The sequence below is a fragment of the Plectropomus leopardus genome, chromosome 6, assembly GCF_026936395.1.
Source record: "Plectropomus leopardus strain MGB_pleo_1.0 chromosome 6, ASM2693639v1, whole genome shotgun sequence".
NCBI lineage: Eukaryota > Metazoa > Chordata > Actinopteri > Perciformes > Serranidae > Plectropomus > Plectropomus leopardus.
In genome coordinates, this window is record NC_142181.1 from 15,512,219 (window position 1) to 15,782,690 (window position 270,472).

Below are 270,472 nucleotides of genomic sequence, written 5' to 3' on the forward strand. Positions count from 1 at the left end.
ACATACCTTTAGTATTTATTTAAGGCCTAGTGCAGGTTTGAAACATACTGAGATCCAAAACAAAGAAGTGCGGAGCTTTTTCTTCTTAAAGGAGGCAAAATGCATAATTTTAATCAGAATCTGATATGTAGGAAAGCAAACAAGAAGTTAAACTGTTGCATTGTAAAAAAGTGAACTGTTAACTGTCGGACAATAAGCTGTTATGTGAAATTTTACTATAGTCTGAGACTGAGTCTTCCTTTGTTATATAAAATAGTAACTACAGAGGAGATTTGCTGCAGATCTGAGATCCAGATCTTATAAATCTTGTTGGAACAAGTAATAAAAACTCCCATTTCTAAAGTACAGTAAAAGCATGTCGAAGCTTTATCACTGCCTTCTTCTGATCTTTCCTGCTTTTTTCAGTGAGAGAACAGAGACTTTTTTATCCCACTGGTATTTTGAACCTTGACCAAAATAGAGTTAGAGCAGCTGTCATCTCCTAACAGTATCAACTTTTATTTTGTAACAAGCCGTTTCTTTGTCATCACTCGCTGCTTTTCTTGCCTGTCTGTCCGCTCTGTCTCACGGTACGGCTGCAGCACAGCTGTCACTCTGACAAGCAGTTTCTGTGATATCATTCACACGTATGTACACACATGCGACTGCAAGAGACCCGGCAACTGCTTTCTGTCAGGTTGCAATCCATCAGTCAAACATGTTCATACTGACTTATAAAAGTGTGTTTAGACTCTGTGCTCAGTGCATGCACGGGAGGCTTGGTTCATAAAATGATTCATCATAATAAGTTAAATGCAGTTACAAAAAATTCATCTGAACTTGAGAAAGTTTCAGAGGTATGTGATGGGGTAGGTGTGAAGGTGTAGACAGTCAGCCTTGAAGCCATGACCTTCCCCTCTGTGTTATTCTTTCGTTATTAACGCACACACAGGAGTGAAAGGTTAGACAGGCCTCAGGGGCAGTCGTCCAGGTTAGAACCTAATACAGTGGTATTTTTATGTTTCCCTGCCAAAAGCAACCCTGCAGCTGTGTGCTTGCCTGTGTGTGTGAGTGTGTGTGTAATCAAGGGTACTGTAGCACCGTGACTTTAGCCTCAGGGCCAAGTCAAAAGTAAGCATAGCGCACCTGCAGGAAGTTAGATAGGCAAGAAGCTCAGGGAGTCTGAAGACTTGAGCTTCAGTGTAGGAAGAGACACACTGCAGAAATGATAGAAGTCCCAGTATTGGCTGGTTATTGGCACACAGTTGTCTGACCCATGCATGCTCCTAATTCAAAGTCTGAAAATGTGGAGCAGCATCCAACAGACTTTGCTTTTCTGCTTCTTTTGAACCCATTTTACAATACATCATTTAACCATCTTTCACCAGTATGTCCACCCTGCCACCTCACTTAACAGTGTGTCAACAGGTAATTTGCGGCTGTAAGTCAACTGCCACACTTACAAACAATTGATGTCTATTTTAAGTAACACTTTAGGCCACCACAGGACAAGCAGTTGAGAGAAAACTATTTCTTATTTGTCATTTAAATGTCTTAATCATTGATCCTTACAAATCAGCATTACAGCTGAGGGAAAAAAAGCATGAAGGATTAAAAAAAAAAAAAAGATCAAATTATGCATCTATGAAAAACAGCCAGCGGCTTCTATAAACTTTGTAAAAGTTTGGTCTACAGTTTCAAGAAGTCAAGTTACACACATAAGATACAATAAAAACACTAATTAAAACTGATAGAAACAAAGAAATATTTAAAAATAATTCTAACTATATAGACCTCACTACAAGACTGCTAATAATAATAATAATAATAATAATAATACTGCTACTAGTGTTACTACTAAAACTTTATTATTATTACTTTATTTAAATTGTACATTATATGCAAATAAAAAGCCCAACTGAGACAGTTTTTTTTAAAGGCAAAATAGCAATAATAGCTATAGAAATTACACTAATACGTGTTGCAGGGACACAGTAAAGAAACACTAAACACAAAGGCAAAAAGTGATATAATACAGACTCACCATCTCTCCTCATGTTGCCCCTCATCACTTTGGCGGTTGAGACCTGAGCCCTCGCGACCCCGGTTATAATCCCCAACAATAAAACCGTCCACATCTGGAAAAAAGTCGGTCCACTCATGGTAATAACAAACTTGTTACACGCTTTAAAAACTTGTCCTCCGCACCTTCCAGCGGCTCAAACAAAATACGACTCACTTAAAAGTGCCTAACGAGACGAAGAAAGTCAAAACTAACTTTCCACGCTTTCATAATCTCTCCCCTCTCTTCCCGCAACTGAAAGCCACTTGTTGACTCCTGTGCCTGACGCCTCGCGCACACGATGTCCCGTCTCGTGCCAGAGTGCCCAAAAATCCAAGCGTTTGTCCTGTCCCGGGAGTTAACGCGCTCACAGACACCGAGAGCAAAACTCCGAAAGAGTTAAGTGCAGGTGGAGGGTGATATAGCTGCGTTCACGGTCAGACAGGAGCTCACAGGCGCCGAACTTCTTATCGAATAAATTCTGTTCAGTCACTGAGAAATATCCCGCATAGTTTACTAGTTTCTATCAGACGCGTCTGTGCTATGGAAGCCGGCACGTCAAACTTTGCCAGCTGAGTGGTGCGCGCTCAAGATAGGGTCTGTGTGCATGTGTGTGTTTGTGTGTGCGTGCGCGCGCGTGTGCGTGTGCGTGTAATGTAGGGGCGCGAGGGTCAGAGAGGGAGTAACAGAATGCGCCTTAAAATGTACTGTAGTGGAGGAAAAAAAAAAATAATATCATGACATCCGTCTATCTTATGTCATTAATAGCCTACTTTATGTTAGTGATGGCATACTTTCTTCTTCAAAGTGGACTGAGGAAATGCGCCAGAGAGGGAACATTTTGGAAGGAAACCTCGAGAGGGGAGCACAGGGAGGGTCACCACGGCTAAACTCAAAAGAGGGGAGGTCTCTGGATTTGGCTTTTCCTTGGTAGGCATTAAACAGAGAGCTAAGGAAACAGCTGATGTGACCTAAGTAAGATTTTGATGACAGAAAGGAGGCCGTCACACACCTTTCATTAGTCCTTTAGGCGTCGGCTGTGTGTAATTGTGAAAAAAGTACATAAGCACATTTCATAATAAGTAAATATAGGCTTTATAATTTTCTTTTCATAGAATAAAATGCTTTGATAAGTAAGGGAGTAGTGCATAGGATTTAGTAGCATCCAACGCTGAGGACTGCAGGTTGCTACCAGCTGAAATTTCACCCATGTGTCCAGTGTGACCTTCTGAATAGGATTCCTTCAGTATCCTATTTGTTTTTCGGGAGGTTTTTAGCTGGAGCTGAATTATCTGCAGAAGTCTCTTCCTCTTTAAAACAAATATACCAGGTGGTTAAAGCTAGTAAAAACACTTAATAAACCAGTTTCCTGTTACAAATCAGTGTTTCTCTGACACTTATCATCTCGTTGTGGATGGGCAACTAGCCCAGCATTCACTTACGTGTGCTCACCTTAATCTCTGATAACGTAAGGTGTTTCAGAGGTTTTTACCAGGAGTCAAACTACCTGCCAAGGTCTTTTTTATTCTCCCAAACAAACACACCCAGAGATTTAGACCAATAAAAACACTACATAAAGCCGTTTCACATTCAAAATCAGTGTTTTTTCCCCACACCATTCGGCTTGTTGTGGATAAGCTGCTTATTATAATGGCCAATGTGAAAAAGCGGAAATGGCCCTAACTTCAGCCAGTGTTTGGTTTGTCCATTCTGGGCTACTGTAATAACATGGCAGTGCAACATGGCGAACTCCGCAGACAAGGACCTGCTCCCTATGTAGATATAAACGGCTCATTTTAAGGTAATAGAAACATGACAATACTTATTTTTAAATGATTATACACAAAAGAAAATAAACTTTATTTTATCCCATTTCAGCCAATAGATCCCCCAAGATTTTACACACTTGACCTTTAACAACATATTATCAGGGAATTAATGTAAATGACACCGCCCCTCTGTCTGTTCTTTCACTCTGTGGTATTACTTCCACTCACTGTTTAAATAAGCTTCCACAACTTATCTAACACAACACAGATGACATGATTGCACTTGTTGAGGATTCTGAGACGTAAATCCTGGAAATGGATTGCCAGGAATTATCAATAGACAGCTTTGTGTAAGCCAAAGGCAGACCGTTCCAGACAGGCATCACATTAGAGGTAATTTTACCAAGTACATTTCAGAGTCTTTTATCCACCTCTGTAAAATGTCCAGGTGTTAGGACTACACGCCATATTTGCAGCAAAACAAAGCAGTGCATTTAACAGTTCCTCTGAGTTTCTAAATTTGTTTCTGACCAGACTGATTCCCAAAAGTCACACTCGCACACTAGGTTAGGCTTATTCATCACTGCTTACACTTTATATTTCAGTCACCTTCTCACTCTTACTGTTAGCATCTCCCCTTCACTCTCATTTTCTGTCACCCGTGTCCATGGGTACCGTCACGTCTCATTTTAAGAGTTATTTAGACTTTATGGGATGAGCTTGCCAACTTGAGGTTTCCGCTGACTCAGCACAAAGCCTTCCCATTACCCAGCAATTGGCTAATGAGTAATGCAGCACCTTTAAAACTTAGAACCACTTAGGGAATGATATAGGTTATTAATAGAGAGGGGAAATTAATTAAAATTAAAAGCTATTAGACCACCCTGCTGAGCTTCAAAGGCATAATGCACCCGGGGAGTGAATTTGTAAGTACGCATAAAGACCGCTGGCAGGCACAGATGTATCGTACGCCATGCATGCTCATGATTCACACGCGTACACACTGACATCCACATGCACGCTCACATGCACTTGCACACACATATACACACACACACACACACACACACACACACACACACACACACACACACACAAACGGACACACACACAGATACATTTGAATCTTCTTCCCCTTGAAACCTCCCAGGGCTCTAATAATACAGACACATAGCAATATCTGGACATCAACAGCACACACAAACAAACAAATAATCAAAACAGACACAAAGCAGAGACGATCCATGACAAAATACTGTAAATACGACTTTTAACAGTTAGATGTTTGATTCTTGAATGTAGAGTTAGAGCATTATTATTTTATTTAAAGTGAAGTGTCAGTAGCAGTTATACTCTCTTATTGTGTTTTCTGCTGTATTGTGTGTGTGTGTGTGTGTGTGTGTGTGTGTGTGTGTGTGTGTGTGTGTGAGTGAGTGAGTGTGTGTGTCTGCAGCATGTGTCTACTTGAATGATCTGGCAATAGTTTTGTCTTCCCTGAGGAGACTTTTCAATGAAAAAACATACTGTAGAGTCACCTTAGAGGCAAACTTCACCCCTAAAATGATCATTTGTATATTGTTTGCACACCCTGTGTTATGTTGAATTTGTAAAGAAAACTTTGTCTTGCATGCCTCCTGGGTGAGCGAATAATACAAAAAGCAAAAGTCTTGGCAACAGTGTTTAACAACAGCAAAATTAGATAGAAGCATCAGTTAACAAACTCTCACACAATTTGTGCAGCATAATCCAAGTGTCATTTATCTAGTCATATGCTCAGTGCTTTCCAAAAACATGAATTTTCATTAAAACCCTAGCTGCAACCTTCAAGGCTAAAAAAAAAAAAAAGCCAATAGAGAAGTGCAAAAAACTGTAGTTCATTGAATGGCATTTGAGGCTGGCTCCAAAAACCGAGTGAATCCTAAATGCCCAACTTTACAGCAATAAACGTGTTTACAGCGTGCCACAAGAAATATTTTTGGTCTCTATTGCTAATTTAACATTCATGACTGGGGGTAAATTTTAATGTAATTTGTGCGTTTACAATATGTTTGGGCCCAACATTATGCATATTTAAGAGAGGGGCTGCTTGAATGCCAGGCTGTCTGCAGATTATGTCCTCGGCTGTCAGTCAGATCCACCCCTCTCTCCTCCACAGCTCCAGTCTCTCCCTGAAATATGGTCACTTCTGGCTCCAAAAAGCCAACACTGCCCCAATGCAAAACTCAACGCTTCAAAACAGTCTACAAATCAGTGTGTATGTGTACCATTCCTGGGTTTGAACTCTGTTTAATGGAATGCACAGTTTATGACCAGTAGAGGTAACACATTTCTTGTCTTTATTATTTTCTTAAATAGTCCCTTTAATGTATTGTTCTTGCATTAAAGAAATGCATGAAAAAAAAGTGCTTGCATATTTCGATAACCCACAAAGTCATCCAAACTCATATCTTACTTATTGTAAATTGTTACCATAAGCTTAAGACAAACAAGGCTAATTTTAATAAGAGATAAAGGTGCTATCAGCTTATCCCTCACATGCTGTTATAAGAGAGTTTCTGGTTTTGGTCCAAACAGGCTGGCTTCTCAGAATTGTTGTGGTCTTGATAATATATCTACGTGTGTGTGTGTGTGTGTGTGTCTTACAAAAGCCATATTTATTATATGAATAACAGACCTGTCATGGACTTGTCAGGTAGTGTTTTTTGAGGCCATCTTCTGTCTTTATATCATCAATAATACGAAGATTTGGGGAAAAAGAAATTTAGGTCTTGATGTAGAGAGACAGATGATCAGTCAGTCATCATTTGATACTTTTTACGCTACACATGTAATAATTTCTAATTTCTCTGTCTCAGAATCTGTCACTTTAATACCATTTAAAAGACAGTAACATAACACAAAAGAAAACGTATGTGTGTGTTCACTTAGTATGTGTGTACTGGTCCCCATTGATCATCCTTAGTCACTTGTGCCCATGTATGCCTGTGTGGGCTTACTTGTGCAAGTGAGTTTGCACAAATTCTTCAGCCTTGGTTTTGTTTTGGTGAGGAATGACTCACACATGCAGCGTAGGTGTATAAAATTGCTTTTATATGTGACTGAAAACTGGTAATTTAAAATGTTTTTTATGAAATGCAACTCTGCGGGTAAAAGTTCAAATGAAAAATCACGTCTCGCTTTGAAATTGTAGCAACATCTTGACTCAAAATGCCAGCTTCTCCGCAGGCACTTGACATCAGATGTGCTCCACCACTAATAGCGCAGACATCACAAGTCAAAGGTGAATAGGGCAAAGAGCAGTGTTCTCTTTTTTTTTTCTGCCTCCTCTTTTGTCCTCCCTGTCTCATCTCCCGCTTACCTCTTCATCCTTCCATCCTTTGGCTTAACGTCAGATGAAGGGGGATTAGCTCTGGAAGAGGGAGACGTGACCAGTGTTTTACTGTGGGTGTGTGTGTTTGTGTCTGTGTTCGTTGGCATATTTGAGCCTAGTAGAACTATTTCACTGTTTTAACAAGAACACGTCTGGCTCTAACAAAAGCAGTGCATGCATGTATCCCTACAGGTGTACAGAAGAAACAGATTATGTTGCGCAAGTGTTTTGAGATGTCTCTATGGTTGTTTCAATACTTATTTTTGCAGTGAGGACTGACTATTGCAGAGCTTTGGAAGTGACACAAATTCATGCTGACCACAGCAGCTATTCTCTTTGAAGGGAGAAACTTACCAACTTCTAACAGCTACTTTAAAGTCTACAGGAGGTTCCTCTTTGATACTAAAATCATACTTTTTTGGGCACCGCCAAAAACTCCCAAAATGCCTGCTCCCACAGCAGATAAAAGTAAATCATGAAAGTAGTTTTTTTTATTTTTTTTATTTTGTGTGTGTGTTTATATTTTATTTGGCCTACTTTGGCCTATGTAGAAGCCCAGTAATATAATAGATAAGAATTGTCTACTCATCTATTCTAAATAGATTCACGTTGTCAAAATAAAGCAACATATTACCTTCGTCAATTGTTTAATTTCCAGCACGTCTTCAATGTGTCTGTTCAGGTCAGAGTGGCAGATTCCTCCAGCTTCCCACAGTAGTCTGCCTTTCTTGGCTACCCTCTGGGAATCTCTTAATGAGCTCAACATCTGTGTATGTGTATGAACATGCAAGTGTGTGCCCACTCATGTATGTGTGTCACAATATGAACAATGAGGCATGCACTTCTTGCAAGGCTGGTTTCATGTGCTGTGCTTGCATTGTGTAGGAGGGGAGAGAGGTGAGTGCACATCTGTGGAGCATGTGGGTGTGTATCCTTAGTTAAGTGTGTATGTGTGATTGTGCATGAATGTGCATGTGTGTTCTGACTTGCTCCGTTCAGCCTTGTTCCACTCCCAGTCTTCAGTAATTAGAGATTCTGTAACTCCGGGCTGAGTTATGGCATCCTGTAGTCAAGAGGGATGTGACCCTTTGAGCATCTGTGTGTGACGGATATTATCCGTGAACATACACAACAGTCACAGAGTACATTCACGTACAAATCAGCGTTCATTTTGGCAGCACAAAGTATGATGCAGTATTGATTGATGACCTTGAGGCTGTAAACACGTTTATTTCTGCTGTAAAGTTGAGCATTTTCTGTTAAGAAACTACAGCTTTTGACACAACTGCATTGGCTTCATTATTCAGCATCAGAGGATGCTGGAATTTGTTTGTTTGAGACCTTCCTTCCACTCAGATACAATACAATTAGCATTAACATTGTTTGTATTTTCAGGATTTTGAGGGTGAGGTGCAGCAGGGTATTCAGTACCTATCATTTAAAAAAGATGAAAGAATTTGTGTGTGAAGGTCACCTATTACAACAATCCCTAAACAACAATTATTTGCTTATTTATATGCCATTTTTATCTGGATTTTTGTCCGCTGTTACCATTAATTAGAACAGCTAAATTATATTACTGTATAATGCAAAAATTAACTTACAATGAATGGTACCAGTCTGGTGTAATTGAATGTTTTCTTGTTGGATTTTCTGACAGCAGTCAGTTATATATATATATATATATATATGTGTGTGTGTGTGTGTGTGTGCCCACACGCACGTGCGTGTGTTTGTGCATATGTTTGTTTTGTGTATGCTTGTCTGTTGTCTGATGTGTTTGTGGCAGATTATCACTATGTAGGTGTATTAAGCTGGCTTGATACACAAGGCGAAGGGAGGATTATTATGACAAGCTTATCTGTCCTCTGATTCTCTATGCTCCACTGACACAGTTCTCTTGTCTGCAGTTTACTAACACAAACATGCATGTGCTGTAGCTAGGCATTAAAAGCAGATACACACACACATGCATACATAAATGTAAGCACATGCGTACAGACACAGTAGTTATTTCTGAAACAAACAACTGCACTCACTGGACAAAACAGGCTCTATTAGCAATAGACAACATCATGCATTCATGTAAGCACATAGTAAGCCCTGTAGATGGTATAATGAGCATAAGTGCTAAAAATAACTCGATGCATGAGGACTCAGACATCATAAACATACAAGCACTTAGTCGAACACACACAGATGTCATACATGCATCAGATAGAGGCAGATTCAACCTGCAACACAACAGAGCGTGCACATGTGCTTATAGACTACAGACACCACACACACACACACACACACACACACACATACACACAAAGAAATGTACAAACATGGTTTAACACACCACTTTCATGAACAAACAATATACTAAGCACACACAATGCTCCCCGACAGAGCTGATAAGACTTAATTGCCTCAGCTCCTTATTATCAAGCACACAGCAGAGTCATAAAATTTGAAATTAAGCCCTTTACGGTCATTACAAGAAAATAAAGCACTTTATTTAGTGCCTAACTATTGAGCACCACAATAAAACACAGACAGTTTGCCCACCAGGATAACTGGAAGCATGAGCACTCGCACATAATAAACATACCAGGAGTATAATTTATGTTGCACTAAAATTCAATATTTCAAATGCTTGTCTTAAACACAAATGTTTAAGAAAATACTGTGTCTGACACACCCGATGAAGACTGGTCAGACCAATTGTTATAGGCCAACTGGCCGGCTATTTCAATCAGCAATCTCCTCCCCTTCTGCTATCTGCATGCACTATCGCTGCAACCTGGGTCAAGCACCTCCCAAGACGATTGTGATTGGTAAAGAGAAATACAAACAAACAAAAGCATTTCCCCCTATATCAGAGTGAAAATGGGTGCTACCAGACCTTTCTCTGCTGCTGACACAGCGCTGTGAAGATATGTTTGGCTACACAAGACTGATTATATTGTGAAAGGGGAATTTGGTTGCACAAATACTTAGTGTCCCAAACCTGAGACTAAAAAAAGAAAAGGAAGGCAAAGACATTAAATAAACTGAAAATCCATTTTGATCTTGACTGCCTTATTGTAATTGTATTTTGTCAGCTTTTGTGGATTCACTTTCAACACTTTGGCGAGCTTGTCGCACTACAGGAGAAAATAAAAATAAAATAGACTGATCCTAGCCCAATAACATTATATTCATATTTACATCTACATTCAAAGGCTGAGCCATGATACCAAAAAATCAATGAATGTCAAGCAAAACAAACCGTATGCAAACTTACTGCCATAAAAAACATTGCTGTTGAACAGCAGAATCACATCACCACAACATAACAACACGTCAACCACCAAATCACAGCACAACCTGCAGCAGACTTTTTGAACTCAGTATTGTTCAGTAGAAATTAAGAAACATATGATTAAAAGTTGATAAATGTGTGGTGTAGACTTCATCTGGGCACGTGGCCAGTTTCTTGAGATCGACCACCAAAATTATTCAGCAACATACTCCTACAGCATAGTCATCAAAATCTGTGGGGATCAGGTTGTGGTGGTGGTGGTGGAGAATGTGGGGGTTAGACGTTGGCATTAGCAGTACTCACGGGTGAAGGTAATTGGTGATTAATTAAAGGCATGCTGATTAATGAATGGTTTCATTGTGGGTGTGAGATGGGACTGCTAATTTTAGGCTTGAACCTAAAACTAGCAGTCCGATTATAACCTACCAATGATTTAATTCTGACAAGAGAAAGGCAGATATTTATATGTAAAATGATGATTATCTTTGTACATTGTTATAAGGAATCAATAAGGTGAATTAAAAAGTGAATAACAGTTTATTCATCTAAGCGGTGACCTCTGAGGCTTTGTTTCTTTGTTGACCGTAATCTGGATGTTGGTGTTTGGGCAGTAGCTACGATGAAAAAAGATACAAACATAATAATACAATATCTGAGATCATTACAGTAGAGACTGTGGAAAACACAGATTTTTGCAGTGTGTTGAGTTATTTGGTAAAAGAAAATGCCAGCATGTTTTGAAATGTGGAAATATACACTTTTCTTTCCGTACTGAGTTTTTATTGCATAGTTCGCCATTATGGAGTTCTATATTGCCATTTGCACCGTTTCAAGAGGCACCAGAGGCTATGGCACTGAAAATGTTCTTTAGCACACTGAAAATGAAGGTTATTGCCAAAAATGTTTAATATGCAGTGCAACCTTTTCTACAAAAAAAAAAAAAAAAGAAGTGCCTCCACTCCAAACTGCCTCAGCCACATAGGGACACATTATTATTTAAATTACATGTATTTTGTGTTTAAAGGAGCTCCAGGTTGAATTCGAGTTTTAATAGAGTGATGGCAGAGATGAATGGCCATCCATTTCACACACCAGGCAGAAGTAAGATGGAAGAGGTATATGTGTGTGTGTGACCCTGTAAGTTTTGTTCCATTACAAGTTTAACTTGTCTGATTTAACTCAGCCAGTGTATCATCGTGATTTATACAGTGCACACACTGCATATCATTTAGCTGACTACAAAAAGTTTCTAACTGATATTGACATTATTATTATTAATAGTCTAGCCTGCTCCTACAGTATATTAATAGATGGGATTGTAGACGTGTGTGTGTGTGTCTCTAATAAACTGTTCAGATAAGTGGCAAGTGGCAGTTTCAATAGTTGGTTGACAGTTAAAGAAGCTGTGTGTAGCATTTTGTGGCATCTGGTGGGGAGGATTGTAGATTACAACCATCTGAAACTTCTCCTGTTTGCTGAGTGTGATCTCCCGGTTATGATTCCTTCAGTGCTTATTATTCAGGAGGTTTTAACCAAGAGCCGAATTATCCACAAAGGTCTCTTCCTCCCCTTGACAAACAGACATGGTAATTCAAACAGGTAAAAACACAGCATAAGGCAGTTCCATGTTGAAAATCTGTTGTTTTGGCCTGTCACAGAGGGTCTGATGACTTGCAGTCTACCAAGATGAGAAAAATGGCTTCTTTTTAGCTGAAGGCTGGTGTGCGAGGTAGTGCTGTAGTGCCCTAAAGCTATATGCACTCATGGGAGAACTGAGGCCCGCTGGCCAAGTTACATAGTGCTGAAAGTAGACAACCGGGGTGCTCTGTGGGAATGGGATAGATTCTCCCAGCTGAAAGTTGATGTACCACTAGATCGACTTCGAAACCGCTATTTTAAGGTGGAAAAGCTACACAATGTTGGTTCAAATCCATCATCAAGCCATGTCTTTATGCACATCTGCGTTTTTGTATAATTTGTGTGTTTGTGTGTGCTTGTGTGCTTGTACACGTGTATTAAGTTTGTAGGATCCAGGATTATGCTTCACATTCCCTGCAAAAGAAGAAATAGGTATGGGAAATGTCAAGTAGCCTCCGATGGCCCATTAATCCCTGTGCTTCACTGGTGGTCTGCAGAGATATTTAGCATGTTACGTGACAACATAACACACACACACACACACGCAGAGAGGCAGTTCAGACAAGGACTCATGCTCAGACAAGGACTTAGTCTCTCGTTCTCTCTCTTTTATCCAGCTCTCTCATTCTCTATAAAGCTGTAAAGCTGGGTACAGTTCTGTTTACTGTATAAGCATTTGAGGAGTCAGGATTATATAGAGTATGGTGCTCTCTGATGTATAAATTTTGTAAATCCAGCCACGCCTGAAGGGCATCCATTCAATTCAATGCAACCATGCAGCTTGTGATGGAAATCTGCACTGACTTTATTTCATTCTCAAACTATTTTAAGACATTCTCAATGAATGGAAAATTCTGCACTGTCATCATCTGCTTTAAGATGCAACTGTCATCTCTGTTATCTTAACAAAATCAAATTTTAAAAAATATGTTGCAATGAGAAATACATTGACCTACATTTTCTTTACAAAGAGGGAAATCACATTTATGACAAAGCGAGTGTGTATAAGGTGTTAATCACCTTCCACAGACAGCAGTGTTATATTATTTTAAATTAGCCTTGATAGGGATGTCAACTGCAATATTTCAATATTTCTGCACCATCAGTGCAGTGGGAGCAGCTAAAATGTTTATGTAGCCACAAACTCTTAATCTCCCGCAATGTCATACAGACTTTTGTGGGACTGATTGACTAATATAATATATAATTAAAAGCAAACAATAATCTCATGTGGTTGATATGCTAAGCCAAAAGACAAAATATACAAAGCAACTACACTGCACCATCCCTTCGTGCTGTCTCATTATTCTGAAAAATCATTTCTAACCTGTAGTCCTCTTTTGGGGCTCAGTGGAAACAGGTCAGTGACCTTATTTTGCATTTAGTTTAACAGTTCTTTAAACTTTATTTATCCAGGGAAAGTCTTCTCCAGCAGTGCCCTACTTTACATTCATGAACGTACTTTTTGCATATTTACAACAGGGAGCTACTATTGACCACTGAGCTGCTCCATTGAAGCAGTTGGGGGTTTAAATGCTTGGTTTTTTCTGTTCTAAGTTTTTGCCAATTGAAGGGATCAAACCAATGATCTTCCTCTCAAAGGCCTTCTTTACACACATTTAGGTCACCAGTACCCAAATTGTTTGGAAATCATGACTGAAATTTCACAAAACAGTGTTTCAGATTCTCCAATATCAAAACTAAAACCCAGCGCAGTTGCCGAAAGAAAATGGATCCATTGTACATTTTTGCAAACCACAGATTCATTACATTCATGCATTGCATACGTTTAACATCAAAGTTCAAAGTCATCAAACGCCTGACTTCCATATGCCTTGAATGTTTTAAACTGTATCAGGCCCTTATTACAACAATATTGCACACAGTGCACAAACAGAGCACCAAAATTTTCGGTCAAAATACATTAAGTGATGATTTTCTCATCTGCTAAGAACAGAAAGACTGTAAAAGGCAGCCAGATAACCTGGACAAATGAGTCCATCACAATGATTACATGACGTATCAAACTCATGCTATATCAGTGCACTATTGAACTTAACAGTATAAGAAAACAGGAGGGCCTTGAGAGGGAGAAAATGTCGTCCCTGATATTTTTTCTCTCGTTTATTGTGGAGAAAAGTGCAAAAATAAGACCAACATACTGTCATATTTTAAGCACATAAGCTACTGCTTTGGGCAAGTTTATTCAGTTTTATAACATTGTTAATTTTACTGTGCTTTTATGTCAAAATGATTTACGAATTCTCTTTAATTTTCTCTTAGAGGTATTTATTCTTCAACATGCAACATATATGCCTGTAAATTTAGGAAACAAAACGGATGGGTATACTGTACGAAGAATAAATTTATTAGTATTCTTTTACTAAACATTTAGAGAAATATGAATGAGTTTTTCTCCATTGGCCCAAGCCCAAACTGTTGCTGCATAATAGGAAAGATTGATATTATTTTGGTGTGTCCCACCCCCCGAGACAAACAAACTGGGCAACAACTGCTCGTGTTCGTATTCCAATCATTTATCAGCTAATTATTCATTCCCCTCTGGCTTGTAGAGCACATGATTGGCACAAAATAAATACATACTGTAAATATAGATGGTAAAATCCTTCTTGCAAGCAGTCACTCTTTGCTAAAAGAGATGTATTGCTTGCCAGTCCAAGCGCTGGTGTCAGGCTGTTCCTGCCGTTTCACTCACTGCACCTTCAGGCACTCTGAATGAAAGCACCCACTTACATTCACTTAGTGTGTATTACATTTTACAGTGTATTTTCTTATTCTCACAGTCAGGGCCTTGGGGTAAATTATTTTTTGGCAAATTTTCCCACTGAGGAGAATAAGTAATCATATCTGGGTGGTTTCCTTTGTGTGGAGGCAAAAGGCAGAAGATGGGCATGTGTTAGTGCCGGAGAGAGAGAAAGACACTGTCGGGCATATAGATGCAGAACGAGGAGTGGAAAAAGACAAGCTATGTCTAAGTGAGAGAGAGAAGAAGGGAGCATTGCATATAAATGAATTGCAAGCTCAAGAGTATGAGCATTGAGTATATCCACATTCAGCCAGTGCACACTGCTGATTCAGCTGGGATGATCAAACAGTCTTGTCTTGTCTTGCGTACACAGATTCTTCGTCTTTATCTCTTCTGCTTTTTCATGCCGTGCTCCCTCCAATCACCTCTTTCTCTTTCTTTCCCTCTTCTCCTTTCTTATTTCCATCTATCCCTGTTTTTATGGATGCAAAGCTTACTTAGACAGCTTCCTTCCAAATTCAGATTCATGTGCTGCAGGGCGAAAGTTCCCTGCAGCAACTCAAGAGGCCTTATGCACATAGTCTGTGTCTTTGATCCAACCAGAATCCAAGTACTTCTATCATGTACTGTAGTAATATTGCTGTTTTGGGCTTGGAGATATATTAAAATTTGGGTCGTCAAGCAATTAATTTTTTTAAAATTGCGATTAATTGCAGAATTTCAGCAGTTGATCGTGATTAATGGCATTTTTTAATCACATTTTCAATTCTATTATTTTGTATGTCAAAACAGTTTTAAAGTCCACATTGACAAAGTAAAGCAATTCTTACCAGATTGTCTGCATGGGACTAGCATAAAGTGTGGATGTCTGTGAAGGGGAGACTCATTAAAGACAACGTTAAAAAGAACGAAGCGTTAGACCTTAATTGCATCACGATTAATGCGTTAACGCTGACAGCCCTAATTAAAATTTAAGATAGACTTCATTCAGCGATATATAACTTTTCCCACTGTCTTTTCTTTTCCTAAAACAAATCTTTTGTGTATTTCTATATGTTGTATCATTCATTTGTGTTCCTGCATCTTATATCTCTTTAGCCAAACAAGATGGCAAGGTCAGTTTGCCCACCACATTGGTCAAGACTGAAGTGTCTCAACAATTGTTGGATAGATTTCCAAAAATGTGGTATGGACATTCATGGTCTCAGGAGGATAAACTCAAATGTCTTGCACATACATTCTGCGTGCTGCATCAAAATCAGTGTTGTTGCTTATCATTGACAGGTCCTTCACTGTGTAAAAATAAATCTAAAAAGTTCACTTAGCATTTAATGTTATATTTTTTTAATGATGCCACTGTTTTTAAAAAATAACAGTGGCATAATGTAAACAAACTAGCATTAAAAGGATTCAAATTCTGAAAATAAAATGAATATATATTGGGTAGTTATGATCAGGACTGAAGATTGTGAAAACTTTTAACTCAGAGAAAGTGTAAATTAATATTAATACATAATGTATTTATGGCAGCTTTAGGACGTTGACATTTTTGTCATCTAATGACAACAGAGGAACGTTTTCAAAGTGAAGCACAAGGTTTGATAAGCTTTTAATGTAAAATTAACAAACTGTGAATCACAGCTGAGCTGATAGCTGAACTCTCAGTCACCAGTGAGGGGAGCTCCACAGCTCCCAGCTACTGAATTGGTGATAATCATCAGTGATAATCATGATTCAGCAAAGTTAGTTCACTTTGAAGATTCTTTTTTGCATTCTCATCGTCCTAAGCTGAACTTTGACTTTAATGCTGATTAGCAAATTTTCAGCTAACACACTGAATGCACTTATATTAAGTCACTATGAATGCAATATTGTGGTAAATATTACATGCTGATATTGTTATAGATTACAGCATCCCACAGCTGCCTGCATAGCGTTAGATTCTAGGTCTTCTGTCTCATGATATACGTCTCTTTCTAACCAGCTCTTGCCTCACATGTTTTTTATTAATTCTTCACCTATCCCCACAACTCTTCCAACAGTCTCTCTTCATCTCTACCCCATCCCTCCTCTATCCCTCTCTGCTTCCTCCACTTTACCTTTTGTCCCCTCATGCCTCCTCATATCTGCCTCCTCTCTCTCTCTCAATCCTCTACCTCCTTCTCCCTCCCCTCCCATTGTTATGCACCATCCTCAATGCCTTTCATCCTCCATCCCTCCATCCCTCTGTGCTCTGCCACCTCCCTCTTCCCTCTGTCCTCTAATCATCTCTCCTTTTTTAATTTCCCCGGCAGACAGCTCCAGTGTTGGTCCATTTAGTCACAGGCTTTTAATTAGGAGAAAGCAGATTAGGAAGGCCACTCTCTACCCTGCTAATGGTGAATACACACACAAGAACCCCCCCCCCAAAGACACACACGTAAGGGCAATGTTATTTATTTTGAAATGCCATTGCATGGTTTGATTTGTCTTATTTATTGTGAACACGCTTATGAACATATGCTGGCACCTAGCAGACCTAAGTCAGCGCAGTTGAAATGTGGTTGTATTGTTTTGAAATATTAATACGCCTCATACTCACACTTTATCAAACAGTAGCCGAAGGCAACACAATGTGACTATTCTTGTCGAAAACATTGCTGGCTGGAGTTATGTCAAGTAATTAACATTTGGTGTTATAGTAGGTGTTGGATTTTTAATACATCTGTTTGTCTCATACATATGATGTGAGTTGAATTATTTATAAAACTGGCTTTTGATTCACTGTTATTTCTATAATGGTTGGTCGGACACATTGGAGCTCCCCTCTGATTCAGCTGTTGAATTATTTTAGGGGCTTTAAAGATTTTTTTTAAAAGTCTAAATAATCTAGTTTTAGCAGTGTGATGACTTATTTAGCAGCAATATGGCAGATTGACAAGAGGAATAACAAAAACAGTTATTCCCATTACAACACCATATTAAAGTGATGGCTTAAAGTAATCCTACTTGATCATGTAGAAAGACGGGTGAAAGTAAGGAATTATGACTCATGGAAAGTGCTCTGTAATTGGTGTGTTGGAGGATTGAGACCAATTACTGCTGTGAAAACCTCTGCATTTCAATAAAACGGATATCTAATGCACGTATGTGTGAGCAGATGTGTCATGTTCTATAAATGTGTAGCTCGTGACGCACGATTCAAGTTAAAAAGGAGATAAGAAATCTTTCTTCACACCTACAGATGTTCAGAGTGCCACACAGCATCAAAAAACACAAAGTTTTAGTCAGTCCACACTCCCATTGTGCAGTTCACAAAACTCAAAATACATTTAATCCAACTTGTACCAAAGAAGATTATCATATCTGACAAGAAAGTTCACTCTCTATCCAATCTAATTCTGCATTCCAGCTGCAGCTCCTGCAGATTAGTGATAAAACCTTATTTAGATTAGATGAAATGTGTGCTGCTTCTTCCCAGCACCTGACAGAGTATAAACATAATTCTCAAGGGAGAGAAAATGTTTGTGTATGACCGTGTGTGTATGTCTGTGAGCGAGCCTTTTAACATCCCGAGGTGGTCATCAAACTCATGTTATCTTCCAGTTTTCCAGCTGAGCGCATGTGTCTTTGTGTTTGCATGGGCCAAATTAGAACGCCTTAAGCATACTAAGTGTTTTCTGTGTATAAACGTAGTCAGGGAACACATACGTGCATTAAATTAACGCATGTTATGTGTGTGTGTTATTCTTCCTAATGGTGGTGTGAATAAACATGAATTTGTCCTTTTCTGCCCAGCAGGCAGCTACTGTGGTACGCAACATCAACAGCTGTTCTCTCTGCTATAGGACAACAAAGCCAGACTTGATCGTGCCATGCGCTTTTAGGGGATGTTTTAGTTTCTGTTCCAATATAATCATGTCATGACTTTCTAGTATGTGAAACAACTGCAAACTTATTTTTGACAGTAGAAATTGTTATGCAAGGCTGGGCAGGGCAGTGTGCCAATAGAATGTGTGAATGCCCTCAGTTTGAGTCGATCATACTTTAACCTCCCTGCCTCATTTTGACTAAGCAGTTGTTCATTACGCTTACTTTTGCTCAAGTTTACCGGAGTTGCACTTTTCTCATTTCAGTCAGTTTCTTGTCTACTAACCTTTCTTTCTGATCCCTGAGAACACCCACACACACCTCCAAATGCTAAAACAATGCTTCTGTTTATCATTCCAGTTTATGATTCATGCTGAGTGAGCTGCTGGCATTTTAACAACACAGAAGAAACATCAGTTTTCTGTTTTGCTCATTAAAAGATGACCTAGTGATGCCAATATTGCCACACAACGTGTATCATCCTGTAGCACTATAAACTGGCCACATGGGTGGATGATGAGATAATGGGCCCTCAGGCAAAAACATGCAGAAAGCCCCACCACCTCTCCTACATAGGAGGGTCATTTTGGTTGCTATTTTGTGTCTCTTTGTAATCATGCTGTGTCTTTTTCTTGGTAGTTTTCTATCCTTCTTTGGTTGTTTTTTCCTTCTTGGTAGTCATCTTTGTCTTTGTGTCTTTGTCATCTTTAATTGATCTTTGATTTGTGTGTCTTGAAGGGTATTTTGTGTCACTTTGTGGTCGTTTGTTTTACTTTGTGGCTATTTTGTGTCTTCTTTGGTTGCTTCGTGTCTGTTTTGTGTCTTTGTGGATATATTTTGTAGTTGTTATGTCTCTTGAGATCATTCTGTTTTTGTGCTTGGTATGTCTTTTTGGTTGATTTGCATCTCTTTGTGGTTGATTTGTCTTCCTTTGTTGTCATTTTGTCTCTATGAGGGCATTCTGTGTCTCATTGTGGTCATTTTTATCATTAGATGAGTGTTTATGTTATTCAGTAGGGTTTGGCGATTAATCAGATTTTTATATTTGATTACGATTTTGGTTTCCCTTGATTTTCAAAACAGGATCACATGATTTTGTGAAGCATGATGTGTCTAACAATGTTGCCCCCGTTTTGTCTTTTATTTCGTAATTTTTGTCTGTTTGTGGCCCTTCTGTATCTCTTCACAGTTAATTTGCATCACTTTCTGGTCTCTTTGGGTCTCCTTTTAGCAATTTTCCTGGTCCGTATGAGCTAATTCAGGTGAATTAGCTCTTACGGACTCTTGATTGTTGACTGTGCATAATATCCATTGTCGTCAGCAGTGACATATTTAATTCACCTTTTAATTCATCTTCTCCTTTTTCTTCTTTTCTCTCTCTCAGGTCATTGTCAGCTCATTAAGTTGTGCAAAAGAGTACGTTAGTGATGCATGAATTTGAGTCGGAGAAAAAGGGTCTGTGTGGCATCTTGCTTGTGGGTGTTAACTCTCTCTAAGAGCGTAATGCATGTATTTGTATGAATGTGTATGTTAGCACATCTGTATTCACCTGTGTGGTGTATGAATGCTGTCTCTGTGTATTTGCACACCTGAATCAAGCCAATAAAAAAACAGTATTATGAAAGCAGGGGTAGAACAACCCTGTTTTCACACACAGACACACACACACAGACACACACACACACACACACACACACACACACACACACACACACACACACACAGAACCAGATATTAATTCCAGCTGCACTGCCTCTGTTCAAACTAAAGTGATTCTCTTCGGGGCTCTTCTTCTCTTGCATCCTTCTTATAGCCTTGAAGCCAAGCACAGCGTATCATTGAGGAGCAGACTACCCTCTGAGTGTGTCTGTGTGTGCGTGTGCATGCGCTTTTGTACATATTCAAATTCAGTGTTCCTTTGATGAGCTGTGTTAGGTAGCGTAATTATATAATTCTGCTGTCATAATCAACTGCTTGTGACTTAGTGAAGTATCATTGAGCTAAAAATTCTAAGAATTTTGAGAAAATGTCAATGGAATGAATCCGAAATTACCTCCAAATTACTGGTCCTGCTTCTATAATATGTGGTCCAATTTGAAGGGGGAAAAAAAACGTAATGTCAAATGTACAGAAAAATTAACTTTGAATGCAACAAAGCAATCCTCATAAACTCAAATATTCTCTCATGCTAAGAGGTCATAGCCTCACAAAGCCAAAGTACAGTAACTAAGTTAAGTTTATTAGATTTAAATGGGTAGTCCAGTTTATGCTCCCACCTAAAAACAATAGAGGAGAACTATTTTTTAGAGTGGGTCATCCACTAATTGGAAGATCAGCGGTCCAATCCCCCGCTCCTCCAGTCTGCATGTCGAAGTATCCTTGGGCAAAACTTTAACTTTAACTAATAAACACCTTGTATGGTAGCCTCGGCCACCATCGTGTGAATGTGACATGTAGTTGGTCCTACATTTGTATCGTGCCTCTCAAGTCTTCCATTTACCGTCTTATTGTCTGTCAAAATTATATCATTGTCTATTTATTTTATGCATTATTCCACTGAAGTCATATCCATGCTAACAGGGACACTGGTTTTGTGGTTTCAAGTTCAAGAATCATAAACAGAGACCAGTGACATCCCAGTAAGTGGTGCATTCATCCAGTCAAATGTATTAAAGGTTTCAGTTTAAACTTGTAAGCATTTATTGTATGGACTTAAATGGCATCTGTCTAAAATTCATCCATGACCCTGCCAGACCACATCTGGCTTTATCAGATTAGACAGTCAGACAGACAGACACGCACACGCACACGCATACACAGTTCTGCACCATCTCCTCTGCACCATTCATTGCCTTATTTGTGTGTTGTCTATACAATACACATCTTATGTATGTATGAGTGTTCTATATAAAAAGAACGCTTATATAATAATTAATAAACTGTGAGTTAATGTGTCTAAAAAGACCCAGCAATTCCTTCTTAATGGATTCACTTAAATATTGTTATTTTTTTAACAGAAACTTTTGCCTGTAACTTGTCAGTCTGTCAATTTGTTTCCAATTTTACATACTGTATGTTCAGTGGTGGTGTGTGTATATGTAAGTATGTGAGGTTAGTCGAAGAAGCTCATTAGGCTAAAGTTCACTCCAAAGATGAGACACCCCCTTTCTCTTCATCTCTATCTTCGCTGTCGCTACGATACTGTCTTTATCAACCACAGCCTCAGTCAGTGTGTCTGTCACTACACACACACACACACACACACACACACACACACACACACACACACACACACACACACTTTAAACCTTGAAATCTGCCGTGCAAAGTTTTTAAAGATGCTCACAAGAGTTCATTGCTATTCAGATACAAATGTCGCTAATGATACCAAAAATATGCACATATATGCCATCTCGTTTCTTCAAGTGTCTTCTTATTAGGGAGCATAAGAATGTGAAGTTTCTAAAGTGCCATGCTGTCTGTGAATGTTCATCCTCACGCCTTTAGCTCCTCAGGAAGGTCAGTGTTACCTTTGGAATGAGAAAACTGAAGAATTTCTCTTCAGCTTTATCAGACTGAGACATTAGTTATCGCACACATTCTTATGCAGTTACACAAAATATGGAGGGAATTCATAGCTATGGACTGAGCTTGTGGACCAAATCTCCCTTTGTTTGTGAATATCTTTGTGTCAGGTTGTGTGTGTCTTTGTGAAAGACAGGGAATGTTGTGGTGTTGTATGTCTGCAGGCTCTGCTTTTGGCTGGTCTCTACAGACCTCGGTCTTGCTCTTATGTGATCATCTACTGTATACTGCATTATGAGACACTACGGTGGATCAATACTGTACCTGTCATTCAATCCCTCACCCTACACACACAAAAAAAGATATTCGCAGGTGTGGTTTTACTCTGCTGTGTTGAATTGCTAGTGGAAGAGCTCTATGCTGCTGATATTGCTAATGACAATTAAGCTGCTGCATTTGAAATAACACAGTCCGCACTGATAGGCCTGCCATTCGTTATTTAAGCCCCGTAGGCCAAATTAAACTGTAGTGAACTTGACTGCTTACAAAGCCTCCCCTATACGAAGAGACTGAGTCATGCGCATTAATGCTGTTTACATTGTTATGTACATGTGTTTTTTAGATATATACTATAAATCTAAGTATAGAGCATGTGTGTGTAGTTCTAACAATATAATAATTTGGGAAAATGTAATTTCAAATCTTACCTACTTTAATCGTGACTCTTTATTTTTAAATGTTACAGGGACATTTTAAAGGGGACTACGTGTAAAGGGACAGTGTCATGTATTATTAAAATATGGTATTGAAATACATTAATAATTTTATGAGAATTCCAGCACAATGTATAAATGTCAACACTAGACAACCAATACATTTATCTATTATATTCCCTTATTTTAGTTTCATTTGTTGAAAACAGTAATAGTGCACTTACTCGCTATTTATGTTTTTTATGAATATACTGTATACAGAGAGTACATTTTTTGACTGAACAAAACAATATCTGGTGTATGCCTCTGCGCCAGTAGCATTATGTTTTCTGGTAGTCCGTCCATTTGTACAGCTCATTCTCATGTATGTGATATCTCAAAAACACATTGAGGGAATGTTTTTAAATCTGGAATAAGGGTCCACTTGGACTCGATGATAACCTGATTAGATTTTGGTAGTCAAAGATCAAGCTCACTGTACCCTTGTCTCATTCTCATTAAAGCAATATTTTCAGGAGACCTTGAGGGAATTTCTTCAATTTGGCACAAACATCCATTTGGACTCAACAATTGACTAGATCTTCTGTGCTGCTGGGGGAAGATGTGCGTGAAACATCCACATTTTAGAATTTGGCAATCTTTGCATCCACATATTAAGAATAGACAGCTGTTTTGGCTACATATTACTCTGGACAGACATGAGTGTGAACTGGAACTGAAACTTGACCGGTTCATGGAGGCATACAACCATCAGGCGGTAAATATAGTTATTAATGAGTACAGGTGCATGCTGATTTGATAACAGCACACTTGGAGTGTGTACAGTAAAATAGAAGCAGATTACCCTCTCTCATGTGTATCTGTATGTGTGTGTCTATGTGTTAATTAGTGTTTATAGTATTGCTTCCCAGCCAGTAAAACTAGAACAGCAGTAAAATAACCTAATTGCCTTTACAGACCCGTGAGATAGAGAGGGACAGAAGGTAACAGGGGATGGAGTGAGAGAGAGAGGGATGGAGAAAAGAATAGATAAAACTAGGGCAATTAGGTAAATGAGAGATGCCTGCTTTTAGAGTGAGTGGAGCCATTCTGAGTTTCATTTAAACACAAAATATTCATTAAAAGCAATTAAAAGAAAGGAAGATGGGATGGAATAAGGCAATGTTTTTCTCAAGTTTTACAACACTTCTTTTTTTTAATTTATGCCTACATCAAACTTACATATTTCACTGTAATTTTACTGCACACCCTCACAGGTGTTTTCAGTTAATTTGAGTAATTAGACTGATTAAATTAGGTTTATGTTTGGTGGAAATATTCAGGGAATTGACAAGGTCACCAAACTCCATGTGCCAAAAAGACTCCATGTGCTGCACTGTATATCTCCCCTAACAGGTGTGGTGGTAAAGTGGAAGATATCAATCACGGCTTACACACAGTTCTGATTTTAGATGTTATATCTGTAATAACTGAAAACACCTGTGTGGGTGGGCCATTTGATAAACAATTGGTAAACACAATTTTCTTGTTTTGCAAACTAATACACAGATGATAGATTGATAAAGAGGCAAGTAATATGAGTATGTGGAGCAGACCTCCATGACCGTAGAGGCTCCAGCTTAGCGTACATTTGTAAAGCAAATGTCTATGAACATTGCATGTGACTCTGTTAACTCACATTTAGCATTTAGTACTTTGATTTGGCCTTCTTTCTCTTCTTTAATAATCACTTTTAAACCAAACAACTTCCACTTTAATCATTGCACATTTCTCAAGGAGATTGCTTTTTAAATGCTCAGATCTCCACAGTGTCATCTTTTTGTGTGGCTGCAGTATTACTCAAAATGCCACTTTTGCCTTTTTATACGTCACTGAATGGCATAATTAATAGTCTGTGCACAGACAGTTTAACTCACTTCATCTGGCTCTGTAAGACAGAAGCTGCAGCCCTCACAGCTAAAACATTGAGACACGTGAGAGGAAAAAGCATCTATACGAGTGTGTGTTTGTATGGTGATATGCAGACACACTCTAGTGCATAGCCAAAAGAGAATGATGCACATGTGCATGCATACATCATGGTACAAATAATCTCTCATCTCATCTGTGTGTGCATGTGTGTGTGCCAGTGTATGTACCCAGGCCTCGGAGGTTCCCCTTGTCATGCATTCTGAAATTTGCCCTGCGGCTGTTCCACCGAGCAGCTGCTCTCTCCTCAAAGGCTCTCTCTCGTCTTCTGCTCCCATTCCTCTCAAGACCGATCTCTCTGTTTCTGTCTGTTTCTCTTTTCTCTCTTCATATCTCATTTGGTGTCATTCATTAGTTCATGCTCATGCACTTACATCTATTTGGTGAAATAATATACATGGACTTGCATCCAGGCTATACCTCTCAGATCTCATTACACCATATGAACCTTTGCGCACACTATGCCCGCTAGTTCCTAGTATTTATCGATTCCCGCAGAGAAATCAGCTAGTAAGGGAATTTTCCTCTTTGTCACCCATTTCCACCTAATGTATATTATAGAGCAACTTATTCTTTGGAAATCTTCAGGTCTCATCTCTACATCAGAAGAGAGACGCTCTGCTTAGAAGAGCAGAGTGCTGTTTTGATTAACTCTCACTAACACAGTTCTCTTCCCCAAGTTTAACTGATGCCAACTGCACATTGACTTGACATGATGAAGATGCAACATCATATCTGATCTGATCTATCAAGTCTGCGCATTTTAAACTTCTTTTCTCCCATATATTTTTGACAGCTACCATATCATATAGTGTTCAAAATATAAAACATATGTTCACATAGCCCATTATTTCCCCCTGTTATGGTAAAATAGCCAACTGTGCACAGCCTGTGTTGTTGTGTCCCGTGGTAATAAGAGGTGCTACAGTACCTACCTACAGTAGTACCTACAGTAGCCTACCACCTTCCCAAGACCACTTGAGTACAAATGTCAGGCTAATCCTGAGACTTAACGAACCTATTTCATAAATGTACAGAAACAAGAGAAACAGCAGAAAGACCCGGGAGAAATGTTATATATAGGTGTAATTTCTGGTGAGTTCTGAGATCAATCAGAGACTGAGAGCCACCACACACACACACACACACACACACACACACACACACGCACACACACACACACACACACACACACACACACACACACCCACACACACACACACACACACACACACACACACACACACACACACAGGCATGCCTATGCATCCGTTGCTTTTTAACCAGCAGTGGACATCTATATACACAGTTTGATGGTCAAATGTGCACAAGGCAAGAGCTTGCTTTGCGTAGTTTGTGAGAGATCATGTTTCATTTTTATCTTCCCTTTTTGCTTACCTTTTACCTTGTTTAAAGATAACATGTGAGAAGATATTTGAGATTTATCTATGAATGTGTAGTTGTAAAATGATCAACCATTTGATCAAATCTCCCTTTAGTTCTGTATCTATCCGTCGCTCTCTGTTTCACCCTGACATTTTTACCCCCACCCCTCTGCTCCTCCACCTCACTTTTCAATTAGAGCGGGAATGGAAGTGAAACATGACAATGAGGCATTTTTCTATTTCTGCTGGCCGAATAGGAGCTGGCTATTGAATACTGGATGAGAGCAGAGAATTAAGAGGAGAAGCAGGCGAGCTGGGAGCTGCTATGTGATGAAAATGACACGCTTTTCTCTCCTGTGTGGTATAAAACAGTATCACCCTATTGCTCATTCTCTGCGCGTCGCTCCATTTTTCATGATATCTAACACTACTTTTGTCTCTCACCACCATACCCCCTCTTAAATCTCTTTTACCTGTCCATCTCTCCCTCTTATCTTACTCTTTCTGTGTTTCTGACAAACTCTTTTCCCATCTACACCCCGGCCCCTCCCCCTCAATGGGCTCTTTAGATTTTTAATGAGCCTATATTTAGCCTTGCTGGATAAGAGGAATGTTTCTCAAGCATTTTACCCTGAACAGCATTTCTCCTGTCACCTTGGACTTATTCCCCCTCCTGCCACATTTAGTTTCCTCTTAAGTGTCTCATCCTTACCTCGTACCACCCACTCTATCCATCTATCTTTCTTTTCAAGAGATTCATAATGACATATTAGATGCATTAGTCGAGGAATGGAGGCCAAAAATACTTGTATCTAAATAACAACCTGTTTTTTCCATTAGGAACCTCTCTTCCTACTCTCATATTCTCTGTGTGTGTGTGTGTGTGTGTGTGGTGTGTGTGTTTGCATAAAGTGCCAACACCCATATGTTAAATGTCCAGCAGAGATTTCTCCATCCCTAAAAAGAAAGGCAGGAGACCGTATGCTGAGTAGAGATACTCTTCTGTCTAAAAGGCATCTTCCCAGCTGAAGCATCCTCAAGCAACACTCTTAGGTAGTGGTCCAACCCCTGAAATAATTTTTCAGCAATCCTCTGCAGGGATTTATACCACAAATTTTAAAATTCCTAGGACCATGGTGAAATTTTTCAGTCCTTGTGAGTTTTCCTAGAAGAAATCTTACCATATATTACATAAACACACTTGTCTGATATTTAAGAGTGTCTTCTGTAATGAAGTTCTCTGTGCCACTAACCTACATCAAATACAGACCCACATTAAACCACAAATAAACCTTTGGCACAGTAATATGACATAAATATGTCATATGAGTGGCACCAGTGCAGAAAAACAAAAATTTGGTTCCATTACAATGATGTTGACTTTTGTCATTTCACAGGACACAAACTGTGGTCCCCCTCCATGAAGGCCCGGCTTTGTTTGACCCACCCGCCTCCCCTCTGTCTCATCATACGCAGACTTTCTTGCTCTTCATTAGGTCTGTACCTGACTCAGGATTATGCCAGACGAATCAGATTTGGATGTTCATTATTAATATTTGACGAATAGTTTTGTTTTCCATACAAAGCTTTAAAGTCCAGGGATGTTCAGTGTGGCAGCAGCATTCATGTCAGATAGCAAAGGGGCTAACAGTACTAACAATGGGTCATAAATGTACACTAGATACCAAACAAAAGCCACAGACTGTATCATATTAAGTGGCATATAAAGTGGCATCGAGCTGCAAATTCACCACTCCTAAACAGAACATCTGTCCTCTCTCTAGTGCAGCAGTCTGTCAGATTTAAATCGAGCGTACAACACAATTGGAAACTTGAGTTGAACAAGCAGTTGAACCTTTTTACTTTTACTTTCTTAAGATACATTTTGTATTACATGATCAGCTTAATTTAGGCATGAAGAAAAGTTGGAGTGCTGCCATATGCTAGATGATGCTACATTCAAGGTGCCATAGAGCCCCACAAAGTAAAAGTAAAAGTAAAAGTAAAGTCGCTGTGGTTAGGTTCAGGATGTAGCTTGAAATAGCTCAAAGTTTACTCAGAGCTCACACAGTTCCAAACACCTCGGTGTTACAGCACGTTTTCCTGCCTTTCTCATGTCACCAGCCAGAGCAGAGATGAAGTTAAAACAAATGAACTAATTCTTGCAGCAGAAATAGGCTAACAACTGCCTTTGTAACTTTAACTTAACAACAGATGTGTGTAAGACTCAATATAAGTGTGTTCACATTAAATGTGGTAAAAAAAAAAAAAACAGTTTACTGACCTTGCTGCATGCTTCCAATTCTAAGTATCCCCCCTTGCCGAAGGCCTCAGTTCCTTTTAATAGGGGTTCAGTATCCTGGGGGCATCTATTGAATAGCCTGGTTAGCAGGGGGCAAAAATGCATGAATTAAACTACATAAAACTGCTAATTGGCTCTAACACTCGGGGAAAGTATTGTTTTTTGTGACCCATCCACCAATCCAACCTTCCTCCTAACTGGACGAAAATTTGCAAATCCTAGAATATCGTAGGAATGACTCACACTACTCTCCTTATGAGTGGCTAGAAATCATTGCTTTTGTTGGTGGGATTGGTTAGGTTTAGGCAAGAGGAGTGGGATTGGTTAGGGTTAAGGTAAGAATGCCAAGGTAAGCCAATCAGAGACACAAAAAGCAGAGCAAGGTGGGTCATTCCTTCACTATCCTAGGATGGCAAATTTGCTAGCTGGACAGTTTTGAACCGCTTCCTTTTCAGGGGCGTGTTTAGGGAGTGACCTTAGGTGGCATCTGCCCAGTCAGTTTGAACTGTTTGATGAATAGACTGAATCGTCTTTTATAGGTGCAATTCAGTCTTATACCTGAGGGGCAATAATGTAGACTGCCAAAAAGCAACAGAAGAAGAAGAAGAAGATCTGCATTGATTTAAAATTTTATTTTTACATTTGTGTGGTGTCACTCCGTTGTGATGTGAAAAGTAGGTCTATTTATCCTTTAAACTAAACTATAAACAGGAATGTAAGACACTGCTATGCTAGTTTCAAAAGTAGGTTTGGGAAGTGGAGACAAATAATGATAGATTAAAGCTATGTGTCTGTCCGCAGCAACACTTGTACTTCATGTACTTGTACTTGCCACCCCTACATAAGTCAGTGCCAACTTGGGCCACCCCAGTAAAAAAAAAGTCTGGACACGCCATTGTTCCTTTAATACTCCCGTTAGCTTATTGGCCACATGAATTCAGCCTTTCAAAATACATATGTTATGCACAAATAACTGGCCATATTCCACATATGGAATATGTGCGAATGTGGTGCATAACTTTTTGTTACAGTGCATGAAAACACTTAGCCTTGCACCTTGTGCATTTTCAGTACTAAAATGCAGAAATCAAAGGACAATGTGCTCTAAAAACAACCCCCCCTGGACATTTATACCACAGCCTGTTCTGACCCGTGACAAAAAGTTATGACCCCACCATGTTGGCACTTAAGGTAGGCCGGTTCCTTTGCTGCACACACCGACAAATTAGTACTGGGTGGAAACTGAAGTAAAATACAATAGCAGGAAACACACTCAAACACACACACACACACAAACAAAATAAACTGTGGAAACAGTGTGGTAGATGCATAAACGTTTAAGAGAGAACTAACATGCTGAGGTAGGAAAAGGCACAAACAACACAGACACACACAAACACACACACACACTTTTCTCAGCTGTTTAAACTGTTATTCAGTGTTGGTTGGTAGGGGATCAGTGTTGTGCCATTAAACTTTAAAGAGAGCTTGCTTCTTCTCTTATCACCTTGCTGTCAGGAAACAGTTCACCTTTGGATACTACATGAACACATCTCCTTCACGTCTACCCATCTTCTCTTTCCTCTGCAGCTCCTCCTCTGCACCCTTCACTCCTTTCAGCTCCTTTTCTTCCCCTCTCACCTGAAGTCCAACTCCTCCTTCTTGACCTCCTTTAGACAGGAAAGCTGACCTGTAAGATGTGTTTCATTAATCATTCATTGTCTTGTCTTCAAACGTGTTTGTTTCTTTTTATCTGCAGCTACCACTAACCTCTAAATAAAGGAATGAGTGCTAAGAAAAAGAATAACAGACATAAATGGGGATGTGCCATATTTGAAAGCTGGAATAAAGACCAGAATCAAACATAAGAGATCATTATGTAGGCAGGCTTACACATTTGAATTGGAAACTAATACATTTACATTTGTATTAGGTCTGGACCTGAATATTCAGCTATTTAAATGTTCATTAATTGGGTGGATCTTTGATTTTCAATTTAGGGATTTGGATATTTGTGTTTTTTGTTTTTGTTGTTTGCAGAATGAATGAAGAATGTAATATTGATATTTGTGAGAAACAAAAAACATCTTCAATCTTAGATTTGTTAGAGATAGTATACTCTTTCACCGGGCTTTGTCAGGTTATTATGAGTAGTTTGTAGCACTATAACTATTTGTACATTATAATATACATTGACACAAGCTGTGTAATGTCACAAAAAGTTCATAGAAAGGGCATAGAACCCAGTGCCTCAGATGTTTGGAATGCCTTTAATCAGTTCTTGCGGGATTTTGTGAGGTTGCGATCGTAGCAAATCGCAGAATTGCGCATCCCTGTGAATTCTGTACAACCTAACAAATCACCGCAACTTCAACTTTGACTCATTTTATTGTTCACATGCTGACTGAAGCTCTGATTATTCTTTGTTCTGGAGCCCAGAATAAAGTTTTCGGGACAACCCTTTTTATTTTTATTCATTTTTTCCTTTTTTTTTTTTTTTTATTAAATGTGAGGGAAAAATCTTGCTAGTCTACTGACTTATAACGATTTGGCCACCATCCCGTTCACTGTGGTGATCTGCATCTAATCTCCCAGAAAATTGAATTACATTCAATAGAATTTGTTATATTGCAGTGTAGGCCTACTTTTCTTTTCTCTTTCTTTTCTCTGTGTACTCACTTTTTTTGCTGTTGAGTCTCTTTTTTCCTCACTTGGTTGCGAGGTTGGTCAGGAGTCACAGAGGACAGTCTCTGACTTCCTCAGCGTGAACAAGCACCTTCACACACACACACACACACACACACACATATGCACAGACACGATTCATCAGGAAAGGGATGGGTTCCTTTTATGATAGATCATCATGCTGCATGACTTTGTGTGTGTGTGTGTGTCTGTGTGTGTATGATGTGGGCCTCACCCTCGGTATGCATGTGCCTCTGTATTCCTGTGTGTAAGCATGTGATGGAGGACAATAACAGGTGATCAGGAAACAGGGAACTCCAGGAAATTCCTCGGGGCATGGGAGAGAGCAGCCGCAGGAATGTGCTAAACACAACAAATACATTCGGATGAATGAATGCACGCACACATGCACATTCAAATCCAAATTGAGGTACTTCACAGATTCACAGCTGGTTGGTTTTCAGCAGGATCTCTTCACCATTTTGCCATTTTGTACGCTGCAGTGCAACATTTCCTTTTCCTCAGAAAGTTTCAAACCCTAATGCAAAGTTAATCATGACAGCAAGAAAAACAAAAATTGTAACTTTTAAAAGAAATGCAAGATATCTTTGTCAGTCTTAGACTTCAAGATTTTTTTTCATTTATTTAGAACCCATTATCATTTTTTTATATGAAATCCAGTGTGACAGAATACAGTAACAACTGGGTTTTTTAGGTTTGACATATAATCTTTTAAATAAAAAGTAAAAATCTTTTACTGACACTAACCAAAAGTAATGTATAAAAAAATGGTAGTTAGATTATTCCAATGAATGTGAACTATTCCCTTGCAATATTGTGATCTCTATAATTAACACAAAGTCAACAAATCTGCACGAATACTGCATGACCTCGAAATTTTGTCTGAAAACCGCAGCTTTACCACAAATTTGACAAATTGCAGTGGGGAAAATCTAGAAATCTCATGTCATTGTCGAGCTGCAGGCAACATAATGATTTGATTTGATTTTAAGTATTTGGGGGATTTCCACTTGCCCCTTGCCAAAAACAAAGGCTCTAAACATTTTAACTTGCAGAACAGTTTTTAATGAAACGACTGTAAAATCAGGAATTTCAGGCCTCGACAAGCCCCAAAACAGTTGAAAAAATCCTGGTGGGACTGAAATAAATAAAGATGAATGAAGATTAACATTCTTAATTTTTGGTGCAAGCTACATTCAGAGGCAGAAGCAGATTCAGTTCTGGCAACAGGAATGAAATCAGATTAAAAAAATGTCTTCATGTAAAAACTTAGAGAAGAATTGCAAGCAAGAAAGAAGCTTTTCTGGTTTAGTTTTGAAATCAGTATGTCTGAGCACAATGCTGCCGCTAGTTTTCACAGCAGTTGGGGAGCTTCTCTGTTAGCTGGTTGTGGCCAAACACGAGCAGCACTCAACACACTAAAAATTCAATTTAGTTTCTATCTAAATTAAGCTGGCTTGTTATCTTGGTGAAAAAGTAAACATGGTTACTCTGACTTTTAGAAAAAGCTATGCCAAGGCTCCCTCTGCGCTGCCAACAGAGCCAAACAGGGTTGTGTTGATACTGCAATCATCATCTAGAAACAAAGTAATAGCCCCTCGTCACAATTAATACTGTCATTTTTGTATCACAAAATATTGTGCTGCTGTCATTACACCCCTACATATGACAGCAATTTCAAGACTAAGAGAAGGAAATGGATCCCTCACTGGGTTCCCATCTGCAAATAGTTTCGTTTAACCAAGCCGGAGACGATGCTGCTTAAAACTCAGGTCTTTGCAGCAGTGCAGGGCGAGTGTATTTCTCCCCTTTCCTTAAGCCATTTCATCCGTTTATAGAACATTATTCAGACTCAGGCTGTGCTTAGTTGCTCCTGAACTCAGCTGATTTATTGTCTCATAAGAGTTCTGTATCTAGCGGACAGCCGAAGTACCGCACATATCAACGCACCGACTAATCTGCCATTCCACAACCTTAATTTGAATGATAATGCCTCCATGTTCGGTGGTCAAATGCTTTCTGGCAGTGCTTTGATCATAGAGATCAAATGACCACACTGACAGGTGTAACAGGAACCATGTTGCATTAACGAACAGGAGGTAGAATGATGTGTCGGGAGAGTGAAGTATGAAGGTGGGCTGGGGGTGCTGAACTTACCTGCTGTCTGCAAGAGAGGGAGAATACTAATGAGACTGAAACAGACAAATGGTGTGTGAGGAGAGGGAAGGAGAGAGAAGAGGAGAGAGACGGGTAGCCAAGAGTGGATGACAGAAAGCAGGGGGAGGTAATGGGGGTGGTGAAAGAGAGATAAATGGTATGAGAAAGTTAATAACAAGTATTGTGGTTCCTCAGCTTTGAGTAGAAGGGAATAGTAGGAGAGAGGAGAAATGAGAAGAGAGAGTGGAGAAAAATAGCTGAAATGTGAATTCCCTCTGAGGTCCTCCTCTGTGATAGGGGAAGAAGAATGAGACAGACAGAGAATGAGAACAAATAAGATGAGAGACAAAGATACCTCACCTTCTTTGATATGAAATAATAAAAAGCAAGCACAAAGGCCAAAATAATAACATCCATGAATGCTGTAATCACACCCCAAAGATCACAGTGGAAGGAAACTTATACAACCGGGAATACAGAGCAGAGCAGAGATGACAAGCCAAACCCACAACTGTCAGGCATCACAAACTAATGTATACGCACTTTGTCTTACTGACACTGGTGGAAAGTAACTAAGAGTATTCCTTTAAGTACTGTACTTAGGTACAATTTTGAGGTATTAGTACTTCACTTCAGTATTTCCATTTCTTGGCACTTTGTACTTTTACTCCACTCCATGTTGGAGGTAAATATTGTACTGTGCTACTCTCAATGTATTAGTGATGCACAGGTCAGGGTTTTTAAAAATCTGACCCAACCCGGCCCACTATGAGAACCAACCCGTCCTGACCGACCCCTAAATATACCTGTTAATCAATGACCCAAACCAGAACTGCAAACTCACAAACCGAAGCTGAAAGTTTCTATTAATGACCTACTTGCTGTTGGCTATATTGTGTGTCATTTCCAGTGAATTCCACAGCATAAAACGTGTGCTGTCGGTTTTAAAAAGTACAAAGGATCGAAAGATGGCGAGGACTTATCCATTTTTTATGTGGTTACGTCTAAAGCCTATGATCTCCAGCACACAACTCATGGGGTTTGTTAACATGAGCGCACAGCTGGTTGGTACCGTGGTTTGTTGACATGACATTACAGAAGTGCATATTTAACAGATTCACTGTGGACAGAGAGACTCTTACTTGCTGTAATGACACAGTGTAAGGCCTACACATCTGCAGGGGAAATATTTTAACAGTACATTGTGACTGGAGAGATTTAAATACGTCTGGACCTTAACAGATTTTCCTGGTCAAAAGCCAAATCAGAGAGCCTGATGAGACAGCTGCTTGTTGTGTGACAGAGAGAGATGGAGAAGTGGGGAGAGAAGGTGTAAATTGGATTACTGCACAATGTTTCTGTAAATTATAAAAACTTACTCAGAACACTGCTTTGTCACTTTATGACCCGAACTGCATGAAACCTGCAATATTTTCTAACAAACTAGCCTGAGCTGTCTGACCCGCATGTTGGCTGTGGGTCGACCTGCACATCACTAACGTGTGTTCATAGCTTTAGTAAGTGGACAACAGCTAGTTAGTTGATAACCTTTAGTTACTTAACAGTTTCTGTTTATTTATAGAAAATATAATCAACTTATAAATGATGGTGTGTTAAAAGAAATCAAGCTACCCAGAAAATGAGCTCCACCTTTACCAGTTGCAGTTGCATTGTATTATTGCTATTTTTACTTAAGTAAAACATTTCAGTGCTTCTTCCTCCACTGGTTAGGGCTTGTTTATACTCCCTTTATGTATGACAATAAATACATCCACCCAATATCTTATTTGTAGATACCTCCAAAAATATCCATGTACCTTTAAATGAAATTTCCCCTTATTCTGCCATAAGAAAGAAAATTACCATCCTTGAATAGGTCACTAAGAATTCTAACACCTTGTCTTAGCCGTGTAGCCCAATAAATTGTTTGTTTACCTATTTTTATTTTCGGGTTGTACCGTAAGGATGCATAATTTTGATTATTGTGAGAGATTTTACATGTTTTATGAACTTCTTGCCACACCATCTTTGAATAGGCTAGGATGGGATTTATCCTTTCCTCAACGTTTGTGATAGTGTGATAGCACAGTATGGACAAAGGGCTCCTACCCTCTCCTCTCTCTTTTGTGACATTTTCATTAAAAAAATAGAAAAACAATAAGAAAAGCAGTAGTTGGGTTAATTGGGTATTAAATGTAAGTTTTAGTTTTGAGTTTCATAATTGTTGTTGCTGAGTTTTTAGGCCTTTTTAAATTTGCATTCTGTATTTGTGTTATGAGTCACAGCCTGGGTAGTTTTCTAAAGGCTTTCACATACCAAGTTCGTATCATAATGTTTTTTTTTAATAAAAATTGTTTCACACAGAGACCTTGCACACACAGTATGATGCATTTTATTGTTCTATTCTAAATTTGCAGTACAAGAAACAATGTCTCTGTAGCATTTTTAACATAAGATTTGGTAGCTTTTGTGAAATAAATGTAGATATCAGGATCAAAATCTGATAGTTATTCCAGCCAAATGAGTTTGTCCGAGGGTGAAGTTAATACTGTATCGGAGTTCAGCAAGTTCAAACTCCAGAGGATGTGAGTTCAAAGACAAAGACAACAAAGACGTTACCACAAGAGCGAGGAGTGTGTGAGAAAATGAGCAGATCGGCACACATCAGCATGAGATGCAGGCAAATAAAAACACAGAATATGACACAAACAACATGTGATGGCACACATATGTTATCTCTCTGTCAACCCCCTCTGAGTGAGAGCGAGAAGAGAAAGGTGGGTTAGTGGTGAGGGAGAGGCTGACGCAGAGGGAGGCAATTAGTGTGAGAGAGAAAAGAAGTATGAGAGAGTGAAAAATCGAAAGTGACACTGGGGAAGACGAGGCAGACTGTAAATGAGGGGGGAAGATTTTGGAGTGAAAGAAGTAGGTAGGTCATGGAACAAACAGGAAGGAAGTAAAAAAAAAAAAGGTAAAATGCACATTTAATCAAAGGGAAATGTTAAAAGGATTAGAAAATGAAATCCAGTTCAATAGCAACACTTACCACAGGCTTCAAAATTTATGTTTCTTACTATGCTCCAACAAACACTGTCAAGTCCTCCAAATTATACAAAAAAATTACACTGTCCCAGCCCTCTAGAATGACACATAGATAGCTTTTCAGTTCAGATGCCCCTGTATGGCTGGACAATATCATTTGTGCATTACTTCTAAAACCTTTTCACGAATAACTATTGAAAAATAACTTTATGATGTGACAACATTATAGTTTTGGTTAGATGAGTGCACAAAAATTATGAGCTAAGGTTGAGGGAAACATTGTGCTTTTGACAGGCAGCAATTTCTTGGACCAAAAAATGAAGCCAATGCCGAAATGCCAAAAACAGTTCATCAAATGGCCACTTGAGGTTGGCTCCACAACAGAGTCAATCCCCATAGACCCCCATGTTAAAATGCTCAATTTTACAGCAGAAATAAATATGTTTACAGCCTGGTACAAAAAAACCCCAACAGATTTGGTTTCAATAGCTAATTTCCCCATTCATGATAGCTCTACAATGGTTTTTCTTTTATAACTCACCTGTTTTCAGGGTGGGGCAACTTGAGTGACAGGCTGTCTCGTTGCATTGCTACAGTCTGTGTGAGTCAGATCCACCCCTCGCTCCTCCACAGCTCCAACCTCTTGTCCACTGCATTGTCAGGATGGAGCTATTTATCTCACTCTGTGCCGACAGGTTTGAAAGGAAGGCCAAGAGACTGTAATAACTCACTTGAACTTTTAAATTTTTTTTCAGGGTGTAATTTTGGTGCCCCCCTCTTGATGACAGCCTAGGTGGCCTCCTAAATCATCTAAGGCCGCCATTTCAGTAGATTTAACTATAGGTGTATCAAACAAGAGAAAAATTAACCTAATGGTCTGTCTCTAGAGTCGGGGTACCTCCTCAGGTCCTGGCAACGTAGTTCACTTTACTGCAGTCATCAGTGGGAGATCAGTACAGTTAGAACATGCTAGAACATTGATTTGTATGGCGGAGTGGAGAGTATTTGGAGAACATTAGCATTACCAGAGTCGAAATGAAAAGGCAAAACCCATGTGGCGCAGTAGAAGACAGAATTCTGAAAATTTGCACATAGCCTATTCTTTGGTTTGTTCTTTATGTCTTTTGTCTTTTAGCTAAGATGTTTATTTGTGGCATTATCTTAGTTGTTTTGGGTGCCAGGGGAAGCTTGCCTCGGGTGCTGAATGTGCTAGTTCCAGCACTGAGTGTCCCTCATAAACTAAGTACGTGTATCAGTGTATGCTCTTGTAAATGCTGCAGCTCGGTGAAGGTTTGTGCATTACAGTTGCTTCTATTGCACCACATATGTCTATTTCATTTATTCTAAAGCCACTATTCTCATGTGTGCGTAAGTGTGTTTCCGTGTGTATGTGTTCCATATTTCAAGACAACCTATTTATTCCACTTTCATGTTTGTGTCCTTGTGGTATTTTGCATGAGTCTGGAGAAATGAATGTGCATACATGCATGCATGTGTTTATGAAAGTGTGCATACTGAATATATATATTAGGCACTGCTTTATGGCCGTCATGTTGCAATCCTTGAGCCCCTCAGGGTTACCATTGTAGAGAGAGAGAGGGAGGGAGAGAATGATAGAGTGGCATGAAAGAAGATTTTAAAAGGCAATGCTGCAATAGAAAGAGCTAAAGAAGGGACAGGACAGATATTTTAAAGATGAGAGCGTGAATGGCATTTGAGGAGGAGGAAAGAGAGAGACACCTAAACACACAGAAATACAGAAACATTGAAGCATTAACGCATTGCTCTGAATGTTTGCTTTTCCTTTTTTTAACACAAAATTAATTAAAGCCAGTCATCAGTAATGTAAAAGCCAGATAGCAAAGACATGCCCGGTCATAACAGAAAGAGGGCAGGTTTTTTTCAATTTTGGTAAATGTTATTATTTGCACATACAAAGACATTAGCAAAATGAATAAAAGTAACAAACAGTGAGTGGGATAGATATACTATGGAGTGGGATAGATATACTATGGAGACAACAAGGCCAGTGGGCAAAATAGGGAAAAACTGAAAATTTCATTTTCAGTGAGGAGAGGGAGTGAGACAGAGAAAATGAGGACAGAGAAAAAGAGTGTATGAGACAACTGTTGAATTTGAAGCAAGCAAGAGCAAAGCACAGAGAGGAAAGAATGACAGACAAAGAGTCACTTACTGGTCATGCTTGCTAATGATGGTGCCAACACACAGCATCGACTTAGTCAGACGTGTATGAAAAAGTGTTTAAATGGCTGACAGTTACGCAGAACTGGTTGTGCTTTGGGATTCAAATGAATTTGTACTAAAAGCTTCATTATTGTAACAGCAGGTGAAGTCAAAGGATTAATTAATCTTGTGCTCTAAGTTTTATTCATTATTTCATTATCATTAATACATACTTCAGGGACAAGAATGTTTGGAGCATATCGTTTGTGCTCTTTGGTCTCATTGTTGACTGCTCTAATGAATGAATCTGTTACACTTACGTAGGCAGCAGTGTGTATTTAATATGAAAGAAACAATGGCACAATCACGAGGATCAAAGCTAAGTGATGACTGTTTGACACAGAGGTTCAACAGAGGATCAGCTTACAAAGAGCAGGTTTATAGAGCTGAAGACATGATGAGATGAAAAGAAATTCAATCTATCTTGCAAATAAAGTCACTGATGCTTGTATGGTAATTTCCATTTCCACCATCAGTTTAATTAAAGCCTGTGCTTACAAGGAAGACAGGATCGCCCCAAAACAGCCACAGCAGGAGCTGTGACAAGTGATAACACCTGACAATCCACGCACAATCACAAGCCAAAGATAAGACTAAAAAGTTAATGAAGATGTGCTTTTGTGACGAAAAAGAAGAGGAAATAACACTCCAACATCAAGGCCAAAGTTACCAACTAGTGGGAGGTGTGGAAGAAGTAATGCAGAGCTGAAGAAAAGGCAGCGATGAATGAAAGATGAGCTGTGGAACGTGGGGAGGAGGTTAATAGAGAATGCTGAAGTTCAAGGTGGTTGGAGAATAAAGTAAAAGGTATTGCACAGGAGAGAAATGTGGTACAAATCTAATCTTTTGAAAAGTTAAATCTTTAACGCCTTCAAAAAAAAAAGTACATTCGCAAAGATTCATAGTTAGGTAAAAAATATTTTACAAATAGAAAAATAGATAAAGCTAGTGACAGAAAGTACAGATTATTCTCTCACTTTAAGCAGATGACTCACCATAATAGATGAATTACTGAACGAGCCAACCAGGCAAACCCTTGGGGACTAAAGTGTCAGAGGGCCCTGTTGTCTTCACGTCACCCAAATTTACACATACTGACAGGGCTGCTGCTGGCTTTTTCAGTGCCTTAAGCTTAATTGCTGTATGGTCATCAGTGTTGCCATTATTGTTCAAATAATCTTAATAAATGATAAGAACAGCAGGGCTGTCCCATTGCTCACACATAACAAAAGAAAAGTCCCAAAACTTTACAAACTCTGCATATATGTTCCCGTGTGCCTCTTTCCCCCAATTCTAACCATAAGTGCCAGCGTGTGCATTTGTTGACATCCCAGAGTGAGTTTCTATGCGCTGCTGTTGCCTAAACGCAACCAGTGCAGCATCATCCAACTATGTGCATTTGTTTACAACATGGTAGTGGCATCCTGGAATGTAAAGAGCAGATGCAAAAGGATACCTCAAACATAATATTTAGATGTGGAAATCTGCTGATAAACATGTGATGACATGAGATGTGAAGGTGTTGATCATGACTATAAATAGACAACATGAAGAGGGATAAAGTCTGTGTGTCTTGCTCCTTTGTAGCAGAGGTGGTGGGGCCTTTTGCATATCTGTACCCAGGGGCCCACTGTCTCATTATCATGCCGACCACATGTAATGAATGTATTTACTGCTGTAGCCATTGTTCAAAATAAGTTTATTGGCAGAAGTGGTGAATAAAAAAAATGAAGAGACTTTGATGTAATCTACATTCTACAGTTGTGGCATATTAAAATGTCCATGGGGTGTGCACCTTTAGGCTGACAACACATTTGACTGCAGCAGTTGTGGAGAAATCTGTAGTGTTGCATAGTAAACTACCTAATTCTTGTCCACAAAGACAAGGCAGGCTGAAGCCGCTGGGTATAACATCAGCGAGGTATTTTTCTGCCAGTTGCCACGAGACAGTGAAAATACAATTTCAATTTCATTTCATGCCTGCAGTGTGACGGGCGTGATTAATCTGGGCCTAACAGACCCATTTTACTAAAAAAAAGCCCAAACACTCGATGAAAAGTCAGAGTCAGTAATGAGGATGTCGATCTTCTACACGTGGGTCCCCCGGAGTCTGTGCAAACATCTGCTGTATTAATGCATTTATTCATTTGTTCTTTTAATTTAGTTAAACATCTGTGTGGGGAAAGATGTCCACTTGATTGGCCCAATCAGATAACCGCTCAGTTTCTCACACTCTAATATCTGAGCTACATTTCTCTAATCATCCACTTTACATGAACTCACAAAAATCAGATAATCCTTCATTACTCCGCTGCGCCTTGCCAATCTGCAGCTACAGAGTGACAGTGTGGTGGCCAACATGTAGAGTAATAAAGTCCTAAAAAGGTCAGAATGAAAGTAAATGATTCTGCATTGAAGTGTTGCTTTAACATTTACATTACAGTTTCAGTAGTCAGAGATAATCAGTTACAGTCTGGGTAAGAGTTTGCCACACCATAGAGAATGTGTCATTAAGACCCCAGCCAAATTTGAATGATTACACAAAGTGGCCAAGCATATAAAATTAAGTTTGAGGTTGGGGCTGTGTCAGCTTAATGTGCTGAAGCCGTGCCCTCTCGGCAGAAAGCTGCAGCCTCTTTCAGTTGTAGCGTTTCAATGGATGCTCCATCTAGCAGCATATTGGATTTGTGCAGCCATACATGTTTGAGCCACCAGAGCCAGAATTAAATTTGGAGTTAGAGGACACCGACCTGCCCGATAATCGACTGTGTTCTTCTCAGTCTGCAACAGAATAGTCATTTTTATTTTTTATTTTGGCTTTAGTTCTTATATAGAACTAGCACCTCCCAGATGATGTTAGATATGCCCAGACAATAACCAATGTTAAGTCAAAGCTAAAAATGTTCCTTTTTACACTGCATACTCCACCTTATAATGACTTATTTTAAACTTGACTTTAAATTATTTTTAACAAAATATTTTTATGTTTGCACCCCTTGTCTGCACTTTTTAATAATGATTTTTTTAAATTGTATATCATTTAGTAATTAATTTGACCTGTTATATTTTTTCTCTTTACTCTTTTATTTTAAATCTGCCTCTTTTATTACGTTTATATCTGATTGCATTGTAAAGCACTTTGTATTGCCCTGTTGTAAGAAATGTTCTATACAAATCAAGCTGCCTTGCCTTGCCTAGTGTAGAGGGCAGGGCTCATGAAAGGGATTGCTCCCTTGGATCATCAAGCAGGGGTTTAGTTCCACCCAAAAAATCCAAACACATATTCTGAAAAATAGTTGAATGCTCTTACTCCACATTTAGTGCTGTATACTGTAGTTACCAGTTACTCCAACTTTAAAAAAGAAGTCCACACCGAATACTGTAACCACCTGTGAGAACTACAGCATCAGTGTGTCTGTGAAAGACAGTGTGTGTGTGTGTGTGCGTGCGTGCGTGCGTGCGTGCGTGCGTGCGTGCGTCTGTTCTGTTCAGTGAAGAGCTCTAAAAGCTCAATGACATTTCTGCCATGTTAACTGCTAACCACTATATAGATACAGAGCTTGGGGTGGCCAGTAGTATCTGACACTCGCAGACTACACCACACACCGGTGGATAGTACTGTTGCTGCACAATACCAAATTGTTTTCAGTAGTTGGGGAACATAATACTCCTAACAAAGTGTTGGAAATGTTAGTGTACAGTGTAGCTGTTTGAAGTTAAACCCAGCCTTACCTCCATGTGCACAGACAACACGCCCTCATCCCAAGACGTCAAATATCACCGCTTTGTCAGTAGACTCACATCGACAGGGCATCTTCCTGCATCTGTTGTGGATGTTGTGGGATACCGCAACAAATACCGCGATATCATCAAAAAGCACATGGTTAGGATTATGTATCTTTCACACAATGAGCATCACAGCAACAGACTACAAGATATTTTCAATGGACACTTGTCACTGCTGACAGGTGTGACGCACTGCAGATAAAAGATGAGCTGGCTTTAACTTTTCTCAGCGCTCCAATGAGTGTCAACCAATCATATGGTTTGTTTTTGGCCTGGATGCTGTCTTATTTAGCTTAGTTAGTTGACATTATGCGAGCTGTCTATGCTTCTCAGCGCACACAGGATGATATGGGCACTTATTTTCAGGTAATTTTCTTATACATTTTTTTTTCTAACATTTTGCTAATTTTTTAGCCATGATTAAATTGCTCATTGCCTCCCATGTTTTTGAAAGAAATCAAACCAATTTGCTCAGGGGTCAAAGGGATGACAGCATAACAAACATTTGTACGTAGCAGAATTTCAATGGATGCAAAATACACAAAACAGTCCTGCTATGTTAGTCTCCATTTAGTCGATATCTACGGTATTTTACCTCTCCTCTTGGATTGACAAAAACTCTACGCTAACCTTACTTAAGATGCATGATCAAATTTGCTCTTTTGTCTCTTCTTTACTCTCTCAGCATTCCTCTGCATGTGCTTCCCTTGCAGTATGACCGTCCTTTCTCTCTTCCTTTCTTTACACATTTGCCTCAGCTTTACCTCTGGACTCCCACTTCCCTGACCCCCCAACCCCCTGCATTGTCTCTTCACCTTTCTCCTCCTCCTTCTCTTCTCATTTCACTCTTTTCTCCTACCTCGCTGTCCTCCACCGACTCCTCTTTGTTCCTCTCTTCCTCTCACTCCCCCTCCCATGCCTCTTCTCCTCTGTCTCTCCCTCAGCGCCCGGAGGTGAAAATTGAATGAGAGTGAATGAGCCCAGTGGAAATCCCATCTGAGATTCAAAGGTCTTCACAGTTATTAATTACCTGAGATATTTATATCTGCATAAGCTGCGGAGAGGGAAAACATGAACAATCCTGCATGTAGATAGAAATGTATACACAAATATTTGCACACAATAAGCACTGGGGAGAAGGAGGAAACAATCTTATCTTGTACAATACAATATTCAACACCTACAGAAGCAGAGAAAATTAAGGCAGGACAGGGAAGTGGGAAGAATGGGGTGCATATGTGGCTTCGGTTTAACATGTTGTCTTATAAAGGAATATCCTACTTAACACCTCACACTATTTTAGTTTGTATTGTGCAATGTGCACCTATTGTTTATACAGTGTAAGAAATCCACACTGGTAACTAAACTGATCAATTTTTAACCCTAGTTATCATGCATTTCTGACTGCGTTTATTATTTGGCAATTTGTAGTTACTTTTTATAGTGCAAGATTTCTGATTCGTGCACTTTAATTGTGGTTTTCATGTGCTACATGCATTGCGCAGTGTGTGGTTACTTTGTATACCATGTTGTGTTTTGTGCTGTCGGATGTGTGCCTACTGTCTTTTGTTGTGAGGGGCGACGGCTTCGTGTGTTCTATATTGTAACTCATCATACTGCGTCTGTCTGTTACTTGTAGGACTGCATATGGAAATTAGCATCTTGCTAAATCTGGCTCTGGTCTTCATTTAAATGATGAGTGTCATTGCACACTGTCCTTTTAAAAAATTAAATAAACTTACGGTTAAATAAACCTTCACCACTCACCAGTAACAGTCAACACCTGTGCACTTGAGAGATGGCTTTGAAAAGTTTGTAGTTGCGGTGAATCCCTGTGGTGACTTCGAGTCTTGACAAAAAAAAAAAAATGAAACATCCATTGAAATTTCTCAAACAACTCCTGCTGCATCATCCACTAGAAGACTGAAAAGTAGCAAAAGATGATTTAGTTTGCATGTTATGTAAGGGCCTCAATTGCAGCTGGCTTTACAACCACAACATTTAGGAACTAATTGAGAATTAGAAGTTACTGTGAATAAATGAGCCTAATCTGTGATCATAAAAACAAGTGACTGGACCCTCAGAACAGCTGGGCAGATCTAATAAGTTGTACTGCAGGCGGTATTTACTAGGTGTATATTTACCAACCGTCTTCTTTTACAGGGTTGTAAAGAAGATCATTTGCCTGAAGCGCGTAGGTGAACATATTTAGCTCTGATCATAGAGCAATAAAATATTTAACGTAAGAGATTTTGATGGAGTCAAACACAGGATCAAAGCTTCTAACTGGAGTGAGAAGCAGCAGTGAACAGAGAATTTGTTGGGCAAAAAAAAAAACATTTCAAATTGGAACGGAGGAGAAACTGATTTATGGCAGGGAACTGAGGTCCAGAGCAGAGCCTGTGGTACACAAAGTGCAGAGAGCCGGGGAACTTTGGCTAAATCTTTCTGGCTTAAGTGGTGTACTTGATCTTTGGCCAGATGATAGATAGATATAGGCAACATATGCGGAAGATAAGTGGGGTATTAAGCACTCAAGACAAAATGGGCAGGGATGGTCAACTCACTGTGCACCCAATTACAGGAGTATGAAATATTGAGGACTAAGGCCAATTCATAGTTTCATCTGAGAGGATGCACTTTGTTATGTGCCACATATATGTTTTGATCCACTCATGTCTGTGAGGATCCACATGGACCCCTATGCTGATTTCCACAGATTTTACACATAGAAAGCTTGCTTTACTGTGCATGCTCCAATCTCTTGTTCCAAACTCCAGTCCATCCCAAAACACTTCAGTCAAGCCAGTTGCAACTGTCTCAACACAGTTAAGTTTATTTTAAGGTTAATATTTAATTTGATTTTGCTTCATTGTCAGAAAAAAAATCTGAAATTTGTCTTGCATCTCGGGACTTCAACTGTCTCACATAAAACCACATGAATATAAAACAACATTTAACCAAACAACAAAACCATACTACAAACACAAATCACATCAGACATTACGAAAAATAGATGCAATGCAACAAATTAGTATAGAAAATCTACAGTTCCTCTGTAGTGGAACATATATGCAGAGTTTGTAAAGTTTTATGAATTTTCTCCTGTTATGTGTGAGCATCACAACAAAGCAATTATGCTTAGAGCACCCAAACAACCAGCAGAGGATCAGCTGCCCTGTCATTAGAAACAGGCATTGCTTTACATGCTTGAGAGAAAACGACTCAAAACGTCTCTGAAAACACATTTCCTCGATTCCTCTCTCTTCCTGTTGTTTCCTTGCATCTCTCCATCCATCCCTGGTGGGCGATACTAAGATGCAAGGAAAAGACACAAATGAGAGAATCATGGATGCAGTTTAAGGGACCTTAAATGCACCTAAAAGCTTTTTTAAGGGTCTTTAAGGGTGCAGTGTTTCTTCCTCCTATAAAATATACAGATGGAATAAGCTAGAGTTTGAAATTTACCCACTTAAGCCCTTTCTTGTCTTTTCACTCGGTGTGACTTTCACTCATCTCTGCACTGCTCACCTCTCTCTGTTTGACTTCTGTACATCTGCTCTCTCATTTGTACAGTGCATTGCTTGGCCTCCTTTTTAACTCACGTCTGTCTGCCACCTTGCTGCAGACGGTCTTCCGATGCTTTCTTTTCAGCTAAATCTCTTAAATGCTATGGTATGTGTATACGCTATATGAAGGTAGGGGGTAGGTGTGCGGTGCTACTTACTTTCAGCTTTTCAGACTAATAAATTGACGATAGAAACCCACAAATGTTAAGAAAAGTGATATTCAAACACTGTTTTCCCCTTAGTAAATAGAGACACACAACTGTACACCTTTTAAATTCAACTTTCTCTCTGTCACAGAAGACTGACAAGGCTTAAATGCCTTGTTAATTCATCATAAAACACACTTCATTCAAACTAGACAGTCACAAAATAAAACTGACCCAGACTGTCTTGGTTACTCTTGTTAATTATTTAGCTACTAAGTCTAGTGTTCCAACAATCATTAGCTCTGGTTTGGTCGAAATAAATCCTTAATTCACCAAGTTAGATTATAAAAACATGCTGTCTTTCCCCACGGTCCCTCTCTGCAGTTGTTGGCTGCCAGCTGTTTACAGTTCTGTAACTTTTCCATCCACCACTAGTTTTAGCAGTGTGTTGCAGCTCACTGCCTGTTCCACCAGTAAAGATTAGAGACTAAGCTCTGGGGGTGTGTGCTGTGCACTACATACAATAAGTTTAATAGAAAGAGGAGTGGCTTGAATTAAGATGATATTGAAAAGCATACCTGCAGGATTTCTAAATACCCTGGTATAACATAACACTGTAATACCGCCCACATCTATTACACAGACGATTAATCTAAGACATTTTATTTTTGTTTGTTAAAAGTTTTATTCAGTGACTCAACGGTCGCTTGCAGTTTGACACCTATACAAGTGTCAGTACTGTATCAAGTCTGTCCCAACATATATGGAAGCAAAAAAACACAAATAGATAAACATACAGTCCACATTTCTCTGAGTCGCCATTTCAGTCTTAAAAGAAGAATGTGCAGGTTGTGAGGTGTTGCAAAACACAATATGTACCCACATGCTTTTACTGTCCACTACACACCCACACACATATCATGCTGGTTCGATTTGCGTTGTGGATGAATAGTTATTGGTGTGAAGCAGCTGTATCGACTGGCAGAACAGCCTTTATTGATAAGGCCGTAAAAGACGAGGCATCTTAGTATTAATAACTCACTACAAAGCTCTCCTCTGTATATAACAAAGATATCATTAACTGTGGCACTGCTGTCACACTGGTAATGGCTATAATCAAGCTCCCCGCAGCAGTGAAAACTTGTGTGTGTGTGTGTGTGTGTGTGTGTGTGTGTGTGTGTGTGTGTGTGTACGCAGTCTAATGAAGGAGTATGGAGCAATCCTGTAAGCCTGGTTTTGACAGTGAATGGATAAAGCTGGGCTGCATGCGTGAAAGGAAAGGCTAAATTGGGCTGATATGGCAGTGACTGACTTTAGTATGATTCTACATTATTGCTTGTAAAGTCTCATTACATTATTTTCAACCACAGAGCCAAACAGAGTTATTTATGGTTGTCTGTATATGGAACAGACGACCACAAATGCGTACCTACAGTACACATTTGTGTGAATATATACATAGTTTTTTTATTATTTTGAAAATACTACTTATTCAAGTTATGCCATATACGATACAGAATATTATTTTAAATTGAATAAAATTATTTATGAAATAAAATAAATGATTGATTAAAAGGTTTTTCAGTATTTAAAAAAAGTCGTCAGAACTGATTTTTTCTTAGCTCCCTCCTGTGGTACCCCTCCTTGCGGCTCCTATTACTAACCAATAAAGAAGACTCTATGTACTGGATTCATCCATAGCTTATTATTTTATTTATTTATTATTTATTTACCAAGTTCAGTCTTGTAGATCCAAGAAGAGTATTTTCTCTCTGACTGCCAAATTGGATCAAAACCTGTCATTCTGTGCTGTGTCCTGTGTTTAAATGTAAATTAAAAAAAATAAATAAATAAAATCCTGAAACTCTCCATCACCTGCACTATTCAATTAAATTTTATTTATTTTTTATTTATAAAGCCCGTTATCACAAATCACAGTTTACCTCAGAGGAATTTACAGCAGACGACATCCCTCTGTCCTTAGACCCTCACATCGACAAAGGAAAAACCCCCAAAAAACCTGTAACGGGGGAAAAAAGTGGTAGAAACACAGGTCCATATTAGTTACACTGAGGGTGTCAAGAAAAGCAAAATTTATTCTACAGCTTCCAACAACCCACCATTATTCCCGCTTAGAGAATGGTTGAAATCGAAGCAAGGCAGTTAGGCTGGGGCACCAGGCCCCCAAATCACTAAATCCGCCCCTGATAAGAAACGGAAGCAACGGAGAGCAGCTGGATGAGAGACGGAGCGATGCAACGTCATATTTATGAAGTCTAAATTCCATCTAAAGTCTGACTGAAACTGAGACTAAAACAAAGTGTTCTGTAGAAATCTGAAGAAGTGACCTCCTCCTCCTTAACATTTTACTGTTCAGACGCTGTTGCTCTGAAAGGAAAAAACGCTGTTTGCTTGTGTCACTGTGGTGCCAGTCTGCTGCGATCTATCAATCAGCTGTGTGATCAGAAAAATGTGTTATTTGTTTTCATTAGACCTAGTCGTTTCTGTCAGTTGTTGAAAATAGTTAAATTAATCTCTTCAGGCATGCAAAGCTTGATTTAGTGGGATACCTAACATGTTATAGGCTGACGTGGACGGTCACTGCCCAACCGTCACCACGTGACGACTTTGGAGTGACACTGGGTTGGACAAATCCACCAGCCCTTCTTTCCTTCCTCCTGCCCTATGCGGACTCTCTCACAGCTTATACTATGCCGCTGCCACAGATGGGTTTACATTGGAATTAGTTAAAAGTCTGTTGTGCCTCATTAAGATGCTAAATGGTTGCCTAGTGTGTTGGTGTTACACATTGAGGACAACTGACCAAGCTGTCGTATTGAATGCCCTTGAAATGAAAATGGGTTGATAATGTTATTGTAATGGGTAAAATGAGCTTTATGTGTAAAAATGGAGAAGCACCCCTTTAAAATTAGCTTTGCAGTTAACAACAAGTACCCAAGGGTTTTCAACTAAAAATATACACGCGTGACTTTGTTGGCACTCTGCTGACTTGCTCAGAAGAACCAGTGATTGTTTTATTTTCCATTAGTGTAGTGTTACAACAATGCCAAACAATAAATTATTTAAAAGAATGTAAGAAATTGCATAACTGTTAGATTATCACCCTCTATTTCCACCCCATCAGTGAGCTATTTCAAACACACACATTTGCTCATTCTTTAACACTAGCACACACTTATTCTCTAACATACATATGCGCTCAGAAGTTCCCTACTGAAAATGGATTTTCAGTGGAAATTGACTGCTACTTCAGGATTAAATATGCAGGAATTACCTTCAAATACAAAGAACATGGTTTATACATTAGTGTGAGCGTGTAAGGTTTAGCAGTACAGGAAGGGGCCATATTTTTCAGAGAGCTTTACAGGACAGATTCACTGTATTTCTGAATCCACATAGGACATCCAGGCGGTAATAGCACTTTCAGTGGGGTTTGCAGTCTGTTTTTATCCAAAGTTCAATGAATTTATTATAGTTTTTGGTCTTTTGAATGATAATGCAAACCTGTATGTAATAGGTAAAGTGGAAATTAAGTGATAACAAAGATTCTCAGATCATAAAATAGCTAGTTAGGAGAAGAGGGAGAAGGCTGCGAAGTAGAGTTGGCAGTTTTATGGTGATTTGATTGCTTTTAATTACCAAGGCTGTGCAAGTTACACAAGTAGGATGTTGAAAATCATCTATTTGCTTAAACAGAGCTTAGCAAAAGTTAAATCAAGAGGATTGTGTTCACAAAAATAAGAAACTATCGTACAATGTAATATCAAATATATCCAACAGAACAGCTCTGCAATAAACACAGCATTTGTGAAGGGAAGAATCAATTGTTCCCATGACTGAAAGAAAATTGGACTCATTGGTTCTGGTTAGTGGGTGGTGATATGATATGATTTCCGGGTAGGATTATAACAAAATGTTTCACTAAGACTTTTCCAACAGACATTTATTATACACTTATTGCAGTCATGCCATTACTGCATGTGGAAAATGAGCCAAATATACCATGAGTCCATACATAAGAAACCTGACACATTGTATATTTTGTCCACCCCATTTGTATCAGTTACAGTAAATATTAAAAGCACTTCTCAGTGTAACGCAATATAACTCAACAGCACCATAAACTACAGCGTCCACAATGACCACAACGTAAATCAACACCTCTTCATGATAGTTTCAACAAGAGCTTGACTTTATAACCTTTATAATAACAGGGATGTGCTGCTGAGTATGACAGCTGTGGTTGGAGGCGTCATGTTTCTGGGTTGTCCGTCCCATTCTTGTGAATGCAATACCTCAAGATTGCCTGAAGGAAATTTCTTCAAATTCGGCATAAACGTCCACTTGGACTCAACAATGAACTGATTAGATTTTTGTGGTCAAAGGTTAGCTTGGCAGGACCATCCTGATCACGTGAGCGCAAAATTCTCTTTCACTCTCTGAATCAGTCTGGACTTTGTGCCATCCCAAACAATGCTAACTCTGACATAAGTAGAGTAAAGCCTTAAGCGAAGTTAAATGAATAATAGACTTGAAAACAACAATTAAATGACAAAAAGAGAATGCTTTTGTTTCTCAGAGGAAAATACTTTTTTTTGATGTTTTTCTGACTGGATTTGGCAAAAGCTTGATTTATCAGCTGTCTCTGTTGATAATGAAGAAAATGTAGCACAAATCCAATGTTTATAGTTGTTTTGCCACTGATTTTCGTTGCGAAGGATCACGTCAAATACAAATGGTAAATATAACTAAATTATGTTTTTTAGCAATTTTTTACCATTATTGTCTAACTGAAAACGTCTTTATGTAGCAGAAGAACGGATGTTACTGCTAACGTCAGGATTGGCTGAGGATGTTTGTCTGTCAAAGTGATAACTCCCACCCGCTGAAAGTGTCTGGGGTTGCAGTGAGTCCACAAAAGAACACAAAAGACAAGACATAAATGCGTGATTTTTAAGCATATTTTAGATATAGCTGTACAACATGTTGCAACATGCATAAACAGTAAGAAAGTCATCCTTTAAGGCGCTTTGTCCTCTGAATGCTCTTTTAAGTCCAGTTCAGCTGTTGTGCTAAAACAAAAACACGATTCCACACAACAAACCCTTCTCATCATGAATAATTAATAAGCCCACCCCTTACAGCTGTAAACACAATGTGCTGCACTTAAAACTGTCATGTAGGTTTGGCACATGCATAAGTGTGTGTATGTTGATGCCAGCTAACGTGTGCTTGTGTGTGTGGGTGTGTGTGTGTGTGTGTGTGCTGTGACATCTTACACTCACTGCTGTTTTGTTTTCCAAAGAGAAAAATAGGGTGAGGAAAATAAATGTTTTAACACAATAATCTACATACCCGATGCACACACATACAGTACAAGCAGCACACACACACAAACAACAACAACAACAAAAGAACATGTTTATCTACATGTGAGACATGTAGATTCATGTAAATCTGCCTCAACAAAACAAACAATTAGTATATTGCTTTATCCTTTTATATTAAATGCATGATTTGCAGTAAGAATCAAACACTCATTCAACCACCCTGTCTCCTACAAGTTATGATTTACATAATGCAAAATGTGCAAATACACAGACCGGCACATGATTGCCTGAATCCAGAATCAATGTCTTACATTATTGGTTAAGAAGGGGAAGACTGGTTTTGGTTAAATAATAACCAAAACCACACCTGTCTCTTTCTTTAAACCAACATAAAATTATCTGTATTCCACTAATAGCTGTGTCTAACCCTAACCTTGCAAGTGCTTTGAGTTACATACATAACCATCAGAACATCAATCATGCTTTTGTCGCTACCAGATAATATTTTAGGGAAAACATCTAAAATACAGTCAGTAAAGGTTCTGCAACCTTCTAATAGGGGCTTCAAATTAGAAAAAAAAATCCTGTCAAACCTAATTTTGTTATTTAGGCATGAGAACTTTTTGCCATTACTTTATGGCCTGCCATAAAAAAACCTTTGTCATAACAAATAATATTACATTATTTCATATTAAGAAATTGATCATTTGGATCTTTTTTTGTTTTTGTTACTGTTCCAGTTATCACTTGTTTTAAATTAATGACTTCATTAATAAATCCATAAAAATCAGATGCAGGAGCTGTTAGAGAAGCAGTCTCTAAAATGCTTCCAGTGACAGACTTTAGAGGCATCTTTATTATCCATTGCACTAATGAAATGTAGATTTGTGGAAGAGGGTGGAAATAGAACATTAGTTTAGTCTGAAATAACAATATATACACCAGCTAATCAGTTTATTCTTTGCACACACTTTAGGCTCTGGTGTTTGCTGTTTGGTCTACTTTTGCTGTTTCTTATCTAATGAATAGACAAAAATACACAGGGAGCAGAGAAATAAATTTGGCGTATTTTCCTCATCTTTAATTCTGATTCCAGTGTTCTGCTGCTTTGACTATTTTTCAAATCCCATCAATAGCTAATGGAGAGAAGGAGGTTGGGTTCGTGTAGACAAACAAAACATATTCATTAAAAAGTATGTTTGATTAATCAATGGCTTATGCATGATGCCCATCTGTGATGAGCATAAGAGATTCTTAGTGTCTTCCTTTTTTTGTCAGTCTCTCAAGTCAGTTTCATACAAAGACAGATAAAGCTATAGTTTAGACTTCTTTGGGGTGTCACACTGATGATAATAGTAAAAGGTGCTTGATGAATTCTTCTTGTGTGTGGATTTTACTGTAAGGGCATATGGAAACGGTAACACCATTACAGAACCTCTCAGACCTGCTAAATGTTAGTCCCTGTTGAGCAATGCCACTTGAATGTCAATTGATCCTGACCAGCAGCACAATTGATGTACGTGGCTTATATGGTCTGTGCGAATGACAGTTTAGATATAAATAGTGTGGCAGTCACGCAGGTTGAGGGGGAAGTAAACCTGCCATAATCTATTATGAATGACATTACCGGACCACCTATGGCGACGGAAGCCAGCACCACATCAGGGAGAGAGGACAATGTATAACAAGACAGGTAAGCCCAGACAGAAAGATAGAGGCTTGCTATGAAAAAGGAGGACAGACAAAATAAAGAAAACCTGTAAAGGATTTGTTTGCTTAGAAGCTGTATGTGATTATTGGTTTTGTAAATTATAAGCAAAGCTCCCCAATCTGCAATCAGATTGTAAAGAACAGTTTTGGGGGGTTTTTTGCTGATGGAAGAATTACACGGAACAGCAGAAGTTTGTTTTTGTCGCATGAGATGTCAGGACACACAGTTATGTAATATCGTTATTGTAGAAAACAAATAAATGAATTTTTCATCTTAGAGGGACTTCCTGTGGAACCAACAGTTTTTTGACAGCCAAAACTAACTGGCATACACAAGCTGTTTGGTTTGTTTTCAAGTCCGGGGCCTGTAAACAATCACTCTTTACTGCGCGCCTTGGCTACTGTGAAAGCTACACACTGCTGAATACAAAACAAAGCAAAGACAATGAGGACTCAGTGCAGCAATCAGATTGAGGCTTGAGGCACAAGTTTGGAAGGATGGGAAGTTACCATGTACAATTACTCAAATACTTATGAGGTTCACTTTATTTTACCATATTCCCTATTTTATATGTCTACTCCATTACAATTAATTTATTATTCGTGGGGTGTGACAAGCTACCCTACACCCACCTACCCAAAGTATAAAATAATATAATATAAGTATAAACCTTTACCACCTTTACCAATTTCAACATTAAAGTGATGCATAAATGAATACATTAAATTAATTCAAGTTATAATCCAAAAACATACATTACACTAAATAGGCCATTTTGCATAATGACTAGTTTTACCTTTGGTGCTTTAAGTATTTTAATGCACTATGTTTGTCTTTTTACTTGAGTAAAAATTTGAATGCTTGACTTTTGATTGTAACAGCTTATTTCTATACTTTGATATTGCTACTAATATTTAAGTACAATATCTACTCCCACCACAACTGCAAGTGTAATTGCATCGGTCCCTTGATTCTTTATGAAACCAAGTGAACCATATAAAACTGTGGAAGTGTTAACACCCACCATAATTAATGATGTACAGTAAGAGTTGCTGCAGATCCTTAAAAATCTAAGGCATTGAATGTATTAATCTAGAAATAAAGCCTTCATTTATATTTAAATGTCTTAAATAACTCTTTTAAAAGTCTTAAAATGCTAAGACAAGGGTAGTAGAATATATTACATTGTATTGTACAATCTCAAAATAATTGGCAACATCTATTTGTTACAATAATGTACCAAATACAGTATCTCTCACTTTAATGGCACATAGATCAGGATAATGGAACCAACAACCCTCATATTTTGTTAACGGCCAGGATACTCAGAGCAAAGGATCCGCTGTCTGCTCACTGTCACTCCATCTGGGTGACACAGTACTGTGGTGTCCAAGAGAAGTGCATATTCAACAGAAATTGGCTATTTAACCAGAATGTCAGGGCATGGCTGATACCAGTACAAGGCTGCATACCAGACACAGTGTATTTTGTGTAAAAGATGTTCAAATTAGAATCATAAAGTTACTGTAAAATCTTATCAACAAATGCCATTTTTGTGAGTTATATTCTACCCTCATCTCTGCAATATGACAAAAAAGTCTTTTTATGCTGGAGTAAACATTTGGGCAAAATTTAAATAACCCTACATTGTAAAACCGTCTTTAAAAAGTCTTAAATCTAACTTGCCTTAAGCTGAAGGAGCCCTAATAATGCTCTGAATATTGTCAGTAATCAATGATACCATATGTATTCCTGTAGATAGAGATAGAGATTAGAAACCTAGAGGTATCCTTTCTGTAGGGACTCCAGCTATTAGATAACACTAAAGTCATGTATCAAGGTTTGAGTTTGATAACGTGATTCATGTGATTGCAAAATAATTGAAGGCCTTTTTCAGAAGGTGGTTTGTACCAACTAAAAGTGTGTGTGTGTGTGTGTGTGTGTGTGAGAGAGTGCTCTCATATAATTTAGTTTGTTTACACATCATAACATGACAACCCTAATTGGATATGTGGATAACAAGCTGATTATAGGTGTTTGATGCTGTAGATATGTTAAGCTTTCTGACTTGGACCATTATCTACCCACGCCCTGTCACGCTGCTATGTTACCATGACATACTGATGAATATGTCAGCATATGTGCATAATGTACCCACCAGATTGCAATGCACTGTGGGAGAGCCATATTTGGGTTTGCGTGCAGATGTACAGATGTTTTAACACCGGTACAAGCACATGTATGTGCAGCCCACATACTTGCTCACACTGTGTGTTATGTCCTCGAGGTCACACTCACCATTCCTAATGAAGAACGCAAACATATTCACAAGGATTATTTCTATCTCCAGTATCTTGTTTTCCAATAGACAGCAGGGGTACCACCCACTGTGGGATGATAATTTATTTATAGTAAAGGGGGGTCTCAAATTATTACACTTAAATGAATACACAATGCTATACAATTTGTGCTATTTTTCATATTGATTGAACAAAAGAAGCTTTTTAAAATGACACTAGAGCCATTTCAGAAACTGCGCAGGAGGATCAATGTCATGAAACTATTAGAAGCATATTCCATAATTATTGTCTTATTCCAGTATTCTCAAGTGGCTGGATTGATTGTCATTTGCAATGATTTGCCTTGCCAGTAATTGAAAGTTGATTTTTTTCAAGAAGCATCAATATGTCAAGAAACATCCAGATTAATTTTGAATTCCATTTTATATTTCAGACTAAGCTCTGTGGCAACAACTTTTCCAAAAATTGAATTCCTCCCACAGATTTAGATATATAAATGATAAATAAGTGAAATTTCTATTTGACTCTCACTGAATTCAACAAAAACAAAGTAAAATAAAATTTTCCAGGACCTCCATCACACTGGAGTAAGCCTTAAAATCTCTCAAAGCAGTGTTATCAGCCGAAATATCTACTAAAGGCAAAGGTGTGTTTTCTTTTGCTCTGATTTTATACACTCCTTTAAAGTATCACACACCAACATTAGCTGGCTCAGTGCTGTGACTGTGCCATTGTAACTAAAAGTTTTTTTACTGCTAGCATGTACTGTATAATAAAATAACATGGTCACATTTGATATAGAACTCTTGTGTTTTTAGTTCTGAATTGCAGCAAACATTACACAGTTCGAAGCATCAAGTCATCAGTCAACAGACTTAGAAATTAGTCTGGTGCCAGACTGTTTTTGAATGAGCTGCGTTTCCATATCTGAAGGCCTCACTGTTAATTACAGTTTAAGATGACTGTGATTAGAGTTTGCTGCGTGTAACCCCATGGGTTGTTTTTATTATTAGCCTTTCCCGAGGGTATTTAATTCATGTTTAAAGTCATTTAAGATGAAATGCAGCGTTAAAGGGCTGCGACTGTTTACAATAATACTGTCATTCAGTACAAGTTTGAATGCAGCTTAATTAGTTTGTATGAAAGGTAGAGGTTTATTGCAGTAATTAGTTATAAAAACAAAAATCAAATTTTTTGTTGTATTCATGTGCTCCTTGAAGGTTCCTATTTTCTGAGCTGGGAAGTTGGTCTTCTAAACATGACCTTAAGTTGTAATGTGGAAACAATACTGATGCTACAAAGTAGATTTGTTAGGTTGTTGTGTTTTTTTTTTTTTTAGCTAGGAGCATTTAAACAACAGTTTGAAACTTTATACTACAAAATGATTTTGTCCTACACTTGCGACTGTACCAGTACACCCCCTAAAACAATTAAAACATCGCTTACCTAACTAAGGCTAATAATGCTAACCAGTAACTTTTCTAACAAACTGTTTCAACCTAATGGCATTTAACAAATTACATGTGAACTGAAATGCAATATGTGCAATAATAAAAAGTTTATCATCATCAAACAAACATTTACTTTTGTCTGCCATGTTACTTCATATAAGACATTTTCCCAGTAGAATACAATTTTTTTTCCTATTATTCGGACATCAAATGAATGCTGGGTCAGTCTAGCATCTTTTAATGCTGTTATGTTTCCATTCTACTTTTAATTAGTCACTCAAGTAGCACCTCAAGTTCTAGGTTTTTGATCAGTAGGGAGCAGGAGAACAGCAAAGCAGAGATACCTGGGTATGTGACAGTTGTTAGCTCGCCCACCATCCCTTGGTACGAGGGTGTAAAAAAGAATATTGAATATTCGGAATACTTGAGCATATTTATGGTTTTACAGTAAAGTTAGTTACCTGTTAAAAGCTGCCACCCACTTCTCAGTGTTTGGGTACCAAGATTCTGATGTTTCTGTAAGGAGTATTGGGTTTACCAAACCCAAAAAGAAGGAAGGGGATACTTTTATAAATTTTAGTTTTGGCCTAAAATTTTGTTAAATATAAACATATTTATTTGTGGCTTAGCATTTTGTTTTAAGTGGTTAATTTGTATTTAGGTAAGTGAGGTGCAACAAAAGTGAAGCCAAATTCAATCTTCAATTCAGTCTCAAACTATTTATTTTTCCTGTAAGTAGGCAGTCACCAATTCAGTAGTACAACACGAGTACACAGGATTAAATACAATACTAATGAGTTGATAGTAAACTAACACTGGGTGCTGTTTATAAAGACTGGTGGAGCAGTGCTACACGTCTGTGACATGAATTCCAGACAATCCTTGCAAATGTTAAAAATAAATGTTGAAATTTGACATCCTTGACATTATGAATCAGCACTGTTAACTGTTTCTCACTTCAGGTATCAAATCCAGTTAACAGCTATCAGTGCCAGTATAAACAAAATAATTTATTTGCTGTAATTGTACTGCTGCTTGTTCAGGCAGTTATCAAGGTGATTGCCTGAGAGGGATAAAGGAGCTACAAACAAAATAAAACCGCCGTTTTCTTTGATGGATTAAAACTTCAAATAGTGAAGGTACTCTGAGAGTGGAATGAAATATTTGATGGAATTTCAGTTTAAAAATGTTTTAAACGCAGACATTAAATAGCTGCAAAATACATATCATAACCCACAATGAGCATAGAGTGTGTGCATTTCATATGAAATCATAGAAGTGATAACATGTTTTGCCCTGGGACAGTGGTGTATAAAAAATGTCTCCGTTTCCTCCAGCAAGGGTTGTAGTTTTTGTTTTTGTTTGTTTTCTAGGGAGTTTAGAAGGTTTTGGGGACCTGAAAGAAACCAAAATGATATTAATAGTGATATTGACAATGTGAATCTGTTGTAAAAGAAGCAGGAGTAAATTAATATTCTTTGAGAATTTCATCTATGACACCATTTACCCCTCCCCCCAACACACACACACACACACACACACACACACACACACACACACACATACACATGCAGGGAAAAAGAGACAACCATCTCAGTCTTAATTGAAAGATGTAATCTTGCAAATGGAAGCCATGAAACATTCAGAGAGAGAGAGAGGGAGAGAGTATGTGTGTGTTTATGAGTATATACTTGTACAGTATGTGAGGTAGCCTCAAGAGACTCACTCAGAGACACTGTCTGTGCACCCTGACAAAAAGAAAAAACTCGTGACCTCCCCTCATCTCCCTTTTTATGCTCACTTTCTCCATTCTGCATTATTTTTCCCTTCTTGCTCTCTCCTTCTCAGCATGCTCTTCTTCCATCCATCTACCCTTATCATTCCCAAAATCTGAATCCTGATTTCTCACCACACCTCTCCCCCCAACCTCTTCCTATCCCATCACACCTTTTCCCTTTCTCTTCATATCTCCCTCTCCCCAATATCTCTTACCATGTCTCACTTCCATTGCGCTGCTGTCATCCCACACACTTGTCCACTCAATCACTGTAATTTCTGCTCCTCCCATTCACACTTGCTCCTGATAGGTACCACGTCTCTCAGGCCCTGCTCATGTTTTTTTATGCTTCTTCATATCTGCTGTTTTTATGCCCATGTGCCCCCATAACATTTGTCACTCCAAACAGTATTTTGCACGACAGTCATATCTCACTGTGTGTCTGTGTGTTGTTGTTGGAAGGCCACAGGCTATAAGTGGAAAAATCCTTTTCTACCCCCATCATCACCTGTATCACCCCTCAAAACAACTCATAGTATGGTGTAGGCTTTTTCTATTTTTGCAGATAAATGAAACACAGTTTCATTTTGGGACTATCTAGACCTGGTATTAACATGCTGTTTGGGTGATCTGATCACAAGTGGACAGCACTAAGTACGTTTAAGCGAACAACAAAACACATAGTGATCTGATCACTCAACTTGCCGAGGTGTCTGGGATGCATTTAACCACATCTTCTTTGCATTATGAATGGCAACACCATCCCAATGTGTCTCTGACAAGGACTACGTCATCAGTGCAGGACGTGGTGATTGTTTTGATGACAGTGCGCTCTATAATTTACCCAGTTTTGTTGAGTTGGATGATGTGATGTGTGACTATCCAATATTTTGCCCTATGTGTTTAATTCTGCTGACAGCAATATTTGAAGCCAACACACTGACGTATCGAGATGGTAAGCAAACACTGGGCTCCTGGGTGAAAGTCTAGGGTGAGTTGGACCCATCCACCACAATACAGGGACCTTGCACCTCCTTATATTACAGCCTTACTGGCAGCATTACAAACTGAAATCAAACCAAATAAGGAACCAAGGGGTTAGCTGGAGACGCATGATAGGCACAGGTTTGAACAGTGAGGTGTCTTGGTTGTCACTTGTGTTGGGATCACTGAAGCATTATGTATATGCCAGGTCGTAACTGGCTCTTTGTGCTGGTAGAATCCATTTTAGTCCACACTAAATACTGAAAGCAACTATGATTTGAAATATAGCCACCACCACAGAGTTGAGAGGGTGAGACAGGAAGCATATTTTTAATTATTCCCATGTGGCTTCAGATATTCTGACTCTTAAATATAAACATTTTTGTAAACATTGATTTTTCATCTTATTTTTGGTTATTTCTTGATGTGTGTCCATGCACTAAAACCTAGCTCATGTATTTCTAGTTCAGTTTCTCACATTTCCTTTAGTCTACTTGTTTATTCTGCTTCTTGTTATTTTCTATTTTTTATTTTATAAATAAATTTAAAACTTAATTATAACATTTATGAATACAGTTTTCTGGAATTTTATTGTCCCTTTAAAAAAAATCAGGTCTGTTTCTTGTCACATGTACTAATGTCTTGCAGTGTATGGGAAATTTCTTGTCAAGTTGCTTATTGCCTTTACATTATGTTTATAAAATAAATCAAATCCATTTCCTCAGGTTCAAAGGGTTATGCAGCTTGTAAAAGGCATCTGAATGAAGTACAAGAAAACTGATGCCGATTGAGGTTTCAAAGGGTAAACAGCAAACTGTCAAACTACAATTTCTGATAACAATATCCTTGACTGTTTCTTCTGTACATTTTTTTGAGCGCTCAAAGTTCGGCAGCCATTACTCTCTTTGCTTGTAGGTGGTGCAGGTTGGCATGTGTAAAATAGATCTGACAATGAATGAACAGCTTCTGCTTGTGGAGAATCTGTCTGCCTTTAGTTCGTTTGAGAGTATATGAATGTGTTAGCAAATCCCTTGAGGTATTTCACATCCAAAAAAATTCTGAATGTGTGAGACATACTGTCTAAAAGGGGCATGAGAGATAGTTTGAGAAGACATTTCTAGCATGTGTATTCAAGGTGGTGTACACATTCTTCACTTTTCTTCATTCATTCTTGATTCATTCTTCACTCATAGCTCACTTTTTCATAGAATCTGTGCGTAGCACTGGCACATAAACAAAGTCATAATCCGAGCTGTATGGTGTGTGAGTTCAGAAAAGGAAGAGTTTGCCTTTAATGGCCAAAGGTTGAAACGTCCCGGAAACAGCAAATTAAGAAAATACAAGCAGAGGGCAGAGTCTCTGCAGATAAAGACACCGCCACACACTTTTAGTGGGTCATAATTGATGATTGAAGTAGGTTATATCTGTACGAGTTTAATGTTGTTTCGGAACTGCAGTCTGCTCTTGAGGAAGATGTTGTATAAGGTTTAGTTGGTGATGGTGTTTTTGACTGAGAGTATTTGTGGATGTGGTTGTTTGAAAGAGGCTAGTTGTGTCTAACATATATCATAACATATATTAGTAAGCCATACCCGATAAGACAGAGACTACTGATGCTTATTCTATTTATTGATAAAGTGCCCCAAGGATTGCCGTTTTTTGTAGGTCAATGCAGATGTTAGCTTCACCTTGGTGCCCTCGTCAAAAAGCCTATAGGATTTTTCCATTGGATTTTGGATTACATTTGAAAATAGTGTCTGTGGCAAACAAACGTTTATGATACTTAGACATTTTGTCAGCAAGATAATACTCAGAAATGAACACTACTTTTTGGATTTTTGAAGCCTGAATTCAATCACCAGAAGTAAAAAGCTAACATTAAGCTACAAATGAACCACACCATGGTTGTATGATTTAACGTCACCACTATAACAAGGCAGTCAAGCTATGTTTAATGGGGATGTAATGATTCACTCAACTCACGATTCGATATGATTCACGATACTGGGTTCATGACATGATTTCTTTTTTTAGTACAAAATTAGATTGATGGCTGAAAAATATTCTCTATTAATTTATTATTTCAAACAAAAAAATATTCAAAATACTGCATTTTCTCTTCTTTTCTATATCAAAATAAAAAATCCCTTTTTATTTCTGAGGTAGCGTGTAAATGCATAACACAGACTATGCAATGTATGCCTTTCTGGACATTCACAATTTCCCCTGCTGTTAAAAAAACCCCCCAAAACTTTCACATGAGGCATGGGTGGCAGGTGTGGAAAGGTATACTTTTGCTAGAAAGAAAGCAGAAAGAGTTAGTTTGAAGAACTAAGTTGGCCATTTCTCACTCGTGTGTGATAAGATGGGCTCTCTCTTTGGTTCTTGTACTTGTTTGGGTGAGCTGGGTTGCAGCTTGCCGGTGTGGTTTGGCCGTGTAGTTGTCGTTAAGGAGTAACCTGCGTAGGCGGGGCTAACTGGAGCTCCTCACTATGATGCCGGATTTCATGCTGCATCATGTTAGTTGTACTATTTGTGTCGATAAACACCCTCTTGCAATATGTGCAGACTGTTTTTGTCTTTTATCTTCTCGCCTTTATTTCTTTCTGACTTGAGGCTCAAATGTCGCCACACTCCCGATTTGAAACTGGAGGGTGCATCTTCTCTTTCAATATCTCCTGTCGCAGAGCCTTTTCTTCGTCTTATTTACGTTGGCGAGTTTAGTCTAGTCTGGGACATGATGTAGGACATTGAACACGTAGTGACATGGCACGTCAAGTTGTCTGCTGTTAAAAAAATACCGATTTGAATCTCACATACAGTATATTGTATTGATTTTTAATTTTCTTGCGATGCATTGTTACATCCCTAGCGTTTAATAATAATAACAATAATAATAATGATACTTCCAGTGCTTTTCACAATACTTAAATACGTTTAACAGAAACGAAACCAAAGTCAATTAAAGTCAGTAAAATATACAGAATAAATAAAAACAAAGTCAGTAAAAGCAAGACAGACAAGCCTGATATGTGCATAAATCAAATATTTAAAGCGGATTTAAAAAGGTGGGTCTTGATTTGAATATGTTGAGGTCAGTGCAGTCACGAGGGGTTTGGGGAGTGAGTTGCGAGTGGAGCATTTACTGTTAGATTTTTGTTGTAAAACAAATTGGGAAAGTCTCTTAAGCTTGTGTTAACCACAGACCTTATTTAAAGCATCTAACCAAAAACACATTCAATAAAATCCGTTGACTTTGAGACAAGGGAAACAGAGGCGCTGAAATGCCAACTTTTTTCTGGGTTTTAGGACTAATTAATGAGGTATCCTTTTGATCTTTTGATTTTTTTTTGTCAAGTAATTGTACATTATGTAGTGTGTAGAAAGTCACAAATAACGCAGATATCCACCACAAGCTCCCACAAGCAAAAGGGATATCTTAAAGCCCCTGAACATTAAAGTCTGTGACTAAGCAACAATAAACATTAAAATTCAGAAATAAAAACATCATTATCATCAATCCTCTGATTTAAATATTGCTAATCTCTAATTGGACCATGGATAATACACAACCACTTCAAACCAGTGAGAAAAGCAAGGACATAAACAAATAGGGGTTCTTCTGGGGAGTGTTTCTCTATCCTTTGTGAGAGTCCAAGGACAGAGGGATGCTGTATGCTGTAAAGCCCTCTAAGGCAAATGTGATTTGTGTTAATGGGCTTGTTAAATAAAATGGACTTGATTTTGAAAATCTCTTGTGAAATAATCAAAGGTTACTATCATTATTAGAGATGGATCACTCATCACCATCATACATTTTCAGGGTCTTTTAAACTGGTTATTTAGTATTAACAAAACTCAAATATTCCCAAGCTGACAAATACGGAAAAAAAACACACACACACACACACACACAAAAAAAACACAGCAAATCTGAACCCTTCAAAAGATTTCAAGGAACTGCCACTGTGTCTGTCTTCTTCATTTTCCATTTGACTGCTGGAGGAGAAAATTCGCTGTCAAACTGATAACTCTGTAGTTGGCCACTTTTCCCGCTGAAACAACAATCAGCAAAGAGAGATGTCCAACCAGCTTCAGCTACAGTCGCTGCTGCCGACATCAAAGCCAATCACTGAAAGTCACTTTTATACACTTGTGGAGAGGACGACTGCTCCCTACTGTCTGTTCTACATCACATGAGGTGATGGATGACTCAGATAAGCTACAGCACACTCGTTAACTAACCAGAGGGAAAGTAATGGAGAATCAATGGGTCTGAGAGCTTAAACACGGATACAGTAACAGACTAATTTGCTGTGTAAAAGTAAGCAAAGAGGAAATGCAAGTACACTAACTTGTTATTTGTAAGACATTAAGCTGTTCAAATAAAACCTTGGAACTCACACGTCTACCTCCTTCAAACAGACATCGAAATTTTGCTAATGGAGAGTGACCACACAATGACCACAAATACACTGCATGATCACACCCTGAGAACGAGAGAAAAGTGCTGCACCTGCCTCTGCAGGGTGCACCTTTATTCAGACTCGGCCCTGCTTTTGCAACAGAGGGAGCTTTTTCCTTTTTTTATATTTTTTATATGTTGCAGCATTAAGCAAGTGGTTGTAAAATTGAAGTAAGAGCAGTTAGTCATAAGTGCCAATGTTGCCAATGTCAAGCTGGGCCATGACAGCTGGGCCTTTTGACAGACAGAGGGCGGACCTCAGAGTAAAGTAACGCTCTACATTCACTGTGGATGTTGGGGGCAAACTTAGTGGAACTGACAGTCCTGAAAATTGTCTAGATTTCCTGTTATGATGAGCAAGATGAAGCATGTCAGATTTGACTTCAGTGCAGGTATTGGCAATGTCTAGTTCAAGGGGTTATTTCTGAGGAATTCAGCCCCCCCGCACAGTTTTCATGAATATTTACATTAGGTAGAGACCAAAACTATTTTTTCGTACCAGGCTGTAAACATGTTTATTTCTGTTGTAAAGTTGGTCATTTTAACATGGGGGTCTTTGGGTATTGGGCATTTTTCAGCCCTAGAGGTTGCCATGTGGTTGCTACCACAATGGTGTCTCAAGTTCTGAGTCATCCACCCCTTGATCCTCCAAAGCTCCACTGTCTGTCTAAATGTGGTCACTTCTGGCTCCAAATAACCAAGATGGAGTCAAAGTGTTGAACCCACAATCACTTCTTTTAAACAGACTATGGTCCAGTTAGAGTCACCAGAATACTTTTTTTTTAATTGTGATAGCTATTCAGGGCCTTTTAGGTGTAATGTGAAGATGAGGTCATCTTGAACTATTTCTTTTGGAAGGATGTAGACATCAAGCAGGGTGAACACAGCCATATAATACATGGATTATATTTTACTGATTATGAAAGATGAAGCCTGTTAATTTAAATCCAGTTGTCTATATTGCCTCTGGTTTCTGTCAAAGAAAAGGTTGCATGAAGGAGAACAGGATCGTTTAAATCATTCAAAAAATATTAAATCAGATTAATTCCCCATATGGTAATTCAGTAATGTGAAGCTTAATATGTAGACACTGAAGGTAAAGGCCATAAGATGGAGATGTATGGAAAGCTGGGGGAAGTGATGACAGGCACAAGACGAGATGGGAGGGATGAGGGGACAAGATGACAAAGACAAAGTGATGAAAAGGGAAATAAGAGGTATGGAAAGATAAGAAAAGAGAGTGTTTAAGGGCAAAAAGAAAAAAGGACAAGACATATAGAGGACAGGGGGGAGGAGGGCAGAGAGGGAGGGATGATAGCCGATGGGGGAGAGATTTAAGAGATAAAGGAGTTGAAGGAAGGCAAGCAGGTAAAATGTCGCTTGGAAAATGTAATGATGGTCCACAGCAGAGGGACGGGGGATTTTACAGGGAGGATTCCTTGGAGGGACAGACAAAAGAAAAAAGGAATCAAAGTATTGCATCTGATTGAGGGAGGAGGGGGGATTTAATGTTCAAACAGGGAAGAGGCAAATGAAAATGAGCAGAACAAGGGCTATTAAGTAATGGCCAGATAGTGAGGTACGGTGAGTTCAGTCACAAAGAGAAATTGGGGCGGGAGACAGTTGTGAAGACGGTCAAGACGGGTGGGCAATCAGAGCGTGATCCAGAGAGTGATGGGGAAGGGGGTGGGGGTGCAGGGACAAGCTCAGAAAGGGGGCTCGTCTTCCGCTCAGCTGTGTGTCTTGGCCGGCTGTGAAAAGCCGCTCTCTTCCTGTCAGCACAGGAAGCCCACAGGGCGCCATTGTACCAGACTCAGAGGGAGAGACGGGGACAGAGAGAGTGGCGGACAGAGGTTTGAATAATTTAGTGGAATTATTGAAGAATTGAAGTTTCAGAAGGTTAAGTGTTGGTTAATATTCAAGTCACACTGGTTTGACTACCTCACACTTGATTTGACTGTTGTGTGTCTGTATGGAAAAAACCAGGCGAGTCTCATCAGACCAAGAAGTGACTGAATTGTGTTTGTTGGGTTGATTCACAGTCCAAAGCACCACAAAGACAGAATGAGGCTGCTTTCAAGCATGAGAAACCCAATGTCGATCTAAGGCCTAAAACCTACAGTTCCCCTCCTTTCCCATGTGCCTCTGTTTACCAATAAATTAAATTTTGGTAATATTTCACTCCAGGTCTTTGTTTCACAGACAGTCTATTGTCCTCTTTTTGGTCACAATTGGCCCTAATGCCAGTCACAGATTAGTTGCCAAGAGTCTGCAGCAGTGATTGGTTCTCCTCCAGGGAGATGACTCTGTCAAGCTCTTTCAGTGAAATGAGAAAATCTTTCAATTCACTTGTTTTTGTAAGTAATTGAGCAAGTCGCATACTCAGAAGAACTGGCTCAAATAGCAGCGCACAGCTGTGTGTGCTCTGGTACAAAAATGTGAATCATATCTCCTGATTCATTTAAACACTTGCATTAATTGCACATCACAAGACTGCAGTACATGATAGACCATCCTCTGCCTTTTTATTTTCTTTCTTTCTTTCTTTTGCTTATTTTCTGGTAATTTTCTTGTGAATCTTTAAAATATTTTCTTGCATTTTTTTGGGTCATGTCATGTCTTTCTTTCTTTCTTTGATTCTGTCTGTCTTTCTTTCTTTCTATCTGTGTTTCTTTCTATGTCTCGGCGCCGGCAATAGCTGAGGCCGGAGGCATTATTTTTTCAGGTTGTCTGTCAGTCTGTCCATCCATGAGTGAATTTCTTTAAATTTTGCACAAACATTCACTTAATGAGTCAATGATACGCTAGTTCAATTTTGGGGGTCATAAGTCACTGTGACAGCATTAATCTCATTTCTGTGAATGTAATATCTCAAGAACACCTTTGGAGGATTTCTTCAAATTTAGCAGACATTTGAGTAGACTCAAGGATGAGCTAATTAGATTTTGGTGGTCAAAGGTCACAGTGAACCGGCATTCATCTCATTTTTGTGAACGCAATATTTCCAGAACACCTTGAGGTGGGGATGTAACAATTCACTCAACTCATGATTCGATACGATTCACGATACTTGGTTCACGTTACGATTTTCTTACAATTTTCTAATAATAAAAATGAGATTAAAGACAAAATTATGACTGATATTAATATGATATTCTATTAATTATTTCAAACAAAAAATGTTCAAAATACTGCATTTTGTCATTCTTTCTATATCAAATTAAAGAAACAGTTTTTGAAGAGGAATCAGTTTTTATGATGTTTATCGTTTTGTAGTATAGTTAATGTTTTAAATTGTGTCAAATCATGTTTGTACAGTGTTTCATGTAGTTGCTAAACCATGTAATTATTTTTAAAGGCCCATCTAGTGATGGACATTGCAAGTTAGCTTAGGCTATAAATGCTGAAGTGTAGCATCAGTTTTATGCTATATACTTGTCCCCAAACAAATAAACATGAAATAAATAAATCCCTTTTAATTCTGAGGTAGGGTGTAAATGCAAAACACAAACTATGCAATTAATAAACATTTCTGGACATTCACAATGTCCCTTGCTGTAACAAAAAGCAGAGAGGGCGAGTTTGAAGAACTAAGTTGGCCATTTCACACTCGTGAGTGATAAGATGGGTGCTGTCTTTGGCTCTTGTACTTGTTTGGGCGAGCTGGGTTGCAAATGCGCTTGTCAGTGTGGAGCCCCTCACTTGATGCTGGCTCACGTGCTGCATCATGTTACGAAGTTGTACTATTTGTGTAGTTCAACACCCTCTTGCAATATTTACAGACTGCTTTTGTCTTTTATCTTCTCGCATTTATTATTTTCGATCTTCAGGAAGTTCAAATGTCGCTGCACTTCTGAATCGAAACTGGAGGACGCATCTTCTTTTTAAATAAGGCATGTTGCAGAGCCTTTGGTTTGTCATACTTACGTTGGCGAGCTGTTTCTAGTCTTGGATATGATGTAGGACGTTGAACAGCAGTAACATGGCACATCGAGCATGTGAAGTCAAAAGTAGATTCCTCCTTCTGCTGTTCAAAAAGAGTATTGCAGGTCATTTTTCATTTCACCAATTTGAATCTCACACATTTTTAATTAATTTTTAACTGTCTCTTGATGCATCATTACATCCCTACCTTGGGGAAATTACTTCAAATTTGGCACAAACATTCAAGTAGACTCAACAATGAACTGATTATATCTTGGTAGTCAGAGATCAAGGTCACAGTGACCTTTCATCCATCTTATTTTCATGAATACAATATCTGAAGATGGCCTTGAGGGAGTTTCCTCAAATTTGGCACAAATGTCCACTTGGACTCAAGAATGAACTGATTAGAATCTGGTGGTTGAAAGTCAAAGGTCAAGGTCACGGTGACCTCATACAATATGTCTTTGGCCATAACTCAAAAAAACCTCAAGACCCACCTTGAAAATGTGCTGATTGTATAGATCCTCTGTGTGTGAAGCATCTATGTTGTCACAGACATGGATGTAAACTGTACATGCAACTTGACTCGTGCATGGAGGCATAGAACTGTGTGGGGTTATATCTACTTTTATTATACAATTAAGTCCCTAACCAGTATCAGAAATATCTGTGGGTATTGTGACTGTGATTATTTATTTATTTAGTTATTTATTTACATTTTTGCCTCTGTTTTTAGGATTACACATTCTTTTTTTCCCCCAGAGCTGTTATAGGGTTGAAGAGAAGCTGCTATATATTGCTTTTAAGATCAGTTTCACATAGTCTGAAATCTCCAGTAGATGATTTTCTCCATGAAGTACAACCCTGTAGTGCCCCATTCGACTAACTGTCACTGCACTCTGTCTGTTATAGCGTTGTTATCACACATGAATAGGTTTTGTTTGTGTGGGAGGGAATAAGAGACAAATAGAGGTAGAGAGAGAGAAAGACCTGTGACCCCATAGCAGCAGAAAAAAAGAGCTCTCCATCTGTATGTTTGTTTACATGTTTTTGCATATTCTTTGCGGTGTGTTTACATGATTGCATGTTTACATGATTGCACTCAGTAGCCTATTCCACGGTGCAATAGCACATCTATCCTGCTCCATTTACTGTTTGTGTGTCTTGTCTTCCATATGCGGTGTAGTTTGATGTATGTTACAGCAGAGACATGACTCCAGAAATTAGAGTAATTGGAATCCATGTCTGGGAGGGTGAAAGGGTGAGGAAAAAAAGCAGAGCAAGGAGTGCAACAAAAAGAGGAGAAAATGCTGAGATAAGAGATTAATGCTACTAAAAAAAAAACAAAAAAATGCAAGAGAAACAAGCAACAGTGCCTGAACTTGGGAGCAACCCTGAAAAGAAAGGGAGATGATATGCAAGAAGAGAGAGGAAGTGAAGCAGCGAATGAATAAAATATGTTTTCACACTCATCAGAAGGAAGCGCAGAGAAACAGGGATATTATCCCTTTGTCATTATTGGCCTCTCTTGCTCTGGCACAATAATTTCTCTTTTTCCATGCCACTGTGTCCGTTCCTTTACATGTCCTTACAGTTTGTAAGCATTGTTATCAAGTGATTGGGTTGCCTTTGTTCATCTTACTTCTATTGCTTTTCTCCCACTCCACTCTTCTTTCATCTTCCCATTCCTGTCCTCGTTCCTCTCAACTACCATCTCTACTTTCCAAAGCCCTGGTCTACTTCCCTCTCCATTATCCTTTCTCCTTCTTCTACCCTGTTTTGTCCTCCTTATTCTGTCCCTTTGTCTCCTTTTCTCATCAACTCTCTTGTTCCCCCTTTTAAGCTGACTTTTCCTTTCATCTTATCTGTCCTTATTCCCACTTTCTCCTCCTACTTTCTCCTCTCATCTGCTTCCTCCTTTTCCACTCATTTCCCTCCCCATTCTTGACTCCTTCTTTCATCCTCTCTCCCCTCCTCCCCTGTCACGAACCACTGCTACAAGTACTCCACCCCCAACACATGTCAGCATGGATCAGTTGTAGAGTAGTCATACTCTGCCCATTCACCTCAATGCCTTTTTACTACAGTGATGCTAAGCCATATTAACCACGACTGTGTCTATTTTACACACGGATGCTAATGTTAGAACAAAACACCTCGGGCAAACTTCTTAAACACTAATTCCAACTAGCTGTTAAGGCACAAGCCCCGCTGTGTATTAAAATGTGGCACCATAACAGTATCAGCGAGGGGTTTCTTCTGCTCGTGTTTTTCTTTCACTTGATGTAACGGCTCCCATCTGCAGCCATTTTCTGGTGTTCAGATGTATTCTCAGCAGGCGATTACCAAACTGACCCACACAAAGCATGATGGGGTTGACATCACAGTGATGACTCAACCTGTTATGCAAATATGTAGATACAAGGTGCCCTTTTGTAAAGTTCAACTTTTGGTACTGTTATGAACTATGATGTAATTTATAGGTGTCACCATCAGCGGAGTTTTGTTTGAATTCTTCAAAGCCGTCATTTCTAGACTCGCAGTACAAATCGTCCTCTCTTTAATATAAAAATGTCATTAAAGGACTCATAATATTCCCTCCCGGTTCCCGCCATCTTGTCTGTTCTTGTAAAGTTTTCTCAAAAGTACTGTATGAAAGATAATTATTTCATTCAGGACCACTTAGTCAAGAAAAACACTTCTTAGAAGCTTTTAGATTTAGCTTATTGCAGTTATTAGTATTTGGCAGTATGGCTCTGTTCTGGGGATGCCCTGCCCTTCCACGTGCTTGCATCGAAAGCGTTAAACAGGGACAGTACACGTTCCTGAGGCAGGGAGAACAGCAGCACCAAAAAGAAAAGAACAAATACCCCCAAAGAGCAGGCACCAATGACACAACGTCATAGATCAAGTCAGAACGGCACAAAGGAGGAGGTGGGGAGGAGGAGGGCGCAAAAGCGTCATGCAGAGGGAAGAGGGAAGAGCAGGTGGGCTAGAGCAGCTAAAATAAGGCGGCCCGAGTGAGTTAAGTGAATCAGATGCTTAGAGGCGAATCAGCTGGCCATCAGCTGATGATGCTTGCATGATATCAGCTGATATCGACAGTAGCAGCGCTTGACACCGTAGCCTGCCTGAACTAACGCTATGTTCAATTTGTTGAGTTTCACTCCAAAGTCGTCAAAAACTGATACTTTGGGCCGGTTGTCAGATCGAACCACTAACCCGAGATGTCGGTATTTGATCTGCTGGAAATGAGACCTAACCATCAGCCATTTTACCACTGAGTTACATACAGCAGTTTTAAAAAAGATACGGTATATTTATGTGTTGGAGCAAAGAATTATTAATTTATTAATTTATTAATTTATTTATCAGGGACAGTATTAACCAGTATTAACCCAAATTGGTTTGATTTCTTAAAAAATAAGGCAATGAGCAACTTGCCAGGGAATGTCCCACAAATTTAAGGAGACAAATAAATACCAAAAATTAGCAAGCAAAAAATGGGTGGACAGGGACACAAAAAGAAAGAAAATCTGTATTCATAAATACTATCATTTATTATTTAAAAATTGTGTTATTGCAAAAATTTACATTTAAAATTTTCAGCATCTTTTTGGATCATTTCTTTTCTTTCTTTCTTTCTTTTGCTTATTTTCTGGTAATTTTCTTGTCAATTTTAAAAATATTTTCTTGCTTATTTTTGGGTCATGTGAAGAAACAGGCTTAAGAACAATAATCATGATAAAAAGCATATCAATTACACTCACAACAAAGACAGATAGAAGATACTCACAGACATTGGCAGCAATAAAAGCAGAATAAATTACACTTTGGCAAGCATAAACAAACAGTACAAAGCATTTTATTTCAGCTCTGCAGAAACACACATAAGCAAAGGCAGACATGAGTAACAAGACAAACATGGCACCAAGGTTAGTCAAGTAACAACGTAATTTAGCAGCATACAGTTAACACTAAAAAAGTGGTTATTATTGTAACTATGATAACAGAGGTCCCCAGGCATTAACCCTCTGAACACTGAGCTGTTTTTTCCCAGTTTTGGTTCGCCTGGGCATGTATAACCTCAGCCCATCAATGCATAATCAAGCTATTTCCATCCTTTTTTTATTTTCAGGACAACCTGGGCTATCAGAATATTTAGGCTGCTGTGATGTCACTTGAATGTGCAAATAGTTATGAGACCATAAGACAAAAGAAAAAAAACAAAACGGAAATAGAGTTTTACAGATCTTTAGTGATAAATCATACAAAAATATTACATCCAGGGTTTTTTGTTGTATAAATCCTTTCTACCGAGTACTGAGTATCAGAAAGTGAAAAAAATAAACATTGTCGCTATTATAGTTTAAAAAATGGACACAATTTTCGTTTTTTCGTTTTTTTGCATTTGTTTGTGTATCCCATTATCTGTACATTTTGCAAAGCAGCTCCTATCTGTGATGCTGCAGAGGGCCACATCACACTCCTGACTCTTCACGAGAGGGGCCTGATTCTCTGCCTGCTCTGCCTGCAGTGAACACAGAGTTTACATTCATATGAGGCCCTGCTGCTTTTTACACCATCTCCTGATTTATCCTTGTCTCATTATTATTATTATTATTATTATTATTATTATAAGGGCTACCAGAGTTTATTCTAATGCAGTATGTGCTACCAATAACACAGAGCGATAGATACAGTAAGATTAGGCCAATCACAGTGCAGTTTGCTCCAGATGACGTGTGGCGTATGTAAGCATTGACCTAAACTAACCTCTGATTGGTCGAAATGCTTCCAAAGGAACTATGGGAAACCAATATGGCGCTGGATACTGAGGCTTCTAAAAGGGCTACGATGCATCGGAGAGATTCCCCGTTACGGCAAAAAACGGCATCTTTCACCGACGAAAAAAATAAGGCGATCCGACAAATGTTCTCAAAGTTATTAAAACTTTTCTGATAATACCAATTTTAGTCGCCGGCGACTACGCCGGCCTCAGAGGGTATAACTTGCAGGATTGTTGATTACTGCGTATGAACTGTTTAAATGCATTTGTTATTAATCTTTCCCTAAATCTAAACAAGCTGATTTTGTGCCTACGCTTAACTAACTTTAACCGTAGTTTTGTCACATCATAAAACAAATTTAGTAACAGTTTTGGAAGGCGTAGAAAAATGCTGATAGGCACATCAGATCAGAAAATGGTTCTATGTGATGGTTTTGAGGGCAAGGGAAAAAAAAGTGACATTTCATTTGAGAGAGAATTTCTTGAGTTAATCAGGGCTGTGAACTAAGGCATTTTTCTATGTGCTAACAGTTGGGTGTTTCTAAATGTTAAATGGTAATGATAGACATTCGAAAAATGTAAGGCTTTTCTTGAACCCTCAGTGAACTTCAACTAAAGCCAGGCAGCCTCGAGGGAATCATATAAACACAGTCTGCAGGCTGTGTTTTATGATGGAATAGAAATCAAAAATATCCAAATTAATTTTTAATTAAGCCAATTCAGGAGTATAACTATTGTTTTCCATACAGTAACATCCCACTCAGTATGCTTTATCTTTCTTCTGTTGAATGTTTCTGCAAAATACTGCTTTGGTATATTTGCAGGGTGGCACCAAGCAGTGCCTGCAAACAAAAGGAGAAAAAAAAGTAGTTGATCCCATAAAAATGATTAGCTGTAGCTTTGCTCATTATGGTAAAGTTCATCCTCTGCTCCTCTATGTTAGCACAATTAATCCACTATGGCACATTCTGTGTTAGTATAGCAAAGCTGCTGTACAGTATGCATTAGAGTGGTGTTGACAGCCACACATGCATGTCCACCCACATGCCATGCTTACACACACACACACACACGCCACTCCCTGTCACCCCCCATTATCATCATGATCATTTATTAAACGTGGCTTCCGCCAGAACGAGTGAGGCTAAGAGCGAGGGAGCTCAGGGGAAGGAGGGATTGCTTTCTTAATTAAACGAGAGGAAAAAAGAGAAGGAGTACGGCGCCACAGGCTGGGCTCCTTTGAATAAAAAACATTTATCTCATTCACTGCATTCCCCTGCTCCTCGTTTCTCCCTCTGAGTTGGCTTAGTTACTCTGTGGCAGAGAACAACCCAGACAAACACACACACACACACACACACACACACACACACACACACACACACACACACTGCAGTGTGCTGCGGTTCATTTTCTTTATAAAGGTGTAACAGGAGCATTGTTTATTTTGAGGTCACAAGAAACCATACTAAATTATATAACATTAAATAATTTTTGTGCACCTGCCAATATGGCTACATGCGTTGTTGGTCTTGCTTTCTCTCTCTCTCTCTCTCTCTCTCTCTCTCTCTCCCTCACATACATAAACACACACACCTTACTGATTTTATCTTTGAAGGCCAGCCCTCTCTGAACTGAGCACATGCTATTACATATTTTTTTTCCAACTTCACTTTTATGTCATATTCAGCATTTATCATCTAAATGCATGCATGCATATAATCAAATACAACCTTTGGATACACATACAGTATTGATGCTGTGTAAGCGTCACCTCAGTTCACCTTACCTCTGCACTTTCCCTCCATCCCTTGTTGAAACATCAAAATGCTACATAACAGCTTTAAAGGGGGTAATGCCTGCACATACATATGGATATACTGTATGATAATTAATGTTGTGGTCATGAACTGTAACTCTAGAACTGTGAGCACAGCAAGAGCCCTCTACTAGCTCCGCAAGTTTGATTAATTTCCTTTGCAGTGCATCACTCTGTACAAAATGTACCGCAGCAGACAAAAAGTTCTCAAAGAGGCTGCATCTTTTGTGTTGTCTGCAAAAATAAGATGGAATTCCTCTGTTCTCTTTCTAGTGTGAGGTGGAGAGAGAAAAGCCACGATGCTGGACTGGCACGAAGGACAGATTAGGGTGAAGAACCAACAGCTGTACTGGTGTGAGGAGACTTCCTATTCATTTTCTAGAAGATGATGGGGTAAGTTTCATCTCCAGACATTGATTTTCCCAAAAAGAGAGGTTTTGAAAGCTTTAATAAGATATTTAACCTTATGTAATTTCACTTGGTGGAAATGTAGTTATTCACCAAAAAGCTATCAAAGAAACTGTGATGCAGTAATCAGTTGAAAAGACCTGTCTTTACTGACTGTGGAAAAAGGTTTGTGGAGGAGATCTCTCTGTGGAGTTGTTGTGATTTCTCTTCTGCACAACCCTTCTTCTCTTTACTGCTAGTGACAAAGTCACATCAGTTGGATGCTTATTTATGTAATGCTTGCAAAAAAGCATGCTTCATGAGATGCTATCCTTGCAAGAATGGACACACTGTCACTGATATTGGACTGGTATAAAAATTACTCACCCTTTTTTGCTGAAGTCAAAGCCAGTGGAGCAGCTGTCTTGACAGAAAGGACCTTAAATGAAATCTACTGAATTTGCTCAAAGAGGACTCTGGAGAGCTTTGAGCTCCCCCGGAAGCTCCCACTGTGGGGATTTAAACACACGACGTGTCCTTCCCCACACTCCCTGCAGGAAGCATATTAAGATAAAGTGACTGAACACAGCCCTCTTGCCAAACCTGAATTGACAAGAGGAAATAGGTGACACGTACACCTGATCGTAGCTTCTGACAAGACTCTGTCTAGTATAGATTAGTGAAAAACAATGTAGAACTAATTGAACAAGACTGGGGGAAATTCTCCTTTCACCGCAACGCTTTTGATAGTTATTACATTTAGATTTTTAATGGCGGAGACTACATCATCCAACAGGGAAACAACCCAAAATTCAGCAGCCTCAAATTGTTATTTGGCTCATTGCTCCCTTCTAGGCATGCACTAAATGTGAAATTCTGGGCAAATACAGATACAGATGTTTAAAGCAACAATTTGGCCAATAACCTAACCCTAAACAAAATGATATGAAGACTTATATGGACACAGAAACCCATATATATATATACACGTTTGTGATCTCTATTCCAAATACGTTTTCTGTTTTCCCCAAGGTGATGGAACACGGTTAGGCCCGTGCCCTGCTTTTTAACCCGTGCAAAATTGATGTGACTTGACAAAAAACATTGGTCACTCCCATCTCTGAATGTCCTGTTATATTCCAAGAGATTGATGGCAGGCAACAAAGTGAATATTGGCCGATGCAGATTTTAGGTAGATAAATCAGTACATTCCTACTCATTTCATCTGAGAGAGCGCTCCCCTGAATTAGGGGACCAGCCAAGGTGACGACATCATTAGCTGAGTCACCCCTGTCATGCGCTTGGTTATGTGCCTTCTCCTCACCAGCTGCTTCTGCCTGATCCTCAACAACAGGGGAAATATCAGATGTGGCAGGTGTGACGCATCAAAAAGCTTCCTGCAAACAGCCATCCACAAGAATGGATTTTTGTGTTGATTCAAGGAACACCACAGGAGACAATGAATCTTTGGCCATGATGCACAAAGGGACAATTCCAGGCCCTAAGTCTCATGATGTGAGATGGCCCATATCTAGGTCTGACATCAGCACTGAGGGTTTGAATGCCTGGGCAATGGAGGGCTGTCAAGAAGCAACTATTCTCTATGGACCATTTCTTTACCAACACATCGTTTAGGCAAAAGAATGGCCTAAAGAGATCACAGAGCATCTCATCCATTATATCCATCTGTAGTAGACAGATGTGGATAGTCCAGGTCACACACCACCAACTGAATTTTGCCATGTTGGTCCCCTTTCCATCCCCTCATGGATGTAAACACTGACACATAGATGGACACTATTTTAAGATTATTTTTTTTTTGCTGCAAAAAGTGATATCCTTTTGCCTGATATCAGATAGAATTGACAACTTGTGTCTGTGGGGCAGATGGATTTGATTTTCCCAAACGACTCACTAAAGACCAGCATATCCACTTGAATCTATTGTCATTTAAGTCCACACTGATGCATAGCCATGCCAACGTATGTGTTTGCTGGGGTTTTAGGAGTGGAGCGGAGCAGAATACAACAAACCATGGTGTTGGGTGTTATTGAGAAGACATGTTGATTTAGAGCAGCCTCATTATCAGCATCTGTCTTGTCTGTAGTGATTGCCATTGTTGTTTTTATGTTTGATAACGGCTCTACAATGGTGCGAGTGCCTCTTCTGACACTGATTGGTTGATCAAGTCCCATCATGATGCTTTCGCTGTCCTTTTTTTTTTATCGTAACTACAAAGCTGTTTTATGTCACAGTGCCATATGAGTCACACACAAGCAACCAACTTTCAAGCAGGAGTCTGGAGTTTGCATCCTCTGTGCATGTGTGTGTGCATTTGTGTCCAGAATTCATGGCCTGTGTGTGTGTGTGTGTGTGTGTGTGTGTGTGTTTGTGTGTTATTTCTTCACCATGCCATGTGCCGTTTTTTGCCTAAACTTAACAATTCGTGACTATGGTGCCCAATCCCAACAGTCATGGCAGTCAGCGCTGTTGTGTGAGCATAGGGACCCTGCCGCTTCATTCCATCACTCGTGCATTTATTGGTAACAGACTGCGTCATCCCACCAGCTTGACGTGGGAAGGATACCTAAAACGTCACAGGTTGACATGGAAGATCACTCACCAAACTTCACCATGTGATGAGTTCGGAGTTAGAATACGTTGCCAGAACAGCTTCAGTGCCTCTTTGCATACATTCTCTGAACTCTGATGAACAGAAAATATTCCCTTATTTGCTGTTTTGATGATAGTGTTGGAGAGCATGATCTATCTTTTAAACCCAAAATCTTCCATGTGTGTTTTACCACCTGAGATCCGGTGACAGTTAGGGACAATGCATGTGATTAACATCATTTTCATCAAACTATTCACTGACCCTCTGTTATGGAAACTTGCATTTGTTATGCTTCTACATGCATTTATTCTGATTTCTCATTTCAGTGCTAAATAACACATGAAAAATGGATGCAGTTTGTGACCACTTACAGTACATATAATCTTACACTGGTGAATTATTATCTGAATTGTAGCAGAGAGTGGTTGGTAAAGCCAGGGGTCTCTTTTAAAGGGCTAAGTCTGCATGGAATAAAAACCCTCATTCATGAAAATAACTATCAATCAAGTTATGCACTTACCATATTTAGTCTATTTCTCTTCTCTTCTTCTTCTTATGACAAACTCAGTTAATGCTTGGACTTTGCATTTGTGCTGGTCATTTAATAGGGTTTAAAATGAGATGACCTACTTCCTCTTCATACATAATAATTGTTGTTGTTTTTTTTATCAGGGTAAATACCTGCACAGGGAGAGAGGAAGCTCATTGCACTGCAGATAAAGGTCATGAAAGGTTAGCGACTTCTCCCACTGCTCACAGTTAGTGCTCAGTCAGACAGAGCGAGAGAGAAAAGAAGTGAGGGAGGAAGATGGAGAGATAGAGAGAAAGAGGGGAGTGATGTAGGTGGAGTTACTGTAACATAAATAACAGGGATGGAGGGGGTAGGAGAGAAGAGAAGGGGAATGATGTGACCATGAGGATGGATTGGAGAAAAAGGGGAAAGGCAGAACAGAGAGAATAAATGAAGACCAAGAGATGAAACGCAAAAGAGACTGAAAATGAGAAGAGAGTAGAGATGGGAGGAGGTTAAGTGAGAGGGAGAGACTGGATTTCACACAGAAGACCACTGATGGATGGTTGGCATTTAGCTCCCCACTACCTCCGGAAATAACTAATTAAGCATGGTCTGGTGTGTGTGTGTGTGTGTGTGTGTGTGTGATGTGTTTATGCATGAGGACAGAGCTGGGAACTGTGACAAGAGAATAAGGGATTTCATTTGAATCCAAAATGTGTTTGTAATTCTATTAAAACACATTTCATTAACACCCTGTTGAGCTATTGTCAGTGAATAATGCTCTCAGTTCAACATTTTACATCCTACTGTCTAAACTGACAACACACGAGTTCACCAATTGATGTCGTAAAGAGCACAAGATGTCAAAAATGGCACAGATAACAGCAAGCAGTTTAAAGAGCCACCACTCCATTAGTACCCATCTGAAGCCTTGAATTATTTTTATAGGCACAGGAGAGGGTTTAGGGCTTTTGATAACGCTGCCAGGTCCTGACACATAAGCTTTTGTTTTGAATACCTTTTCTGTCCTGTACAACCTTTCATATTGTCAGACCGCCCCCCCTTGGAATAAATTTCCATTTTTTTTTTTTTTTTTAGCTTCTTTGCATGCACCCCACTTAGTTTCTCTAATGCCTCTGAGTCTGAGAGCTGTGGGATTGCTTTCGTGGAAGTATTCCAGCACAGTTACAGTGAGCCAGGGGAATATGACCTGCTGGCAAGTCACAAGATGATTTTGGAAGGATATTTTCATATTTTCACCCCTTCCCCTCTAACATCCAGGCCAGAGTTCTACATTGCTGCTTATCTGACATTCAAGGATCAAGGTCTATTGATGAAATACTGTAAGTGTAAAGATGCAACATACACGTCATCTCCTTATCAGTCCTGTACATTGCAATTTAAGTCCACAACTTAATTACCATAGCTGCCCCTTGAAAGTTGGAGATTCAAATCATCAGTCTGAAACCCAGAATCAACTGAGATTGCTTTCAGTCGAGCGATCTTTTTTTTTTTTCTTTTTTCCTCTGTGCAGTGTTATAGAGACATTTTGGTCCCCCCACTTTGCTGCAGACTCAGTGCTCATGACTTTCACTCTACTCTTTGATACACATAGCTGCAGGCATGCAGGCAGAGCCACAGAGGAGGAAGAGAGGAGAGACCTTCCGCTTAGAAGTGGTGTATTAAATCTTTTTATTTAATTTACAGCTCGCAGTAACTTATTATGATACAGTCTCTGGCTTTTGTTTCATATCTAGTGTTGGAAACAAATGTTGCACATTTACGACACATCATTAATGTAGTTGTCTTGTTTACTATATTATGTGTATGCCACTGTTACACTAAACTTCCTGCAGAGCCTGTTCGAACTTTGTATGGAAAACAAAAGGAATGGTTGAATATTTATATTGAACATATTTATATTATAACAGCCAAATCTGATTTGACTGACATTATTTTGAGATGCGTACAGCCCTATTTTTAACTTTAAATTTTATCATTATGTGTTAAAAAGTTCATTCCATAATATCCTTTGTAGAGAAACATGAAACACAGAGTAGCCGAAACTATCCAGTTTTTAAACATGGCTGCTCAACTGCACTCTATTCTTTATACAAACAACTTGCTGGACAAACATATGTAAGCCTAAAAAAAGTACATACTGGTAAAGATCAGACCACCCTCCTCCAAAAGACGGTTATCTGTGCAAGCTGCTAAGTACAACTCATATTTACGTTTATTGTTAGATGGTGGCCTCTGATGGCTGTAGTAATAATGATGGGAGCAAAGAAGAGGTCAAGTGACACAGTAGAAAAAAAAAAAGCCATGTTGGGAGGAACCCAGGGTGGATGGATGGGTCAAACAAACACAAGACTTTCACCAAAGAAACTGCTGTTTCTGTCCTGTTTGAAAGCAAGAGTCAGCTTTGACTTTTTTTAAAGTTATATATGCACACTAAATTACGTAACATACTTCACTGCTGTCATTTACGTAATGTACTTTATTTGCGTAACTTAAAATTTTGTAACATAGTCCTTTCTTTAGCCCTAACCATGATCTTTTTTTCAGACCTAACCAGATAGTTTTGGTTCCTAACTGTGACCATTTCACAACATAAACAGTTTTAGAACTGCGACCATTAGTTTGTGCACCTGTCTCAGGTCATATATGTTGTTTTTGGGGTAATTGGCAAATAACTTATTCTGTCATTAGAAGACATGCTTGCTTTGCAAATTAGTAAGATCCCTCATTCTACTGACTGTATAACAGCACTGTTTGGGAGTTTTAGCTACTGTACGTCATTCTCCAACTTTTTGTTGCTAGTCAAGGCACCATATGATGAATCCACAGCCTGTAGATAACCTGTATACATCCTCCTTCCTTTTCTTGTTTTGTTTTACTTACATATTTTAGACATTAGATACAAGTAAAATGACAATTGAACACAGCAGATTGCATATTAAGAAAGACCCACTGTTTGCTATGCAAATATAGCATATTGCAATGCAAATGGAGCTTTTATGTGACTCTCTTACAGAAAGAATTAAGTGCTATTTCAAATAGAGGAACAGCCCATTGGCTAGATTATACAGAACAGCTTATTGTTGTAAATGTTTATGTTGTATATTATGTTTGTCAAGTTGCTAGAGTTTAACCACAGGCTTTCTCCAAAGATATTTTTTCTCTCATCCATCTGGTATCTTTCTCTGTGGCTTGTTTATGCTGTTGATTATATGGAGGATTGCCAGTGAACCAACAAAGAGTTGTCCTCAAACAGATTGGGTTTTAATAATCAGAGGAAGTTCTGCAGCAGAGATTTGGTTTATTAAACTCAGATTGTGTAGAATAGCTATAAGTTTTGTTTTCATACTGTCACATTTACAAATACACTAAAATAATGAAAGGGAATTGTATACCAGATGGACACAATTAGATAAACACTATTTCAAAATATAGTACCACACAGTCAGCAACTGCTTTGCATCCAATACTTACATTGAAATATTACTGTATTATTATTCAAATACAATATCACAACAAGACAACAAGATAACAGTGACCCAAGGTATAAGAGACTCTGCTAAATGGCCTTATACTATCTGCATACTTCCACATTGGCTGGTTTTCATGTATAAGAGTGTGCTTAGGCTGGTACCTTTCTGTGTATTAACCTGTGTAAAAGCCAAAACCAAAGTGGCCGGGCTCTCACAATAGTTTCTTGATTGATTCTTTCTTGATTCTTGATTCTTGAAAATTGCTACCCCTTTTTCTTGGAATAACTTATAAAAGGACCTGAAATTGAGTTGATTACTTTTGGGTAATTTAAGTCATTTTTAAGAGATTGTAAAAATGGCACCCTTGGTCAGTGTAATTGCAAACAAATTTCTGAAATCGTTTTAGAAAATTGTACTTGTGTATGTTTTTGATTTTTTGTGTGTGTTGCATTTTGACTGGAGGTTGTGCTTGCTTTGTGCGGTGTGTGACAGTTATACTTGTCGACTTGTTTATTGTTGTAACAATGTTTTTTATGCTGCCCTCTTGCCAGGTCTCTCTTGAAAACGACGCTTAAAATCTCACTGTGACTTTACCTGGTTAAATAAAGTATTTATAGTTAATGGAAATTATGTAGTTGGCAGACAGCGTTACAACTGATGCATATTTTACAATTGATCAACAGTGTGAGATAATTACTGTGTAGCTTTGCCCATATATTGCAAGTTAGTGTGTACAGAGATGTGTAGCAGAGAAGCCAACTTTATAGCTCCACCTGTGTACTATTGTTAACTTGAATTTACTACTGCAGAGGCTCTGCAGGTATAACGTTGCACAAGCAGTTTAGCATTACAACTGTGTAGTGCCCAACTTGAGCCCTTTAAATATTTCTGTAAGGATAAGCATTATTGATCACTACGTTGTTGTAGTGGATAAGAATATCAAAGTATTTGGCTATTTTAAGGAACTGTAAAGGCCATTACCAGCACATAATGGGTCCTTCTTGAGTATAGTGTTCAAAAGATAGGCAGAGTCAGAGAGAGGAGAGCAAGAGAGACACCCAAACAACTGACAGAAATGAAGAGATGAAAAGACGCGCACCAACAGAAAGCTTTTATACCAAAGGTAAAGTGACAATGTGCTCTTGAGACAGAGGAAAGAAGTCAAACACGGAGATGAAAAGAGACAGCTACAGCTTTCGTACTAAACCCCACCCAAAAAGACAAAGTGCTCCTCAGTATTAAAAGCAACTGACAAACACTTGTCACACTCACACAGACATTCACCCACCATTGTGTGTTAGGGGATCCCAGCATATAAACTGCACGCACCTGAACTGCATGAACACACATATATTTACACACATTGACTTTCTAGTAGGGGATCAATTGACACACACAACCTGATGAGCTACTTTTTCGCAGAGACCGTTATTTATTTATCTATTTAAATAGCTTTGCGTTGATGTATCACAAATTGTTGTGTGATGTTTATTTTTCTAATATTTTTACATTTATACTCTAATTTACACGCCTGCACGTAGACATAAAATAACAGAAAAAATTAAAGAATAAATCCTAATTTTATTTGCTTTAATGACTGTCTTGCATAAAAGTATTGCCGTGCAAGACTTCGCATAGACCCTCAAGTCCATTCTCCTTATGCCTTGCACATACACACATACAGCACATGTCGAGGCATGTGTGTACCACAGACATGATTGTCTGCAGTTTGCAGTGAAAATAAATAAGTGCTCCATTATTCATGTTGACTAAGGAAACAGCTTTGTTTCCGTGTTGCACTAACAAGCTGAACAAGAGGATAGGAAGTGAGGAAAATGGAAATCGCCTTCATTCCCGTTATTACATTTACACTCACAAACACACATATTGTAGTGTGCAAAACACATTTACTCACTCACACAAACACACACACACACACACACACACACACACACACACACACACACACACACACACACACACACACACAGCTGCATTCAGCTAACAGCTTTCCATCCACAAATGACAGAACGTTCAGGCTCTGCTTTGTTATTTAGTTTTTTTCCAAGATACTGACTCACCAAGGTTGGATCTTGTGATACAAGACAGGAGATAAACACTTACTCCGTATATACACGATACAAGTGTTTGTATTTTTCATATCTATAAATCATTTAGATCACTTTGTAGCGATTTGCATTCTCTCTGACATTAAAGTAGCCTGGGAAGACCATTATGTGTCCGCACCATAGTTGACAGTATATGCAGCCAATCAAAAACTGCGTTGATGATGTTAGTGAATGATGTAAAATGCAGGCCACTGCTCGCAAAACAGTAATGACGACTCCCAAAGCAGCTTGCGCTGACTCTAACGTTAGTAGAGTAAAAACAGCAATAGTTATTGTTATTGTGGAAAAAGAGTCAGTGACAACAATTATGTTTCTTAGAGAGAAAAAAAAAAGTTTTCTGAATTCTTTTGACTGGATTTGACAAAAACTTGATTAACCAACATCAGCTCAGCTGCCTGTTCCACCAGTAGAGACTTGAGACTGAGATCTGATGGTGTGTGCTGTGCACTACATACACTAATTTAATAGAAAGAGGAGTGTCTGTATTTATGACAGTATTGAAAGTCATACCTTCGGGATTTTTTAAATACCCTGGTATACCGGAACACTGTGATACCACCCAAGCCTACATTGGACATCCAACAAAGATGCTGTCAGCTGGTAATTGCCCGTCCAGAGGCATGGTTGCTGTATGAGAAATGACCAAATATGCTGGCAAAGTTAGTGTATTGCAAAAACCTCACAGGGATTGTTGTTGATAAGATACACATCACATACTAATAGTAAATTTAAACAAATTGTACTTTTTTTTAGATCTGCTGTTACAGTCTAAGGCAATTACATATTTGTGTAGTAGAGGCTAGTACTAAATTTAGGAAAGGCAATAGCCGCATGCTGATTGGCATTGGCTTCATTAGTGTCAAAAAGGCTTGTTAAATCCAATTTGATTTGCTGATGCAAAACAAGAAGACATGAAAACCTCAAAGATCATTTTTATAGGCTCTCTAGTTATTTATCAGCAAATGAGTATACATGCACATCCATATTCAAAACTGTAAATTGTGCACTGTATATGCAAGAGGACAGAGGGAAGCTAAAATTTGTATTTTGAAGGAGACCTTGTTGCCTGAAAAAATCACAGTATGTGGATAAAATCAAGTGGGCATAAAGCACAACAGGCTGTCATTAAATATCATGGGAATTCATATTTGGCTATCACAACACAATTAATGCTGTTTCTTGGAGGCATTACAGAGAAAAATAACCTTGAGATACGTGTATGACTGCAATGTTGCTGGCACAAAGAAAACTCTAACAATTTCCTGCATTCTTGTCGAAAGTTTCCTGTTAAATTGCATTTGCCATGGCGAACTTAAACCTGCATACTGATGAGAGACGTTAGCAGAGAAGGGGGTATTTTGGTTCTGAACTGCTGTTAGAATTCTTCAGATTTTCACAACCCTATATGTACCCTAAATACCTCCACCCACTCACCAACACACATGCATGCACACAAGTAATGTTTCTTAGGTTGAAAAGCAGACCACTTCCCTTCTGTTGAATATTCATGAGCACCTGCTTTCTACCAAGCACTCATGAGATCACCAACACAACATTACCACAGGCATGTATATGTGCTTCTGTAAGGCTTTGCCGAGTGTGTGTGCACTGTTTTTGTTGAAGTACAGAAAACCATTTGAACCTAAGAAGATGGACCACCTGCCCCAAGATAAAATGTTTTGAATGCGGAGAGCGTTTTGCATATTTAGCCAGTTGTATACATACTTTTTATGCCTACACGCCAATAATAGCCAAGGCTGGAGGTATTATGTTTTCAGGCTGTCTGTCTGTTCCCTCCGTCCATATTTGTCCATCCATTCCATTCTTTTGAATGCAATATCTCAATAACAACTGTGGGGAATTATTTCATTTTTTGCCCAAAACATCCACTTGGATGAAATAGTTATATTTTTGTGATCAAAGGTCAAGGTTGCATTCTAGTTCAAGGTAGCTGTGACCTTGGGTCCAGCCTATTATGGTGAATGCGTTATCTCAAGAACAGTACACATTTTTATTCAAACCAATTGATGGTAACAATATATGATAACCTACAAAAGTTATGCAAGTGGAAAGAAGAAATGGCTGCTCTTGTGCATTATGTGTAATTGGATGTAGGGTAATGTACTGCTGTATAATCTATAACAAAAGCCAAGATAATTTAGTAAAATATGGAGCAGCTTTATTAGTTTCTGGGAAATTGCTAAATCTACTTAATGCCAGGAGCCAGAATTGTCAAATACCTAAATTGCTATGCTAATGGAGTATTGCCCTTTTGCTGCTATTACCTCCTTGTGTATTTTCCTTGATTCGTATTATTTTACATTGTGTTGTTGTAAAATAATGTGCTTTTTTTGGTTATGTGCATGGGAATGAAGACATGTTTATTCAGGCAATACATGCTGTAAAGGTTAGATTAGTGTAGGAGGGTGTGTGAAGTCAAACTGTGGACTTCTTTTTTTTTAAATACTAAATGATGTCTAACACCCACTTCTATCGTCCTTTGTTATACACATGGAACATAAAAAAATAATGATTTTGCAACCAGCTATATTCAAATTTGCCATCAGTACTATATATGACTAATATTTAAACAACATAACATACTCAGACGTGAATAGGCATCCACTAATGCTGTTTTTTTAGGTGACATTATCACTTCAAAGGGTTAAACTCCTGGTCATGTTCAAGTTGTGGATATTTTGCCCGAGCAGTCATAAACAGTCTCCAGATGTGTTTTATCTGTGTGAAGCAGTATTAGTAGGGGGAACTGCCTGTGTCAGTTATCAGGATCCAGCTGCCATTTGGCCCCTTTAAAGCAACCGTTTGCTTACAAGGCACGTTTTTTTAGAAATCCCAAATTATTGGCAATATCGCTTGAGGGGGCCATTACACATCTTCATTTGTGCAATGAATTAACTCTCAGAGGACTTTACCTATCAGCATTCTGATGAAATATTAGACCAGACTCCATGAGCTCCGTATGAGTGTTTCTGATGACATAATGATTATCAATAAAGCTGTCCTCTTAGCAATGTTTTTAATCATCTAGAGAGGGCTGCGTGTTGACCTTTGGGAAAAATGAAGATTGACTGTACTGATGAACAGATCCAAGAGATGAAATTAAACACAGTGGTGCCATCTACATGATATGCAGGTGCATCCTGCGCACTCATGTATGCGCAAGGACTTTCTTATACCCACTTAAAATTCTACGGACACGTAACAACAAAGTTTTGTGTCACAACTTTCACTTCAGCTAAGTGTTTTTGGAAATACTTGGTTCAGAGACGTGGCAGTACATTGAACAAAAGCTGCAGAAAATGCAGAGTTTCCCATCTTTTCTGGCTCCCACCCTGCTGAGCTCAGTCTGTGTGTGGACGAGCGAGTGACGGAAAATGTGCTGAGAGCAGACAGCAAGTGTGTGAAGTAGTAGTAGATGTACAGTTTAGATTTAGATTTAACCATGAATAATCATTGCAGCTCCTCAAGAGCCAAGTGAAGTCTCTGTGTCTTGAGTCTTAACTGCTGAGTGAAGTAAAGCTGGTTAACATCAACCTCAGAACTGGAAGCAAAACAAGCAGTGGCGCACCCAGAAATGTTTCATAGGTGCAGCAAATGGTTAATGACATAATTTAAAATGATGTCTAAGTGGGTTTTTCCATATAAAATTTTAAATTTGAACAAGCTCCAAGGGACATTCAGTGTGACAGCGGCATTCATGTGGTATAGTAAACAAGAAAGCGGCGCTAATGACTGACAGCAATACACAACAACATTTTTGCCAACACTAGATATCAACAGAAGCCAGAGACTGTGTCCTATAAACTTGCTTTGAGCTGTAAATTCACTTCCTCACCTTATGTGCTGTCCCTCTTTTACTGTTGCCGCTTGTATGTAGCAGCTTCAAACAGTAGCATGAAAGTAAAGAGCACTCACTGAAAGCAAAATCTGGGGACCAAAAGATACCCAAAAGTAAAATGCACAGAAAAAAACTTTGGTGGTGTAACTTTGTAATGCCAAACCGCAGAAGAACACCAAGTGCATGCGTTAAGTGTGGCCGCAACATCCCTGTTCTCACAGGATCCCTGCATTGTCAGTTTACACAGCAACAGAAGGGTTTGTATTTTCAAAAGATTACACTCTAGAACCTGGTTTCAAAAGTTTGCATATTCAGGTCCCCAAAACGCTGTTGTCATGTGAATGAAAGGCCAAACCACAACAAAAGTTTAACATTTCAGGCAAGAACTGTTGCTGTGTAAAATGTTTTTTTTTTTGTTTTTTTTTGCATGGATAAACATGCAGATTTGTACAGTTTATGTTGATAGCTCGCTATTTCTTATAATGCTCCTCACAGCCAACAATGTGGTGATGACATACCACAAGTCATATTCAGCTGGTATAAAAGCTTTGATGTAGCCCCCCTCTACCTACCTCTTCCAATCCAATGATTTCTCTGAGGCCAGTTCTCTGCAGGCACATTCACATCACAGACATCTTTCCTCTTTCACTCACGCACATACACACACACAACCCCACACACACACACACACACACACACACACACACACACACACACACACATGCACAAACACACGTGCACAGCTGTATACCATGATTGGGGTTAAACCTCAGGTTATTATTGAGGGTGGTGGGGGGGATGGAACATGGAGATGCTCAGATATATTGTTTGTGTGTGTGTGTGTGAGAAAGAGAGGAGAGGGAGATTTTGATTTAAAATCTGCTGTTTGAATAATAATAATAAAAACAAAAGAAAAAATCAGCATGAAGATCCATTTAAATTGCTGCAAGGTCAGATCTAAGATCTCTGACAACATCAATTAAGGACTAAGGAAGAAAAAAAACTAAAATAAAAAAAAAGCCCACAACTGTTATGCCTTGAATGCATGCAATTTTGTTATGGTCAAAATGATCTTTTATTAAGCCATTATGCCTCTATCGGTTCACAAAGAGTCAGCATAGACTTAAATTTGAAAATGTATTTTCTGCTGATAATTATGCTGATAAGATATATTTCAAATTAATATCCTGATAGAGGAAATAATTTTAAATTTGTAAGTATATTTTTGAGTCGTAACTTATACATTATGTTATACTCTTTAATGACATGTTGGTTAAAGACAACCAATGTCACACTGATTTTTCATCTTTGACTGTCATGGACATACTGTCTAAACTTTGGGCTTGTTGCTTGGAGATTTGACACCAACAGCTCGATAATTTTTATTTTTATATTAGAGATATTAGTTGATTAAACTTCTTCCAAGTTTTTGAAGAATGCATCTTTTATCCAGGTCACTATAGACAACCAGTGGTGGATGAAGTACCTGAAAACAGTACTTGAGTGAAAGTACAGATATCTTACCAGATAATGAATTTCTTAAAGTATCTGAAAGTCTTAAAATATCTGATATTTACTGTAATCAAGTTTAAAAGTAATTTTATGATATTAAATTTACACAGTATTGAAAGTAAATGTACAAGTAAATGCTGTTAATAAAAGTTTTTCTTTTTTAATGGAGCCTTCGTTACACTTGAAGAAAAGTCCTTCAGTCCTTTAATCATTAATGATCCTCTCTGCTGTTGGACGCCATTTTCTACGTCCATCATGAAGTCGGTCCCATCATCAAGTAGAATGTATTTGCTAGCATGTAGCATCTAATCTCACATACCAGCATGTTCTCATTACAAAGTCATGAAATACCACCACTTTGTCAGTGATTTTAGTGTAAGATACCAATGCCAAAAGCCACCTTTATGATAAGCTTCCTGGCGGCATCAGTTTGTAACGTAGCTGGACGGAAACTTTCAGGGTGTTTTGATATGCCGCTGATCAGGCTGACAGCACTTGGTTTGGCAGTATGATACTCAGACAGGCCTGTGACTACTTGGGATGAAAACTCATTGGACATACAGCCTGGGTTTGACTGGAAGTTGAAACTTGAAGTGCTGCTTTTAGAGCACTTGTTTGCACTTGCCCATATACGATATACCTATAATCTAACTTGCAATCCAGGACCACTGATTCATTGTAGTAATTGTAATTTTGTAGTAACGTAAATGCTTAGGACATAGAAATACATAGATACTGGAGTGTACAAAGGAATGCTGTGAAGTTAAAGTATAGGCCCACATTTTATTTTGGAAATGTAGTGGTATTAAAGTCCACAGAAATGTAAAAATAAGTAAATTACATATAATTACCAAAATACTTCAGTGTTGAAACAAAGTATAATTACTTAGGTACACGACAGTAATGTAGAACAAACAGGGCATTGTTTTTTTTCTTCTCCTGAACTTTAGTTGTTAGCTTTTCAGGTTCATTTCTAACAGCCAGAACATATTGATATAGGCAATATGTTATGATGTGATGTGTGATGATGTGATGTGATGATATATTGCAGTCTGATAAATGTGTCTTTATACTGTTTGATAGAATAAGCTGAAGAGATGTAGCTTCCCATAAGAACTACAGTTTGTACTCTGTTTGAGATGAGAGGTTAATTGTTGCTATAAAGGTGAAACACATCCTGTAGCAAATTAGCCACGCAGGCACTAATTACTATAGAGTGAGAGCTACAAAACGCTGAAACCTGTAGTGTTCCACACACTGTCGGTGCCAGCAAGAGGTAATTGAAGTGATGTTCAAACTACAATAAAAAGGCAGAGAATCCATGGTGACTGTCGCCCATCTCATTGTTGTGTGTACACAGTTAAATGTAAATACCCTCGACCAAACCAGGTTTCATTCATGTGTGTGCTCTATAACTGCTGAAGTGATTTATACACAGTAAAGGTTGGACTGAATGGCATGCATCCAGGGAAGCAAGTTCACAGTAATTTATAGTTATGTTGGATTGTTTGGCATTGTGAGCCAGCAACTCACTACTCATAACTATACTGAATCAGCACATAGCAAGTTTCACAAAAAATGTGCCACTTTTAACTTAACTTTTAAGGGCACTGAGTTATGCAGATGATGTGAAATTATATTTTAGTTGAAGTTTTTTTCAGTTTTTAGATGAAACAAATAAGTAAAAGGAAAGGATGAAAGCCAGATAAAGACACAGGGAAAAGCAAAATCATAAAACGAGTGGGGAGGAAGAGAGATAGAGAGATGGAGGCAGAGGTTTGTGACCGCTACATTAGCCTCTGTGCTTGTCTCCCTCCAGCACCATTAGCATATCATTAGAAAACATCTGAACTCACAGATGTTGGACTCTTAGCCTGGCAGGCTTGCTGAGAAGCGAACACACAGTAGCGAATGCACAAACAGACTCACTGCAAATCTAGTGCACACTCAGTTTGAACACACACACAGTGTGAACTCCCAGATGTTTTACGTTGGCCCATGGCAGGAACAGAGAAGAGGAGAGAGGAGCTGGCACAGATCTGACTAAGAGATCTGACTGAGAGATTCGGAGAGATGTTTTGTATGCATCCATTCAGTAAAGCATAATAAAAAAACAGAATTATGAAAGATGAGCTTACAGACTTAACAACACAAGTCTGTCAATTTTTACTTATTTTTTTTAATGGGCACACAAATGCATGTGTTTATATCTGTATTTGAATATATAGGTAAGCATTTATCTGCATCAGCGCACATTTGTGTGTGAGTGTGTGTATGTGTGTTCATATGCCCATATTATCAAGGCTGTTTATAGCCATCTGCCAGCCTGTGGGGACAGTGCTGTCTATGATCTGTCAAACAGTCTGCATTTAGTCTGCCTTGCCAAAACCCGGGCCGAGCATTTAGACAAGGTGTGTGAAGATCCAGGATCATTGCACAAGAGGGTAATCATTATCTGACAGGAACCCAGGGATGGCGTTTAATGGTTTGGCAACTAGCCCAGCTAAGTCACTGCCTGCCGGCTCCATACCATCTCTACAAAGACTCATCAAAAAAGGGTGATGAGGACAACCTGAGGCCTGTGAGGACTCAAGTTAGGCAAGTCCACATTCTGTACAATCCCACAGTGCATGATGTGATTTTAGAAACCAAGTGAAACAGTTTCTAAACTTAAATAAGAATTGTTTGTACTGATAGCAAAAAAAAAAATCCCTGCAGGTTTTATGTTCAGAGGATTCTGGGAGTAGTTGCAAAAGTGACTTACAATGACTTTGTAATAACAAAGAAGGGAAGAAGCTGAACTGGCTATTTAAATTGTTTACTTTTCACAAAGCATGACAGAGCAATTCAAAAGACTGCACAGTTACAACGTAATGGTCTTAAAAATGTTAAATGCAGTTTTTATGTACACTAACCGAAAGAGCCATTATTTAGGTAGACTGGACAGTGCTGATACATAGATACAAATTCTCAGCATTATACAGTAGGTACACAAAGATGGACAGTTTATTCAATTGTCAGGAGTTTGGCAGCATGCAACTTGCTGAGTCTTTTCTGTGAGCTCCTGTACATTAATATTTATGATTTCAAGGGACATAGCTCTCTTGTACTATTAGAGATGCTAAGGATAAAAAAATCTATACTTTCAGCAATTCATTGTGAAAGATCAGAGATAAACAAAATCCCTTACTGGTGAAGGACATTTGGAGTATTCAGTGTTTCAGTGTGACTGTGTGTTTTCATAGTTTTTTTAAATTTATATGATTGACTGATATGATTATTTCTATTTTATTTCATTTTTTAACTTAAATGTAAGGAAAGGGTGGAGCTTGCATGTTCTCCCCATGTTAGCGTGGGGTTTCTCTGGGTTCTCTGGCTTCCATCACATCCTAGAGACATACAGGTCATGTTAATACTTAACTCTAAATTGCCTGTAGGTGTGAATGTGAGCATCAATGGATTTATGTTTCTATATCCATATTTCCACCAAATACTTTTAATATAGTACCCTTAGAAACATACATAACCCACACGGTTATGTGCCTAAATCACAAATCTGTTCTGCATTTCCACTGCAGACAGGACTTTTCATGTAGGCGGGATTGTTACCAAATGGTAAAAGCCATGCCAACTGCTGCATTTAGCATTACCAACAATGTCTGTATCATGCTGACCATCCACATAACAAATGGAATGGTCAGGTTTATCATACTGACATGAAAGGTGTATTTACCAATTCACAATATCAACTCATGCATTAAGTAACATGCAAGAAAACATTCCACCTTAAAAGATGTTGTTAGCGGGGAGCAGCCTTTCAGCAGCAGGGTAAATTGAATTATTTTCTCAGTTTATATCTAGCTAGCTCTTCACTAATAAAGGTAAAAAGCCAGCAAAACATCCTTTCAGTTAATTCTTACAGTTGACTAATGTATGTAAACTTGCTACTGAAGGAACAGTGGTTACAGCCCACTGTAGTTGAGCAATAGTGTCGATTTCCTGTTGAGCTGCAGTGTTAATAGCTTCAACTTTTATATCAAATCAGTGTGCTTGGTACGTCACAAGAGGGTTGACCGAGAAATGGGACAGAATGAGGGGTTTGACTGGAACTAGCCACAACTATTGACAGTGGAAACTCTTCTGTGTCAGGCCTATGATGTCTGGCAGCCTGCAGGGTGTCCTGCATCTCTCACCCATTGTTAGCTGGGATTGGCTCCAGCTTCCCTGAGACCCTGAATAGGATAAGTGGTTATATATAATGGATGGATAGAGCATGTGTATTGTTATATCGTACATATAATTTAAAACATACGATCATTTTGTTTAAGAATATTTTTTGTTCTGTTTTGTAGATAGTACAATCCTACACACAGAAAAGAACACCACAAATGTTCATGTGTTTATGTGTGCACAAGAGTAGGCTTAGAAAACATAATTGTTTGGAAAAAATTGTGGCAACAAAGCCACTATATATAATAATCTTCCACTAATACAGTGTTGTACAGTGATGTTGATAAAAGTTACAACAAAAACAATCCATCAGGAGAATCCACTCTACATGAGTGAGCACATGTCCATGTGTAATGTCTATTCACAAATTTTCTATGTGCACGTGTTAATTACAGTATACATTCTTCACACATTAGACAATGTCAGACTATAAAAACAACAATTCATTGTGTCTTGTTGAGAGAACGATGAGCACAACTGTGCTGGCTTAATCGCTGAATTACTAGCTACCTCGCAGTTCCAGCTGCCTGTAATTTAGCCTGACGTTAATTCTTGCCGGTAGTCATATTGATGCGGCACGCTGCCACTCTGTCACTGAATCAAACCATAAAACCATTTATTTACAAGTCACGGTTTATCGGCACAGAGGGCTCTAATTTGACAGGTCCAGGAGAGACTGAGTGGAGTCTGTGAACCGTAATGAGCATGCTAGTTCAGTCAGTCATCAGTGTGTTTTGCACAGATCTTCAAAGCTCTTCAAATGTTTCAGAAACTACAGGATGCGTGGGCTTTTGCCTCAGCTTTGCACCGCTAAAGAACAAGCTGCAGTGATCTGTTATGACACTTTGTTGCCCTTTTATTTGTGCTGCAAATTTTAATGGACTTTCAAAAACATAAGGGCCATCAACACCCACTTTTAATACAGATGTTAGGTTCCTGAAAACAAAGTTTTTTACCCAATACCAGGAGAGTTGTGGATAAAAATGGGTTCTGGATGAGAAGAAGCATGAATTGCCATAACTGAGAAATACAACACCCATGACAACCGTGCATGCCCACTGCCTTCTGTTCACTACTGACGAAATGCTCCCTCATTCCTTTCAATGAAGAAATTAGCCTCAAGTCAAAGGGGCTGAACAATTGCTGCTGTATGTTATAAATGCACTGTTCATCTGCCGCCATTGACTTGCATTGATCCTCACCTTACTTAGAGTAATGCAGCGAGTCCCCAGCTGCAACCTCACAATGTAACACCATCAATTGATTTGTATCCTCTGATGTTCCTTTTTTCTGTTTCCAATAAGATACAAGATAGCTGCTGGGGAGGGGAGGGAGAAATGGAGAGAAAGAAAGAAATGACTGAGAAATAGTAGGGCAAAAAGAGATGTTCTTCAGCAGAAATAAGGAAAAAAAGAAGCTATTTGGCACAGTGGGTTGAGTTTGAGGAAAGAAATACTTGAGGGTAAAAAGGAGATGAAAGATAGAGGTTAAGGAAGGATACGGAGAGGGCTGGTGGATACAGATATTACTCTAATGATGCTCTAAAGGAAATGCAGGAGGACTATAGGAGGGATGGAAAGTTGGAGGAATACAGTTAAAGGGGTGAGTCATAGGGCACATGGCTGGCTAAGGTGGAGTATAAGGCAGAAGAGCTGTAGGAGGAGGAGTATGAGGAGGGTGGGGGGCATTTAAATTGATGAGTCATCACTCGCAGAGGATGGAGAAAGAGAAGTAGAAGGATGGAAAGATGAATAACCGGAGATGAAAGTGGAGGGGAGGAGGGTTATTCCTGTAACCTTTCAAGCAGGAGTGGTGACAAGTTGGTTGAATGACTGCTGGCTCGACACAACATAACACCTGTGACACATCTGTAATGATGTTTTAGATGGATGGATGGTTGGATGGATGGATAGTAGGGTTGGGCCAATGTGATAATTTTCAAACTGTCTTGATTTTAAGCCAAACATCAAATCAATTTTTTTTACCAGGTGTTCCACTGTCCATTAAATCAGCAGTTTTGCCACTTCATGTAAACAAACCACATAGCTATCAGCTGTGCAGTCAAGATCCGACTGGAGACATAGCCATTTTAAAAATGGTTGAATAACCTATCCGCTGTCTTCCTACATTTGTAACATTACTTTATTAATTAAAAAATACATGTTTTATATAGTGATATTAATTGAATATTACATCAAAGACAGAGAACAGCAAGTAACGCTAACCTAGCTAGTTTTTTCATGATGGTCATTCACCTTTGCAGAAAGTTTCAGCTTCCCGGAGATCTCCCACAAGCCAGCTGACATTTAGGTTTTTGTGGTTAAATATGGAGATTTCATATAAATAATTCCTAATTTCAACTTCATGAATCAACTGGTCTTTTTCCACTGCGGTGCTTTCAAAGCGAGCGTCAGGAAAAAATAGTAACACAGCGTCCAATGAAAGTTTAGCACAGTTTTAATCTTTTCAAGAGAATAACTTTGCTATGTCTTCTCTCATCACCCCAAAAAGTTAACAAGCATGGTGTGTGCCACTCTCCCCCCCTGAATACGATCTATCTCATTTTGGCCACCTTGGCTTGGCAGTAAATTACACCAAACCACTTGGACACTTTTGGCTCTGTTAGTCTGTTTATATATTTAATATTATAATAATAACACTATCATGTTGTTCATTACTAAACCAGTTTGAGTTGGATTTAGTGCTGTGGTAGCCTACTTTTAGGATTGCCAGAATGTGTCATAGTCATAGTTAATGACAAAAGCTGGTTCAGCTGGTTTGCATAAAGTCAAACAGGTTTACACTTGTACACCAGAGCTAGATAGATAGATAGATAGATAGATAGATAGATAGATAGATAGATAGATAGATAGATACAGACATTGGCACCATATGTCACTTTGTCAGGAGAATGATTATAAAAGGTGGCTACTAGCACGGTGTCCATTAGTGTGTAAAGTACAATCTGTGGGAGGTCTATCCATAATGACCGCTCGCTCTGCATGAGGACAGCAGAAATAGATGGAGTTAGGTCAAGGGAAAATGGGGGAGGAGGTATACTATAAACACACAGTGACACACACATTTTAAACATCCACACACACAGTGAGTCTTCATCTTGACACCAAGGTCTCAGGCTATAGATGTCACGAGCTCAAATGCAAGGCTCAGATGGCGATGAAAAAAACAGATTTGCATTGATGTATACAGTGTGTAAGTGAGAATGAAAGTGGTAGGTGTCCATGTTGTTTGCCATAGCAGAATGGCATAATCAGCATTTAGAAAGCCTCAGGTTGAAGAACGGGAGCACAGACTATGTGATATGCAGTTCTTGAAAATCCCCATGTTTCTTTTTTCTTGGAATCACTAAATAAGAAAAAAAAATCTGTTCAAATACTTACCAAGCTCACCTTTGGGCCAATGGTGTTTTGAATAGTGTCTCATGAAAAGTTAGAGAAATATAAAAAACAAACACACAAAACGAAAAAAGGGAATGGGTGAAAAAAATCATTTCACTTGTATGGAATTAACTTCTACGACCACACAGCTAGGTTAGTTGAGTTTGATTCTGGTACATTTAGTAATAGCAGAGTTCCAACAATATCATTGCAGAAACAAGACACATGGCCACAATCACATCAAATATAACAATATACACAGCACAACAGTTAAACATAGATTGACGAGGGGGCACTTGATGGTTAAAGATAGGGTTGCATGGTGTCCAGCATACTGGCATGTAATGATGAGGATTGCACTGTTGTTTTAGGTGTGTGGGGCCTTTTAAATCAATAATAAATAAATGTTGGCATCAGTAGTTGATGACTGACTGTCATTGGCGATGGATGATCACATCGGCCATTAGCCCAACCCAAGTTAAAGAGATACTTCACTGATTTTCAGCCAAGCCTGTGTCACTGTGGAAAGTGTGCGTGCAAATGAAAAGTGTTCGGGAACTCCATGACTGTAACGTGATGCAAAATGTATCTGATCCGTGATTCCAACACCAGTGTTGTCACTGATGACGTGTTTTGGCTGGTGGATGGGTAGAGAGCTCTAGGAGTCATTGGCCCAGTGGGCATCTTAACAATGTATATCTGTACATGCTCAGCACACAGTGGGGACACAGGCTTGGTTGAAAATCGGGAGAGTATCCCTTTAACTCATTGAGTGCCAGCCCTATTATATAGTGGAAAGTGGCTTGTGCCAGCTTTTCTGGCCATTTTGAGTCATCTTTCAAGACCCACAGAATATTTTGTACAAAGACTCTGAAAACACAGAAGAGCTCAAATGAAAGAAGAAACTCTGTTTTTCATCATGGAAAAGCCATTCGTTTGCACCTTGTTCCATTCTTGATTTATCTGAAGTTGAACAGAGGCTAGTTTCATCAAAAAGACCACTTTTTTTCTAGAAAGCTGAGAAAAATGCATTTTTGTGAAAGGGAGTCTGACAGGCAAAACAGTGATTTAAATGTTATAATTTTGCCTTCAGTGAAAAGACATCTGAAAATTGTATTACGAATGTTATTATTGTAAAATAAATATGCAAAGTGACCGAAAGAACAAGATTGCGGGTACAAGCGGCCGAAACGAGCTTCCTCCGTAGGGTGGCTGGGCTCTCTCTTAGAGATAGGGTGAGCAGCTCGGTCATCCAGGAGGAGCTCGGAGTAGAGCTGCTGCTCCTTGACAAGAGCCAGATCAGTGAAGAGCATGCGGCCTCCATACAGATCACTCTGCTCTCTGATCCTGGCGACTACACTTCATGCTCTGATCTACCATCTTTTGTACTACAACTATGAATCCCAGCAGTCCCAAAATTACACACAGGGAGTGTGAGAGTGCCCCCTTGTGCCAGCCACCCAAAACACTCTTTGACGTATATATATACGTCAATGGCACTCAAGCGTTGGCTTTTGAATGACGTATATATACGTCAATGGCACTCAATGAGTTAAGGAGCAAAGGAATTAGAGGCTCAAATTGCAGTGGGGAAAATGGCTGGCTGAGCAGGAATCAGCTAGATTCCTCAACATATAGACTGACAGTCGATAGCCAAGCTAGCGAATGTTGTTGCTTTGAGCAACATACAAATGTGAGCATTCTTACATGCTCCCAATAACAATGATGACATTGTATCTTAATTTAGCATGTTAGCATGCTAACTGTCAATTAATATGGGCAGCTTTGACCCAGCAGGGAGAGCATGTCATCTACTAACTAAGGGGTTGGCAATATTCATATCCTTGAGAGTGAGACTGAAGCCCAATTTGCTCCCAATGATGACTCCTGATGGTTAGGACAGCACCATGCACCGGCACCAACATTATTGCCATCTGTGTGTTAGTGAGTGAGCAACTCACCCTTCCACATGGCTAAGATGCTGGCATTGGGCCAGGTAGGCCACATTATGTTTGATCTCTGGCTAGCAGTGACTTGGTATATATATATATATATATATATATATATATATATATATATATATATATATATATATATATATATATATATTTTTTTTTTTGTTTGTTTGTTTTTTTTGTTTTGTTTTGTTTTGTTTTGTTTGTTTTTTTTTCTTCAAACATTTAATACCGTACCACCATATTGACTATAATCTTAATCTGATTGAACACATTTTGCACCAGGAAATTGGCAAAAGAGTGTATAAAGTTAGATTTCTAATCTGGCTTGTCAAGAAATATCCGAATGAAATGTAAAGATTTTCACTCAAATGGTTTGATTGAGAGAGTCAATTACCTGATGCCCATAGGACTCTCAGTTAATTGGTCTTTATCACTGAGGTGGTATATTGACTGCGAACTAAGTACTTAACTTTGTTCAATTTAGCAAAGAGAGAGAGAGAGTATGTCTGGGAGGCAATGGATATATGGATAAATTGATTTGGATATATTGAGTACCCATATATAGGTTAGAGGCACTATGAGAAATATGAGAATGAGCAATGTCTCTTTTTTTTTACCTTGACATCATCCATATGGGCTTGCTATGAGCAGAGCAGAGAGGTGTTCAACACTTTGTGTGTGCAGTAATCTCTTATTCCATGTGTTCAGTTTAACTGTGTGAATAGATGATGTTCTGAAGGTCATGCATTAGCGGTAGCAGTATTTGTTTTTGGCAGCACTGCAGAGTGCAATGAGTTTATGCCCTCTCTGAATCCTACAAAAGGTGTGTTTCTACCAAAACACCCGTCAGGTTGAATTAAGCTAGTTTATTCTTAACATTTTATAGTACAGTGCAATAATAATGTTTCCCAGGGTCTTGAATCATTGTCTTCATTTTTGGAAAATATCATCTGCACTATTATACTAGAGATACAGGGTTTCAACAGGAGGCAGATAAAATGCAACCTGTTTTTCCCCAAGTGCAACAGCATTGCTGGCAGAGGTAGTGTGTTTGTTGGCATATAAAACAAGGATTTCTGATTGAATCTTTATTTAATTCTTGACAAGCCAAGTCTTTCAAAAAATCCCTCTCAGGACTAATAAGGATTCAGTACTTTTTTATTTTATTTAATTTTTTTTACTTTATCTTTGATACGCTGCATCTGTTGGTCAGCTGTACATCTTAAACCAATGATCTAGTAATACAACTGATTTTTTCATCAATTTACCAGTTTATGGCTCAGCCTACACTCAAACATATGAGCCACTTTAACTCTTCCTTTCATCTTACATACATAATCATGACCTTCTTCCTTCAATTTATACTGAGTAATGAACTCATTTTCTACATTTTCTCCTTGAAACACATAGTAATGAAGCTACTATCTCCTTATTTTTCGATGAATGTATAAACTCATCACAGTTTACTTGGTATTTTGAATGTTTACCCACTAGACTTTGATCAAGGCAGGCAAATATATATATAATTTGGGTAGCATCGTTAATATTTGGAGTGTATTATGAGACTTTTAAGAGTCATGCAACACTTAAAGCAACCCAATGTGTCCTGCTTGCTTTTGGGTGCCTTGTTGTATATAAAAAGCATCTCATTCAAGAGATCCTTTTTAGTGATAACTGATATGGATTAAGGATAAACGGAAAACTCGTATTTTCCAAGAGCTACAGATGTCAGAGGTTAACCATTTATGGTGTCATGTAGAGTTCAGTGAGACATGTTCATTTAAAGATGCCTTTACACATCCAACAAGTCTCCCTACAGTAAAAAGAAAAAATATTCCCAAGGGGAGACCTCGTAGAGGAGCTTTTTAAAAGTGTCTGCATGTGTTTGTAGGAGTACCATCATGCAAACAAAACTGGAAGCTATACTTATATTATATTGTAGTCCCCATGCTTGTTTAGTAGAAAAAAAATGAATATTTGCCGCACCCTTTTACAGTACATATACTGTAAAGGCCACTCACAGTAAATCCTTAGGTCCCCAGTTGTGCTGTACAAGCATGAAAACATACCATTAAGAGACATAAGTATAAGTCATTGTCACATTCAGTGAGCATTCATAAATAAGTAATAGAACTGAGTCAAGGAACTCCCTTTATGAAACTGTTCAGAATTGTACATCTGCAGCAATTGCGATCTAAAAATAAACAGTAGTAAATCACCACCACCATCAAACAATCAAACAAATTGTTGTACAGCTGGCTTCACTCTAGTCTTCCAAGACTGCACTGCATCCTGCACACTGTGGTCAGCTGGCTGCTGTATAAAGCCAACACAAAGTGCAGTGGATCTAATACTGCAGCAGACTCCCTTATATTACGGCATTGCCAGTGTTTCATAATAAGTTGCAACCAAGTGAAACTGTACCTACAGTACATGTTCAGAACTATGATGCATTGATCATTTCAAGAGGTTTGTTACAAGACTTGAGAATTTTGTGTCAGTGTTGAGGTGTTATTTTTATTTTCAGCACGATTAGAGACAGAACCATAGAGTAGAATTTTTAAGACACATTAAACAGCAAGTGCTGGCTCTTCCTAGGTTTAATTGCTGCATAATGTACTGTACAGGCTGTGATTCTTGTGATTCTGAGGTAATCGAAAGGTTTCTCACTTTCCATCACAGACAACAGTTGTTAAAGTTGGCTCTAACTGTCTGCATTTATGGTTCAGAGTCCCTAAAGAATTATCAGTTCACAAAATTCTTTGAATCAGAATCTGGTTTACTGCCAAGACGGTTTTCACTATAGAAATACAATGAGACAGACATCAAAGTGTTTGCAGTAGTTATTTGACGAGTACAAAAAAATCGCGATTGCTTTAGTTTTTATGGTGACAACAAAGTTTTCTCAGCCCTCTTTTCATTACTCAACAGAAAAATACAACTGCACGCCAATCCAAGTTTCTTTCTTTCACTGAACTAAAAATCACTTCTTAAGTGATTGTAAAACACACTTCAGTCAAACTCGGCAGAAACTAAATAAAACTAATCAAAAGAATCTTAGTCTTGTTAGTCATCAAGTTAATAAGCCCACTCTGGTCTGGTAAAAATAAACCGTTAGAGTCAGATGTAAGCAATATGGTGATCTACAGTTTATCCCCGCAGTCTCCACTGAACAGCAGCTCTCACTCGTTCTTCTGAGGCAGCTACAGCACATCATATTTCAACAAACATGAAATGAATGGCAGCGAAAGAAACAAGGAAATAACAGTTACGGTAATATTTTAAAAAGTAAAAAATTACTTCTTTAAAAAGTACTACTCCACTTCTTGTTAGCTCATTACTGCAAAACCTCACCTCAGAGTTAGTGACTTCGAACAACTCTGTTTGTTTATACCAAAGTTTATACAGAAGTTAACCCGCTACAGGTGTTACAGTCACTCAATCTCAAGAATAATATGAGGAGGACATACGGTACCTGAAAACGGCTCAACGTTCACTGGTTTCTAAACACGTCTCCAGGGCAAAGTCCCGGAGAAAGTCCAGATTTTTGTTACCCAACCAACAAAAACCCAACCTCTGAAGTTCTAATAGTACCTAACGGCATACATTATCTGCTAGGCAGCAAAGGACGCAAATAAGCATAAAGTTGATAGTAAGGACCGCTGCTTTCAGGAGCAGTGCAAAGTTGAATGTTTTTTTTAAACTAAAACAAGAAAACAAAAAAAAAACAAAACAGTTATGCATGTCTCCGTTTTTGGTAACTCGTGATGTGAGAAGCTGCTGGCCTCTAGGTATTTTTACATGACCTTCTCTGGCCCCCATTCAAAAAAGTTTGGACACCCTGGGCTGGATTAATATCATTATCATGAGCTAAAGAAGTTGTTTAGTTAGCTAAATTTGAGTTTCAAGAATGAGATGACAGAATTTACAACACATAATTTTCCATGCGCCTTGGAGGCCAGGTAAAAGACTCGCAGTCTGCAGCGCGGGGTGATATTGCCAATTAGCACACCTTCACCCAGAGAGAAGCAACGAATCAGTGTCAGCTCCTGGTGTGGTGTTTGTTTTTCAGCATTACCCGCAGACTCTGTGCTCTCAGTGGCACATGGTGTGAGAGAGATGAAGAGCCAGTTCTCCCCTTCATCCTGCTGCCTGCATGTAGCGCATTTCAGCACCATGGACAGAGACCGTCCGTCTGACGGGCGGAACTGGACTCCAGCAGCACGAGGAGGGGAACGGCTGGGTGCTTGATCCTGATGTACATTACAGCAGTGATCAACCGCACCCATCCACACAGACCTTTAACACATTTTCAACACTGGCAGAGTCACACAAGTTTTATGAGCATAGAGGCACTTTAGTTGGCCGCATTGCCTTTAGTTTAGTTTTATAGAATCAACTTTAAATTAAAGTTGGGGGCCATCCCCGCGTGCTATCTGGAGCTGGCAGGGTCCAACTCTCATTTCAAGTGAATTAGCATCCTGTCTGTGTACTGTAAAATGTAAGAGCTTGCGTTTTTCCAGGCTATTTGATTTACTCGTAGGCTCAGCAGCCGACCGGGAAAACCCCTCGGAGATGGACAGACCGCATCTTTCACTGGGACAAGCCGTGAAGCATCCCTTTCGTTTTACCATCTGGAAAAATGAAACTGTGCTCTCCACCGTGTAACTACGCGATCCCAGACCGTCTGTCAGTTTTACCGACCTGCTACCGGCAGGGTAGATAAAACGACTGTGCGAGTGGGATACGGTTATAACATAATGCACTCTAACAGAATCTACTCCAGGCTATGATTATTTTCCAACGTTTTATTTTCTTATGTTAGGTTACACAAAATACCTCATTATTTCTGGCTTTTATCAGACTGTGTCGCTGAATGATCGCGCTGTCTTTCTTCTGGGGTTTTTCTCCCCTTTCCGCGTGTCCAGATGTTTGTGCTCACGAGGTCGTGACGTTAAAAAAATCACAGTAATTTCAGCGGGTCCCCGGGGGGCCATCAGCGTCCCGTGGCTGAGCCCCCCCCCCCCGGCTGGCCTTGGTGGGACGCACCGAGTCTGGTTTGCCCGCGTGTGGACCAATGCGTCAGGATGGATTGGGTTTGTAATGCAATTAGTTAGGCGCAGGCAGAGCCCCCCTGTCGCTTTCTCACTCTCACTCACTCTCACTAGTCTGCCGCACCAATCGAAATAGTAAAAGCACAACAAATCAGCAATCTTTACTTGCCATTTTCACTTGAAACACTTTCTTTTCTATATTTCTTGCGCAGCATTCATTTTAAATATGAGCTCTGTTTGGCTACATGCTGTCAAGCGTACACAGAGGAGGGGGCACGACCACGAAGTAGTTCGCGCAAAACGCACGCACGCACACACGTACGCAATTTTTTTTTTTTTTTTTTTGGTGTGTGAGTGCTTTTCCTTAGATGAACCCAGAGCAAGCCTTATCAATAGGCTACAGCAATAAGATTCAGTGCTATAGCAAATTAAAAACGGCAGACAGGGGAGGGAAAAGTGGGAGATGGAGAGGAGGAGGAGGAAGACAAACCATCTCAGTGAGTGAGTGAGAGAGAGAGAGAGGAGAGAGAGAGAGAGAGACGCGCATGTCCAGTCCCTCCATGCAGACTGTTCTCCCAGCTCGCCAATCATTCGAGTTTCCCCACTCTTTCTCTCTCTCTCCCCGTCTGTACATGTGCACCGGACGCACAGCTCTCTCCTGAGCGGACACTGCAGGAAACCAGCGAGCCCATCATGGAATAGGAATACTGCTGGACAAGACGGGGGACAAACCTCTCTCTCTTTCTCTCTCTTTCACCTTTCTTCTTCCCCCCCTTTTTCTGGCGCTTTTCTCCTTTCTTGCATCTTTCCCCCCTCTCTCTCTTTCTCGATGTCTCTCAACAGTTTCTGAAGGGATTGAAGGAAAGAAAAATGAGGATTATTATTTTGTCTTGGCACTTTCTCGGGGTGTATTCCGCCCTTTTGGGGCTGGCGACGGGGGCTTTCCCCAGCTCGGTGCAGATAGGTGAGTTGGAATATTGCTGAATTTACGCACGGGCACTCAGAGCTGGCATACTAAGTATTAGTGGATTTTAGCGGACGACAGTCAACGAGGAAAGGAGGGGGGGGGGGGCACCCTCCAAAACACAATTTCAACGTAAAACTCAAGCGGTTTACGCAGAAATGATGGAAGAAGAGAATATACAAGTAGAGAAATACATTTCCTTCTGGTGCATCTTTTTCTTCTTGTGTTTTGGGGGTTAAGGGGGGACTGTGTTTCTCTGCTGTGACTGCAGGTTTATAAATGCACACTTCACTCTATCTATCTGTTTACTGTATTTGGGTATATTTTAAAGCCCGTTCTGGGCTCATGAATGTTTCAGCAAGCTTTGTTCCCTTCTAGTCTTCTCCACTGTTTAGACACTGCAGCATTCTCTCTCTTTCTCCCCCCCCCTCTCTCTCTCTCTATCGCTCTCTCTCTCTCTCTCTCTATCGCTCTCTCTCTCGCGCGCTCTCTCTGCCCTTTTCCAGTTACCCTCATGTCAGTGCGCAGGCAGCCTGTCTTTCAACCCGCCCTACAGATCCGAAAGTTTACTTAATCTGGATCATGATTGGTTTGCTCAGTGCAAACGGACCACACATGCATCCCCTCTTCTCTCTCCCTCTCTCTTACACACACTCTCTCTCTCTCTCTCTCTCTCACACACACACACACACACACACACACACACACATCCATCCATACAGGCATGTGTGTGATAATGAATGCACTGCATCACTCCTTGTGGGGGGCAGCTGGGAGGTCCTATAATGAGATTCAGCTCCTTGACTCTGTCTGCCTACAGCTGCCAATAAACCTAATATGCTAAATATTTTCTGCTTGATACGCACACACACACACACACACACATATGCACAGGTTTTCAAGTGTGCCCATGTACAGTGCCCACATGTATTCAAAAAATGCACACTTGCTGTTTGCTGTGCACAGCTGAATTAATACAGCATGCGATGCATACTTCTGACAGGAAAGCATACATGTGCACACACAGTCAACATGCATGCATGAACACATACTGTTTAAAGCCTGTGTGATAGTACAGACACACAACACATGCACTCCTTCTTTCTCTCCCACTGATCGTTCTTCTCAAACACTCAAATGTACATTCATGATCATTCACCCAGCTCTCCAGCACTTCACTTGCGGAGTCATTTGCATATCTCTGCATTGCACACAAGTGTAATGTCAGTGGAAGCACTGACAGTTTATTTTTGTGTGTAGGGGAGACAGAGACTGATCAAGATGTGAATATTTGTGAAATTTCCTTGAGAGACTGGTGCAATAGCGTGTCATTTTGGGACACATCTATACTCCATGTAGCTGAAGTGCATGTGTATTAATGTGTGTGTGCTCTAAGGTGGATTTCTGCCCCAAAACACGGGGCTTTGTTTTGTTTGTTTTGCCTTCGACAATTCACACCAGATGTGTTATCAGTAACAGGGGAGTTTCATATAGATTAAATCCAATGAATTATACTGTCAGTGCTAAGATGTCTTGTCTCTGTGTGTGCGTGTTTGTGTTTAGTGTCTTGCTTACTGATCTACTAAGGAGCATAATAAGAAACAGACAACAAAAAGGGGAGACAGTATAAACGTTTAGCATGAATGAGACACAGACACACACAAGTAATATATGAAGTGACGATTGCTTCCTTTAGTATGCTCTCCCTCCTGACTCCTCCCTTGTCATCTTTCCTCCCTCCCTTCCTCTCTCTCTCTCTCCCTCTCTCTCTCTCTCTCAATGCGATGTCAAGGCTACACAGTCTACCAGTGTAATCCAGTTCAGCTGATTCTGATTCAGTTAAACTTAAGTCACATCAGTTTATTTCAATTCAGTTTGGCTACCATGTGAAGCAATGTAGAACTAATGTATAGGATGAGCATCTCAGAGACATGTATAACAGTGATAGCTACACACATACAACAAAACAGCAAGCTCTATTCAGGCGATGAAACTATTGGATACAAAAGACGACCCTTGTTCACAGAAACAATAATATAACAGTTTATCACTCTTTCCCCAAGTTTAAATTAGTTATGCAACTTCAATGTCATCTTTAAATTTTCCCAAAACAGCACCTCAGGCTTTTTGCTTTTTCTGTGACTGTTTTGTCAATATATTGATTATGGCTCTGTTATGGTCATTCTATCTTCTCTTACTGGCCTTATGGACCTATAGCACTTTTAATAGATGTGGATTTAGTTACATTTTGACTTTGCAGGTTTTTTCTTTTTTAATTTTTCCCTCTGTTTTTCCAATGGCAAGTATATGTAGCTAGATTAGGTTTGATACATTTTTAGTTAATTTCAACAGTTATTGGTTTTATTTCACAGTATCAGTCCCCAGTCTCAAATGATGGAAAAGGTTTGAGTTGTTTATATGACTCCTAAATTAGTAGAGGTTTTTTAGATTTGTTCTGATACTCATAATGGAAATGCCTCAGATACTGCCTAAAATTCTGGATTGGTATCGGTGAGTATGCAAAAGTCTATCCATCGATCTGACACCACATAATTTATTATAAACTTTTAAGCAGTTTCACAACAGTTTCCTGGGAAACTCTTCAGCTCTTCTTTGCCACTCTAAAACATTCGCCTACACATCAAGTTGCCCAGGGCAGCCACTGGCAACTACTGCTTTAAAACGACAAATAAGAATTGATTTCTTTGTTGATTTTACATAACAAACTTCCAACAGTTAAAAGACAGCATGAACATTATGCAATGCTATAGTTTTGAGGGGTGGCACAAGTGTTGCTGATTTCAACACCAGCAAATTTATAAAGCATTGAACTGGCGAAGGAGCGTGGCAAGTTCATTAAAGGAAAGGAGAATAAACAGTGGACACTGCAGCAGTTTGAAATATTTGAAACTGCATTACAACAAGGCGAAAGATTCTACAAAGAGAGCCCTAAAGGGACAAAGACAACCAACAAAATCGTCACATTATTTGTTCTGGATGACCGGACTGTTTAAAAGTTGGGATTTTGCTGCTTAAAGGATTGCATCAGTACTTGGTATTTGTCGATAGACTGGTTCAGGCATCAGAATCGGTATAGAAAACGGGAAAAAATATCTATCGCAACATCTCTACGTTCAAACAGAGGAGGGGATCTGCCTATCTTTACCATGTGTACTACAGCTCTCTTTCCTGCATACTGTATTTCCACTGTTCTTCCCCCTCTTAACTCTGGCTCTATTTTTTTCTTTACAACATACTGTCAGCTTCATTTAGCATCTCTTCTCTCCCCTCTAATTCTCATTTTGTCAGAAGGGCCATATTGAGGGATGCTCTCACATTTAAAGGCCAACTGACGCTTAGCACTCATCTCCTGCTCCCTTTCTTTTTGCACGGCCCGTGCTCCTCCTTTATTTAGCTGACACTGTCTGATCTGGCCTTCCTCCTCTAGTTTTCCTTTATGCCCTCTCCAACTCATTATCTCTTTGACTGCCTTCCTGTCGACTTCGCCGTCTCTCTTTTCTTCTTCTTTCCTCCCTCCCTCTCTGTCTTTCTCTGATTCCATCAATGAAATACGCAGTGTGGGTTTCCCTAAGTGTGTTTGTATTCATGTTTATGTACTTGTGTGAGAGTGAGGATGTGTCGAAAGACAAATTACCTTTTGTAACAAAGCTAATGAAGATCTTGGCTTTCTCCTCTCTGTCCCCTCCTCTGTTTTCCCCATCCTCCCTCCTTATCTATCTTTCTTTCTCCACATAACTCTCCTTCCTCCCGTCTCTCCCTTTCTCACAATCCGACCCCTCTCCGCCCTACAATGAATCACTTCCTTTCTACTCCATACTCCTCCTCTTTGCCCCCTCTCTTTGTCTCTCTCTAGGTGGGTTGTTCATTAGGAATACTGATCAGGAGTATACAGCTTTTCGACTAGCTATCTTCCTTCACAACACCAGCCCTAATGCTACAGAAGCTCCCTTTAACCTGGTCCCACACGTCGACAATATAGAGACTGCCAACAGCTTCGCCGTCACCAATGCATGTAAGTGTTTAAAAGTGAATGTGTGATTGAAAATGAGGCTGAAAGAAAACCTTTTTCTCTATTTCTCTTTGAATTCCTTTATTTCTTACTGGGTTTTTAGTTCAGTTTCACTGTACTGTTTGATAGATACTGGTTCAATTAAGAAATTGAGTTGTTCAAAGGATCCGACCACAACTTCATTGTCTTTCTCATGCACTCAATTGAGTGGTCTTTGGTAGATGTGGTTTGAAACGTGGCTTTACTGCAACAGTAGCTGAACAAATTGCCATTTTGAAATGTTGATTTTAGACACCATGAAGCACATTTGAATGGTTCTTAATACAAACGTTTTTTCTGCAAGTAATTTTGAGGCAATGTCAGTGGTCAATGTAGCCAGCAACTATGGCCAATACCATTCTTGTAATCATACTTTTGCTTTTCTATATGTCGTTCACATCTATTCTCACTTAGCACTCTCCATCCCATGTGCAAAAAGGTAATATTGCCCATCATAATTACATCTTATTACAACTGTATAGTTAGTCTGGGAACAGTTGCAGACAAGGGTGAAAATGGGTCCTCTGCGTTCAGAACAGAGGGGAACAGTTGGTACCCGTGTCTTCTATGATCTTTTGAGGGGTGACAGCTAATCTTTCACCATCCCTTTCTGTGCTCTGAGAGTCGAGATCTAATCCCTCACACTTCGCCTCGACCTGGAAGTTTGCGATGTTTGTCAGTGTTAGACTTAACAGGCCTATGAAGTCAGCCAGCAGTTGCCAACAGTTCGGAACTGCTCCAATGCTACAAATTCTCATGTGTGCGTCTTGAATATTAAAAATGTTATCATAATGAAATATCTATAAAGATTCAATTTCTGTTAAATACCTTTTTTTTATTTAAAACAAACAGATTCATATGTCAACCCATAAAAACCCATATAAATTGATCACAGTGTTCATGTTCAAAGGCACATGAGAAGGATTCTCTGGTTCTGGCCCTTTAAAGGAGCAGAATGTAAGATTTAGTGGCATCTGTCAGAGTGGCCAGCTGAAACTTCACCCATGTGCCAAGAATGAACTCCTGGTCAGGATTCCTTCAGTGTTCATCATTCAGGACGTTTTTACTGAGAACCAAATTATCCACAAACAAACCAGCTGATAAAAAAACCCAAAAACACTAAATAAAGTAGTTTTACTTTACATATCAGTGTTTCTCCAGCACTGTTTGGCTCATTGCAGACGGGCTGCTAGTGTAGCACCTGTTAATGTCTGCTCACATCTTTTACCATGATAACTTAAGATCCAGCTGTTCAGGAGGTTTCTGCAAGAAGCCAAAAAAAGCACAGAGGATCAGGTGATTTAACCAGGAAAAACACTGAATAAAGTTGTTTTACATTACAAATCAGCGTTGCTCTGACGTGGACAGTGTTTTGTTTGGCCATTCTGGGCTACTGTAGAAACAAGGCGGTGCAACTTGGTGGACTCTATGGACATGGACCTGCTTCCTTTGTAGATATAAAAGGCTTATTCTGAGGTTACGAAAACACAATAATTCTCATTTCCATGTGAATATACATTAAACAAGGAAACAAACAAATAAACATACTTATTATACTTACATACATATTATATAATATCCCATACCCCCCTAAATCCTGTACACTAGAACTTTCATGTGATGACCATAAAGCCAGTGTTGCCATTAAACACCTTTGTTTGACCATGTTTTTGGTGTTTTATACAAAGTTCAGATGTCTGTTTTTGGTCAGAACCAAGTTAAAGAATAAGATTAACCAAAGATGACATGCTGGAACATTTTTTGTAAAAACACTTTTTAGTTGAAATTGCTTATTGGATGCTCACCAGTTTGGCTTTTATCCCATGCTTTTGCCTTCTCAGTTTCCCTGCTCTTCTCTCCATAGAGTGTATTTATGCACAATGATTGTGATTGTTTCTTCCCCATACAAACACATAGTTTGCTGGTAGAAGACGTTTAACCCAATCCCTTCAGTTTAACTGGCCCCTTGGAGTACTACTTGCTCAAGCATTGCAATTTACTGAAGATGATCTGATAATATTTTGTCATCACAAAGAAGAAGGCTATTGACATAATCACTGTTATTGTTTGCCAGGACTGTGAGATGTCTTTACTTGGTGGAATTGCTTGCTTCTTCTTCCTGACAGCGATAGAGCTTTGCTGTGGCTCGCTGCATGCATTTGCATGACTGAATAAGTCTGCTTGTTTGTTTTCTGACATCTGCGGAGTGACACTGGTTTGTGCCACACTGATCTAAATGCCTTTAATGTTGTTAGGTGTGTCTCTGTCTGTGGTTGTGAGTATTTGCCCTTTTGAGATGAGAACAAATCTCTAAAGGATCCCTTTTGTGTACTTCTCTTGCTCATCTGCCTCCTGGTAAGATGTTTTCATGTCAATGCATGAGAATTGACAAAGCTTCTGTTGTTACTTTGAACATATTCATATATTTAGTGAAGTCATTTTCTCTTTGACACAACACAAAAGTGTGCAGTGCCGATGTTGATTAAAGAGAAAAGCATAATATGAAAGTCTGTTTCCATTGCTATTAAATGTGAAGGTGTTCAGAGCACAGTGTTTTGCACTGTCCTCGCAAGCTGAATTCCCCTCAAGGGTATCATATCATACCCCCTCATTTACACAGTCGCATCCATCTTATTTTAGGGAAATTTTCAAGTGATTGTGCTGTAATGTTTCACCTCCTTATCTCATTAAACTTTAACAAATCCGCCACTGGGGCTGTTAACTAGGCAGGGCGAACAAATTCAATACAGTATAATACAACAATGCAGCACTTCTCCTTGTGATGTTATATCGTTGTGTTTAACAAGATTCTTGAAATATCTCCAGGTTGTAAATGAAAGCTGACACAAGCGGCTCTATTGTCACACCGTGCTCCTGAAAATGGCAAATAAATGCTTCTCAAAGGACTGCTTCAAAGTCTGAAAAATCTTAAATATCATCTTGCAATTGATCCGTGTTGCATTACGCATGAGTGAAATACATTTTGACATTTTATATCCCTGGAAGGTATTATTGTAGGATTTAACTGCAGCCAAATGCAAGTCACATATCATAAATCAAAACGCAATTTCCAACTTTGTTTGTTTGTCTCCTGCCCCCCGTAGCCCCACATGAATGAACAGACCTGTTTATGCAACCTACAACGATTGGAAAATTAATAGTCCATCTACTACCTCCCACCCTCAATATCATCACATGCTGCATCTATTTCTGTTCACCTTTTAGAGGGAGTGGGAAGGCACACGTTGAATACTCATCAGGTGGCTTTAGTATAATCTAAAGAGAGGGGTATGAATTTCATTAGTGATGAGTAAAGGGGTGTGCTGAAGGGAGAGTATTGGCTCTGAACATGCAAAACAACCCAGCAGGTGTTTTATATATGCATGTAAGCGCTGAAACCCAACTGACTGAGATATGTCACTGTGGCCACCAGAAACCTTGCTCTTTCTTTTCACAAAATCTACTATTTCTACTTAAATCCCAATGACCCACCAGTGGTTCAGTTCAAATACAGTTCATGCTTTGTTGCCAAACATAAACCCAAAGAACGTTATTGTAAATCCTAGTAGATATCCTGGAATTTCCACAGATAGCAAAATGGGTCTGGCTAAATTCTGGGCAAATGTATGTTAAATGATGCGCAAGACATCAGGATTATTAATATATTATTAATATCCAAATGATGGTGAATGGTGCGGCTACTGTCAAATCATGTGGAAATATGATTTTTTTCAGTCTGGCTAAATAAAAAGTTGGTATCTTCTATAAAAAATAACTTTTGAAACTATCATTACATCCACAAGACAACGTCTCTGAAAACAAATCACTTATATATTGCTTACACATCGCCAAAATAAATGAATCCTTAGGGATTACATGAATGTCTATATAAAATGTGCCACTCCATCCAATAATTAAAGGAACATTTCACTTTCAACCAAAAGTGTAAACCTATTAGTGGGTCCAGAGGAAAAGTCACCAAAGCCAGTGGGAATCATTCTCTGGACACTGTTGATATCTGTACTTAATTTTATTGAAATTCGTTCATAAACACATCAACAAGTCATGCTTTTAAACTGGCTGATGTCCCTTTACTGCCATGGACATAGCAATTTTAGTTAATTTTTAGTCAGTCCCACATATACCGTCCTGGAGCTGTGAATAGTTGCTGTACTCACTGATACACTAAATGTGTATTCATCCATGGCTGAAAATAGTCCCCAACAAATTCATAATTTATTCCTGTTTGAGTAAAGTTTGCTAAAAGCTACAGTGCCCAGCTGTTGAGGGAAATTTAGTAGCCTATTTGAAAATGAAACTATATATTTATATCCCAGTTTCAAAGATTTATGTCTTCAGTTAAAACAAATGGGCTCAGGGCTCAGAGCTTTGAACAGGAGAGTCAGACAGTTTTGTTTTCATGGGACTTGGTGAGATTAAGAAAAGTATACAGTAGAAGAACATGAGCTTGATCCTTTCAATATATATTTTTCTCTCCTCCGTGTTTAACTTTAAAATCCCCTTTATTATATATTTCTGCTCAGCTACCAACTCTTTTGCTGTTCTCTCTTACTTGTTTCTTCCCAATTCCCATCCTAGAGCTTGTCTCCATCTACCTATAATATACCTTTATATTTCATTGGTGTACGGACACACAGAGAATAGAGTTTGAATTTGAAATGTTTGAAAAAAGTCCGGGCAACTGGGCATGAATATGTTTTTTTAATATGGGTCCTTGAAAAGTCACAAAAAAGTTCTGAAATTTTATCTATGAAAATGTGTGGGAACCCTGGTGGAAACATAATATTCAGCTGCTGAAACATAGCAATTTGTGTCAAAATTTTAATTCCGTCAAGTAATTGTGCAATACAATTATTTTCTGTTTCAATACACACACACACACACACGCACACACACACACACACACACACACACACGCGCACACACACAAGTACTCATGCAGGCGTTGGGCCATAAGAGGAGGAGTGTTTGAAAAATGAAGCTCTTATATGTGAACCGTCTGCTCTCACTCTGCAGGCTACACATAACAAGCATGACCTCTCTCTTTCTCTCTGTCCTTCCTTCTGTCTCCCTTTCTGGCCCGCTCTTCTTCTCACTTATTCCTTCTCTCTCATTCACCTCTCTGCTACTCTCCCCGTTGTCTCCTCATCTCCTCAGATTCTTGCTCTTTTCCTCCGCGTCTCTATTCTTCGTCATGTTTTGCCGTCTCTCCACAGGCGTGGTGAATGGATCTCTAAATTAATCCCTGACTCTTGCTCCGGGTGGTGAGCAACGCTCCGAATTAGAATGGGGAATTCTGCCTCTGACCTTGGCTAGTTCCTCCCTATTCTAGTATTCAGGAAGCGTGAACGGATCATAAAAATCCCCGGTCCCCGTCGTTTTCCATATTCACCGAGGAATACAACCCATTTTCTTGTCCCAGGGTCACACACTCATATATCCTCCTCTGCTGTCAATCTTTCTTTGTCATTTCCTGTGTGCACATGCATACCCATGTGTCAGTCTCTTTATAGTATATAGATGCTTACATCTGTGTAGTTGTGTGTTTATGTCTGACTTTTTCCTTGCTGTGTTTACATCTGTGTCTCACACTATTCCACTTGGTTTACCAATGCGTCTCTATTCACCGGCTTATAGAAAATAATGCACATGGATTAGCATGACCAGAGGCTGGTGTGTGTGTGTGTGTGTGTGTGTGTGTGTGTGTGTGTGTGTGTGTGTGTGTGTGAGTGAGAGAGAAAGAGAGAGAGAGTGAGAGTGTGTGCGTGACATTTCTGTCCATATTGAAGCCATGTATGCAAACCTGTGTGCCACTGAACTGCATAGGCACATGTGAATGTGACTGTGTGTGTGTGTGTGTGTGTGTGTGTGTGTGTGTGTGTGTGCCGTGAAAAAAGCTGCTGAGACAGACTGATGAAGATAGACAGAAAGTGATAAGGTGAATTAGGGACAGAGGGGAAAGAAATGGAGAGGAAAGGATTTGTAACAAAGAGGTGGTTATGCCTGGTTTGTGGTGCCAGAGCAGAGATGCACAATGATGTGCTGCCACGGCTGTAAATGTGTTTCTATTTTAATCAGTTTTATGTCGAAAAACTCCGAAAAATGGTATTCTATTCTATTCTATTCTGTTCTGTCTCTACTGTACGGTTTCGGTGGTTAGTTATTGTGGTGATGCATAACTGCATTTGTCATTTAGAATGAATATAGATTGTGCTTTTAGTGAATCGTTTACAAATCAATACTGTTTATGTATTATTGACTGCCACAAATTGCATTTACATGCAGGCTGCACCTGATTATCTTTGCAGCCTAACTCATTCAACCTGTTGGAGTCAAAATCTCCTTGAGGTGCCATTCTTGTTTTGTCCCTCTGTTGTTAGGAGTTTTGGACAAAGTTAATTAATTTAAAGATCGACAGATGATAAGGCTTCTGAATTAGCAGCTCAGTCGCTCAATGAAAATGTCGGTGTTGTACGTTTCTGCAAACACAAATGTTTTATATTTTTATGCTTTGTAAGCATCATATTGTTTTAAAGTGATATAATGATACATGAGCTCACTTTGCCATCAGGAGGTGGAGGGCATGGAGGATGGTGTCAACCGGGCAAGACGCCTGCTAAGCTGGTCACTGCATACCACTGTTTGAGACCAACAAACAAAACTTGTTATTCAACAAGTCCTCGCTGTTTTTCCTGTGGCTTTTTTGGGGCATTAAAAGTTTGGGTTTTTTTTTTAATTATTATTATTGAGATATTGCTGTTTTTCCTGCTTGGATAGTGGCCTGAACATTGGTTGTTTTTTAACCAAGTCATGGCTTCTCTTCTAGTCAAACTTGTGCCCTCCAAACAGTGTAATTTATACAAAAATGTGATCTCCTCCTTCACAATAACCAAGTGGTCAACACTGCAGAGGAGATCGGATATGGTGTTTGTTAACTGTATTTTAAGATACTGGTTTTTATTCCAATGTTGTTTAGGTTTCGTTGGCACCAGTAATATCTGCAAACAGGATTAAAACAGGTAAAGCTGGATCTATGGTTATGCATGAAGGGCTGTAGCCATGGACACATTGATAGCTGCATAAACTACATAAACACCTGATAATAGCTTTTAGGGCTATGGCGGCTACCAAGAGATACCACATGGGGACTGCAGCGTTTGTATTTGATCAGGTTTGATGTCATTGTTTTCAAAAGCTTTTAGTGCCATTACTTTTTTTTTTTACTAGGGCTGTCAAACAAGTCAAGATTTTAGTTAATTGTGATGAATCACATTTTTAATCACATGCTTTCAACGCCATTATTTTGCATTACGACATAGTTGTAAAGTCCATGTTGACAAGGTAAGGCAATTTTTACCAGATTGTCTTGATTAGGAATCAAATGACAGCAAAAACTACATGGGACTAGCATGAAGTTGGTATGTCTATAAAGAGGAGACTCATTGGTACCCATAGAACCCATTTTCATTCAGATATCTTAAGGTCAAAGGTCAAAGGACCCCTGTAAAATGGCTATCCTATTTTTTCATTGCCAAACTTTAACCTAACTATGGAGCATTATTTAAAGCTTTTCCTAAAAAAAAAAAAAAAAAAAAGAGAAAAAAAGACGTTATGTACAGACCTAAAGCGCATCAGAGTTAACAGGATAACACTGACCATCCTATTTTTTCATTTTTCAAGGCCTTGTTTCCAGCATTTCCTAGCACCTTCTTGGTCATGAAAGATAATAATCATAATAATAATAGCTAGGACTTATATAGTGCTTTTCTAGGTACTCAAAGACGCTTTACATGAAATGAAAAAAGAAAAACAAATACAGAATGAAAAATAGAGAATATAAAATACATGTGCAGAACAAATACATATACAAGAACAGGATACAAAAGCAAAATTGGGATGATATCAAAGTTCATATTTGGGGAGGCAGTGGGAGACAGCTGTTGTAGCGTGGGTGGGTTTAAATTTTTCAATGAGGGGACTGAGTCTAAGTTGCGGATGTTTGGAGGGATGGAGTTCCAGAGGGTTGGGGCAGCAACGGCAAAAACTCTGTTCTCTGGAGCGGGAGTGTGTTAGCAACCGGGCACCTGAGTTCTGAATATAGTATATGGTCACATTGCCAAAAGATGCCAAGTGAAAACACCCTTCAGCCTGTATTTCTGTGTTTACAAGAAAATGACTGCATGTGGTTGTTAATTGAAAGGGTGTTAATCCACTGATGACCACAAAGATGCACACACACTTTTCAAGTGTTTCACATTCACTCTTGATGTTCGGGCTTGGTGCTTTGAATAAGTAGATTCCTGGAACAGACTGCTACGACTCAGCACCACCCACACATGCAAACACAAACACAATTTTGTACACTCTCTCTCTCTGTCTCTTTCTTTCTGACACAGTACACATTGATTTGGCAACATGCCCATATATTTCCAACTTCCTCACATACGGCATTCCTCCGTGCTTTTTCCCTTGCTCACTTCTTTCATTAAATGGCTCAGTCGGCTTGTAGATGATTTGAGACGCTCAATAATAGCACCGTACCATCATCTTTATTGGTGACGTTTTGCATGGTTATATGTCTCCTTAATGGCCACGCTGGGGGAAATAGAGTGAAATGATATCTGAAACCCTGGCAGGGCAAGGAGATTTATTTTGCTGCAAGCTTTCGTTTATTCATGTTACTGGAATACTGAAAGCGCCCGATGACTCTGACGGCCCCAAATGCTTTTCCTGGCATCAAGACACATTATCTGGTTCAGTGCTAATAGTGTGGCAATAATGGATTTCATTTAAACTTCTCCCATTTACAGGTACCTTTAGTGGAGCATTATTGTGTTAGTCACCAGTTAGTAATACCTCTGTAATTTAAATGCTTTATATGTGTTTATTTCATTTGGAGTTGAAGTCAGTTTTTGTAACTGGAACAGTGATAATAAAACAGTTTTAAAGAGCAACAATACATTCAGAGATGCATTGCAATTCAGTGGTTTTTTTCTGTGCATAGTGTACCTTTCATAACAGCGTCAGTCACGAGCCTCCAAGCTTTACAGATGGCAGGTTTACAGATCAAGAGGTCCAAAGCTGTGAATTAGATGGCACTTATTTTATCCAGTCAAGTAACTTTTACAGGCAGTATCACATACATTATAGGTGTACAATATGAGCATACATTTGGATTAGCAAACTAACTGCTTGAAAGCCACTAGTTTTATAGAGGGATTCATCTAAATTGCGTTCTTAGTTTTTAGTTTAGTAAGAGTTGCTAAGACAGGAAAAGTAAAAATGAGAGAAACTTCTGGAATTCCTGATAATTTTCTGACATATGTCTCATGCACCCTCAAAAAGATGACATGTAGACATGTAGGATATGTAGGCTACAGATGAGCGTACTATATATGTATCATATTAGCAAACCCCACAAATAATCAAAAACTACCATAAAGTGTGTGAGCTCCTATTCAGGAGAGGTGATAGGGCCTTTACATATCTATGCCAAGGGGCCCATTGTTTCATAATCTGCATGTGTGTGTGCAAACATGCATGGTGGAGTGCTGTAAGTGCTCCCTGAAGAATGGCTCTGTTGAATCTTTTTATTCTAGCGTCAGCAGTAATGACCAAACAGCAAGCAATATTACTAGACCATGCAGCATGTCGCATTGAATGTGCACATTTGCTCCAGGTAATCCTCTGATTTCATTTAGTAGCACAATAAAACAGACTGTTTCTCAGTGTGCCTCACTTCTTTCATTAAGAAGTAAACTGCCAAAGAGTAAAAACTGATTTCACCACACTGGCATGAGTGAAGAGGGTTTTATAAGGCACGAAAAATATCTGCTAAAATGCTAAAAATTGTCAACTTTTTTTGCCTTCAACCTTTCAATAAATGATCGCTGTCAGCACTGACAGCAGTAACAATTACGTATCCTGTGACTATTTAACAATAATTAACACCACCTGCATAATTCTTTACATTTAAAGTGGCAGCAGTGGGATGCAGTAACTCAGTGAGGATGTTATGAATAAGATAAAATTATAGTGTATCATGTTGTCTTTGTGAATTCCTTGTGTAAGTAAAAGCAAGAATGGTGGACTCCACCAATTACTATAAAAACTACTATATAGAGTAGAGAAATAAATACTGAATGTAGCGATGTCAGTCCTGGTTTAGTTTCCTCTCAATAGGTCAACTTTCATTAATTGAAATTAACTGATTAATTTTTAAGAAACAGGAAAAAAAAAGATTTGAAATACAAAATAGCTTTGATTTCCTTGATTCACATTACCTCAGTAGGATTACAGCATTACATTTCAAAGCACTATCTATGTAGACATGGAGAAATTGTAATGTTTTGTGTTCTGAATGTGTTAGCTTTTATTTTATTTTCTGTTGGCTTTGCTGACAGACAGCTGTGTTAACGTGTGGAAACATGCCTACTGCCTTCAGTCTGGTTCCTCGGCCACTCTGCAGAATGCTTCACCCAGGTCATGAATTTGTGAATCCTAGGATGGTGAAGGAATGGCCTGTCTTACTCTGCCTTACTCTGCCTCTGACTGCCTAACCCTAACCACTCGTCTTGCCTAAACCTAACCAATCCAACCAGTGAAGGCAATGAGCAGTAGCCAGTCATAGGGAGAGTTAGGTGGGTCATTCCTTCACCATCCTAAGATTGACAAATTTGCACCCAGGTCAGGCGCGAGCTAAAGTTAGCTAGCTGTAGTGCAAGGGTCATGCAGCAATCAGCTAATAACGCCATCCTACATAATGAGCAATCTGCTTCATTTTGATCACAACTAGAATGTTAATATTGTGAGTTTTTAAAGACCAATAACTTCAGATATACTTTACGACTAAATATGTAAGTTGGCAATATTTTGCACTGATATTCATAAAGTGTAGATCTGACACTTGGCGCACAAAAGGTTTTAGTTATGAAAAAAAGGCAATAAAACAGCATTTAGGGACTCATACTGATACTAAAGCTGCACTGATATTAATGAAATTCTTTTTTTGTGGGTCTGCAGTTCCTTGAGGCGTGATGAGACAGAGTTAGACAGTTTTGTTGCAGGTTTTACAAGCTACTGAGCCTGAAGCTGGATGAGTAAAATCCTCCCACAACATGCTGCAGTGTTTTGCCTGGTTTAGCCAAGTGATGTTAAAGTAACACTCAGAAAAACAATTTAATTAATTTGCTGTGGTCAGATGAGGAATGTCAGTCAGAGGATGGAGGGTTTTTTTCCCCCATGTGGATATGAATTTCATCATCATATTCCCTCGCTTGTTTGTTTAAGCCTCAGTAGTAATGAACATACGATATTGTCAGACGTATGTCAATGAATCGCCAGGGTCCCTCCAGGTAATCTGACTTCAGTGGGCTAAGAGGTACGCTCTGTGTCTTTAACCCACACACTGACCTACACCCACACAATTCACACACACACACACACACACACACACACACATATCTGTAAGAGCCTCGGCTGCATCTGTCTGTCATTAAGATCTCTATTTTCCCACTGGGCATGATAGCTGATACAGAAAAAAATATCTATTTCCTCTGTTTGTTTTTCACGCTCTGGCGTTTGGAAGATGAAAAGCATGAGAAGAGATGACAGTGGATTTTAAGTGTTACCCATCGCCTTAGAAAAACACAGGGGTGTTTGTACTGAACGGAGCCATGTTCACAGTAATTGTCTGTGACGTCTTTTTGTTGTTCTTCACTCTCTCGGCTTAGCTGCTGTTGTTTTCATGTTCTGATCAAAGGATTTCCATCCGCAGTCTTTCTTCTCTTTCACTCCATTCACTTTGCTTTTTTACGCTTCTAAGCACAAACATGCACTTGTGCATAATCACAAACACGGAGCTTTGCTGTTGTCTCATGTTTCTGCTTCTCCTCTTTCATTTCTCACCTTCAATTTCCTTGACTCATCCTGCTGACCATTTATCTTTTGTTTTCACCTCTCTTCCAGTATTTCCTTCCTCCTTCTCACTCTCTGGATCTCTCTTGCACACCCACCTCTGTCTGTCATCCCTCAGTCTCATTACTTATTACCTGTTAAGTGGCTTTTGGTGTGGGACAAAAGCTGTTATGTGTTCGTCGTGGATGTATTTAGACTCAAACTGGCACATCAGCTGTTGAAGCATACACTACCTGCACCTACATCATCACATCTGTCACCTACAGTAAATATCTATCCATATGTTTGTTTTGATTTCCCTCACTGCCCTTGCCAAAAATTGGAGCTATGATTCTCAGTAAATATTCAGTAGGTTGTATATTGTAAACATCACACGTGCGCACACACACATACATACAAATATACACAACACCATGAACCAGTATTCCACACTTGTGTGTGTTTGGTGTTTGTTTCCATGGATTTATGATGTGGATGAAAGGAAGGGCATTAGTTAATATTGATGAGTGCTGCCACTTGGCCCTTCTCACTGAGGCTCACTTAGAGATGAGAGGCATGACCTTTGCACACACACAGACACACAGTCGTAGACACACACACACACACACACACACACCAAAGGCTCAGTTTGTTTATGGTTATATTAAAAATACTGCCACTCAGTTTCTTTAATTGGAGAAACCTTGCATCTGTGTGTGTGTGTGTGTGTGTATGTGTGTGTGAGTGTGTGTGTGTTTGGCATGTGTTCCTGCATGCATATATGGGCATGTTGGTCTGCATTGCTTGAAACCTGTGTTTGATCATGTAGAACACTGAGATTTTCTCAAACCTCAAAGCCAGTTTCAGCCTTGAACCAATTCATCCCTAATGGCCCATTGGTATGCAGCAAGGGTAATAGATTCCTAGGTAACCAGCAGGTAATTCATCACACTTACAAATAGGAAGAGACAGAGACGGAAGCAAAAAAGCTATTAAACCGATCAGAGCAGCAGAGAGAAGAGAGAAAGGCTCTCATGGAAATAGAGGAAAATAATTAATTATGCACTCTGTGGCGATTATCATGGGGGAAGATACACATAAAGAGGCAGGCACATATGAACACATGAGCATAGATACACACGAGCACACAAGCACACACACACACACCCAGAATTGCATTTGAAGCAAGTCATCTAACCTTTATGCTAGACAGAGAGATGGCTGCTGTGTGTGTTTGGACATGTTCCTGTTTGTGTGTTTACTGGCCTTAGAGGTCAATTTCTTTCTGACAGCATTGGTATTTATCTCCTTAAGCTCACAGGTTTACCTGTGTGTGTGTGTGTCTGTCTACTTTTCAAAAGTCACATCACGGTTTGCTCACTCACATTCTGGCTCTTCTTGCTGAGGTAGTGGAGTGCATCAAATACACACACACACACACACGCACACACACACACACACACACACACACACACACACACACACACACACACACACACACACACACACACACACAATCGATCTGGCCCTTCAGACAGTCACAGTGATGGATGGACCCTCCCTTGCTTCTATTTTTACCCCTGAGCACTCTGTGTGTGTCTGCCTTCTTATCTTCACAAGTATAGAAACATGAAGAAAATCCCTGTATCATCATTATAAAAACTAGTCTGTAAGTGGAGGGTGTGAGGGGCTGTCTGAATTTCCATGGCTTCTGTGTTTTTTTCACCCTGGTAGCAGCCCAGCTGACTGAGCCACATCCTTGTCATTTATCCTCCTGACTCTCCTGCAGCAGAGAGGCAGAGCTCTGCATGGAGCCACTTGCCGTCTCAAAAGGAGGTACCTGAGGAGTTTTCCATCTCTAATCATACAGAAGCATGTCAAAGCATAACACAGTAAACAGTGATAGAAGGCTGGGCATAAGCTTAGAGGCAAATTGCAGACTCCTGTGATGCTTATATATTCAGTCCTAAATGCTCCAGGATGTGCCTCTTTGGACTTGCTTAAAGCTTGTGAGCACATTTGGTATGCTATGTGTGCAAACATCTTCTTCGACATATTGATCAGCTGATGATTTCACACAAATCCACCTGATCACAGATAAGTACCTTACACCCAGACACATCAATACCTAAACAAATAATCAGCACCAGAGCATCAACATGTGATGCTCTTTACTGAAACCACTTAGTCATCACCATAGATTTTGGGGGTGATGCAGGAGACATGTCCCCCTCATTATATAATTTGCCCCTGCCAATAAAAACATGAAAGTAGCAGAGGAATTTTATTTCATGTTGACATGCTGTTAGAACCCCACTCATAGACGAAACAGTGCCTCTGATAAAGTGGTAAAGGTGGTGGCAGCATGAAACTTCAAAAGCAATGGTATCATAGACCAGAAAACAAAAAGAAGATGAAACAACTATGATTTTAACAGAAATATGTGCTTTTTGTTGCTTTCCACTATAAATGGATGCAGAAAAGACATTAACTGCCGCATAACAATTCACCAGAATGCTGGAAGTTTTTGAGGGAGGACAGACCCCCTGCTTAATATTTGCTCCCCTCCAAGAAAACAATGCTGAAACAAAACACTACACCCTTGTACTTAGTGGTGTAAAAAGTATAAGACATAGGACTGGACACAAATTGTGGCCACACTTGAAACTCTCAGCCACCTAGTTCAGTACTCTATTTGTCCTCACTGAATGGCTTTACTATTTTCTTTTCATAAATGTACATTTACTCAAGTGCTGTATGTATGTACAATTTTGAGTTTCCCTTTATACATTTTAGTACTACCATTCACTACCTTTACTATGATAGCTGTCATTACTTACTTTGCTGATTAAGGACTCTGCACACCCACACAGGTGTTTTCAATCACTCCAGCTAATTAGACCAGAAAATACTAATAAGGTAGTTTGTCCTGCGCCAACATGTACAACAAAACCAACAGGGTGAAAGAGATGTCAATCAAGCTCAGTTTGTATATGCCCACGCAGTTGTGATAAGAGACCTAATTAGGTACCGCAAGTGAAAACACCTGTATTTAATGGGCCATGGGTGTTATTATTGACTAAACTACCAAACGGTTTAATATGTAGTTAGAATTTGCTCCATTTCAACCAGCCACAACATTAAATGCTTCCTATACTTCTATACTACTCAGAAGGATGCAGTATTTTTCCAATGGAAATGTGAATTCTAAATCAATTCAGAGTTATTTATCAAAAATGAATACTTAACGGTTACAACTATGTGGGGCCAAAAAGGGAGTACATGTACGCCACTCATTAAAAAACACTTATTTTTTTCCAATAAATGATAATAATAATTATAAATAATATTGTTCATTAAGTTTATTGTCTTCCACATGCTTATGGTGCTTTTCCACTACATGGTACCAGCTTTACTCTACTCTACTTTTTGGGTTTTCCATTCGGAAAAAGTTCCTGGTACCACCTTTTTAGTACCTGCTCTCCTGGGGTTCCAAAACAGCTGACCCGGTACTAAGATGTACCAAAAGGTGACGTCGACACACTGCAGACCATTGATTGGTCAGAGAGAAACATCACTGCGTCATCAATGCGCGGCACGCATGGAATACCCTGAACAATACCAAAGGCAAGTAGAGTAGAGTAGAGTAGAGCAGAGTATAGCAGAGTAGAGCCGGTACCATGTAGTGGAAAAGCGCCATTACGTCCCTCTGGTTCTCACCTCATAGCTACATGATTTGTGTTCTCACAGTTATCTGTGGGGGCACAAGCTCCCTGTGACTGTGAGCAATTCTTTTAACTGCGTTGTAATCCTAACATCTATCATAAAGTGGGCACAGTGAACTACAGCCCTTTTTCCCTGCTGATCTATCTATATGAAAGCTTTGAGAAGATGAATCGAGGCAAGAGGACAATCTGTACTTAATGATCACCATATTTCCTCCTTTGACCCTCACTAAAATCATGTCCAATATTATTAGAAATATTTCTTCACAGGCTGTGACATTGGCAGAGTTAGCACTCAAGGACACTACAGCTCTTCATTATTTTACTGACAATCCACTATGTTCCCTCTCATTGTAAAGCTAATCCAAGCAGCATCCAGACAATAAAACTCAAATGGAGACTAATTCAGATAATGTTAGTGTAGTATGCTACCACTTAATTATGAATGACCCCTATATATGAAAAACATACATGTTCAGTCTGTGTGATAATCACAGTGACACATTTTCAACTATTACTTCCATGATGACTTCATTTATAGAGGCACTGAGTTGGGGAATATAAACTAGCTGAGCATCAACATTACCTCTTGGCAGTGTGAGAAAAAGTTCAAAACAAGGTCAAAGCCTTCCCATCTGGGGCCCTTTTAGTTGGAGGAGTCACCAGAGGGTGCTCGCTAAATGGGATCACCAACTGCCTGGAGGACCCCACTGCTGTTGTTTTGTTTTGTTTTTCATCTAATTTTCTCAAAGTAGAGGGCACTGCTCACTGTCCGTTCCAGAGTTATCTGTCTAGACTGTCTCTGTAAGTGCCTACATTATCCTGAAAAGATACATATATTTTTAGAGTTTCAGCTTTTTTAATAGCCTTTTATGTGTCCTTCCATCCATCTGTCTGTATTTTGATTCAAGTAGCTAAAGAGTGTCCTTTAGCAGCTATTATTGTCTGTCTACTGAGCAGCTAGATGGATATACTCCACTCTAAAACCCTTGATTGCAATAGTTGTCAAGGCACTGTTAGTAATTAAACAAATACAGTAGAACTCCCATAGGTAAATGTCAAACTGTGTGTGGGAGTGTGTTTTATGCACTAAGATAGAGCCCATTACTTTTCCCTGTTAAATTAAACTCTGCAATCTTTCTTTCTTTTCTTTCTTTCTTTGCTTGCCATATTCACAAATACTTTGTTCACAGACATTATTCTTGTGACTTAAGTGCCCCTCCTCCCATACTTGTCTTTTAGCACCAGCTAAGACAAGTTTGTAAGAAATTTCTTGACAACTCTAAGATTGGCTGTAATAAAATTTGGTACAGATATTCATGTCCTGTCAAGGCTAAATTGATCTGGTGTTCACTTAAATTTTAATCCAGAACAAGTCAGATCAAGTCAAAATGATTATTCGCTTAAGACTTTTGTTTACATTAGTGCAAAACTGTGCAGCTGTTTTTTTGTGTTTAGTGCTAATTAGCAAATATTAGCATGCCAGCACAAAGGTCAATGAGCTAATAGCCTATATTTAACATTATGTTGACAAGCATTGTTATTGCAAGCATGTTAGCATGCAAGCATGTTAGCATGCAAACATGTCCAGTGTCCACACGTTCATTGTTTCCATGCGTATTGTCACGACTTTCCTCTCCCACTCAGTTTACATCCGTGCAAAATTGTTCACTCTTAGCTGTTCTATGTGTTAACTGTTAATTAGCAAATATTAGCATGCTAACAGTACATCAAAAAAAGCTAATATAGTTAACAGTGCACTGGCTAGCATCATTATTGTGAGCATATTAGCACACATTAGCATTTAGCTCAAAGCACCACTGTGCCAACTCTGTTATTCTGTCTTTCTTTCTGTCTTTCTCTGTCTCATTTTCTTCACTTGTGGTAAAACATACTGACAGACAGAGGGAAGAGGAATATTAGCTCAGACAGGTTGTGGTGTTTGTAAGGCAGTAGGTGAGACTAGAAAGGAAAGATTTAGGTCAGGAATCTGTTTCATGTTTTCTGTGGGATAGGCTAAAATGGGAGGAGGGAGAAGAATTGAAGAAAGAGGAAACTCTTCAGCTCACCAAGAGACACACTTTAGAAATGTGCATATACAGCTCTCTATCAGTGTATTTGTTTACATTTTTATCGAATCACATCTGACTCCATGTTGAAAAGCAAGGAGATCATGCTCTACCTGCCGTGTGATATAAGGCACATTGCTGTCAGCTTGATGTTCTAGAAAATAATATTCTGTTTGTCTGTAGTGTATGCGTGAACAATGATAATTGTGTTTGTGGAGACAGTGACAGAGTCATTAAAACACCCCCACCGACAAAAGGCATCAACTATGACAATCAGCTCTAGGTGGGGATTATTACACTGTGTCTTATCATGGCAGTGTTATACAGACTGTGAAGTATTGGGACCAATGCACATGCACGTTAACTCTCCATCGCACTCATTCACACGACTATAGACATGCACACACACACACACACACACACACACACACACACACACACACACACACACACACGTCCTTCATCTCTCTTCACTCATTCTCCCACAGGCTCGCTCTCTCTCTCTCCCTCTCTCTCTCTCTCTCTCTCTCTCTCTCTCATACACACACACACACACACACACACGGCCACAAATGGCCACACGCTCGAGGGGATGGATGATAGTACAGATGGCATACTAGAGTAATATTCTCCATATGGGAAGGTAATATCGTCAGAGCAGTTGTCTAGGGAGAGGGAGATTAGATCTGCACAGAAAGAGAGACACCACAGGATTGTTCACGACTGCCTTAAGTGGAATAATTGCTGTTAATGTTACTGTGAGTAAGTAGATAGTAGTAAATGTGGTCATGAAAGGAAAGCTCTAGGTGCCTGTTGAACTATTTTTTTGTTTAAATTTGAATCTGTATCAGATAATTTTTTATGTCCTTTTTGTGACATAGCACGTAGCTGTTCAGATTTTTATATTAAGAAATAATCAATCAGTTTTTGCTGTCTTTCTTGCTGTTGGTTGTGAGTACATCGGAGGGACGCTGTAGCTAAAGATGAGGACCCAGTGTAGAGACACAGAAACTCAGATTCAATGATACCATCTCTCTGGTAGTTTTATGCTAACAGGTGAATAGGATAAGGCAGATAGCTTTAGATCAGCAATTTCAAACATGTGGACCACCGGCCAGAACTGGCCCATCAAAGGGTCCAATTCGGCCTACTGGATGACTTGCACACCTAAAATTGATGCACTTATGAAGGCTAAAAAGTGTCAGGTGTCAAGGGTGCTGCTGTTGCTTTTCCATCCTGACCACAATGCAGAAATATTTATTGTGGGCAAGATATTCATCATTTTGTAAAATATTGTTGATCAGGAGCCTCAGTACAAGAAAATCTGTGTTGGACTGCTACCTTAAAGCAACACTGGTTGAACCCTATTGCTAAGGCAAACTTAAGATTTGTAAAAGGTTTGCAAGGCAGGTGGTAACTTAACCTGCTTCCTCAATAGCTTTAACTTTAGTTGTGTGTGGTGCTGCAAGCATTACTACACAGGAGTTGAGATTTATGGTAAAATGCACAGTAATGACAGTGAGTGGCAGACTGACTGAATGTGGAAAAATTAAACATTAAAACATATTGTTGACATTGCACTTATTTATTTTTCTAAGTACATCTTATTCATTCATCATCTGCTTTGTAAATGGATGCACATTTTCAGAATGTGCTTCTTTACACTCAAAGAAGGAGAACATTTGGAGTAGTTATTCGAGGGTAAATACGCAGTGGTTTTACTGGTACGGCCCATGTGAAATCACATTTGGCTGTATGTGGCCCATGACCTAAAATGAGTTTGACACCCAAGCTTTAATTGTGTGGTGAATGGTTGTGGAGATACTTAGTTACTCATTGGCAGGAATATCAGTGAGAACACTGGTGCATTCCTCCACAGGATCAGCACCATGGACAGCACTAACGACACACAGCTTCTCTACTGGGCCATAAGCGCTCAAGCTTACCTACGTTTCTAAACCTTAAAAAAAAATCTTCACAAAAACTGAGTTGTGTTAGTCATGTAGATAGACTTACTATAATTTAACATATTTGAATGATTTGACATTTTCACACAGTTTTATTTCATAACTGCATTTTCCTCCTTTTTGAAAAGCCAAGAGAAACCTAAATCAAAGTGAAATTGCAGCAAAGAATAGCTGCATTTATTTATTTTATTTTATATTTTTAACATATATCTTCGGTAGCCCCCCATATAAATCCCAACGCAGACAAACAACAGAACAAAGAGGAAGAGCTACATCCAACTGCATGTTGCTCCATTGCTAATCATTTTAATTATGCCTTCATGTCAAGTGAAATCACTTATGCTAATGTACTGAAAATACTAATAGGTGTATTTAATGACCTCATAGTGTGGTGTGATATATTGTAGTTATTATGATGGCACATGGCCCTCTAATCCAGACATAATACTATTTATTTTTTACTAATTACTGTAATTTAGAGATTAACGCCCATACACTGAATCAAAATAAGGTTACCTTTGAAACCATGCCAGAGACAATGGAATGACGTTAAAAAAATTCACAGATACATGACCTGCCCTTTTCCCATGACTTTCTGTAAAAAAGGGTAATCAACAATGTAATTTACCTTTCCTAAGAGATACTGAATGCCATATTTCTCCAGATCACTTCCAATGTTGTAGAAACAACTCTAAAAGACTGGAGGGTATGGATTGTAGCTTCTTTTTATAGATCAAATCTATTTTTCATGAGAGGATTTTGCGTTTGAGCTCCCTGGACTTTCTGAGTGTTTGCCTGCTGTTGGTGCTATATACAATGCTGTTAACTGAGAGAAAATTAGAGATGGTAGGGAGAGATATATAAATAGGCACATATGACACTAACTGCACATTAAGCTTGGGAAACATGTCTTTCATTACTAATTGCTACAAGAAGGGTTATTTTCCCTCGGGCAGATTATAGGTGGCAAACTAAAGCATTCACTGACTCTGCGTATGTGTGCTCCCGCATTTGTGTTCATCCAACCATCCGTCTAAGCAGTTGTTCATATCCTGCACGTCTTTGCACATTCTTCTCCATATTTCATTTTGTGTGTGCAATTATCTGCCCTGTTTGTTTGCTGTTATCTGCATGCGAACAGCTTAGCCTCAAGATCGAGAGAGAATGAGTCATTATCAAGCTGAACCCCTGAAAGCTTGATGTTCAGATAAGGCTCTGAATGTTTATCTGCATGTGTGATGATATGTGTATAGTGTATAAGCCCAGTGGTGTATGTAAATAGCATGGATGCTGATAACAAAGATATGTGTGTGGCTGACCTAAACCACTCCGTAAATAATTATGGCAGAACATAGAAACACAATTTTTCTGGTAATAATGAATTATTGATCATAGCCATGCAATTAAGATTTAAAAAGAAATGACAACTGTAAACAAAAATGCAAAAAAATGTAATAGAGTTGTTTTGAGTATGATTTGTAAAAGTTAGATTACAAGTATTAATGTCTTAACTTGGATTTTTATTTGTTTGTTTCACATGCATGTGTTCAATTTGGCTTTACTTGCCAGCTAAAACTGCTGCAGTGTCAAAACTGGAAAAAAAGAAGAAGAAAAAACCTCCTGAACTTTCTTTTCATAAAATGTCCTTTCAAGAAGAAATCTGTTTCAGATAGCTTTCAAAGAAGGATATTCTGGTACACGGGACATTCCATTATCTGCAATCAGTTATCCTATTCAGGGTCGCGGTGGGGGGTTGGAGCCGATCCCAACTGACAGCTGACATTGACAGGCAGGGTACACCCTGGACAGATCGGCAGACTATCACAGGGCTGACACAACCGCATGCAGGAAGCCTGTCATGCTCACAATCACACCTATAGGCAATTAGGAGTCAACAATTAACCTAACATGAATTTAAAAAACACACACTGAAAAAAGGAAAACATGCACACTTCACACAGAAGCCAACCAGCTGGTTTTAACCCTCTTGCTGTGAGGTGACAGAGTTACCACTGTAGGTGCTGTGTTTGTTATATAAACCTTTTTCTCTGTATTCAGTGGAAAAATCTTCAGCATTAGATTCCAAGCCCCACCCACAGGGACAAAAAAAAACCAACAAAACTTAATAATGCAGCAAGAAGAGAAATTCAAAAGAGAAAACAAAACCTGCACAATAGCCCAATTATGTAGCCCTCGTGTGTACATGTGCATTGTAGTTGACATGACTTAGTTAAGAATCTTCAGCTATCTTCTGCTTCAGCCTATGGTTTATCATGGCAAAACTCGAGAAGTGCCACCCTTTAGGGTCCATTGTGTAGGATTTAGGGGCATCTATTAGCAGAAATAGTATTCATAACTATGTTTTCATTAGTTTATTATCACCAGAAAATAAGAATCATGTTTTTTTGCTACCTTAGAATGAGTTATAATCATACAAAGCTGGTCCTTTTCCACTGATTCTGCCATGTTCTGCCATAGGGTCATTCATGTTTTCCCATTTTCGTTTTTTCGCAGTGGTCACCGTAGTCCTTCTACATGCTTTGCACATGGGCGAAGTTTAAGTTCTGCAACTATACTGCTATGCTACTAAACCTCACAAATTAATTCGTTAAAAAGATTTTTTTTTACACTCTCACCTTACTTTAAGGTTAATGACCACTGCTTCTAAAGCCTGCACTACATTTATCACTGCTGTTCAGTGTTACTTTCTCACTGTTTCATCATCTGTCTTTGTTCATATCCACTTTGTCAACAACTCATAGTATTTTCTTTTGCTATAGCTGAAAGCTTCCTGAAAGCATGTTGAATGCTACTCTCTTACACTGGCTGTCAGTTTTTCAGATCCTTGAATAAGTACAGATTTACTCTTTCTTTTTTGTCCTTTGGTGTCCCCACTTATTCATTCAGCAGAACCTTCTTTGCACAACCTTCTCTGTCCTTTTTCACTGGTCTCATAACAGCTTTCACTGGAGTAATAAATGTCCAAGTGCCTTGTTCAAGGACACCTCAACAGTGGTTGCTGAGAGAAGTTAGTTATAGCATTACTCTTTGCTTCCTCGCACTTGAACCAGCCATCCTCTGGTCACAGTCCTCTCTAGTCCCCCGGCTGGGTTTACTTTGACATTTAAACTTATTTTGCATGGTTAATTCACAAGAGTAACCCCAGTATTTTGACAAAAAAATCTGTAATAATAACTGTAGGTTTCTGGTCTGTTGTTTCTGAAGTGTTTTACCATTATATTGAAATGCTACATGCCCACTCATTGTAATTCTCCGAATGAGAGCCCCAGCAAAAGGCCAAAATGTAAATCTGGAGATTTTGTAAAGGAATGGGGGTTGAAGAGCATGCAGCAACCTTTAGGAATGTAGGACTTTTGGAGCCGATTCATTATCCCTTCACAGCGAGAGGGCAACATAAAACTGTACTCGTAAACCAAGGACAACGTGCAAGATAGATTCTTCTCAGTTGTGTTTTAGAGGTCAGTTTAAATGATTACACGGGCAGCCAAAGAATTTCAATGACAAAAATGTTCAAAGGTACCTGCAGAATAGTGAAAAGCTTTGTTTGTCCTTTGTGTATGCTTTGGTCTGGTGAGGATTAACTCTTGTGTGCTCTCCTTCAACCGACAACATGTGTGGTCAAGTCTCAAGACAATTTTGGTGCGTGTTTGCACAATATACATCATCGATGCTGTGAGGCGTTAGTAAGTTCATCTAAGGTCATAAAGGAGTGTCTCAAGGGAAATTTATGAGCATACAGCGACGGCAAATAAAAGTGTGTGTGTGCATGTGTGTGTCTGTTTAGCTTTCATCAGCAGAGGTTGACTTTTTGCCTGAGGACAAGTACTGTTCACTGTGCTGCTACCCTGCAGTGTGTCTGTGTGTAGAGACTCCCAGGAGGGACTGAAAGTGTAGTTACATTTAGGGCAGAACTGTGGACACTCACGGGAACAAGGAGACGGAAAGGTCTTGTTCTCTTGCACACTCTGTCATTTAAATATTTGTAATTCAGGTGCACTTTGAGCCTTGTGAGACAAATTGTATCAGAGATTCCAGGAGATAAATGCAGTCACAGACGCATCTGGCAGCTTTGGATCGGGGATATTGCTGATTACATCACGCTGGCGATTAATTACACAGTGTGTTATGTGTAGGTGTGTACCGCTTGAAAATCAAGGCAATCACAATTTTAGGTAAACAGACAAGAGTGAGATAAAATGTCAAAATCTAAACAAAATTACCACCAACAATCTTCTATTTTCCTCTTAAATTAAATTGAAGCGTCTTATTCTGAGATGTCAAATATAATATTGCAGCAGTAATCACACCTCTATATTTCTAACATATTGCAGATATCTATGAGGAGCAAATATGCCTTGTTCAGCATTTATATGACACACCATCAGCACTGACAGGCTAATCTAGGCAAACACCATTCAGGGAAATGCCACCAATCATACACACAACATCACTTACAATTTATTCACATTCACATGGAATTGTGGAGCATTGTGTAGCAAACAGTAAAACCAATGAAAATGTAGGAACACAGATAAAATGATACTTGTGCTCGTAAATCCATTGCCAGGGTACATGTAGGTCTCCTACTGTATGTAAAAGTTTTCATTATAAGTAATAAAACTAGTATATTATTATTTTCAATTTTTAACTCATCTTTGTGTTGTTTACATTGTTGAAGTTACAAGAGAACAGTGGTAATTTAGGAAGTTTAGAAGAGCAATCCCCAAACTAAATGGCTGATGTCTTCCGTACTTCCCTACAGTACTTCCCACTTAAATCCCCTCTGCTTCCTGCAGTGATGTGTCTGACAAAAAGACAATAAAAACACCACATTAATATTTAAGTCAGTACTTTGCACTGGCAAAGCTGACTGCATTCTCACCTGTTGAAACACATGGTTTGAACATAAGATCTGAACCAAACACATCATATGTTTTGTAAGATGTTATTTTAGGTAACTGTCATGCTTTTATTGATAGCGGCAGACACTCAAATAGCTGAGAGAGGGGAGGACATGCAGCAAAGGGCACTGGGCTAGACTTCGAACCCAGGCCACTGCAGCCAGGGTTCATCAGCCTTAGTGGTATGTACTCTACCTGGCAACCTATTTGGGCGCCCCAACAATGAACATCTTAACAGTGTTTTGCACTCTGTGATTCCAAAAATGTTGGCGACTATTTCATAATCAAACCGTTTGTTGTGGCTGAAGCACTACCTACTTATTTTGTCAAAAATAATCCTATTTCTTTCTAAAAATAAATATCATGAGCATGTCGTCATTGTTGGGCCCAAACCTCAAATCTCCATGTTTAACTATTTTTTTTTATTGTTTACAAATTAATTCTATTGGTCCCCCTCTATATCTATCAGTGGGTTTTGCCATTTGTCAACCAATGAAATTAATTTTAAAAAGCATGTGACTAAACCTCCTAACTCCATTAAAAAAAAAAAACAGCATTTTTTTCTAATTCCTGAAAAATATAGATTTTGGTGGAAGGAATTTTGCGCCTGACAGCAGCGATATGTTCTATAATTTTGTGGGACAAAGAGTTTCTGGTCTCTACAGATTAGATTTTCACTTGTCTGGTGCATTCCTCTCACCTGAATAACTATTAGAATCCACCTAAAATCCAATTACAGCCAGGCTATTTACTATACATCAACTAGCCATTATGCAAGATTATTCAGTGTTCACTCACTAATTAGCCTCTATCTCAAGCAAATTAATGTTTTCTTAAACCAGCAACTTGCCCGAATGACTCCCCCATGTCTGGGGATCATTTTAGTCCTTGACAACTACATAAGCATTGGAAGTAACGTGTCATTACCAGACAAGTTTGTTCACAAGTTTTCTTTAATGATTAATGTGTTGGTTTTGGATTCCCAAACCTTCTGTCTAAGACAATCTGTGTTTACTCAGGCTGGGAGCTCAGCAGACACACAAACAGTAGCCACAGTCTGGCGGTTGGTTTTGAGAGAATGGAGTTTTGGTCCCAGTTTCTGACATTGGGTTGTTGTTTTGCAGTCACATCGGACAGGGGTTTGTCTTTCAACCTGCTGATACATTACACAGAGTTTGACTGAGTCTACTGTTGTTGTCAAATTGTTTTCACAGTTACTGCCACTGCACATGTGCTTATTACGTACAGATCCATGACTGGTTATACAATAAAGCCAGTGCTTAAGTAATTATACACGAAATTATACATTATACAAAAAAAAATTAAACAGAAAAAAGGATCACATGACAGCCCATGTTCTTGATTGCACTGTATACTGTACTGCTTGTGGCTGTTGAGGTATACTTGTTTTGTTTTATGCTTGCAACTGTGCAAACTGCAAACCCCATAAGCTGCTGTTTACACTGCAAGCAGCTGATATTCAAATTCCAGTGGATACTGCATATAATTGAATTTGTGTAGTTAAAAAAAAGAGAGAACATTGACAAAAAATTTAAGGGCCTGTATTGTTGTCTTGTTAATGTAGGTAATAAATCACACAGTAAGATTTGCTCTTATAGGGGAAAAAAGGGGGAATTCTTTCTGGGGCCCAGCCACTAAAGGGGGCCCATGGAGGCCAGCCCAAATAATGTAAATCCCTAATATAAACAGTGAATACCACATCTTATTTTGAAAACAAAATCCATACTATTCTTTATTAAAACAAAAACAATAAACATTGTATTTGTTATAGTAAAATGTAGCATTTTTCAACATGTATGTCCCCTTTTCTGAAAATGGTATGACTTTTTTTCACAACTGTTGCAAAAGCAAAAAAAAAAAAAAAAGTGGACAGCTGGCCATATAATCTAAAAATTTAGTGATCTAAACCAGGAGAGAGGGAGAATGTGCATGTATTGTTATAATTAAAGGGTTAAGAGTGTGTTCAAATTTAATTATCAGTATAAAAACCCATTTAGATACGCCATCTAGTCCCACAGATTTGAAATTTTACATTGGTAAATATTTGCTTCTTATTCACTTGCATTCAATGTGAGCAAAAAGCAAATATACCATTTGCTTTGGCTGCAAAGGAAATTTGCATATTCGCATCAAGTGGAGTCAGCCTTGACCAATAGCAAGCTATGTTTGAGCCCACTTGACTGTCAATGGCTGAAGGTTTCAGAGTGAGCCAAGATGAAGGAGACATTGATTGCTGCCATGTTGAACATCCAATATTGCATGATAATGGTCATAAAAAATACAAACAGTCGCACAAGAGTGATGCTGCTTAAATGTGCCAATGACATCATATTTCATTGTTTGTCAGCAATCTAGCTAACATTCACTTGTTATATAGCAAGCTAGGTTTCCATGAGCACTACATACGACACTGCCCAGATTGAGCACAAATACTGCCTCGCAGAGAATGGTCACTCGCCCGCATTCACTCATTTGTGACAGCGCCCTACAGCAGATTTGGGAAGGGCCCATTCATTGGACCTTTTAAGGGGCACAGCAATGTCTGTGGGCATGCCTGGGAGCAGGAGGCATATCACTGAATTAGAATAAATACAAACAAATACAATTTTGTTCTCCTAATTAAATCGCTGTCTTAACTCATTCTGAGAGAGATATGAGGCACTTAGGGTTTGTGTCCACGAAGGACCTCTTTTTTAGCTAGCAGCAGCACTCAGCAGATACTTTGGGAAAGTGCTAGTCATGGTTCTTACTGTTGCTATGAGATGATATGAGACCACTGGAAGCACAGAGCTCTTTGGATAAAATTGGCTTTTAACTTTAATCACACCGACACATTGAGTAAAAATATGCTCAGCTCTTAGCACTTTAAGAAGCAAGCATCTTTTTCATTGCAAATGAGGAGGTGAAGAGGCTAGAGAAGGAGGTTCCAGCACACACTGCTTTACTGTTTACTGGCAGACTGTTGCAGCTGGAGTGCAAACAAAACAGTATAAAACTACACTTCTACTGTAGATAACCCCGTACTGCCTCTTGAAATGTGCATGTGCTACCTCTTCACATCAATAATGGATTCATTCATTTTAATGAATTTATAAACCCCTGGACTTTAATAGCTTATATCAGTTTCAAAAAGATCATTTTCTCATGTTCAAAACTGTTCTCTGAGAAGTTGAGAATAAATTTAGTATATATTGAGAAAAAAATGTCGCAAGACTGCAACCATTCAGTACAAGACAGGGTTTGTGCCATTCACAGAAAAACAAGAATGACAATAATGTGAAGAAGTTTGCTCAAATGTTAATTGGGAGATTGTTGTCATACCAAACTATGATGGGGAAATGTCCCTACTGTTTATATGCAAACTCATGCCCGAGATTTAATTAGTAAGCCAGGGAATGTCTTGTTACTTAACTGTGTAGCAAAGGCTTTGTAAACCTTGAATACTAAACGAGGGTATTCTTGGAAATACAGTCATGTTCACATGAAATGAAAGCTTTTAAAATACTTATTTTCTCCCAAGTCTCTTTTAGAATAAAATTAACAGTATAATTTCTCTTTCTTTTTGTTTTGTCAGATTATTCATGTATGCACTCATCATCAAGACTCACATATCCATTAAGATAGTAGCAAGGCATTCTCCTTTACTTCATCTACTGTGACTTTAAAGTTTATATGCTTCTGTTCTTCCTCAGTGGATACCTTACATGCTTTTTTTACACAGGGCTTTCACATTAAATAGTGCTAGAACTCAGCTTTCATGATAATTTAGAGGTCATTATGCAACAAATGGTAAAACAAACCTCTCTAATATAGTATTTTCCTACAGTAGCATTTGAGTTTTCCTCTCATTTACACACCAACAGCTCCTGGCCATTAAAAACTAACTTGGGGTTCAGTGTCAGGACATTTTGACATTTGAAGTCGAGTATTGACCCCAACAGCTGTGCAGTCAATGGACAACTGGCTCTACCTCCTGAGCCACAGCCATCCAAGCATGTCTTATCCCCTGATAAGATGAGCCAGTTGACGTTGAACTGAATTCAATTGAATTGACCAAATGATGTCAAAACAAGTCAAATTCTATTTAATGGTACAATAAAGAGAAGTTGAGATGCGAGGCCAGGAGATAACAGGAGATGGGGAAGAAGACGGAGGAGACAAGCGGGAGAGTGAGATGGATGGACTGAAGGAAGAATGAGGAATAGTAAGGTGAGGAGTGAGACAGCAGGAGAAATGGGTGGTGGGATGTCATTTCCTCTGTTAAATTACTGCTCTGTTTATCTTGTGAGCACACTCAATCACTGTGGGTCTGCTCAGCTGGAAGGACATACACAAACAAACACCTGTGTTTGTGTGTGTGTTCATGACAGACACAGAGACGAGAACATAGTTTTATTACTTTTTAGGAAACTCCATTAAGTAACATTCTGTCATTCCTTGTGGTTATGACGAAGGAAAAGGATACACCCACACACACAGACATGCATATTTACTGTATATAAAAATGCACTATTTTGGCCAATTGCACTTTTTGGGGCATGAATGTATTTCTGCCTTATCTCTGTCATACCCGGAGAAACCATATTCACACTCAATCTCTTTCTCTCTCTCTCTCTCTCTCTTTCTCCCCCCATGTCTCACCATGATATACCCATAAATATTAGCGTCAAAGCCGAGGAGACAAGGACAGTGATAAAATGAAAGTGATAGAGGCAGGGAGACATTTTGCATTTTTTACAGCAACAGCAGGCAACTACAGTTCAAGTATAAGAGAAGGTTACACAAATTTATCCCTGACCACTTCTCAATCTGTCGCACTGTCTGCATCATTATGTGTCAGTCAGCGGTCATTGCTTTGTTGTATGGCACTGCTAGACAAACTTTTTAGACAAGATGGACCACTTTGTGACCTCACAATGTCCAAGCCAGCACTGAAAATTAGACTAGTAACCTTCATTGTCTCTGTGTTACGTCATTGGCAGTGTGTTAACGGTGTAAAGCTGAGCTGTTGTTTTACCATGGGAAGCACACCAGATGCAGCGCTACCTTTGGCTTTGGATGCTAATCCAAATCCTCTCTGTCGCATTCAAAGTACAAATTACTAAAAATTTGGCCCAATTTGCAGCTGAAGTTTCAAGACTCAGAAAATGCCTCAGAAACAACATTTGTTTACAGCCCCTGAGGTAATTATGAGTTCTGTCCATCAGGAGCACAGGAGGACATCAGGTGACGTTGTTATAGAGCCAAAAAGGCCACTAAGGGAGAGGGTACTTTACAAGGCAGCAATTTTACCTCAAAACAAAATGTTTTTCTTTACTTCAACTCTTTACAACCTGGATATACATCAATTTTCTTGTGCTTAGTTCAGATTTCACAAGAATTTAAATCTCTGAGCCCGGAGCAAATTGGCTTGATTTCTTCCAAAAACATGGGGAAAAAACGCTATGAGCAACTTTGTAAGAAAATGTCCCACAAATTGCAATAAATAGTACATTTAGGAAAATGTTTTTTTTGTTTGTTTGTTGTTTGTTTGAAAAAAAACTTGGGGAATTGTCCATTAAACTACACACACACACACACACACACACACACACACACACACACACACATATATGTATATGTAATTATCAAAATTATGTATTTATTTTTTCCATTTAATTTCCTTTTTTGCTAATCTAATTGGGGGGGATTTAGCTTTTCTTTAAACTTTACTTTTTTGTGCCAATTTTCAGGTCTTTTTCTTGTAATTTATTATTATTATCATTATTTATTTATTAACCTTTTCCAATTTTTTTGCATTTTTTTGGGTAATTTCTTCACAAGTTGCTAATTGCCTTTTTTTCCATGTTTTTTTAAAAGAAATCAAGCCAAGGTTTGCCCAAACCATCATAAATATGTTATGCTTGTGCCTTACCGAATGAGAAGCATGATGCTGTCAGATCATGCAGTGGCTATTTTTTCCACAGACACAGACAAATGATGCCGTTCTGCCAGATTGTATATGTCAATCTGAAGGGCAGTTACAAACAAACTATTTTTATGTTTAATCTGGAGAACTTGTTAGTTGTTTTAAAGGGCTTACACTGACTTTGTGGCATATATTTATCAGTTTGATACAACATAAATAACAGAGGAGACGACTTGGTGTTAACTAATGTTGTTATAGTCCCAACAATCCCTGCTTCATGCACACTTATGTAATAATGTATCTACTTACGCCCAAATTATCTCTCTGTAGGGCTGCAGTACAGAACACTCATCATTTTTGGCACTCTTAAGGATCACACAGAGATCACACGGAAGTATCCGCTTCGAAAATGCCTATAGGTAAATCGTGTTGAGAAAAATAACTCCATGCACCTGGGGCTGTCGGGTTTGTGTGTGAAATTGACAAGCTGAGAATATTTGAAGGTTTATGCATGGCTACAAAACGGCAAGGAATATATAAAAGCACATCACAAGAAAGGAGTGCATGCCAAGTGTGCCATAACGTGGGAAATCAGCGGTTTGTGCAGGTTTGTCTGTGTGATTGCTCCCTCAGAGGAAGATGAAAGCGCTGCACTTATATACAGTATGAATCTAGCATAGTGAGTTTCTCCTCCCCTCCTCACTTTCTTCCCCATCTCCCCCTGTCTGCTGTGATGAATGGTTTTGATATCAGCTCTGTGTGTGTGTGTGTGTGTGTGTGTGTGTGTGTGTGTGTGTGTGTGTTTTTTTTTTTTTTTTTTTGCGTGTGACGAATGACTGTGTTCGTACTGGTCAGGCCCGCAGGGCTTTAGCTACTGTTAGTAGTGCTTAAAGATGACTGGAGTGAAAAGGCTCTCTGTCACATCTCTCTCTCTCTCTATCCCTCTTTCTCTCTCTCTCTCTCACACACACACATGCACACATGCACACACATATGCACACACAGATTAGCCCTGTTTAAAGGGCTGTGTCCTAGGGGTACACAGCACAGCGCTTGACAGGTGACATGTAGTTTCCTTCTCTCTTTCTCTCTTATCTTCTCCCTGCCTCTCTCTCCCTCCCTTTATCTTTTATCTCTGTGGCCACAGACCTCAGTGCTGAGGCGAAGTTTCTGCATTGTCAGTATTGTATATGCCGCTCCGAATGTGTGTCTGAATGCGTGCTTTACTGGTGTATCATGCTGTAAGCAGATACGCTCTGAGCCACAGTTTTGCCGTGAGCTGCTTTTTGCCAGGTTCAGTATCACAAGATTTATAACCCGCCTCAGTGAACACAGGTCCTAAGGACATTTTTTTTAATAGAGTTGCCATGCTAACGAGCATTGTTTTGTTTCTTAAAGGGCATTGGATTTAGAAAGCTGGAATGTTTATTGCAATAGCTGCTTGCATTTTTAACAAAAAGGATCCTTTGTTGTGGTGACACATCGATTTTCTGGATGTCATGGACCAAACTGCATAACAGTGTGGCCATCGTCAGCTTAGCCACCAATGTTACATTCAAGGATCCTGATAACACCCTCTCTTATTCGCCCTGATTTGAGTGTGCTTAAAAGGCGACAGATTATCCTGCTGTTATCAGGCCGTGGTCAAGTGCCTCTTCTGGTGCTACAGCACAGAGCACTGGGGGATACTGCAGCCCCAACTCCACCCAGCTATTTATTTGTACTTCTTTGATTTTCATGATGTAATTCTTTTTAGTTTTACAGTTCAAGTTATAAAATGATTACACTTTGAAGGCTTTTATGACATTTTAAACAGACAAAACAATTAAAGGGATACTTTCCCAGTTTTCAGTTAGCTTTCTATCATGAAATTGTGGTGAGTTTGTGTAAACGATCTGTAAACTGTAAACCTCCCTCCATCTTACCAGCCCTCTGGTAATCTCAGAGCTTAAATTGTGTTTTAACAAATTCATATGCAGCCTTGACACAAAGAGTATTGAAGCGTTTTGAGAGAGAGTGGGCGCCATACTGTTCCCTGAATGGTAAAAATGGGGCTGAAAAAAACTAAGATCAAACGCTTGAACTAAGCAGCGCTGATCAAATATGAACCAAGACTCTGTTACTGTGTTGTCCATTTCTATCGTGAAATGTTTTCAAAAACAAATTTCATTTTACTGTTAAACTGTAATTTACCAGACAGCTGCTATATTGTTTCCTTTGTAAAAACGGCCATGCTTGCAGGACATCACCCACCCAGCAGTTGTAGGTTTTCGACCTCTTGAGCAAAGGCAAATGCCACAGCCCCTTTTCTCTGTATTCTCTCGTCATGTAGCACCAATTTCAAATGCATTTGAATCTCTCTCCTGCATAGACAGACCAGTGTTATGAAAACCATCTTTTCAGCAGAGACATACTTCTTGAAGCAAGTGGTCTATTCAGGTGCTATATTTCAGCTCTAATACAAGCATTCTCTGCTTGTGGTCAATTATCTGAAACGGTCCGATAATGTTGTGACAGATATATGTGCATAATATGCAGTAGATACTTGGTGGTGGCATCATACTTCACCTACCACTCAAGACAATTGCTTGTTGTATGTTTAAGGACCACAATAGGTTATGGTAGGCTCCAATTCCAGGAAATATCTAGAATCCTTTACTTCAGCAGTTTTGTGGATAATGCGTCTTAGTTGTTTTGATGGGAGAGCAACAACCGGGCCCAACTCTGACACTGTGTGTGATTGTCTGTGCCAGACGAGCCTGATGTTCCAAATAATGTGCTGAGCTAAGGGATATGAACTTGAGACACTAATGAGATGTCACCAAAATTTGTTCATTTTTTCATGACTTTACGAAAAAGGGAACAGAAGTGCTGATTGGTCATATCCATGGCTCATTGGACTGGGATAGTACCAGTTACCACCACTGAACGAACCATCAGTGATCAATTGCTTTTGGATGTAATTGCCTTGCTCCCCATTTTCTTGTCACTCTCTGTTTTCACTGTTGTCTAATGCAGAGAAATGCCACAAACTTAATATTAAGGACTAATTTTAGATGTCCATGATTTCCCTAATGTGCAGGCCTTCGCACCACATCAGAATATTAAAAAATTGGGAAAACTGGCTATTCGTGAAATGTAAATTTCACAGTCCTGCCACCCATTTGGTATTTACACAGCTGAAAGCTTTTATTTTTATTTTTATTTTTTTAATATTACTTCTACTTTAATTGTTGTTATTTTGCCAGAGATTGTGCATTAACAGGTTGGCTGTACACATGGGAACATACAAAAGGTAAGCCCATAAACAATGTGAAAAACAAACAAACCAGGCTTGGCCAATATCTATTATTCACACCTTCATACCCTCCTTAACTTTTACCAGTGTCTATGGTATCTGACAATATATGTTACCCCCCACCCACCCACCACTGAGTTTACTATATTTCCCAAGTTCTCTTACCTTTTACAGCCTCACAAATAATCAGTGTTAAACTCACCTAATGGCAAAAAAGGGAATCTTCTTATTTTACTCATTAAAAAGACAAATACAACCATGCGTCCTCTGAATTTAAGATTATTTCTTTTACCAAACTAAAGCTAGCTTTGTTGCCTTGTTAAATCATCACGAAACACACTTGGCTGAAACAAATAAACTGTCTTGGTTAGTCTTATTAGTCTTCTAGTTAATTAGTCCACTCTTCCAACAATCACCAACTCTGGTTTAGTAAAAATGAACACTTTACCAAGTTAGATGTGAAAATATGCTGTTTTTCTTCGTGGTCTCTCTGTGCTAGCCAGTTGTTTACAGTCCTGTAACATAATCCCCACCATTCACAGTTGACATATCTGTCAGTTTAGCTTCATGTTAATGCAGAAGAGACTGACCTCTGGTGACACATGATGTGCACTGCATATAACATATCCTCAATACAACATCTCTGTATGAGTTTAATAGAAAGAGGAGTGCTGTTTTTTTGGAGATATTAAAAATGATCCTGTCAGGATTTCTAAATACCCAAGTATACTATAGTTGGTCAAACCAAGCCTAAAACTACTCTTTGACTAATATCATTTTCAACAGTTTTATCAATTCTTCTCCACGCATTTGCTGATGGTTATGAACAGTCAGAGAACCCTAGACAAAACAATAGAAACATATCAAAGTGTGCATTTCAAAGCAAACAGTAACGCCATAATGTAGCAACAACAACAATTTTTAAATCTCTGAAAAATCCTTCCAATAAATCAATTAGCAGAGGAAAAGCAAATAGAGAAATGAGTAAATGAGCTGTCAAAAGACAAAAAATAATGTATAAGTCAGTTGGAATCTTGAGTGAGGATCGATGCCAGCATCATCCATTTCGTATCCTAAACATTTACCCATGTGGGCAACAAAATGCTGAAGCCATTATGTCCCCACTACATTCTTAATTTATTTCACTTTGTGATTGTTATTTAAGTTCTCCCTTCAAACCATCACAGCCAAACGTAAAAAAAGGTCACTTTTTAAATTATCCTTAACTGAAAACTGAATCATCGCCTTCCTTTTTAAAAAGTTTTTTTCTTTTTGACTTCACAAGGGAGGAAGCAATGTGTCAGCAACTATTAGCATATTCACTAACTGTGACAGCACCAAAGGCCACAGTGATAGCTGTCCCCCACCCCAACCCCCTCCTGAGTACCTGCCCTCATTTTCCCCAATCAGTGCTCTTATTCTTAGAAGCTTTATTCATACAGCCCGAGGGACAGGACCTGGAGGAGAAGTCGTGGAAACATGTAATCAAAGAGAATAAAGAAGTGACAGTGGAGTGTGGCATTTTTACCCAGGAGCCTTTTCTCCTGCTGTCTCTCACCTCTGACCCTTATTCAGCCATGCAATCAGACACAGATGACAAAAAAAGGCAGATTCTGGATGGCCTTTAAGGCAGCTCTGTGTATGTGTGACCTGAATGTGTGCACTTGTTTATTTAGCTGCAACACAGACACACACGACAAGCTCAGAGACCATTTAAGGACTAATTTCCAGCCTTTTCTTTTCCTTTGCTGGCATAAATATACCTTCAGCATCCAATTTCTTCAGCTTTTTTTCCCCTCTACCTCTACATTCTCTCTGCAGTGTCTCTTGGCAGGCATATTCTTGTCACTGTCTGAGCCCCTTGTGGGTTTTGGAACTACTCTCTTCCTTTCTTGCTCTTTTTTTCCCTCTCTCCGTTTCTTCTTTCATTCCCTGTGTGAGTGCAACTGAAGCCCCCTTTCCTTCTCTGCTTGAGGCAGTTTTGTGAAAGAGGGACGATAGGCAGACAGAAGACGGAGGCAGACAGAGGGATGAATGGCCTCATTCACGAGCGACCAGACACACACAGCACAGCGCACAATGCACTATCACTCTCAATAATCACTGCCCTGTTTATGAAGCTATTGCGGCTCAGTTATCTTGTAAACTATGTTCTGGAGGAGAGGATCAGATATGAAATCCATAAGGTGGCTGAACTCCCCTGCCAGACTATTGATTTTCAAGCTTTATCTTTCATCTTGTCTTTATAAAGCTGCTGATGAGCACACTTGAGGCCTGCTGTTAATATTAACATCTCAACAGCTGGACATTGCACATTGGCAACTTTTATGTCATACATTTATTTTATGAAGCCAGACAGACTATAACCATTTGATTCTTGTGTGGTCATTCATAACTCTTGGTTTGTTTTTTCTTGTCTGAAAGCATTTTATCGCTGCTTAAAATGCTCTCCTGCATGCCTTCTCATTTTGTCTGTTATAAAATAGCAAAAGCACTCTCTCAAAGAATATTGATCCTCGGGCTTTTAGCTTGTCATCATAACGCTGCTGCTTAGGATGAATGAGTTGTTGTCTTGGCTAAAAATAATCAGCCAATGCTTATCAGGGGATGGGAAGCATGTGTTGGATTGTTTTAAGTCAAACAAAAAGCTGTAGTGAAAAGCAAAAGTTGCTCACATAGACAGATTCTCTCCTTTAAAAAAAAGTTATTGTAATGATGTCATGTGTATCTTTTTTACCAATTTTATCCTGTAAAATAATAAGAGCCTCACATTTGATCTGACCTGTGAGTTGGCTGTTTTTTTTTTTTTCTTGCTCCATTGTGCCATAATCTATGTTGTAGTGTGGAGGAACAAATATGAAATCCATACAGTAACTCTGCTCTCTGCCAGGTACTATTGATCTACAGACTTTGTCTTCTGTCTCATCTTTATAAAGCTACTCTTTGCTAGAGCTGCGGTGCCATTGTCAGTGTAAAAGTTTCCTTTTCTTTCCAGAAGGAATTATCATGTTGCAAATTCTGGTTTTATGAGGATGGGGGCTGAGGTAGCTGACCCTAGTCAATAAGATCAGACCTTTTCCTTTCCTTTTTTTTTTTTACCATACATTTAATAGCATTAATTTATGCTGGTTAAAACACTCTCTACCTTTATTTTATAAGTCAAGATTAAATATCATGCAGTGAGCTTTGTGTCTGTTATATTCCTGTTTCCCTTCAGTCTGGTGGCATTGTTGTGTTCCCACACTGTTGTCTCTCTGTTATGCCTTGACGGGGCCCCCTGGCCTTCGTTTTGCTTCACTGTTTTGGTGGACATGGTAATTTAGACTTTTAAATGTATTTTAAAAAGGCTAATGGAAAAGGTTTTTCAAAAAACCTTAGTTTTGCAATCAATTTACTTTGACATAGATGAGTGGCTTATAGGCTGTAAGTTGGTTACTATGTTAAAGTCCACAAAGGCCAAACTACTGCAAAATGGAAAAACAAAACAAAACAAGTGGTGCACAGATGCATAAGACAGAGACTTTTGCAGATATTTTCATGTGTTTTTTCTGATTTCGTTTAGTTTTTGTCATTTTGGAGGTTTGTCATTAAGCCAGTAACACGATGTGGTGATCCTGATGTGGGTGTTTTATGAATATTTTGCGTACTCATTAGCCAGCGTTTTTGTTTTACATTATTGCGCAAGTTCTCTCTCCTTCACTACTGACCTCCAGACGTGATTCTGTGTCTGTCTTTACAGTGCCACTTAGAGCTGAGAGCAGCTATCAAACACTAGAGAAAAATAAGAAATATACCCAGCAAGTACCATTCACCTAGTGAGAGAGCTATGTCATTGAAACCACTGAGGCCCACAGATCTCCCCATTCTTCTTCATTGAATGTTCAACAAGCTGATGCTACACAGAAACCCAGGGGCATGCACAAATATGTGAGAGGCACTGGCTCGAATAAAAAATGGTTTCCCCAAAACTTTATGGAAAGATGCAGACACAAAAATACTGTAAACTGTGTATAAGAGATGGCTGAAAAATATAGTATAACATAATTCACTCTGAAACCAGCCATGACTTTGTTCTCAGCTATGCCCCTATATATCTGTACCCCTACCTCTGTGCCTCCAAAAGTTACTTTTGTATACCACTAATTAGTCAGACATTTAGAGGAAATATAGTGCTGCATAGATTACATTTTCTATCAGCAAAAAGATAAAATGTTGGTAATTGAGGTATGTGGCAATTGTCAAAATATGAATTTATCAGTAATAATGTTCATTAGCAACTAGGGATGGTAACGATTCATCGACGATCGATTAAGTGGTCGTTAAGAATTTGCTCAAGCAAGTGAAATGTAATCGATTTGCTATGAAACATAAACAATATGTAGTCCCCTGTTACATTCTAGCTCTCAGTAAAATGGTGTATTTCACAGCGTGGTTCATGAATCGCATTCCCATCCAGAGGGCGCAATGTGACTATTTTGTGACCCGGCGGTCATCCTGAGGTCAGGAAGAAGAGCGCGGACGTGACGTTGGAAAAGGCCGCGGGCACGGCGAAGCATTGCGTGGGACTATTTCGACCTAAAGTCGAAAATGCAATCTGCAAACACTGCAAATGTTCAACACAACACGGCAGAAACAACGATGCTTTACCACTTGAATAATATTCATTCAAGCGCCCTGGCCAGATCCTCCACAACAGCAGCAGCCCATCACCTCAGTGTTAGCACGGAAGAGCTGCAGCGCACAGCGGGCAGAAAAATAAACTAGTCAATCTGCATGGTTATAGAGAAAGACATGATACCGATCAGTAAGATGGGCGGCCAAGGATTTTGGGAAATGATGCATCTGCTTGAACCAGCAAACAATATGCCATCCCGAGGCATAATCACCTCGCGCACCGAGAGCAGGTACACGTCTGAGTTGCTAGCAAAGCTAGCCGCCACCGCTAGCAAGGTTATGTTGACAACAGACAGCTGGACTGCCCTAACAACAGAAAATTACATCACCATCACCTGCCGCGGACTGGCGAGTCTCCAGTGAGGTGTTGCTCACTAGAAGCTTGCCAGGCCGGCATACAGCAGACTATCCCGCTGAAGAGTTAAAGGAGGCTGTGGAGGGCTTGGGGGCAAAGTTTTGTCGTGTGTGCACGAAAACGCATGAGTGACTTCGTATTCAGTTGCTTGCTTCGCGACAGACTGGTGGAAAGTGAGCGTGGGGAGATTATCCAGACTGGCAAAGCTGGCACGTCAGTACCTCTGCATACCTGCGACATCGGAACCATCTGAGCGGGTGTTTTCAGCCGCTGGACTGATTGTGACCAGGCTGCGCTCCCGTCTCACACCCAGCCTTGTGGACATGCTCTTTTTCCTCAACAAGGACAAGTAGGCACAAATCGGGACCCTGTGAGTCTGAGATATTTTTCTGTTTCTTTTTTCACGTTGCAGCTTTCCATTTAGTCGTTGTCATGCTTCTTTCTTAGAAGGCTCTATGTTAGCAGGGATGATTTTTATGAGCATCCTGAGTACAAGTCTAGGCCTCTACATCTTTATGTTTTATGGGCTATGCAAAGCTGTCAGCACATATGCATACTGTTGCTGTGGACATAAAGCTTTGATTGAGGGAAAAACGCATTTGGTATTTTTTAACCAACGCTTTATGTTGTTGTTTTTTTTAAGTACGACTAATCGATCAATTACTTGTTCATGTTAACGATGCTCGATTAATGAGAGTGTTTGCACTTTGCAACCCTAGCTAAAACTAACCACATGTGGGAGTCACGATGTAAACTCTGATGTCAAGGGCCAGGCAGTCCAGGCTACTTTTTAGGACACAGAGTTGAACCATGAACAATATGCAACGCATCTGGGTTTTGATTGTAAGACAGAAAAACCTCAGCAGTTAGTTGGTTACAGTTGCTCCTCTCAATTTGGATTCATTTAAAATTGTATTTCTCCTGTGTACCTGTGTACATCTCTTCCTCCTCCTGGTCATTCTGCAGCAGTAACGTGAGAGTTCAATCTGTGAAATTTGCTCATTGTTACTGAGGCAAAGCAGAGAGCTAACCTCTTACATTTATTGCTTTGTACACTGCCCTGCGAGTATTTATTTTTATCACGTTTTACATTTTGTTAACAGAATCTTGTAGCTGTATTTCTTTTATTTTGCATTAAGTTGAGCATCAAATTCAACTAAAGCACAGCTGGTATTTAGCACTGCTTGCAATATGGTTTGGGATTTGCTGTTTGTAAAAGTTGGATCCTTACAAATTTCTGTTTGCAGTCAGTTTGAAGTTTTGATTTTTTATTTAATATTAAGAAAAAAGAAAAGAAAAAGTTAACTGGACGACATCATGTTGTCAGCTGTCAGCTTGTTAGCTTAAAATGTAATTTTTTTTTTTTTGCTTTAATTTATCATTATCAAGGCCCAGGACCCCCACTGCAGTCTCTTATCACCCGAACCCCATGTTCACATTGTCCATGTGTGTTACATTAATGCACATCTCGAGCTATTAATTATTAACTTTGCACATATTGGCTATACTGTGAACTTCAGCACAACCCTTGATCAGTATTTAAACACATTGTGCACAAAACTGTTGCTGCAGTGCTTGTTTTTATTTCCTCTTAGTTTGTATGTTGTATGTTTAATGTATGCACAAAAGACCAAAGCAAATGCCTCGTAGGCAAAAACCTGCTTAATGATTAAACTGTTTCTGACTCTTACTATAAAGACATGTTAATGAAAAATGTAATGTTATGTTATTGAAAAATATATGGCTAATGGAATAATGGAATAGCCACAAAAAGAACAGCACAGGCTGCTTCTACACGCCCCCACCCGGCTGACGCAACTGCTACTCCGGCTCTGGTTGCTCCTCACCTGAATCCCATGCCGATGATGGCCCTGGCAGCTGCAACGTCGTCGCCAAGGGAGAAAACACTGCGGGGGCGACTTTCCAATCCACAGGAAAGCCAACTCACGGTCTTCATCCCGCCCATCGCCCTCTTCCTCCACCCGAAGGAGGCCGTGATAAGACGCTCTGGAGGTTTACCTGGCCCCTCTTCCAGCCTTGTCACTGCCGCACCACAGCATCCATCTAGTCCTCCTCCTCACCCTCAACCACCTTCATCTCCTCGTCCACTCCTCTTCCCGACCACATTAATAATTGGAGACTCCATCACCAGAAACATCCATTTCTTTTACTCCTCCTCCCACTGCCTTCCTGGAGCGACGGTCATGGTCATCATAGAGAAGCTACCAGGAATGCTGCGTTCGCTCCCATCCTCTGTCCGCCATATAAATGTCCAAGCTAGACACTTAACCAAAACAAAACATCCCTCGCATATCACACCTGTTGTGGCTACATTGCATTGGCTTCCAGTCTCTATTAGAATACGTTTTAAGGTACTTTTAATCACATGCAAGGCTCTGAATGATCTGGCACCGGAGTATATCACTAAGCTCCTCACACCGTACTATCTAAACAAGCCCCTCACGTCTACTAGTCTGGGCTTTTCTTACTATTACTACTACTCTGAGTCCAGATTAAAAACTAAAGGTGATCGAGCCTTTGCAGTGCTGGCTCCTCGGCTGTGGAACCAGTAAGTATCAGATCTGCTGACTCTGTTTAAGTTTTTTAAATCACGTCTGAAAATTTTTTTGGTAAGACTTTTCCTAGTAGTTGATGGACTTTAATAATCTTACTTTTCTATTTCATTTACTATTATTAATGTTTACTCTTATTGAATTGTTGCATATGTGTGTGTCTTTGTGTGTATGTTTATGCATATGTTTCATAATTACTGGTTTTGTGTTTTTCTCTTGCACAGCACTGTGCTTTTGCTTGAAAAGTGCTCTACAAATAAAGTTCGTATTACTCTGTCAGAAATTCAGATGATTCGTAAAGCTTTGCCTTATTCTTTGCGGTCCATACTTACCCCTGTTTCAATATGTTAACTGATCGTGAATGCTGATTTATTCCACACCTTGAGCTTGTAATATCAGTCAGTCTGGATTAGAGCTTCAGTCTTTGTAAAAACTTGCTATAGGATGGTCCACTCTTTGCTTTTCTCTGTAAAAAGAACTAAAAAAAACATGCAATGCTGAAACAAAACAAGAGCAGAAGCTTACTTCCCTGGAGGTCACTACTGTAAATGCCTTAAACGTGAAATGTCAGTGTAAGGCACTGGGCGGTAGATTTCTCTCTAATTATAGAGCTCATAAAGCTCATTATTGACATTTACCTGCAGACACTCTCTAGGTATCGCTGTGCTGTAGCTGCAGGCAATGCACAGAAAAATACACTGTATGGCTTTTAAACTATAGTTTGTATTCCTCATTTACTCAGATGCTTCCCTTCTCTTGGCCTTTATCTGCAGGTAATGAGAGCTTGCTGTATTTTTGCAATGTTTCTGTGGCCGTCTGGAGAATGTTTGCAGCGAGAGGGTTATTATTCAGACTAATGGGTGAAAAGCAGCTGCAGCATCAGGGCAGAAAGTGAAAGTTGTGCGTAGGAGGATGGGGGTGTGTGCTTTTGTGTGTTTAAAATGTGTGTAGGTGTGTGTGTTACTTTTTTATGTGCTGTAGTGCAGTGGCAGTTAAATCAGTGGCAGGTTTATCTGTTGGCATCTGTTCTTGCTGTCATGCGAAATACAAACAAGCGGCCAGTCTAGAGACAGACGCACTATGCTGAGGGAGGTGAAGAAAGAGGGAGGGCGGGGAGAAATATGAAAGACACATTGGAAACAATACCAGAGAAGCGAAAAGAGCGAGGATATTTGTCTGCACTGCTAGAGCTACATATTTTCTTCCGCTGTTATGCAAATAGGACAGATTTGAATTTGAAAAACATGAAATAAAGTGATGTGCCGAGTATGCGCATGATTGAGAGGTCTTTCCAAAGACACAAATGAAATGAATCAGAAAGAGGCAGGGATAGCTGCAGAGTAAGATGCCAGGCTGCTGAGGCTTGATATACTGTATAGAGTAATGCAGATAAAGTAGGACTGTTTAAGAGATTTATGGAGAGGTCTGCACAGAGAAAGAATGAGGTTTGACAGACAGAGTAGGCAATTAAGAAGCCGAAAAAGACAGAAGAGTGTACGAGCACAAAAAAAATCGAACATATGGAGATGCTGAGAGAACAAATGAGGGGGAGGCAAAGAGAGGTGGAGGTAGAGGAAGTCCCAGGAGGCCTATTGTGTCCGATGCTTTTACTGTGGTGATGATGCACCCTGCCGCTGGTCCCATCGTCTCATTAAAGCTTTATGAAGCAAGCTTAGCACACATTTTATTACAATGACGCCAATGTCTGGCACATTCCAGCCTTGCGGTGGGGTGGTGGTGGCGGTGGTGGAGGGGGTTGGAGAGAAACAAGCCCATGGAGATGTATATCAGAAAGGAAAACATGGGAGAAAGAAAAGATGAGAAAGTCAGAGAGGCAAAGCCAGCATCAAAAAGCACAGACAGAAAATAAGGGAATACAGAAAAGAGGGGGTGAATGACAGGAGAGAAAAGAAGGAGATATACATTGATATTTTTCTCATGTGCTCTGGGACTCTGTGTATTATCACAGATGTCTTTGTGTTGTTAAAAAATAGACATGTTTGGGATTAAAGCTATCAATATTTCCCTTCGTTTTAATGGAGACCCATGAGGTGGGCAAACACTAAAATTTGCACAGTGATGTCACAAACTGCATCTAGGCCAGTTTCAGTCAAGTTTCAAAAGACATTCATCAGTTGGCATGGGAGCAGCGGGCCACTGTTTCCCAGTATGTCAGTTCACATGTGCAGTGCTTTTGTTTTTGTTCTGCTGCTTTGTCTATTTTTGTTGCGCTCCCAAAAACAGCTGATCCCAAAAACACAAATTCATTTAAAAGCAAGAGAATGGCAACAACACTGCTGTCAAAGAAATTCAATGTGATGTTGATTCTGTTTTGTCCTCGGTGTAAGGACATCATTTCTTTCAGCCAAGAGATGTTTTTGTTTTTTTCTTTTATCAGCAAGCTGCCATTATAAACGAACGCCAAGTATAATTTCCCCTTTCAATCTGAATCTATGCACACATCTTACCAAACTGTCTCTGCTTGCTGTGAGCTTCAGTCCCTGTCATTGTGCTGTTATTTTGATTATAGATGAACATTTGCTCGTATCTTCTGAGCACTTAATCATGATGTCAACTGCCATGAATATCTTTCAGCATACCAGTAACTGAACAGTAAAATATAGCCCATGTCATTTCTTAGTTTCATCTCTATAACCATACTGTGTGTTGCTGGGTGCACTCAAGTATCAAATAAAACCTGGAGATGCTAAAAAATATTCTTGGAATACACTAAGTTTGTTGATTTTGAAGACGCCATGACTCAGCTCCTGCTGAATGACGCATGCTATGTACGTAGTATGCTAGTTCTTTGAATTGAAGACATTTAGCTCCTGTCATAATCGGAGTCTAAATCCCTGCCTTATCGCCTCCTGGGTGCAGGGGCCTCGGCTTTGTTTAATTGCCACAAGCCGAACTGTCAAAGCTGCATCTCCCTCAGTATTTACCCCCACTGAGGCTTATAGCTGATAATGGAATTACTCTGAGTCCCAGGAGGAGGGAGGGAGGAACAGAAAGAGGAGGCAGTTGAAGAGCGAGAGGAGATGAAGGAAAGTGGATGTTGGAAGCAGAAAGAGACAGGATGGGTGCAGTGTCCGCCTTGAAAACAGAAGAGAAAGGTAAAGATGGGGGGATTAAATGATGCTTAGGGAGATCAAAATAGGGAGAAAAGGTTACAGATTGATGGGCGGTTGTTGCAAAAAGCAAAGTCTGCAGTCCCTGTCTTACTGTTTACTCCACTGTGACGTATTACAGGGTGGAGAGTGAATTATGACGCAGGATGGAGCTCAAGCTCAAAACATGCCTGCCTGAAAGAATCTTGCTGAAAGGATGAATGGAGCTAAAGAGAGAAAGGAGGAGATAAAATAAGAGGATGAAAGAAAGAGAAACATTAAGGAGCGTAAAAAGAAAAATAAGTTGGCACACTCTTTTAGTCACTTCACTTGCAGAGTCCTTAGAAAGTAAAGCACGTGTGCACATTTGATTTGTCAGAATATGCAGGACTCACACACCCAATGGGGGCTTTTTTCGTGTTCAAACACAGTTTTGGTCGAGCCATGCTGATGAACGACAAACCGAAGCAGAGAGGAGATTTTTGTGGAAGCGAGATAGCGGGAGGACGTCAGTGCTTTTCACTCTCCTCTCTGTCATGGTTGAAAGCTTCAGGGTGTTTGAAGACTGAGTTGCTGTGTTGTAGTGGAAAATTACTTCACATTTGAAGTGAGCTCACGGCTCGGTCAAGGGTTTTTGGTGTGTGTGTGTGCGCGTGTGTGTGTGTGCGTGCATGGATGGATCTTAAGGATGTTAAGCTCTAAGCAGGTGGGATTATTTGACTGTAATTTCCTTAACAACTGTATAAGAAGCAACATCAGTTTTGGCTGGTGGGAATGATTTTGTGCCAGTCAGAAATTTTTAAAATTGCTTGCCAGGAGCTTGTAGGGTAGGATTTCCACCCATGTAAGTGAACATGTGTGTGACTGTACTTGATAATTACATGCATATGCAGGGGCGTTGTAGTGGGGGCAAAAGTGGGACTGATAACCCAGGGCTCCAATGGGAGGGAGTGCGTGTTTTTTTTTAACTAAACAACCTTTTTTGTGCTTATTTTCAGGTAATTTTCTTGAAACTTTCTGCTGATTTCCTGTTAATTTCTGGGCCACGTGTTTTTTCTGATTGTTTTCTGTCAGTGTCATCAAAGAAAGGAACTTTAAAGAAAGCAAACTGACTTTGTAAAAAAAAAATAAATAAATTCAAAAGGTTCATTCAAAGGCTCATTCAATTCAAGAGCCCACAGAGCTTTTAGTGCCATGAATCTATCACATGTTGTTTTAGATGAAATAAATGTTGTTTTGCCGAGGAAACTCAACTAAACTGATGGATGCATCTTTTCCTCAGTTCCATTAGATTTCTTTTTGGTAGACGAGGCACATTTATGGAGGCTCACACACACCTCTCAGAGACGGCTGTTTGTGGGTCTAATTAGGAGTGAGAAGGTATGGTTGACACAAGCTGAAGCTGTCGCTCATTAAAATGGTTGAGATGTTTAACCAGATTCCACAGTGTGAATTTAATTAAGGAACATGTGTCTCTCACTGTTACCTCTGCTTGTTTGCTCTTTTCCTACTCTGTTCATCTGCACAGCTCTCAAAAACAGTGTCACTGGGTTTACTCTTTATTTGAGTTTTCTAATTTTTCCCCACTTTTTTCTCTTTCTTCCATCTGGATCCCTCCCTAACACCCCTCCCTCCACTTTTCCTCCCTCAGTCTGTTCCCAGTATTCGAGGGGGGTCTTCGCCATCTTTGGCCTTTACGACAAGCGCTCAGTGAACACACTGACGTCGTTCTGTGGCGCCCTGCACATCAGCCTAGTGACGCCCAGCTTCCCTACCGAGGGGGAGGGACAGTTCACCCTGCAGCTTCGGCCGTCCATCAGAGGGGCTTTGCTGTCATTGTTAGATCACTACGACTGGAGCCGATTTGTCTTCCTCTACGACACAGACAGAGGTGAATGCACAATGACAAATACATGTACAAGTTATATGAAAAGTTAGTGTTCCACAATTTTAACAAATGTCACAATTTGATTGACATAAACTTATTTTTACAACCAAAAAAAAAACCCAAAACAAAACAAGATTTATACAGGTATTAAAATGGTTTTCCATATGAACAGATGTAAACATCCAAGGAAATCAATGATTCACTCAGCTTTATTAATGGACCTTGAAGTTGATTGTTCTTTTTATAAAAAGATAAGACAAGATCAGCCTATATTGATTCCCCAGAGGGAAAATTCAGGTTTGCAGCAGCACAAGGACATAAAAAAAATACAGATAGGTAGTAAAAACAAGTAATGAGATGCACAGAAAATATGAATAGACAGAAAAAAATGGATTTGGAGCAAGTAAACTAAAAAACTGCAAGACAAACAGTACACATATCCACAAACAGAGTAGTACTTATGGAGTACTCTCTCAAGTGAGAATGAAGAATACAACATACATTAGACTGCCAGTTGCCATCAAATGCTGCAATGCAGTAGCACCGTTCTGTTGTCATGTGTTTTCTCCATTTTCAGTTCTTGTTGGATTTAAAGACAACGGTCAGACAGGGATTTGGAGAAAGTATGCAAAAGGGGCTGTAACTCAGTGTTATAATCCATAATAATTGTACACCAGAACTGTCCAAATGACTTTGACTGGAGTGATGTTGACCTTATGACACTTCCAGAGATTATTAAAGTCTGAAAACAAAAGCTAACCGGGTAGATCTGCTGTCTTCTCTCTCTGGGCTTAAATTAAACACTCAATTATTAAGATTAAAATAGATTTCTAAATTAGTTTGGTTCCAGTTTTTTTTTTTTTTTTTATGAAGCATTATCCATTTATGTGGGTTCATTTTGGAATGGCACACTGATAATAATATTGTAATTGCATCCAGTAATTTATAAAGGTCTATTTGCGTAGGATTATTTGGCCTTAATTTAACACTCAAATTTAGCCTTGTTTTCCAGTGGAAAATGCAAAAAGGCTGTGCTATTGGATTTGCACCTTCCTGATGAAGGGATACAGCTGCAGAAATGAGGGTGTAATTCAGCTCTTTCAAACAGAAACTATAGTTTGACCTCAGATCTTGCGGGGTTCACCTGCCTTCAATTTAACTATCCCATCATGCAGGGCATGCAAGTTGTGGAGCCAGCACAGCTGACGCCCACGGCCCCTAAACACTGTCATGGGATTGCTTGGCACGTTATATCTCTCTCTCTCTCTCTCTCTCTCTCTCTCTCACACACACACGCACACACATAGACTAAGTCCCTGCCACAGGGAGAGAAACACAGGTCAAACATGACGCAGAGTCCCCAGACCATGTTATAGTGGTGCGTTAGGGAATCAGTGAGCTCAACTGTGTGTGTGTGTGTGTGTGTGTGTGTGTGTGTGTGTGTGTGTGTGTGTGTGTGTGTGTGTGTGTGTGTGTGTGTGTGTGTGTGTGTGTGTGTGTGTGTGTGTGTGTGTTTGTGTGTGTGTGCATGCCTGTCTGTGTCTCTGCCAGCCTCCCTCTGGTCCAGGTTGTCTGGGTTAGTACCCAGGAGGGAGCAGAGGGAGAAAGAGGAGACTCGAGGGGAGGGAGGGCGGGTTAGGTGAGTCGAGCTGGTGGAGCAACCAAAAAGAGCAAAACAAGGAAAGACAGGAAGGAGGAGATAAATAAGGTGACAGGAAAAGAAGCAGGAGAAAGTGGAGGTAGGTGGGAGGCGGGGGAAGATTACACAAAGGGCATGAAGGAGGAGTAAGAGGACATACAGGATCGCAAGCTTTGGGTATATACAGGAGTGCATAACAGGAAGACAGGTTGAAGATTGAGAGAAAGGAGGGAGAAATGGAGCGCAGATGAATGCATAGAGTTTGGGCTGTGCTCACCCCTGACTTGGCCAAGGCAGGGCCCTTCATTATAGGCTCCCATCAGGCCCTGCTGCTGGTAATGTGCTGGAAAATGGGCAGTAACACTGTGATCTGTTTTATGCTCCCAGCTCTGCTCTACTCCACAGACAGCCTTCTGATACACACTCTCACACACGCACATTGAAGCATGTACAAGAACCTACACACAAGCACATTAAGACAAATGTATACACACATGCATAAATTTCACATTCAGTAGATGAATGTACATCTGTGCATGCATAAGGTAAGTACAAACAAAATGCTTGCAGAAAAGTGTAACACTAAATCACCATTACATCCATTAAGGGCACAAACGCACTTATTTACAATATCAGTTGTGACAGGTGAAAGAAATCTCTCATCACACAAAGTCAGACTCCACATAAAAATGCACACATATTCCCACACATATACCCTGTTAATACTGAGACTTTAAATGCGCTTTTTGCTCCATCCATCCCATTCTGGTGAACATGATATTTCAAAAATGTTTTGAGGGAATTTCTTCAAATTTTGCACAAACATCCACTTGGAGTCAACAATGAATTTGCTAGATTTTGGAGTTAATAGGTAAAAGTTCCAGGTCAGTGTGACGTCGTACATCTCATTCTTGTAAATGCAATATCTGAAGAACGCCTAAAGGGAATCCCCAAATTTGTCCCAAATATTCTTGGACAACAAGAACTGATTAAAATGTGGTGGTCAAAGGTCAAGGTTATAGTGACTTTAACCTTCAACCTGTCCTCATTCTAGTGAATGAGATATATCAAGATGGCCTCAAGGAATTTTCCTTAAATTAGGCACAAATGTCCACTTGGACTCATGAGTGAACCAACTAAAATCTGGTGGTCAAAGGTCAAGGTCACTGTGACCTCATAAAATGTGTTTTTGTCAACAACTCAAGAATTTGCAGGCTTATTATAACTTAATTTCGCACAGATTAAGATTTATTTAATAAAATGATGAAATGATGACATTGTATATCCAAAAGGTGGTAATTCTAGTTTCAACTAAAGTCATTACCTAATTACCTATTTTACAAAATAGAAAAAACAAAACAAAAAACAGGGAAACTGTTGGTACTCTAGCAGTACAGTGTGTGTATGTGCCATTTTGTGCTGTGTCGATCTTTGCACAATTATGATTTTGAGTGAATTGTGAGGTATTTTTGTTTTATTTCACATCATTCCATCTCTAACTCGAGCAGTTAGAGATGGCAGAGTTAACACCACATTTTGAGGTTTGATAGGGATTACAGCAATCATTATGACAAAAATGACGTAGCTTCTTGCCAATATTGTAAAGGATTATTATTGTGATATTCAGTTGTCTCTCATTATTGTTATTTTTTTCACTCATTATGACTCATCTTGACAGCTGTTCAATGTAATATACCCTAAGTCATTATCGCCCGTGTTGCCACCCGCTACTCAGAGGATCATATTAACTTTGAAACTCATCTAATATCATGCAGAGAGGCATATTCAACGTACTTTATCCTGCACATTGTCATTTTCTAGAAAAAAGAACTTTCCTCTCTGTGTTTTGTTCCAGGCTATAAAACTGATGAACTGACTGAAGTGTCTGTGTGTTCTCTGATGAGTTGCATTTGAATCAAAGTTCACGACTGAACAAGAGGCAACGAGAAGTTTAATGTCAATGAAATGTCACTACTGGCTCTTTAGTTTTGGCACATAACTCTTTGTCATGATAAGCTCTCTGTAACGGGTTGATAAAGTGACATTTAAGAGAAGACTTGCTTGTGGTGCTCAGCACTTAACCCTCACATTTGAAGACAACACATTAGGTTGTTGTTTGGTAAATGAGACAGTGTTAAAAAAAAAAAGTACTGCACATCAAGTGGAAGATTTTTCAAATACTTTGGAATTTTTCAATCCATTCGCCAAAATAAATGTTGGCATTGTATGTTTCTGCAAATCATGGATACGTTACATTTGTACTTGAGTAGCAGATAGTTGAAACTTTACGTGTCTTTACGTTTCAATAATGCTGAGTTTAATATGGGGTTGGGTTTAGGCACAAAATCCATTTCAACAGCTTTTTTGCAGCATCATCCCAGCAGTAAACTATTGATGTCTTGGTCAAAAACGATTTCTTTTCGCGACACTTTCCCAGCAGAAAACGCAGCTTTTAATGCGCTTTTAAAACACAATCACTTTTCTTGGCACTATCCCTGCTCAATGCAGCGATGTCTGTAAAAAACACGTTGGTTTTGTTGTTTGTTGGTCTCAAACAATGGTCTTGCAGCTTGTCAGGCATTTTGTTACGCCATCCACCTGCTGATGACAAAGTCAGCTCATGTATTATGCCACTTTAGATGTTAATATAGTGAAATGTACACATGTTGCATATTCATGGTTTGCTGAAAGGTGTAATACCAACATGTTGTTCCTGTGACTGAGCTGGATTATCTCAGTTTTTCCTTCAAAAGTTGCAACATATAATTACCCCACCCCCAAGTAGGGCTTCTACCTTGCAAAGTGTTAATTGTCTTTTTCTCCTTTTTTCTTCCTCTCCTCTCTGTTGTCTAGGTTATGCAATCCTGCAGGCAATTATGGAGAGAGCAGGGCAGAACGGATGGCAGGTCAGGACACACACAAACACATACTCCTGGAAACGGGCCAAAAAAACACACATGCAAGATCTCATGCAGCATACACACGTGTAATTTACACAACCACACACTTACACAGTGCACACACATAATTACATCTCTGTTTTTGTTCATTCTTCAAACACAGTTGTTAACTTACTTGTGGTTTGTATGCATGACTTTACTCCTACATGCTGTATGTGTCTGTATGCTTTTACCCATGTTAACTCAGGTGAGCGCAATCTGTGTGGAGAGCTTCAATGAGGCAGCATACCGCCGACTCTTAGAGGACCTGGACAGACGTCAGGAGCGGAAATATGTCATTGATCTGGAACCTGAGAGACTACAGAGCATCCTTGAACAGGTAATATTGTTATACCCCCAACCAGAGTTACTTTACACATGATGGAAACAATAATAGAAGGTAGAAGAAGGTAGAAGGTAGATTTATTATTCATTTTTTAAACAAAGTTTCAAAAATTGAAATTACATTATCCCTTGATCCTGCTACATCTTTGGAGTTGAAGGATGAGTTGATGTAAAATCAGCAGCTACTATGAAGATTTCATCCAGTTGCTTGGGCATGTTGCTGCTGGTGGCACCATTAAATTCCTGCAGTGCATTTTTTGACTTTGCATCACAGTCTTGTGTCCTTATGGCTTCCCAGCAAGCTCTGCCCATCCAGTGCAACACCTTGACCCGGGATCTTTGATGTGGCCAGACATAAGCCAGAAGAAGGCTTGGTAGACATGCAGCTCTCAGTCCAAGTCCTGAATGAAGTATTTTGCAGCATCCTGCTAATTTTTGCTGGCTTTGAGGATATTTTCAAATAACAGATTGTACTTCCACATTTATGTATGTCCAACACCACTATAGGCACAAAGAGTATTGAAAGGAATCAAGAGAGCGACACCCCCCCCTTAAACTCAGACACGATCAAACATAAAACCAAAATTTTATTGCCTATTTCTTGCCAAAAATGAAACATATTTTAGTGCACTTGCTGTAATAAGAGAATGAGATGGGTGACATACTGTTCCCTGTATTGTAATAATGGAGGCTGAAAATATTGAGGTCAGACAGTAAATCTAAGCAGTGCTGATCAAATATAAACCAAAGTTGTGTTAATGCGTTGCCTATTTTTCACCTCAAATGATTTCAGAATCGTGCTTTGCTATATATTTAAGCTTAACTGTTAAACTGTAATTCAAGCTTGTTTGTTATCAGACAGCTGCCAAACTGTTTCCTGTGGAAAAACAGACAAGCTCGCATTAGGGCACCTACCAGTGGGAGCATTAATTTTGTCCATTACAGTGCATTTTGGTAGTTGCAGGTTTTCTTACGCTTGAGCAAAGCAAATGCCCTTTTCTCTGTTTTCGCTAGTCAAGTAGCACCAATATCAGTCTTTGCATAGACAGCCTAGTTTTATGAAAAGACAGCAGTGACATATTTTTTAACTAACTATATATGAAATTTGAGTTTTTAATTAGTGGCTATTTACTGCGTTTTATGCATTACATATTACTATCGTCCCTATCCTCAGTATATCACAAGATAAAAAAAAAACAAAAACGTACTATTAGCTTACTGCAGGCACTGGATGGTATTTGACACTGATCTGGAGCCGAGAGGACCCTGCAGCATTTTAGATTTTTTTTTAGTTTCTTTAATGGAGGCTACGCCACACTATAGTCTTATGTGACACTGTTACTAACCCTGAGATTACTGCAGGCAGGGCAGAGATTACAACACTGACCCGGACCTAACCGCAGTTAACACTCAAACAAACACACCACACTGACACATCATTACCACCTAAAACCACAGAAAAGCTTTATTTGTACAGTAATTAGAACAAGATCCTTTTTCACAAATCAAATAACTATTGCATTGCCAATTATGTTACTGCATATGGTTTTTTTCTCAGTGCCACAATGTCTTTTTGCCAACTGTCTGCTTCACTCGGCTAGTTGCAACAATGCTCCTTACGCTTTCTGAAGTCTGGAGAGAAAACAAGATTTCAGTTTTTCCCCCGAGTTCGTAATGTGGAGTGAAAAATGTGAATTCCCCAACAAGTACATCAGTGTATGATCGCAGTAAACACACCGCACTGTCCACTCTGATACAGATTTCGAGCACACAAACACATACAGTATATGAAGGCACGCATTCCGACACCTTACGCTTGTCCAAATTCATTAGATTATCTGTCTTGCCTGATGGTTGAGCTCTGACAGGTGGTGCAGATGTATGTGTGTGTGTTTGGGTGCCCTTTGACTCAGGTTTCGGTTTAACATCCCATTGGTTCTGCCACCTGTCATCACATCCGATCCTGTGTCTGCACATCTGACAAACTCAGTGACACATGCAGTTAAACACACACACACAAGCATGCACGCTTATCTTAAAAAATACACACCAGTGCATAGTATGCACTAGCTCTTTAAATGGACATAGTTATAGAGCCACACACACACACACACACACCAGTACCAGCATCCTAGACAGATAGACAAACAGACAGTTTCTTAATTGGCTTCTGTGGTGAGTGAACAGACAGACTGAGACACACGCACACAAACATACACACACACAAGTGTATACAGAGACAGGCATACAGCCACAAACACACACTCTCTGACACAGTGGACTCTGCAGTGCTGGCATTGGCAAGCGCCCCTGCTCTGAGACAGAGACTGCTCTGTTTGACTGCCTCTGCCAGCTGCGATCTCTGTGTGTGTGTGTATGTGTGTGTGTGTGTGTATGTGTGTGTGTGTGCGTGCGTGCGTGCGTCTATCTGTATGAGTCAGTACATAGCTGTTGGCATGTGTGGGTGAGAGAGAGAGAAAGAAAATGAGAGTAATTTATTAATTAAGTTTAGCCACCATGTTAGTGTAAAGATGCCTTTTCCCCCTTTTTAAAAAATCTCACAATACACCACATTTCACTCCATCCTGTACAGATAAAATGGTGACAAGAAAACATTACAGATTTCAGTGTTGAGCGGAATTACATTTTCACTTCTGTGCCAAACTGTCAGCCATGCAATCTCATACAACCACACCAGACAGAAAATCAATAGTCATGTCTGTTCACTACATGTATTGATATGAAGTGGAAAAGAACAACATAGACTAGGTTTTGTTGCTTTAGCTGCCTGAATTTAAACACATCTCAATCAGGCTGTGGTTGCAATGAGCTAATGTTTTAAAGAAATATTTTAAAAAATGTTGAAAATGTGCTTTTGTTTGCATGTTTACACTTAATATATCTGCAAAAAGTGTTTTCAATGAACATTTTCTGTATATTGATAAAAGCTGTAGGAGTAAGTGGCATCTAGTGTTCAGGTTGCCGAACTGAAACCTGTTTGCCAAGCATGTAGGACAACTACAATAAAAAAAAATAATCTAGAGCCAGTGTTTGTTTTGTCCATCTTTGGCTACTGTGAAACAACATAGCACCACATGAAGAGCACCCACTCCATATATTTAGATGAAAACAGCTCTATTAGAAATGAAGGAAACATAGTTATGAATATAATATACCATTTCTGCCAATAGATGCCCTTAAATGCTACACGCTGGACCTTTATATAAGAAAGTGTTGTCTGTTGTAGAATTGTTTTCTAAGTAAACCAGCTGATATTATACTGCCCCAAACAGTATTTTGCTAATACAATTGGTGACTATAAGTTTATTAAGAACAGGTTGCTTCTTGTGCTCACTATTGGATCTAGGGACCTTATTAAGCTCATTACCAGAACAAATTAAATCATCCGTCTTACAGTACGCAGGGTTTCTTTTTTAATGAAGTTGGCCCAGACAGGTTAGCAGAGCCTTAACTCAGACAACACATCGCTTGAGTTCTTTAAATGTTCCAAGAGGCTGCAGAGTCTGAGCCAGCATGGTGCCGAGGACAAGTGACGTCCTCACAGGCTCCTTATCACTCTCACTGCCTTTAATCAGTATACAAATATGTCTGCAGCCACAGATGGGAGGGAGTCTCCTTTATTTGTACTTTGACGCGCCTGCCCTGCTCCCTAAAACTTTAAGCTTTCTTGCCAATGACCTGTACTGTGACTTGTGAATCCTGCATGTTCCTTGGTTTGCCACATGCATTGTCCATAGATAGCAGATAAATGATATCTCTCTCTCTCTCTCTCTCTCTCTCTCTCTCACTCTCACTCTCACTCCCTCTCTCTCTCTCTCCAGGCTGTCAGTGTGGGGAAACATGTAAAAGGTTACCATTACATCATTGCAAACCTGGTAAGAGCTCTTAAAGACATTGCTTTTGGCCATTAGTTTGGGACATGTTTGGTAAAGTGTTGATGTACAAGTGTCAGCAACTTCAGTAAACCAAGTTAGTCTGACTTAACTTGATCATCACAAAGAGGATTTTGCCATAGATAAGGTTAAAAAAATAAAAAAAAGGCCATGAATGACTAGTTTGCAACCAGCAGAATATAGATGTATGGCACAGCAAACTTGGTTTACTGAAATTGTTAAAACTAAGAGAGACTGATTTCATTAAACTTGTAATTTTTAAGTTACAAAACTTCACAAAATTAAGTAAATATAATACAATTTTAAGTATGCTTAACACTTCTATCTAAGGTATAAATAAATTAAGCGTAATGTTATATTTACTTTTCAATGGTTTCCTAGATTTTTCTTAAGTAAAATCAACTTGTCAGATTTTATAGCATTATGTCTTGTCTTAATAGCCCACAAGGGATCTATTTCTTTTTTAATATTTCAAAGAGACAAAACAAAGAATTATTTGGCAAACAGTCACAAAAATTATTAAGATGAGTTTTAAAAAAAATTCATCCCAAAGCTGACGATTTTTCAACCCAATCGCCATAATACAGGTTGGCATTGTGTGTTTATAAAAAATGAATATGTAACATTTGTACATTTTTTTGTAGCATTTATTTAGAAGCTTTACTTTTCTTTACATGTACATAGTGTTGTTGATAACGTGTGGTTATGAATAAGCACAAAAACTATGTGGTTATTGTTAGGAAAAGATCACGTTTGGCTTAATATACCCAGTTTTGGTGGCACAGTAGCTAGAAATGCTGCTGATGTCTTGCTCAAAAAAAAAGAAAAAAAAAAAAACAGTTTTGGTGTTTGTAATTTTCGATCAGTGGTCTTCAGCTTGGGAGCCGTCTCACCAAGGTGTCAAGCCATCCATCATCCACTCTACCTCCCAATGACAAAGTCAACTTATTAACATTTACATGATTTGCAGAAACGAACAATTTTCTTCTAGCAACTGGGCTGATTTGGGCTGATTTCTCTGCAATCAGAGCAGCAGGTAGATGCTGAAACTTGCATCAGTAACTGAAGTATTGCTTCAACCTTAATCCCTAAAATCTGTTCCACCGCAGTTCTCTCTGGGATGGTGAAAAAGGCTCCAGTGAGCTCAGGTCAAGCTAGATAGGCTTTTAGCAATTAGCATCCATCAACCCAGGATAACCCTCACATGTCTTTACTGTCTACTTCTGTCTGTGGCCTGTTCTCAAAAGGATCCCTCTCCACGACCACTTCACTACAGAGTGTCGCTCTGCATGAAGCCACACTCTCAGCTGTGGAAGCTACTTCATATTAAGTAGGGGTATAAATAATCTGATAAACTGTTATAGTATGTGGAGTATGATTTGTTAGGAAAAGTCCACATACAGTGTTAGAGGGTTTTGTGATTCACTTTCACTCTGTTCTTTCTGTGCTTGCATAATCCCTCATTTTTTCACTGTGTGTTCTCTGACTATCTGTCTGTTTGTCTGTCTGTCTGTCTGCCTCTCTCTCTCTCTCTCTCAGGGATTTAAGGACATATCGCTGGAGAGGTTCATGCATGGCGGCGCCAATGTGACTGGGTTCCAGCTGGTGGACTTCAGCAGGCCTATCGTTATTAAACTGATGCAGCGCTGGAACAAACTGGATCAGAGAGAGTACCCAGGATCTGAGAGCCCACCTAAGGTGATAAAAATGTTTCCACCCCATCTTAAAATAGAAGGATTAGAAAGAACTGCCACTACCTTGACAAATGTAATTTGAAAAAGTTGCAAAAGTGGGCTTTGTTATGGAAATAGAGTTGGGTTAATGTACAGTTTTGCCAGTCTGATCCAGTGTATTAGCTTAAACTGGTTTTAACTGGCCCAACAGGCATTTGGGTCATTATGTCACATTCTGGCAATTTTAAAACTAGCACACTACTGCACTAAATCAAAGTCAACTTGCATTGCTAATAGCAATATGACAGCGTAATTAATACAATAGCCTATCATGTTTAAAAATTTCCTAATGGAGCAACTAGAGGGGAGCGTGTCCATGTTCCCTCAGCCCCTATGTTCCATCAACCCTATGTTCCCTCAGCCTTATGTTCCCTCAGTACTATGTTCCCTCAGATCAGTACCTCCACTGAAACAGTGGTTTTGCCGTTGTCTTTATTTATTAAATTCCATTCACATTTGCCATAAGGAGGTGTAGTAATGGGCGTGGCATGTAACATATCTCAAAAATGTATGGATGTATTTACAAAAAACTGTTTAAAAGTTTGTCATGGGCTAAGGAAGAACTAATTCAATTGTTATGCTAAATTGACCAAAAGGGGGCGTAGCTATCACAAAGAGGTGCATGACTTCCAATCAGTCTCACAAATGCCACAAAACTTTGACAAAAACTTTGTTATAGGAAAAGGAACAACTTATTAACTTTTCACTCTGATTTATAAAAAGGGGGCATCACAGTGGGTGTTACAAAAATTGCAAAACTTCTCATCAGTTTCGATTAACACCACACCACTTTGACATAATGTTTGTCATGGGGCCAATGAACAACTGATTAATTTCCCACCCTAATTAAACCTAGGAACAATTTTGAGAGATTTTGAAATATGCAGTCAATAAAATCTGAGTCTGAGGAAACATCAGACCAAGGGAACATGGGCCTAATTTGGATGGATTTTTTTCCCTAAGGATTAGGGAATTTAGGGTGAGGGAACTTAGGGCTGAGGGGATATGGACACACTTCTGTTGAATCATATGGAACACCTGGTAAATTATAGTAAACCAACCTGGTCTGGTGTTTGGCCTTATATTAAACCGGTTTGAAAATTTTCTCATTGCCCAACCCCATATAGAAATGTCGTTCTCTTAGGCAGTCATTATTCTTCCTTGAACAAAAATGCATAACTTCCCTTTATTTTATAAATGTAGTGAAAGCTCTTTTCTACTTCAACACACCATCAGTACACACATATACACCAGGAAATTGTGCAAAGATGTACACAAGATTCTGCATTGCACACACACACACACACACTTTTACAGTGTGGTACAAATTGTTCTTTGCACCTGAAATTCAATATAGAAATCAATTGTCCGGCACCTTCACAAAGGTAACTGATGTGCTGCATTTGAACCATTCAGAGTGTGATATGGTGCATTTGGTACAGCTCATTCGCCAATCACTGTGACCTCAGGGGTGTCAGAGTTGTGAACTGGCTGATCCTACTATGGTTGAATACATAAATTCTTCTGTTACTCTCTGATTTAGTGTCATGGTTAACGTGGCGCATGCAGATTCTTCAGACTTGTCCTTCGGGTCTGTCTGGGATGATATTCCTCCATGATATCTTGTACATCCTCACATCTTCATTTTCTTTTTCCTTCCGCTTGTCTTCAGTTCTGTATCCAGATGTACCATTGCATCGCCTGTATGTGTGCCATTGTCTCCCTCTTACTGTATATCCATTCACTCTCCATTCACTATCCTCAGTGTCTATTTTCTATCACTATCCATGTCCCTTTAGCTGTCACATAAGTGTGCCCTTTAATTAGTCCCACCCTCTTCTTTTTGTCTGTGTCTTCTTCCTTTTTTCCTCCCTCAGCACACCTCTTTTGACCGCATACTGACCTGCAGTCAATTGCGTTTGATTTTTGCATATATTAACTGGAAATATGTCCACCTACCTATTAAAAATACATAATACTGCAGCTATCTGTCCCTTCCTCTTTGGTTCACACTCACATGCAGTCGCTCTCAGAGGATGGACACGCACACACCTACACACACACACACACACAAACGTAGTTGCTATATGAGTCTTTCAGCACTGCAACTTTATATTGATGGTCATATTCTTTCATTATTGGATTGTAATTTTTCACCCAAGGACCAGTGTTAATTGGCTAATCATTGTTCTCAGATTGACCTGATGAATTTTCATTAGTGGATGTCAGCTGCATCAATCGACCCCGTTTACACAACAATTGGTATGTTAAAGGGATACATCATCCCCCACATTACCATTTGTATAGCAATTACTCACCCTGCGTTACTTTGAATTTGTGAAGAAAACCTTGTTTTTTCTTGGTTTCCTCCACGGTGAATGAGGAATCCAAAAACAGAGAAAATTTGTAGTAAATTTAAGTTATAGGAGTCAGTGTTTAATGACAGCAAAACTATATCAAAACATCAATTTTCAAACTCTCACACAGCTTATGCAGTATATTCAAAATCTTACTTATCCATTCTTATGTTCAGATATTCCCAAAGAGACAGCTCTTTCCAATGTAGAAAAAAACCCAAAAACTCGGGAGCTGCTGGTCTACCACTGGCTTTATTGAAAGTTAATTAGTGTTATTGTGTGAATCTGAACTAACCCTTAAAAAAGAAAGAAGTTACACAAAAACACAAAGACCTGATTGAAATCAAGCATTGATTGAGTTTCATTTTAAGTTCAGTTCCTTGTCAGAAAAGGATGTCTATTTGGCAAGTACTGAGCATACAACTGGATAATTCAGACATGGTGTTGACTCAGTTTGTAAACATTGTTTTGATATAGTTTTTCTGTTGTTAAACAAGGTCACCTAAGACTAAAATTCATAGAAACTTTTCTCCGTTTTTGGATTCTTCACTAACCAGGGATACATGCAAGAAAACAAAGTTTTCTTCACAAATTCAACTTAACACAGGGTGAATGATTAATATACAAATGGTTATTTTTTTTTGGGGGGGGGGGTTGTCTATGTTATCTATGTTTGTGACAGATGGACTTTAGATTACACACAACTAAATTGAGTCCACTCAAAAGTTATCTTCCCTCTTCCCAAACTAGTGTTTTAGTTGTGCCTTTTGCAAATAAAAAATCCCCACAATGTTTTAGTTGTGCCTTTTGCAAACAAGAAAACACAATTTTAATGATTTAACACAATAACACAAAACCAGATATCTCTGGTGATAACAGATGCTTCCAAATTGCTCCAGGCTAATTGGTGCTGTGTAGAAAACTGAGCTCAGTTAGCCCTGGGCCAACTTGTAGCCTGGAGCCAAGTAGAACTCTGGTCTAATAATGTGCAGCATGAAAAGCACTATAGGGACATGTCCCTTTCACATTGGAGACTCAATTTTGAGCTAGCTGCTTTTGGCCATCAATCAAAATCTCTTAATCCAGTGATTCTCAGCTGCTGTGCCTTGAAATGAGCTCTGGTGTACCTGGAGATTTTGTTGAAGTGTAATGAAAATGATCAGTGACCTGGCAAAGAAATATATTAACTTCATAAAAATTCAGCCACAATGCTAACTATCACACACATCCTCTCCAGGTTACAGCCTCTTTTGGAGCCTTTTCTGTCGTTTTTTTTTCAACATGCTTCCCCTAATTGCATGATCTGAATATGAATACGTGATAATAAGAGCATCTGTGATAGCATATTTAACAGATAATGGGGCTGCCTTTATCAATATTTGCCCATGTGTAAAGACTTAAATGTTTGCCAGACAGCAATGTTAAGCTCATTTTCTAAATTAAACATGTGCATCCAAATGGTTTAAGGATACTCTCTTAATTTGTAATTTCAATTTCTCATCTCATTTGACAACAAAAAAATAATGAAAGAGCTTTGTGTTTTTCAATTTGTCATTAGCCCAGCCTTTGCTATGTTATGTTCCCTGAGGTACAGTCTAATAGCATTAAAAGCACGTGTGCACAGTCTTTGCCCTGGATTGATTAAATACTGCACATTTATATGTTGCCCTGTTTAGCTACACACATGCATGAGGTAAACAGCCACTCACACAGTTATCCATAAAACAATGATGACATGTCCCTATTAAACTTTTTTTAAACTGCACAAATCAGAGTATGCTTAGCGTGACACTGGCATTGTTCTCAAATGGTGGCACATTTTCTTTTCTTCCTTAATGTGATGCTGTTAGTCATAACAGCCCGATGATTGATTACATTACTACATTACATTCAGTGTTCATATAGTGCTTCATGATGTGGATGCTAATATCATAACTCCATATTTTCATTATATATAACATGCTTGAGGCCCTACTGTAATTTCAATAAAAACATGAGTATGGGACTAATTTAGCAATCTATGCACAGAACAAGTTGAGTTAGGACATGTCTAAATACATTTTGTTAGTTAAAGATAAGTAAGGTGCAGGGGCAAAGTGGTTGTATTATATACCTTAATTAATCATAGGTGCGTTTTGGGCTGAAAATGAATTCAAATGATCAGATGATCATCTCTCATTTTACTATTTACGTGACATATTATGCAAATTGGAAAAGTGAGCAGTCTTTAATTTAATCTTAATTTTGTTCTATATTTGTCGATCCAAACAATCCATTGGCAAACTGATAGTTGAGATGTAAGTTCTAACACCACACACATGCAAGGGTACAGCCCGCTCTCATTCCAAAGTTGTCAAATACTGCCACTTTGCTAGTGATTTCAGTGTAACATACCAACATCAAAAGCCACCTTTCGTGGCAGTATGATACCCTGGTAGCGGCATTATATAGGTAGCTGAAAGGTCCCTATGTCATTATATTTCACCCATCTGCAACCTATCCATTTGTCTGTATGTGTGTAGGAAACAGGGTGTATGAGCATTTTGAACCAGCCGATGTAAACACATCTTACTATCTGAGTAATGCGCCTATAAACAGGAAAATATTATGCCATTATCTTAAGACCAGCTATTTATCGATTAATGGTGCGATCACTTTCTGTTACCACAAAAAAGCAATATGCCAGCAATGCGCCTGGCCACACCTCATTTTAAGACCTACATGCACATGGGTGCACAGATAAGCGCAAGTACATTTGCTACTCACACAATGTGGATGCTGGCTGTGAAAGTGACAACTGCACTGCACTGAAACTACCAATGACAGTTGCTCTGCGCTGTGTGCCACTTTGCGCAGGTTGTGAGATAAGGCCCTGACTGTCTATAGCCACACTAGCAGCTCAGTAAGGCTTAGAAAAAGCAGTATTACTTTGAGAATGTCATTAGTTTTGCAGGTATTTGGCCATACGACAAAGACCCAGAAAAAGTCAAATACTGACCTGATGATGCAGTTAGATACTGAAGTTTTTACAATTCATCCTGAGGGGGACATAAATATCTGAACCAAATTTCATGACATTCTGTTCAATATTTGTTAAACTACGTCAGTCTGGACCAGATTTATGGAGCAACAACAGACATTGCCATCCATAAAAATAGATAAATGAATGAATAAATAAAAACATTTTAACACGAACTCCCTATGCTTGCGACATTGCTTTATCTCACTCAAGTCAGTTTGCTCATAAAAGACTTTCAACATGTGTTGTAAAGCAAAGATACAGACATGCACATTCTACATTCACTGCATGCATTTTTTATGTATATTAGCCCCTGTGTGAGAAGTGGTACATGCATTCTTTTATTTCATACATCATTGATAAATCTGCTCTTAAATCTGGTTTGATACAGAATGGTAGGGTAAACTTGTGTTAGGCTTTTATCCCATTTGAGAATACAATCAATCAATGAAATCTGTTTTGATTTGGTTTGATTTTAGCAGAACTTGGAGCTTTGAACTGATCCCAGATATATTATCCAGAATTAAGAGTTTCTAAGAGCCAATGCTGTTTCTTATGTGTCCCGAAGATATTTCTGTCCTCTCTGTGACAGAAACAGTATGCTCATTGGCTCAGTTTTGTTGCTGTTTTCTCCTTGATTTGGATTCTATGGTTCTCATATGTCAGTCGCAGGCCTAAAGGCTTCTTTAGTTTCAAAGAGGAGAGATGAAAGGAGGATGACATGGTTGTGCAGCCTTCTAAAAACATGCCTTGTGGGATGCAAATCAAGGAATGTCAGTAAAATAGTAAACTACCTGCAGAGGCGTAGAGAGCATCGGCAGAGTCTTTCAGCCGACTACCCTCCTTCCTCCCATTTTCGTCTCACCACTCGTTTCAGCTGTGATGTAAAGGCAGCCTGCTGTGTGTTTGACTGCTTCTGTCTGTGTGGCGCTGTGTGTGTCTGTGTGTGGGCTGGGTGGGTTTGTTACTGCTGAGTGTGTGGTGCTGTTCCCCGCTGCGTTGTGTCTTACCTATAATGAATTTGTCAAACAATCTGTCAAGATCACCACTACTTTTAGGAGTTTCATTAGAGAACAGATACTGGTAATCTCTTTGCCTTTTTCTTTTTCTTACTCACTGTCTAGTTTCAAAGGTTTCTTAAATGATTTTTTTTATTTAGTCTCAGTCACTTTTAAAGTGCCTTATCCTGTTTTAGAATGTGCTGAAACCACATTTATAAATCTCGGGAATCTAAAATTCATCATCGAGGAGTATTCCGTAAAAACTGAATTCAATTAACAGATTTACAATTTCATTTAAACATGTTTTAACATGACTTAAATGGCCCAGTGACTGTATGTGAAACCATAAGCCTGTCTAAAACTGGCACCTTTACGGCGATGTAACATTTACAGTGATGTTGATTTGTGGGGTTAACTGTGGAAGTCATAAAAGCGGGGAAACAGATCGAGACACAGGTCAGCACATTTGCATACTAGTGAGGTGTGTTCATATGGAGTTAAGACAGGCTGATGTCCAATGAAGTTATACAGTTGTTTTACCAAATACATTGGTTCTGATTTTAGGAATAAATCGCATAGGGCTGTGGTGCTGTGCTGCAACATTAGCTGATTCTACTTTGGCTTTGCAAATCACATGCAGGATCTATTCCAACACTGTTTGTTGTGTATCTAAAATCATGGAGTCCAGCAGAGTGAGAAACCATCACTGAAAGACATTTGGATTTTTATTCATAATGCCGTTGAGCACCAAACATATCAGAGAAATTCTGTGGTGATTTTGCTTTATGGCACTTTTGGGCAACCTCTTTACATGGAGTTTCCAACTTTGAAATTACAGGACTGGAATATCTGTGTGGAAATATGACTTTAAAAGCCACAGTTTATCACCAAACACCAAAGTTTGGATCATTGGAAAATGTTCTTCTATGTTGTGTGTTAACATTTTCAGTTCCAGGCTTCTCTTATTTTAAGTATGCTGATAAAATTACAGAATTTCAGTCTAAAAGTTTTGTGTAGATTCACTTCAGCTTATTTGGTCAGAAAATAACAGAGTTTATCTGTTTACCCTGAGTAAAGTCAGTGTCATTTCCAAAAAGGGTGTCCTTAAATTTTTACAGGAAATTTTTTAATGCCCCTCTGTCACGTCAATTATTTGCATTACCTGAGGTGCGTTTTATAAGGGCGTGGCATTTTTCTTTGGCAGGACATTAGTAGCAGGGCACTGGGGAGTGAAAAATGCACACTCACCTTAACATCCAGTGTCCCATAGATCTGCTTCCGTAAATGGGGTGTTTTGTCTTTGTTGTGAAAGTTTCTGCATGTCAAAAATGCACACACACACACTTTTTCTCTAGGGGGGCACATGCACACTCTCTCCTCATTGGGAAGAATTGAAAAAGAGACACAGGAACTCAGAAAAAACACATGTTGACACAGGCATTAGTTGTATAACAAGATTAATCTCTCTAATAATGTGTACTGACATAGAGGAGGAATTTTTTGCCTGTCAATGCTAGTCCAAATAGTAATGTTACTTTTCTTATTTCTTTGTTGCCCCTCTCTTTTTTTCCTCAATTCTTCAGTATACCTCATCTCTAACGTATGATGGCGTACTTGTCATGGCCGAGGCCTTCCGCACCCTTCGCCGTCAGAAAATTGACATCAGTCGTCGTGGCAATGCTGGGGACTGCCTGGCCAATCCAGCTGCTCCCTGGAACCAGGGAATAGATATGGAGCGTGCACTCAAACAGGTTGGTGCACCTTCAATGTTGTATAGTTCAGTTTGAACAGGTTGCAAATTGCTTAGACAGATGTTAACACACACACACACACACACACACACACACACACACACACACACACACACACAAACACAAACAAATGTGCACAAAGCAGTCGGAAAAACAGCTGGCATGAAAAAGAGTAAAATGTTCTAGTGTTCACATTCATGTTTTAAATTAAAAGGACTTAGATTTAGTACCACCAGAGTCCACATACTCGCCACACAAACTTTTACTGCTTTACTTGCTGGAATATTTTAATTATCATAATCATATTCATATTCACATATAAATGTTATATTTTAAAAAAAAGTTGGATATCATAAAACCAAACCAAACCCTATTTCTGATACTATAGATACTACCGTTACCAATTTTTCTGCAATAGCCACTCAACTTACATTCAGTGATTGACCCTCTATAGAGCAGTATTTAATGTTAGTAGAGGAGTCCGCCATTTCTGCACTGGAGTCAGATTGCCTAACTAAAAAGAAAGAATTCACAGGAAATGATGCATGTATATAATCCAGTGTTACTGCCTCATTGATATAAACTGTACTGTTTAATGTTACTGCGGCTGCTTCATATCAGGACTGTTGAACTGCATACGAAAACACTTTGTTTGGCTCCACTGTAACAGATCCACCAGTTTCTCTTCTGTTGTTCTCACTTGTTGATAAATCAATCTGGACTGAAATCTTAAGACTACACCTTTAAAGACTGTCGTATTTTGTACTTGTTTATTTCAGTCCTTATTATCATTGTTGCTACAATTTCAGGTGCGCATTCAGGGCCTGACTGGGAACATTCAGTTTGACCACTACGGTCGGAGGATCAACTATACCATGGATGTGTTTGAATTAAAGAGCAACGGACCACGTAAGGTAGGTTCTGCTCATGGCTTAGATACAAAAACAAACAGTACTTGAATTTGTGGGTTGAACCACACCAAAAACATACAACGGCAAACCCTGTCCATTCAGTTTTTGTGACATATTTCCAGGCTATAGAGCTGAAAAGCAATAATAAAACTAATGCATTTGAACACTATATTTTCATCATTTAAGCAAATGTGACTCACTAGCAGGGAAGTTCCCTTCAGTCACCACTGAAAGGACATAAGCTTACTGTCATTGTTAAAGGATAATTCTGTAGCATTAAATGTGGGCTGCATTTTTGTTGTTTCATGTCATGTGATGGTTTATTGTTGAAAAATTAATTAATTGACTGTGTAATTATCTTCATTATTCTTAATTGGCTACGGTCTTACTGCAGTTCTAAATATCTTTAGATAACCCCAGTTGAACCACTGCAGCTTGAGTTTTAATAGCTTTTTGGTGTATGCATTGGGGAGGAGCTCCTGATCCACCTGAGTGTAAATAAAACTAAATAAGGAAAGTTTGAACATAATCCTTCTTCATGATAGCAAAAGTAGGAGGATGAGGCTCCGGTTGCAGCTACTCATAATTTCTCTTTACTGAAAAAAAAATCATACATGTAGCACCCATAATAAAAAATAACACGGTGTTTCAGCTTCTCAAGTGTCCCTTCGACAGCGATGTGTGTTTAATGAAAGTTCTTGGCTCGCACTCAATAACTCTCAATATCTTCTACAGTTCCAATGGGAAATCTGCTGGAGTGAGCTCATTCTGTTGACTCTTTTTTTTTTTTTTTAACTTTTTGGTCTCATCTCACAGTTCCATTTCCTGTCTTTTTATCAATTCATTTGTGTTTTATTTCATCTTGTATTTTACTATAAGTGTGAATGAATTAAGCTATAAAGATGATTGATTGGATGATTTCTTTGTTTATTTTATCAGTCATTCTCTCTCTCTTTTCGCTCCGTTTCTCTCAGATTGGCTACTGGAATGACATAGACAAACTTGTGTTGGTCCAGAATGAAAACGCTCTGTCCAATGACAGCTCGGCCATGGAGAACCGAACAGTGGTGGTGACGACAATCATGGTAATGTACCTTTAGACTGCTTTAATTCCTGTATAATTTGGTTGTTGTTTACGGTTTGGTGAAGTTGTCCTTCAACACACATCAGCTTCTCCAGTCACACAATTTAATTTCATCCAAAATGTTGCTCTCATGTGATTTTCCAGCTCACATCTGCCTCATGTAGAGCCTTGAAGTTTGGAAATGCATATTAGTGCAAACATCAGGTGCATAACAGTTCATTAACACTCAAGGGTGATGGATACAGCATTATGGGGCCTTCACACCACCGCGCTCTAACTTGTGGCCCCCAGTCATTTCAGTGAGGGGAAGCGGGAGAGGGGAAGCTGCTTTGAATACAGCAGTAGAGGTATGAAGTGGCTGTCCCCTGGCTTTGGCTGATCAGATAGCAGGCATTGCGGAAGCAAAAAGAAGACAAGATAGAGGAGAGGATAATTTTGCTGTCCAAATACCCAGAAAAATGGTGCCAGCAACTTATAAGGACAACAAGAAGAAAAACTTGACCGAGGATAACATTTTCATCAAACTTGAAACTTCACATTTGTCCAAATATATAGAAATCATTGTAAATTTCAGTGATTTCTGTTCAACTACAAGCTAGCTGACACATCTGCCTGACATCATAGCCGTGGACTGTAAAGATACTGCGCTTTTTGAGGGAATGCTCTTGCAGGTAGCTGGTTGTTAGAGTGGTTATCGTGCCACAGTGTGAAAGCAGCTTTAAGGTGGTTATACAGGACTAGTTAATGACTGATGTGTTACAGATGTAACTTCGCTTTTGTAGTGCATTGGTTCCCATGCTGGGGACTGGGACTCCTATGAGGAATTGCAAGACACATCTATATGGTCACAAGATGATTACTAACATAGAAAAGGGAAAAAAATAAATTTCAGTGAATGTTGTTGACATTGCTTTCTTTTATGGGTTCACAAACCAAAGGGGTTAGGGGATTACTGTTAAGGAAAGATAGAGTAGATATTGTTAACCAGGGTTCCCATGGTCATGGGAAACCTGGAAAAGTCATGGAAATTGTAAAAATATTGAACATTTTGGAAAGGTCATAATTTTTTTGTTGTGGTTAATGAAATTGTTACAATAATCTTCCATGAAATATAACATAAAGTCAAATTAATTTTCTGTAGCTGCCAACATAACATAGCTGTAATATGCATCAGTCTGTGACCTTTTGTTTACCATGATGTCGGTTTCTTTATTCTGTCATCACTTTCTGTCTTTTCCTTCATGTATGCCAACTAGCTGAAATTAAGTTAAATTAAGTTTCAATTTGATACGTTTGAAAAAAGCTCAGCAAGTTGGAAAAGAATATATATATATATATATATATATATATATATATATATATATATATATATATATATATATATATATATTCTTCTGTATATATTTGTTTTGAAGTTTTATTCATGGACATGTGTGGGAACCCTAGTTTACTTGCCTTAGTGGCCTAATAAGATACAGTCAGTGTGTCGAAAGCCAGGGGATGAAGTACAATGTGTGGATGTGATGTGGAGTTTTATTAACGTTCAGGTTGGAGCAGGAAAAGCTGTATGAGTTGAAGAGAGCTCTCATCGCACAGCCAGGAGGGAGTGGCACTTGTCCAGCTGGAAGATTACACTAATGTCTCATTAGCAGGCAAATCTAAAACTGACCTCAGATCACCATTTAGAAGTGACCTCAGTCCAGTCTCCTCTAATGGCTTCCACATAGACACCGGTCTGCGGCCCAGTATAATTAGTTCTCTTTCTTCTGCAAACACGGATAAAGGAGGACTAATCGGTGGATTTGTGCACATCCTCTGCTTACATTTGATTTCACTTCACCCATCTGCAGCCTTTTTTATGGTGGCCATCCCCTTCCTGTAAATGCAATCAGTCTAATTCAATTGGGCATGCAAAATGATGCAAGTGAAAGCAACTCAAAAGACTAATTTCAGCCCAGAGATAAAACAAGCCACAGATGCTTGAGCTTCAGCAATTCAGCACTTTGTTTCAAGCCACGTTGCTTCATCCAGCAAATTCCTAAGTATGACCAGAATATCTGTAGTTGTGCTCTAGTGCTCATACAGATACCTATAAATGGACACATGTTCAAAGATGTTGATTAGATATTACAGTGAAAATCTACAGCGCCCCCAGAGGCCAGAAGTGGTAGTAACCAGTTAGGTCTGCGTTGAGATAAACAACCGCACATGCTGCAGGAAAGAGTTCTGAAAAATGAAATCAGCTGGACTAAATGTCCCCAGTGACAGCTCCGCCTGCAGATATGCACACTTCAACTGGCAATGTGTTAAACTTCAGTGTGTGTGTGTTATTGTGCCTACAGCCAGGCCCAAGACAAACACACACACACATCAACACAATCATTGAAATTAAAGGGCCGGTTGTTATTCTGTGACAAAATACTATTTTGTATATGAATATATTATGTTTTTATACTGTTTTTGGCTTGTTACACTAGTTGGATAATTTTTTTGTGGTTGTAAAAGAGATGGGTATGTGAAAAAGAGTTTGGCATTACTGCATATGTCTTTTTCGATGTCTGTTCCTTCCCTATTTCTTCTTGCCCTTGTCTGTCTGTCATCTTTTCCAACGCCATTATCATCTCTCCCTCTCTTTTCCTGTGTCTCGCTGTTTTTTTTAAACTCCACTCATCACTTCAACCCACACCCCTCATTTTTACCTCCATGCCCCCTCCCCCTCACCTGCATATATCTCTGTGGATGGTGACCTCAGCAGGCCTTGGCTAACGTTAGCTCAGCCGCCTCCTCCTCTTTACAGCCTCTGATGATGAGGAAGCCTCTTCTGCGACACTGATGCCAGAGCGACAGACTGAAACACAGACTCACCTGAGTAGCAGACCCTCTGGAAAGACAAAGGACAGACAGACTGACAGACTGAGCATCTCTAAAGCTCCGTACAATGATTCAGTGTGCTCTAATTTTGTTTTAATGTTTTTTTTCTTTCTGTGAATATTTTGTTTGAAAAGTTTTTTTTTCTTTGGATATGATGTCTTGCCCTTTATTAACATGAATTAAATGGAAAAGCGGGACTGAAAAAAATGAGAAGGCAATTCAAGGCCACTATGTGTTGAGCCTGTGAGGCACTGGGATGCCTTGCTCGCTGTGCTCCTGTCTTCCTCTCATGACAAAAACATACATTTGGATGAGAGCTCTGCGAGGGATTCTGTGGCCACTGTCAAGATTTTACATTTGGCCGCACAAAATCACCAGACCATCAGACAGCCCTGTTAATTCAGATTCTTTTCACTCCTCTTGAGGACACCAGAAATCACCACTACTTTCCCCGATACACTACTGAAAAAATTATCTCACCAAAATGTCTATTTATTTCTGCATCTTTTGCCTTTTGTTTTCGACAGAGAGTGATACGTGGACAGATCTTTGTGTCAGTAGTGCATCGTGCAGCCCTCACCTCTTGATACCGCTCTTCCTCTATCTTCATCTTTCTGCTCCGTCGCTCTGTAAATCTACTCAGTCATGCTTACTCAGTCAACTTTCCCCTTCTGCATTTCAGTTCCAGTGAGAGCGTTACACCTAAATGGAAAGGTACTGGGGTACTTGTCTGAAGCAGAGAGATCCCCATACTACACTGAAATGATGCCAATTGTTTTAACTTGTCTGTGTTGCAACTTTCACACTAGTATTTTAGCAAAGTGCATTGATGGGAACTGATTGTTAAGCTTGTTGGCATTTGCCTTTAATAGCGTTCACTTACTGCATTGTTACCATAGTCCCTTAGGATATGACAATCTCTTGCTTCTGCTTTGATCTTAGTTGCCCACAGCATACAAAATGCACCTTTACTGATTTATATCTTTGATTGGCTTTAATATTATATTACATTATAAAATATTTCCTGATTTCTAATCAATGAACTTTGCCTTCAAAGGGATAATTTGGCAATTTTCCAATATCTTTGTATTAATGCAATGTGGGTTGTATGTGTAAATGAACTGTGGTAAACGTCCCTCCATCTATTAGTGCCTAGATATCCCTCGTCCCCCCACACCAAACTCCCTACAGACTGCATTACTGCATTTTAGTATTTCCGACCACCCATGTTACTACCGCAGACACAAAGAGTGTAGAAGCAGATCAAGAGACAGACCCACGTCTCTCTATCAAACTTGGACTGAAACCCGATCAAATGGTAAAACTAGACAGTGCTGATAGAAAGACAATCAATATTATGTAACTGCACTGCCTGTTAAACCTAAAATGTTTTCATAAACATATATTCATGCTGTTTTGCTGTAATAGCCAGACTTTGTGAACAGGAAGGGGGCACCATACTGCTTCCTGAACAGTGAAAATGGAGGCCAAATAAAACTCTGATCAAATGGTAAAACTAAGCAGCACTGATGAAATATAAACCAAGATTAAGTTACTTGTATGTGTGCTAGATAATATCCTCGCCTCAAATGTTTTCAGAAACATGTTTTAGTTAACCATTTACTGAAATTTGAGACCTGACCAGCCACCATTGTGTCGTAGGATGAGGTGACCTTATGCCACCCACCAGCGGGAGCATTTATAGGTCTGGTGTGGTGCAGTGGATTCTGATAGTTGCAGGTTTTTTAAATTTTAAGCAAAAGGCAATGGTACAGCCCTTTTCCTCAGTTTTCTGTGGTCATGTAGCACCAATTTCAAAAGTATTTACATCTTTCTACAGCACCCTCTTGATATTGGTGAAATACTTATTTAAATGTATTTTTTATGATGAATAAATTATCACAAGGTGTATCACACAGACCTATAAAAACACTGTACCGTCTACTTACTGTTAAACTTCCAGTGTGTTTATGAATGAAAGGACAATGTTCTTATCCCATGAGGCTCCTTATCAGGATGCAGGGCACTCGTACATAGAGCCAAAGATCAAGAATTGACATTAAGGAGGGACATTATTTATGTAATTGTATAAAATTGGTCAAATTGCATAAACAGAAGACAAAATATGCAAGATTCTGAAAATGTTGGCTTTGGAAGTTCAACCAAAAATAGTGTCTAACAAAAAGTCTTGGAGCTGCTGCTTGACTGGCTGATGGACTGAGGGGGTGATGGTTGACTAGACCCACAACAAGATTTTTTTTTTCGGCTGGCTGGTTAGTTACCTGGTGGATGGAATTACTCGGCAGCTGACTGTCTGTGCTGCTGCTGACTTAGTGTGAAAAGCTTTTAAACTGACTCGGTGACTGACCAACTGCTGCTGTGTCTAACAGACTTGGTCCCTTGTTTACTGGTCGACTGACTGACCGCTCAACTGCCTTGCTCTCTTTATGACTGAATGGCTGCAAGATCATGCTGACTCACTGGCCAGATATGAGACAGAATAGATGATAATGCACTATAATTGCAGTAATTAATGAATGAATGAACCGAATGACCAATTGACTGACTGAAACAGGCTGTGACTAACTGACTCGCCTGGCTTGCTGCTTTGGCGATCTGAGTGGATGGCTCGCAGGCTGATTAAATGTCTCAGTGGTTGGCTAATTTGTTAGGTGCAAGTCTGGAATTTAAATGCTGAACTGGCTCTAATGACTGCACAGTTAGGTGACTGTACAGTTGGATGCCTGTTTTTTTGCTGGCTGGCTAACTGGCTTACATAGCAAGTCCTGTCTGCCTTTTTGGCTCCAGTGTGAAGTGTTTCATGTCTTATCAGCACTAACCATTTGCTTCTACAAAGCTGTTCTCCCTCTTTCGCCCACCCGTTTTCCCTCTTTATGTCTGTCATTTCAGCCCTTCCCCTCTCTTGCTTTCCGCTTCTTTTCCTCTACATTTTTCACATTGTCATATTCTCTCTTTCCCTTTATCTCTCCTTCACACTTTCCCTTTTTCTCTTCTTATCTATCCTCTATTCTCCCCGTAGCTATCTCTGTTTTCATTCTGATCTGCTCCTTCATCTTTCTTCTGTAGTTTCATGCAGCCGACACACCCCACATCCTTCTCTACATCTGCATTTCCTCCTGTTTCTCCTTACCATGGCCTCCCTTTCTTTTCCTTTCAACCTCCCGATCTTTGCTCCTATTTCCCCCTTTTTTCTCCCCTCTTCACACCTTCTTGCCGTACCCCAATTCATGACGCTACATGCAACACCCAAACATGATGCAGAATTCATGCACTATTATCTAGCACACATACAAGCACACAGCACTGGCATTATTACCTTCACACCAAGACAAAAGTGTCTGGGGCAAACTGATAACGAACCTTAAGGAGGCTTAAGAGTGAAATTGTGCTACTGTTGGCAGAGCTCCCACTGCTGTGTGTGTATCTGTGTGTGTGTGTGTGTGTGTGTGTGTGTGTGTGTGTGTGTGTGTGTGTGTGTGTGTGTGTGTGTGTCTGTCTGTTTAGTTGCTTACATGAAACTAATTTAACTCAACAAAGTAGCCCACTCTGATTTTAAACACTTGACCTTCTAACATGATACACCGCATGATTATTTGATGGAGCAGGCAGATGGTCTCTACTCCTTGTTAACACACATTAAGTAAATTATTCTCCTTGAGATTTAATGATTTAAGATGAAAAGTGATGAAAAAAGCCTTCAGACTATCTTCTGATGTGAGACATTCTGCCAAAAATAAGCGCTCCAAATAAATGCATTTAAAGGAATAGTTTGACATTTTGGAAAAATGTGCTTATTTGCTTTCTTACTGAGGATTCAATGACGAGATCAATACTGCTCTCACGTCTGTCCTTTTGATGTAGCTGGAGCCAAGAGTCAATTACCTTAGCTTAGCATGAAGACTGCAAGCAGCAGGAAATAGTTTTGCTCTAAGGTAAATTGAAGAAAACAAATCTGCCTACCAGCTCACTAAATAACATATATGTGAAATAGGCAACCTCTCAGGCAAAAAACAATTAAGTCAATGCAGTTCCTCTAATGGCTACTTGAGGTTGGCTCCACACCATAGTATAGACCCCCATGTGAAATACCCAAATTTACAGCAGAAATAAACATCTTCACAGCTTGGTACAAAACACTTTTGATCCAGCTCATTTTAAAACCTGTGACAGCTTTTACGGGGGAGTTTTTTTAATCTCACCTGTTTAAATTTTATTAAGGCCCAAAGTTGCACATATTTAAGGGCGGAGCCGCTTGAGTGACAGGCTGTCTGCAAGGCTTTGCTTCACTCTATGAGTCACATCTACCCTTCACTCCTCCACAGCTCTACCCTCTCATACAAATATGGTCATTTCTGGCTCCAACAAACCACGATAACAATGGCAGAAATGCTAAACCCATGGCTTCACAATGGGTGTTCACAAACCAGTGGGTGACATCGCAGTAGATACATCCATTATTTATAAGGTCTGTGATTACATCTCAGTTGTTTAATCCCTACGAAAACCAAAGAGGGAGGTGACATCAGGTGTTTCGTGGTGGACTATTTTTTGACCAAGAGTGATGACTTCCTGAAGGGCCAGCTGGTTGCATGCTATGTCACTGAGCCAACAAGACTCCAGTAATTGCACTACTCTAAGCTTATCGCCTCTCTGCTGTAGTATATTTAATGGGCAGATATGAGAGTAGCATCAATCTTGTCATCTGACTCTCAACAAGAAAGCCATTGAACCAAACATTCAGTCTGTTAGTGTAAAAAATTCCTTTGTATCTCTGGATAAAAAAAAGCTTAATTAATTAATTATCTAACAGTGAATGAGATTACTATGAAATGTTGATCCTTTGTGTCCAGTTAATGAACAGATAATAATCTCTGTATAAAGTTTGCCAAAAGTTTCCATTTCAGTGGTTCCAGATTCTTGAATTTGTGTCAGAGTGTATCCAAAACAAGTACTACAGCGCTTTAATCACCATAATCATGTCCATCTGGTCACAACATTATTATCATTCATTCTTCTTCATTCTGCTTGCTTGAAAATGAACTGACCTAAATATTCCCTTATTGACGTTTTCAGGTCTATGCTAGTGTATGCAGTTTGTAGAACATTTCTACTTTAAACTTTGTCTTATTGTTCATATGTACTTATTGTGATATAAGCATGTAGCAAATATTTCAGGCAATATATTATTCCCAAAATAATCCTTTAAGAACATGTTTCCATGCAAACTGCAGCGCCACATTTTTATCAATACTATCTGGTTGGTATCAGGACAATATCACACCAGGTTATGAGTCATTAAGTTTATGATGTAAAACAATAAAAGTTCAAATGAAAAAAGCACAGCAAGGTGATTGTGAAAACTGGAAATTAGATGTTAAATGGTATTTACATACTGGTCCTTTAAAATATGATCTTCAGCTCACATCTTCATTGCTACAGAACAAAGCAATCCTCCTGGCTATGTTTATCTACAACAGGGAATTTACTTGAAACTGTTTTTCTGTTTATTAACATTATGATTCATGTTGAGTCAATGAAATGAGCGCCCAGGGACTTGCTAATGTCCCTGATAATGACATTTTTTGGATAATGTTCTGACATTGAACACAACGGGGCAAATGTTTGTATTTGATGATGATGATATCGATGATAAAAGGGTAAAGTGTCTCATTTGTGTGCTTGGTTTTGGAAGAAATGTGTTTTGTTTTAACAAATCTTGTACTAATGACTGAAGAACGGTTTGTAAGAAATGAGATAAAGCAATGCTCGGGGTATTTTTTTTGTTTTGTTTTAGTGTTTGTTCCTCAACTTTTCAAATGATTATTTGTTTTGTTTTTGTCGCTATTTGTTTAGTCACAAAGAAACAGACATGTACATCGCAAATATTTTTTAAACGTGCTGGAATTGTAGCTTAGCAGTATATTTACAAACTCTCAAACCATTTAACAGAAAAAAATTAAATTAATGATGACTTCACTCTCTGAATTAAAAAATAGGAAGAGTCAACAGTACGCTAACATGCTCACAATGTCAATAATAGCATGTTGATGTTTGGCAGATGTTTACAGTGTTCGCCATATAAGGTAAAGGAATGCTTGAGCCCCCAAATTATTTGTAAATGTTTTTACTCGCCCCGTGTTACGTTGAATTCAGACAGGAAATGTTTTATTGCTTGCCTGTATAAAAACATCAATTGACAAATTTGCACACAACTTGTTCAGTAAATTCAAAGTCTTATTTATTAAATCTTATGCTCATTACTTCCCGAACAGACAGCTCTTTCTGACAGGAAACTGACCTGAAAGTGAAGCTTTTCTGTGCTCTTCAAAGCCAGACAGACACAGTAATTTTATGGACACAGGAGCTGCTGGTCTACCGCTGCCTCTGTCAGTTAGTTTGTTTGTACAATTGTGTGAGAAAAAAAAATTGACTTTGGTGGTTTAGAGTTAGTTTGGATTCAAAAGTCCCACAGTAACACAAAATACCTGATGGAGGCAGCACTAGACCAGCAGCTCCTGTTTTTAGCAATGTAAAATTACTGTTTGAGTCTGGATTTGAAGAGAGCATAGATAAGATTCACTGTAAGTTCAGTTTCTGGTTGGAAAGTGCTGTGTGTGTGAATGCACTGAGCATTCAAATGGATATACGAGACTTGGATTTTACTGCACAAGCTGTGTGAGAGTTTGTAAAGGGATATTTTGATTTAGGTTTGCTGTTGTTAAATGCGGACTCCTAAAACTTGAATTTGCTTGCAAAACAAAGTTTTCTTCACAAATTCAGTGTAAAATGGGTTGAGTATTAGAGGTATATATAAATAGTCATTTGGAGGGGGGAAGTATTTCCTTAAGTGTGTTAGCATGCTAACCTTCTTTAAGACTGAATCATCTTTACATCTGCATACATGTAAGGCCATAGAAATAGCCATATTTTACAGTTTTTTCAGTCATGCACAAGTACACAAGTAAACCAGTTTATTTCAAGTTCTTTGTTTACTGAAAAGAAACATGATTGATTTATAAATCTAGTTTCCCTTTGTAGGTTTTATTTGTATAGTTCATTTTTCATTGTTAGATTTTTAGACTTTGCCTGCCTTCCTTTGATCTAGACTTACTTGCAATGTAAATCAGTTTCCCGGATTGCAGATCATTCTCTCCAAATCTGTGTCGGAGTGATTTTACTACTCATTTGACCCCTTTTAAAACATCTCAGCCTTAAATCCTCTGATTAAACTGTACTTGTTTTCAACATGAATCAATTTCCTGGATGACGAATTGAATCCAAAATATGTTATCATCTTTTATTGTGTTTTATGATCTTCATAAACCGTCTCATGGCTTGGGAGTGTTGAATGTTATAAAAGCCTGTCTGATTAATTAGATGAGATTAGTCTTTGATTAAAAAGGGTTTGATAGCATTTTAATAGGCTTGGTTTCAGTTGGATTACAGGGTGAGCAGCCTCAGGCATAATACCATAACTCACTGCTCCTGATGGATGCGCTGTCACTCAGAAGACTGTGTGTGCGTTTCTTTTCTCTGTGGATATCCTACGTAGGTGTTGTGAATATGTGTGTGTGCTTCTTTGTGACCGTGTTTGTGTGTGCATCACTCCTAGTACATCCACCATCTCACTAGACGACATTAAATTCCCACCCTGCTTTCATCTTTGTTTACTGCATGCACAGAAATCATGCCACCTCTTACGACACATTACCAAAGCAGCAGTCTCCCTCTCTTTTTCTTCTCTTTCCCTGTATTTTTCCTCTCTCTTTTACATTTCTCTCCTCTCAGCATTAGTGTTGCACTGAGTCAGGTGCAGGTCCCAGCGGGGGCTTGTAGAGTCAGATGAAGGCATAAAACGAGGCACTAGAAATAGGAAACACAAGATTAAAAATGCCTCAGTGATGGCTTAAAAAAAATACACCTCTAATATTTTCCCCATTTTTATTAATCACATTTTTGTTTTGTTTTTTTTAAATATTTTTATTAAGTTTTGGGTGGCTGCCGTATTTTCGTGACAAGATGGTTTGTCTGTAAGATTTTTAGATCTACCAGCTCAGTTGCCAGACAAGAAAGATGGGATTTTACATTTCTGCAAACCACAGATATGTTACATTTCTATGTTTCATGCATATTATATCATTGTTTCTAAAGTAACTTAGTTTTGAGTACGATAAACAAAACTGGTTGTTTTTTACCGAGACATACAGGGTTTCCAGTCAAAATTGTTGCATTCAAACTGAGTATTTTAAGCCAAAACATGATCTTTTCCCAACCAGAACCAGGTAGTTTGAGTGCCTAAACAAAACTACATGTTGCTGGTACATAATAGTGACAAATGTTACATATCTGGGTTTACAGAAATGTGCAATGTCAACTTTTATTGTGGCGATTTGATTGAAATCATCATAAAAATGTTAGTGACTTTCAGTTTACCTTCCCTGTCTTAAATATACAGTTAAATCCATCTCATAATAATGGTGTGCATACATTTCAGAGTCTTAATGTTATGAAGCTGGTTTCCAGTTTAATTTGTCAAACCAAAATTGAATTCTGTCTGCTACATTGTGATGGTATATTTTATAGAGCAGAGCCCTTTGTAAAAACTAATATAAGTTGATTCTGAAAATCTATGTACCTATACTTTTTTTAGCAGGAATAATTTTCCTTGGTGTCATTTTTCTTTGTGCAGTATGTATTTTCTCCCCTCTACAATGTTTACAACCTGCTGGCTGTTCTTGATGAGTTTTCATTTTCCTTCCTGTAATAATTGCTACTGTCATGTTCCCGCAAACAGTTGTGTCTTTCTCCTCCTATGCTGGTTTTGTAGGAGGGTCCCTATGTGATGCTGAAGAAGAACTGGGAACTCTATGAAGGCAACGACCAGTATGAGGGATACTGTGTGGACTTGGCCTCTGAGATTGCCAAACACATTGGAATCAAATACAAGATCTCCATCGTACCGGATGGGAAGTATGGAGCCAGAGATCCAGAGACGAAGATATGGAACGGCATGGTGGGAGAGCTTGTATATGGGGTAAGTTTAAAATGTTTTGAGCTTACTATAATGTCTCATCTCTGGTCTCTCTTTCTGCATCTTTTCTTAAATATACTGTAGCGAGCATCAGACAGCGAGCTGTGATGTAATAAGTGGTCCCATCTCAACACATTACATAGTGTATATTTCTGGTATATGTCCCATAGAGTTTAAGACCTCACACTTGACACTGCACTCCCTGGGCCCTCCGCGATACACGGATGTATCTATTTTCATACATAAAAGTGGTATAAATGAGCCTTTACAGATTAATCAGTTAATTTATTTATTTGACATAGTACCTCATAATTATTGAGGCCAATTTATTTCATGAGTGTGCTGCAAACCTCGTTTCAATTTAATGCAGTATACTACTTTTAGCATCAAAGGTTCAAATACCTCAGAAGGACAATGCAGGGTACTATATACACAGGGTAGGAGAGTAAAACATGTTAAACTTACAGTGTACTGTTCTGTAATCTAATACAACATTACAAATTATGACATCAGAAAAACTATGTTGAATCGACATTCCCCTGGCACAGAGTTAACATAACTTCAACATTATGATCTTATTATACTGCAAGATTGTTACAATGCATTCTATGTACTCCTGCTGCTATTATGACCCCTTCGCAGGCCACCACGCAGCAGCTGAGGAATGCTCAAAATAACGCTCATGCTGCACATAAACTTGTCTCAAGCTCTGCATCTCTTTAGTTACCATGTCATTTTCCTGCAGAGCTGGAAAAATGCTGCGTCTGTTGCTAAGGTTCACTTATTTCTTGTGAATTTAGCAAGTCGGCTAATTATGCCGTTGACGCCTATGCACAGTCTCAGATATCACATTGGCGTCTTGATGCAAACTTTATCAGCATGCAGGAGACAATGCCAGTCGTCACTTTACGGAAGAGTGAAAGTGGAGACGTTTGCTGCAGAACGGCAACAGAATTAATTATCCTCCAGAAACCATATAGTGGAAGGTGACACAGCGGAACCGCTGCGTTGACTAATCAGGTTTGATTTGTTCCAAATACTTTCAGTCATTTCTGATGACTCTTCTGCCATGTAGAGAAGTCCTCTATGTTATGGCTTTATGTCCTTCCTGTTCATCTTTGTGACTTTCTTCTCCTTTCCTTTTTATGTTGCATCACCTGCTTTCTTCCTCTAATTTATTTCATTTCCCTGTCTGAATTGCATTTTGAGTTTTTGATATTCCTCTGCCCTCTCATCCCCTGTTCTGTTTCCATATCACTTCTGACTTCCTTGTCTTTCTTTTGCTGTCTATTCACCTCACATTGTAACATCCTCACTCCTGGCAGCAAAGGAACACTTGTCATTTGATATGCTGTTATTGCAGCCTCTTTCTCAGTTAAGACTGCAGACGTTGTTTAGACACACGCCGCTCCTCAGAAACAGATACTCAGTGTGCTGAATGAATAATGTTTTTGACTACAGATTTTGCGTGTGCGTGCACATGCATGTAAATGTGTGTGAGACCTTGCAGACTTATTTATATTCTGCCAGTGCCACTTTCATGCCTACATATGAATTACTCCTCTGTCATTCTGCTGGTTTTCCCTCTATCTTCCCTGTCTCCTTCAACTCTTTTTCCTCCCATGTCTCTCTCTTTGCCTTGCTTATTTCTTTTACTCCCATCCTTATGTTGCTTCTGCTTCAAACTCTTAAGATATTTTACTGTGCTTTTCTACTTCACCTGCCCCTTGTGTTTCAGTTTTTATTTCTCCTTCCTTTATCTTTGCCCCCTGCAGAAAAAGGAGCTCACAATGAATTTCTGCTCTCCATCACTCTCCTGCTCTACATGAAGTGTCTGCACATTAACTACCTCCAAACTAAACACTATTCTCCCCGACCTCTCTTTATAGAAAGCAGAAATTGCTGTGGCCCCACTGACCATCACTCTAGTGAGAGAGGAGGTGATCGACTTCTCCAAGCCCTTTATGTCTCTGGGAATCTCCATCATGATCAAGAAGCCCCAGAAGTCTAAACCAGGTGTTTTCTCTTTCCTGGACCCGCTGGCCTACGAGATCTGGATGTGTATAGTGTTCGCTTACATTGGAGTCAGTGTTGTGCTGTTTTTGGTGAGTGTCAGCACTTGAGTTGGATTGCAGGGCTATAGCAGTTTGAGGAATTTTTAAAGCTTTAGGGATGAAAGAACAGATCTCTTATTTGGCTCACAAGCTAAAAATATTTCTCAACTAGTGGGCTACAGCACATGGTGCTTTTTGGCCATGTAGATCCTTTTTGGACGAATTTCCTGCTGATCAGAAGTCCATTTTGTCAATTTTAATGATATAGATAGACTTCTTTTCTTGGCAGTTTTTACTGGATGAACTATTTGTGATGGTAATAGATACTTAAAGATGTCCTAAATAGACAGTACACAATTATCCTTCGACTCATTTGCCTTAGTCTGTATTACAATAAATTTTGTTGTTATGTATTTTTTTGATCTACCTGTAGTTCTCTTTCTGTCTTCATATGCCTCTAAATAATCTATACACTTATTATTTCCCTCTGTGGCTCAGGTGAGTCGCTTCAGTCCATATGAATGGCATGCAGAGGAACCGGAGGAGGGCACAACAGAGCTGGGCCCCACCGACCAACCTCCCAATGAGTTTGGTATCTTCAACTCCCTCTGGTTCTCACTGGGAGCCTTCATGCAACAGGGCTGCGACATCTCACCACGGTAAGGGCGGGAAATAGTGTGTGTGAGACAAACAGAGCGCATTTGTGCCTCAGACTGAGTAAGAGATAGTATTGAGTCTGTACACAGAATGTGTTCATGACAGAGTCTGTGTGGGCTGGGGATAGCGTGTGTGTCTGTCTAACTGTCTGTAATGTTAGAGTGCTTTGGTATTAGGCTGTGGTGATTCAGACTGTTGACAATGTGAATCACCTCTCTTAGCACTTTCCTGGCTTTCACTGAACTGGACTGCTTCTCTAGGACAGTGTGCTACAGAAATACACACATAGAGACACAAACATGCAGAAAAAGGCGGAAGTGAGAGGAGAAAACACCTGCACACAGTCCAGCGGTCATGTCCATATGGGTGTGCTGTGGTGGGAGATTTAGCAGTTTGCTAGATGTGTATGAATATTTAATACACCACTGAAGAGGCAGAGTCCAGCTGTATTTTTAGAATATTTATAAGAATATGGCATTTTATTATTGATAACCTGAGAATGCAGTTTAGTGAAATATTCATGGCCATCATCCTCTGGACCTTTGGGGAGCAAATCTAAGGAGAGAAGCAGATAGAAGAGAGTGATAGACGATGAGCTGATAGAAGGAAAAGGTGTTAGCGGCTGAGCAAAATGTGTGTGCTGAAGAGAATAATATGAACTTTTAGCAGAGATGTAAATGGACTCTTCTCACTTTGTCATAGACATGGAGTCGGAGTGATCAGCGGTTTGAATTATGCTGTAATACAAAGGCAAAGTTACAAATTCAGGTTCACTTTAAACACCTCTTCAGATAAGTATTCAGATCCTTTACTTAAGTTAAAGTACTAATACCACACTGTAACATTATTCTGTCAGAGGTTCTGCATTGAAAATGTCACATAACTAAAAGTACAGTCATGAAAATGTATTTAAGTCCTAAAGGTCCCATATCATGCTTATTTTCAGGTCCATACTTGTATTTTTGGTTTCCACTAGAATCTGTTTACATACTTCACTTTTAAAAAAACTCATTACTTTTCCTCATACTATAAGTCTGAACACACTTGTATTCCCCCTCTGTCTGAAATACTCCAGTTTTGCTACCGTCCCTTTAAGCCCTCCCTCTTGAAAAAGCCCAGCCTGCTCTGATTGGTCTCTGTTTCCAGGTCTCCCAGGTCTGCGCTGTCATTGCAGCCAGGGAATAACTAATGCCACTGCAGCGTCACTTTCCATCTTTTATATAGTATAGTTGTGACATCACAACTTTGCAGAAGTCCTGACGGGTCGTTAAAAACAGCGTCTGAATACGGACTGTGTGCATTTCTGTGCAGTATTTATGTAGCATCTATACCGGCTTTATAACAACAGAAAAAAAGACTTAAAAATCTGACTTTTCATAATATTGGGCTTTTAAAACCAATCTAATGAATCCCAAATAATTAAAAGAAAAGCAAACAAGTCTTCATTAAAAAGCTCCCCAAAGCTCGAGCCAAGAAACATTTTTACATGAAAAAAAAAAGACTGATTATTAAAATAGCTGCCATTTAATTTGTTGATCAACCAATTTTCTCATTTTTTTCTGCACTTGTATATTTTTCATATAGGTTTTTGTGCAAAAATACTAATGTGTAAAGGAAAAAGTATAGCGACTTAAGTTATCAAAATTGTATTTGAGTGAAAAATGCAATCTTTCCCTCTGAAGTGTAGTAATATGGAAGTAGAAATGGGCATGACATATATAAAAAAAAATCCAATAAAATAAATGTTCCTCAGATTTGTACTTAAGTAAAGTACTTCAGTGCACACGGATATGTTTTTTATTCTTATATTCCACACATGATCATGTGTGACATGTTGTTCGTCCTGACTTTGGTAGCAATCTTAGTGAGAAGCAGCCACTGCTGTGATGTTTTGCCCTTTGTGTGGGCATGGACATGTTAGAATGATCAACACATTCCACTGGAGCTTCCTTTATTTCACTAACTTTCCATTTGTTCCAAACAAAGTGTTGTTATTGCCCTCATAAATATTAAAAGCTTTTACGCTAAATCACATCACCGCCTGTGCAGCAGGAAATAGGGTTTATTTTGTGGGTGAATACGAAATGTTCAGTGTTGAATATGATGAATATATATGAAAAGGTTGTTCATTTTTTTAACCCCAGAAATCCCTTCTCGATATTAACTTGAACTGAATGTCCAGGCTCACTGATATATTATCTTAAACAATCATTTTCTCATCTCAAAGACTTTTTCTCTGCTTTTAAACCAAGTTTAAAACCCAGTATCTCTCAAACATTTCTCCTGCATTTCCCATTAGCATTACACTTTTGGGAAAAAGGAAAAAAGTTCTTCACTGGTTGGCCAAACTTCACTTTCTTTCTGTTCCTCTTTTGCTCCTCTGCCCCTCTCTTTCGCTCTTTCATCCATCTCTTTCACGCTCTCTCTTTTGCTTCCTCCCCTGCTCCCCGACACCTGTCGTCTCCCACTCCTCCCAACTATACTGTGACTGACAGGCCAATTCGAGCCCCAACACACAAAATGGAAAACACTGACACTAGCTGCATGCACACACACATGCACAGACACACGCACTTAACTTAAACACACATGCAGAAAAAACACTCGCTGTGCAGTTTCACAACAATCCGACATGCACATGCAGACCCCTCCATCACTTGCAGGACTTGTTATCGATGTGTGTGCATAAGCCACAGCTGTCATAGCGATAATGTGATACTTAACATGAAGCCAGTGTTCGTCATATCAAATCACCCGACCCCGTCACTTCTAATACACCACAACTTCTCTATAGGCTAAGATTAGTGCATTGCTAAGTGCCTAATTATATTCATAGAATGAGAAATATGTCACTTATGCACTTTGTCTTCATAGTTTCAAGGAGATTTCAATGCCAACTTAAGTCTGAGATGTCTTTCTCATAAAGGCAGCTCATAAACTGATGATCTATCATGTAAATTCACGGTGATGTCTAATGTATCATCACGATGTCAGTCTCATGAGACAAACCATATTGCAACGACTGGAACTACAGCTGTTTTTAGTGGTGTGGCTCAGCTCCCGCGATGATCAGAGAGCAAATTGATGGAAACATGCTGCAGATTTGGATTGGGATATGCAACCCCCTGGTGGGAACAGAACAGAGCTTTGGAGAAGCACATCTCGTAATTGTATTATTGACAGTATGGGGACTGTTTTACTGTTTCCTAATGAGGAGGAGGCTGAGGAGGGGTAAAGGCAGTGAAAGAACAGCACATGACAATGGTTTCAAAAGACTGACTCCAAACCACAGATTTATTAAAACCCACTCACTAATGCTTTTTTTCCAATAGTATTGTACCTATGGCTGTAATATATAATTTATTATATCAATGTATTTAATGACAATGTGAAAACAATATGATAACGTGAAATGTGTTTCTTGTAATTATGAACAGGCAGAGAATTATCATCTGAATCTTTAGCTCCCCATAGCTTTATAGCTGTCAGGAGCTCTAGCTAAAGAATTTCAGCTCACTGTTAAGCCATCCGACCTGCATTTCACTGTTTCGGTTGACTTTCACCACTCTTACAGCGCCATTTTCAGTTGTGGCATGCAGTTTTAAGTCAATGATAAACCCAGTGGAGCATCCAGCAGCTAAAGAGCCAGATATTTCCAGTTGACCAAAATCAAAGCTATTGTAAAAGAGGGAATGTTGGACTTAAAAACACTCCAAATGAATGATAATGTTGAACTGTCATAACTGCATATGTAAATAAACAACTGTTTGCTAGTAAGTCTGCCATAACAACTTGAAAGATGATAAAATGTCAAAGTTGCACTTAAAATGTCTCTACTGTCCCCAAGTGGCCAAAAAGAGTCAGTTAGTGCAGGTTTAATTATGCTGCATGATGGTTGTAGCAGAGACCAGTGTTGTGGTACTTTTCGAAGGTTTCGGTTGTGTCTCGGTCTCAGACAAAGAGGACTTGGGATTTTATTTCAAGATTGGTCATGACCACTACTGTAGGGGAATCTCTAAATTACCTGTGAAAAACGGAATGTTGAGTAAAGATGGATAAGTTGTATCAGCATACAGTAAATGGCTCAGTATGTTTGAAAGAAGGTGTTAATACATGGTGTCATTTAACCACGAGTAAAGGCAAAAGTGTTTTCAGTTAAAGCTAGATTTCCAGTTCAGAAAGTTAGAAAAGTTGATGTATTCAGCCTAGCCAATTTCAGGAGTAGAGCTCTTCAGCAGTGTTATAAATAAGCTAATAAGCACGTTGTTTGAAGCACTCATATGCCCCAAGGCCATGCAGCATAAAATAGTGCCACAGTATTTATGTGAGCTACCTAGTTGCTAGTTGTTATCCTAGTTATAAGTGATTGTCATTATTGATAACCATCCAGATGATCTGGCATGACTAAAGCTTCCTGCCTGAGCAACAACACTTGTCAATGTTTCTCACAGGTTCTGAGGTAAACATAAACAAGACAGTGGAGTGGGGTGAAGCATTGCTCCATTTGAGTCACGCTACTACACTCACATATTACACACTCCACTCTTTGCAACACATACCCACCATACTCTTCTATTTAATCTGTCACGCTCTGCTCACTCTTTTGTTCTGCCAAAGCTGCTACTGCTACACCGCTCACAGTGAGCATCACTGCATCATCGCCATCCTCATCATCAGCTGCATTCACCTGTAGCTGCAGTAAGAAGTGAGCTACTCCCTAATCTTTCTGCAAGTGGTCTTAAGTGTATGGTGCAGGGAGTGATGAGTGACTTGCTTAGACGTCAAACATGCACTGTACCTTGTGCCCTCCTGAACTGACTGAGTGAAATGCAAATTAATGATGCAGTTCAGGATTATGCAAGAAGTAGACAGATAATCAGACATAATGGTAGAAGAGAGAAATTAATTTGTTCATCAGAATCATTGATGAAGAGATGATATAACTCTGCAGACCAAGCTTTCTGCCATAAAACCATGTGATGGATGAGCCTTCACTGTGACACTGGCTCTGCAGCGACGCTGGCTCATGTCCTTAGAAAAGGAGACGTGTCTTGCACATCATCATGTCATATCATTTTTCTATCCCCTCAGTACATATCCTTTAGTCTCCCATCCTCATGTTCACCTTTAAAGGCAGACAAAGTCATAATGCTAACTTCAGTCACGGCTTACAGCAGAAGTGTGCTACAGCTACAACAAAGACAGATATTATCATATAATAAGATGTATTCCTACTTCCAACTTTCATCCAAAAAGAAACATCCAAAATGTAACATTTACTTTTAGAACTACATTAAAGATATAGCACAACATATCTTATTCACACTTAGTTTATCAGCTCCTCTATGAGCTGCAAAGCAATGTCTGTAAATAACACACTGAGCAAATTACTCATAAAGGAGAGTATATAATAGAATTGGAAAACTTTTGTATGCCTCTATGCTGGCATCAGCAACGGCCGGAGGCATCATGTTTTTATATTGTCCGTCCATTCCATTCCTGTGAACACAACAACTCAGAACTGCTTAGAGGGAATTTCTCCTAATTTGGCACAAACTTCCACTTACACTCAGCAATAAACTGAGTAGATTTTAGTTTTCAAAGGTCAAGGTCACTGTAACCTTATGTCCATCTATTCTTTGTGAACATTATAACTGATGATGCACCAACTTTTCAGAATTTGTAGCCTCTTTGAAGTGACTTCCGTATTTGAAGCATTGTCTGTTGTCATGGCTACATACGAGTCTGGACAGACACAGATGTAAACGGCAACTTGACTTGTTAGCATAGGCATACAACTGCAAGGCATTGATTTCAGCTTGCTAATGTCTCTATGCTCAGCCAGTTTCATTAACAGGTCCACAGGATTTCAATTACAGAGAGTAACACTCTTCAGTGTTGTGTTGATCAGGTGTCATTTTTCACAGAAATGTGTGCAAGTGGAGCTTTAGTTTCTGCATGCGTCAGTAATCAAGTAATTTCTTTAAAAGCACTTTATAAGCTGGAAATGGTGATGAAGTGAATTATATTAAAAGTTGTTGGAGTGTTGTGACACAAAACTGCTGAATTGATACTATATGAGTTTGAATGCAATATGAACAATTTTGTTTTAGTTATTTAATGAGTCCTTTGACAGACTGTTGACCTGCAGTTTTTACAGTGCTAACTGAGAAAAAATCTCTACCCAAAAAAAAAAAATCTAAACAAACTGTAAGAAAGATAGAAAACAGATGTACTGTACACATGACATTCTCTACAGTGTTTTCCTTCATGGAGTTGTTACTTTTTCTGTCTTACATCTGTCGGCCCCCACCATGGATTTTCATTTATGGTGTCATCCATTTTATCCATCCTTCTACTTGTATCGTCAGTGGGAATTCAGCAGGGATCAGTCCTGAGGTTGACAGAGACTGTGGAGCTGGGAATAAAGAGAAGAAAGCATAGGAAGAATTTTTTTTACAAACTGTTTTTTCTGCGTGTGTGTGTGTGAGTGCGTGTGTGTATGTATGTTTGCAGTCTGGTTATCGTTGGCTATTTACACTATATGTGTATTTGTATTGCATCGCTTATGTGTTAAATGTGTTGTCTTGCAACCTTTATGAGCATCTGTCTGCCAACTGCTCTCCATGTGTTACACGCCAGTTGTTTGACTTCATATACTGACCGTACGTGTGCAAGACTGTGTGGGTTGTATATTGTGTTTTGAGCTGCCATAGTAGGTCCATTGGTATTCAGTGTGGGTCCCTCTCTCCCTGCTGCAGTCATCTCTGCAGTCTGGGAGACACAGTATAACACACACTCCTATTCAATTCTCCCACTTTCTCTCTCCTCTTTCTTCATCTATTCATCATATTTTCATTTTTTTTTCTTTCCCACAGCCTGCATCTGCTTTGTTTTGCTCTTTACCTTAGTGCCTGTTCCTGCTGTTTTGTTGTTTAATAATCACCGAAGTTAATTGATATTTTCACAGCTCAAAATTTCAGCATATGTGTGTGGTGGCATTTCTGTGTGCTCATGAGAGACTTTTTTTTTCTTTGTGACACAGACATTCTCAGTTTTTTGTGCAAGCATGCCAACTTGTGTTTCCTTCACCTTTCTGATCAAGCACAAGGTAACGGCTGTTGTGAATGCATGCGCACGCACTCACACGCATCATAAGAGTGACCTTGAGGTGGCATTTGTACCACACACACACCCGCCAACCCTCAGCCCAGGCTTTTGGGTTTGTGCGGTGATTGGCCCGGTCATCTTGTGCAGGGTGGCAACAAAGTGATGGACAGTTAGGTGATGGGAGTGGAATTTTTAAAAAGTGGAAATGAATAAATAGCTGACAAAAGTGGCAGGTTGTACATTTAGGAAGACCCAAAGCAAATGCAGGAGAGGGAGAGAGAGGAAAACGGATCACCAGTGAACATCTCAGAGGGATTGGATCTGTCCCCGTCAATAAACATCTGAAATTACAGCTCTTTTCTGTGTGTGTGGGCGTGCATGTGTGTCTGCTGCTGGTTGAGGACAGTTGTGCAATTCTGGCTCTGCTTGTGTGTGTGTCATGTGTAAGTATTGAGCAAATGGCCGTGGGTGTGTTGAATTCTTAATGATAGCAACAGATCCAGCTAATGGTTCGACTAACTACAGTGGAGCGCTGAAGCTTTCTGACTAATTAATGATCTCAAGGTCACTGATTAGAACCCAGTTGCACCCACTGACTGTGTTTATGAATTTCACCAGTAATAGTTTTTATAAATCATGTGAATAATCTTCTCTCTAGGTGTCTCGTATCTGTTTGGCTCCACTGATATGATCCTTGTTATTATTTTATTTTATCATGCCTTCATTATCTGCCTGCTGCACCTAATCTTTTATCTATTCATCAGATTTTTTTCATTTGTGTCTGTTTGCCTTTGCACCCTTTATTCTGTCGCCATGGTCCACTGTACAGTTTTTCTGCCCATTTCAGTCTGTCAGTGGACCTGCTTTATGTGACACCTGTAGTCCATGTAAAGCTGAGTATACACTCAACGATTTGAGCCTGTTTGTGACCTGATTTTTGGGTTTCACAATTCATTTTAGAGTCGGACTGAAATTCAGCTTTGTCAGGTGTCATTTGCTGTGGAGTGTACAGGAGGGAGCGAGGACTGCTCATGGCCAAATCAACTGCTCCCAGCCGTCAGACATTCAGATGTATTTCTGATATGTCAGACATTTTGGTCAGCCACTGTCCGGCTCAGGCATAGTTAATGCAGAGTCACGAGTCGGTTCCCCAAGGTGCCTTTTTTCCTCACTCAGGTTAGTTGTACATTGTGGCCTTTACCAATGAGCCAGTTGTCATTCCAATGTTGTCAAATACCGCTGCTTTTGCAGTGCTTTCAGTGTAAGATACCGACACCAAAAGCCACCTTTTGCATCTGCATGTTACGCTGCTGGATAGCATCAGCTGAGAATGTAGACAGACAGAGCTCTTTGTGATGTTGTTATTCGCCGGACGACACCTGCTGCATCAGCATGGTACAAGGACGGTTGGCATCATTTTACGCGGTCGGACAGAACCTGTCATGTCCACAACGCTGCTGCTAACGACGTAATATAGGGAGCATGAAGGTCCATATAGGTCAGGGGAGAGGGGCAATGAAAGGATTCAACAAACCAAGGACTTTCATGTGGGAGTCCGATGTTCGCTTGCTGTTTGAATGTGATTTTTTTCCCCTACACCTTACCCTGTGCCTCTTTTGCATAATCCTAACCATCTGTGCCAGCATGCACGTGTGTTGACATCCCGGCATTGGTTGCCATGTGCTTGTGTTGTCTGAATGTCACCACGTGCAGCACCATCCCACCCATTTGTTGACATCATGGTAGCAGCTTCCCAGAATGTCAGTAGCATGCAGAAAGATACCTAGAGCATAATGTGTGGATGCGGAAGTTCACTGTGAAGCAGCAGTATGTGACGACTTGGGATGAGAACGTGTTGGTGCTGCTTGTTTGTGTGTGTTTGTGTATGTATGAGAGAGAGAGTGTGAGCACATAAATCATGAGCTTTGGCTTTCCATTGCAGATGATTTACTCATCCAGTGAGAGTTAGGATTAAACAACAACATTTCTACAATGGGCTCAAATCTTTTAGTGTATACCCGGCCTAAATAAAAGACAGATGACAAGAATTTGAAATGCTTGTCTTTTATTTCTATCTGCATTTGTCTGTCTGTAATCAAATATTCATGCCTCACATTCCCAAAACAATGGATCACACTAATAACAGTCAGACTCAACAGTTGTTAACATGTCTGTCACCATACCTTGACAAAATGTGTCTTGTTCGCACCCCAATTGGATTGTATTTCCCCTTTTGGCATGTCTTAACGAACTGAGTTTTTAACAAGCTCACAATTTGCATAATCAAATGTAACACATGTCACCTGTGATGTGTTAAGTCTCTAAAGTTGTTTGCAAATTTCAGTTCATAATCTGTCTTAGAAAGCTAGCATTTGTGGGGGGTAAAAGGCTTTTTTTGTAAAACTTTTCATTTTGTTATTTTTCGTGCCTTTAAGTCTGCTTATATTGGTGTGAGTGGATTTGTCTGCATCATTCCGCTTGAGTACTTAAATATGTTTGTGCATAGGCACGTATTTCTGTGTGTGCTTGAGTGTGTTTGTGTGCTCTTGTTACGGCAATTACATTAACAGGTTTTCCTTCCCAGATGATTGTGATTACTGTCATACACGTAAGCAGCCAAACAGCATAATCTGAGGAAATAAGTTGATGATTGAACTACGGGGAAAATCTTTGTCTTCTATTAGTCCTCATAAGAGGGAAAACAAAACACACATGCAATATCACGTGCTCACACACACACACACACACACACACACACACAGGCCTTCTCTTCTGTAAGGTGAGAAAATTCAGATGCAGTGGATAAAAGGAAACTGTATAGCTTAGAACTGTGTGTGTGTGTGTGTGTGTGTGTGTGTGTGTGTGTGTGTGTGTGTGTGTAAGAGAGAGAGAAGAGAGAGAGAAACAGCATGCCATTAATCTTTCACACAGAGGATTGGGGAGGCAATCTGTTGGCCATCATAGATGATACATGACCCGCCATAGAATGATTCGCCTGTTGCATACCAACACTCATGACACAACTACACACAAAAAGGCAACACACACATTCCCACTGCCACAAACACGCTTGCATGCTGACATGTCACATAAAGAATAAAGGAGGTCACTTCAAAAGCTCACCCATGTACACCAAAATGCACTCATAACAGGGGTGAAATATATGTGCGCATATGGTATGCACACATGCACAGTCTCACACAGTCTCATTTGATTCGAGCATGCTCCATCAACCTCCAGAAGGTAAACACCTTCTCCAAATTCGCTCCAAGGCCAAACAGTGGTGAATACCTCCTTCTCTCTTTTTTCATTCACACAGACTCGCACACACACAAATAAATTAAGTTTAGAAAGACACGCTGTTCATCATGTTGTCCTTAACCAATCTGTTTTTCTGTCCTCTGTTGGGTGGTTGTCTTTCATGCCCCCTGAAAAACAGAACCATTTTAGATGTCTTCAGTTGCAAACTCCTATCAGCCACATACAATGCAGTCTCCCATGATGATGTGATATGGTAACTCCACTGGCTTTGTTTACACTGTGATTTATTCGAAATCAGTAAATCAGCATCAGTTTTTGCTCTGAAACCTTTGCCTGAGCTTAAGTAGATATGATAGAGGAAGGGTGTCAAGGGTAATTTATTTCCAGTTACAGCCTGATGTTATCATGTTACTATCTTCAATGAATGAGATAGAAAAAAAATGAGCCATAAGCATACACCTGCTGCAGATAAATTTATAGCCCTTAGAAATTTATTTGTTAAGCACATAGCCAGCCTAGCTGCCAAAAGAAAGTGTTGGCATTGTATGTTTCTACAAACCACAGATAAATTATATTTTTACATTTCAAACATATCTTTTTAACATTTCTAAAATATTGATTGATCTGATTTTATAGTATCTTAAAGTGGGACCTAGTTGAGAAACACAAGCTGCAGTACACTGTTCAAGAGCAACAAGCAACAAGATCAGTTGCGAGACATTGCTGCATTTCCAGTGGCAATTGTGGCATCAAAACCGGGTATTTAAGCCACAACATGATGTTTTCCTAACTATAACCAGGTCTTTTCTGTACCTAAACAGAACAACACACTAACCACAGTGTTGTTGTTTCAACATATCTGCGACATAACAATGTACAAATACTACATATTCATGGTCTGCAGGAATGTAAAATGTCAACATTTATTCTGGTGATTGGGTTGATGCAGGTGGATAAGTAGTTTGGTGTTGATCAATTATCAATTTCATCAGTTTAGGATGACAGTGCTTATTTCATAGAGCACTTCAATCTGCTGATAAACGTAACCAAGTTGTTTTCTGTCAGATCACTACAGGAATTGGACTTTAAAAAAGTGTTTACCAGGTCTCAATATTGTTGTTTTATTTACACAAACACTTACCACTTGTTATCTATTTTATGGTTTACTTTAAGTATTTGTGTTTATGTTCACACAGACACACACACACACACACACACACACACACACACACACACGTAAAAACGACTTGTAGCTTTGTGTTGCTTTAGCCCAACTCCAGTCCAAAATCTGACTTCACTCTCCCAACTCAAAATCAGGGGCACTTAATAAGTTGATTTTCACAGCTGAACAGTTGGCTGTTTGCCACTACAGTGTCTGTTCTCTTCTGGTAACAGTCAAAAGCCTTAAAAACATAGTGTACACATTCTTGCTGTATTTGCGTGGGCTTAAAACTGGAGTCAAACTTTCCTCCCACATCATAACACATGCATTTTAGAAAACAGAAATAGTATTAACCTGTCGGTTTGCAGACTAAATGGCTAATTAGCTGCCTTGCTGTAGAACATTAGACAGCATGTAAACACACCTGCATGTGTAATTTCAGTCCAGATAGTGGGTGGTGTATTCTTAACAGAACTTTGAGTCCCTGCTCCAACTCAATTGAGCCCGACCTGACCCCCAGGATTCATCCTGGCTGTAATCTCTCAACTATTACCTGGGCTTGAATCCATCCAGCTACTGTTACAGTGTTCTCTTTCCAGTTATAGTAACAAAAAGTTACACTTCCACTACATGTTGCACTCTGCTCCTCTGTCTCCAGCATATGTTTTGCTGCTCTGTTCCCTGAATTTACAGATGGTCCAGTATGTACCACAGTGTGCTTTGGTGCTTAAAGAATTTGCTATGGAAATCCGGATTTTGAATTGCACTTTGGACAGGTTTGGACTGAAATTTTACCATGGACATGTAGGGTTGGTCTGATTTTTCAGGGCAAGATCAAGGTTCTGGTCCTTACACTTTAATATCACTAACAGCATGCTCTCCACACATCACTTTTAGGCACTAGCTGAGACAAAAAAAGAGCTCTTACGATTCGGTACTTCCCATAAGACTTTTTTCCTTCCCTACAAAATAGGATGACTAAATGTGATTCCAGTTGGACTTTAAATGGTTTCCTTACTTTTTATAGTCACTTGTAACTCTATCTGATCTAATATACAGAAATCAAAAGATCAGCCCTTGAGCTCAACAGGTGAATAAAATGGAAGCAGTATGTTTTGCCGTGTATTGGTGATAATATAATTATGAACATGTACAGCACAGAGAAGTACTGCTCTGCTCTTAAGCTTTTCTCTCAGTCTTTTAATCTTCCACTTTCTGTCTTCATTCTTGTCATTCCCTTTGTTTTGCCTTGCTTTCAACCTCCCATATCTTTCTGTTTGGATGCCTGTTTAAATCCCAGTCACTCCATCAAGTCAGATTAAAATGCTGTCACAGATCATTTGCTCCGCAGGAGACCCTGTAAGACCTATTCAAATTAGTTTTCTAAATATGCATCATGCATGTTCCCTAGACCCCTCTTGTCCACTGCTTTTAAACATAAACTTTTTCATTGCAAAACTAGCCTTTTCTTTTCATCGTGAAGTCTTACCTAGACTCCTAAATGTAACAGCTCTTTCTCGGGAGAATCCATCACAGTATACACCAGCTTCATTAATTCAGGTAAACAGATCAATGCCTCAAGGACATGTGCTATCAATTCATATTCACACGTGTGTGTGTGTGTGTGTGTGTGTGTGTGTGTGTGTGTGTGTGTGTGTGTGTGTGTGTGTGTGTGAGTGAGAGAGAGAGACAGAGAGCGAGTGGTGGTGTCACCACGCATCTAACTTTCCAAAATGTTTGTTTTTATTCCCTACGAGGAGTCACTCGTGCAGACGAACCTACAGATAATTATCCCTCCTTTCTGCAGTTTAACGCCACTCTAACGCAACTTTATTGTTTTAGTTCACTCTTGTGGCTCTCATAGCAATGTTTCCAATTGACAGTTTTAGAGCACAAAAACTATAAAAACCAGTACACTGACCAGCAACACACAGCAGACAAAAGTTAGCAACTCATTTTGGGCATAATGGAGCATTTAGCATCTGAGGACCAATACACACTATGGAAGATGAATTTAAGTAAATTAAGTGTTTCAGTCAATTTAGCTAAGAGAGAAAATTTGAAATGACTCATCACAATATTTTTATTACTTCTGATTTAAAGAAACACATTTTGAAATTTCTGATATATTGAAGAATGTGAATATCCTTCATGTTGTCATCTTCACTGGGAATGTTTACTTAAGGGTACACATTTTGTTTAGCTGGTTAGGTAAGACCTGAAAGGGAAGTGCTTCAAAACATATTCCTTTTCATTCTTCGTGAATGTGATGGCTCGTCTAGTTTTTATGCTTTAAATAAAACTGAGACAAGCATATGTTTTGCCTAATATCCCATCCACTTTCTTTCTCACCATTTCTAAAGCTTGGATATTTCATGTCGCCGTGAGCGCCCATTAGAACTTCAAGGTCTTTTTATTGACTGCTGCACTTAAAAGAAAACTTAACATTTTGCTCCCTTCTCCCATCTCTCTCTCCTTTCTCTAATGTGCTCACTCTCGCTTGTTCTCTTCCCCTTTACTGAGTGAAAACAAGTTTGTGCAAACAAAATGAATTGCCACTTACTTTGATGCTCCAGCTCACAATTGGTAGATAAAGAGGGTAAACATGGAGAAAGAGAAAAGAGACAACGAGCATGAGAGAGATGGAGGAGCGCCCAGATTACAATCTGTTTCATGTAGCCTTTGTTATTGGTAGTGCTGAATTGGTTCGAGGGTTGTAAGACAATTATTTTGGCGCTGTCATTTTCACAGTCATGCACACATTGGTGTCAAAAATGCTTTGTAAAACCACAGCGCACTGAATATCTCTGACTCAGGAATTAACCTTATTTATGTTTCCTTCTCTTTTTTCCTCTGTCTTTCTTCAATGTTATTTCACATTTATCTTCTCCGTTGTCATCCCCTCCTTCTAATTTCTCATTTTCATTTTTTTCTCTCAACGTTCTGCATTTTTCCTCCTCACTCCCCTCCTTTTTGTTTTCTCATCATATCTTCCTCCCTCTGTTTTCTCTCCAGGTCACTGTCTGGACGTATTGTTGGAGGTGTGTGGTGGTTCTTCACCCTTATCATCATCTCCTCTTACACAGCCAACCTGGCTGCTTTCCTTACTGTGGAGAGGATGGTCTCGCCCATAGAGAGTGCAGAGGACTTGGCCAAACAGACAGAAATTGCCTACGGGACACTGGACTCCGGCTCTACTAAGGAGTTCTTCAGGGTATGGACTCTATACACTTTGCTGGATGTTCTTGTAGAGATGTTGTGCTTTTATTATATTAAGTCAAGTTAATTTGCTACTGAGCTGAAAGCCAGGAAGTCTAAGATGACCTGCTGGTCTCTAATTCAGAACTTTGTTTGAAATTCTGGTCAAAATCTCAATGTTTAAACAATACATGTCATGACAGAGGAAGGCACATGAATTATCTAGATAACATTTCTCATTGTTGAACAGAAAAAAGTATAAAGGTACCCTACAGGGTTTCTGACCCAAAGACCACCACTTTGTTCATATTTAGTACATGTGCTTGAGCCAGTGACTGACTTTTTTGGTTGGTCCATTTCCCCCTAATAACATGCACGGGGCAGAGTTCATAATCTACACCGGCACAAGCCACCGGGGGTGATTGAGATGTTTTGGCTTCACTTTTGGGGAGCTTTCAAGTTGTCCATACAGTCTAGGATATGAGCACACACACATGCAACACGCATAATGGTTTCTCGCTGTCCCACTTATCAACAGTTGCTGGCTGTCATGCAACAAAAAAACTCACAGTAGTTAAAAGTGGGGAAGAGGAAGACTGCAAGCTAGCAAATGTGGTTTTAAACAATGCAGGTTTCAAACCCAAAAATTGTCTTTATGACTGCTTTATGAGAAAGGAAGTGCATTCAGCACATTTCTCAGACCTCAAGGATATACACTTTATGTTTTGGTGAGAAACACTAAACAGGAACTTAATACTGTTGTAAGAAATGGTTGCCTTTAAGAAATGAGTGTCAGTTATCATTGCTTGTTTTCTGTATGTCTTACTAAATGGCCATTATATAAACGTGACGGTGCATGCCCATGTGTCCCTTGGAGGTGAAGAACGCCATTCTGCAATGCTTTGCGGCATTCATCACCTCCACTCCATCCATAATTGCATTATTTCTCACTTGTGTCAAAGTGCAGAGAAGGGAAGTGAACACTTGCTGCTAGGGGAAATTGTTAAGTCAAGACAGGAGGTTAGATAATATAAAAAGATCAATCTTAAAGTTTCTTCTGAAATGAATAGGCAGTCGGTAAGAGGAAGGAAATATGAGGGAGGTGATGTCTTGTTTATTGAAGCCAGACAAAAGCCAAGTAGCAGAATTCTGCTGTGACTGTAGGTGGGACAAGGACAAGTGACTAATGACAGTGTATACCGATTTACAATAGTCCAGGTGGGAGGAGAGAAATGAATGGATGACTTCTCCAGATCATGAATTGAGAGAGGCTTAAATATTAAAAGTGACACTAATCTGAAATGCTTGACTTTCACTTCAGCCAGTTTGTTTTGTAAAACTTGATCGCTCCATCAAAGTTCTCCCTGAGGTTTCGAGGAGTATCAGAAGAAAAAGGACCAGGGTGGGATCTTTTGATTAAAATTTAGGCATGATCACAATGGAACAATGTTTGTTTTGCACAGCCCCATTGAATTTTCTCTTACCCTTTCAGCTAAATCATTGATAATAACAAGAATGATAATAAGTAAAGTGCAGTGAAGTAGAGGTGGACTGCGTGGACACACAAGGTAGACATAGCTGGAACTGACTACACTATAGAGAGCTGTTAATGTAAAATATTGAACAGAAAATTGTAGCGGAGTGTTGTGAAGTGGCTTAGACGAGACCTAAAGTGGCTTCACCCTTTGACCTATTCACCCATGTGGATTGCAAGTACATAAATACTCATGTACACATACAAATTTAGACACACACATGCACACAATGCTGATGAAGACAAATTTTTTCTGCAGACATGGGCAAAACACCAGCGTCACCACATGTACAAAAACAAATTTGCTCCGTCACATAGTCACGCTCTGTCGGGACATTCAGAATTGTTTGTGTTGCTCATGCATTGTGTGTGTATCTGTGTGTGTATATACCAATTTACAGTTATGTTTTGTAAAGACGTGTGCACTAGTGTGTGTATTTGAGGACGTGGAGGAGGGGGTGGTTGTAGCAGACAGTTTGTGGTTCTGTGAGCGGCTCTGGCATCATCAACATAACGAGCGGGCTGAAATCTGTGGAGGGTGAAAAAGCAATTTACTCTTCTACAGCTGAGGGGGATTCGCCTCCACCATTAATTATCTGTGTGTGTGTGTGTGTGTGTGTGTGTGTGTGTGTGTGTGTGTGTGTGTGTGTAAGAATGCACATATGCATATGCATATTTAGCCACATATGTACAGGAGTATATGTGCATGTGTGCACAACTTCTCCTGCAGAACAGATTTGTGTGTGTGCTAAATGTATATATATTTAAAAGGGTTCTCCATAGTGTGGATGCCTGAAGGTGACTTGCAGCATCCATTTCCTCCTTCAGCCTCACTCATTGTTAAAGAATCTGGAAAGAGTCACACTGCATTGTCACACATCCATCCCTCCGAGGCCAGACGCTGCTTTATACGTGCATAGTCATCATCATCACTGTCTCTCCCTCTCTCACTCTAACTCTCTCAAGCACATACAAACACACATGAAAGTAATACACACAAGCACATACACATTTTGCTGCCGCCAGACAGAAATCAGTGGATTAAAAAAAAGAAGAAAAAATTAGGGAAAGATGGATGGATGGATCAAACTTGATGAATGGGGATGACAGAAGCGCTAAAGGTGCGAAGAAGAGGATGGTTAGAAGGTTTTTTTTTAATCTACGATAGTAGACAGAGTGAGACATATAAAGAGAAAGAATGGAGAGAGAGAAAAGGTAGTATGGAGAAAAGAGGGGCCTGCTGGTCCTCGTAGATGTGAGTGACATTATTATGGGATAGGTGTCCGTCACGCGCTAGTAACACACTCACTCACACGCATGCACACCATCCCCCCAGGCGCTGGTTTCAGTGGCTGAGGCCATGGCTTGTCGCTTGCAGAACGACAGAATAACACTTAATCACCAGGAGAGAAAGAGAAGAAGGGAGCAGGACGCTTGTGGAGGATGACAGTTTGACTTTTCTGCTTGTTATTTTCACTCTTGAGTACACACAGTACACACAAATGAAAATACATACAAACATATAATCTGGTGCACAAAACTGCACACATGCACGCACATACCATGCATGGTATAAACACAATCATACTGGATGCAAATTCTCAAATCCTAGGATAGCGAAGGCATGACCCAACCTACTCTCCCTCTAAGTGACTAGAACTCATAACCTTCTTTGTTTTGATTGGTTAGGTTCACATAAGAGGAGTCGGATTGGTTACGGTAAAGGTAAAAAAATTGTCAGGGGCAGAGAAAGGCAGGCCATTCTTTTGCCATCCCAGGATTGGTAAATTCACATACTGGACAGATGTCCTCTAAAAGCCCCTCTGTAGAGCAGGTTGCTGGATCAGCATGCCATAGTAGAAGTCATAAAGTCATATTACCCCTTTGACACCTGAGCAAATAGTCTTGAAATTCTTGAAACATGGGAGGACGGCAATGAGCAACGAAAGAAGACATAATCCAAAAATAAGCAAGAAATTAGTAAAACATATAGGAAAATTGCCTGAAAATTAGTTTAAAAGTAAGAATAAGAAAGTAAATAAACAATGAAATGACCCAATGACTTTTTTTAAAAAAAATTCAAAATCTATGAATTTCTTGCAATTGCACCATTTATGCACCATTTCTTATCAAGTTGCTCATTGCCTGTTTACCCATGATTCTGAAAGTATTTACACAAATTTGCACAGGATTTAAATGTCTGAATACTCGTGAAAGGCATCTGAAAGCAGCACAAGGAAAGTGACATCATTCCAGGTTTCAAAGGGTTAAGGATCCAATGTGTAGGATTTAGGGCCATCTATCAGCAGAGATAGTATAGAATATTCATAACTATGCTTTCATTCGTTTATAATCACCAGAAAATAAGAGTCTTTGCGTTTTTCTACAGTAGCCCAGAATAAACAAATAAAACACTGACTCTTCAGAATGCCATTCACATTTTTACATTGGCCACCATTGGCATGGCACACGCTACACACTACACTTTGTAGATTTGGTATAAATTTTAAATGTGGTTATGAATGTCAAAATGTGCCAGAGGATCAAAATGGAAGATTAAAGACACAGCCCTTTATCAGCTGTGTAATTTCATGCAAGAATTACATATGGAAGTCAGCCTAAACACCACAAAAAAACTGTAGCAATAAATTAAATGCAGGAAAAACATAGAAAATATTAATAGATGCTGTCATCCAATGTCAAGACTGCACTGTTGTTCTTTTTGTAGAAGCATGGAACAAGCACTTGTGCCTAATCAATGAACAGCATTAAGTGTCATGGTGTTAACATAATGTGTAGCTTGTTGTTTTCACCTTCTCTGCTCTCATATTTACATCTCAGATTCATCCTCTTTGTCTCAGTAAGCATGGCATGTTGATACGAATAATCAGATCTGTGGTTAGGGAAGCTGCTAACACTTTGGACATCAGCGAGGTGTGAAAAGACCCCCAGAGGGATATACAGAGCGTGGATGTGGCAAGAATAACACAGCATTCTTAAATGATGAGGCTGGTGTTGTTTTGTATTTTTATTATTGTCAACAAATCCCCTGAAAAGCCAAAAATACATTTATTTTTTTACCCTGTCAAGGGGTACTGTCATATTTAGCAAACTTTGTTCAGTTAGAGGTTAATAGTTAAGAGGACTAATTTCAGTGGTAAATGAGTACACATTTGGATGCTACAGCACAATGTATTTGGAATTGACTCAAAACAGGCAAATCAGCTTTACTTGTCATTTCACACAACAGGACAATTCAAGTGCTTTACAGAGCAATTAAGTATCAGAGAGAAAACAACAGATGGTAGAAAAAAATTGGATGTGAGGAAAAATAGATTGTGGGAAAAAATGTGATGGTGAAAAATGAATTGATGATGGAAAAAAACTTTCTTGTTCTCTGGAGAAACTTTCTCGGGTGAATTAGAAATTTTCTTGGGAGAACGAGAAACTTTCTCATGAGAACTTTTTTCACAATCTAATTTTTTTCCACCATTATTTTTTTCCCCATCTGTTTTTTTTCCACCATCATTTTTTCATCTATTTTATTGAATGATAATAAAAATGCTTTCCCATATACAATAAAATAGTAAAGAGAAAAAATATAAAAGGTCAAATCGATTACTAAACGATTTACGATTTTAAAAAAAAATCACCATTAATAATAGCAAAAGTGCAGATGAGAGGTGCCAAGATAAAATCCTTATTTAAAATGATTTAATTTCAAGTTTAAAATGATTTTGCAGTCATTGCTTAATGAACCAAGCAGTGTTAGCTTTGACTGAGGCGTGGTCAGAGTCAGGGCTTGTCTAACATCATACGGGAGGTTAATCCAGGTTTGTGCTGTGTGATAACACACAGTGCTTCACCATGTTTAGTTTTAACTCTTGAGGCCAGTAGGCCTGACCCAGATGTCCTAAGGGTCCCAGAATGTTCATGTGTCACAACCATGTTGGAGATATTTTTTGGCATTGAGCCACAGAGAGATCTGTACAAAAGCAGCAAGATTTTAAAATTAATTAAACTATAGTAGCCATGTTCATGGTAATGAAGGAACAAGACACCCAGTGCAGCAGTTCAGCTTGCCGATGTGTTTTTAACATTTAATAATTGACACAGCCTCCGTGATGTCACCCATTGGTTTATGGACGCCCCGTTTCGAAACCTTGGGCAGTCGCCATGTTGGTTTTATGGGGCCAGAAGTGGCCATAATTGAATGATAAGTGGATATTGAAGGAGCAAGGGATGGATCTAACTTTGGTGACGCCTCGCTGACAGCCTGTCGCTTAAAGTGGTCAGGTCCTTACTTATACGAATACCCGTGCAGTTGTCATGAACGTTAAACTTAACAATCAAAATCTTTTTTTTGTCCCGGGCTGTAAACATGTTTATTTCTGCCGTCTAGTTGGGCACTTTAACACCAGGGTCTATGGGGATTAACTCACTGCAGTTTTTGGAACTTCTGCATTGGCGTCATTTTTCAGAGTTGCCGTTTGGTTTTTAATAGTTTTTGGACTTCTGGCAGAATAAGCTACTTGGCTACACTGGCAACACAGGCAATACTTGTTCGTGGGATCACTTTTTGGTTTTTATGTTTTCATGGGATAGATGACAGCATAAATATAGGATATCATCAACCTTATTATTTGAAGGGTTAAATGTACAGTCTAACAACAGACAGTTAAAACCTCTGCGATGACAGTTTTGTCAAATTGCCTGAATCCTATTTTACAGGGTCACTTGAGTGCAAAATGTTAGTTATTGAGTTTAAATCAGATTGCACAAAATGTCTAAAATGTTACTCTGTGTTCTTTTCTTGTGAGACCTCAGTCACCCAAGCTGTTCCTCCTAAGATGAAGGAAGTTTAGGAGTCACATTGCTACCTTTCTCTCAGTCCGTCCTCTCTTTTCCTTAAATGATATCTAACAACCTGACACACATGGCCTCTCTTTGCTTGGCAGTCCCCTCCCCACTAGACTATGAAAACCATCATCTGGGAGAAAAATCTGGCCTCATGTTTGCAAATAAATGCCTATTCATCCCCTGATTAACATGTTCTCTCTTTTTCTCCCTTCTCCACTCCAGAGATCCAAAATAGCTGTGTATGAGAAGATGTGGTCATACATGAAGTCTGCCGAACCGACTGTCTTCACCAAAACCACAGCAGAGGGTGTGGCAAGGGTTCGCAAGTCCAAGGGGAAGTATGCCTTCCTCCTGGAGTCCACCATGAATGAATACACGGAGCAGCGCAAGCCTTGTGATACGATGAAAGTCGGGGGGAACCTGGACTCCAAAGGATATGGCATTGCTACACCGAAAGGCTCACAGTTAAGGTGGGTGGAATAGTGTAACAATAGGCGACAGTAACAAAGTTCATACTGTCCTATTGCTGCGATATTCCACCTACCCTGCTGTGCCTTTTATACTACAACTAGATTACCCTGTCACTGCTGTACAGTGAAAATCGCACACAAAGGTTATTTTTGACCAGTATTTGAATATTAATTGTTTCTCATTGAGTAAAGATTATAGACATTATGAATATAGTGAAAGATTAAAGTACAATTTATGTATTTTTCATTACAAACTCCAAAAGCAAAGAGTTAAAGGTTTTCACCCAGCAGCAGTGACATAGATGTTTGCAGATTATGTGTTTCATCTCTTCTTTGCTTATCTCCTTAATTTCGTTATCTTTCTCATTCTGGCTTCTTTGTAACATTTTTTTTCTGTTCGGCCCTACTTTTCCTTTCTCTCTAATGACACACCTACGTTAATTTGGGCCTGTTAGCTGCATTTCTGTGTCCTCTGTCACTGTCATCGTCTTCCCCTAATGCTCACATCCCTTCTCTTTTAACCACTCTTTTTCTCCACAGGGCCACCTTACAGGTAACTGTGTCCATTTGTCTGTTGTCTCGTCTCTTTGTTCCTTTCATCACCAGAGATGGTAGTCACAATGGTGATAATGATGATGGTTATGATTATTATAGGCAAGATTTATTAACTGAATGTTAGCGCCAGGAGAGGCAGAACCTCAGACTGCTGCCGCTACATCCAAAGCCACGAGGGGGAATTTATAGACAAACGGGAGACAAAAAGTGAGAAAGATGAAGTAGAGGGGCTTGGCCAATGGGGGGACTAGAAGCGAAACATAATACAGGATCCCACGTCAAAAATACTGAGTCACAAATAAAATGTATTATTTGAAAAATGTGTTATTTGCAATTGGACAACACCAAATAAAACCCAGATTCAGGAGTATGTTTACTTTAAAGAATGCACATCAGTGTGTGTAAATCTTTATGAAAAAAGCACAGGCTGGAGGAAATGACTGAGACAGTGACTGAGTTTAAGTCCAAAAGTTGGTCCTTTTCTTTTAATTTTCCCTCAGCAAACACTTGTTTACTCGGCTTGTTAACTTGAGCCTACAGTAACAGCCCCAGTAGGTTTCACTGAGGTTTTCTGTCAATCCACATAATAAATTTTTAAGGTGACTGTGACGGCAGTACAGTGAGACTTTGTCTTCACGATGTTACAAGTGCCTGCTGAGGGAAAATAATTGACTAAATCCAGTGACGCCGGACCGCTTGCTCTCTCTTTTCTCCTTCCACCTCTCTCTGTCAGCATTTCAGATTTGCTTTATGAAAAGTGAAACACAAATCAGCCTCACATCCTGTCCTATAACTTTCCCCTGTGTATGGTGCAAATAAGCCCCTCAAAAGCCCCAGTCACTGTAGTTCATCCCTTATTATTTAAACAAAGGTTTTTCCGTTTATGAGGGAAAAGTGACAGACAGTGGGTGGATATGTCCCTTTTTAAGCCCCCCTCCTCCATAACACATTTCTGGGACTATCCACGGTTGTCTCTGGCTTCTCTCAATCAGCGGAAACCCAATCTACCAGGTGCACATGTGTGGCTGTGAGTGTGCACGTCAGGTGAGCCTGCCTCTCCTTGCTGTGCACTAATCACAGCGCTAATTTGACTTGATGATGTTGATGAAGAGAATGAATACCCTGATGATTGAAATGAATGTTAGGAATGTATGCTCTCTGAAGTATTTTGATATGATTTTTGCCATGTGATTGCTATTTTATGATTTACAAAGATGTATGAACTGTTTTCATCCATACCTCTTACGTTGATGAGATTAGCCATGGCTTGTGGATCACTCTGGAGAACACTGTCTCTCTCTCTGAATCTCTTGACTATCTTCTCTCAGAGAGCTAAACCTATTGAGGGCTTGTAATTTGTTTAGTGGGAGAGAGTGCTTTTACTCTCCTATTTTGTGCTGAACTGACAACCTTTCAGTCACAAGCCAGCTCTCACCTGCAGTCCAACACTCTGAGATGAGATAGGACCTCCAGATAGGCGGGTGTACAGACAAAGGGACACACTAACAAACACGCAGGCAGCCACTGCAGTGACCTTTCTGTAGAGATTTGCTCAACTGATTAACACATCTCACAAACAAAAGAGTGGACAGCAGAGGGTGGTAGCAGGAGAAAAGAACAACAGGAAAGTTGTTTACAGCTAAGTCTAAAAAAGTAGAGATGTACCAAAGTGGGGGAGACAGGACAAAATTAATCTATAAAAGACAAAATCAGTCAGCTCCTGCAGTTGTGTTTTTATAAACTCACATGGAAATCATAGTAAGGGAACAGGCCACATAGTGAGGCATTTGTGAGACATTTGCAGGAGTAATAGAATGGTGAGAATTGGTGAAAATTACCACTTTTACCATTTTTGTCTCTAATGAAATGGTTGGATTGCTTGTCTAGTGAAGGGGTTGCTTTTCAGTGTTTTGGCTTATTGTAGTATATTGTTGTATATACTTATATACCCCTTTCCCGTATTTTCAAGCGGTATTATTGTTGGCATTGCTGTCAAAAAAGACAATCAAATCACTTTCTGTATTCTAAGAGCCAAGTTAGCCTACCAACAACACACCACACACTGCATTTTATTTTTTTTTTACACTACCACAGTCCGTCATTTTTTATACTGGGGCTATTACCTCTGCCTGCATCAGGCAGAGGTATTGAGTTGCACCTACAACTATGAAAGGAGTAAAATAGCTAAATGGAGGCTCTATAGTCTAAAGCTAGACAGCAAACTCTATTGCTTCCCACACTTTCAACAGCAGTAAACACGCCAGGTTCACACTGGACATGGAAGCGCTTTCGCGCAGCTGCCCATAGCAGTTGCCCGTAGCAGTTGCCTGTTATTTGCTCATTTATACCATATCTTATATAGCCTTTAAATAATTCCTAATAGATTATTAGTCTGTTTTCCGGACAGATTTGCTCACAGTTCAAAGAAGAAAAAAAAACAAAGACCAAAGACCAAAAGCAAAAAAAAATACTGCAGATGGCAAGCCTGCCCCAGAGCTGAGGTCCAGGGTAAATACAGTGTGAACGGCCACGTTGCTCAACACAGGTGCCAACAGGAAATGGGCAGTATTTTGGCATGCTTCATGACTCTTTCACATCCAGTGTGAACTTGACGTTACAGTTTCACTCTTTTTGTTCTTACTTTTCACAATAAAAGCCCTAGACATAAACATCATATCACCACTTACCAGAGGGAACATAAATTCACTGAGAACATTTCACTAAGAGACAACTTGACAAAATAGCTTACAGTAATTGCAAAGAACTGTACACTGATAATTTGGTAACTGCAGATGGCTACTGATAGCTACTGGGTAAAACAAAAGCACTTTTCTCTTCCTATTTTGGGTGGTGCAATTTCTTTGTGCTGAATATTGAGCCTCTATTTTCCTGGTAGATCGTACCCAGTGGTGGACAGTATTGCATAGTGAAGGCAAGATTTTTAGGGAACCAATCCAAAAGCAGATGGTCTTATTTTTCTTTAGCTACTAGATTGCGCAATCAACATCTACTTCAAAATGATAAGTTATAGGACAAAGTGTGTTAATTTCCACTCTAAAGTTACGTTATTGTTGCATGGTAATGGTGCTCAAATCATGGATTCTTTGAAGTTTTTTGGGTGACGCACTGAAGTGCTAGTGAGAACATCTTAGATCTAAGAGTTGGCTTCTAAATGGTGCAGCATTTACAGGGAATGCTTTGTTGTTAAAAAAAAATCAAACAAAAAGAAAACCAAGCAAATCTGGGCATCATGAAAGGAATGGCTTTCTTTTTGTTTAGATGCTGACACTTAAGTATTGAAGGTTGCAGCTTTCCACAACTCAGCACCTTAAAAACCTTTTTAGAAGTCCTTGCTTTCAACTACTTCACAAGACATTGACTATAACTGTTTTAAAAACAGTTAAAAATCTATAAATATAAATCTTTCTGAACATGCCTGATATGAAGAGCTTAGCTGAATACATGTGCACACATCGCATGAATGCCAGATATTTAGCCCCGCGTCCCTGAATTTTGTTTGAAGGTCATTGCCTTCAGGGATGCTCTAGGAAACTGGAGATAAGCACACACACATACACACACACTTGGATACAAGAAGGCAGAAGTGCATCAGGAGGGGACAAGAGCACCATCAGCAGGCTGCAGAGACCTGGTTAGTACACTTCATACCTGCAATCTGACACTCACTGTGGAGCGTTAGTGCAGCCCGGTACTGTAGCGCAACAGAGGAGAGATACAGTAAGTAGAAAGAAAGTCAAAGAGAAAGAGTACGAGAGAGCGTTGTCTTGGGTGCATCCTTTCCCACTAACCCACCTTTGTCCCTTCAACCCCTCTGATTTTTCTCCCCTGTTGCTCCCTCTCCTCCTTGTTTCCCTCCCCTTCTTCCTCCTGGCTGTGGTCCACGTCCATATTGTCTGTTTTGTCCCTCCATCCTCTGCTCTGACCAAACTATCTTATCTGTCCCTCCTTTTTTACTTAAAGAAACGCGGTCAACCTGGCCGTGCTAAAGCTCAACGAGCAGGGCCTGTTGGACAAATTGAAAAACAAGTGGTGGTATGACAAAGGAGAATGTGGCAGCGGGGGAGGGGACTCCAAGGTTAGCCCTCTCTGTCTGACCACCCCACCACTAGGGGGACAGGGGCCGCTCACTGGCTAGGCAGCCCGCGACAGCCCCCGTCCCGGGAGTGTAACACATGCATCTGCCCCGGCAAGGAGTCAAGCATGAAAGAGGGAGGACAAAAGTGACGCCCTAAAATCTCTTGGGATATCCTGTAGCTTTAAAAATGGGCACAATGTTGCATCTGTTGTCAGCAGTGTGTGCCTTTTTATATAAAAGGTTCAGACCCAGTGACAAAGGTACAACACTTGAGCTCGTTGAGAGACAGAGAAAAGAAAAACATCATAAAAAAAACAATGGCATTTTTGAACCAAATCAATTGGCTGTACCTTTTAGAGGCCCAAAGGAACACCAATGTTCTTTTTAAGAGATCAATATATTATATAATTTTATGTTGAATCATCAGGGGAAAAAAAAATTCTACATTTTTATGCAGAGAAATATGTCTCCATTGCAGGTGAGTACCTGCCAAGAGAAATCAGGCACACCTCATGATAATCACCATTTCCAAATGTGTTTGGCACCGATCTAGTAATGTCCCCCCTGAAAGGACAGAGTGTGAAGGTGGAAAGATAAAGAGAGCAATTACTGTGGAGACAGGAATATTCGCCCCCTAGTGGCAGCTCTGGGGAGAGGAGAAGGAGAGACTTGAGTGGGAGTCAAATTGTAAGAACGACAGAGAGACACCAAACTGCCCCTCATCACTCCTTCAGCCGAGAATCTGTTGGCCGAGTACATGGCAGGCGAAATGAGTTTCAATGGAAAAACAAGACCCAAGTGTAATTGTAGCTCTCAGATTCTTTTAGGCTCAAGTTGACTTGAGGCAGAGGGAAGGATGAATTATTGATGCTCCAGAATGAAACTACAGGATTAAGTTTCCTACATCTCTTTTTGCTTTATCTATTGTGTTAAAGATTCAAATATTTATGCTACTCTTTTGTTACTTTTAGGTCAAGAGATGATTTTTGTTAACCAGTTGTGTCTTAACATAGTTGTAATTTGATTCCTTAGATTCTCAAAACTTACCTTTCATAATTTTATACAGTAACAGCATTTTAGAATCACAAATAACCATCTTTATTAGAAAAAGTAAATCCCTTTATTGTAAGGCAAAGCCTGTCTGTTGAGCTAATTGTGAAATGGAATCTGGACCGCTCTAGTCTACACCCGGACCAAAGTACGGTTTATTTCAGATTACACATTGTTATTGTGTCACCTCGCACAAACATCTTTTAGCTGCTAGGAGTGGGAGCGGCATAACAATTAAAGCTTTAATTGGAAAATAAAACAAGTGTTTTCAAAACTAACCAGTGAAAAAGGTTGAAAAAATGTATGTATTGTGCGTTTTGTGCGAATCACAGATAAGTAACATTTGCAAATTATTTTGTAGTGAATATGTTGAAATTTTATGTTTCTCAACAATGCTGTGGTGAAGGTGTGGTTAGGTTTAGGCACAAATATCACTTGGTTATATAAGGGAAGAGCATGTTTTGGCTAAAAACACCCACCTTTGGTGGCGCAAAAAAACATTCAGATTTGGGAGTTCAAATGCCAGTTGGAAACACTGCAATGTGCTGCTAAAAACACCCAGTTTGGGTTGGTTCCAAACAGTGGTCTGCAGCTTGTCGGGCGTCGCGCCTTGATGACACAACATCTACTATCCCCTTCACCTTCCGATGACAGTCAGCTTATATATTACGTCCCTTGAGAAATATTGGTATGATACGTGTGAAATGTGTAAATTTAATACATTCATGATTTGCAGAGATGTATTTGCGAACATTTTCTTTTGGAGACTGGGCTGTGAATTTTGAAGCCTAGAATTTAGATGTTTCATTCAAAAGTACAAATGTCAAGAGAAAATATTGGGATCACTAATGTCTTATGGATAAATCATCTGGGAACCTTGAATGCCTGTACAAACTTTTATGTCCAATTAATTTAAATTGAGGTATTTTACTTGATAAGGGTTAATTTCGACCTGCTGGTGGTGCTAGATAAAAAGATGATTTCCAAAGTCAGGATTTGCCGTCCTTCGAATAAGAATGGCTATGAAAAAAAAAACAAACAACAAATTCATAAATTGTTGATATTTTCAGTCTGGACAAAGTAGTAGACTGAATGATTGATAGTCAGTGTGATCTGAGTGCAAAAGGGGAAAATCATACCAGTAACAAGACAGGAGTTTCCTCTTGCCTTCAATGTCTTTAGAGTTTATGAAATCTTCAACTACAAATCCAGCCTTACTCTCCCGGCTGTAGCACAGAGCTAGCCCCGTGCCAATTCTTCTGGCTTTACAGTATTTGCCTCTGGCTCAGTGTAGGATCAGCTGGGGCAGCATGGGTGTGTTACCTGAAGTGACAAAGGTGGGTCCCACTCATATGTCTGTAGCTCGCCTTAGCTCCTTGCTCCCCCCAGCCCCTCCTCAACGAGCATACACACATGTACTCAGTGGGATCCATGCTAGGTCACTTGATGTGAGCAAAAAGTACTTTTCTGTGTAACTGAGCTGTGCAATGCAAATGTGAAATACTCTAATAACATAAAATAACATGACCTATGATGTTATTTATGTTATTTTTACACGCGAAGAACCCCGGTAAACCTTGCAGTTTTGAAACTGAGCGAAGCAGGCGTCTTAGACAAACTGAAAAACAAATGGTGGTATGACAAGGGAGAGTGTGGACCCAAGGACTCTGGAAGTAAGGTCAGTCTCACGCTGCTGCGGCCCTCAGAACGCTAGCCTGAAACTCTCATCCTGAATACGCTCCAGATTACTGCAACTACTGTCTTAGAAACAGTCAATAATCTCAATTAGCCTGAAACATATCTTGAATGTGCTCCACAAACTGTGATTTCCTTCATTTTTCTACCTCTATTTTGATGCTGGACCACATTTGCCCAAATATGCATCAGACTCAAATTTATGTTCAGTTTCTGTAGCAATCTGTGGCAATACCATCTTCATTACAGTTAGCATTAGGAATACAATGTGAATTTTGATTATCATCAGCAATTCCACTTTCATGTTTTTGTTTTGATCTCATACACTAGCACGTTTGGTAGCCTGAAACTCCAGACTAGAATATCAATGTTTCTTTAGCTTTAGCATTACTAACTTGTTGCAAATCTTGGCCTTTGCCTTCATGTCTAAGAATTAAAAGGAATAGTTAACCCCCAAATCAAAAACACCATTTTTTCTCCTTACCTGTAGCCTATTTATTAATCTAGATTGTTTTGTTATGAGTTATTGAGTGTTAGAGATACTGTATTGGCCATAGAGAGCTTGTTGTGCTCAAAGCAAAAAAATAAAAATGCATTTGTAAAACTAAACAGCAGTGTTTTCAGCAACTATGACCTGGTTACTCAATCCACAGACCTTATTGTGAGCAGTTTCATATGGGAACTATTTTCTTTCTACGGAACTACACCCGCCACTTATAGCACCGGGCTGAAGGAAGCATGCAGCTGGTTCTGGTGTTGTTACAGTTCAGCTGTGGACACCATTGATGTTTACATATCACATTATCACAAACATGAGCCTCTCACCCATGATTAAATACACACTTCCTTCTGCATGGTGATACATTTGGCAGATGTAGTTCAGTAGAAAGAAAATAGTTCCTACATGTAAGTACTCATTACAAGGTCTGTGTATTATCTTGAGTAACCAGGATAGTTTTAAATGTATAATTTTGGCATTTTTGAGCACCAGAAGCATTATTATTGTGTGCATGCTATTATATTGGCGAAAAAGAAGCTGATATCTCAAACACTCTGCAACTTACACCAACAATCCAACAACTCACACCAACAATCTTCCTTGATAAAAAGCACAATAGGTAAGAGGAAAAATCAGGACTAGACTATCTCTTTATTTCCATAACTTAGAGAAATGTATGGTAACGCTTTATTTTACATGTGCAAGATAGTTTTGTAGGAGAACTCCAGGTCAATTAAAGTGCAGTGTTTTGTTTCTACACTGGCAATTAGATATTTAGGCTTATACAAATTAATTGACAAGTGTATAAAGACTTCAGTGCACAACAGGTCAACTGAGTATTAAAAGAAAGTATTCAGTTTGTCATATGTGGACAACAGAGTTTTCTATAATAAATGAATACTGCATTAATAATTACTTGAGTTATGTGGAGCAGGAATTTCCTCTGAAAGCCAATAACTGCATAGGGCTTTAACGCAAATGACTCAATTTATCTAAAATAATATTTTCAAAGAGCTTCCCATATAATTATTAAAAAAAATATATAGACCTGTGAGATAAAGCGTTACCAGATTTTTTAAAATTAGCATGAACTATTGAATTGGTACAGATGATTTATAACCTGTATCTCCCAGTTAAATTATTTGTTACTGTTTTGTTTCAGAGTATAAATTCAGTTCTTAAACAGGAAGACTTTTTCCAATAACTTAGGAACTATTTATATAGACTACATTAGCCTTTAAATTCCATTGAAACTGCAGTGAAATATCAACGCTCAGATTAAAACTTGTTCTTTTGACTTAAATTAGATGTTGATAGAAGCCGCTTTGATATCATGTTGCAGTTGTAGAGATGTAGACTTGCTGTAGTTGTACTGACTGTTTCAGATGTGTAGTAGCAGTTGTGACAGTAGTATTAATTGTAGTTGTAGAAGTAGAATGTATGATAATATATTAAGTGATGACAAATGTAATTTTAGTAGTTTAGTAAAGTTGTAACTGTGTAGCACTAGATGTCACTCAATCATTTTTAAAAATCTGACTGTCTCTATTTCTGTGTCTAACCCACTGTACCCGTTTGTCTCTGCTTTTTCCTTCCTTTTTTCCCCATACCATCACCTCCCTCAACCCGTACTCCTTCACTTCTTTCTTCTGCTTGTACTTCTGTTATTCTCCTCTTCTCATCTCTTGATTTTCCCTACCCCATTTATCCTGACTGCCTTTCTCCTCTCCCTAATCACACGTCTTTCATCCTCCATCACATCATCCTACTCTGCTCCTTCTCTCTCCTTTGTTTTCCATTTTCACCTTTTTTCCCTCATTTGTTTTCTCTTTCCCATCAACCTCTACTCTTCTTCCTCCTCATCCCTCATTCATATCCCATCCCACTCCCTCTGTCCAGGATAAGTCATCCCAGGCTCTGAGCCTGTCCAATGTGGCGGGGGTCTTCTACATCCTTGTGGGCGGCCTGGGCCTGGCCATGCTGGTGGCCCTGGTCGAGTTCTGCTACAAGTCACGGGCCGAAGCCAAGCGCATGAAGGTGGACCTTAGTCCCCCCCACTGCCCCAGCCCCTCCCCCAGCACCCAGAATCTAGCCACTTATAGGGAGGGGTACAACGTGTACGGCTCCGAGGGGGTCAAGATATAGGGGTAGGATTTAGAGGCTCCCATATAGGTGGGGTAATGGTGGTGTTGATCATGGTGGTGGTGCTGTAGATTATTGTATTGTTGATGTAGAGGCTGACGCAGCAGCCCCACGCAACCGTGTTGTTCTTCATGTGGTGATGAGGATGTGGTCAAGCATTGTGGAACCAATGTAGCTTTTTATGTTTCATGACAGCTTATTTTTTTAATTTAATTTAATTTTTATTTTTTGCTGTTTTATTTCTTTATTGGCCGAATCATTTGTTAGATTTTTGGGTTTAAATTCGTTTTGTTACGGTTGCCTTTCACCCCTAGCTAATTTGGGGTTAGATTTGTGTGAATACAGATTTGGTTCCATCGTCTTTGGCTGCAGATGATGATGATGATGATGATGATGATGATGATGATGATGATGATGATGATTGATGGTGATGCTCTTGGCTCATGACTTGACTAGGCACCTGCATTGTAATCTCAGCCAATAGTACTGCAAAATACTGATGGGGCACGGGTGCACAACGCCATTTTCAGGGGCTAGTTCAATATTATAAATGTTTCTATATAATCTATAGGGCTACAACCAACAATGATTTTCCTCATTAATTAATCTGTCAGTTTTTTTTACAATCTGTTATGCTTGTTTTGTCCAAACAACAGTTGGAAACCCAAAAATATTCAGTTAACTATAACATAAGTCAAAGAAAAGCACAATTTAGAAGATGAAACTGCAGTGAGCTTAGCATTTTTGAACAATTACCAAAATAGTTAACAAAATAGTTAATTACTTTACTGCTAATAGGGGAATCAAGTAATCGGTAATCATTTTAGCATTATACTGTGTGTAAAAAAAACTAATAATAATCAGCATAGATTAAAAAAAACATAAAAAAGGACAAAATTTAAACAATGTCTTGAAAAACGACATAAAAAAGTGTCAAGTATATAAATACTATTTCCCAAAATCCATACTTTATTTACCTCTAAAATTTCAGTTTTATTTTGGTTATAGGCTGTCATATACTGTTTATAGACTCGCTTACCAGCAAAAGTGAAAGCCAAACCCCAGATTCACTCTCTTTTTGGAATAAGCTTAGCCTGCTTGGCATGTCGTTGTGTTTTAGTGCCGTATTTTACTTCTTGTAACTTCCTCTTGCACATGCCTGCTGCTCACCATCTGGCAGCTGGTTGTTTCCTTTTTATAAAGTCCCAACATGGTTAAGAATTGGTTATGGTAAGGAACAGATTGCAGATGTTGCTACAAAACACCTAGCTTTGAGTGGCACAAACATCGCAACCAATGTTGTTGTTTGTTGGTCTCAAACAGCACTCTCCTGGGTCAAAGTCTGGTGTTTGTTGGACCCATCCACCTCCCCTCTAGGCCATCCTGAGCGTACTTTTGCAATCTTTAAACTACACTCATTGCTCTGAGTGTTTAATAATGATGCTGATAGGTTTATATAAGAAAAGGGCAGCCAGGCTGTGACCTAACCTTCGTGCTGTGGGGGTACTCGTAAAGGAATGCCCGAACACAGCAAAATAAGGAAAATAAATAAAGAAATGCATGCATAGGGCAGTCTCTCCAGATAAATACACTCCGCCACACATTTAAAGTGGTTCCAGCCCGTTCTCATTCCGAAGTTGACAAGAACTGCCACTTTGTTGGTGCTTTTGGCGTCAGATCCTGATGCCGAAAGCCACACGATACACTGCTGGATGGAATCAGCAGAGAATGCAGCTGGACGGCTGCTCCGTGACAGGTGGTGTCAATTGAGAACAAGTCTGGACAGAACCTGTAATGTGCGTATGATAATCAGGATGGTGTCAGGTTGAAATGCTGCTGGTAATGACGCAATATAAGGAGCATGAGGGTGCCTATAGGGTGGGCGAGAGGGGCGGTGGATGGGTACCACAAACCCCAGACTATCATATGGGAGTTGCGTTCACTTCCTGTGCGAATGTGATTGGTTTTTTTTTACTATGTGACAGCATGTGTGTTTGTTGACGCCCTGGCATTCCCTGGCATTGGTTGCAATGTGCTTTAGTTCTCTTAACATAACCACGCGCAGCATTAACCCACCATGTGCTTTTGTTGACATCATGGTAGCAGCATTACAGAACATAAATAGCAGATGCAGAGGGATACTGAGAGCATAATATATATGTAGACGCAGGAGTCCACTGCAAAACGGCAACATGCGGCAACTTGGGATGAGAACGTGTTGGTGGGGCATGAGTGATGATTGAGAGGGATTACCTCTGTATGAGTCTATATATTGTTGTTGTTTTATTTTGTAGGGATCCTGAATAGTTTATCTTTAAGGTTTTAGCAAAAGTTTATATTGGTACTTCACTACCCTGAGAGCAAAAGTTAGTTACTGTGGTGTTCCTCATTAAAATCTGTGACTGCTTCAAGCTACAAATTAATAAGCTAAGATGTGGACACCAATTATCTCTAATCTGGGTCTAAAACTTTTTCAGCCATAATGTGATAGATATATGTCGAGAGTAAAAGAAATGTTTTTATGTCAGTGGATGTCCACCATAATTGTCATAATTAGACTAGCAGCACCTCTTTAGTGTCAGAAGGACATGTGCATACATGAAATGCCTTTTTGAAGAGCACTTTAAAACCAGTTCACACTGTGCCAATTGAACCAATTTAGGATGAGACTGCACTTTTGACAGCTTGAGCAAAGTTTCAAACATTCTCCTTGAAATGCTGATTTGATCTCATTCATTTAGGTATAATCAGGGAAGTTTGAGTTATTGAGGAACAAATGAAATAGCAGGGTGACTTTATTTTACCCAGCAGCAGTGTTTAATTACTTTTTTTTTTTTTTGTACATTGATATAAGTCAACCTGCAGCCATCAGTTGACTGAGTGATAGTGAGTTTGTCAAAAATCTAAAATGCTCCTATAGTCAAAACCTTATGGGCAAAAAAACATTTCCTAATCTTCACTTATTGCAGCTATTAAAAGCAGTAGCAGTAGTTTTATTTGGATTACCTGATATTCACTCAAAGATCTACATTTTTAACAAACCAGGACTTGAAATATACATGTGAATCTTATTTACATGGTATGGTATGGGAAAACAAACTGTGTAAGGATCTGTGCAAAATAGCTACAATTCCTGCTGAATAAACATTCCCAAGCTCTGGTGACTAGTAGTCAGCACTGTTTCCTATCCAACCACTACACCTTTTATATGTTGTCCATAAACTGGAGTTGTGCACCCTTATTGTCAATGGTCCAAACAAGCACTCTGACTTATTCCAGCCCCTGACAACTTACAAACAGCCCAGTTACTTAGTGTTAATGTAGAGGAATAATTGATGAAGCAAACACTTCATATAGAATGGCTACTTAGAGATGTTGTTGATAAAACATGACTCACATTTATTGACGTCAAAGAGTAGTTAAGTTAAGTAATAGGAAACACTGGACTTCAGTTTGATGATCTGCTTAATGAACCTTTCAGAGGCGTTATAAGGTCATTTTCGATGAACAACTTAAGCAGATTCATTTAGATATTCCTCAAGAATAATCTATGCTTCTCTTTCATTTTTAATTAAGTTGTACATTAGCATTACAGCATTCAATAAAAGAGGTGGACGAGTCTCCCTGCACTCTGTAAATGCAGAGTGCACTGATATAAATTCCCCTTTTTTCCAAATACTGTCCTCCCAATTCATCTATTCAAAAGTGGCTCCTACAAGATTTGATACAAAATAAAGGATATTAGTTTCCAAGCAATGTATATAATCATATTGCTATGTTTAGGAAGTAAAAGATGAAACTAAAAGATAATTCTCTCTGGATTGTCTCATGAAAACCTTCTGAATTCAGTGTTAGCGGAGATATTTTAGGAAGCATCCAAATCACAGTACACAGTACAAGCAACATCCATTTAATTCCTTATATGTTCTCAAAAAAGGCTCGGTCATTTGGGGGCAAAAAAAGCTTTTTGCCTCTTAGAAATGTAACTGTGAAACATCACAGAGTAGCCTGTCTGTATGAAGTGTCGTCCTACTCTGAGCAGTATCGTCAGTCGATCCCTCTCTATAAATCTGAAACCTTGAAAGAAAAATCACTCCTTTGTGTTTTCCTTTTGTCCTTCCAAAGTCCTCACTTTCCAAATCCTTTCAAATCCTCACCCAAATTTTTCAGATAACTGAAACCCAGATCCCAGAAATGCATGGTCACCTATGAAATGCAGATGTCTACAACCTAAATCCTCTCACCCAGTGTGTACATGTTTGTTGATTGTTGCCTGCTTTTACATTTACTCTTGCCTTTTGTAAAACTGTTACTGTATTTGCACTATGTGGTAGCCTTGCAGTGAGATCTGAATGTGCAATTTTGGGGTGTATCCAAACATGAAATGACGGTACTTGCGACATGTTGATTAGTTTGTTTGAACAAGGAGAAAAATGTCTTTCAAATTTTGATGCACAACAAAAGCTCAGTGAGAAAATCCGAAAAAAGCTTTTCCAAGCAGCTTGTGGTGAATTCTGTTCAGAAAATACAAACTCATAAGTAAATCTCCAGTGAATCACTTGCTAACTTCTTAACCAGGCAGTAATAATTGAGTGTCTGTGTGACTTTTAAGAATAGATAGAAGGAAAGCCACCAGCTGTTTGGTATTTTTTGCCTGATAATTACTTTAGAGATTAATTGATTATCAAAATTAATGTTGATTACTCTGTCAATGACTAATCAATTATTTACCTAATTGTTTCATAAGTAGTTTACTTATAATATGAGCCCTAAGGCCCAGCCACCAAACCAACATCACAGAACTAGTGGCGAAAAGGGTGACTGTTGCATCACCTCACATCGCCTGTCTTTTGGCCTGAAAGTGAACTGAACACATCGCAAAGACTGCAGCCAAAAGCCAAAAGCCAACTCGCACATACTTATTATATTCTGCAGTCGCATGAGAGGAAATAACTACTAAATAACACAGCAGCAGGCCGCATTATTTTATTTGTCATTAAAAAAGGGAAACCAAAAGACCACTGGGAAGGAGTGTAGCAGTGGGCCGGTCCAGATGCTGTTCCAAGTTTGACCCCATTAGCCAGTGAGAACATTAAAAACACAAGAAAAAAATCCCTGTTTTAGCTAAAGACCTCAATGGCTTAAAAAAAAAACAAAACAATCATACCTAATATAATAAGTTTGTTTCAATCTCACGCTGTATTGACTCTAGCCATTTGTTTGCCTTCCTCCATGCCAATTCAACATGCTGAATCGGCCAAAAAACAGCCATCAGAGGTCTACCAGAGTCATCAGAAACACCACAAAAACTAGGGCGACAGATGCTCGCAGACTGCCTAACATTAATAAATGGCCAGCAGCCAGCTTGATGTGTCAGGGCCCTTGCAACAACAACAAAAAAAGAGTGGAATGCAGATGGCAAAACCACAGTTTTTCAACAATGTGTGAAATTGCACTCTCAGACCTTTCTAACTGTTAGTGTACTTGTGTGCTCAGTTTGTGTACAGGCACATGCATGTGTAAGTGTTCTTCATGCATGTGTTTTATTGAAATTTCTGTATTTTGGAGTTTGCAACGTTTCTTTGCCGATGATATGATTTTTTTTTAAACTAAATCTCAAACCCTCTTCTATGTCCTTCCCTCTACCTCTCCTCATATGTAGCTGTCTTTTTCTGAAGCCATGCGGAACAAGGCCCGTCTGTCCATCACAGGAAGTGTGGGGGAGAATGGCCGCGTCCTGACGCCAGACTGCCCCAAAGCTGTGCATGCTGGCCACGCCTCCCTCCGACACCCCGGCCTTGCAGTGGTCTCCTCTGGACTGCCCTGAAAACCAAAAACACCTGCCGTGCCTTAATGACACACAAACATACAGACTTTGACAAGGACACACACACTTCATCATTTTCATGCATAACACACATATACACAAATATGCATATAATTACAGATACTCAAATACAAATACATTTTTACACACTGGAATACATAAACACACTGCGCATCATCATCTCATTTTCCTGCTGCCATTGACTTATTTTACAAGAGATAAGTGAAATACAACTGTGGAGTTAATAGTGGAGAAAAAACAAAACAAAAGACAACAATGACTATCACACTTGCCTGCAGCATTCATAATATTGTTTTTTGAGGAGGATACCATCCTGATATTGACGAACCGACTGGAAAGCCAGCACAGACTTACCATGAAATGAACAATGAGCTGTGAACATGACTGCAAAACTGATCATGATGATGATAGTGATAAAGATGATGATCGCAGCTGACGGTACAAAAAAAAGACAACCAAACAACTCTGTTCCTGCTCTGTCTTCACTGGACAGTGTTGGCTGATGAGCCGCACCCCTTGACAACGCCTTACTAAGACTAAAAACATTGTTTTCATCATCATCATCATCATGGTCATCTCCATCTTAACTTGCCTGCAAAGACTGAGTGCCAGGTATTTATCACCCTTAGAAGACCAGAAAACTGTAAGCTTGAACGTTCGGACTGTGCAAACCTGCTACTTTGCCATGGACTGTTCAAACTGAATGAAAAAATGCTTTCTTACTACGCATATAGAATGATTTCTCGCCCTGAAAACCAGCGAGATAATCAGCCAATATAGAACAGAAGTAACCTCGAAACACACACGTGTGGCTGATCACAGCCGCAGAATTCACAGGGGTTTGTAAAGAAAAAAAAAGGTAGTAAATAACAAAATCTTTCATCAACAGCATCATCATGACAGTAGAAATGCGAAATAGCAAATTGATGATTATTTTTTGCCGGGTGGCAAAGGGGAGGTTTAAACTATATATTCAGTGATGGAAAGAAAAAATAAAACACGTGCAGATCTCAAATGGCAACCTAACAAAAAGTGCTTCTCAACCTGAATGCTGGGACCGTAAATGGGAACAAATATAGTGTTTAAACATTTGGGAAAAAAATGTTTAATCATGGTAAATAATTCCACCTCTGTGTCCTCAAGAATGGTAAATCCAAACAGCTGGACAATGGACAAAGTTTAGCATTCTTTGCATGTTTCCTCACAATGGGGGGACTAGAGTAGTAAACCATTTGTTTCCAGAGCCGTAATAAGGTTGAGAACCACAGGTCTATGCTGTGTGTGCTTCATTTGACTTAACCTATAGGTAGAGTTTTCAATTTCTTTAAAAATAATGCACCTAATGAGCAGCTGGTTGTCATTTAAGATCATCAGTCTTTTCCAGTGGCCAGGGAAGGGTACAATATCAGAAAGCTTGCTTTTTAAAACTGTTGTAAATAACTGCGTAGCAAAACAGAACTCACATGTCTTTTTTAATCATCTTAGACAACAATTCATTGCAATAATGAATATAAAAGAAAATGCCACTACTTGTAATTAAGATCAAATCTTTTTTATGAATCGACATATTATATATAATTATATATAATACAAATGAATAAATATATAAATATATATATATATATATATATACGTCTATAGAAGAGCTATAGAAAACATTGATCACAGATTGTCGGAGGCCATGGCATACATTCTGTTATATGGCTGTTTTTTGATAACTTGAGAATATTAATATGCCACAGTCTTTGTGTGTCCTACTCAACACTGAATGTCCATCTGGCACTCACACGGACACAAACATAAAAACACATGCACATGTTGCATACACAGGGTCAGCTCAGAGTGATCACTCAAGCACCATGAGAGGTTCGGACCATTTTATTTTTGCCAGTTTGTCTATTTCACCAGTAGTTATTCACTGTCTTTCATTGTCAACACTTTTTTAACCCCCAGTCCTTCTGTTAGTGGGCAGTAAAGGCCTCTGAAACAGCATGTAGAGGGCCAGTATTCAACACTGGAGCCAATACAATGAGAACACATTTAGGCAGGCCTCTGGAGAGGATGGCCACTGCGGTCACTGTACAGGGAAACAATGCTGTCTGACATTTGGAGAGTGTAGCATTTGTGTTGCATTTCATATCGCCTCAGTGCTTTTTGTTATTTGTCTTCTCACCAGATGTGAGTCAACCACAGATTGAAATCCAACACGAGTTCAAATCGGGCAAGATTTGTGCTTTTTGGGGACATGTTTGGATCCATCAAGAGCAATCAATCCTAAAAAATGTTTTAAATCTGTTTTTGCGCATTTAACTTTATGCCAGCCTTGGGGAGAAGATATGCATCATCATTAATATCTGAGGAACAATTAGGAAAAGAAAGAAATATATTTTTATGGATTTACATCAATGCAATTTTAGTTTTTGTTGTAATACAACTCGACAGAGATTTTTACATAGCGATTGTGGCATAATACAGTGATACTGTATATGAGAATGAAATACTGTGTTTTCTGTCCTGCTCACCTCTCCTTTTATTCCTTGTCCTCTTTGGGTTTTTTTTTTATTTTAACTGTTCTGCTTGTCCAGTGCCCTGCCTCCCATCTCTGAAATTGTCTTCGTTCCTTTCTTGTTTTGTCTTCCCATTCCCTCTTTCTACTTTCATCTCCCCTCCTGTCCCACCATAACAGAACTCTTTCTATGAAGTGCATCTCAGCAGTGACAGATGACTTTTTTTCTGCCCTGACACATTGCAAAGTAATGGGATAGAGATGAATCCAGAACTCAAGACACCAAATGACAATCTGAGTTGTTTCCGGCTCTTTTTCTGAGCATTGCATTCTTTTTATGTCGTAACTTAACATTTCACAAAAGAAGACTTCCACGTCTTTCCTGAGCTCACACACGTACCTCATAATGCATCACTCCTGAATCAAATGTATTCAAGTCAAACAAGTCAAGTCAGACAAAAGCATAAGAAGAAAATAACATCCTAAAACAACAAGTATCTCAAGCAACAAGCCTTTTCATGGCTGAAACAAACAAGACAGACAGTTTCCAATCACCTCTCAGCCCAGGGGATCAGCGCAGCAGCACTGCAGCAATCCAGCTTGAGAGAAATAATGGGAATAGTGGATTTCTGCAGCGGATTCATTTGTGAACAGACAGTTAGCACTGATCCAGCTATCACCACACGAGGCAGTTAAACTGTACATGATACTGTTGTTTATTTCTTTGCCACCTCCAGCACATAAGATTTCATGCGTAGACAGCAAAAAGCAGACTGCTGGGCTGTCAACACTCTGGCTTTAACACTGTTTCTTTCTTTCTTTGTTTCTTGTCTTTCCATTTGGTTTCTTTTTCTAGTAAAACATCAATGCTAAATCTGCTCTCTCTGTGTGGTTCTTCATCCACTGATCCTCTTCCTTTACTGTGTACTGCCTTCATCATTGAAGTGATGTTATTCACCATATTGTCTTGATGTCTTCTCTTAAACTAAGAACTGGTATTCAGACAGGGTTAGCAGATATCTTGATAATGAATAAGTATGATCACAGGGGCATCTATTGAAGAAATTGCAAATTAGGATATCAAAGTGTTACTCTGTTACAGACTGTTTTTGTTATTGTTGATTTACCTTGTTAGAGAACAAATACCTTGCAGTTACCCGAATTCTATTAAATGAGACTGAGATAAATCATAGTCAGTAATTGCTTACTGTAAATCTAGAGTCACAAAATGCTCCATTAGGTACCAAGACACAGTGTAACCACTGCCAAGTTTCTTTCAAAAAAAAGGAAGTTTGTCTAACATAAGAATTTTCTCTGGTGTATAATCAACAAATTGTTAGAACTGTAAGAATTCTGTTTTTATCGTCATGTCTCACCACCATGTTCCCACAGTAGCCCAGATCAGACAATCCAGACATTGGCTTCCGCTACAAAGGCTATGGGAAAACAGTTTGTTTTTTGTTTTTTGTAAATGAAGCTTATTTTCTCAGTGTTTTTACCAGTTTGAAACACCGGGTCCATGTGTTTTGGAGAGGAAGAGACTTCTGCTGATAATTTAGCTCCCAGTACAAACCTCCTGAACGTCTGGATCTTAAGTTATCAGACAAAAAAAGTGAGCACACAGTGGCATGTGCTAGTTCGTGGCCCATCTTCGTAGCCAGTTCTCATTCTGAAGTCGTCAAATACTGACACTTTGTCAGAGATTGATGCCGAAAGCCACCTGTTGCAGTAGATATGGCCCCAGCAGTTTGTAAAGACAACACTTGTTGACCGTGATACACCGCTGGATGGCTTTAAGTTGAAACGCTGCCGGTTACAGTGTACTACAAGGAGCTAGAGTGTACATATAGGGTGGGTGTATGGGAGGGTTAGTGAATGGGTCCAACAAACCCCAAACTTTCATCTGCAAGCCTGACATTTGTTTTTGTTTTTTTCTTAACCTAACCACTTGCTTTTGTTGCCTAATTTAACAGTGTGCTTTTGTTGATGCCCCAGTGTTGGTTGCCGCGTGTTTTAGCTGCCTAAACCTAACCATGTCCTTTTGTTGACATGCCAGTGGGCATCCCGGTATGTCAACAGCAGATGCAGGAAGATACATAGAGCATCATATGTAGGTGTGGAACTTCACTAACAAAGCAGCGATACGTGATGACTTAGGATGAGAACATGTTGGTCTCTGGCATGCCAAACAGCGTCGAGGAACACTGTTTTAAAGCATGAAATCACCTGACCCGTTTGTTTTAGAGAGGAAGCGATCTCTGCAGATAATTCGGCTCCTGATGAAAACCTCCTAAACAAAACAAACGAACGGTGAAGAAATCCTAACCAGAGGATGTTTCAGTTGGTTGTAATCTGCAATCCACACTACTGGATGCCATTAATTCCTCCTAAATTTTACACACTGGACCTTTAAGGGACTAACTACAACCACCTTGCAACCTTATTTGCACCTAGCTCTGCTCCAGTTAACTGGCAAAGTGAAGTTGGACATACCCTAAATGCACTTGGCCATTCACTTAAGATCATAAGCTAGAGAAGATTTCAAAAAAATGCCTTAAAAGTTTGTGCCACTCCACCTACTGAGATAGCTCTTGAGATATTTCCATCTGGACTAAAGAACCTGGAAATTATTTAGCTGAGCATTTTTATTGTAGTTGTGGGTCTCAAAAATTGAACACAGCTATTGGGGAGGATTTAACATTTAAATCACAGCAAGAACTCAAACAAATTACTCAGCACTTCTGAAATGTCCTCAAGAACAACTGAAATTTTTTGCCTCACCAGTTTTTCTACGTATCTGTTCGGTGTGTATATGAAGCCTCACGTTGCACAGTCTGTGCTGTTTTATTAGCTATAACAGGGTTAAAATCCCTGCTGTGATTTTGTCATTTGGGCTCCTTTTTTCAGTCCATGGGGACCTAACACTCCTAATGCAGAGCCATCACTGACAAGCATTTCCCATTATTTGCCATCTCTTTCACACACAGAAACACACTCACACAGATATTCACATACCACGCTGGGTTATTACTGACAAGTATTTCCCATTTACCCGAAGATGAAGCAAAATAACAATTTTTAAGGTGGTTCAGCCACCCTCTTAACCTTGCACCTTCACGTGCAGATGCACACACACACACCTTCAATCTGCCTCTTTTATTGTCACTGCAGAGTGACAGCAGCCTTTTCACCTTCTCATTTTTATTGGCTCATTTCATCTCCTCTTTCTCAATCTCAGTCTTTCCCTCTCGCAGCTCTTTATTATCCCCCTTCCTGTTCTGCCCCTCCTCATTTCTCCTCAGTTCCCACTCTGTATTCCTCTGCTTGTTCTCTTTAGCCCCCCTCCTCCTGTCATACTTCATTTCTCCATTTTTTTGCATCCCTCTCTCGGGGGAATCCATCTCAAAGCCTGATCTCTCATCCACAGCTCCTCTCCCCACCATGACCACCTTGCATGCCCTTACTTTTTCTTTGAGGCGTCTCTCATGATCGGATAGGAAATTGAATTCCACCAACATTCTCAGCACATGCAAACAGCTCATCCTCATGCTATTTTGTTGCTGTTGTGGGTGGAAGCCTGAAATGTGTTTACATACAATGCACACTTACCACTTACTCACCTATATGCAGACTTGTAGTCATACAGGCAAAACAGAAGTTGACAACAAATGAACACACAAAACTGTAATTCTACATGCTTGGATTAATACAAATTTCATTTTCTGACTGAATGAAAAATAAATCAGACTTGCATTCATTTAATGCCATCTGAAAAGTGTGACTAAAGTATTTTCCATTTGGATTAAAGAGTGAATGAAATGGAACTGATTGCAAGTTGATTAAAAACAATTTGTTTCAGGATGATTATCGCAGCTCTTTTCACTCATAGTGAAAACTAAATATCCGCTGCTTTGCCATCAAGTATATCTGTGTCTATATAGACACAGTATATGTAAACTAAACTAGGAATCAGAATGCAAGTCACTTTCGCTTCATCTACAAATGTCAAAAGAAATTGTAGAAAAGATTATAGGGAAAGAAAGACATCAGTAAATGATAACCTTCGTGCTTTATTGCATTAGTATTTATTATATTACATTAGTTTTAGCTAAAAAAAGAAAATGACAACTGTGTATTTTCGGTGCTATGCAGATGATACACAGCTATTTTTAAGTGCCGCCTACTATTATTGGCACGATTTGTATCGATACCCTCACTATGAAACAAGATTTCTACTGCTGTACATCTAAACAAACAAAACATCATGCTTTTCGACCTGATCACAAGCAATGAAGTCAGCATTGTCAAATGCAGAGCTTTTTAACTTTGAAAACAATTTGCCAAAGTAACACAGAAAACACAGGATTGTATTATTTCTGTCTTGTCTACACTGCTAAAGAAAACCCATGGTGAAATGAACATTGTTAAAAATTCACCAGCAAATCTGCCCACAGAGACCTAAGTTCATCTCAATGGTCAGTGTACTGTTTTTCAAATCTTAAAACACCTGGGTATAATGAATGTCAGACATACTTTGTGAGGTATTGGATCCTTAGATTCACAGGCAGAGACCTTTCAGCTGTACCAAGAGTGAGATCTGTGCGCTATGTGGAGGCTACTTTTATTGCCACCTGTAGAACAGTTTGCCAGTGAACCTAATGGCATCGGCCTAAGGACTGTGTTTCGGTATAGTTTATTCTTTAAAGCTTTTTCTCCAATGACACAGTAAAGCTCTGAACTGTAATATCCCAGCCTGATTTGATTTTTCCAGTTTGACTGCATTATTGTAGTACCTAAAGTAGGCCATGACAAATTTTGGATTCAAAATATTAATTGATACTGGCAAAGGAACCGTTGGAAAATATTGTAGTTTTTTATTCTCCACCGCATGCCTTAGCTGCCATGTCTCAGATACTCCACATAGCAGTCGTTTCAGTCACTGCATGCCTTCATTGCTGAGGGACCTTTTTTCATAACAATATGATGGATTTTCACACCACTTCTAAATCCAGACAGAGCTAAAGAGGGGCCTTTTATATATAGCTTTCATCTCAGAGACAGACAACAAAATATCTTTTGGACGGAAAAAGAAACTAGTCTTTGTGATTCGATCTGCTCGCTTTGAGTCCCAGCCTCTGTGTGTGTGTGTGTGTGTGTGTGTGTGTGTGTGTGTGTGTGTGTGTGTGTGTGTGTAAGAATCTGTAGGGGCACAGGTGATGTTATAGTTTAAAAGAAGCCTCACTAATGGAATAAGACGTTTCACTGTCATCTCAAATTTTCCAGCTTTAATGTATCTGTTTAGTTTGAGACTCCAGTTTGCTCACACTTTCATGCCACCATGACACAGAAACACAATTAAAATATGAAATGCAAAAAGAAAAAAAGGCAAGAATGTCACAGGGTTACATCAGTTTTACTGAAATCCTCAAAAGTTTCAAGATGCAGGGTTTGTGTTGCACATCAGTGTTATGCTCTTAAAGTGATATTTAACGCTTGTCTCTTCTTATTATCCTGCATTGATCCAGGGAACCCCCGATGGGCTTCCTGAGAAGCATCGATACTGGCGAGACAAATGTTTTTTTTTTCCTAATCAACTTATTCTCTTTTAAAAATTATTCTTCAAAGGCAATACAGAGAACATAAAGACACGAGAGAGAAAGGCTGGTTATCAAAAGCAGTACTTTGTAACCCAGATTCTGTTCAGCTCTGATCAAAGTTTGTCTGGAGGTCACATTTCTTCTCCTCAATAAACTTTATTTAAACACTTAATAACACAGGAAGGCATGGACTACGTAAGACATGATAAAAAATATAGAAATACATACAGTATAATAATATCAGGGGTAGTATTATAATAAAAGAATAGAATAGTGTTGCTAGGCCAGTCATGTAGCCCAATTTTAAGTTGTTTAAAAGACAAACTAGTGTTAACTCGTGACATATTGTGTGTGATGTGTTAAATGACATAACCTTCAGCATACAGTGGACAAATACATATTATTTTGTAAAATTTCACAGTATATTTATAGCACAACAGAACTTAAAGTATAAACTGAAGAAAACCATTAAAGGAATACTTTTGTTTCACTTTTTCATTCTAGCATGCACACCCAAAACTTCCAGCAGCTGCTCATCACAGATGTTCAGGCTCTTTTCCCAAGTTCACAAATCTTAATGGCAAGAACATCACATTTTAACAGGCCTTATTTCACAGAAGGCATTTGACATGTCACAGTAGGAGGAGCACAGGTGTGAATAATCAAATTAATGACCAAATTCCATTTAGCTTCTCCAGTTTCACGGTCCTGATATTGTGCATGCTGACTCCCTGTCACACTGTCATGCCTTACTGGGACATGTAAATAGACCGGCGCCATCGTTAATGTTATTAGTAACACCTGTGCTTTTCATATTATGACAAGCAAAGGTGAAATATCAGTTTAAAATTAGTGGATGAATGTTCAAAATCACAAGCATTACCATGTAAACGGTATTTTGACACAAGCACTTGACCGTAAAACATACACGGCATAAAAATCTCTCTGTACAAGTAACAATTTTTTATTTTTTTTTTGAGCACTTAATTATACAGAAGCATGCAGTAGATAAATTGGAACTGGTTTGGAGCATAAATTTAAAGTAAGACATCATGTTTCCATTCTTTTATATGTACCATCATAAAAACATTTCTACACTTGAAGAGGTGAGACCAAATCAGTGTTTTGAAAATTACAAGAGTCAAGTCCTATACTTTGAGTTTAGAGTCAAAATGCACACTTCAATAAAAATAATACTAATATTACATTTTCAAAAACTGTTAATGCTTTAAAAAAATGTATGTATTTGTTAAAACAAGTCATCGAGATACTAGGCTAATGATAGCTAAGTATTAGCTCGCAAACCATGTTAATATTAGCCTTGACTTACTGGTCTTTGTGCAACTTCAACTGTCAAAAAATGTTAGAAGTTGTATATCGTCGTGTGTATTTTTCAACCCACACATATTATATAATGCAATTTGGTTTTTGACCACAATTTTCTGTAGTCTATGTGAACAAAATCTTACGGCTTGAGGAAAAATATCAAGTATTTTAAAATCAAAAGGCTCATTCTAAGAGAAGTAACTGGTGTTAAAGTCAAAGTTGAGTTGCAAGTCTGTTTGAGTTTCTCAAGTTGATCAAAGTCATCAAATTTGTGACTTGAGACTGACTTGAGTCCAAGTCATGTGACTGGAGTCTAAATTTCTTGCATTGATATCACAGCTTTTAATGTTTTATACCACCCATTTTATGCATTTCTGTATTTGGATGAGGTGCTGAACATGTAAATCAAGCATGTTGAAGGCTATCCAGCTGCATGTGCCAAACAAATCCCACATTTTATCATCATGGCATCTTTTCTATCCTGTCACCCATTTTATGAAGACATCGTAAGGCACTGCTTTATTGTGGTGGTCATAAATATGCCAGCCCTTCATCTCTGTCTTCTCCTTGGCGAAATTCCAGTCAGGAATGATCATTTTAATGGCCTCACATCCTCCTTAAGGATATGTGTGTGGGAAGCTTGATAAGGGAGCAGCTGCTGATGCAAATCTTCACATTCTGGGTTGTTTTCAATATTAAAAGCACCCCTGAAGCTGGTGGAAATCTAATGCATTCATCTCTTTTTCTCTCTCTTTTATCAGTCTTTCTCAGCAGCCCTAATGATCTTTGTGCAGCTGCATTCTCTCTTTCTCCACATGAAGGCGTTCTCTCTCAATCTGCAGTCTGCTGGCCTCAAATTTAAAGAACTGCAGCCTCTCTTTCTCCAGCTGCAGTCTCTCTTTCTCTAGTTTTAGCCTTTCTGTCTCCAGATTCACCACTGGCATCCAACCCCGGCTCTCTTTTTCTCTCTCCCTCTGCCCATCCTGTGTGGAGGATAAAGAAGACGTGGAGGACGAGGGCGGGCCTTGTTGCGGTGGCTGGTTAAAGGAGGAGTCAACGTGCTCTGACTGGCTGAGGAGCAGAAGCCTCAGCCGCTCTCTCTCCACCTGTAACCTCTCTCTCTCCAGCTGCAGTCGCTCCCTCTCTACCTCCATCTGACGAAGTCGTTCCTTCTCCACCACCAGACGCTCTTTCTCCACCGCCAGACGTTCAGTTTCCACAGCCAGGCGCTGTTTTTCCAGCTCCAATCGCTGCCTCTCAACAGCAACCAGAAACCCTGTGCCCACGTTTTCATGATTGGTCAGACCCCCCAGAGCGTGGGCAGGCATTCCCATGGGGCCACTGGCAAGGGGCAGGTCTCTGTTGGTGGTGGAGGTCGGGGCCTTGGAGGAGTTGAGCATGTCCAAGTCATTGTGGGAGTAAACATCACCAACATGCCCCTCACCACGTGACTCAATGTCGCTGAGGAGGGAGGGAATATCATCTTCATCTAGTTCTCCCTCTCCAATATCACCATCACCATCCAGCTAGAGGGAGAGTGTGAGAACATTAAAGGAGCACTCCACCACTTTTACACATGGCGTTCAATATACTCGCCATGAGAGGTGTAACTACTCAGTCAGTGAACAGCTGTATAATCCAGCTTTTGCTTTTAAAAGTTTAAGAAAATATGAAATGATGAAAGATGGTGAAAGGTGCACTCAAGTTGCATTATGGGAAATGCGGGATCCAGCATTCTGGGGGCATGACCCATAGCCTACTAAAGACAAAAAAGTGGGATATCTATGCCTCTGCAGCTTGGATTTTCTTAATCTATATAGATAATGTTGCACAGTTTTTAAGCTAATGTAAAGTATTACATTTCAATCGTCACTTACAACCCACTAGAAGTGTGTGGCAGTGTATTTGTCTGCAGATATTCTGCCCTCTGCCCTCTTTTATGGGTATGTATCTGCATGGCCTTATAAAAAGTTAGCGACAAGGTGCCAGATCATAAGATGCAGGCGTCCAAGAGAGACAGCGCCAAAAAAATGCAAATATATCAAAATGCCAAAAGAGAGTGATTCTGAAGTTGTCTTTTAGTTTCACTTTTACTAGCAAACATGTTTACCTAGTATACCTTTAAGGGAGTATTTTGTATCTCAGGTTGGCTCTTATAAAGCTTTGTTTCCTATTTTTTTACACCCCAAAACAATCCAACTCAACACCATTACCTCTAATATTATTGCAGACTATCTGGCTGACATTATAAAGAATTTTGATGGACTGGATACAGGTTAATAACACTGTTAAGAAACAGGGTGGAAGATTTTATGATGAGGATATTATCTGAGAACAGATCTTAATGCAATCACAAAAAGTACCATTAAAAGTAGCATTTAAATGTCAATCTTAATTTAAATCCTTATTTATTAAGATGTCTTTTAATTTGATTTGATCTCTACCTTGTGAACCTATCAGCCTATCAGAAAGCCAGATTTACAAGGGCCACTTGTACGATGTTACATGCTGTCTTAATCACTGTGATATGTAAAACATAACCACCTCTGCTGATGAGGATATTAATAAAGCTTATTAACACATTAGATAATACTTGCAAGTCAATATAGATAATTTATATTTACATGATTAGTGTTAATGTGAGCTCTGCATCAAAAAACACGAAAGTGTTTGAGGAAATAATTTTGTCCTCATTTACATGCAATGTCTTTAATAGATTCCGAGGCTTAATCAGGATGTCTAATCTATAGTGATTGTTTGCACACACACAGGCACTAATGTGGCATCATGATGTAGATTACTGATTCCCAACCTGGGGGTCCCAACCCCCACTAGGGGTCACCAAAGCTTGACATGTGGTCATGAGGCCTTGATAAAAACACAAAAACAACTTTGTGTCATATTTGCTGGAATTGTTACTATATCCTTACAATAGTACATGGCACAGATGATATGAGAAAAAATCATGTTCCTCTGGCTCCTCCCAGTGTTCCTTGTGGCATTTGCATGAATCCACCGTGCTGGAAATAAAATAACCAATCAGACGATGTTGCTTTTCTTCTGTGAAAGTGAAAGTTAAGTAAAGCTTGTTTGTTTTCAGGCTGTTGTCTGTTTATTTGTCTTTGGTACACTGTTGTTCACAGCACAGCTTGTCCACAATCGGTGATATACATGCGTCAGAGACTCCTCCTGGCTCCTGGCAGTCGAATCTTGTGAATGCCATTAGGAGCATAAGACAGAGCCAGAGGAACATGATTTTTCACAGATTATCTGTCTCATGTACTATTGTTGGGATTTTGACAGTTTCAGCAAATATGCGGCAAAAATTACTTTCATAAAAGTTACCTACTGTAGCTTTAAGGATAATTTTTTTTTTTTGTCTTACTCTGTATTCACTGACATCGTCTTCCATCTTCACACCCAGTGGAGCCATCATGGCCTGCCCACTCGGCTCACCCAGAGTCGCCAGCTCCGGCCAGTCGCAGTGGCAATCCTTCGAGAGGCCAGAGAGGTCAAGTAGCTGGTCACATCCGGATCCCAGAGAAGCTTCATCATGCTCCGGGGAGGACTGATCATACTCCGTCTTCATGGGTACAGTTGAGGATGAGGAGGCGGACGGAGAGAGCTCAGCCCGAAGCTGTTTTCTCTTTATCAGTGCACGCCAGTCCAGGTAACGACGCTTCACCTGCACACGAAATAACCAAGGGCACAACTAGTGTTTAAGATGTAATGGATATAAAATACATAGACGTATGATCTGAACATATAGGTAAACACACCTCAGCAGCCGTGCGTAGCTCTCCCTCGCCCAGTGCATTAACACCTCGTGCCACTTCTTCCCATGCCTGTCTCTTCAGCTCATTAATGGCTGTGTTCTATTCACACAGAAGAGAAAAGAGCATTTAGACAGTTTTATTCTAACTATGCTAACATCACTTTGTAAAGACGGTGTTGTGGTACGTGACAGAGTTCTCTGTAGGAAAGTGTGAGCAATGCACAACAAAAATGCCCATAATTTCTTCAAACATAACACAGCTGCCCCCACATCCGATGCCAGATCCCATACTTTGGTTTTACTTTTGTTTAAAAGAACTGGGACCAAGATGTGCACTGAGCTGTTTATCTTTCAGTTCAAAATTAATCTGTCAGTGCTCTCTCGTGGACAAAGGACATAATGGAGATTCTGCTTCTAAATAGTTTTAAACAGATTTTGGCATCTCCGCATGGCACTTTCGTTCAGCCGGCCTATGTGTGACCCTAATCATTGACTGGTCAAGGCTTACTCTTTCTGACTCATACTATGTATATCTTTTTTGTGGTTTCCTTTTTGGATGAACATGTTAGTTAAATGTCATCAAAGCCCCCAAAGTCAAATCTGTGATATACTGAACTGCACTGATAATCAACTTGTTTTGTCTAGGGGCCACTTTTGAAAAATGACAGGAGGCCAGGGGCCAGTCACAGCAGCCCACAAAGGTCAGGTGTATGAAGGGATGCACAGAGGATTTGAGGACACTCAGGGCTATCAGGGGCTGAGAGATCCTTCTGTGACACTTTTTTTTTTGATAAACAAGCTCTATTTTATCCTTTTTTAATGCACACTGCCACCTTATTTATATTCAGCATACAGGAAAAAAAAAATTGAATCAGAAAATGGTCAAGGGGCAACCCCACCTAGCCATCAGACTAGTTGAGTATCACTGCGGTACTGCATATACCAGTGATACACAACTTATGGCCTGCGGGTCAAATCTGGACCCCAATAGAATAGATCTAGAAATGTCCTAAAATCCTAAAATTGACTAATATCCTAGAAATGTTTTAAAATCATGGGAGCATCCAAAAATCCTAGAAATGTTTTAAAATCCTAGGAACATCCAAAATCCTCGAAATGTCCTAAAATCCTAGAAACATGTATTGGGCTGCTGTGACTGGCCCTTGGCTTCTCTGTCATTTAGCAAAAGTGGAAAGCAAAGCAAGCTGAGTATACCTGGCATATACTATCAATAGAAAAAAATTACTATGAGCAAAGATGTTTTTGCCAGTAATGAGTGAGAACACTCACTTAATTTTACATCAAACAACTGCTTTGAAAACTGATTTCACACATTGAACAAAAGGTTACAAAAGACTTGGAAGTAGTTGCTCATTGGAAAGGACAGAACAGTTAGCTAATTGACTTGTGCTGCTGATCTGAAAGAGAAGAGAAGAGAAGAGAAGAGAAGAGAAGAGAAGAGAAGAGAAGAGAAGAGAAGAGAAGGGGAAATCTCCACCTGCTGTCTGGAGAACAACACGTCCGTTCTCTTGTGGATCTCCTTGATGAGAGTCTGTGTTTCTCTCACGCTATAGTTGCTCTTCCTCTTCCTCTTCAGCTGCTTTACTTGCAGGAAATCCAGCTTGACAGCAAAAAGGGGGGACAGAAACCCCAGAGACACACAGAGAGAAACAGAGACAAAGAGAAACAACCTGGGGGAGACAAGGGAGGTGTCGGTATGGAGGGAGCAAAGGAAAAAAAGAAGATATGACAGGAGGGAGGGACAATGGAAACAGGGGTACAAAGAGAGATAGATCAAGGGTCAAAGGGGGGACTCGGTCCTCAGATGGTGAGCAGTGTGGATGTGTCTTGTAAAGGTTAGTCCATTTCTAGCGGTGTAGCTTTCCTTAAAAAGCACAGTGCTTTTCATCAGGGAGAAATCTCTCAGTGGCTCCAGAAGTCCCTGTGAAGTTTTCCACCTGGGAGACTGATCACAGCTGTAGATGCTGACTCTGTGTAATGGCATGTGAGACTTGAAGTGGTGGAAAGAAGTGTGTAAAGCTGCAGAAATCACACCTTTTTGACTGGAGGATTAAATCATCAAAAGTCTTCTTTTTTCCCCCTTTGGAGTGTTTACATTTGCCCTGAAGAGGCCTGGATTTGATGTCGATAACCACAGAATATTTAGACTTACAGGGTATTCCACCTTTGTTCCTGGGCCTGCACTGCTGCCAGGTGAGCATGCACAGATAGAGAAACGCTTTGCAGTCCACCTGTATGTAAGACACAGTAGTCAATGTTGCTGAAATATATGGAGTGTATCAAGGTATAGGTCAATCAGTCATATAAAGGAAAATCCCAAATTGTCTCAAGTGGCTTTACAGTGTATACAATGCTGGCCACCCTCTACCCTTAGACCCTCAATTTAAAAAAGGAAAAACTCAACAATATTATAACAACAATATTAAGTAAATAAGATTCGTAGTATAACATCACATTAAGTGCAATAACATAAGTGTCTCACTTTTTGAGTCCGCACATTTCTTTTGTAATTTGTTGAAGTGGAAATGCCATAATTGTGGGGTACTTTTAATGGATCTTTTAGGGGAATGCTCATGAGAAATATTTTATCATGTTACATTTTGAGTAAGGGATTTTACATGAACTAAAATACCAGCCAATATGAAGAAATGTAAATAGTTTTTGAGGTGACTATATGAGTTGTAACCAATGAAATACTGCTGGTGTTTCAATTTACCATGCAGCACGTTAACACACGTTGCTATTATTTTTTCTTCAATTTGGCCTCTATAAGCATACAATATCATCAATATCAAATAATTGCTATGTAGTAAGATATTCATAATGTACATAGGCAGCTTTAATTTATATTTGGGTGTGTTCTGTAACCCTACACGTAGACAAAATATCTATTCTCAGTCTGTGCTTTTAGATTAGCCAAACCATCCTGCATGAAAAGTATTTCTTGTTATAAATTACGTTTTTTCCGCTGTTTTTCCCCCGAGGAATAGTCCGCTATGATACAGTATTTTTCTTACCAGACGAGCGCACCACAATTTCCTCATCACAATCCAATATGTAACGTAGTCTTGCATGCTGTCTTTTTTTTTTTTTTTACCAGCATTTCCAATAAAACATTATATTTCATTTAATATATCATTATAAAGACAACTCACCTTACGCTTACAGATGTACCGCAATCAAAACAACATCGTAGAGGTACAATTTTTATGCTGCTTTCAAATGCGGCTCGGAAATTAAATTATCGGACTTTCAAGTTGTAGTACTAGCCATGTGCTAGTCTTATTAAATCATTTGTAGCGCTAAAAGAAAATTAGACTCTGCAGTTAAATGATTTTATTGTCTTTTGACGCAGAACAGCGCTACGATTGCAATTCTGATGCAAAAGAAAGACATTTATTTAATTTCTAAGATCGGATGAGGCTTTCCTAAAGATGTTTCTTAAGTAGGAAGCTTGACCATTTTTACATGCATCCAGCTTCAGTTAATTCTTAGTTTCTAGATAAAGGTATTATTACTGCACTCGTAGTTTCACTCTTAGCCTATATCAGAAGAAGAATATTAATCATGTTACTAGGGGTCCACAAGAGCAGATTGAACTATCCTGTTGCGAATAAGTGCTTTTAGTCAGTCAGCCTGGTCCATCAGAGGCTGAAGAGGGGGGTGTAATTCCAGTTCACATCAGAGAACCGAACAGGTATAGATCTTTCACTATCCAATTTAAACAATGGATGATTAACGCTTACTACACCCCCTTTTGATGCTGTTATTTGTATGTCCTGCTTGCCACTACCACTTCTGGTACTTTTAAAAATTGTATATTCTTTTGCAGTATTTAAATCACATGTCTACTATTTTTTTTAGTTTTGTTTTCTCGTTCTTTTCCTTTGATGATACGTTTAAAGAAGTATTTTGTACTGTATGCCCTGGTTCTTTGTTATTTTGCTTTGTTGTATTTATGGAGCCTTCTGTAACACCTTGGCCAAGGAACTACAGATGAAAAATAGCCTCCTGGCAAATTCTGTAATTTTTATACATTGTGTATTTATTAATTTGAAATCCCTTCTTAGATAAACTAAACCTAAACATTTATTGCAACCACAACACGGTTTAATCGTTTTAACAATATTCCTTAGTGCACGTGAAGGTAACGTGTGTTGCGCACCGTTTCGAGCGCTCCTATTGGTCAGTCCTCCACCGCGCCCACTTATGACGATATTGAATCTTACCGGGCTCTTCCGGGCCCATGTACTGGGCATGTTCGGCGTTTTCAAATCCTAAAACTGTCGACAAAAACTTGCAGTTTTGTTATCAGCACATCGTTTATACGCTGCTGTGGTGCACCGCCGTAAAAGCCCTTAATCCAAAAAACATGACATTAACGAAGTTTTGTCGTCAGTTTCATGCTAAAGCGCGAATGCTAGCGTTAGCCTGTTAACAATTTGTGAGCAAAGTTGCAGAAAAGTCCTCAGATGTGCAGGCGAAGAGGACATGGGCTCTGTCCGGTGGGCTTTTCGCTGCGGGTCGTGGACACCGAGCAGGTCTGACTGGCTGTTTGCTGCTCGCTGCATTCAGCGCGAGGAGAAAGACAGAATCGGACAGTTTGTGTTTGCTAAGGATGCTAAGTCAGCCATGGTGAGTCTGACTACAGACTTTTTGTGTCTTGTTCATCGGTGATCCCCTGTATGTGGACTGACTAATCTTAAACTGTAACGATTATTTTTTGCTTATCGATTAATCCGCCCATTATTTTACAGCATTTCCAAATTTCCATGACAAATACTTGCATCCATATTGCAGCGTTTATACAGTAGGCTTACTGTGCAAAAGTCCTCGGCCACCTTAAACTTTGTTATTATAGCAAGGTGCTAATAATCATACATATTTATTTGTCAGTAGTCTCTTACTAAAAGTCAACCAGAACATACAGGAAATGCGTATACAGTATTAAAAACGCAAACAATTATAACAAACAACAATAAAACAACTTCGACAGCCCAAAGTTGCACGTATTTGTAGTGTGACCTCCCTTTCCATTTAGCATGTCTTGAAGTCTCTTGGGCAGACAGTATGAGATTTACAGTACTCCTCTCAGAGATAACCAATCTATAACAATTTTTTTAACCAAGTAATGGTTTTAGTCATTTTTCAATCATGACGATTCGCTTTTTCAAGCAAGTCACATCAAGTTATCCATGTGTAGTACACTAACTGTGTCTCTTTCTCTTTCTTTCTCTCTTTCTTTCTGCATCAGGCTGGCAGATTGTTGCTGAGGAGGTTTGTGTGTGAGAAGATGGGGATCCCCTGGTCAGAGATCAGACTGGAGCGATCTCCTAGAGGGAAACCTTACCTGGCAGCACCAGTACGTACCATAAAATTTTTAATCAAAACTGTTTCCATAAAGATGGAAAAAAAAAAAGTTATGTTGGCTTTAACAAAGTTTGGATGCCCAACTTGAGTTTGGACTGACTTGCCAGTGGTCGTTGTGAAAAGACAGCAATAAGGGACTGTTTGTTATTTATGGGGGGGTATGAGTTGGTATAAAATGGGGGAAGCACTTCAGATGATTTAATAAGCACTGGGGAGGGAGTTAAGTTTTTTTTTAAATTTTGGGTCTGAGGAGGCACATCTTACTTTAAATGGTCATATGTTGTATATATCTTTTAAGCACCCCCAGAAACCCCAAACTCGCAAGTGAAAGGCATATTTTCTTTTAAAATCTTCAAAATCACACCATTTACCATAGCCAGAAATGTAAAAATATGGTTATTTATGGGGGAGAGTGGGTAAAACATTTCCCCCAGTCAATCAGGGTCTTTTAATTCACTTACTGATAGACCCTAAACTAAAAATTATTTAAGTTGGGGGTGTCACTAGATCAGCACTCTGCACAGGTGGGGTTATTTACATTATGACATGTTGTACAGAATAAACAGAAAACTTCAGTTTAAACTTTGGCACTGTTAATTGATGAGCTCAAGAAATATCTAATAGTGCTGAAGTTAAACTGGACTTTGTCTCTGGCTTTTTTTGTTGTTGTCATTATTATTTGACTGTATTTTAGATCACACCTTCCCCCACATGTTTCATAGTTTTAAGAAGATGTTAAAGAGGGTTCCTATGATCATGACACTCATGATCAAAACTTCTGAAATTAGAGAAACCATTTTCTGTATTTCTGTATTGATATGGTTTGTTAAAAATGGTGGTCCCAAAACTGGTCTAACATTACACAAAATATGTTCCTTATTCGGGGCCTGGCATTTTCTTTTTGATATTGGCATTTTATTTTATTAAAAAGTGCTAAAAAGAAAGTGTCAGCGTGAGAGGAACCTTTACTTTGTAAATCCTCAAGAAGCTAATTTTATTTATTCATTTTGTACAGAAATTTTCTCTTGACTTTATGAAAAAGTGGCTGGGAACTTAAGTCTCAGTTTTGATTAAACATTTGCCAAAGGCTTTTAAACTAGTTTTGTGTTGCTTGTTATATTCCAAATTCTAAATATTGACAGAAATATTTTCATTTTTATGGTAAATGCATATTGGTTCCAAGTATCGGTTATTGGTCTCATTAACTACTAATAATCAGTACTGGTGTCAGCCCTGAAAAACCAAAATCAGAGGAACAAGGACGTAAAGTTAGCAAGTGCTAGCATTTCTCTTATCTGCAAATGCACGACTGTATCGCCATGTAGCCCATTTTAAGCTACTTAGATAAAATCAATGAAATGTGATAAAAAATGGGATAGTTATGAAAGTTGAGAGGTAACATGTGTGGGAACTCTTGTTAAATTAAAGTATATGATAGAGAATGTCACCTTTTTGATTACTGTCCTGCATTTTGCATCCAGGTCAGTCCAGATTCAGGCCCTGAACCCCCATCCTGGACCTTCAATCTGTCCCACCAGGGGGACTACGCTGTGTTGGCTGCAGAGCAGGGTGCACAGGTGGGAGTGGATATCATGAAGACCACCATGCCAGGTAAATGCTGAGGGTATCAGGGTAGGCATCATTAACAATATCAACCAAGATGGGTGCATACTTTTAGATGTGCAATGTTTCACTGGCACACAGATAAGAACAATGGAGAAAGAAGGATTTTCACAAAAATCTGTCGTAATTGACTTTCTCTGTTCTTCAGGCAATTTTGTTGTTGTCTCCTGTAATGTGAAACTTTCCAGTAGTCAAGCATGCTTGAAATGCAGTTACAATGTTAAAGATTTTCATTTTAATAATTGTCTGGTCAGTCATTATCTATTGCCAAATAAGGTAACATTAAAATCAGTCCTAAGCATAAGGCAGAAATGATATTGCTTATGTATTCTCCAACTCAACCACAAGAGGCCACTGTTGTGTTGTGTATGTAAACGGTGCAAGTGTAGGCTGCTTGTGTGTGCAGATGTTACTGTGTGTGTGTCACTGTTGCATTCAAATCTATGGTGTTGTGAGATACACACAAATTTCTAAAACACAGCATGTTTGGATCATCTTGGGAGTGCTTTTTTCTATCTGTTGTGCATCTGAATCCTTCCTCCATCTTTCTCTCTCCTCATTTTGCATTCCCATTCATCCCCCTCCTTCCCTTTTCTTATGTCTCTGTCTCCATCCATCTTCCTCTCTCCTCTTTCCTTCGGCTGGCCCTCACACCTCTCCTCCCTCCCTCCATCCCTTCCTTCAGGTAGCAGCTCTGTGCCGGAGTTTTTCCGCATCATGACTCGTCAGTTTACAGAGTACGAGTGGAGCGTCATCCAATCAGCTGGTTCGGAGCAACAGCAGCTTGCCACGTTCTACCGCCACTGGGTAACCATGGCAACCATACTACCTTCACTCACATTGCATTGCTGCTGAGCATTTAGTCTGCGTACGTGCGTGCGTGTGTTCGGCGTCTCAGAGAGAGAGAGAGAGAGAGAGAGAGAGAGAGAGAGAGAGAGAGATGCAAAGTGAAGGAAACATAGGGAGAAAACAACATCGTCAATGTCCTTCTCTATCTGCATGTCATCTTCGGATACACAATAGTACTTTTTGTCCCTCCCCTCTCATTCCCCTCTTGTGTATTTTCTTTCTTGCAGACACACACACAGATGGACAGTGACAGATATGGTGGTGTTAAGTAAAGATGTTGTGAGATTGAGAGGGTGGCACAAGAGACGTCAAGCTCTGATATCATCACCACTCTGTTGACTAATGGCAGAGTTCGACCGTTGCCATAGCGATTAGCCCTGTAATACTGTTATTGTGGCTCATTGGCTGCTGAGCAGGGTTGGCTTTGGCTGAACACGCACAAAACGTTGCTCTTTTGTACACACTGTTATACATGTGTGCATAGATTCCCATCTGTTGTGGTTTTAAGTTATTGTGCTGCTGAGCCAAAATACACCACACACACACACACACACACACACACACACACACACACACAAATACAAAAAAGCACACAGACTGTTATCAGCTTTGTCAGGCATAAAAATATCCTTTATTTTCCTTACGTGCTGCTTGGTTATTACTTTCTTTTAGTAACTAATCGATTTTCCTGTCTTGTCCACTAAGGCCTTGAAGGAGAGCTTCATCAAAGCTATCGGCACCGGTCTGGGCTTCAACCTGCAGAGGGTGGAGTTTCACCTGTCCTCTGAACCGCTCACACAGAATTCTGTGCTGCACCAGACCAAGATGCATCTCGATGAGGAAGAAGAAAAGGACTGGATATTTGAAGTGAGTCTATTTGAGAGAGACAGATGTGAAAACTAAGAAGAACACAAAAAACCCTATCTACTGAGATTTCTAAAAAGCTAGACTTTGTCTTTATTGTGGGTCCGTGTATCATCCGTTCACAAAGACGTTTGTTTCCTCGTGATCTGCTTGAAAGTAAAAAATTCAAATAAACAAGGAAACAAAAACTAACGTCAAATTTACTTTGCTAGTTATTTTTATTTATTTATTTATTTTCTTAATTCTGATTGTGTCATTCTGCTGGGGCTCCGTGCTTAGCGCATGTGCCATCAGAAGCATGGCGTTCAGAATAAAGGTCATGATGATGTAGAAGATTTAAAAAATATTTAGGCTGCGTATTACCAGAGCCAAGGTCACCAACTTTGCGGACGTCTGGGTGTAACTTTTCCGCACAGTTTGGTGCAGCCAGAAGCTAGAAAGGGAAACAAGTATCCATGGTAACGAAAGCAGCACACAACCAAAAAAGTGAAGAGGATAGCAGCGCGTCTTGTGTATCTCATTAAATGGATTGTTGTGGATTTTTGAAGTGGGGCTGTATGAGATACTTATGTACAGTCAGTGTGTTACATTGGCTACAGTAGCTGGTGGTTGGCCTGCTCCCGGTTTGCAGAAACAGAGGTTACCCCACAGGGGTTATTTTAAAATGTGTTTTAGCCACGTTATTGATTTTTTAGGTAGGCCTTTTTAAGAGTTTTCAATTAGAGTGCTTTCACCACTTAACCCCACCGTCACACAGTCTTTTCCTTTGGCACTCCATTTCTCATCTGCTGCCGGTCACCTGTTCGGGTCAGACAGTGCTGTTAGCGGCTGTTACATGATCTGAAAGGAAACTTCACGTTGAAAACACTCAAATACAGCATTGTCTTAGACTGATATTGTATCTTTTAGCTAGGATTTTTTAAAGTAACTAAAACACATTTTGATATCAACCCCTGCATGGTAATGTTGAGCTGTGGGGTGCACACCAACCACCAGCTATACTGCCTGTAACACATAGTCTGACACTATATAAGTACAAATCCACTTCCACAATCCACAACTATCCATTTACTAGGTTATATACAAGACCCGCTGCTCACCTCTTTTCACTTTTTTTGCTTTGTGCTGCTTTGTTACCATGGATACTTGTTTCACTTTCCGCTCCATACAGTGCGTATAAGTTTTTACTGGTGCACCAGTCAAAACTTTCAGTTGGTTGTAACTTTTAGCTCTAGTCGGACTTTACAGCCAGGTGTACGTCCAGTTTGTTCACTCTGCTCTGATGACTGCATGACCTGAAATATTTCTGAAATCTTCTCCATCATCATGTCCTTAACTCTGAGCGTCACTTGTCTGATGGTGCATGCGTGAAGCACAGAGCTGCAGCAGAATGACACCATCAGAAATAAGAAAGTAAAAAAATAAAAATAAAGAACAATGTAAAATTGACTCATTTGTTTTTGTTTTCTTGTTTATTTCATTTTGACTTTTAAGCAGATAACAAGAAACTAAATGCATTTTTTCAATATTTGGGTTATACAGAAAAACAAATAGACTAAATTCTCGGTCCTTTTTTAGCTTTCGAGATTTAACTGAGTAATAAATGAACGGATGATACATAGACCATTGTGCCTGTCAAATGACAAGTTGAATAAAAAATACTGTTTTAAAAGTATTGTTTTTGCATTCGGAAAAACCCAAACTATACCCAACCCTACCCGCACATGACCAGAAGTTGTTGGTTTTACAACTAAAGTAGCATATTTTACAGATCGTAAAGAAAAAGCCTTTTTACCTTTGTGAAGAAGCAGTTTTTTTTAACTAAAGTGTGTTTTTGAGGACTTTTAAGAGCACTTGTTTCAGGCCAAATGTGAGGATATATTGCCAGGTTAAATACTGGCATCTGCAGAAAGCACCTGCAGAGTGAATCACACATGGTTTTGCAGAAAAATACACACAAGATTGTGACAGGGGGGCTCTAAAGTAGCCCTCCAGACTTCCTTACACCATGACAAGAGCTCTCTGTCGGAAACAAAAAATCACCTGTTACCATCTTATTCCCATTTACCACCTCTTTTCTGCTCCTCTACACCTCTTCTCTCCTCACCTTTGTTCCCTGTCCTCTATAATCCTCCCTTTGCCGTTTTCCCCTTCACCACCTTTTATCTTTATTGTAGTTTTCCTCTCTAACCTTCACTCCCTCCACCACCACCCCTCTCTCGCCCTGCCCTTTTCTCCATGTCCAGTGGAAGTGGGATTAACAAGTGACTGCTAAAAGGTTACCATTGGTCTCCTCTCCTCTTTTCATCCCTCTTGGGTTCATGGGTGCTTAATACTGTTTTACTGCCCATGTTTTCACACTGCGGAATAAAAGCTCACTTACATTGATCACAGGTAGATGCTAATGCACACGTGCTAATGCGCTTGTCCTCTTTTTAGCTAGAGATTGAAGGACAGAGTGAAGCATCAGCAACATACAGGATGTAGAATTTGTTCATTGCAAAGACAAATGGAGAGAAAAGTGGACGTTATGAAAAATTCTGGGTTCTGTCATTTACCCATTGTTTATTGCATATTTATTTATTTATGACTTGCAGGTTAAATAACCTTTATCAGGTATATAAACAAGTGTTATAACAGTTCCATGTTAATATATATAAAAAATACGGGCAAATTGACAGAGCTGAAACAGTCGAATGAATTAGCTGTCAACAGAATATTAATCTGCAACTATTTTCATAATCAAATAATTGTCACACTACAGCCCCTTTGTGAACCTGAACAGGATAAGCAGTTAAAGATATTGGATTTATGGAAATTGGGAAGAAAAAAAATAAAAATGGGTATCATATTTCAGATATTTTATTCTGATTGAAAAATTATTTTAAAAAATGACAACAGAATGCCTCAACTGGTGTTGTTAAAAAAGATTAGTAATGACAAATACACCTAGTCCTTCGATTTGTCCTCAACTCAACAACAATAATCTCATACATTAGATGCTTAAAGTTTAATTACACAAAGAAGTGACTTGTGGTGCACAGGTGTTTCAGACAGCACCAACACACCTCAAGAACACCAACACACATCGTTATTTGTGATCAGTGCCTGATTGCAGTAACCTCAAGAGGTCAAAGAACTCAAACTGAATCGATTTTGGTGGATTTGTCTCATATACAAATAGACACACCCAGAGCTCTAAGTGTTAACAGGGAGATGAGAGAAACAGCAGTGCTTTTTGTCTCTTGTCCTCTGGCTCGCCGTATTGATTTGCTAGATGAGAGTGCAGCCATGAGACTTATTACTTCCTGTTGACCTCTGGTGATGTCACCCCTGCAGCCTCTTGATAGCAACTGAGAATGCAGAAACACACACTGACAAAAGACTGTAACAAAGCTAGCAAATGGCAAAATGACAAAATATTGACATTTTAAACACAGTTTTTGGCGAAAATTCTTTCCCTCTATTTTTTCCTTTTTTATTTGAGCTTCTTTCCATGCTTTACTCTACCATTTTGTAACAAACCCTCAAATAAACACACATACACACCACCACCTGTTACTCCCACCTACGCACACTCAGCTTTTGGCCTTTAATGTCCAAGCGTATTTATCCAGCTACAAAGGCAAAGATTACATTTAGGGCTACAGAGTAGACAAAATTCCAAATCCGAAAAAACGTATGTCTTTAGGACCATTAAGCTCAGCATGATGGATATATACTACAAAAAAATGTGTGTTCATTTGAAATGTAAAATGGTATGCAAACAACATCAGTAGCATACTTAATGTTTAAGTAATGCAGCCAACTGTAAGAAAAAGATCTGCACAAATTCACATAAGCAAAGATAGAAAACTGAATACTAATCTGATTTTGCTGCACATATCTATCATACAGGCTGCAGAAAGGATTTATGTCTTCAATCTAGTCATTTGCATTTTTCATGTATGCTGGATGTTTCCTGACATAACAGGCACTGTTACTGCCTGGGAAGCAACGTGCGATTTGTAAACTCAGCAGTTATCTTGCTGAACCTTCGCTTGCTAACCCTAGAAATAATGCAAACAGATGCTAGATATTTACATGATTATATTCAATGGAAATGGATGCATCCAGCGTGAATGTGAACGCCTGATAAGGATGCACATAGACATTATTTGTATTCTAGTATTTATTTGCTCTGAATTTGAATGAGTGTAAAGGTGTTTTTTATGACATGCAGGCTATAATCGTGTGTGTGTGTGTGTGTGTGTGTGTGTGTGTGTGTGTGTGTGTGTGTGTGTGTGTGTGTGTGTGTGTGTGTGTGTGTGTGTGTGTGTGTGTTTTTCTGTTTCTGCAGGAGAGCTTGCTGGATGCTGACCATCATGTTGCCGTGGCACTCGGTCCATCAGACAAAGCAGGCTCTGTAGTAAGGACACAGCATTTACTACTGCTCTCTTTTGAGAATGTCTCTTCAATCACACATTCTGTGGAAAATCATTGTAAAACTTATTGAAATATTTAATTAGCAGCCATAACAGTGAACAATTTTTAGTGTGTGTCTCTAAGACCCTGGAGAGAATGTGCTAAAAAAGTTACATAACACAAGGTTGCTTTCCCTGCTTTCTTACTGCGGTAAAGAGTTTCAAGTCTGTTACACCTGTAACCATACCTGACAGTGATATCATGATATCCTGACACATTCTGCAGAACACCTGTACATCACTGCAGAAATACAAACCATGGAGGCAATGATGTTTGCTGGATATGTGTCCTATGTGCCTGACTCATTCAAATCTACAAAAACACAGTAAAGTCACTGTAGAAGCATCAGTGGAATGCACAGTAGTATTTTCCTTAATACTGCCACATTTTAAACAACAATCCATTTTGAGATAATAGAAACAGTGGTGTTGTGTGATATTTTTTATTTTGAAAGTATTTTTTGTTATTTAGACATAAAACCTAGGTCTCTAGGAGCATGACGTGGGAGTATTTTCATTGATTAATCCAGTGAAACCTGAGTAAATTGGCTTAATTTCAAGTCAAAAACATGTAAGGCATTGAACACCTGAAAATAAGCATATAACCCCCACCCCCCCCTAAAAAAATACAAAAAACAAAGATATGTCTTAAAAAAGGGCTAAACATGTAAATGTAATTAACTTAAAGTATATGATAATAATTAGCTAATTATTTCATAATATTTATTTTCAAATATTTTCCTCATTCTCAGGTGTTGTTTTTTTTATTGAACGAACTTTCATTTCATTGTTATATATTATCATATTATCAGCTTTTTCTAATTTCTTGCATTTTTCGGGACATCTCTTGTCAAATTGCGTGTTGCCTTTTTAGCCGTGGGTTTCAAAGACAAACAAAATTTGGTTAGATTTCAAAGGTTTAAATAATAACTTGATAAATAAATATTCACTTCAATAACGTATAAATGAAATTAATCTGTAGCTGCAGCACTAACAGACACTATTAGAGATTTTCTTCTTGTCTCTTCCTCTCAGCCTCTTCGTCCATCTCTTCCTTGTCCCACCTCATTTACACTGCTGTCGTTCAGCGATCTCATCGCCTCGGCCTCACCTCTGTCAGAGGAAGACCCCGCCTACTGGGACAGCTTCAAGATGAAGGCTGTAGCTCCGCAGAGACAAAGAGAAACACACACATCCAAATAACCACCCGTCTCACACTGACACTCACCTACCACACACATACACACACACACACTTCATAAGTGCCAAAGAAGAAACACACATTGACACTGAAGCTGCTTTCTCATTCAACACAAGTCCAGTTTATAGAAGCACAGATCATGTTTGTCTCAGAGGACTTCAAAATTCATACAGCTTCTGACACCTTTGGTAGAACTCCACAAAAACACACAAAAATCACCTTTATGTGTCAGATAAACACACACACAAAAGTGCTGTGCATTACATCCTTTTTTACATACATCTTGTTGATCAGTAGATTGATATCCTGTTAATTTTACTGGCTTTTGTGTAATTTCGGGATACCAAAGTTCCGGATTTTGCACTGAGCTCCTCATTATTGATCATTGTAGGACCAACAGCCCTCAAACAACACATTTGTTTGGCAGAAATCTGTAATTCAGTGTGCATAATGTATGATATGGAAGATCAGTAGTGTATAAGTCACAGACAGATGATAAATGGACCATGTTTATTTTAGTCAAAATAATCCCTATGTAAGTCAGTCAAAAAGAGTTACAATTAACGACAGTGTCTGTGCAGGATTTTGCTGAAAGAAAAACGTTTCACAAAGCATCCGATCAATACTGTGCATTATGCTTTTTATTTTTTCAGTCCTGCTTTCACTCTCTTCTGTGGGTCCTATTTTCCTTCCAGTCTCATGTCATATACATGATCACAGAGCTGGGTAAGAATTAGGGCTCAAACCCTGAAAAAAGAAAGAAAAACTTTATGCAGTTTTTTAAGGATTATTTATTGTCTTCTTCTGCGACTCAAATTACCCCGAGCTGATATGAGCTAGAAACATGAAACCTGGCCCAAAAAGGGGATGTGCAAGTGCTTCTGAAGAAATATGACTCAAATCAGCCATGTATTGGGGCTGTAATTAAAACCCTAAAATGCAAGTCTGATAAGGCCACGTCCCTCACACCGTAATTCAAGTTGAATTGAAATTTGCTGCACATGCAATTAAATGTGCTCTTGAAAAACCCTCTTGGCCCATAAAAGTCCACCATAATGGACACTTTGCAAATTGGCATTATATGTGAAATATGGATACATTTAAATGATTTTGATAACATTAAAACCAAATTTGCAACATGCCATTTTGAACTGCCATGACCTCACAGGAACAGCCTTGACACTTGACTTCATCTGGGCTGTGTGGGATAGGTATAAGATGTTGAACTGTGACTTCTTCCACCTTTTTTTAAAGGGTTAGGACTAACCCTTTAACCCTTTCTTGTTATTATGATCTCCACTTCTGTTGTGCTTTTGGAATGTTGGCCTACTGGGAGTATTACAGGTGAATTATAGGAGATGGTTATATGGTTACCTGTTGTTTTTCTTCATGGCGCTCTTTTGTGTTTGTATACGAGACAAACATAGTAGTGTAGTGTAACACATGTAGTTGAACATGTGCATGCACATGTGTATGCTGCGAGTGAGAGAAATAGAGCTTGAAAATACACACATGCAGTCATTGCCTCCAGCTGGAGTGAATTAATTTGCCCTTTTACCATCTTAAATCTTGTGTACTCTGCAGCAGTGAAGGAAGAGAGAGGAGGCAGCGGGGTCAGACTGAAGTCACACAGACTTTCCTCTGAGAGAGGCCATTTTTAGCTGCCTCAGGTTTACTAGTGTGAATTTTTTTTTTTTTTTTTTTCCTTTTTAAATGCGGTTTGGAGACAAGAGTGCTTTGGGCACCAGACTGAGAATTTATCCTGGGGAAAGAAAAGAGACCTGGCTCAGCCTGCTATTGAGGATAAGAGCAAATTTTCTCCTTCTGGAGGAGAAGGAGGGCATCTTGTGCCATTTTTGGACTTTTATGAGTGCTCTCTTAAAATTAGATTCATACATGTTTTTTAAGCCCCCGCTTGAAAACTACATTTCAAAGAGAGATACCATTTTTGTACTGTGACTACTATATTACACTGTTTGAATTAATCACTTTATTTATTTTACATAATGTTTATTTAAAAAAAAAATTAAACTATGTAAGAAGAAGTAGCAATGTGTTGATTAGTTGAGCAGGTACATATAACATTTTATTCTTGATATAGCCATGGCTTTAGGAATGTCTTTCCAGCAGACTAATGAGACAATCCATACGAGAAAATTCAAATGACTCTGCAGTAGTCTCTGGTATTTATCGCCTCCGGCTCCAAACAGCTTTGGTAGAAACACAACCCTCGAGTGAATGCGCTAATACCAGCTCTGTAACCACCTCTCCTATGCAAAGGTTGGAAATCAAATATAATACCCCTTTCCCACCAAACTGAGCATGTAGACCTGTTTTTTTTCCAAAAATGGTTAAACTTGCTGAAAACGGGCTATAGAATGCTTTCCCATTACCAACAGAGCAGAGCTTGTACACAACTCTGCAGGAGATGAACATGCCGTTTGTGTCTGTGGGGGGTTGTGGGGCTTTTATGTGTCCTTGCAGCGTCTCAAACAGAGTAGAGGTAAACAGTAGAAAGCAGTATGGATAGAGGTCTGTGAAAGCTTTACCGTGGTTAGTTCTCTCTCACATAGCTTTTATTTATTCAGATGCTCCTTCAAACTCGTAGTAGACTAATTTGGGTCAATGTTTAAGTGCTGCTTATGGGGAGATGGAAGGTAATTAGTGGCAGTGCGTCAGTGCATCTCACCGGTTAGATATGCCAGGTTGTCAGGTTGATAAAACTAGGATATTTACTCCTAGACCACTTGAGTTGAAGAACATGTTTTAAGATTAAGTTTAAAGTAATTTACTGTGGCAGCAGAGATCATACTTTGTTATGTCTGTCTAGCTGTCTGGCTTTTCTTTTTCTTCTTCTTTCTCCTTCTTCTCGTGGATACTTTATTCTTTGAGTGTGGGCTGCTGCATTGATGCAGCTGGCAGCTGAGAGTCAGCAAAGAGAACACTGATGTTGCTCTAAGTGGAGCTTTTGGTTTTCTTTCAAGGTGTTGAGATGTATCTTTCCTTAGATATAAAACAGTGTCACTGTGACTGAGGAAAAAGACTGTATTCCGCGTGTCACGAGAATTAGTATAATTCTCACTTTGGCTGTTTACACTCAAATCTTGACTTTGCGTTTATATCTTTTATCTTTTGTCGAGGGAACCAGTGCGATGCTTACTTTCTGGTTGGCCTTCAAAAATACATCATCCCTTCACCACTCTATACCCCCCATTTTCTGTCTTTTTCAGATAATTTTATAATTCCGATATTTTCTAACTGTGAAAGTGACTTGAAGATTATAATGGGTTTTTTTGTGTATGTCTTTAATCAATAATGATTTTTGCTATTTATTTCCCCCCGTATTTAAAACATAGTCTGTGCAGCTCAACGTGTAATTGGAAAGCCAAGCCGCATAATCAAAATACACACTCTCACAAGTTCCCACACAACCCAACCACATACCTGAGCACTTGTTTATACTTGTTGGATGTTCTGATTAAAGGCACATCCATTGTATCTGTCCGCTGAATGCTAAAATAATTTGCTTTTAAGCTCTTATGTGGAGTGTTGTGCGTATATGCGTGTTTTAAAGGGGGGCTGGTGTTTACATTCATTCATCCTTTACATTCTTATCTTCTTGAGGTAATTATATGGTATTTCACTTTGTTGATAAATCTGTTTGACATGCAGACAAGAATTTGTTCATAAAGACATGCTTGTGTGGTTGACAGTGATGATGCAAGGTAATATGTTATTTGAAATTTAAGGGCTTTAGAAGTACCCTTATCACTTGTAATGTAATATAATGTCTGTGCTTATCAGCAGTTAAAATGTGTTGTTGTTTGGCAAATCTATAGATTTTAATTTTGTGTCACCTTTGTTGTCATCTGATGTTTTGAGGGCAGGCTCTGTTGTCCTGGGAATGCATGTAATGTCCAAAGACTTATCCACTGTTTGTTTGAGGTGTCATAGGAGGGTGTCACAGAAAATACCATAGTGAAGTACACAGATAAAAAGTGGTTGTAGTGTAGTATGACATTAAATAATAATGTCTTATGTACGGAAACCCTGAGGCATGTGAGATTCTTTTTCGTTAATTATCTCAAGATTTTTAAAAATTATTTCTCTCCTGTGTTTTTGACTTCAAACATCGAAACATTATTATAAATGATCCTAAAATAAAAAGATGATAAATGATCCCAACAGGACTTTTTTGTTTTCTGCCATTTTTTTCAACATGCTATATATTATGATGTATCTCTAAAAGCTATGATTCGTCTTTTTTTTTTTTCGACATGTTTATTTTTCAACATGGTGAGTGGTGAGAGTGATGACGTGACGGACGTCCAGATAAATAGAAACAGCAGATCACTGTGTGGCCACTGTTGACCACGAGTGAATATAACTCACAAAAAAAGAAAAAAGGGGAGGGTAGTACCAGAGTTAAGCGGAAGCGATTATTTCGATTAGTTAGGGTGCCTGAGTAAGGGGGGCACAGACTCTTAAAGAGGAGAGCTGCGGCTGCTTGACACTATATTATGACATTTTGGCCCTCTTTTCGACATTTAATTCCTTGTTTATAATATAGCATGTTGAAAATATGACAGAAAAAGTTATAGTATAGCATGTTGGAAAATGTCAAATTTTGACATGTCAAAAAAAATGGCTGAAAACGTCTCATAATAGCTATTAGAGTCAAGTCATAGTATACCATGTTGAAAAGAAAGCCAAAAATATCATAATATAACATGTTGGAATAATGGCAGAATATGAAAGAAGAAGAATGTCAAATTTTGACATCTTGAAAAAATTGCTGAAGACATTTTATGACTTGTAGAGACACGTCATAACATATGTCAAAATGTCAAAATATGTCTCGAAAACAGCTGGAAAGTGCATGACATAGTTTTCCGAGACACGCCATAGCATAGAATGTTTCAAAGAAGGCCAAAAACACCATAATATAGCATGTCGGATAAATGACCCAAAACAATTTTCAGCAGTTTTCAGCTATTTTTGGGACAGGTCATATTTTTTATATTTATGCGATGGTCTGCAATGTTTTATTTGCTGGTTTTTAGCAGGTCATATTTGTTATTTATGGTCTTTTACATGTATTTTTTGTTTTTTCATTGTTTCAACATTTTAGTTTTTTGCTTTTTGCACATATGTGCATTTTATGTTCTAGCCTTTTTTTTCATTTTTTTTATATGATGGTGTTTTTGGTTGTTTTTGCAACATTTTGTGTTGTACTTGATTTTTGTTTTTGCAGGTTTTTCAGTCATTTTTTTGTTTTAGTTTTTTTTTATTTTTTCATTTTATTTTTTGTTTTTTTGTTTTTATTTTTTTTTCATATTTTTTTTTTTTCAACATTTATATTTTTTTTTCTTTTTTTTTTTTTATTTTTTTTTAGCTGTTTTTACATTTTTGTTTTGTTTTTATAGCTTCTTTTCATTTTTTTTCAACATGCTTTTTATTTATAGTTTTTCATTTGTATTTTGTTTTTTATATTTTGTTTGCAACATTTTTGCTATTTCAACACATTATTTTGTTGTTTTTGCATTTGTTCTACATTTTAACTTTTATAGCCTTCTGTTTTTCAACATGCATTATTATGACTTTTTGGCCTTTTGAAACATTTTATGTTATGGGATGCCTTGGCATGTAGCCTTCAATGTTGACAGGTCATATTTTATTTATAGCCTTTTTGTTTTCAACATGAATTATGTTATTGGCCATTTGTGCAAAAATGTATTGCCCAGTGCATTCATTTTTAAAGTTTTGCATTTTGACATTTTGTCAATAGCCTTCATGGTCATTTTTTCAACATAAATTATTATAGGTTATTGGGCTGTTTTTGCAATATTTTATTTTATGGGATACCTTGGCATGCTATTTATGTTTAGCTGTTTAGATAATATTTGACATTTTTGTCTAACTATAGGCTTGCCTTTTTTTTCTCCTTATTTCAACATGTATTATTATGGTATTTGGGCTGTTTTGCTACATTTAATGATATGCCTTGCCTGGTATGCTATTTTATGCTGTTTCATCATTGAAAACAGGTCATTTTTATTTACAGTTTATTTTTCAACATGCATTTTGTTGGTCTTTTTGGCTGTTTTGCAACATTTAATGCTATGGGATGCCTTGGCATTTGTCGGACAGGTCATGTTCTGACATTTTTAGCCTTAATATAGCCTTGGTCAACGTTATACTAAGGTAAGGCTAAAAATGTTAAAATATGACCTGTCCCAAAAACAGCTGAAAACACCTCAAAACAGCTTAAAATAGCGTGCCAAGACACACCATTGCATAACTTGTTGCAAAAATAGCCCAAAACACCAGAAAAATGCATGTTGAAAAATGAAAAAGGCAAGGCTATAGTAAGGCAAAATGTCAAAATATGACCTGTCCCAAAAACAGCTGAAAACACCTCAAAACAGCTTAAAATAGCGTACAAGACACGCCATAGCATAACTTGTTGCAAAAATAGCCCAAAACACCAGAAAAATGCATGTTGAAAAAATGACCGAAAAGGCAAGGCTATAGTAAGGCAAAAATGTCAAAATATGACCTGTCCAGAAAACAGCTGAAAACACCTCAAAACAGCCTAAAATAGCGTACAAGACACGCCATAGCATAACTTGTTGCAAAATAGCCCAAAACACCAGAAAAATGCATGTTGAAAAAATGACCGAAAAGGCAAGGCTATAGTAAGGCAAAAATGTCAAAATAAGACCTGTCCCAAAAACAGCTGAAAACACCTCAAAACAGCTTAAAATAGCGTGCCAAGACACGCCATAGCATAACTTGTTGCAAAAATAGCCCAAAACACCAGAAAAATGCATGCTGAAAAATGACCGAAAAGGCAAGGCTATAGTAAGGCAAAATGTCAAAATATGACCTGTCCTAAAAACAGCTGAAAACACCTCAAAACAGCTTTAAAAATAGCGTACAAGACACGCCATAGCATAACTTGTTGCAAAATAGCCCAAAACACCAGAAAAATGCATGTTGAAAAATGACCGAAAAGGCAAGGCTATAGTAAGGCAAAATGTCAAAATATGACCTGTCCTAAAACAGCTGAAAACACCTCAAAACAGCTTAAAATAGCGTGCCAAGACACGCCATAGCATAACTTGTTGCAAAAATAGCCCAAAACACCAGAAAAATGCATGTTGAAAAATGACCAAAAGGCAAGGCTATAGTAAGGCAAAATGTCAAAATATGACCTGTCCCAAAAACAGCTGAAAACACCTCAAAACAGCTTAAAATAGCGTACAAGACACGCCATAGCATAACTTGTTGCAAAAATAGCCCAAAACACCAGAAAATGCATGTTGAAAAATGACCGAAAAGGCAAGGCTATAGTAAGGCAAAATGTCAAAATATGACCTGTCCCAAAAACAGCTGAAAACACCTCTAAAACAGCTTAAAATAGCGTACAAGACACGCCCATAGCATAACTTGTTGCAAAAATAGCCCAAAACACCAGAAAATGCATGTTGAAAAATGACCCAAAAGGCAAGGCTATAGTAAGGCAAAAATGTCAAAATATGACCTGTCCCAAAAAACAGCTGAAAACACCTCAAAACAGCTTAAAATAGCGTACAAGACACGCCATAGCATAACTTGTTGCAAAATAGCCCAAAACACCAGAAAAATGCATGTTGAAAAATGACCAAAAGGCAAGGCTATAGTAAGGCAAAAATGTCAAAATATGACCTGTCCTAAAAACAGCTGAAAACACCTCAAAACAGCTTAAAATAGCGTACAAGACACGCCATAGCATAACTTGTTGCAAAAATAGCCCAAAACACCAGAAAAATGCATGTTGAAAAAATGACCGAAAAGGCAAGGCTATAGTAAGGCAAAATGTCAAAATATGACCTGTCCTAAAAAACAGCTGAAAACACCTCAAAACAGCTTAAAATAGCGTACAAGACACGCCATAGCATAACTTGTTGCAAAAATAGCCCAAAACACCAGAAAAATGCATGTTGAAAAAATGACCGAAAAGGCAAGGCTATAGTAAGGCAAAAATGACAAAATATGACCTGACCCAAAACAGCTGAAAACACCTCAAAACAGCTTAAAATAGCGTACAAGACACGCCATAGCATAACTTGTTGCAAAAATAGCCCAAAACACCAGAAAAATGCATGTTGAAAAATGACCAAAAGGCAAGGCTATAGTAAGGCAAAATGTCAAAATATGACCTGTCCTAAAAACAGCTGAAAACACCTCAAAACAGCTTAAAATAGCGTGCCAAGACACGCCATAGCATAACTTGTTGCAAAATAGCCCAAAACACCAGAAAATGCATGTTGAAAAATGACCGAAAAGGCAAGGCTATAGTAAGGCAAAATGTCAAAATATGACCTGTCCCAAAAAACAGCTGAAAACACCTCAAAACAGCTTAAAATAGCGTGCCAAGACACGCCATAGCATAACTTGTTGCAAAAATAGCCCAAAACACCAGAAAAATGCATGTTGAAAAATGACCGAAAAGGCAAGGCTATAGTAAGGCAAAATGTCAAAATATGACCTGTCCTAAAAAACAGCTGAAAACACCTCAAAACAGCTTTAAAATAGCGTACAAGACACGCCATAGCATAACTTGTTGCAAAAATAGCCCAAAACACCAGAAAAATGCATGTTGAAAAAATGACCGAAAAGGCAAGGCTATAGTAAGGCAAAATGTCAAAATATGACCTGTCCCAAAAAACAGCTGAAAACACCTCAAAACAGCTTAAAATAGCGTACAAGACACGCCATAGCATAACTTGTTGCAAAATAGCCCAAAACACCAGAAAAATGCATGTTGAAAAATGACCGAAAAGGCAAGGCTATAGTAAGGCAAAATGTCAAAATATGACCTGTCCTAAAAACAGCTGAAAACACCTCAAAACAGCTTTAAAATAGCGTACAAGACACGCCATAGCATAACTTGTTGCAAAATAGCCCAAAACACCAGAAAAATGCATGTTGAAAAAATGACCAAAAGGCAAGGCTATAGTAAGGCAAAATGTCAAAATATGACCTGTCCTAAAAACAGCTGAAAACACCTCAAAACAGCTTAAAATAGCGTGCCAAGACACGCCATAGCATAACTTGTTGCAAAAATAGCCCAAAACACCAGAAAAATGCATGTTGAAAAATGACCGAAAAGGCAAGGCTATAGTAAGGCAAAATGTCAAAATATGACCTGTCCCTAAAACAGCTGAAAACACCTCAAAACAGCTTAAAATAGCGTGCCAAGACACGCCTATAGCATAACTTGTTGCAAAAATAGCCCAAAACACCAGAAAAATGCATGTTGAAAAATGACCGAAAAGGCAAGGCTATAGTAAGGCAAAATGTCAAAATATGACCTGTCCCAAAACAGCTGAAAACACCTCAAAACAGCTTAAAATAGCGTACAAGACACGCCATAGCATAACTTGTTGCAAAAAATAGCCCAAAACACCAGAAAATGCATGTTGAAAAATGACCGAAAAGGCAAGGCTATAGTAAGGCAAAATGTCAAAATATGACCTGTCCCAAAACAGCTGAAAACACCTCAAAACAGCTTAAAATAGCGTACAAGACACGCCATAGCATAACTTGTTGCAAAAATAGCCCAAAACACCAGAAAAATGCATGCTGAAAAATGACCGAAAAGGCAAGGCTATAGTAAGGCAAAAATGTCAAAATATGACCTGTCCTAAAAACAGCTGAAAACACCTCAAAACAGCTTAAAATAGCGTACAAGACACGCCATAGCATAACTTGTTGCAAAAATAGCCCAAAACACCAGAAAAATGCATGTTGAAAAATGACCGAAAAGGCAAGGCTATAGTAAGGCAAAATGTCAAAATATGACCTGTCCCAAAAACAGCTGAAAACACCTCAAAACAGCTTAAAATAGCGTACAAGACACGCCTATAGCATAACTTGTTGCAAAATAGCCCAAAACACCAGAAAAATGCATGTTGAAAAATGACCGAAAAGGCAAGGCTATAGTAAGGCAAAATGTCAAAATATGACCTGTCCTAAAAACAGCTGAAAACACCTCAAAACAGCTTAAAATAGCGTACAAGACACGCCATAGCATAACTTGTTGCAAAAAAAATAGCCCAAAACACCAGAAAAATGCATGTTGAAAAATGACCGAAAAAGGCAAGGCTATAGTAAGGCAAAATGTCAAAATATGACCTGTCCTAAAACAGCTGAAAACACCTCAAAACAGCTTAAAATAGCGTGCCAAGACACGCCATAGCATAACTTGTTGCAAAAATAGCCCAAAACACCAGAAAAATGCATGTTGAAAAATGACCAAAAGGCAAGGCTATAGTAAGGCAAAATGTCAAAATATGACCTGTCCCAAAAACAGCTGAAAACACCTCAAAACAGCTTAAAATAGCGTACAAGACACGCCATAGCATAACTTGTTGCAAAAATAGCCCAAAACACCATAATAATGCATGTTGAAAAAATGACCAAAAAGGCAAGACTATACGAAGGTAAAAAATGTCAAAATATGAGCTGTCCCAAAAACAGCTGAAAACACCTCAAAACAGCATAAAATAGCATGCCAAGACTCGCCATAGCATAAAATGTTGCAAAAACAGCCCAAAAAGCCATAATAATTTATGTTGAAAAAATGACCATGAAGGCAACGCTATAGTAAGGCTAAAAATGTCAAAATATGACCTTTCCCAAAAACAGCTGGAAACACCTCAAAACAGCTTAAAATAGCGTACAAGACACGCCATAGCATAACTTGTTGCAAAAATAGCCCAAAACACCAGAAAATGCATGTTGAAAAAATGACCAAAAGGCAAGGCTATAGTAAGGCAAAAATGTCAAAATATGACCTGTCCCAAAAACAGCTGAAAACACCTCAAAACAGCTTAAAATAGCGTACAAGACACGCCATAGCATAACTTGTTGCAAAATAGCCCAAAACACCAGAAAATGCATGTTGAAAAATGACCGAAAAGGCAAGGCTATAGTAAGGCAAAATGTCAAAATATGACCTGTCCCAAAAACAGCTGAAAACACCTCAAAACTGCATAAAATAGCGTACCAAGACACGCCATAGCATAACTTGTTGCAAAAATTGCCCAAAACACCAGAAAAATGCATTTTGAAAAAATGACCAAAAAGGCAAGGCTATAGTAAGGATAAAATTTCAAAATATGACCTGTCCCAAAAACAGCTGAAGACATCTAGAAAAAGCATAAAATAGTGTGCCAAGATACACCATAGCATAAAATGTTGCAAAAACTGCCCAAAACACCAGAAAAATGCATGTTGAAAAATGACCGAAAAGGCAAGGCTATAGTAAGGCAAAATGTCAAAATATGACCTGTCCTAAAACAGCTGAAAACACCTCAAAACAGCTTAAAATAGCGTGCCAAGACACGCCATAGCATAACTTGTTGCAAAATAGCCCAAAACACCAGAAAAATGCATGTTGAAAAATGACCGAAAAGGCAAGGCTATAGTAAGGCAAAATGTCAAAATATGACCTGTCCTAAAAACAGCTGAAAACACCTCAAAACAGCTTAAAATAGCGTGCCAAGACACGCCATAGCATAACTTGTTGCAAAATAGCCCAAAACACCAGAAAAATGCATGTTGAAACAATGACCAAAAAACAAGGCTACAGTAAGGCCATAAATAGCAAAATATGACCTGTCCCTAAAAAAGCTGAAAATACCTCAAAACAGAATGAAATAGCGTTGCAAGACATGCCATCGCATAACTTGTTGCAAAAACAGCCACAAACACCAAAATAATGCATGTTGAAAAAATGACAGAAAAGGCAAGGCTATAGTAAGGCTAAAAATGTCAAAATATGATCTGTCTCTAAAACAGCTGATGTCACCTCAAAACAGCATAAAATAGCGTGCCAAGACACGCCTATAGCATAACTTGTTGCAAAAATAGCCCAAAACACCAGAAAAATGCATGTTGAAAAATGACCGAAAAGGCAAGGCTATAGTAAGGCAAAATGTCAAAATATGACCTGTCCCAAAAACAGCTGAAAACACCTCAAAACAGCTTAAAATAGCGTGCCAAGACACGCCATAGCATAACTTGTTGCAAAATAGCCCAAAACACCAGAAAAATGCATGTTGAAAAAATGACCGAAAAGGCAAGGCTATAGTAAGGCAAAATGTCAAAATATGACCTGTCCCAAAACAGCTGAAAACACCTCAAAACAGCTTAAAATAGCGTACAAGACACGCCATAGCATAACTTGTTGCAAAATAGCCCAAAACACCAGAAAATGCATGTTGAAAAATGACCGAAAAGGCAAGGCTATAGTAAGGCAAAATGTCAAAATATGACCTGTCCCAAAACAGCTGAAAACACCTCAAAACAGCTTAAAATAGCGTACAAGACACGCCATAGCATAACTTGTTGCAAAAATAGCCCAAAACACCAGAAAAATGCATGTTGAAAAATGACCGAAAAGGCAAGGCTATAGTAAGGCAAAATGTCAAAATATGACCTGTCCTAAAAACAGCTGAAAACACCTCAAAACAGCTTAAAATAGCGTGCCAAGACACGCCATAGCATAACTTGTTGCAAAAATAGCCCAAAACACCAGAAAATGCATGTTGAAAAATGACCGAAAAGGCAAGGCTATAGTAAGGCAAAATGTCAAAATATGACCTGCCCCAGAAACAGCTGAAAACACCTCAAAACAGCATAAAATACCGTGCCAAGACACACCATTGCATAACTTGTTGCAAAAATAGCCCAAAACACCAGAAAAATGCATGTTGCAAAAATGACCGAAAATGCAAGGCTATAGTAAGGCAAAATGTCAAAATATGACCTGTCCCAAAAACAGCTGAAAACACCTCAAAACAGCTTAAAATAGCGTACAAGACACGCCATAGCATAACTTGTTGCAAAATAGCCCAAAACATCAAAATAATGCATGTTGACAAAATGACTGAAAAGGCAAGGCTATAGTAAGGCTAAAAATGTCAAAATATGATCTGTCCCAAAAACAGCTGAGAACACCTCAAAACAGCATAAAATAGCGTGCCAAGACACGCCATAGCATAACTTGTTGCAAAAACAGCCACAAACACCAAAATAATGCATGTTGCAAAAATGACGAAAAAGGCAAGGCTACAGTAAGGCTAAAAATGTCAAAATATGACCTGTCCCAAAAACAGCTGAAAACACCTCAAAACTGCATAAAATAGCGTGCCAAGACACGCCATAGCATAAAATGTTGCAAAAAATAGCCCAAAACACCAGAAAAATGCATGTTGAAAAATGACCGAAAAGGCAAGCCTATAGTTAGACAAAAATGTCAAAATATGACCTGTCCCAAAAACAGCTGGAAACACCTCAAAACAGCATAAAATAGCGTACAAGACACGCCATAGCATAACTTGTTGCAAAAATAGCCCAAAACACCAGAAAAATGCATGTTGAAAAATGACCGAAAAGGCAAGGCTATAGTAAGGCAAAATGTCAAAATATGACCTGTCCTAAAAACAGCTGAAAACACCTCAAAACAGCTTAAAATAGCGTGCCAAGACACGCCATAGCATAACTTGTTGCAAAAAATAGCCCAAAACACCAGAAAAATGCATGTTGAAACAATGACCAAAAAACAAGGCTACAGTAAGGCCATAAATAGCAAAATATGACCTGTCCCAAAAACAGCTGAAAACACCTCAAAACAGCTTAAAATAGCGTACAAGACACGCCATAGCATAACTTGTTGCAAAAACAGCTCAAAACACCAGAAAAATGCATGTTAAAAAAATGACAAGGCAAGGCTATAGTAAGGCTAAAAATGTCAAAATATGATCTGTCTCTAAAACAGCTGAGATCACCTCAAAACAGCATAAAATAGCGTACAAGACACGCCCATAGCATAACTTGTTGCAAAAATAGCCCAAAACACCAGAAAAATGCATGTTGAAAAATGACCAAAAGGCAAGGCTATAGTAAGGCAAAATGTCAAAATATGACCTGTCCCAAAACAGCTGAAAACACCTCAAAACAGCTTAAAATAGCGTACAAGACACGCCATAGCATAACTTGTTGCAAAAATAGCCCAAAACACCAGAAAAATGCATGTTGAAAAATGACCGAAAAGGCAAGGCTATAGTAAGGCAAAATGTCAAAATATGACCTGTCCCAAAAACAGCTGAAAACACCTCAAAACAGCTTAAAATAGCGTACAAGACACGCCATAGCATAACTTGTTGCAAAAATAGCCCAAAACACCAGAAAATGCATGTTGAAAAAATGACCGAAAAGGCAAGGCTATAGTAAGGCAAAATGTCAAAATATGACCTGTCCCTAAAACAGCTGAAAACACCTCAAAACAGCTTAAAATAGCGTGCCAAGACACGCCATAGCATAACTTGTTGCAAAATAGCCCAAAACACCAGAAAAATGCATGTTGAAAAAATGACCGAAAAGGCAAGGCTATAGTAAGGCAAAAATGTCAAAATATGACCTGTCCCAAAAACAGCTGAAAACACCTCAAAACAGCTTAAAATAGCGTACAAGACACGCCATAGCATAACTTGTTGCAAAAATAGCCCAAAACACCAGAAAATGCATGTTGAAAAAATGACCGAAAAGGCAAGGCTATAGTAAGGC

General features: G+C 39.1%; 4 protein-coding genes across 9 annotated transcripts in view; 2 read left to right on the forward strand and 2 right to left on the reverse strand.

Annotated features, from left to right (window-relative positions):
• pdgfd (platelet derived growth factor d) overlaps window positions 1–2,794 on the reverse strand; it is a 67,748-nt gene extending 64,954 nt beyond the window's left edge. The window contains exon 1 of one of the 2 annotated variants that reach the window (XM_088078859.1): window positions 2,024–2,794. In XM_088078859.1, the coding sequence (XP_087934985.1) occupies window positions 2,024–2,141 (118 nt within the window). In that variant the 5' untranslated portion in view covers window positions 2,142–2,794. The remainder of the gene's footprint in view (window positions 1–2,023) is intronic. The other variant, XM_042487274.2, reaches the window with a different exon arrangement.
• A 101,663-nt stretch (window positions 2,795–104,457) lies between these two features.
• gria4a (glutamate receptor, ionotropic, AMPA 4a) lies at window positions 104,458–231,642 on the forward strand. Of its 5 annotated transcripts, none has more exons than XM_088078863.1 (18): window positions 104,458–104,956; window positions 108,831–108,989; window positions 155,215–155,454; window positions 159,944–159,996; window positions 160,238–160,369; window positions 164,217–164,270; window positions 165,828–165,986; window positions 173,982–174,149; window positions 174,959–175,063; window positions 176,035–176,145; window positions 187,864–188,070; window positions 189,957–190,172; window positions 190,620–190,780; window positions 205,327–205,525; window positions 212,126–212,373; window positions 216,910–217,024; window positions 222,168–222,415; window positions 228,073–228,213. In XM_088078863.1, exons 1-17 carry the CDS (start codon window positions 104,863–104,865, stop codon window positions 222,411–222,413), a joined length of 2,667 nt encoding a protein of 888 aa, XP_087934989.1. In that variant the 5' UTR covers window positions 104,458–104,862; the 3' UTR covers window positions 222,414–222,415; window positions 228,073–228,213. The 5 variants fall into 5 exon arrangements, with proteins under 5 accessions (XP_087934989.1, XP_087934990.1, XP_042342260.1 ...); XM_088078864.1 differs by lacking the exon at window positions 228,073–228,213 and adding an exon at window positions 219,638–219,752 and having other exon boundaries at window positions 222,168–222,305; XM_042486326.2 differs by having other exon boundaries at window positions 104,459–104,956; window positions 222,168–222,305; window positions 228,073–231,642.
• Window positions 231,643–234,857: 3,215 nt separating this feature from the next.
• msantd4 (Myb/SANT-like DNA-binding domain containing 4 with coiled-coils) lies at window positions 234,858–245,731 on the reverse strand. Its single transcript, XM_088078316.1, has 6 exons — window positions 245,713–245,731; window positions 243,636–243,714; window positions 242,961–243,153; window positions 241,467–241,562; window positions 241,073–241,372; window positions 234,858–239,213 (listed from the first exon to the last, which is right to left on the reverse strand). The coding sequence occupies exons 1-6, from the start codon at window positions 245,729–245,731 to the stop codon at window positions 238,464–238,466; spliced, it is 1,437 nt and encodes a 478-aa protein (XP_087934442.1). The 3' UTR covers window positions 234,858–238,463.
• On the forward strand, window positions 245,707–260,043 carry aasdhppt (aminoadipate-semialdehyde dehydrogenase-phosphopantetheinyl transferase). Its single transcript, XM_042487224.2, has 7 exons — window positions 245,707–246,118; window positions 246,738–246,845; window positions 248,335–248,464; window positions 249,162–249,283; window positions 250,031–250,192; window positions 254,529–254,597; window positions 255,688–260,043. The coding sequence occupies exons 1-7, from the start codon at window positions 245,975–245,977 to the stop codon at window positions 255,853–255,855; spliced, it is 903 nt and encodes a 300-aa protein (XP_042343158.2). The 5' UTR covers window positions 245,707–245,974; the 3' UTR covers window positions 255,856–260,043.
• The last annotated feature ends 10,429 nt before the right edge of the window (window positions 260,044–270,472 follow it).

Bases quoted from the DNA above. Each gene is read 5' to 3' on its own strand.
- aasdhppt (XM_042487224.2), top strand. From the start codon at position 245,975: ATGGGCTCTGTCCGGTGGGCTTTTCGCTGCGGGTCGTGGACACCGAGC. The intron at 246,119-246,737 runs GTGAGTCTGACT...TTTCTGCATCAG, and splicing joins AGGATGCTAAGTCAGCCATG to GCTGGCAGATTGTTGCTGAG. The intron at 254,598-255,687 runs GTAAGGACACAG...TCTTCCTCTCAG, and splicing joins CAGACAAAGCAGGCTCTGTA to CCTCTTCGTCCATCTCTTCC.
- gria4a (XM_042486326.2), top strand. From the start codon at position 104,863: ATGAGGATTATTATTTTGTCTTGGCACTTTCTCGGGGTGTATTCCGCC. The intron at 160,370-164,216 runs GTAATATTGTTA...CTCTCTCTCCAG, and splicing joins TACAGAGCATCCTTGAACAG to GCTGTCAGTGTGGGGAAACA. The intron at 190,781-205,326 runs GTAAGGGCGGGA...TTTTCTCTCCAG, and splicing joins GGCTGCGACATCTCACCACG to GTCACTGTCTGGACGTATTG.
- msantd4 (XM_088078316.1), bottom strand. The intron at 241,373-241,466 runs GTGTGTTTACCT...TTTCGTGTGCAG, and splicing joins AGCTACGCACGGCTGCTGAG to GTGAAGCGTCGTTACCTGGA. The intron at 239,214-241,072 runs GTAAGACAAAAA...CTCTCCCTCTAG, and splicing joins ACGATGTCAGTGAATACAGA to CTGGATGGTGATGGTGATAT.